The 243,761-nt window shown below is 47.6% G+C and overlaps 1 protein-coding gene across 1 annotated transcript; it reads left to right on the forward strand.

Annotated features, from left to right (window-relative positions):
• The first annotated feature begins 13,156 nt into the window (after window positions 1-13,156).
• Window positions 13,157-194,674, forward strand: LOC137524709 (matrix metalloproteinase-21-like). The gene is made up of 7 exons (XM_068244876.1): window positions 13,157-13,306; window positions 34,484-35,159; window positions 66,724-66,863; window positions 73,286-73,427; window positions 105,258-105,494; window positions 170,079-170,251; window positions 193,976-194,674. Exons 1-7 carry the CDS (start codon window positions 13,157-13,159, stop codon window positions 194,273-194,275), a joined length of 1,818 nt encoding a protein of 605 aa, XP_068100977.1. The 3' UTR covers window positions 194,276-194,674.
• Window positions 194,675-243,761: the final 49,087 nt, after the last annotated feature.

The raw sequence follows: 243,761 nt of genomic DNA on the forward strand, positions 1-243,761 counted from the left end.
GTACAACTGGCTAGAGGAGGGGGAGGATGTCAATCTCCTCTCTAAAGTCTCCACAAGGGCCTGCTGGTATTCTTCCATTTTGACCTGTCTGACTCTTTCTTCAAGCAGTTTTGGAACATTGTGTTTGTACCGTGGATCCAGAAGGGTATAAACCCAGTAATTGGTGTTGTCCAGAATGCGCACAATGCGTGGGTCGCGTTCAATGCAGTCTAGCATGAATTGAGCCATGTGTGCCAGAGTCCTACCAGAATCCTCATCATCCTCTTGTGAGCGTTGTGATAGTTGTTGTGATGCATCATAGTCGTCACCTTTCTCCTGGTCTGCTTCTGCTGACCATTCGCGCTGAATTGTGGAAGTCCAACGTGCACCGCTCTGGCCCTCGTCAGTGGTGGCATGAAATTCCTGCTCCAACTCCAGCTGTTCCTCCTCCTCTTCTTCGTCATAGCTGCTGGGGCCAGCGTTCCCTGAGGCGGATGGCCTGATGTTGGTACCATCACGCTGATCGTTTTCTCCTTCAGATTCCCCCAGTTGCATCATGACAGCTGTTTCCTTGATTTTCAACATTGACCTCTTCAGTAAACACAGCAGTGGTATGGTAATGCTGACTGAAGAGTTGTCACTGCTCACAAGCAATGTAAATTGCTCAAAATTTTGGAGGACTTGGCAGAGGTCCAACATGTTGGCCCAATCGGATCCACAGAAGCTTGGCAGCTGTCCGGATGCGCCTCGGTACTGCGCCGTCATGTACTGGACCACTGCACTCTTCTGCTCACAAAAGCGTGCTAGCATGTGCAGCGTACAATTCCAGCGCGTAGGGACATCACACAGCAAGCGATGGTGGGGGAGATTGAAGCGCTCCTGCATCTTGGCGAGTGCCCCCGAAGCAGTACTGGAATTTCTACAATGTTTGGCCACTCGACGCACCTTCAACAGAAGATCGGCCACGCCTGGGTATGTCCTCAGGAACCGCTGAACTACTAGGTTCATCACGTGCGCCAGGCAAGGGATGTGTGTCAGCTTAGCCAACCTTAAAGCGCGAATGAGATTACTCCCATTATCACACACAACCATGCCCGGTTTCAGGTCCAGCGGTGCCAGCCACAAATCCGTCTGTTCCTTTATTCCCTTCCAAATTTCCTCCCCTGTGTGCTGCTTATCCCCAAGGCAGATCAGCTTCAGCAACGCTTGCTGACGCATGCCAACAGCTGTGCTGCACTGCTTCCACGATCCTACTGCTGCTGGGTTAGCGTTTCCGGATGAGGTACAGCTTTGAGATGCGTTGGAGGAGAAGGAGTCAGAGAGGTAGGTGCTGCTGTTGTTATCCAGTGGGAGGGACGGCCGTGCAGCTGTTTGCGGCGTGGGCAACACCCGCGCCGTAGCAGGTGAGGAATCGCTGCCAGGCTCCACAAGGTTCACCCAGTGCGCGGTAAGGGAGATGTATCGACCCTGTCCGAACGCACTCGTCCAAGTGTCAGTGGTGAGGTGAACCTTGCAGGCAACGGCATTCTTCAAGCTTCGGGTTATTTTGCTGACCACTAGAGATGTCGCGAACCTCCGATTTTCGGTTCGCGAACCGGGTTCGCGAACTTCCGCGGAAGGTTCGGTTCGCGGAAAAATTCGCGAACCGCAATAGACTTCAATGGGGAGGCGAACTTTGAAAAATAGAAAAAATTATGCTGGCCACAAAAGTGATGGAAAAGATGTTTCAAGGGGTCTAACACCTGGAGGGGGGCATGGCGGAGTGGGATACATGCCAAAAGTCCCGGTGAAAAATCTGGATGTGACGCAAAGCAGCGTTTTAAGGGCAGAAATCACATTGAATGCTAAATTGCAGGCCTAACGTGCTTTCAAACATCTTGCATGTGTATACATCAAACAGGGAGTGTAATTAGAGTACTGCTTCACACTGACACACCAAACTCACTGTGTAACGCACCGCAAACAGCTGTTTGTGTAGTGACGGCCATGCTGGACTACTGCGCAACATGGCGTGATTGCTCTTCCTCACTCAGTGATGTCAGGTAATGTGTGACTTCCTTCTCAACTTTCCATGGCATTGTTAAAAAGCTTACGTTTTGTTTTTAATTTACATTTTCTACTTGCTGTGTACTTGTTCAGTACCGCTACAATGAGAATCCTGTGGAGGCGGGCAAGTCTGCCATTGTGACCCCGGGTAATGGCCGGGGAATGAGAGGTTTGAATCCGGTGTGGAGCCTGAGCAACGGCTACCACTACACATCCAAGGAGGGCAGCGGGCAGGCATGCACGCCCGCCCGCCCCGAGGTAGTGACCAAAAATAACAATACAGGAGGCGGACTTTCGAGGCCCTGCTGTGTATTTGAAATGAATGTACTTTAAATCCTTTAACGAGAACCAGTTATGGCGGGCAAAGATGACACCACATTCCTTTCACGAGAATCATATGGAGGCGGGCAAGTCTGTCATTTGTGACCCCGGGTAATGGCCGGGGAATGAGGGATGGAATCCGGTGTGGAGCCTAAGAAACGGCTACCACTACACATCCAAGGAGGGCAGCAGGTAGGCATGCACGCCCGCCCCGAGGTAGTGACCAAAAATAACAATACAGGAGGCGGACTTTCGAGGCCCTGCTGTGTATTTGAAATGAATTAACTTTAAATCCTTTAACGGGAATCCGTTATGGAGGGCAAGTCTGCCATTGTCACCGCGGGGAATGAAGGTTGGATTGCGGCCCGAAGTGGGAGCCTGCTGAGACCCATGCTGTAGCTGCCCTGACCGTGCTTTGCAGACCAGGCATCTGTGGTCAGATGGACCCTTGAGCCAGCGGAAGACAAACCAAGTCGAAAGCATTTGCCAAGAATGTTTTACGGAGGGCAAGTTTTTTTGCCCTTTTTTTAAATTTTTTGAAAATGATAGATGGTTGTATTTTTAAATTGTTTGAAAGTTTAGATGGTTGTATTTTTAAATTGTTTACAAGTTTAAATGGTTGTATTTTTAAATTGTTTGAAAGTTTAGATGGTTGTATTTTTAAATTGTTTGAAAGTTTAGATGGTTGTATTTTTAAATTGTTTACAAGTTTAGATGGTTGCATTTTTAAATTGTTTGAAAGTTTAGATGGTTGCATTTTTAAATTGTTTAAAAGTGTATCCATTCTTCCTCCCCCCAGCCACGAACAATACCATGGGAACGTGGAGCAGCAGAAGCCCCCTGCCACGGTTGTTCTCCGCTGCATGTCTTTTGAGGGGTGCTTCTTTTCCTCAGGTGTTCTTGCCATAGCTGTTTGTGCCTTCTCTCCAGGTGCCTTCGTAAAGCACTTGTCCCTACGTGACAGTTGGCCTTTCCACGGCTCAATTTTTGCTGGCAGAGACAACAGATGGCTTTGCTCCGATCTGAGACACACACGTGAAAAAATTTCCAAACCGCTGAGCCCCCTTGGGGTGATGGCGCTATGGTGGCATCAGCAGCAGCTGATGTTGAAGGGCATGTGTGCTCCCTGGCCATAGCTGGCGATACATGGCACCGGACACTGCCCCCAGCTGTTTCTGAGGACGAGCTCCCTCTGCTTCTATCATGGAGTCGTCTCCTCCTACTCCTCTCTGACTCCTCCTCTGAACTGTCCCCCTGGTCATCTCCTCTACCGGGAACATATGTGGTATCCGTATAATCGTCATCATAATCCTCCTGGCCAGCTGCGCTTTCCTCAGACACCTCCTCAAGTGCACCAACTTCAGGTGGTCCACCATCATCCCCATCCACACACGTTACGTCCATACTATCGCCACCTAACTCAGACGTATGAGGTGGTGTACCTGCGCCTTCTTGTTGTTGTTGCAGTAGTGGCTGGGAATCAGTGATTTCACCACCACCACCAAATAACTCCTGCGAAGTGTCAAATGCAGCGGATGTGGTGCTTGTTGTAGCGCTGGTGGCTGCGGGAGATGAGGTGTTCTGTGTTAAATACTCAATCACCTCCTCACGATTTTGGGAAGTGATGGCACGTGCCTTCTTCTGAGCACTGTATTTTGGGGCAGGTCCGCATGAAATCACAGCAACACCACCTCGCACAGCCACAGACCTGCCGGTGCCTGGTGGCCTTCCTCTGGGTCTGCCTCTACCTCTTCCTCTACCTGGTTTGTCCATTTTGTCCATCTCGGGGGTATGCTAGCTATATGCAGTGAGGTGGGTTCTCACTCAACACAACAGGTAGTTAGATGCAGTGAGGTGGCCAGGTGGGTTCACACTCAACACAACAGGTGGTTAGATGCAGTGAGCTGGGTTCACTCAACAGTAAAGGTACTTAAGATGCAGTGAGGTGGGTTCTCACTCAACACAACAGGTAGTTAGATGCAGTGAGGTGGCCAGGTGGGTTCACACTCAACACAACAGGTGGTTAGATGCAGTGAGCTGGGTTCACTCAACAGTAAAGGTACTTAAGATGCAGTGAGGTGGGTTCTCACTCAACACAACAGGTAGTTAGATGCAGTGAGGTGGCCAGGTGGGTTCACACTCAACACAACAGGTAGTTAGATGCAGTGAGCTGGGTTTACTCAACAGTAAAGGTACTTAAGATGCAGTGAGGTGGGTTCTCACTCAACACAACAGGTAGTTAGATGCAGTGAGGTGGCCAGGTGGGTTCACACTCAACACAACAGGTAGTTAGATGCAGTGAGATGGCCAGGTGGGCTCACACTCAACACAACAGGTAGTTAGATGCAGTGAGCTGGGTTCACTCAACACAAGGCTAGGTATATGCAGTGATGATGTGGGTTAAGTAAACACAACAGGTACTGGGTAGTTAGATGCAGTGAGCTGGGTTCACTGAACAGTATACAGTAAAGGTACTTAAGATGCAGTGAGGTGGGTTCTCACTCAACACAACAGGTAGTTAGATGCAGTGAGGTGACCAGGTGGGTTCACACTCAACACAACAGGTAGTTAGATTCAGTGAGCTGGGTTCACTCAACAGTAAAGGTACTTAAGATGCAGTGAGGTGGGTTCTCACTCAACACAACAGGTAGTTAGATGCAGTGAGGTGGCCGGGTGGGTTCACACTCAACACAACAGGTAGTTAGATGCAGTGAGGTGGCCAGGTGGGTTCACACTCAACACAACAGGTAATTAGATGCAGTGAGCTGGGTTCACTCAACACAAGGCTAGGTATATGCAGTGATGAGGTGGGTTAAGTAAACACAACAGGTACTGGGTAGTTAGATGCAGTGAGCTGGGTTCACTCAACAGTAAAGGTACTTAAGATGCAGTGAGGTGGGTTCTCACTCAACACAACAGGTAGTTAGATGCAGTGAGGTGGCCAGGTGGGTTCACACTCAACACAACAGGTAGTTAGATGCAGTGAGGTGGCCAGGTGGGCTCACACTCAACACAACAGGTAGTTAGATGCAGTGAGCTGGGTTCACTCAACACAAGGCTAGGTATATGCAGTGATGATGTGGGTTAAGTAAACACAACAGGTACTGGGTAGTTAGATGCAGTGAGCTGGGTTCACTGAACAGTATACAGTAAAGGTACTTAAGATGCAGTGAGGTGGGTTCTCACTCAACACAACAGGTAGTTAGATGCAGTGAGGTGACCAGGTGGGTTCACACTCAACACAACAGGTAGTTAGATTCAGTGAGCTGGGTTCACTCAACAGTAAAGGTACTTAAGATGCAGTGAGGTGGGTTCTCACTCAACACAACAGGTAGTTAGATGCAGTGAGGTGGCCGGGTGGGTTCACACTCAACACAACAGGTAGTTAGATGCAGTGAGGTGGCCAGGTGGGCTCACGCTCAACACAACAGGTAGTTAGATGCAGTGAGCTGGGTTCACTCAACACAAGGCTAGGTATATGCAGTGATGAGGTGGGTTAAGTAAACACAACAGGTACTGGGTAGTTAGATGCAGTGAGCTGGGTTCACTCAACAGTAAAGGTACTTAAGATGCAGTGAGGTGGGTTCTCACTCAACACAACAGGTAGTTAGATGCAGTGAGGTGGCCAGGTGGGTTCACACTCAACACAACAGGTAGTTAGATGCAGTGAGGTGGCCAGGTGGGCTCACACTCAACACAACAGGTAGTTAGATGCAGTGAGCTGGGTTCACTCAACACAAGGCTAGGTATATGCAGTGATGATGTGGGTTAAGTAAACACAACAGGTACTGGGTAGTTAGATGCAGTGAGCTGGGTTCACTGAACAGTATACAGTAAAGGTACTTAAGATGCAGTGAGGTGGGTTCTCACTCAACACAACAGGTAGTTAGATGCAGTGAGGTGACCAGGTGGGTTCACACTCAACACAACAGGTAGTTAGATTCAGTGAGCTGGGTTCACTCAACAGTAAAGGTACTTAAGATGCAGTGAGGTGGGTTCTCACTCAACACAACAGGTAGTTAGATGCAGTGAGGTGGCCGGGTGGGTTCACACTCAACACAACAGGTAGTTAGATGCAGTGAGGTGGCCAGGTGGGCTCACGCTCAACACAACAGGTAGTTAGATGCAGTGAGCTGGGTTCACTCAACAGTAAAGGTACTTAAGATGCAGTGAGGTGGGTTCTCACTCAACACAACAGGTAGTTAGATGCAGTGAGGTGACCAGGTGGGTTCACACTCAACACAACAGGTAGTTAGATTCAGTGAGCTGGGTTCACTCAACAGTAAAGGTACTTAAGATGCAGTGAGGTGGGTTCTCACTCAACACAACAGGTAGTTAGATGCAGTGAGGTGGCCGGGTGGGTTCACACTCAACACAACAGGTAGTTAGATGCAGTGAGGTGGCCAGGTGGGCTCACGCTCAACACAACAGGTAGTTAGATGCAGTGAGCTGGGTTCACTCAACACAAGGCTAGGTATATGCAGTGATGATGTGGGTTAAGTAAACACAACAGGTACTGGGTAGTTAGATGCAGTGAGCTGGGTTCACTGAACAGTATACAGTAAAGGTACTTAAGATGCAGTGAGGTGGGTTCTCACTTAACACAACAGGTAGTTAGACTTAGATGCAGTGAGCTGGGTTCACTCAACACAACGCTAGGTATATGCAGTGATGAGGTGGGTTAAGTAAACACAACAGGTACTGGGTAGTTAGATGCAGTGAGCTGGGTTCACTCAACACAAAGCTAGGTATATGCAGTGATGAGGTGGGTTAAGTAAACACAACAGGTACTGGGGTATATGCAGTACTGGGTAGTACAATGTGCAGCTCCCTGTCACACACACAGGCAGTCAGTCACTGAATGTGCTGGGCTGCTGGCAGTGGCACACACACTATCAATTAGCAAGGCTGTGCATGCAACAAAAGTGTCAGGAAAAAAAATGTACAGGTTGAGCTCTGAAAAGAGCTGTTGCTGGGTGCTTTAAAAGCAATATTAATCAGTCAGGAACAAGCAAAGCAGCCTAGAACCTAACTAATCTGTCCCTAAGAGAAAAAGTCTGCAGCAGCTGTCCCTTTCCTCTCTCTAGCAGGCACACGAGTGACTGTAATGGCCGCCGGAGGCTGCCTTATATAAGGGGGGGTGGGGCTCCAGGGCTTAGTATAGCCTGAATGGCTACAATGTGCCTGCTGACTGTGATGCAGAGGGTCAAAGTTGACCCTCATAGTGCATTATGGGGCGAATCGAACTTCCGGAAAAGTTCGCCTGGCGCAGGCGAACGCGAACCCCCAATGTTCGCCTGGAACCGTTCGCCGGCGAACCGTTCGGTACACCTCTACTGACCACGTGCTCATGCAACTCAGGCACTGCAGAGCGCGCAAAGTGGTAGCGGCTGGGAACCACGTAACGTGGGATGGCCACTGACATCATGCCCTTGAAGCTGTTTGTCTCCACCACTCGATATGGCAGCATTTCGCAGGCCAGAAGCTGGGCTATGCTGGCTGTTACTGCTACGGCCCGGGGGTCATTTGCTGGCAATTTCCTCTTGCGCTCAAACATCTCCGACACAGACAACTGAACCGTAGCGCTGCACACGGAAGGGCTGTTGGTTGTTGTGTTTGATGAACACTGGGAGACCTCAAGAGCACTAGTCCGGAAAGTGACAGTGTCAGCGTCGTCTGATGTTTGTGAATGTTGTGAACCACGCAATGGCTGGGCTACTGCTGCTGCTGAGGCGGGTCTGGTGGTGAGTCTGGTGAACCCAAGGGAGGCAGTGTTGCTGGTACCCTGTCCTGCCGCGTTTGCCCACAGAGTGGGATGTTTGGATAGCATGTGGCGGCTCATGCTGGTGGTGGAGAGGTTGTTAATACTTTTCCCCCTGCTCAGGCGGGTCTTGCACACCTTGCAAATCGCCATGGTAACATCCTCAGTGCAGTCTTCAAAGAAAGCCCAGACTTTGGAGCACCTGCCTCCTTGCTGGCGATTTCTGTTTGCTCCTCTTTTGCCTCTCACTTGAACTTCCGCGCTTGTGGTGCCTGAAATTGCGCGCCGCCTACCTTGTGGCACAAGGCCAACTCGTGCAGCAGTGGGTTCTTCAACAGACTAATCTGTGCTGCTGCTACGACGGCGATGTTCTCGTTCACAAACAAAATCTGGGTCTATGTCCACATTGTCCATACCCTCCTCTTCCATCTCCTCAAACTCGTCATATGTCATTGTGGGGGGCCGCCGCCGTGGAGTAGAGCTCCCCAGAACAACCTCTGCGCAGCTCACTCCAACGTCATCTTCCAGATCTTGTTGGCCGACCTCCTGCAATTGCAACCCCTCCTGCCCAACTTGCTCTGGGATTTGGGTTTCCGAGTCCTCCTCGGACTCGCCTTGTATTTCAGTGCGCGGTGCATTTCCCACAGTTAATGGTTGTGAATCCGGGCACAACATTTCTGGCTGTTCCTCCATTGACCTTTGAAAGGTGGAAGTTTGTTGGGCTGGGAATAGCTCCTGCGAATACCCCATTGTGTCCTGAGGTAATTCATCGGACTGGTTATTTGGCAGTTGTGTGCATGGTGTCGCTGCCGGTTGTGTCAGCTTTGTGCCCACTGGCTCCTTGTAACTGGCTGAGGACTCGGACCTCGTGCGTGATGTGCTGGTGCTGCTTAACCCACTGCTGGACGCTTGAGAGGTCATCCAAGTAATTATCTGGTCCTGTTCTTTTGGATCTGTGAGGGTTGTTGTCCTGGACAACATGGGCGGTATTGAGTGGGTTTTCTTGGGTGCTCCCCTGTGGCCTGTACGTGAACCATCAGGGGAAACACCTCTTCCCTTGCCCCTTCCTCTTTCACCGGATTTCTTCCTCATTTCACTTATCCTTACAGTACACGCTGACTGGCAGCAGTACAGTGGCAGTACAGAAATGCTATACAGTACCACTATTCCCAGCAGCGACACAGAGCACAATGCTATACAGTGGCGGGTGAGCGGTGTACCACTATTCCCAGCAGCGACACAGAGCACAATGCTATACAGTGGCAGGTGAGCGGTTTACTACTGTTCCCAGGCCCAGCAGACACAGAGTGGAAGTAAACACAATGCTATATAGTCTGGCTGAGCGGTGTACACAGAGTGGCAGTACACACAATGCTATATAGTCTGGCTGAGCGGTGTACACAGAGTGGCAGTACACACAATGCTATATAGTCTGGCTGAGCGGTGTACACAGAGTGGCAGTACACACAATGCTATATAGTCTGGCTGAGCGGTGTACACAGAGTGGCAGTACACACAATTATATATAGTCTGGCTGAGCCGTGTACACAGAGTGGCAGTACACACAATGCTATATAGTCTGGCTGAGCGGTGTACACAGAGTGTCAGTAAACAATGCTATATATAGCGTGGCTGAGCGAAGTACACAGTGGCAGTACACACAATGCTATATAGTCAGGCTGAGCCGTGTACACAGAGTGTCAGTAAACAATGGTATATAGTCTGGCTGAGCGGTGTACACAGAGTGTCAGTTAACAATGGTATATAGTCTGGCTGAGCGGTGTACACAGAGTGGCAGTAAACACAATGCTATATATAGCGTGGCTGAGCGAGGTGCACAGTGGCAGTACACACAATGCTATATAGTCAGGCTGAGCCGTGTACACAGAGTGTCAGTAAACAATGGTATATAGTCTGGCTGAGCGGTGTACACAGAGTGTCAGTAAACAATGGTATATAGTCTGGCTGAGCGGTGTACACAGAGTGGCTGTACACACAATGCTATATAGTCTGGCTGAGCGGTGTACACAGAGTGGCAGTACACACAATGCTATATAGTCTGGCTGAGCGGTGTACACAGAGTGGCAGTACACACAATGATATATAGTCTGGCTGAGCCGTGTACACAGAGTGGCAGTACACACAATGCTATATAGTCTGGCTGAGCGGTGTACACAGAGTGTCAGTAAACAATGCTATATATAGCGTGGCTGAGCGAGGTACACAGTGGCAGTACACACAATGCTATATAGTCAGGCTGAGCCGTGTACACAGAGTGTCAGTAAACAATGGTATATAGTCTGGCTGAGCGGTGTACACAGAGTGTCAGTAAACAATGGTATATAGTCCGGCTGAGCGGTGTACACAGAGTGGCAGTAAACACAATGCTATATATAGCGTGGCTGAGCGAGGTGCACAGTGGCAGTACACACAATGCTATATAGTCAGGCTAAGCCGTGTACACAGAGTGTCAGAAAACACAATGCTATATATAGCGTGGCTGAGCGAGGTGCACAGTGGCAGTACACACAATGCTATATAGTCAGGCTAAGCCGTGTACACAGAGTGTCAGAAAACACAATGCTATATATAGCGTGGCTGAGCGAGGTGCACAGTGGCAGTAAACAATGCTATATATATAGTGTGGCTGAGCGAGCGGTGTACTATTGTTCCCAGCAGCGACACACAATGACTGGGGGGGACCCTGGCTAGCGTGGCTGGAGAGCGAACTACCCTGCCTGCCTACCCAAAGCTAAACCCACAGAGAAATGGCGGAGATATGACGTGGTTCGGGTATTTATTTACCCGAACCACGTGACCGTTCGGCCAATCAGAGCGCGTTCGGGCCCGAACCACGTGACCCGTTCGGCCAATCACAGCGCTAGCCGAACGTTCGGGGAACGTTCGGCCATGCGCTCTTAGTTCGGCCATGCGGCCGAACGGTTTGGCCGAGCACCATCAGGTGTTCGGCCGAACTCGAACATCACCCGAACAGGGTGATGTTCTGCAGAACCCGAACAGTGGCGAACACTGTTCGCCCAACACTAGGCACCACCAGGGGGTGGTTAGGGTTAGGCCCCACCAGAGGGGGTGGTTAGGGTTGTGCACCACAGGGGGGTGGTTAGGGTTGTGCACCACAGGGGGGTGGTTAGGGTTAGGCCCCACCAGAGGGGGTGGTTAGGGTTAGGCACAACCAGAGGGGGTGGTTAGGGTTAGGCACAACCAGAGGGGGTGGTTAGGGTTAGGCATCACCAGGGGGGTGGTTAGGGTTAGGCACAACCAGAGGGGGTGGTTAGGGTTAGGCACTACCTGGGGGGTGGTTAGGGTTAGGCACCACTGGGGGTGGTTAGTGTTAAGCACCACCAGGGTGATTTTAGGGTTAGGCATCATCGGGAGGGGGGGGGGGGGGTTTAAGGTTAGGCATCACTAGAGGGGGTGGTTAGGGTTAGGCACTACCGGGGGGGTGGTTTTGGTTATGTACCACCAGAGGGGGTGGTAAGGGTTAGGCACCACCAAGGAGGGTAGTTAGGGTTAGCACCACCGGGGGGGTTGTTAGGGTTAGGCACCACTAGGGGGGTCTTAGGGTTAGGCACCACCAGGGGGGGTGGTTAGTGTTAGGCACCACCTGTATGGTTTTAGGGTTAGGCATCACTGGGGGGTCTTAGGGCTAGGCACCACCAGGGGAGTTTTAGGGTTAGGCAGCACCAGGGGGGTCTAGGGGTTAGGGATAGGTACAGGGAGGGTTCTGTGTGAGAGTAGGGTTAGGAATAGTTACAGTACAATATACACCACCAGGGGGGTGGTTAGGGCTAGGCACCACCAGGGGAGTTTTAGGGTTAGGCAGCACCAGGGGGGTCTAGGGGTTAGGGATAGGTGCAGGGAGGGTTCTGTGTGAGAGTACGGTTAGGAATAGTTACAGTACAATATACACCACCAGGGGGGTGGTTAGGGTTAGGCAGCACCAGGGGGGTCTAGGGGTTAGGGATAGGTACAGGGAGGGTTCTGTGTGAGGGTACGGTTAGGTATAGTTACAGTACAATATACACCACCAGGGGGGTGGTTAGGGTTAGGCACCACTAGGGGGTCTAAGGGTTAGGGATAGGTACAGGGAGGGTTCTGTGTGAGAGTAGGGTTAGGTTAGGGTTAGGCACCACTAGGGGTGGTAGGGGTTAGGGATAGGTACAGGGAGGGTTCTGTGTGAGGGTAGGGTTAGGAATAGTTACAGTACAATATACACCACCAGGGGGGTGGTTAGGGTTAGGCACCACTAGGGGTGGTTAGGGTTAGGCACCACTAGGGGTGGTAGGGGTTAGGGATAGGTACAGGGAGGGTTATGTGTGAGGGTACGGTTAGGAATAGTTACAGTACAATATACACCACCAGGGGGGTGGTTAGGGTTAGGCACCACTAGGGGTGGAAGGGGTTAGGGATAGGTACAGGGCGAGTTCTGTGTGAGAGTAGGGTTAGGTATAGTTACAGTACAATATACACCACCAGGGGGGTGGTTAGGGTTAGGCACCACCAGGGGGGTGGTTAGGGTTAGGCACCACTAGGGGGTGGTAGGGGTTAGGGATAGGTACAGGGCGGGTTCTGTGTGAGGGTACGGTTAGGTATAGTTGCAGTAAAATAGCTGTAATATCTACAATTGTATTACTATGCTTGATACAAGTGTAAATATTGTTTTTGTTATAGACAGTATTTTGTGTTTCCATTACCATTAATTCAACATATTTAGCACTTGATCTTAGATTACAATATAGAAACAAAAAATATTGTTTTACATAAAAACCAGTATTTGTATTAACACAGTTTAGTGGATTCTTCCTTATCTGCATAAATATCTGAGACCTCAATAATGAATATTCTCTGCAGAATAACCCATCATCTATTACAGCAGCTTTGCCACTTCTTGTCTTCCAGAACCTGAAGACGAAGCTCACTGATGAGCAGAACTGAGAGAGAAAATATTAGACAAATCCTCTAGAGCTGGCTAAATAAAGTCCCGCCCCCAAAGAACTGAGGTCCTGCCTCCGAGGAGCAGATTTTGACATGGAACTGCAAAAGATTTTTCTCATCTTCCTTGTTGCACAGCTAGCTCTCACCTCTTCAGAGAGACTCTTCCACTCCCGGGATCGCTCTGATATCCAGGCCAGAGCCCAGAATAAAGCAGAATCCATCCTCACGAGGGAGGGCGCTCAGGTATTGATGCTATACAAATCTTACTTAGTAAGTAATCGCCTGTCCATCAGTAGGCCTGAGTATAGACAGAGCGATCTTCAGTATGACTGATTATAGCCATGGTCTGTTTCTTCTCAGCATCACCACATTGCCACTGGACTCTTCTTAGGAAATTTACCCCAGCCAGCATACCAGGGAGGGGCAGAGGAAGCAGCAGGGTTACTCATCGGGTCATCATGGTAACCCCGTGGCACATCCCTGCTAGCGAGCTTGCGTACATGAACAGGCCCATTAGATGGGCACATGATCACATCGCCAGTTCATTCCCTCTAATGGTGTTGCCAGTGGCTGGAGGGTAACGGATAGTGGCCATTGGACTTGTTGCCCCAATCGATTGGTCCAGCTTTCTATTGCTCATAGTCTGATGTAGCCTTCAGCTGCTAGAGTGCTCTTCTGCTGGGTCTCATTTCTGACTGCTCTTGTTTGATGACCAGGGATGGTTGGACACCAGGGATGGTTGGGCACCAGGGATGGTTGGGCACCAAGGATGGTTGGACACCAGGGATGGTTGGGCACCAGGGACGGTTGGGCACCAGGGATGGTTGGGCACCAGGGATGGTTGGACACCAGGGATGGTTGGGCACCAGGGATAGTTGGGCATGAACATCATCAATTCTGCAAAAATTCCAATTTCTGCCAATCTCCATTTTTCTGATTTTCTGATTTTCCATTTTCCAATATTCGAGGAGTGTTTTATGAGGCTGTGTTCCCACTAGAGCATTGAAGGGACGTTTGCTCATTGCTCAGCGCAGACTGAACTATGTATGTTATACACAGGAGGGGTTCACACTTGTCACGCTGCAGTGGATCCGCGGGATAAGCTAAAGTAAATGGGTCACACGTCTCTGCGCCCCCCGATATTCCCAGGCCAGGCATCCCCCCATATAGCCTATAGTGGAGCGCATCTACCCGGAGCTCCAGCCGGAAAACAGTGGACCATCAGGGCGGACTCTACACCGCTCCCTCCTGCTGGCCACACGTCTCTGCTTCCCCCGATAATCCCAGGCCAGGCATCCCCCCATATAGCCTATAGTGGAGCGCATCTGCCCGGAGCTCCAGCCGAGTCACAGTGGACCATCAGAGAGGACTCTACGCCGTCGCCTCCCGCTGGCCACACGTCTCTGCCCCCCCCCCCCCAATTTCCGGGCCAGGCGTCCCCCATATAGCCTATAGTGGAGCACATTTGCCCGGAGCTCCAGTCAGATAACAGTGGACCATCAGAGCGGACTCTACGCCGTCCCCTCCCGCTGGCCACACGTCTCTGCGCCCCCCCACGATAATCCCAGGCCAGGCGTCCCCCCATATAGCCTATAGTGGAGCGCATCTGCCCGGAGCTCCAGCCGGATCACAGTGGACCATCAGAGAGGACTCTACGCCGTCCCCTCCCGCTGGCCACACGTCTCTGCGCCCCCCCACGATAATCCCAGGCCAGGCATCCCCCCATATAGCCTATAGTGGAGCGCATCTGCCTTGAGCTCCAGCCGGATCACAGTGGACCATCAGAGAGGACTCTACGCCGTCCCCTCCCGCTGGCCACACGTCTCTGCATCCCCCGATAATCCCGGGCCAGGCGTCCCCCCATATAGCCTATAGTGGAGCGCATCTGCCTGGAGCTCCAGCCGGATCACAGTGGACCATCAGAGAGGACTCTACGCCATCCCCTCCCGCTGGCCACATGTCTCTGCGTCCCCCAATATTCCAGGGCCAGGCGTCCCCCCATATAGCCTATAGTGGAGCGCATCTGCCTGGAGCTCCAGCCGGATCACAGTGGACCATCAGAGAGGACTCTACACCGTCCCCTCCCACTGGCCACACGTCTCTACGTCCCCCGATAATCCCGGGCCAGGTGTCCCACCATATAGCCTATAGTGGAGCGCATCTGCCTGGAGCTCCAGCCGGAACACAGTGGACCATCAGAGCGGACTCTATGCCATCCCCTCCCGCTGGCCACATGTCTCTGCGTCCCCCGATAATCCCGAGCCAGGCGTCCCCCATATAGCCTATAGTGGAGCGCATCTGCCCGGAGCTCCAGCCGGATCACAGAGGACCCTCAGAGAGGACTCTACGCCGTCCCCTCCCACTGGCCACACGTCTCTACGTCCCCCGATAATCCCGGGCCAGGTGTCCCACCATATAGCCTATAGTGGAGCGCATCTGCCTGGAGCTCCAGCCGGAACACAGTGGACCATCAGAGAGGACTCTACGCCATCCCCTTTCACTGGCCACACGTCTCTACGTCCCCCGATAATCCCGGGCCAGGCGTCCCCCCATATAGCCTATAGTGGAGCGCATCTGCCCGGAGCTCCAGCCGGAACACAGTGGACCATCAGAGAGGACTCTATGCCATCCCCTCCCACTGGCCACACGTCTCTACGTCCCCCGATAATCCCGGGCCAGGCGTCCCCCCATATAGCCTATAGTGGAGCGCATCTGCCCGGAGCTCCAGCCGGATAACAGTGGACCATCAGAGCGGACTCTACGCCGTCCCCTCCCGCTGGCCACACGTCTCTGTGCCCCCTGGTATTCCTGGGCCAGGCGTCTCCCCATATAGCCTATAGTGGAGCGAATCTGCCCACAGCTCCAGCTGAATCACAGTGGACCATCTGAGAGGACTCTACGCCATCACCTCCTGCTGGCCACACGTTTCTGTGCCCCCCGATATTCCCGGGCCAGTAGTACCCCCATATAGCCTATAGTGGAGCGCATCTGCCCGGAGCTCCAGCCGGATCACAGTGGACCATCAGAGAGGACTCTACGCCATCCCCTCCCACTGGCCACACGTCTCTACGTCCCCCGATAATCCCGGGCCAGGCGTCCCCCCATATAGCCTATAGTGGAGCGCATCTGCCTGGAGCTCCAGCCGGATCACAGTGGACCATCAGAGAGGACTCTACACCGTCCCCTCCCGCTGGCCACACGTCTCTGCGCCCCCCGATATTCCCGGGCCAGGCATCCCCCCATATAGCCTATAGTGGAGCGCATCTGCCTGGAGCTCCAGCTGGATAACAGTGGACCATCAGAGAGGACTCTACGCCATCACCTCCCACTGGCCACACATGGTCCAAAAGCAAGTGGGAATACAAACATGCATACAAAAAAAAATCGGGAAAACGGAAAATCAATCTTGTGATTGATCTAAAATTACTGTGGTGATCCGATTTTTGTGGAAAAATTCTGCTGATTAGTCCAAGTAGAAACCAGATAGACTAGCACTCCAATGGGGACAGACGTGTGCTAGAGTGGATAGACCCAGTAGCCCTGAGTGGGTCAAATAAAGTCCAACACGAGAAGTCCACAGCACCACGTCAGTAATCTATAGCTCTTTTATTGTTTTTAAAAAGACAAAGAGATAGCCATAACAGCGACAGACGCTGTTTCGGACAAGGTCCTTCCTCAAGCTGTATCAGGCTCTCTCTGAAATACAACACATTTACCACTCTTATATATACAAGTCTTCAACCAATCGGGACGCAGAGAGAACATGGAGGACCTGATGGGGAACTGCGAGGCAGCCTATAAAGTTACACCCACTATACCACAGGACCAATCACACTCTGTTTTAAGAATTTGAAAATATTCTTACCTCCTCCCTCTAACTGACATACTGTAGAGGACCTGATGGGGAACTGCAGCTCCTTCCCCGTGTGCCATGCCAAAAACACTTCCTGGAACGTCATGATGACCTCATGACGTACGCATAGACGCATGCGTAAAACGTCAATATACGCGTAAAAAAATACGCATTACAGCATGCGTACAAATATGTACACATGCGTAAAAACGTACGCGTAAAGCCTCATGAGGGACCACAAATATAAAATAAAGCATAGAAAACATCCATGCGGAAAAAGACGCGTAAATACCTGCTCAAATGCGTAAAAGATCCTCCATTCGCAAAAACATTGGCATGACACATGGGGATATCAGAAAAATGTCAAAGAGAGGCCCAAAAAGATTAATAGCGGTCAGATTTAAAAATACATGCCCACCCATGTCGTCCCTGCGTCCCAACAACACAAAAGAGACACATATCACATATAATGAAGCCTAGATATATACAACTACTACTAACCCCAAGAAAGGGGGAAGAGGTTGTGGATCTCAAAATATCCATTCCTCAGCATGCTATCCCCCTAACCCCACCGACAATCTAATCAATCCGAGTATTAAAATCCAACAGAATTAAATGCAGAAAGAGAGATCATAATCCCTATTCAGTCCACTATTCCCCAATGCGCCCAGGCGTTTAATCCAGAAGGCTTCCCTCTTGAGGAGTTCCTTTGCTCGATCACCCCTGAAATTACTGGGAACCCCGTCTATGACTTGAACCCTTAATTGCGGGACCGTGTGGCGGCACAAAGTAAAGTGCTGAGAAACAGCTTGTTCCATATTCCGTGTCCTAATAGCAGATTTGTGAGAGGAGATACGCTCGCGCAGCCGCTGTGTGGTTTCACCCACATATACCAACCCACAAGGGCATCTAAGCAAATAAACTACATATGTTGAATCACAGGTGTAGAGGCCCCGTATGGAGAACCTCTTACACCTGGATGGATGCGCGAACGTATCTCCCCTCACAATATGGCTGCATAAATGGCAGCCCAAACAAGGAAAAGTGCCCCTTCTAGAGGTCACCACTAGAGATGGGCCGAACGGTTCGCCGGCGAACGGTTCCAGGCGAACATTGGGGGTTCGCGTTCGCCTGCGCCAGGCAAACTTTTCCGGAAGTTCGATTCGCCCCATAATGCACTATGAGGGTCAACTTTGACCCTCTGCATCACAGTCAGCAGGCACATTGTAGCCATTCAGGCTATACTAAGCCCTGGAGCCCCACCCCCCCTTATATAAGGCAGCCTCCGGCGGCCATTACAGTCACTCGTGTGCCTGCTAGAGAGAGGAAAGGGACAGCTGCTGCAGACTTTTTCTCTTAGGGACAGATTAGTTAGGTTCTAGGCTGCTTTGCTTGCTCCTGACTGATTATTATTGCTTTTAAAGCACCCAGCAACAGCTCTTTTCAGAGCTCATCCTGTACATATTTTTTATTACTGTGTGTCAAACTGACACTTTTGTTGCATGCACAGCCTTGCTAATTGATAGTGTGTGTGCCACTGCCAGCAGCCCAGCACATTCAGTGACTGACTGCCTGTGTGTGTGACAGGGAGCTGCACATTGTACTACCCAGTACTGCATATACCCAGTACCTGTTGTGTTTACTTAACCCACCTCATCACTGCATATACCTAGCTTTGTGTTAAGTGAACCCAGCTCACTGCATCTAACTACCCAGTACCTGTTGTGTTTACTTAACCCACCTCATCACTGCATATACCTAGCGTTGTGTTGAGTGAACCCAGCTCACTGCATCTAAGTCTAACTACCTGTTGTGTTGAGTGAGAACCCACCTCACTGCATCTTAAGTACCTTTACTGTATACTGTTCAGTGAACCCAGCTCACTGCATCTAACTACCCAGTACCTGTTGTGTTTACTTAACCCACATCATCACTGCATATACCTAGCGTTGTGTTGAGTGAACCCAGCTCACTGCATCTAACTACCTGTTGTGTTGAGTGTGAACCCACCTGGCCACCTCACTGCATCTAACTACCTGTTGTGTTGAGTGTGAACCCACCTGGCCACCTCACTGCATCTAACTACCTGTTGTGTTGAGTGAGAACCCACCTCACTGCATCTTAAGTACCTTTACTGTTGAGTGAACCCAGCTCACTGCATCTAACTACCAGTTGTGTTGAGTGTGAACCCACCTGGCCACCTCACTGCATCTAACTACCTGTTGTGTTGAGTGAGAACCCACCTCACTGCATCTTAAGTACCTTTACTGTTGAGTGAACCCAGCTCACTGCATCTAACTACCCAGTACCTGTTGTGTTTACTTAACCCACCTCATCACTGCATATACCTAGCCTTGTGTTGAGTGAACCCAGCTCACTGCATCTAATTACCTGTTGTGTTGAGTGTGAACCCACCTGGCCACCTCACTGCATCTAACTACCTGTTGTGTTGAGTGAGAACCCACCTCACTGCATCTTAAGTACCTTTACTGTTGAGTGAACCCAGCTCACTGCATCTAACTACCTGTTGTGTTGAGTGTGAACCCACCTGGCCACCTCACTGCATCTAACTACCTGTTGTGTTGAGTGAGAACCCACCTCACTGCATCTTAAGTACCTTTACTGTTGAGTGAACCCAGCTCACTGCATCTAACTACCCAGTACCTGTTGTGTTTACTTAACCCACCTCATCACTGCATATACCTAGCGTTGTGTTGAGTGAACCCAGCTCACTGCATCTAACTACCTGTTGTGTTGAGTGTGAACCCACCTGGCCACCTCACTGCATCTAACTACCTGTTGTGTTGAGTGAGAACCCACCTCACTGCATCTTAAGTACCTTTACTGTTGAGTGAACCCAGCTCACTGCATCTAACTACCTGTTGTGTTGAGTGTGAACCCACCTGGCCACCTCACTGCATCTAACTACCTGTTGTGTTGAGTGAGAACCCACCTCACTGCATCTTAAGTACCTTTACTGTTGAGTGAACCCAGCTCACTGCATCTAACTACCCAGTACCTGTTGTGTTTACTTAACCCACCTCATCACTGCATATACCTAGCCTTGTGTTGAGTGAACCCAGCTCACTGCATCTAACTACCTGTTGTGTTGAGTGTGAGCCCACCTGGCCACCTCACTGCATCTAACTACCTGTTGTGTTGAGTGAGAACCCACCTCACTGCATCTTAAGTACCTTTACTGTTGAGTGAACCCAGCTCACTGCATCTAACTACCTGTTGTGTTGAGTGTGAACCCACCTGGCCACCTCACTGCATCTAACTACCTGTTGTGTTGAGTGAGAACCCACCTCACTGCATCTTAAGTACCTTTACTGTTGAGTGAACCCAGCTCACTGCATCTAACTACCCAGTACCTGTTGTGTTTACTTAACCCACCTCATCACTGCATATACCTAGCCTTGTGTTGAGTGAACCCAGCTCACTGCATCTAATTACCTGTTGTGTTGAGTGTGAACCCACCTGGCCACCTCACTGCATCTAACTACCTGTTGTGTTGAGTGAGAACCCACCTCACTGCATCTTAAGTACCTTTACTGTTGAGTGAACCCAGCTCACTGCATCTAACTACCTGTTGTGTTGAGTGTGAACCCACCTGGCCACCTCACTGCATCTAACTACCTGTTGTGTTGAGTGAGAACCCACCTCACTGCATCTTAAGTACCTTTACTGTTGAGTGAACCCAGCTCACTGCATCTAACTACCGGGTACCTGTTGTGTTTACTTAACCCACCTCATCACTGCATATACCTAGCCTTGTGTTGAGTGAACCCAGCTCACTGCATCTATTACCTGTTGTGTTGAGTGTGAACCCACCTGGCCACCTCACTGCATCTAACTACCTGTTGTGTTGAGTGAGAACCCACCTCACTGCATCTTAAGTACCTTTACTGTTGAGTGAACCCAGCTCACTGCATCTAACTACCTGTTGTGTTGAGTGTGAACCCACCTGGCCACCTCACTGCATCTAACTACCTGTTGTGTTGAGTGAGAACCCACCTCACTGCATCTTAAGTACCTTTACTGTTGAGTGAACCCAGCTCACTGCATCTAACTACCCAGTACCTGTTGTGTTTACTTAACCCACCTCATCACTGCATATACCTAGCCTTGTGTTGAGTGAACCCACCTCACTGCATCTAATTACCTGTTGTGTTGAGTGTGAACCCACCTGGCCACCTCACTGCATCTAACTACCTGTTGTGTTGAGTGAGAACCCACCTCACTGCATCTTAAGTACCTTTACTGTTGAGTGAACCCAGCTCACTGCATCTAACTACCTGTTGTGTTGAGTGTGAACCCACCTGGCCACCTCACTGCATCTAACTACCTGTTGTGTTGAGTGAGAAGAACCCACCTCACTGCATCTTAAGTACCTTTACTGTTGAGTGAACCCAGCTCACTGCATCTAACTACCTGTTGTGTTGAGTGTGAACCTACCTGGCCACCTCACTGCATCTAACTACCTGTTGGGTTGAGTGAGAACCCACCTCACTGCATCTTAAGTACCTTTACTGTTGAGTGAACCCAGCTCACTGCATCTAACTACCCAGTACCTGTTGTGTTTACTTAACCCACCTCATCACTGCATATACCTAGCCTAGTGTTGAGTGAACCCAGCTCACTGCATCTAACTACCTGTTGTGTTGAGTGTGAACCCACCTGGCCACCTCACTGCATCTAACTACCTGTTGTGTTGAGTGAGAACCCACCTCACTGCATCTTAAGTACCTTTACTGTTGAGTGAACCCAGCTCACTGCATCTAACTACCTGTTGTGTTGAGTGTGAACCCACCTGGCCACCTCACTGCATCTAACTACCTGTTGTGTTGAGTGAGAACCCACCTCACTGCATCTTAAGTACCTTTACTGTTGAGTGAACCCAGCTCACTGCATCTAACTACCTGTTGTGTTGAGTGTGAACACACCTGGCCACCTCACTGCATCTAACTACCTGTTGTGTTGAGTGAGAACCCACCTCACTGCATATAGCTAGCATACCCCCGAGATGGACAAAATGGACAAACCAGGTAGAGGAAGAGGTAGAGGCAGACCCAGAGGAAGGCCACTAGGCACCGGCAGGTCTGTGGCTGTGCGAGGTGGTGTTGCTGTGATTTCATGCGGACCTGCCCCAAAATACAGTGCTCAGAAGAAGGCACGTTCCATCACTTCCCAAAATCGTGAGGAGGTGATTGAGTTTTTAACACAGAACACCTCATCTTCCGCAGCCACCAGCGCTACAACAAGCACCACATCCGCTGCATTTGACACTTCGCAGGAGTTATTTGGTGGTGGTGGTGAAATCACTGATTCCCAGCCACTACTGCAACAACAACAAGAAGGCGCAGGTACACCACCTCATACGTCTGAGTTAGGTGGCGATAGTATGGACGTAACGTGTGTGGATGGGGATGATGGTGGACCACCTGAAGTTGGTGCACTTGAGGAGGTGTCTGAGGAAAGCGCAGCTGGCCAGGAGGATTATGATGACGATTATACGGATACCACATATGTTCCCGGTAGAGGAGATGACCAGGGGGACAGTTCAGAGGAGGAGTCAGAGAGGAGTAGGAGGAGACGACTCCATGATAGAAGCAGAGGGAGCTCGTCCTCAGAAACAGCTGGGGGCAGTGTCCGGTGCCATGTATCGCCAGCTATGGCCAGCCAGCCAACATGCCTTTCAACGTCAGCTGCTGATGCCACCGTAGCGCCATCACCCCAGGGGGGCTCAGCGGTTTGGAAATTTTTTCACGTGTGTGTCTCAGATCGGAGCAAAGCCATCTGTTGTCTCTGCCAGCAAAAATTGAGCCGTGGAAAGGCCAACTCTCACGTAGGGACAAGTGCCTTACGAAGGCACCTGGAGAGAAGGCACAAACAGCTATGGCAAGAACACCTGAGTAAAAGGTGCACCCCTCAAAAGACAAGCCACCCTCCTTCTCCTCTTCCTCCTTCAGGTGCATCGTCTTCATCCACTTTCTCCCTTGCACCTTCACAGCCACCCTCCTCCACACCGCCTCTTCCCTTGAGCGGTTCCTTCTCCTCTGCCCACAGCAGTACCCAGCTGTCCGTGAAGGAACAGCTGGGTACTGGTACACAGCGTTGGGTCAAGGGTCCACCTGACCACGGATGCCTGGTCTGCCAAGCACGGGCAGGGCCACTACATTACATACACAGCCCATTGGGTCAACCTGGTGACCGATGGCAGCAAGCAGGGAGTACGTGGCTGCGCGAGGACCGACTTGTCACACCTCCACGGCTTGCAGGTAGGCCTCCAGCCACCTCCTCTCCACCTGCTATCACCGCTTCGCTGTCGTCATCCTCCTCCTCCTCCTCCTCCTTGGCTGGTGCCGCCATCTCCTCCCCAGCTACACAGCCCCAGCACCCCAGGGCCTATGCTGCATGCCAGGTGCGACGGTGTCATGCAGTGTTAGACATGTCTTGCCTGAAAGCGGAGAGTCACACTGGAGCAGCTCTCCTGGCTGCTCTTAACAAACAGGTGGAGCAATGGCTGACCCCGCACAAGCTTGAGATCGGCAACGTGGTGTGTGACAACGGCAGCAATCTCATTGCTGCGTTGAATTTGGGAAAGCTGACACACATACCCTGCATGGCACATGTGCTTAATCTGGTCGTGCAAAGATTTGTGTCCAAGTACCCAGGCTTAGAGGACGTCCTGAAGCAGGCCAGGAAGTTGTGTAGGCATTTCAGGCGCTCTTACACGGCCATGGCACGCTTTGCAGAGATTCAGCGTAGAAACAACTTGCCGGTGAGACGCCTGATTTGCGCTAGCCCGACTCGCTGGAATTCCACCCTGCTGATGTTCTCTCGCCTGCTAGACCAGGAGAAAGCCGTCACCCACTACCTGTATCATTACAGTACAAGGACACAATCTGGGAGGATGGGGATGTTGTGGCCCAACAACTGGACACTGATGCGAAATGCATGCAGGGTCATGGAGCCCTTTGAGGAGGTGACCAAACTGGTGAGTCGCGATGAGGGCACCATCAGTGACTTGATCCCCTACGCCTACTTCCTGGAGCGTGCCGTGCGTAGAGTGGTGGATACAGCTGTGGAGGAGCGTGAACAAGAAGAGTTAGGGCAGCAGGATTCATTGGAGCCATTTACACACGAACCCGATGTTTCCACAACACCGGCGGCAGCACAGAGGGGGGAGGAGGAGGAAGAAGAGGAGTCGTGTGGGGAAGGAGAGGAGTCAGACTCTGATGATGGTGATGATGAGGAAGGTGTTTCTGTGGAGGAGGAAGAGGCGGCGGAAGGAGAACAACCGCGGCAGCCATCACAAGGGGCTTCTGCTGCTCCACGTTCCCGTGGTATTGTCCGTGGCTGGGGGGAGGAAGAGGAGTTGCGTCCCGTCACTGAGGAAGAGCAAGAGGAGATGGAGAGTACCTCTGCATCCAGCTTTGTGCAGATGTCCTCTTTCATGTTGTCCAGCCTGTTGAGGGACCCCCGTATTAAAAAACTCAAGACGAATGACCTGTACTGGGTGGCCACGCTACTAGACCCTCGGTACAGGCACAAAGTGGCGGACCTCTTACCAACTCAACAAAAGGCGGAAAGGATGCAGCACTTGCAGAACAAGCTGTCGATGATGCTTTACAATGTGTTTAAGGGTGATGTGGCTGCACAACGCAATCAAGGTACCACTGGCAGTAACCCTCCTCCTCCCAAGTCCACGCAGGCAAGAACAGGACGCTCCAGCGATCTCAGGGTGATGTCGGACATGCGGACGTTCTTTAGTCCAACTCCTCGCCATAGTCCTTCCGGATCCACCCTCCACCAACGCCTGGACCGGCAGGTAGCCGACTACCTGGCCTTGAGTGTGGATGTAGACTCTGCGAAAAGCGACGATGAACCCTTGGACTACTGGTTGCGCAGGCTTGACCTGTGGCCAGAGCTGTCCCAATTTGCCATACAACTTCTCTCTTGCCCTGCCGCAAGCGTCCTGTCAGAAAGGACCTTCAGTGCAGCTGGAGGCATAGTTACTGAGAAGAGAAGTCGCCTAAGTCACGACAGTGTTCAGTACCTGACCTTTATCAAAATGAATGAGGAATGGATCACGGAGGGCTACTGCACGACCGAAGACTAAGTCAGTCCACTCCCCACACACAGCATCTCTGCCTGCAGGCCGCTTGACTGCCTTCTCCGCCACTACCAACAGGGTCCAGGACTCTAGGCGGATTCCTGAATTTTTAAGGCCGCTGCTAGCAGCGGCCGCTACACTAATTTTTCTGGTGCGTGTACATGTGCCCATCCCCCTTCGTGATCATTACCTTGCCGCGGTGAAGGGGCTTGCGCATCACAATGAAGCAATGACCGCCGGCTATTTGAGTGTCTTGGGTGGGGGTGGCACACAAAAGATATTAAGGTCGTTGCTTCATTGTGGTCAGACCAAATTTGATCAGCTGGAAAGTCACTGTTCTGTCATTCAGCTACATCAGCCGGGCAAGCATATGGGCTGAAAAGCCACCATCACCTGCACTCTCGTCACGGTGCGCACCAGTCCAGCACGGCCGTCACTACACAAACGGCTGTTTGCAGTCACTGCATACCTTTCACTGCATCTGTGACTGCACATTATACCTGGCAGTCAGTGCATAACTTGCACTTGAATGGATACACTTTCAAACAATTTAAAAATACAACCATCTAAACTTTCAAACAATTTAAAAATACAACCATCTAAACTTTCAAACAATTTAAAAATACAACCATCTAAACTTTCAAACAATTTAAAAATACAACCATGTATCATTTTCAAAAAATTTAAAAAAAGGGCAAAAAAACTTGCCCTCCGTAAAACATTCTTGGCAAATGCTTTCGACTTGGTTTGTCTTCCGCTGGCTCAAGGGTCCATCTGACCACAGATGCCTGGTCGGCAAAGCACGGTCAGGGCAGCTACAGCATGGGTCTCAGCAGGCTCCCACTTCGGGCCGGAATCCAACCTTCATTCCCCGCGGTGACAATGGCAGACTTGCCCTCCATAACGGATTCCCGTTAAAGGATTTAAAGTTAGTTCATTTCAATTAGGGCCGCAAAAGGTCCTCCTGAGTCCTGTATTGTTATTTTTGGTCACTACCTCGGGGCGGGCGTGCATGCCTGCCTGCCTCCCTCCTTGCCTGGATGTGTGGTGGTAGACGTTGATCAGGCTCCAACTCCGGAACGCAATACAAGAGGGAGCTAGTCCTCAGAATCATCTGGGGGCAGTGTCCGGCGCCATGTATCGCCAGCTATGGCCAGACAGCCAACATGCCCTTCAACATCAGCTGCTGATGTCACCGTAGCACCATCAGCCCAGGGGGGCTCAGCGGTTTGGAAATTTTTTCACGTGTGTGTCTCAGATCGGAGCAAAGCCATCTGTTGTCTCTGCCAGCAAAAATTGAGCCGTGGAAAGGCCAACTGTCACGTAGGGACAAGTGCTTTACGAAGGCACCTGGAGAGAAGGCACAAACAGCTATGGCAAGAACACCTGAGGAAAAGAAGCACCCCTCAAAAGACATGCAGCGGAGAACAACCGTGGCAGCCGTCACAGGGGGCTTCTGCTGCTCCACGTTCCCATGGTATTGTTCGTGGCTGGGGGGAGGAAGAATGGATACACTTTTAAACAATTTAAAAATACAACCATCTAAACTTTCAAACAATTTAAAAATACAACCATCTAAACTTTCAAACAATTTAAAAATACAACCATCTAAACTTTCAAACAATTTAAAAATACAACCATCTATCATTTTCAAAAAATTTAAAAAAAGGGCAAAAAAACTTGCCCTCCGTAAAACATTCTTGGCAAATGCTTTCGACTTGGTTTGTCTTCCGCTGGCTCAAGGGTCCATCTGACCACAGATGCCTGGTCTGCAAAGCACGGTCAGGGCAGCTACAGCATGGGTCTCAGCAAGCTCCCACTTCGGGCCGGAATCCAACCTTCATTCCCCGCGGTGACAATGGCAGACTTGCCCTCCATAACAGATTCCCGTTAAAGGATTTAAAGTTAATTCATTTCAAATACACAGCAGGGCCTCGAAAGTCCGCCTCCTGTATTGTTATTTTTGGTCACTACCTCGGGGCGGGCGTGCATGCCTACCTGCTGCCCTCCTTGGATGTGTAGTGGTAGCCGTTTCTCAGGCTCCACACCGGATTCCATCCCTCATTCCCCGGCCATTACCTGGGGTCACAAATGACAGACTTGCCCGCCTCCATATGATTCTCGTGAAAGGAATGTGGTGTCATCTTTGCCCGCCATAACTGGTTCTCGTTAAAGGATTTAAAGTACATTCATTTCAAATACACAGCAGGGCCTCGAAAGTCCTCCTCCTGTATTGTTATTTTTGGTCACTACCTCGGGGCGGGCGGGCGTGCATGCCTGCCTGCTGCCCTCCTTGGATGTGTAGTGGTAGCCGTTGCTCAGGCTCCACACCGGATTCAAACCTCTCATTCCCCGGCCATTACCCGGGGTCACAATGGCAGACTTGCCCGCCTCCACAGGATTCTCATTGTAGCGGTACTGAACAAGTACACAGCAAGTAGAAAATGTAAATTAAAAAAAAAACTGTAAGCTTTTTAACAATGCCATGGAAAGTTGAGAAGGAAGTCACACATTACCTGACATCACTGAGTGAGGAAGAGCAATCACGCCATGTTGCGCAGTAGTCCAGCATGGCCGTCACTACACAAACAGCTGTTTGCGGTGCGTTACACAGTGAGTTTGGTGTGTCAGTGTGAAGCAGTACTCTAATTACACTCCTTGTTTGATGTATACACATGCAAGATGTTTGAAAGCACGTTAGGCCTGCAATTTAGCATTCAATGTGATTTCTGCCCTTAAAACGCTGCTTTGCGTCACATCCAGATTTTTCACCGGGACTTTTGGCATGTATCCCACTCCGCCATGCCCCCCTCCAGGTGTTAGACCCCTTGAAACATCTTTTCCATCACTTTTGTGGCCAGCATAATTTTTTCTATTTTTCAAAGTTCGCCTCCCCATTGAAGTCTATTGCGGTTCGCAAATTTTTCCGCGAACCGAACCTTCCGCGGAAGTTCGCGAACCCGGTTCGCGAACCGAAAATCGGAGGTTCGCGACATCTCTAGTCACCACAGGGGTAATGGTCTTAAATTTAATTTTATCTCTCACTGTAGGGGCCCGCTTGAACGAAAATAGGGATGGATAACGGAACTCCTCAATATGAGGAAAGGATTCCTTCAAGAGGCCCCAATGTCTCCTCACAATAGACCCCAGCTGATTGCTGCAGGTATTGTAACGGGAGACAAAGGGGAGTCTTGGCCCAGAAACACGTTTTCTACGTGAAGGCAGTTGTTCCAGTTGTTCCCATATCGAAATCAAGGAAACCTCGACAAACACCTAAATGGTCACCAAGATCTGGTGGGGGTGACAATTCCACTGATGTCCCAATATCGTCTAATGACAGTGTTGCTAGTGGCTCCCAACGAAAAAACGACGCGGTGGTAAGCGATTCAAGCGGAAACAACGACAGGGCACGCGTACCTCTGTCCAACAAGATGAGTCTGAGAGAACGAAGGAACAAGACCCTCCGTTAGTTGTGAATATATCCAGTTATCAACTGAATGATACGGAATTACGAGTATTGAATCATGGTCTTGGATTCTGTCCAACTAACCCGCCTGACTTTTTTCTCATCGAACAAGAGTGCTTTCGTTTTCTACGCAACATCAAGCTTAAAGTTTTTTTCGCCAATAATTCTTTTTTGTCCAGATCTCGATCTCCTGAGGAGGGACTTTTTTCGGCCAGGGAATTCGGTTTGAGGAACAAAAGTTCTTTTTCTCCGCCAAGTAATCCTGCAATTGATATGTTCGCCTCAACAATCTTGGAAGATGTTCAATCTGTGGAACGTAATTTCCGTAGTGGACATTTACAATATAGATCTAATATGAATCAATCTGAAAGATTGGCTCTTAAGAGATTGCAGGCAAATTCTAACATCACTATAAGGGCGGCTGATAAAGGGGGTGCAGTGGTGGTCCTAGACACTTGCTATTACAAGGAAGAAATTTTCTCTCAATTTAATCAACCTGAGGTTTATAAGAGACTCACTGGTGATCCTATTCACCTTATACGTAAAAGAATATTGACTGTTTTGGATCAGGCTTATTCTAGAAATATCATAGATGAAGATTTGCGCAGATTTTTGTTTTGTGACCACCCTGCTACCCCCCCAGTTTTATACATTACCTAAAATCCATAAGAACCTACTCCGGCCACCGGGGAGACCCATTGTGGCCGCACTGGCCGGAGTAGGTTCTATTTTTGTTCCTTTGGCTCAATTTTTGGATAGGTTGTTACAACCTTTTGTTGTATTATTGGATTCATATCTAAAGGATACAACCATGTTTCTTGATAAGCTGAATACGTTGGATGTCGGATCTTCTGACATTTATTTGGTCACTCTTGATGTGGAAAGCCTCTACACCTCCATCCCACACGATGGGGGTGTAAAGGCTGTGGATTGGTTTTTACTTACCCAATCGGATCTCTCTGAGGAGCAGAGGAAATTTGCCATTGCTCTACTTAGGATTATATTGGAGGAAAACTACTTTGTCTTTGAGGGCGTTTATTATCAGCAACGCAGGGGGACCGCCATGGGGTCAAATGTGGCCCCCTCCTACGCAAATCTATACATGGGCCTATACGAGGAGGCATTTGTTTATACACATGAATATTATCGTAGGCATGTTGCATGTTGGCTACGGTATATTGATGACATATTTTGCGTATGGAGGGGGTCCCAGGAGGATCTGGCGGTCTTCCTTGCTGATTTGCACGAGAGTTGTCCGTATATTCGGTTGATGGCTCATGCACATCCTGATCGTGTTGCCTTCTTAGACACTGTGGTAATCCGCACTGGAACGACATTTCAAACATATTTATTTGTTAAACCAACTGACCGAAACTCATTACTGGAATTTGCCAGTTTTCATCCCATTTCTACCCGTGAACATATTCCAGCCGGCCAGTTGGGTAGAGTAAAAAGAATTGTTTCAGATCCTGCCGTCAGAGAGACCCGTATTGTGGAGATGAGAGAGAAGTTCAGGCGTAGAGGTTATCCAGAATATACCCTGGAACAACTGCCTTCACGTAGAAAACGTGTTTCTGGGCCAAGACTCCCCTTTGTCTCCCGTTACAATACCTGCAGCAATCAGCTGGGGTCTATTGTGAGGAGACATTGGGGCCTCTTGAAGGAATCCTTTCCTCATATTGAGGAGTTCCGTTATCCACCCCTATTTTCGTTCAAGCGGGCCCCTACAGTGAGAGATAAAATTAAATCTAAGACCATTACCCCTGTGGTGACCTCTAGAAGGGGCACTTTTCCTTGTTTGGGCTGCCATTTATGCAGCCATATTGTGAGGGGAGATACGTTCGCGCATCCATCCAGGTGTGAGAGGTTCTCCATACGGGGCCTCTACACCTGTGATTCAATGTATGTAGTTTATTTGCTTAGATGCCCTTGTGGGTTGGTATATGTGGGTGAAACCACACAGCGGCTGCGCGAGCGTATCTCCTCTCACAAATCTGCTATTAGGACACGGAATATGGAACAAGCTGTTTCTCAACACTTTACTTTGTGCCGCCACACGGTCCCGCAATTAAGGGTTCAAGTCATAGACGGGATTCCCAGTAATTTCAGGGGTGATCGAGCAAAGGAACTCCTCAAGAGGGAAGCCTTCTGGATTAAACGCCTGGGCGCATTGGGGAATAGTGGACTGAATAGGGATTATGATCTCTCTTTCTGCATTTAATTTTGTTGGATTTTGATACTCGGATTGATTTGATTGTCGGTGGGGTTAGGGGGATAGCATGCTGAGGATATTTTGAGATCCACAATCTCTTCCCCCTTTTTTGGGGTTAGTAGTAGCTGGTATATATCTAGGCTTCATTATATGTGATCAGGGGCCCCAACCGTCCCGTTTTCGCCGGGACGGTCACGGGTTGGGGGAGGGGTCCCGCTGTCCCGGGATACCCCCCCCCCTTGTGTCCCGGTAGCCAGCGGAGGAAAAGAAAGCATCGAGGCACCAGCCGCGGCTTCTGTATGCGGGTCTGCGATAAGATTGTCCCTGCCTCCCTCCCTCCGAATGTGCCCCCCAGTGTCCCCCTGTATGTAGAGATAACAGCGCAGTGGAGCGGGCAGTCTTACCATCTTCCTTGCGTACCGGGCATCTCTCGTCTTCTCCGCTTCCTGTGACGTCACAGGAAGCAGGAAGCAGAGAAGACGAGAGATGCCCGGTACGCAAGGAAGATGGTAAGACTGCCCGCTCCGCTGCGCTGTTATCTCTGCATACAGGGGGACACTGGGGGGCACATTCGGAGGGAGGGAGGCAGGGACAATCTTATCGCAGACCCGCATCCCGCACACAGATGCCGCGGCTGGTGCCTCAATCCTTTTTTTCCCTCCGCTGCTATGGGCACCCTCCCCTTCTCTCCACTCCCTGACAATTGCAGATATATATATATATATATATATATATACATATATATATATATATATTAACTAGGGGTGTGTCAGGGGGTGTGGTTGGGGGTGTGTCAGGGGTGTGGCTTAAGTGTCCCGGTATCTCATCTCAAAAAGTTGGGAGGTATGTGTGATATGTGTCTCTTTTGTGTTGTTGGGACGCAGGGACGACATGGGTGGGCATGTATTTTTAAATCTGACCGCTATTAATCTTTTTGGGCCTCTCTTTGACATTTTTCTGATATCCCCATGTGTCATGCCAATGTTTTTGCGAATGGAGGATCTTTTACGCATTTGAGCAGGTACTTACGCGTCTTTTTCCGCATGGATGTTTTCTATGCTTTATTTTATATTTGTGGTCCCTCATGAGGCTTTACGCGTACGTTTTTACGCATGTGTACATATTTGTACGCATGCTGTAATGCGTATTTTTTTACGCGTATATTGACGTTTTACGCATGCGTCTATGCGTACGTCATGAGGTCATCATGACGTTCCAGGAAGTGTTTTTGGCATGGCACACGGGGAAGGAGCTGCAGTTCCCCATCAGGTCCTCTACAGTATGTCAGTTAGAGGGAGGAGGTAAGAATATTTTCAAATTCTTAAAACAGAGTGTGATTGGTCCTGTGGTATAGTGGGTGTAACTTTATAGGCTGCCTCGCAGTTCCCCATCAGGTCCTCCATGTTCTCTCTGCGTCCCGATTGGTTGAAGACTTGTATATATAAGAGTGGTAAATGTGTTGTATTTCAGAGAGAGCCTGATACAGCTTGAGGAAGGACCTTGTCCGAAACAGCGTCTGTCGCTGTTATGGCTATCTCTTTGTCTTTTTAAAAACAATAAAAGAGCTATAGATTACTGACATGGTGCTGTGGACTTCTCGTGTTGGATCTGATTAGTCCAATGCTTCCAAGTTCTGTCATATTGGGCTAAGATGACTGAGTAGTGGTACATCGGATTTCCACGGATATCTGATTTATGATTTCCGTTTTCCGATCGGGAATACGGAAATTTCAGTTCCGTGGAATCCACATGACCATCCCTAGTGATGACCGTGCTTGACCTCCTGTATTGACCTGTGACCTCCTGACCACAGTCTTGGCTCTTCTCTGGTTTATCAGCCTGGCTGCCTGATCTTATGTGTGTGACCCATGCTAGTTCCTGCCCTTTAGTTGGCCTGTCCCTTAGATTGGTAGTTATCTGACCTCCTGTGTCTGACCCTTGGCCTCAGCTCCATCTGTCTGGCTTTTATGCTGGGTACACACGGTACGATTTTCGATAGATGGATCCGATGGATCCGATAGATAATATCTGGCATGTCCGATACTCCTTGTGATCGATTTTGTGCTCGATTTCTCATAGAATTGAATGGAAAAAGATAAGAAAACGAGAGAAGATGAGAGAATCGAGCGCAGATACAAGTGCAGAATCGAGTGGAAAAAAAACGATTGGGTGGGAAAATTGAGCGGAAAAATGTATTGTGTGTACATTAGGCGTTTCATCAGATCTCATACCATTCATGATTAAGTCCTGGTGGTAACCAGAGTCATGTAGAATTTCCAGTACACACTAAATCTACATACTTTCCATTTGTGTCACCTAAGGTGCGTACACACCTAACAACTGAGGTCGCCCTCCGGGGACCAGTTCCCCCTGGGCCACTTATAACTGGACTGGCCTGTGTAGCTGTGTAGTGGACAACTGAGGTCACCCTCCGGGGACCAGTTCCCCCTGGGTCACTTATAACTGGACTGGCCTGTGTAGCTGTGTAGCGGACAACTGAGGTCACCCTCTGGGACCAGATCCCCCCGAGCCACTTATAACTGGGCTGGCCTGTGCAGCTGTGTAGCGGACAACGGAGGTCGCCCTCCGGGGACCAGATCCCCCTGGGCCACTTATAACTGGGCTGGCCTGTGCAGCTGTGTAGCGGACAACTGAGGTCACCCTCCGGGGACCAGATCCCCCGAGCCACTTATAACTGGGCTGGCCTGTGCAGCTGTGTAGCGGACAACTGAGGTCACCCTCCGGGGACCAGATCCCCCTGGGCCACTTATAACTGGGCTGGCCTGTGCAGCTGTGTAGCGGACAACGCAATCTGTTGCTATGCAGTGAGATGGACGGAGGGTGGATTGTCACGTGCGTAACGTCACACGGTGGACAGGGACTCAGGAGTGGTGTCTTAGCTGGTCAGGGGCCTCTGTACACATGCTTGACTATCAGCCGAGACACTCGTTACTGGCCACCTCGGCCCACTTTAGTCAGGTGTGTACAACGCTTTAGAATTATTATTCACCATCACTTTGGCTGACAGTTTAGGAACAATCTCTGTCCAGACAAACTGTCCTCCTCTCCGTCAAGTTGTGTTTTGTGTTATTTGAGAGGAGAGGGAGGAGGAGTGGAAGGGGGGGAAGGAGGGGAGAGGGAGGGAGGGGGAGTGGGAGGGGGGAGGGAGATGGTGGGAGGGGGAAGGGAGGGGAGAGGGATGGGAGAGGGAGGGGAGAGGGAGGGGAGGGAGTGGGAGTGGTAAGGGTTGAGGAGTGGCAGGTGGGAGGGAGGGGAGAGGGAGGGAGGGGGAATGGGAGGGGGAAGGGAGGGGGAGGGAGGAGGAGTGGGAGGGGGAAGAGAGGGAGTGGAGGGAGGGGAGTGGGAGGGGGGAGGAGGAGTGGGAAGGGGGAGGGGGTGGGAGGGGAGAGGGATGGGAGAGGGAGGGAGGGTGAAGGGTGGGAAGGAGGGGAGAGGGAGGTGAGGGAGGGGGAGTGGAAGTGGGAAGGGATGGGGAGGGATAGGAAAGTGAGAGGGAGGGGGAGGGATGGGAGAGTGGGAGGGAACTGTGTAAACAACAATATAAGAACAATAGCATATTTTGCTAGTGATTTAGAATGATGGGTTGTTAATGAAGGTGTCAATGATGTTGGGGTAACATGTTCTCATGGTTAATGGTTGGGACAACATAAATCTAAAGGCTTTGTGTAGCTGAAGTTTGTCTTAATAGCACAGACTATTGTGTTAGTTCTGGTGGTAATATGGATCTCTCTCCTGACCTCCGTCTACAGAACTATCTCCAGAAATATGGATGGATTGAGCCAGTCCACTGGGATTCCATGCCATTCCGTGGTGTTCCGGCTACATCAGAGGAGAACGTGGCCCCTCCAGATATCTCCATCCTGCTGAATGAAGGTGAGTCATCTCCCTCAACCCTTCCAGTAACTGCTCCACATCCAAAGCCAACATTAAATCCACGATTTATTGGAGCCCTAAGAAGATTTCAGGAAGCCAATGGCTTGAGAGTGACAGGAGAGTTAGACGAAGCCACCCGAGAAGCCATGAATGCTCCACGGTGTGGGGTTCCTGACCAGAAAGTTACACAACTGGAGAAGTCTAAGGATTCAGACAACCTCTCTAATGAGGAGGGTCACCCTACACATGTAGCCCAAACAGCTCCAACTGTTTCTGACGCGAAGAGCAATGGAAGGTTGGCCTTGTCACAACATGTAAGAAAAAAGAGAAGCCACCTCTTGAAGGCTGGAAAGAAAAAAGGGGCCTTTTCAAAGCCAACAATCAAGTGGAGATTGCTAGGGGAAGGTTATAGCATCTGGTTATCCATCAACCAGCAACGCTCAATTCTGTCCCGAGCTTTTCGAATGTGGAGCGAAGTGGTTCCACTCAACTTTGAAGAAGATACGGATTCTCCTGCACATCTCATTGACATCAAGCTGGGCTTTGGTACCCGTGAGTATCAATTTGCAATCAGATGGAATAATATTGTTTTTATGGTGCCCCACAAACAATTCTGAAGGGAAAGATCCTCTTTTGCTCCACCAAATGCATCATACATGAGAAAGACCCAACACACGCATCATACATGAGAAACAGAAAACAAACATCATCATACATGCTTACATACATACAACACTCAATGCAGGGATTGCACAAGAATTAAAAGCAGACAGAAGTTTCAATTACACAATAAGATGAACCATCTATGAGCTGTGGTGGAGAAATCTGATGTGATGGGTATGAGCTGTGGGGGAGAGATCTGTAGTGATGGGTATGAGCTGTGGTGGAGAGTTCTGATGTGATGGATATGAGCTGTGGTGGAGAGATCTGATGTGATGGATATGAGCTGTGGTGGAGAGATCTGATGTGAGGGATATGAGCTGTGGTGGAGAGATCTGATGTGATGGATATGAGCTGTGGTGGAGAGATCTGATGTGATGGATATGAGCTGTGGTGGAGAGTTCTGATGTGATGGATATGAGCTGTGGTGGAGAGTTCTGATGTGATGGGTATGAGCTGTGGTGGAGAGATCTGATGTGATGGATATGAGCTGTGGTGGAGAGTTCTGATGTGATGGATATGAGCTGTGGTGGAGAGATCTGATGTGACGATATGAGCTGTGGTGGGGAGATCTGATGTGAGGGATATGAGCTGTGATGGAGAGTTCTGATGTGATGGTTATGAGCTGTGGTGGAGAGATCTGATGTGATGGATATGAGCTGTGGTGGAGAGATCTGATGTGACGGATATGAGCTGTGGTGGAGAGTTCTGATGTGATGGATATGAGCTGTGGTGGAGAGATCTGATGTGATGGATATGAGCTGTGGTGGAGAGTTCTGATGTGATGGATATGAGCTGTGGTGGAGAGATCTGATGTGAGGGATATGAACTGTGGTGGAGAGATCTGATGTGATGGATATGAGCTGTGATGGAGAGTTCTGATGTGATGGCTATGAGCTGTGGTGGAGAGATCTGATGTGAGGGATATGAGCTGTGGTGGAGAGTTCTGATGTGATGGCTATGAGCTGTGGTGGAGAGATCTGATGTGACGGATATGAGCTGTGGTGGAGAGATCTGATGTGATGGATATGAGCTGTGATGGAGAGTTCTGATGTGATGGCTATGAGCTGTGGTGGAGAGATCTGATGTGACGGATATGAGCTGTGGTGGAGAGATCTGATGTGATGGATATGAGCTGTGATGGAGAGTTCTGATGTGATGGCTATGAGCTGTGGTGGAGAGATCTGATGTGATGGATATGAGCTGTGGTGGAGAGTTCTGATGTGATGGATATGAGCTGTGGTGGAGAGATCTGATGTGAGGGATATGAACTGTGGTGGAGAGATCTGATGTGATGGATATGAGCTGTGGTGGAGAGATCTGATGTGAGGGATATGAGCTGTGGTGGAGAGATCTGATGTGACGATATGAGCTGTGGTGGGGAGATCTGATGTGAGGGATATGAGCTGTGGTGGAGAGATCTGATGTGACGGATATGAGCTGTGGTGGAGAGATCTGATGTGATGGATATGAGCAGTGCTGGAGAGTTCTGATGTGAGGGATATGAGCTGTGGTGGAGAGATCTGATGTGATGGATATGAGCTGTGGTGGAGAGATCTGATGTGATGGGTATGAGCTGTGGTGGAAAGATCTGATGTGATGGATATGAGCTGTGGTGGAGAGTTCTGATGTGATGGAATGAGCTGTGGTGGAGAGTTCTGATGTGACGGATATGAGCTGTGGTGGAGAGTTCTGATGTGATGGATATGAGCTGTGGTGGAGAGATCTGATGAGAGGGATATGAGCTGTGGTGGAGAGATCTGATGTGACGGATATGAGCTGTGGTGGAGAGATCTGATGTGATGGATATGAGCTGTGATGGAGAGTTCTGATCTGATGGCTATGAGCTGTGGGGGAGAGTTCTGATGTGATGGATATGAGCTGTGGTGGAGAGATCTGATGTGAGGGATATGAGCTGTGGTGGAGAGATCTGATGTGACGGATATGAGCTGTGGTGGAGAGATCTGATGTGAAGGATATGAGCTGTGGTGAAGAGTTCTGATGTGATGGATATGACCTGTGGTGGAGAGTTCTGCTGTGACGGATATGAGCTGTGTTGGAGAGTTCTGATGTGATGGATATGAGCTGTGGTGGAGAGATCTGATGTGAGGGATATGAGCTGTGGTGGAGAGATCTGATGTGAGGGATATGAGCTGTGGTGGAGAGATCTGATGTGACGATATGAGCTGTGGTGGAGAGTTCTGATGTGACGGATATGAACTGTGGTGGAGAGATCTGATGTGATGAATATGAGCTGTGGTGGAGAGATCTGATGTGACGGATATGAGCTGTGGTGGAGAGATCTGATGGTGATGGATATGAGCTGTGGCGGAGAGTTCTGATGTGACGGATATGAGCTGTGGTGGAGAGATCTGATGTGATGGATATGAGCTGTGGTGAAGAGATCCTATGTGACGGATATGAGCTGTGGTGGAGAGTGCTGATGTGATGGGTATGAGCTGTGGTGGAGACATCTGATGTGGTGGATATGAGCTGTGATGGAGAGTTCTGATGTGATGGCTATGAGCTGTGGATGGAGAGATCTGATGTGAGGGATATGAGCTGTGGTGGAGAGATCTGATGTGATGGATATGAGCTGTGATGGAGAGTTCTGATGTGATGGCTATGAGCTGTGGTGGAGAGATCTGATGTGATGGCTATGAGCTGTGGTGGAGAGATCTGATGTGATGGATATGAGCTGTGGTGGAGAGTTCTGATGTGAGGGATATGAGCTGTGGTGGAGAGATCTGATGTGATGGATATGAGCTGTGGTGGAGAGTGCTGATGTGATGGGTATGAGCTGTGGTGGAGAGTTCTGATGTGACGGATATGAGCTGTGGTGGAGAGATCTGATGTGACGGATATGAGCTGTGGTGGAGAGTTCTGATGTGACGGATATGAGCTGTGGTGGAGAGATCTGATGTGACGGATATGAGCTGTGGTGGAGAGTTCTGATGTGACGGATATGAGCTGTGGTGGAGAGATCTGATGTGACGGATATGAGCTGTGGTGGAGAGTTCTGATGTGACGGATATGAGCTGTGGTGGAGAGATCTGATGTGAAGGATATGAGCTGTGGTGGAGAGTGCTGATGTGATGGGTATGAGCTGTGGTGGAGAGTTCTGATGTGATGGATATGAGCTGTGGTGGAGAGTTCTGATGTGATGGATATGAGCTGTGTTGGAGAGTTCTGATGTGACGGATATGAGCTGTGGTGGAGAGATCTGATGTGACGGATATGAGCTGTGGTGGAGACATCTGATGTGATGGATATGAGCAGGCACGTGCACAGGGGGGTGCTCTGGGTGCCCAGGCACCCCCCTTTTTAAAATCTTCAAAAAAGGCCCCTCTCGCCGCGCAAAATAAGCTCCTCCCCTGATCGCGATAAGCCCCGCCCACCCGCTGGAAGCCCCGCCCCCGCCTGGGACACTTTCAAGTGAAGAGGCCCAGACAGGAATCCTAGTGTGGCAAGCATACTGACCTCTCCCTCCACCTAGGACCCATAGTGACCTCTACCTCCCCCAGCACCCATAGTGACCTCTCCCTCCACCTAGTACCCAGTGACCACTCCCTCCCCTAGCACTCACAGTGACCTCTCCCTCCCCTAGCACTCACAGTGATCTCTCCCTCTACCTAGGACCCATACTGACCTCTCCCTACCCAGTACCCACAGTGACCTCTCCCTACATCTAGCACCCACTGTGACCTCTCCCTCCCCCAGAACCCTCTGTGATCTCTCCCTCCACCTAGCACCCACAGTAACCTCTCCCTCCACCTAGCACCCACAGTGACCTCTCCCTCCCCAGCTCTAGCAGTGATCCTGCCTACCCCAGCACCCACACTGACCTATCCCTCCCCCAGCACCCACAGTGATTTTTCCCTCCCCCAGTGGCTACACTCCTGTCCCCTGTAGCACCCACAGGGACCTCCCATCCCAAAAGCAGCACCTACAGTGACCTCTCCCATTGCCAGCGCCCACAGTGGCCTCTCCCAACACCCAGCATCCACTCCCTCCTCCAGTAACCACTAGAGATGTGGCGAACGGTTCCCGAACCGTTCGCCGGCGAACATCTCTAAATCCATGGGCCTTTTACTACTTCCGGGTCGCAATGACCCGGAGTAGTACGCCTGCGCTGCCCGGCGGAGCGCGTCCTAGATCGCGCTCCCGTTGCCGGGCACTCTCTGCGCATGTGCGTGACGTCATGAGTGACGTCACGCTCATGCGCAGAGAGTGCCCGGCAACAGGAGCGCGATCTAGGACGCGCTCCGCCGGGCAGCGCAGGCGTACTACTCCGGGTCATTGCGACCCGGAAGTAGTAAGAGGCCCAGAGAGGTTCGCCAGGCGAACTGTTCGGCCCAACTCTAGTAACCACACTGACTTCTCCCACTACCCACAATGGCATACCCTTCCCCCAGCACCCACACTGACCTCTGTCTCCCTTAGAAGCAACTATGCCATTCATAGCAGCACCCATAGTGACCTCCCACCCCCTGCACCCACAATGTCCTCTACCTCCCGAGACCCACAGTGATCTCCCCCAAAGGACCCACAGCGACCTCCCTTTCCTCCAGCACCCATACTGACCTCTACTTTCCACAGCACCCACAGTTACTTCTCCCCCTAGCACCCACAGTGACCTACCCTTCCCCTAGCAGCAACTATGCCATTCATAGCAGTACCCACAGTGATCTCCCACCCCCTGCACCCACAACAATCCCACCAATATTCAGCACCCACATTACACTCAACCAGTAACCCCCACTATAGCAAGCACCCAGTACTTGCACCAAGCACCCTGCACCCAATACTCACATCCGGCCTCCATATGGCACTTAGTACTTGCATCAGACAGCCACATGACACCCAGTACCTGAACCCCTTCACCCTATAGCTGGCACCCAGTACTCACACCTACATGGCACAGTACTTGCACCCAGCTCTGACATGTCACTCACTACTCACACCTGCACACAGCCTCCACATGGCACCCACTCACATAACCAGTACTAGCACCCAAAGTACCTGCACACAGAACCCACATAACACACAATGCCCACCCATAGCTAGCACCCAGTGCAGGCATGGCACCAAGTATTCACACCTATGTGATACCCATACCTGCACCCAACACCCACATGCTTCACCTGCAGTAGTTCCAGTTGCACTAAGCCTCCACTTGGTGCCCAGCACCCACACCAAGCACTCACAATATCACATCCAGTACTTGTACCCAGAACTCACAAGGGACTGAGTACTTGCAATCAACACCTACATGATGCTTGATACACACCCATACAGCCGGAATCCACATGACACCCTGTGCCAGCACCCAGAACCCACATGGCACCCAGCATCTGCCTTTAGCACCCACATGACAACTAATACCCCACTATCCAGCATCCATCACCCATATGTCACCATGTACTCACTCCCAGTACCCACTTGGCACTCAGTATTTGTATCTAAGACCAACATACCCCCATAATCAACACCCACATGGCACAGTACTCACACGTCACCAAGTTCCAAAGCCATTATATGCACCTAGTACCCGTCCATGGCCAGGACCCAAATAGCACCCAGTACCCATCCTTGGTCTGAACCCATATGGGAGAGTACTCTACCATGGCACACATCCAGACCACATATGGCACTCCATACTCACTCATGTCCAACACTCACATGTCTCCCTGTACCAATTAGCCCTCACATGGCACAGACTATTGTTTATCACCATCTGCTACTCATTCAGCACCCAATACTGCATAGCGCCCACTGCAAATAAACACCCAATACAAACTGGACCTTGGTACCCACAGCAGCTTGACACAGACTGTACTTTGGCATGTTGGCACCCACTGCAACTTAGCACAAAGTGACCCTTTGCGTCTTACCATCTACTGCATCTGGGCACCCACTGCACCTTGGCACTTACTGCAGTTTTGCATCTACTAATGTAAAAAGAGAGAACCGAGAGCCCAGTATAGTGTAGTATGTTCAGGCAATTGATAAATTAGAATTGAGTAAAGTAATACTCACAAACCCGGGTTACCTCCAGGCAACCACTATATAGGCAGGTGAGGAGTTTGTCCTGTCCTCACTCAGGATTAAGAAGTCGCTCTATGTAGACTTAGGAAAAAAGGGGGTATCCCCCTCCATCAAGGGTGGATATTAGACGTATAACAAGAAGGAACAGAGGCGCCAATAGAATAAAAACAGAACTTAAAATCTTTAAAATTGCTTAGGAGGCTCTGGTGGACTTACCTCCTATACGCAGACACAACAGCTGTGTATTTTAGACAAAAATATTTATTGGTACACTCCAAATTGCTGCAACGCGTTTCGCAGGTTCGCACCCGCTTCATCAGGCAAAATATGATAGGAGTACACAACTGGGGGTGAAAAAGGCACAGATTGGTGTATATCCTACTTAAAATGTGTATATCCATTTTGTGTATATATATATATATATATATATATATATATATATATATATATATATATATATATATATATATATATATTTCTACATACACAAAGCGAAAAATTGTAGATTGTATACATGCATGTTAGATAGAAGTAAATTATATGCTGGGTGAAAAATAGAATAGAAAGATATTTTTGCAAAAAAGAGAGGGGGGGGGGGGGGGGGGTGTTTGGTTTAATTATGAGTGAAGGGGGAGAGTATTGAGGGAGGGTAAAGAAGAAAGGACGGTGGAGTATTTATAGTATGTGCTATAATATATAATTAGCTGCGTGTAGTATAAAATAATGTTATCATGCTCAGTGATGCCTGGGTGAAAGTGCATACACAAAGCCAGATGAGTAGTTTATTGGATCATTAGTTAAGGTGAATAGTATATAGTACCCAGTTAGATGATATACGTAAAAGAAAACGAAAGTGGAACAAAGTCAAAATAACACTTACCAGCGATATGTTCAGATTGCACCTGGCGCCTTAGTGCCATAGTGCTGTTGTAACGCTGGTTATGTAGCATAGGGACACACCCCTTGGCCAATCAGAGCGTGGCACGTATGGCCGCGTTCGCGCCACAACCACGTGACTGCCCGGCTGTGTCATTGGCGTGCGTCCTGATCTAAGCTCACACGCAGGGTGCCGTAGAATGGGAGAGGGGGACCGTATGCGCAGGAGCGTATGGGCAAGGTGCGATATCGTATTTGGCTACCGGCGGAAGTGACGTTCCGGTGCCAGCGTTACTTGTGCGCATGTGTGTAGCGCGTCATGCGCCATCTTGGATATGGGCATTTGTTGGCTGGATTGCCAGGAGTTGGCGTGCCATGATTAAAAACAATATGAAACAAAATAAAACTACTTTATATAAAAAAACCTTCTGAGAAAAGGCTTTTTAAGCTACAAGGGATAGGTGGACTGATTATATACCTTTATATATGTCGGATACTAATAACAATATAGTACACACATAGTGTATCATTCACATAGGTAGTTTGCTGCCACCCAGTGGTCATATTGCATTATTCTGGTTAAGCAAATTATTTTTCTTATGTGCAAAGTTACCTGTATGAATATGAACATCAATATTGTCACTAGGATCTCTAGGATCTGTAATTGCTAATTTGTGTGTACATTTGTAATATCAGATGGACTTCTATAAGAAGCAAGGTAAAAGACAAGATAAAAGCGGTACAGTCTATGTAAATAGAAAAAATTAAAACAAATAAAATGTTATAAGGTACAAATATAGCCTGTAGTGCTCACAGAGTTGTGAGCATTGGACATAATAATCATGAAATTATAAAGAATGGAGCTCAAAAGACATGTATCAAAGTAGAAACATATATCAAAGTAAAAATATCCTGTACCATATATAATATAAAAACCGCAAGAATGATAAAAGAGGCGACTGGTTTAAAATGAATATTGTTTGATCTGTTTAGTGAATTTTTAACAGCTGTTCATTGAGGCCCTCGGGAACGAGGGTCCTCAATATTTGGATCCAATACATTTCTCTCGCTTTTAACTTCTCAAAAGCATCATGTTGTTGTTGATTGATGGATTCTACAAAGGTGATGTGAAACAGGGTGGGGTCGCTGTGGTGGTGGGTGCCAAAGTGTCTTGATACGCTGTGCAAGGGAAAGTATTTTTGGATATTTCTCTTATGTTGTCCCACTCTACTGCGTGCTGGTTGGGTGGTACGACCCACGTACTGGAGATGGCATGGACAGGTGATGATATAGATGATGTACCTGGAGGTACACGTAATATAATTCTTTATGGGATAATTTTGTTTGGTGGTGTAGGAGCAGAAAGAGGTAGCGGATTGTATAAAAGGGCAGGCCTTACATCTGGCATTATTGCATGGAAAACATCCTGGTGTATCTTGAGATTGTGATCGTATAGTGGGATTCCGTTTTTTGAATCGACTTGGTGCAAGAAGGTTGCGTAGATTGGGTGCGCGTCTGAAGGTTATGGCTGGAGTTTGGGGAATGATAGGGCGAAGATATGGATCCTGTAGTAAGATTTCCCATCTATTTTTCAAAATTGATCGGATTAGGGGGTGCTGTGCACTGAATTGCGTAATGAATCTGGGGCAGTCTGTGGTGGTGGTGGTCTCAGTGCTATTAATTGGTTGGGTATGGGTCGTTTTTGGAATATTAGCTTTGAATTTGGCATCCTTGATAAGCTTTTTTGGGTATTTTCGTGCTCGAAATTTATTCGTAAGAATGTCTGATTGTGTGTTATAATCTTTGATATCCGTGCAATTTCTATAGATCCTTCTGAATTGGCTGTAGGGTGTGTTAGTGGTCCAGGGGCGGTGATGGAAACTGTCAAAATGTATATAATTGTTGGCATCTACACCAACATCCCCCATACATACGGTATATCAGCCATTAAAACAAATCCTCAAATCCCAGCTATGGTATATAAGCATGCTTTTCAAAAAGTACAAATCCTTAATCATGCTACTTTTTCTATCGAATTGATCATAATGGAAGTATGGTTTATGCTACCGCCAGCTTTAGCATGTAGTGTGGGTCATGGTCTAGAGGTTAAGACACATACCTACTATACACTAGGTCTTTGGTTCAAATCCCAGCTATGGTATATAAGCATGCTTTTCAAAAAGTACAAATCCTTAATCATGCTACTTTTTCTATCGAATTGATCATAATGGAAGTATGGTTTATTCTACCGCCAGCTTTAGCATGTAGTGTGGGTCATGGTCTAGAGGTTAAGACACATACCTACTACACACTAGGTCCTTGGTTCAAATCCCAGCTATGGTATATAAGCATGCTTTTCAAAAAGTACAAATCCTTAATCATGCTACTTTTTCTATTGAATTGATCATAATGGAAGTATGGTTTATTCTACCGCCAGCTTTAGCATGTAGTGTGGGTCATGGTCTAGAGGTTAAGACACATACCTACTACACACTAGGTCCTTGGTTCAAATCCCAGCTATGGTATATAAGCATGCTTTTCAAAAAGTACAAATCCTTAATCATGCTACTTTTTCTATCGAATTGATCATAATGGAAGTATGGTTTATTCTACCGCCAGCTTTAGCATGTAGTGTGGGTCATGGTCTAGAGGTTAAGACACATACCTACTACACACTAGGTTCTGGGTTCAAATCCCAGCTATGGTATATAAGCTGTTTTGAAAATCTGCAATTCCCTACTGCATGATATGGAGAGGGAGAGAGAGAGATATTTTTGTGCACCACACCCTTGAGGATCCTCTGCATGGCCCTGCCCCTTCCTGCTGCACCCACACTGACCTCTACATTTCCCATCAGCCCCCCCCTTCCCCTCATAGCTGGCACCCAGATCTCACACTCACATGACACCTGGCGCCATATGCAATTCACATCTCCTCTTGAGTTTTCTCCAAGGTGATATTTTTACAACTTGTCATAAAGTGCCTTTGAAATCACCAGCAAGCAAGAAATTACTCAAAATAAATTTGATGGTACTTTTTCACCAACTTTTGGGTACTTTTTCAATGGTAAAATGCTGAAAATCCAGTTTACAGAGAAGATGAAAATTATCTCCTAGGAGATAACTCAGGTGAAAAAATTAATTGCATATGGGCCCAAGTATCTGCACCCAGGCCTAAAATTGCACCTAGAACGCACACCTGCACATAGCTTCCACATGGCACCCACTATCTGCACCAAGTATCCACTTAACCCGTACCCGCACCCAAAGTACCTGCATTCAAAACCCATGTGATGCCCAAAGCCTACCCATAGCCAGCACCCAGTAAAGGCATGGCGCCAAGTATTCGCACCCATGTCACACCCGGTGCCTGCACCCAGCACCCACATGACATCCAGTACATGCACCCAGATCTTACATGGCACTAAGTTCTTGCAATCAACACCCGCATGACACTCGATACCCAACCATAGCCAGAACCCACATGACACTCAGTACTTACACCCAGAACCCACATGGCACCCATCATCTGCATTCAGCAGCATGACAATCAATACCCCCCTAGCCAGAAACGAGGAAGGGGGGGGGGGGGCATGCGGAGGAAGGCATTGCCAGGCTCCTTTTTTAAATTTGAGCACCCCCCACTTAAAGAGGATCTGTAACATAAAAAGATCCCCTGGGGGGTACTCACCTCGGGTGGGGGAAGCCTCCGGATCCTAATGAGGCTTCCCACGCCGTCCTCCATCCGTCAGGGGTCTCGCTGCAGCCCTCCGTGGAGTCCGGGCAGCGGTGACGTCATTATTTACCTTCCTGGCTCCTGCGCAGGCGCTCTGACGGCTGTCGGCTCCGAACTACACGGAAATACCCGATCGCCGTCGGGTCTGCTCTACTGCGCAGGCGCAACTTTCCGGCGCCTGCGCAGTAGAGCGGACCCGAATGAGATCGGGTATTTCCGTGTAGTTCGGAGAGGAAAGCCGCCACAGCGCCCCCGCTGGAGCCAGCAAAGGTAAATATTGAAATGACAGTCGGCACAGTCGCCGGCTGTTCGGAGGGCTGCGGCGAGACCCCCGTGGGACAGAGGACGGCGTGGGAAGCCTCATTAGGATCCGGAGGCTTCCCCCACCCGAGGTGAGTACCCCCCAGGGGATCTTTTTAATGTTACAGAGTCTCTTTAAGGACCCTCTGCACGGCCCAGGATATGAGCTGTGGTGGAGAGATCTAATGTGATGGCTATGAGCTGTGGTGGAGAGATCTGATGTGATGGATATGAGCTGTGGTGGAGAGATCTGATGTGATGGTTATGAGCTGTGGTGGAGAGATCTGATGTGATGGATATGAGCTGTGGTGGAGAGATCTGATGTGACGGATATGAGCTGTGGTGGAGAGATCTGATGTGACGATATGAACTGTGGTGGGGAGATCTGATGTGATGGGTATGAGCTGTGGTGGAGAGATCTGATGTGATGGATATGAGCTGTGGTGGAGAGATCTGATGTGATGGTTATGAGCTGTGGTGGAGAGATCTGATGTGATGGATATGAGCTGTGGTGGAGAGATCTGATGTGAGGGATATGAGCTGTGGTGGAGAGATCTGATGTGATGGTTATGAGCTGTGGTGGAGAGATCTGATGTGATGGATATGAGCTGTGGTGGAGAGATCTGATGTGATGGTTATGAGCTGTGGTGGAGAGATCTGATGTGAGGGATATGAGCTGTGGTGGAGAGATCTGATGTGAGGGATATGAGCTGTGGTGGAGAGATCTGATGTGATGGTTATGAGCTGTGGTGGAGAGATCTGATGTGACGGATATGAGCTGTGGTGGAGAGATCTGATGTGACGGATATGAACTGTGGTGGAGAGTTCTGATGTGACGGATGTGAGCTGTGGTGGAGAGATCTGATGTGATGGATATTAGCTGTGGGGGAGAGTTCTGATGTGACAGGTATGAGCTGTGGTGGAGAGATCTGATGTGAGGGATATGAGCTGTGGTGGAGAGTTCTGATGTGACAGGTATGAGCTGTGGTGGCAGTGGCGTAGCTAATTAGGCGTGGGCCCCGATGCAAGTTTTACAATGGGGCCCCCAAGCATTCTATACATAACAATTGATACGGCGCACCAAAACCTGCCAATGGCAACTACAGTGTCAGAGGCGCAAGAAGGGGATGGGGAGCAGTTTGTTAATGATTATCATCATTTAAAGTATCTATAGAAGTGATTATTATGAGCACAGGACCAATAGAGAGCTAAAATTGTAGTTGAGGGAGGCTCTTTCGGGGCCCCTATGGCCCAAGGGCCCGATGCGGTCGCTACCTCTGCAACCCCTATTGCTACGCCCCTGTGTGGTGGAAATATCTGATGTGATGGATATGAGCTGTGGTGGAGAGTTCTGATGTGAAAGGTATGAGCTGTGGTGGAAATATCTGATGTGATGGGTATGAGCTGTGGTGGAGAGATCTGATGTGATGGGTATGAGCTGTGGTGGAGAGATCTGATGTGACGGATATGAGCTGTGGTGGAGAGTTCTGATGTGATGGATATGAGCTGTGGTGGAGAGATCTGATGTGATGAATATGAGCTGTGGTGGAGAGATCTGATGTGACGGATATGAGCTGTGGTGGAGAGATCTGATGTGACGGATATGAGCTGTGGTGGAGAGTTCTGATGTGATGGATATGAGCTGTGGTGGAGAGATCTGATGTGATGAATATGAGCTGTGGTGGAGAGATCTGATGTGACGGATATGAGCTGTGGTGGAGAGTTCTGATGTGAGGGATATGAGCTGTGGTGGAGAGTTCTGATGTGACGGATATGAGCTGTGGTGGAGAGATCTGATGTGATGGATATGAGCTGTGGTGGAGAGATCTGATGTGATGGATATGAGCTGTGGTGGAGAGATCTGATGTGATGGATATGAGCTGTGATGGAGAGTTCTGATCTGATGGCTATGAGCTGTGGGGGAGAGCTCTGATGTGATGGGTATGAGCTGTGGTGGAGAGATCTGGTGTGATGGGTATGAGCTGTGGTGGAGAGATCTGATGTGATGGGTATGAGCTGTGGTGGAGAGTTCTGATGTGATGGATATGAGCTGTGTTGGAGAGATCTGATGTGATGGGTATGAGCTGTGGTGGAGAGATCTGATGTGACGGATATGAGCTGTGGTGGAGAGATCTGATGTGACGGATATGAGCTGTGGTGGAGAGTTCTGATGTGATGGATATGAGCTGTGGTGGAGAGTTCTGATGTGACGGATATGAGCTGTGGTGGAGAGATCTGATGTGACGGATATGAGCTGTGGTGGAGAGATCTGATGTGATGGATATGAGCTGTGGTGGAGAGATCTGATGTGATGGATATGAGCTGTGGTGGAGAGATCTGATGTGATGGATATGAGCTGTGATGGAGAGTTCTGATCTGATGGCTATAAGCTGTGGGGGAGAGCTCTGATGTGATGGGTATGAGCTGTGGTGGAGAGATCTGATGTGATGGATATGAGCTGTGGTGGAGAGATCTGATGTGACGGATATGAGCTGTGGTGGAGAGATCTGATGTGACGGATATGAGCTGTGGTGGAGAGATCTGATGTGACGGATATGAGCTGTGGTGGAGAGATCTGATGTGACGGATATGAGCTGTGGTGGAGAGATCTGATGTGATGGATATGAGCTGTGGTGGAGAGATCTGATGTGACGGATATGAGCTGTGGTGGAGAGTTCTGGTGTGACGGATATGAGCTGTGGTGGAGAGATCTGATGTGATGGATATGAGCTGTGGTGGAGAGTTCTGATGTGACGGATATGAGCTGTGGTGGAGAGATCTGATGTGACGGATATGAGCTGTGGTGGAGAGATCTGATGTGATGGATATGAGCTGTGATGGAGAGTTCTGATCTGATGGCTATGAGCTGTGGGGGAGAGCTCTGATGTGATGGGTATGAGCTGTGGTGGAGTAGTGTTGGGCGAACATCTAGATGTTCGGGTTCGGGCCGAACAGGCCGAACATGGCCGCGATGTTCGGGTGTTCGACCCGAACTCCGAACATAATGGAAGTCAATGGGGACCCGAACTTTTGTGGTTTGTAAAGCCTCCTTACATGCTACATACCCCAAATTTACAGGGTATGTGCACCTTGGGAGTGGGTACAAGAGGAAAAAAAAAATTAGCAAAAAGAGCTTATAGTTTTTGAGAAAATCGATTTTAAAGTTTCAAAGGGAAAACTGTCTTTTAAATGCGGGAAATGTCTGTTTTCTTTGCACAGGTAACATGTTTTTTGTCGGCATGCAGTCATAAATGTAATACATATAAGAGGTTCCAGGAAAAGGGACCGGTAACGCTAACCCAGCAGCAGCACACGTGATGGAACAGGAGGAGGCGCAGGAGGAGAAGGCCACGCTTTGTGAGACACAACAACCCCGGCCTTGCATGAGGGCAAGAAGCGTGCGGATAGCATGCTTTGTACCGCCATGCAGTCATAAATGTAATAAAGATAAGAGGTTCCATAAACAGGGACCGGCAACGCTAACCCAGCAGCAGAAGCAGCAGCAGACGTGATGGAACAGGAGGAGGCGCAGGAGGAGAAGGCCACGCTTTGTGAGACACAACAACCCAGGCCTTGCATGAGGGCAAGAAGCGTGCGGATAGCATGCTTTGTACCGCCATGCAGTCATAAATGTAATAAAGATAAGAGGTTCCATAAACAGGGACCGGCAACGCTAACCCAGCAGCAGCAGCAGCAGCAGCAGACGTGATGGAACAGGAGGAGGCGCAGAAGGAGAAGGCCACGCTTTGTGAGACACAACAACCCAGGCCTTGCATGAGGGCAAGAAGCGTGCGGATAGCATGCTTTGTACCGCCATGCAGTCATAAATGTAATAAAGATAAGAGGTTCCATAAACAGGGACCGGCAACGCTAACCCAGCAGCAGAAGCAGCAGCAGACGTGATGGAACAGGAGGAGGCGCAGGAGGAGAAGGCCACGCTTTGTGAGACACAACAACCCAGGCCTTGCATGAGGGCAAGAAGCGTGCGGATAGCATGCTTTGTACCGCCATGCAGTCATAAATGTAATAAAGATAAGAGGTTCCATAAACAGGGACCGGCAACGCTAACCCAGCAGCAGCAGCAGCAGCAGCAGCAGACGTGATGGAACAGGAGGAGGCGCAGGAGGAGAAGGCCACGCTTTGTGAGACACAACAACCCAGGCCTTGCATGAGGGCAAGAAGCGTGCGGATAGCATGCTTTGTACCGCCATGCAGTCATAAATGTAATAAAGATAAGAGGTTCCATAAACAGGGACCGGCAACGCTAACCCAGCAGCAGCAGCAGCAGCAGCAGACGTGATGGAACAGGAGGAGGCGCAGGAGGAGAAGGCCACGCTTTGTGAGACACAACAACCCAGGCCTTGCATGAGGGCAAGAAGCGTGCGGATAGCATGCTTTGTACCGCCATGCAGTCATAAATGTAATAAAGATAAGAGGTTCCATAAACAGGGACCGGCAACGCTAACCCAGCAGCAGCAGCAGCAGCAGCAGACGTGATGGAACAGGAGGAGGCGCAGGAGGAGAAGGCCACGCTTTGTGAGACACAACAACCCAGGCCTTGCATGAGGGCAAGAAGCGTGCGGATAGCATGCTTTGTACCGCCATGCAGTCATAAATGTAATACAGATGAGAGGTTCAATAAACAGGGACCGGAAACGCTACACCATCCCAGATGTTCATTGGTCATGTTACTTGGTTGGGGTCCTGGAGTGTTGCGTAGTCGTTTCCAATCCAGGATTGATTCATTTTAATTTGAGTCAGACGGTCTGCATTTTCTGTGGAGAGGCGGATACGCCAATCTGTGACGATGCCTCAGGCAGCACTGAAACAGCGTTCCGACATAACGCTGGCTGCCGGGCAAGCCAGCACCTCTATTGCGTACATTGCCAGTTCGTGCCAGGTGTCTAGCTTCGATACCCAATAGTTGAAGGGTGCAGATGGATTGTTAGACACAGCTACGCCATCTGACATGTAGTCCTTGACCATCTTCTCCAGGCGATCGGTGTTGGAGGTGGATCTGCACGCTTGCTGTTCAGTGGGCTGCTGCTGCATGGGTGTCAGAAAATTTTCCCACTCCAAGGACACTGCCCATACCATTCCCTTTTGGGCACTAGCTGCGGCTTGTGTTGTTTGCTGCCCTCCTGGTCGGCCTGGGTTTGCGGAAGTCAATCTGTCGGCGTACAACTGGCTAGAGGAGGGGGAGGATGTCAATCTCCTCTCTAAAGTCTCCACAAGGGCCTGCTGGTATTCTTCCATTTTGACCTGTCTGACTCTTTCTTCAAGCAGTTTTGGAACATTGTGTTTGTACCGTGGATCCAGAAGGGTATATAAACCCAGTAATTGGTGTTGTCCCGAATGCGCACAATGCGTGGGTCGCGTTCAATGCAGTCTAGCATGAATTGAGCCATGTGTGCCAGAGTCCTACCAGAATCCTCATCATCCTCTTGTGAGCGTTGTGATAGTTGTTGTGATGCATCATAGTCGTCACCTTCTTCCTGGTCTGCTTCTGCTGACCATTCGCGCTGAATTGTGGAAGTCCAACGTGCACCGCTCTGGCCCTCGTCAGTGGTGGCAGGAAATTCCTGCTCCAACTCCAGCTGTTCCTCCTCCTCTTCTTCGTCATGTGTCAGCTTAGCCAACCTTAAAGCGCGAATGAGATTACTCCCATTATCACACACAACCATGGCCGGTTTCAGGTCCAGCGGTGCCAGCCACAAATCCATCTGTTCCTTTATTCCCCTCCAAATTTCCTCCCCTGTGTGCTGCTTATCCCCAAGGCAGATCAGCTTCAGCAACGCTTGCTGACGCATGCCAACAGCTGTGCTGCACTGCTTCCACGATCCTACTGCTGCTGGTGCTGGGTTCGCGTTTCCGGATGAGGTACAGCTTTGAGATGCGTTGGAGGAGAAGGAGTCAGAGAGGTAGGTGCTGCTGTTATCCAGTGGGAGGGACGGCGGTGCAGGTGTTTGCGGCGTGGGCAACACCCGCGCCGTAGCAGGTGAGGAATCGCTGCCAGGCTCCACAAGGTTCACCCAGTGCGCGGTAAGGGAGATGTATCGACCCTGGCCGAACGCACTCGTCCAGGTGTCAGTGGTGAGGTGAACCTTGCAGGCAACGGCATTCTTCAAGCTTCGGGTTATTTTGCTGACCACGTGCTCATGCAACTCAGGCACTGCAGAGCGCGCAAAGTGGGAGCGGCTGGGAACCACGTAACGTGGGATGGTCACTGACATCATGCCCTTGAAGCTGTTTGTCTCCACCACTCGATATGGCAGCATTTCGCAGGCCAGAAGCTTGGCTATGCTGGCTGTCACTGCCACGGCCCGGGGGTCATTTGCTGGCAATTTCCTCTTGCGCTCAAACATCTCCGAGACAGACAACTGAACCGTAGGGCTGCACACCGAAGGGCTGTTGGTTGTTGTGTTTGATGAACACTGGGAGACCTCAAGAGCACTACTCTGGAAAGTGACAGTGTCAGCGTCATCTGATTTTTTTGAATGTTTTGAACCACGCAATGGCTGGGCTACTGCTGCTGCTGAGGCGGGTCTGGTGGTGAGTCTGGTGAACCCAAGGGAGGCAGTGTTGCTGGTGGTACCCTGTCCTTCCGCGTTTGCCCACAGAGTGGGATGTTTGGATAGCATGTGGCGGCTCATGCTGGTGGTGGAGAGGTTGTTAATACTTTTCCCCCTGCTCAGGCGGGTCTTGCACACCTTGCAAATCGCCATGGTAACATCCTCAGTGCAGTCTTCAAAGAAAACCCAGACTTTGGAGCACCTGCCTTGCTGGCGATTTCTGTTTGCGCCTCTTTTGCCTCTCACTTGAACTTCCACGCTTGTGGTGCCTGAAATTGCGCGCCGCCTACCTTGTGGCACAAGGCGAACTCGTGCAGCAGTGGGTTCTTCAACAGACTCATCTGTGCTGCTGCTACGACGGCGATGTTCTCGTTCACAAACAAAATCTGGGTCTATGTCCACATTGTCCATACCCTCCTCTTCCATCTCCTCAAACTCGTCATATGTCATTGTGGGGGGCCGCCGCCGTGGAGTAGAGCTCCCCAGAACAACCTCTGCGCAGCTCACTCCAACGTCGTCTGGTTATCTGGCAGTTGTGTGCGTGGTGTCGCTGCCGGTTGTGTCATCTTTGTGCCCACTGGCTCCTTGTAACTGGCTGAGGACTCGGACCTCGTGCGTGATGTGCTGGTGCTGCTTAACCCACTGCTGGACGCTTGAGAGGTCATCCAAGTAATTATCTGGTCCTGTTCTTTTGGATCTGTGAGGGTTGTTGTCCTGGACAACATGGGCGGTATTGAGTGGGTTTTCTTGGGTGCTCCCCTGTGGCCTGTACGTGAACCGTCAGGGGAAACACCTCTTCCCTTGCCCCTCCCTCTTTCACCGGATTTCTTCCTCATTTCACTTATCCTTACAGTACACGCTGACTGGCAGCAGTACAGTGGCAGTACAGAAATGCTATACAGTGGTGGGTGAGCGGTGTACCACTATTGCCAGCAGCGACACAGAGCACAATGCTGTACAGTGGCGGGTGAGCGGTGTACTACTGTTCCCAGCAGACACAGAGTGGCAGTAAACACAATGCTATATAGTGTGGCTGAGCCGTGTACACAGAGTGGCAGTAAACACAATGCTATATAGTGTGGCTGAGCCGTGTACACAGAGTGGCAGTAAACACAATGCTATATAGTCTGCTATATAGTCACCCCGAACGGGGTGATGTTCTGCAGAACCCGAACAGTGGCGAACACTGTTCGCCCAACACTACTGGGAACGCAGATTTTAGTACCTAAACACACGATACAACATGTTTTCCGGGGTCGGACTCTGAGGCACATACAGATGGTCCCGATCATCATCCTCATCATACAACTCTTCTCCTGAGTCTGACCCACCCACCACCTCTGCCACCCCAACATCCCCAGACACAGACCCCTCATCGTCCTCAACATTAACTTGGGATGCTGGCCTGAGCCCGACCTCCTCCTCCACATCAGGCCCCATCATCTCCTCAATGGCAGCCCTCATTAATCGCTCTGGCGCCGGACCGATGGACACAACGTTCTCCTCCGGGGAGGGCTGCTGCTGACCACTGGCTGCTGGGGTGGATGTTATAGCTTGCGTGGGGCGTTGGCTGTTGCTGTTGTTGGGAGTGCTGCTCACAGCGGAGGTCTCTGAGGAACTCATGGTGAGCTCATATAGTGGTTGACGGTGAGTGGAGTATTACTGATCCCAGCAATATACACATTGACTGGCAGAGTACGCAATGCTATATAGTGTGGCTGAGCCGTGTACACAGAGTGGCAGTGAACAATGCTATATAGTCTGGCTGAGCGGTGTACACAGAGTGGCAGTAAACAATGCTATATAGTCTGGCTGAGCGGTGTACACACAGTGGCAGTAAACAATGCTATATAGTCTGGCTGAGCCATGTACACAGAGTGGCAGTGAACAATGCTATATAGTCTGGCTGAGCCATGTACACAGAGTGGCAGTGAACAATGCTATATAGTCTGGCTGAGCCATGTACACAGAGTGGCAGTGAACAATGCTATATAGTCTGGCTGAGCGGTGTACACACAGTGGCAGTGAACAATGCTATATAGTCTGGCTGAGCCATGTACACAGAGTGGCAGTGAACAATGCTATATAGTCTGGCTGAGCGGTGTACACACAGTGGCAGTACACACAATGCTATATAGTCTGGCTGAGCGGTGTACACACAGTGGCAGTACACACAATGCTATATAGTCTGGCTGAGCCGTGTACACAGAGTGGCAGTAAACAATGCTATATAGTCTGGCTGAGCGGTGTACACACAGTGGCAGTACACACAATGCTATATAGTCTGGCTGAGCCGTGTACACACAGTGGCAGTACACACAATGCTATATAGTCTGGCTGAGCCGTGTACACACAGTGGCAGTAAACAATGCTATATATATAGCGTGGCTGAGCGAGGTACACAGTGGCAGTAAACAGAATGCTATATAATGTGGCTGAGCGAGGTACACAGAGTGGCAGTAAACAGAATGCTATATAGTGTGGCTGAGCGAGCGGTGTACCACTATTCCCAGCAGACACAGAACAGTAAACAGAATGCTATATAGTGTGGCTGAGCGAGCGGTGTACCACTATTCCCAGCAGACACAGAACAGTGAACAGAATGCTAATGCTATATAATGTGGCTGAGCGAGGTACACAGAGTGGCAGTAAACAGAATGCTATATAGTGTGGCTGAGCGAGCGGTGTACTACTATTCCCAGCAGACACAGAACAGTAAACAGAATGCTATATAGTGTGGCTGAGCGAGCGGTGTACCACTATTCCCAGCAGACACAGAACAGTGAACAGAATGCTATATAGTGTGGCTGAGCGAGCGGTGTACCACTATTCCCAGCAGACACAGAACAGTGAACAGAATGCTATATAATGTGGCTGAGCGAGGTACACAGAGTGGCAGTAAACAGAATGCTATATAGTGTGGCTGAGCGAGCGGTGTACTACTATTCCCAGCAGACACAGAACAGTAAACAGAATGCTATATAGTGTGGCTGAGCGAGCGGTGTACCACTATTCCCAGCAGACACAGAACAGTAAACAGAATGCTATATAGTGTGGCTGAGCGAGCGGTGTACCACTATTCCCAGCAGACACAGAACAGTGAACAGAATGCTATATAGTGTGGCTGAACGAGCGGTGTACTACTGTTCCCAGCAGACACAGAACAGTACACAGAATGCTATATAGTGTGGCTGAACGAGCGGTGTACTACTGTTCCCAGCAGACACAGAACAGTACACAGAATGCTATATAGTGTGGCTGAACGAGCGGTGTACTACTGTTCCCAGCAGACACAGAACAGTACACAGAATGCTATATAGTGTGGCTGAACGAGCGGTGTACCACTATTCCCAGCAGACACAGAACAGTACACAGAATGCTATATAGTGTGGCTGAACGAGCGGTGTACCACTATTCCCAGCAGACACAGAACAGTACACAGAATGCTATATAGTGTGGCTGAACGAGCGGTGTACTACTGTTCCCAGCAGACACAGAACAGTACACAGAATGCTATATAGTGTGGCTGAACGAGCGGTGTACCACTATTCCCAGCAGACACAGAACAGTACACAGAATGCTATATAGTGTGGCTGAACGAGCGGTGTACCACTATTCCCAGCAGACACAGAACAGTACACAGAATGCTATATAGTGTGGCTGAACGAGCGGTGTACTACTGTTCCCAGCAGACACAGAACAGTACACAGAATGCTATATAGTGTGGCTGAACGAGCGGTGTACCACTATTCCCAGCAGACACAGAACAGTACACAGAATGCTATATAGTGTGGCTGAACGAGCGGTGTACCACTATTCCCAGCAGACACAGAACAGTACACAGAATGCTATATAGTGTGGCTGAACGAGCGGTGTACTACTGTTCCCAGCAGTGACACACAATGACTGGGGGGGACCCTGGCTAGCGTGGCTGGAGCGCGAACTACCCTGCCTGCCTACCCAAAGCTAAACCCACAGACAAATGGCGGAGATATGACGTGGTTCGGGTATTTATTTACCCGAACCACGTGACAGTTCGGCCAATCAGAGCGCGTTCGGGTCCGAACCACGTGACCCGTTCGGCCAATCACAGCGCTAGCCGGACGTTCGGGGAACGTTCGGCCATGCGCTCTTAGTTCGGCCATGTGGCCGAACGGTTTGGCCGAACACCATCAGGTGTTCGGCCGAACTCGAACATCACCCGAACAGGGTGATGTTCTGCAGAACCCGAACAGTGGCGAACACTGTTCGCCCAACACTATGGTGGAGAGATCTGATGTGATGGATATGAGCTGTGGTGGAGAGATCTGATGTGACGGATATGAGCTGTGGTGGAGAAATCTGATGTGACGGATATGAGCTGTGGTGGAGAGATCTGATGTGACGGATATGAGCTGTGGTGGAGAGATCTGATTTGACGGATATGAGCTGTAGTGGAGAGATCTGATGTGATGGATATGAGCTGTGGTGGAGAGATCTGATGTGATGGATATGAGCTGTGGTGGAGAGTTCTGGTGTGACGGATATGAGCTGTGGTGGAGAGATCTGATGTGATGGATATGAGCTGTGGTGGAGAGTTCTGATGTGACGGATATGAGCTGTGGTGGAGAGTTCTGATGTGATGGGTATGAGCTGTGGTGGAGAGTTCTGATGTGACGGATATGAGCTGTGGTGGAGAGATCTGATGTGATGGCTATGAGCTGTGGTGGAGAGATCTGAAGTGACGGATATGAGCTGTGGTGGAGAGTTCTGATGTGAAGTATATGAGCTGTGGTGGAGAGATCTGATGTGACGGCTATGAGCTGTGGTGGAGAGATCTGATGTGATGGATATGAGCTGTGGTGGAGACATCTGATGTGATGGATATGAGCTGTGTTGGAGAGTTCTGATGGGACGGATGTGAGCTGTGGTGGAGAGATCTGATGTGACGGATATGAGCTGTGGTGGAGAGTTCTGATGGGACGGATATGAGCTGTGGTGGAGAGATCTGATGTGAGGGATATGAGCTGTGGTGGAGAGATCTGATGTGACGGATATGAGCTGTGGTGGAGAGATCTGATGTGACGGATATGAGCTGTGGTGGAGAGATCTGATGTGACGGATATGAGCTGTGGTGGAGAGTTCTGATGTGATGGATATGAGCTGTGGTGGAGAGTTCTGATGTGACGGATATGAGCTGTGGTGGAGAGATCTGAAGTGACGGATATGAGCTGTGGTGGAGAGTTCTGGTGTGACGGATATGAGCTGTGGTGGAGACATCTGATGTGAAGTATATGAGCTGTGGTGGAGAGTTCTGATGGGACGGATATGAGCTGTGGTGGAGAGTTCTGATGTGATGGATATGAGCTGTGGTGGAGAGATCTGATGTGACGGATATGAGCTGTGGTGGAGAGATGTGATGTGACGGATATGAGCTGTGGTGGAGAGATCTGATGTGACGGATATGAGCTGTGGTGGAGAGTTCTGATGTGATGGATATGAGCTGTGGTGGAGAGTTCTGATGTGACGGATATGAGCTGTGGTGGAGAGATCTGAAGTGACGGATATGAGCTGTGGTGGAGAGTTCTGATGTGAGGGATATGAGCTGTGGTGGAGAGATCTGATGTGACGGATATGAGCTGTGGTGGAGAGATCTGATGTGATGGATATGAGCTGTGGTGGAGACATCTGATGTGATGGATATGAGCTGTGGTGGAGAGATCTGATGGGACGGATATGAGCTGTGGTGGAGAGATCTGATGTGACGGATATGAGCTGTGGTGGAGAGATCTGATGTGACGGATATGAGCTGTGGTGGAGAGATCTGATGTGACAGGTATGAGCTGTGGTGGAGAGATCTGATGTGACGGATATGAGCTGTGGTGGAGAGTTCTGATGTGAGGGATATGAGCTGTGGTGGAGACATCTGATGTGAAGTATATGAGCTGTGGTGGAGAGTTCTGATGTGATGGATATGAGCTGTGGTGGAGAGATCTGATGTGATGGATATGAGCTGTGGTGGAGAGATCTGATGTGAGGGATATGAGCTGTGATGGAGAGTTCTGATGTGACGGATATGAGCTGTGGTGGAGAGATCTGATGTGAGGGATATGAGCTGTGGTGGAGACATCTGATGTGACGGATATGAGCTGTGGTGGAGAGTTCTGATGTGATGGATATGAGCTGTGGTGGAGAGTTCTGATGTGAGGGATATGAGCTGTGGTGGAGAGTTCTGATGTGACGGATATGAGCTGTGGTGGAGAGTTCTGATGTGATGGATATGAGCTGTGGTGGAGAGTTCTGATGTGAGGGATATGAGCTGTGGTGGAGAGATCTGATGTGACGGATATGAGCTGTGGTGGAGAGATCTGGTGTGATGGATATGAGCTGTGGTGGAGACATCTGATGTGATGGATATGAGCTGTGGTGGAGAGATCTGATGGGACGGATATGAGCTGTGGTGGAGAGATCTGATGTGACGGATATGAGCTGTGGTGGAGAGATCTGATGTGACGGATATGAGCTGTGGTGGAGAGATCTGATGTGACAGGTATGAGCTGTGGTGGAGAGATCTGATGTGACGGATATGAGCTGTGGTGGAGAGTTCTGATGTGAGGGATATGAGCTGTGGTGGAGACATCTGATGTGAAGTATATGAGCTGTGGTGGAGAGTTCTGATGTGATGGATATGAGCTGTGGTGGAGAGATCTGATGTGATGGATATGAGCTGTGGTGGAGAGATCTGATGTGAGGGATATGAGCTGTGATGGAGAGTTCTGATGTGACGGATATGAGCTGTGGTGGAGAGATCTGATGTGAGGGATATGAGCTGTGGTGGAGACATCTGATGTGACGGATATGAGCTGTGGTGGAGAGTTCTGATGTGATGGATATGAGCTGTGGTGGAGAGTTCTGATGTGAGGGATATGAGCTGTGGTGGAGAGTTCTGATGTGACGGATATGAGCTGTGGTGGAGAGATCTGAAGTGACGGATATGAGCTGTGGTGGAGAGTTCTGATGTGAGGGATATGAGCTGTGGTGGAGAGATCTGATGTGACGGATATGAGCTGTGGTGGAGAAATCTAATGTGATGGATATGAGCTGTGGTGGAGAGTTCTGATGTGACGGATATGAGCTGTGGTGGAGACATCTGATGTGAAGTATATGAGCTGTGGTGGAGAGTTCTGATGGGACGGATATGAGCTGTGGTGGAGACATCTGATGTGAAGTATATGAGCTGTGGTGGAGAGTTCTGGTGTGACGGATATGAGTTGTGGTGGAGACATCTGATGTGAAGTATATGAGCTGTGGTGGAGAGTTCTGATGTGACGGATATGAGCTGTGGTGGAGAGATCTGAAGTGACGGATATTATTATTATTATTATTATTATTATTATTTTTTATTTATATAGCGCCAACATATTCCGCAGCGCTTTACAAAGCACAATAAGACGACAAGGGGAACATAGATACAACTAACAAATATACAGCAGAGTTCCAAGCAGCACAAATATTGTTACAAAAACAGTAAACATTAGGAGAATGACCCTGCCCTTGCGAGCTTACAATCTAATGGGTAGTGGGGGACACACTAGGTAAGGGGGTGGAGGATGGATGAGGCAGTGATTCTTTGCCTCTGATTACATTGTGACAAATAAGTAAATAAAGGGCTATAGAATGTTATAAGCTTGTCTGAAAAGGTGTGTTTTAAGAGTGCGTTTGAAGATGTCCAGGTTTGGAGCATGACGTACAGGCTGTGGAAGAGAGTTCCAGATAAGGGCTGATGCTCGTGTAAAGTCCTGGATGCGAGCATGAGAGGAGGTGATCAGCTTAGAGGCCAGGAGAATTTCTTGGGAGGAGCGAAGGTTGCGGGAGGGACAATATCTTGAGATTAGTGAGGAGATGTATGGAGGAGACAACTCGTGGAGGGCTTTGTATGTTAGAGTCAGGAGTTTGAACTGGATCCTCTGGGTAATGGGTAACCAGTGGAGAGAATGGCACAGTGGGGCTGCATCAGAAGAGCGTGTGGAAAGGTGAATGAGGCGGGCCGCTGCATTTAGAAGGGATTGGAGAGGAGCTAGCCTGTTTTTTGGTAGGCCACAGAGCAGGGTGTTGCAGTAGTCTAGGCGGGAGATGATTAAGGCATGAACAAGCATTTTGGTGGCCTCTTGTGTGAGGAAGGGACGGATACGGAATATATTTTTGAGCTGGAAATAGCAGGTGGTGGTTAATGAGGCAATGTGAGGTTTAAAGGAGAGCTCTGAGTCAAGTATAACCCCCAAGCAGCGGGCCTTAGTGGTTGAGGTTATTGGGGTGTTGTCTACCGTTATGGTTGCAATTGGTGGGGGTGTAGATAGCAATGGTGGAAAAATCACAATTTCCGTTTTAGTCATGTTGAGTTTGAGGAAGCGGGAGGACATGAATGCAGAAATGGCACGTAGACAGTCGGGGACTCTGGATAGTAGTGAGGACAGGTCAGGAGCTGAGAGATAGATTTGGGTGTCATCCGCATAGAGGTGATACTGGAAGCCAAAAGAGTTAATTAGTTGTCCCAGGCCACGGGTGTAGATTGAGAAAAGAAGTGGCCCAAGAACAGAGCCTTGAGGTACACCAACAGACAGTGGGTGTGGAGAGGACTTGGTGTTAGAGAAGGAGACAGTGAAAGAGCGTCCAGAGAGATAAGAGGAGATCCAGGAATGTGCTTGTCCCTTGATTCCTAAAGATGACAGTGTCTGCAGAAGCAGAGCATGATCAACCGTGTCAAAGGCAGAGGAAAGGTCAAGGAGTATTAGAATGGAGAACTGGCCTTTGGATTTAGCTACCAGTAGGTCATTAGCAACTTTCGTGAGGGCAGTTTCAGTGGAATGGTGTGTGCGGAATCCAGATTGAAAGGGGTCAAGTAAGGAATTGGTAGAGAGAAAGGCAGACAATTCTGAATGGATGTGACGTTCCAGCAGTTTAGAAGCAAAGGGGAGGAGAGAGACAGGACGGTAGTTGGATAGAGAAGTTGGATCAAGAGAGGGTTTTTTGATTAGTGGTGTGATGATAGCTTGTTTGAATAAGGAAGGAAAAGTGCCAGTGGAGATAGAAAGGTTGAATAGAGTTGTTAGAGCGGGATTAAAGTAGGAGGAAAGCTGGGGGATTAGATGAGAGGGAATGGGGTCCAGGGCACAGGTAGTGAGATGCGCTTTGGAGATTAGTGAGGAAATGAGCTGTGGTGGAGACATCTGATGTGAAGTATATGAGCTGTGGTGGAGAGTTCTGATGGGACGGATATGAGCTGTGGTGGAGAGATCTGATGTGATGGCTATGAGCTGTGGTGGAGAGTTCTGATGTGACGGATATGAGCTGTGGTGGAGAGATCTGAAGTGACGGATATGAGCTGTGGTGGAGAGTTCTGATGTGACGGATATGAGCTGTGGTGGAGAGTTCTGGTGTGACGGATATGAGCTGTGGTGGAGAGTTCTGATGTGATGGATATGAGCTGTGGTGGAGAGATCTGAAGTGACGGATATGAGCTGTGGTGGAGAGTTCTCGTGTGACGGATATGAGCTGTGGTGGAGAGTTCTGATGTGATGGATATGAGCTGTGGTGGAGAGATCTGAAGTGACGGATATGAGCTGTGGTGGAGAGTTCTGGTGTGACGGATATGAGCTGTGGTGGAGAGTTCTGATGTGACGGATATGAGCTGTGGTGGAGAGATCTGATGGGACGGATATGAGCTGTGGTGGAGAGATCTGATGTGACGGATATGAGCTGTGGTGGAGAGATCTGATGTGACGGATATGAGCTGTGGTGGAGAGTTCTGATGTGACGGATATGAGCTGTGGTGGAGAGTTCTGATGTGACGGATATGAGCTGTGGTGGAGACATCTGATGTGAAGTATATGAGCTGTGGTGGAGAGTTCTGGTGTGACGGATATGAGCTGTGGTGGAGACATCTGATGTGAAGTATATGAGCTGTGGTGGAGAGTTCTGATGTGATGGGTATGAGCTGTGGTGGAGAGTTCTGATGGGACGGATATGAGCTGTGGTGGAGAGTTCTGATGTGATGGATATGAGCTGTGGTGGAGAGATCTGATGTGAAGTATATGAGCTGTGGTGGAGAGTTCTGATGTGATGGGTATGAGCTGTGGTGGAGAGTTCTGATGGGACGGATATGAGCTGTGGTGGAGACATCTGATGTGAAGTATATGAGCTGTGGTGGAGAGTTCTGGTGTGACGGATATGAGCTGTGGTGGAGACATCTGATGTGAAGTATATGAGCTGTGGTGGAGAGTTCTGATGTGATGGGTATGAGCTGTGGTGGAGAGTTCTGATGGGACGGATATGAGCTGTGGTGGAGAGTTCTGGTGTGACGGATATGAGCTGTGGTGGAGACATCTGATGTGAAGTATATGAGCTGTGGTGGAGACATCTGATGTGAAGTATATGAGCTGTGGTGGAGAGTTCTGATGTGATGGGTATGAGCTGTGGTGGAGAGTTCTGATGGGACGGATATGAGCTGTGGTGGAGAGTTCTGATGTGATGGATATGAGCTGTGGTGGAGACATCTGATGTGAAGTATATGAGCTGTGGTGGAGAGTTCTGATGTGATGGGTATGAGCTGTGGTGGAGAGTTCTGATGGGACGGATATGAGCTGTGGTGGAGAGTTCTGATGTGATGGATATGAGCTGTGGTGGAGACATCTGATGTGAAGTATATGAGCTGTGGTGGAGAGTTCTGATGTGATGGGTATGAGCTGTGGTGGAGAGTTCTGATGGGACGGATATGAGCTGTGGTGGAGAGTTCTGATGTGACGGATATGAGCTGTGGTGGAGAGATCTGATGTGAGGGATATGAGCTGTGGTGGAGAGATCTGATGTGAGGGATATGAGCTGTGGTGGAGTGTTCTGATGGGACGGATATGAGCTGTGGTGGAGAGTTCTGATGGGACGGATATGAGCTGTGGTGGAGAGTTCTGATGTGATGGATATGAGCTGTGGTGGAGAGATCTGATGTGAAGTATATAAGCTGTGGTGGAGAGTTCTGATGTGATGAGTATGAGCTGTGGTGGAGAGTTCTGATGGGACGGATATGAGCTGTGGTGGAGACATCTGATGTGAAGTATATGAGCTGTGGTGGAGAGTTCTGGTGTGACGGATATGAGCTGTGGTGGAGACATCTGATGTGAAGTATATGAGCTGTGGTGGAGAGTTCTGATGTGATGGGTATGAGCTGTGGTGGAGAGTTCTGATGGGACGGATATGAGCTGTGGTGGAGAGTTCTGGTGTGACGGATATGAGCTGTGGTGGAGACATCTGATGTGAAGTATATGAGCTGTGGTGGAGAGTTCTGATGTGATGGGTATGAGCTGTGGTGGAGAGTTCTGATGGGACGGATATGAGCTGTGGTGGAGAGTTCTGATGTGATGGATATGAGCTGTGGTGGAGACATCTGATGTGAAGTATATGAGCTGTGGTGGAGAGTTCTGATGTGATGGGTATGAGCTGTGGTGGAGAGTTCTGATGTGATGGATATGAGCTGTGGTGGAGACATCTGATGTGAAGTATATGAGCTGTGGTGGAGAGTTCTGATGTGATGGGTATGAGCTGTGGTGGAGAGTTCTGATGGGACGGATATGAGCTGTGGTGGAGAGTTCTGATGTGATGGATATGAGCTGTGGTGGAGACATCTGATGTGAAGTATATGAGCTGTGGTGGAGAGTTCTGATGTGATGGGTATGAGCTGTGGTGGAGAGTTCTGATGTGATGGATATGAGCTGTGGTGGAGACATCTGATGTGAAGTATATGAGCTGTGGTGGAGAGTTCTGATGTGATGGGTATGAGCTGTGGTGGAGAGTTCTGATGGGACGGATATGAGCTGTGGTGGAGAGTTCTGATGTGATGGATATGAGCTGTGGTGGAGACATCTGATGTGAAGTATATGAGCTGTGGTGGAGAGTTCTGATGTGATGGGTATGAGCTGTGGTGGAGAGATCTGATGTGACGGATATAAGCTGTGTTGGAGAGTTCTGATGTGAGGGATATGAGCTGTGGTGGAGAGTTCTGATGGGACGGATATGAGCTGTGGTGGAGAGATCTGATGTGATGGATATGAGCTGTGGTGGAGACATCTGATGTGAAGTATATGAGCTGTGGTGGAGAGTTCTGATGTGATGGGTATGAGCTGTGGTGGAGAGTTCTGATGGGACGGATATGAGCTGTGGTGGAGAGTTCTGATGTGATGGATATGAGCTGTGGTGGAGACATCTGATGTGAAGTATATGAGCTGTGGTGGAGAGTTCTGATGTGATGGGTATGAGCTGTGGTGGAGAGATCTGATGTGACGGATATGAGCTGTGTTGGAGAGTTCTGATGTGAGGGATATGAGCTGTGGTGGAGAGTTCTGATGGGACGGATATGAGCTGTGGTGGAGAGATCTGATGTGAGGGATATGAGCTGTGGTGGAGAGTTCTGATGGGACGGATATGAGCTGTGGTGGAGAGTTCTGATGTGATGGATATGAGCTGTGGTGGAGAGATCTGATGTGATGGATATGAGCTGTGGTGGAGAGATCTGATGTGATGGTTATGAGCTGTGGTGGAGAGTTCTGATGGGACGGATATGAGCTGTGGTGGAGAGTTCTGATGGGACGGATATGAGCTGTGGTGGAGAGATCTGATGTGATGGATATGAGCTGTGGTGGAGAGTTCTGGTGTGATGAATATGAGCTGTGGTGGAGAGATCTGATGTGAGGGATATGAGCTGTGGTGGAGAGATCTGATGTGATGGGTATGAGCTGTGGTGGAGAGATCTGATGTGACGGATATGAGCTGTGGTGGAGAGTTCTGATGTGACAGGTATGAGCTGTGGTGGAGAGATCTGATGTGATGGATATGAGCTGTGGTGGAGAGTTCTGATGTGATGGCTATGAGCTGTGGTGGAGAGTTCTGATGTGATGGATATGAGCTGTGGTGGAGAGATCTGATGTGAAGTATATGAGCTGTGGTGGAGAGTTCTGATGTGATGGGTATGAGCTGTGGTGGAGAGATCTGATGTGAGGGATATGAGCTGTGGTGGAGAAATCTGATGTGATGGGTATGAGCTGTGGTGGAGACATCTGATGTGAGGGATATGAGCTGTGGTGGAGAGATCTGATGTGAGGGATATGAGCTGTGGTGGAGAGTTCTGGTGTGATGGATATGAGCTGTGGTGGAGAGATCTGATGTGAGGGATATGAGCTGTGGTGGAGAGTTCTGATGGGACGGATATGAGCTGTGGTGGAGACATCTGATGTGAAGTATATGAGCTGTGGTGGAGAGTTCTGATGGGACGGATATGAGCTGTGGTGGAGAGTTCTGATGGGACAGATATGAGCTGTGGTGGAGAGATCTGATGTGATGGATATGAGCTGTGGTGGAGAGTTCTGATGTGAAGTATATGAGCTGTGGTGGAGAGTTCTGATGTGATGGATATGAGCTGTGGTGGAGAGTTCTGATGTGAAGTATATGAGCTGTGGTGGAGAGTTCTGATGTGATGGATATGATGAGCTGTGGTGGAGACATCTGATGGGACGGATATGAGCTGTGGTGGAGAGATCTGATGGGACGGATATGAGCTGTGGTGGAGAGATCTGATGGGACGGATATGAGCTGTGGTGAAGAGATCTGATGTGATGGGTATGAGCTGTGGTGGAGAGATCTGAAGTGACGGATATGAGCTGTGGTGGAGAGATCTGATGTGATGGGTATGATGAGCTGTGGTGGAGACATCTGATGTCATGGATATGAGCTGTGGTGAAGAGATCTGATGTGACGGATATGAGCTGTGGTGGAGACATCTGATGTGATGGATATGAGCTGTGGTGGAGAGTTCTGATGTGATGGATATGAGCTGTGGTGGAGACATCTGATGTGAAGTATATGAGCTGTGGTGGAGAGTTCTGATGGGACTTGTCTTCCAGGTCGCCACCTGGGCTGCTCTCAGCTCTTTGATGGGATGGGCAGAGAATTCGCTCACGCATGGCAACTTGGAGACATCCACTTCGATGATGATGAACACTTTGTGCCCCCAAACAGCGACCAGGGGATCAGCCTTCTGAAGGTGAGTGGTGGGGGGAGGGAGGCTATTGCTATTGTTATTAGTACTGCCTGCTAAACACCCCACAGACAGGAAGCAAACACAGCATACAATAATATTCATTATCAGTGGGGAAAAGAATGATTTCATTCCCTGATAACCTACTTACAAAGAAACAATCAGTTTGGCACTTTTATGGCAGCTTGATTTTGAGGGAGAGACAGAATATCAACCCAAAATCCAGAAAACAACATTACATAAATGCAGGGGTGTAACTAGACATCACTGCCCCCCCCCCCCCCCCCCCCCCCTTCCCCATCTGATCTCCCTCACTTTCTGCACAGGAAAACTGAGGACCAATGGGTTTTCCCCATGCAGATAAAAACACTTAGACTTAAAGGAAACGTCAGGCAATCTATGCTACCCCCAGATCTACTTACCCGGGGCTTCCTCCAGCCCCTTGCAGCTGACAAGTCCCTCGTTGCAGCTCTGCTCCCAGTCAGGGCCGCCATCAGAATTTTCTGGGCCCCACACTTGGCAAACCTACAGGGCCCCCTCACGCCAAATAACAGTCTGATAGGTAGATTGTGCGGGGGCGGAGCCACGGTATGTGGGGTAGAGTCAACGCAACTTGCCTGTCGCCCATAACAACAAGCTCTAAATGAGGCAGGGACAGTCAGACATCAATCTTACCCACTCCACTGTGTTGTAAAAGTAATCAGATGCCATAAGGTCATTAGCCTGTGTGTGATAAGAATCTAGGAATCTCTTTGGAGCGATTGCTGAATAAGGGACAGTCTACAACTTTTTTTTAAATCTGTAACTCCTTTGTTTGTAATGTTGTACATGACGTCATCAGATCTTTGCAGCAGTGAGAGACAGATGTTTTTTATGAACCCTAGGGAGCAGGGACAGTGTACAAATTCCAAAGTGTGTACGAGTCCTCATCTGTGTGGTGGACACATGCAGTTAATATATAACAATGGTGCAAGAGCAGAATAAGTTTTTTCTCTCCATGCCTTTAGTTTGTCAGTCTCTCAAACTTTTCCCCCCACGGGCACCCTGTGGCTTCTGGACCCCCCTGCGGAGGCATCCCTTGCAGGGTCTATTGTTACGCCCCTGCATAAATGCTGTACATTGGTTTGCATTGAGTGGAATAAAGATTTGATGGCTCAGTCCAGGTGGAGGAAGCTTTGTTGGAGGTCAGGCAGTCCTTGTGGTCGGTCACCAGGTCTGCTCTCAGGTGCTCAGTGGAGGAAGCTTTGTTGGAGATCATGTGTTTCTTGTGGTCGGTCACTAGGTCTGCCCTCAGGTGCTCAGTGGAGGAAGCTTTGTTGGAGGTCAGGCAGTCCTTGTGGTCGGTCACCAGGTCTGCTATCAGGAGCTCAGTGGAGGAAGCTTTGTTGGAGGTCAGGCAGTCCTTGTGGTCGGTCACTAGGTCTGCCCTCAGGTGCTCAGTGGAGGAAGCTTTGTTGGAGGTCAGGCAGTCCTTGTGGTTGGTCACCAGGTCTGCTCTCAGGTGCTCGGTGGAGGAAGCTTCGTTGGAGGTCAGATGTTTGTTGTGGTCGGTCACCAGGTCTGCTCTCAGGTGCTCAGTGGAGGAAGCTTCATTGGAGGTCAGGCAGTCCTTGTGGTTGGTCACCAGGTAGGCTCTCAGGTGCTCGGTGGAGGAAGCTTTGTTGGCGCTCAGATGTTTCTTGTGGTCGGTCACCAGGTCTGCTCTCAGGTGCTCAGTGGAGGAAGCTTCGTTGGAGGTCAGATGTTTCTTGTGGTCGGTCACCAGGTCTGCTCTCAGGTGCTCGGTGGAGGAAGCTTCATTGGAGGTCAGGCAGTCCTTGTGGTCGGTCACCAGGTAGGCTCTCAGGTGCTCGGTGGAGGAAGCTTTGTTGGCGCTCAGATGTTTCTTGTGGTCGGTCACTAGGTCTGCTCTCAGGTGCTCAGTGGAGGAAGCTTTGTTGGAAGTCAGATGTTTCTTGTGGTCGGTCACCAGGTCTGCTCTCAGGAGCTTGGTGTAGGAAGCTTCATTGGAGGTCAGGCAGTCCTTGTGGTTGGTCACCAGGTAGGCTCTCAGGTGCTCGGTGGAGGAAGCTTTGTTGGCGCTCAGATGTTTCTTGTGGTTGGTCACCAGGTCTGCTCTCAGGTGCTCGGTGGAGGAAGCTTTGTTGGCGCTCAGATGTTTCTTGTGGTCGGTCACCAGGTCTGCTCTCAGGTGCTCGGTGGAGGAAGCTTCATTGGAGATCAGGCAGTCCTTGTGGTCGGTCACCAGGTAGGCTCTCAGGTGCTCGGTGGAGGAAGCTTCGTTGGAGGTCAGGCAGTCCTTGTGGTCGGTCACCAAGTCTGCTCTCAGGTGCTCGGTGGAGGAAGCTTTGTTGGAAGTCAGACGTTTCTTGTCCTCAGTCACCAGGTCTGCTCTCAGGTGCTCAGTGGAGGAAGCTTCGTTGGAGGTCAGGCATTTTTTGTTGTTGGTCACCAGGTCTGCTCTCAGGTACTTGGTGGAAGAAGCTTTGTCGGAGGTCAGGCAGTCCTTGTGGTTGGTCACCAGGTCTGCTCTCAGGTGCTCGGTGGAGGAAGCTTTATTGAGGGTCAGGCAGTCCTTGTGGTCGGTCACCAGGTCTGCTCTCAGGTGCTCAGTGGAGGAAGCTTTGTTGGAGATCATGTGTTTCTTGTGGTCGGTCACTAGGTCTGCCCTCAGGTGCTCAGTGGAGGAAGCTTTGTTGGAGGTCAGGCAGTCCTTGTGGTCGGTCACCAGGTCTGCTATCAGGAGCTCAGTGGAGGAAGCTTTGTTGGAGGTCAGGCAGTCCTTGTGGTCGGTCACTAGGTCTGCCCTCAGGTGCTCAGTGGAGGAAGCTTTGTTGGAGGTCAGGCAGTCCTTGTGGTTGGTCACCAGGTCTGCTCTCAGGTGCTCGGTGGAGGAAGCTTCGTTGGAGGTCAGATGTTTGTTGTGGTCGGTCACCAGGTCTGCTCTCAGGTGCTCAGTGGAGGAAGCTTCATTGGAGGTCAGGCAGTCCTTGTGGTTGGTCACCAGGTAGGCTCTCAGGTGCTCGGTGGAGGAAGCTTTGTTGGCGCTCAGATGTTTCTTGTGGTCGGTCACCAGGTCTGCTCTCAGGTGCTCAGTGGAGGAAGCTTCGTTGGAGGTCAGATGTTTCTTGTGGTCGGTCACCAGGTCTGCTCTCAGGTGCTCGGTGGAGGAAGCTTCATTGGAGGTCAGGCAGTCCTTGTGGTCGGTCACCAGGTAGGCTCTCAGGTGCTCGGTGGAGGAAGCTTTGTTGGCGCTCAGATGTTTCTTGTGGTCGGTCACTAGGTCTGCTCTCAGGTGCTCAGTGGAGGAAGCTTTGTTGGAAGTCAGATGTTTCTTGTGGTCGGTCACCAGGTCTGCTCTCAGGAGCTTGGTGTAGGAAGCTTCATTGGAGGTCAGGCAGTCCTTGTGGTTGGTCACCAGGTAGGCTCTCAGGTGCTCGGTGGAGGAAGCTTTGTTGGCGCTCAGATGTTTCTTGTGGTTGGTCACCAGGTCTGCTCTCAGGTGCTCGGTGGAGGAAGCTTTGTTGGCGCTCAGATGTTTCTTGTGGTCGGTCACCAGGTCTGCTCTCAGGTGCTCGGTGGAGGAAGCTTCATTGGAGATCAGGCAGTCCTTGTGGTCGGTCACCAGGTAGGCTCTCAGGTGCTCGGTGGAGGAAGCTTCGTTGGAGGTCAGGCAGTCCTTGTGGTCGGTCACCAAGTCTGCTCTCAGGTGCTCGGTGGAGGAAGCTTTGTTGGAAGTCAGACGTTTCTTGTCCTCAGTCACCAGGTCTGCTCTCAGGTGCTCAGTGGAGGAAGCTTCGTTGGAGGTCAGGCATTTTTTGTTGTTGGTCACCAGGTCTGCTCTCAGGTACTTGGTGGAAGAAGCTTTGTCGGAGGTCAGGCAGTCCTTGTGGTTGGTCACCAGGTCTGCTCTCAGGTGCTCGGTGGAGGAAGCTTTGTCGGAGATCAAACAATTCTTGTGGTTGGTCACCAGGTCTGCTCTCAGGTGCTCGGTGGAGGAAGCTTTATTGAGGGTCAGGCAGTCCTTGTGGTCGGTCACCAGGTCTGCTCTCAGGTGCTCGGTGGAGGAAGCTTCATTGAGAGTCAGGCAGTCCTTGTGGTCGGTCACCAGGTCTGCTCTCAGGTGCTCGGTGGAGGAAGCTTCGTTGGAGGTCAGGCAGTCCTTGTGGTCGGTCACCAGGTCTGCTCTCAGGTGCTCAGTGGAGGAAGCTTCGTTGGAGGTCAGGCAGTCCTTGTGGTTGGTCACCAGGTCTGCTCTCTCAGGTGCTTGGTGTAGGAAGCTTCGTTGGAGGTCAGGCAGTCCTTGTGGTCGGTCACCAGGTAGGCTCTCAGGTACTTGGTGGAGGAAGCTTTGTCGGAGATCAAACAATTCTTGTGGTCGGTCACCAGGTCTGCTCTCAGGTGCTCGGTGGAGGAAGCTTTGTTGGAGCTCAGATGTTTCTTGTGGTCGGTCACCAGGTCTGCTCTCCGGATCAGTGAATAATGGCGCACAGAGCCTATGCATAAAAATGGCGCCGCATTAGAAAGATACGCTTATCGCTATTTATCGTTAGTACTGCATAATAATGGCGCACAGGGAAAAAAAAAGAAAAACGGCACACACTAACGTTATTTATCAATAGTGCCGTTCATTTGCCAAACAGCAGACGTTATTGCCCACAGTAACGTTATTTATCAATAACGCCAAACTGCAGAAATTGTTTAACTGCAAAACGGTGAATGGATTTAATGTAACACTGTCAAGGTTAGGGTTAGGCACCACTGGGGGGGAGTCTTAGGGTTAGGCACCACCAGGAGGTGGTTAGGGTTAGGCACCACCAGGGGGGTCTTAGGGTTAGGCACCACCAGGGGGGTGGTTAAGGTTAGGCACCACCAGGGGGGTGGTTAGTGTTAGGCACCACCAGAGGGGTCTTAGGGTTAGGCACCACCAGGGGGGTCTTAGGGTTAGGCACCACCAGGGGGGTCTTAGGGTTAGGCACCACCAGGGGGGTGGTTAGTGTTAGGCACCACCAGGGGGGTGGTTAGGGTTAGGCTCCACCAGGGGAGGTTTAGGGGTTAGGGATAGGTACAGAGAGGGTTCTCTGTGTTAACGCTAAATAACAATAAGGCTTTAACGTTAAATAGCGATAAGCAGCAAACGGATTAGCGGTAACACCGTGCGCCATTATTCGCAGGCGCCATTTTCAGATGGATCCCTGCTCTCAGGTACTTGGTGGAGGAAGCTTTGTCCGAGATCAGACAATTCTTGTGGTCGGTCACCAGGTCTGCTCTCAGGTGCTCAGTGGAGGAAGCTTCATTGGAGGTCAGGCAGTCCTTGTGGTCGGTCACCAGGTCTGCTCTCAGGTACTTGGTGGAAGAAGCTTTGTCCGAGATCAGACAATTCTTGTGGTCGGTCACCAGGTCTGCTCTCAGGTACTTGGTGTAGGAAGCTTCATTGGAGGTCAGGCAGTCCTTGTGGTCGGTCACCAGGTGAGCTCTCATCTGCTCGATGGAGGAAGCTTTGTTGGAGGTCAGACATTTCTTGTGGTCGGTCACCAGGCCTGCTCTCAGGAGCTTGGTGGAGGAAGCTTTGTCAGAGATCAGACGTTTCTTGTAGTTGGCCACCAGGTCTGCTCTCAGGAACTCGGTGCAGTATGCTTTTTCAGAGGTCAGACATTTCTTGTCGTTGGTCAACAGGCCTGCTCTCAGGTGCTCGACGGAGGAACCTTTGTTGGAGATCAGCCGTTTTTTGTGGTCAGTCATCAGGTCGGCTCTGTGCCTTCTGTAAGCAGGGCCGGCTCAAGTAACAGTGTGGCCCCAGGGAAAAAATTAACCGGAGGCCCTCCAACAGACATCCCCTGACCAAAAAGTGGCATTATGTGCCCATTGTAGCATCCAAATTTCCCACCTGGGCCCTTTGGCAGTGTAGCATCTCACCTGCCCACCAGCACAGGTGAGACCCTACTCTTCCAGAGACTCTGCAGAGGCCACTGGGAGGAACAATTAAGGGAGGAGACACCTTGGGGGCCCCTACAAGCTCTGGGGCCCTAGGGCGATTGCTCCCTTTGCCTCTATGGTAGTGCCGGCTCTGTCTGTAAGGTTCTTCACATGGAGTTGTGTGTGGCAGCTGATTACATACTGAGGGGTGAAACCATTCTACCCTACCAGGAGGGAGAGGGAGTGGGACTTATATTACTGCAGGTGTATGATGCCTCCCCCACAATGTAATGGAACCTGCCCAAAGGCTTTTTGGAAATTGGGAGTAGCCATCAGTTGTACATACTGCTCAGGTAAAAAGAAACTCCACCCAATGGAAACACTGCTTAATACATGAGTTATTTTAGTATTGCAATGGGAGCAGTTGTCTTGTTTACATCTGGAATAACCTTCAGTGTCCAGCAGTGTCAGTATAGCCTCTGTGCCATGTATGTCCCACGTGTCTCTTCCAGGTGGCTTCCCATGAGATTGGACATGTCTTGGGCCTCAGTCACATGAATGAAGCCTCCTCCGTCATGCAGCCCAGCTACATTCCAGCCAATAGCAGGATGGAACTGGACGTGGTGGACCGCAAAGCCATACAAAGGATCTATGGTGAGGAGGTCACAAGGGGGCCCTTGTCTATGGTTTTCATATGTTTTATGGGGTCACCACCAGTGGTAGAAAGACAGGTTCTCCTCATCCACCACTGGACACGCCTGGAGCGTCATGTGATGATGATAGGTGTGGCTTGCTGCTCTTGGCACAGACACTCGATATGCTTGTCAAACTAATTTATGTGATATATCTTCTCTTCTGATATATGTGAACCATAGCCCCGGCAAAGCACCCACATGAATTATTAGTGTGGGCACTGGGCAGGCCCTTAAAACAAAAAGTTGTGTGCAGTCGCCCATCCACCTAGCTGTACTCTTCATTTGCATTGCCGCCTGCAAGTGCTTGGCACAGTGTTTGTGTTTGTGTGTCACACTGTGGTGCAAAATGCAAGCAGAGGCCAGTTATTAACTCTGGAGCAACCCACTGCCAGAGCAGGGCTGAGCGAGCTGTACACAAAGGGGGAGATTCATGCTGTGGCCCTCTGCCTTCCCTGTACGTCTCTCTGCCCACTCCCTGTGTGCCTCTCTGTCCATTCCCTGTGCGCCTCTCTGCCCACACCCTGTGCGCCTCTCTGCCCACTCCCTGTGTGCCTCTCTGTCCATTCCCTGTGCGCCTCTCTGCCCACACCCTGTGCGCCTCTCTGCCCACTCCCAGTGCGCCTCTCTGCCCACTCCCTGTGCGTCTCTCTGCCCACTCCCTGTGCGCCTCTCTGCCCACTCCCTGTGCGCCTCTCTGCCCACACCCTGTGCGTCTCTCTGCCCACTCCCTGTGCGCCTCTCTGCCCACTCCCTGTGCGCCTCTCTGCCCACTCCCTGTGTGCCTCTCTGCCCACTCCCTGTGCGTCTCTCTGCCCACTCCCTGTGCGCCTCTCTGCCCACTCCCTGTGCGCCTCTCTGCCCACTCCCTGTGCGCCTCTCTGCCCACTCCCTGTGCGTCTCTCTGCCCACTCCCTGTGCGTCTCTCTGCCCACTCCCTGTGCGCCTCTCTGCCCACTCCCTGTGCGCCTCTCTGCCTACTCCCTGTGTGCCTCTCTGCCCACTCCCTGTGCGCCTCTCAGCCCAGCCCACTCCCTGGACATCTCTCAGCCCACTCTCTGCACTTCTCTCTGACCACTCTCTGCACATCTCTCTGCCAACTCTCTGCAGATCTTTCTGCCCACTCTCTGCACATCTTTCTGTGTATCTCTCTGCACATCTCTCTGCCAACTCTCTGCACATCTTTCTGCCCACTCTCTGCACATCTCTCTGCCCACCCTCTGCACATCTCTCTGCCCACTCTCTGCGCATCTCTCTGCCCACCTTCTGCACATCACCCTGCCCACTCTCTGCGCATCTCTCTGTACATCTCTCTGCCCACTCTCTGCACATCTCTCTGCCCTCTCTCTGCACATCTCTCTGTACATCTCTCTGCGTATCTATCTGCACATCTCTCTGCCCTTTCTCTGTGCATCTCTTTGTCCGTCACTCTGCACATCTCTCTGCACATCTTTCTGCGCATCTCTCTGTGCATCTCTCTTCACATCTCTCTGCCCTCTCTCTGTGCATATCTCTGTGTATCTCTCTGCGCATCTCCCTGCCCTCTCTCTGCACATCTCTCTGCCCTCTCTCTGTACATCTCTCTGCCCACTCTCTGCACATCTCTCTGCGCATCTCCCTGCCCTCTCTCTGCACATCTCTCTGCACATCTCTCTGCACATCTCTCTGTCTCTGTGTATCTCTCTGCGCATCTCCCTGCCCTCTCTCTGCACATCTCTCTGCCCTCTCTCTGTACATCTCTCTGCCCACTCTCTGCACATCTCTCTGCGCATCTCCCTGCCCTCTCTCTGCACATCTCTCTGCACATCTCTCTGCACATCTCTCTGTCTCTGTGTATCTCTCTGCGCATCTCCCTGCCCTCTCTCTGCACATCTCTCTGCCCACTCTCTGCACATCTCTCTGCGCATCTCCCTGCCCTCTCTCTGCACATCTCTCTGCACATCTCTCTGCACATCTCTCTGTCTCTGTGTATCTCTCTGTGCATCTCTCTGCCCACTCTCTGCACATCTCTCTGCCCGTCACTCTGCACATCTCTCTGCCCACTCTCTGCGCATCTCTCTGCACATCTCTCTGCCCACTCTCTGTACATCTCTCTGCCCTCTCTCTGTGCATCTCTCTGCACATCTCTCTGTGTATCTCTCTGCACATCTTTCTGCCAACTCTCTGCACATCCCTCTGTGCATCTCTCTGCACGCTCTTTGCCCACCCTCTGCACATCTCTCTGCCCACTCTCTGCGCATCTCTCTGCGCATCTCTCTGTACATCTCTCTGCCCACTCTCTGCACATCTCTCTGCGCATCTCTCTGCCCTCTCTCTGTGCATCTCTCTGTCCGTCACTCTGCACATCTCTCTGCACATCTTTCTGCCCACTCTCTGCACATCTCTCTTCACATCTCTTTGCCCTCTCTCTGTACATCTCTCTGTGCATCTCTCTGCACATCTCCCTGCGTATCTCTCTGCACATCTCTCTGCACATCTCCCTGCCCTCTCTCTGCACATCTCTGCACATCTCTCTGTCTCTGTGTATCTCTCTGCACATCTCTCTGTGCATTAGAGTTGGGCCGAACCTCCGATTTTAGGTTCGCGAACCGGGTTCGCGAACTTCCGCGGAAGGTTCGGTTCGCGTTAAAGTTCGCGAACCGCAATAGACTTCAATGGGGATGCGAACTTTGAAAAAAAAAAAAAATTATGCTGGCCACAAAAGTGATGGAAAAGATGTTTCAAGGGGTCTAACACCTGGACGGGGGCATGGCGGAGTGGGATACACGCCAAAAGTCCCCGGGAAAAATCTGGATTTGACGCAAAGCAGCGTTTTAAGGGCAGAAATCACATTGAATGCTAAATGACAGGCCTAAAGTGCTTTAAAACATCTTGCATGTGTATACATCAATCAGGTAGTGTAATTAAGGTACTGCTTCACACTGACACACCAAACTCACCGTGTAACGCACCGCAAACAGCTGTTTGTGTAGTGACGGCAGTGGCGGGTTCACTGAACAGGAATACAGTGGCGGGTTCACAGAACAGGTATGCAGTGGCAGGTTCACTGAACAGGTATACAGTGGCGGGTTCACTGAACACAACAGGTATGCAGTGGCGGGTTCCCAGAACAGGTATGCAGTGGCAGGTTCACTGAACAGGTATGCAGTGGTGGGTTCACAGAACAGGTATGCAGTGGCAGGTTCACTGAACAGGTATGCAGTGGTGGGTTCACTGAACAGGTATGCAGTGGTGGGTTCACTGAACAGGTATGCAGTGGTGGGTTCACAGAACCAGTGGTGCTCAGCAGAGCTCGAATATTCGAGTAGCTCGAATATTCGAGCTCTTTCTCAGCTATTCGAGCTCGGTATTCGAGCTCCGAATAGCTGTAGCTATTCGAATGGGCTATTCGAGTACACTCGAATAGCCCATTCACTATTCGAGCTATTCGAGCAAAACGGCGCTATTCGAGCTCGGTACCGAGCTCGAATAGCGTCATAGCCCAGATTGATGTCCTTAGAGCCAATCAGAGGGCTCCCAGGCCCTCTGACGGAGGCCAATCACAGAGGGGGACCCTGGCCAGCCCCTACCCTATAAATAGCGGCCGCCATGTTAGGTTTCTCCGTGCTTGCCTGAGACTTGCATAGAGAGAGAGTTGCTCCTTTGTGCTTTGGCTTAGCAAGAGCTTTATTGTGGTCATTTACCTAGCGTTTTTGCTAACATACACCTGCCATATACACCTATATTGTTGTTAGTTAGATAGACATTGTATTTTAGTTAGTAGCTTGTGTGTTACATAGAGACAGGCCAGCTGCTGCAAGCTTACAGGTCTAGGCCTCAGGGCCTGCCTGTGTGGGCAGCTGTCCTCCTGTCCTCTGTTTATTTCTCTCATCTATACCAGTATTTCTGCTGTCCTTTACTACTTATTGTATTAGTATTGTAGTTATAAACTGTAACTGTACTAGGACACTCAGTCACTGTTCATAGGCTACTAGCTCCTGCGTGTGTGCACTCACTGTCTGTGTACACACTACACACACTCTATTTCCTTCTGATAACTGATTGATTATTGTAATTAGTTAGTTACTTACTGTTACTACTTACTCTTACTGTACTAGGAGTCTAGGACACTCAGTCACTGTTCATCGGCTACTAGCTCCTGCGTGTGTGCACTCACTGTCTGTGTACACACTACACACACTCTATTTCCTTCTGATAACTGATTGATTATTGTAATTAGTTAGTTACTTACTGTTACTACTTGTTACTCTTACTGTACTAGGAGTCTAGGACACTCAGTCACTGTTCATAGGCTACTAGCTCCTGCGTGTGTGCACTCACTGTCTGTGTACACACACTACACACACTCTATTTCCTTCTGATTACTGATTGATTATTGTAATTAGTTAGTTACTTACTGTTACTACTTGTTACTCTTACTGTACTAGGAGTCTAGGACACTCAGTCACTGTTCATCGGCTACTACTAGCTCCTGCGTGTGTGCACTCACTGTCTGAGTACACACTACACACACTCTATTTCCTTCTGATTACTGATTGATTATTGTAATTAGTTAGTTGTACTTACTGTTACTACTTGTTACTAGTGTTGGGCGAACATCTAGATGTTCGGGTTCGGGCCGAACAGGCCGAACATGGCCGCGATGTTCGGGTGTTCGACCCGAACTCCGAACATAATGGAAGTCAATGGGGACCCGAACTTTTGTGGTTTGTAAAGCCTCCTTACATGCTACATACCCCAAATTTACAGGGTATGTGCACCTTGGGAGTGGGTACAAGAGGAAAAAAAAAATTAGCAAAAAGAGCTTATAGTTTTTGAGAAAATCAATTTTAAAGTTTCAAAGGGAAAACTGTCTTTTAAATGCGGGAAATGTCTGTTTTCTTTGCACAGGTAACATGTTTTTTGTCGGCATGCAGTCATAAATGTAATACATATAAGAGGTTCCAGGAAAAGGGACCGGTAACGCTAACCCAGCAGCAGCAGACGTGATGGAACAGGAGCAGGCGCAGGAGGAGAAGGCCACGCTTTGTGAGACACAACAACCCAGGCCTTGCATGAGGGCAGGAAGCGTGCGGATAGCATGCTTTGTACCGCCATGCAGTCATAAATGTAATAAAGATAAGTGGTTCAATAAACAGGGACCACGCGGCAACGCTAACCCAGCAGCAGCAGACGTGATGGAACAGGAGGAGGCGCAGGAGGAGAAGGCCACGCTTTGTGAGACACAACAACCCAGGCCTTGCATGAGGGCAGGAAGCGTGCGGATAGCATGCTTTGTACCGCCATGCAGTCATAAATGTAATAAAGATAAGTGGTTCAATAAACAGGGACCACGCGGCAACGCTAACCCAGCAGCAGCAGACGTGATGGAACAGGAGGAGGCGCAGGAGGAGAAGGCCACGCTTTGTGAGACACAACAACCCAGGCCTTGCATGAGGACAAAAAGCGTGCGGATATAGCAGCAATGCTTTTTGCCGCCATGCAGTCATAAATTTAATACAGATGAGAGGTTCAATAAACAGGGACCGGAAACGCTACACCATCCCAGATGTTCATTGGTCATGTTACTTGGTTGGGGTCCTGGAGTGTTGCGTAGTCATTTCCAATCCAGGATTGATTCATTTTAATTTGAGTCAGACGGTCTGCATTTTCTGTAGAGAGGCGGATACGCCGATCTGTGACGATGCCTCCGGCAGCACTGAAACAGCGTTCCGACATAACGCTGGCTGCTGGGCAAGCCAGCACCTCTATTGCGTACATTGCCAGTTCGTGCCAGGTGTCTAGCTTCGATACCCAATAGTTGAAGGGTGCAGATGGATGGTTCGACACAGCTACGCCATCTGACATGTAGTCCTTGACCATCTTCTCCAGGCGATCGGTGTTGGAGGTGGATCTGCACGCTTGCTGTTCAGTGGGCTGCGGCTGCATGGGTGTCAGAAAATTTTCCCACTCCAAGGACACTGCCGATACCATTCCCTTTTGGGTACTAGCTGCGGCTTGCGTTGTTTGCTGCCCTCCTGGGTTTGCGGAAGTCAGTCTGTCGGCGTACAACTGGCTAGAGGAGGGGGAGGATGTCAATCTCCTCTCTAAAGTCTCCACAAGGGCCTGCTGGTATTCTTCCATTTTGACCTGTCTGACTCTTTCTTCGAGCAGTTTTGGAACATTGTGTTTGTACCGTGGATCCAGAAGGGTATAAACCCAGTAATTGGTGTTGTCCAGAATGCGCACAATGCGTGGGTCACGTTCAATGCAGTCTAGCATGAATTGAGCCATGTGTGCCAGAGTCCTACCAGAATCCTCATCATCCTCTTCTGAGCGTTGTGATAGTTGTTGTGATGCATCATAGTCGTCACCTTCCTCCTGGTCTGCTTCTGCTGACCATTCGCGTTGAATTGTGGAAGTCCAACGTGCACCGCTCTGGCCCTCGTCAGTGGTGGCATGAAATTCCTGCTCCAACTCCAGCTGTTCCTCCTCCTCTTCTTCGTCATAGCTGCTGGGGCCAGCGTTCCCTGAGGCGGATGGCCTGATGTTGGTACCATCACGCTGATCGTTTTCTCCTTCAGATTCCCCCAGTTGCATCATGACAGCTGTTTCCTTGATTTTTAACATCGACCTCTTCAGTAAACACAGCAGTGGTATGGTAATGCTGACTGAAGAGTTGTCACTGCTCACAAGCAACGTGGATTGCTCAAAATTTTGGAGGACTTGGCAGAGGTCCAACATGTTGGCCCAATCGGATCCACAGAAGCTTGGCAGCTGGCCGGATGCGCCTCGGTACTGCGCCGTCATGTACTGGACCACTGCACTCTTCTGCTCGCAAAAGCGGGCTAGCATGTGCAGCGTAGAATTCCAGCGCGTAGGGACATCACACAGCAAGCGATGGTGGGGGAGATTGAAGCGCTCCTGCATCTTGGCGAGTGCCCCCGAAGCAGTACTGGAATTTCTACAATGTTTGGCCACTCGACGCACCTTCAACAGCAGATCGGCCACGCCTGGGTATGTCCTCAGGAACCGCTGAACTACTAGGTTCATCACGTGCGCCAGGCAAGGGATGTGTGTCAGCTTAGCCAACCTTAAAGCGCGAATGAGATTACTCCCATTATCACACACAACCATGCCCGGTTTCAGGTCCAGCGGTGCCAGCCACAAATCCGTCTGTTCCTTTATTCCCCTCCAAATTTCCTCCCCTGTGTGCTGCTTATCCCCAAGGCAGATTAGCTTCAGCAACGCTTGCTGACGCATGCCAACAGCTGTGCTGCACTGCTTCCACGATCCTACTGCTGCTGGGTTAGCGTTTCCGGATGAGGTACAGCTTTGAGATGCGTTGGAGGAGAAGGAGTCAGAGAGGTAGGTGCTGCTGTTATCCAGTGGGAGGGACGGCGGTGCAGCTGTTTGTGGCGTGGGCAACACCCGTGCCGTAGCAGGTGAGGAATCGCTGCCAGGCTCCACAAGGTTCACCCAGTGCGCGGTAAGGGAGATGTATCGACCCTGGCCGAACGCACTCGTCCAGGTGTCAGTGGTGAGGTGAACCTTGCAGGCAACGGCATTCTTCAAGCTTCGGGTTATTTTGCTGACCACGTGCTCATGCAACTCAGGCACTGCAGAGCGTGCAAAGTGGTAGCGGCTGGGAACCACGTAACGTGGGATGGCCACTGACATCATGCCCTTGAAGCTGTTTGTCTCCACCAATCGATATGGCAGCATTTCGCAGGCCAGAAGCTTGGCTATGCTGGCTGTTACTGCCACGGCCCGGGGGTCATTTGCTGGCAATTTCCTCTTGCGCTCAAACATCTCCGACACAGACAACTGAACCGTAGCGCTGCACACGGAAGGGCTGTTGGTTGTTGTGTTTGAAGAACACTGGGAGACCTCAAGAGCACTCCTCCGGAAAGTGACAGTGTCAGCGTCGTCTGATGTTTGTGAATGTTGTGAACCACGCAATGGCTGGGCTACTGCTGCTGCTGAGGCGGGTCTGGTGAACCCAAGGGAGGCAGTGTTGTTTCTGGTACCCTGTCCTGACGCGTTTGCCCAAAGAGTGGGATGTTTGGATAGCATGTGACGGCTCATGCTGGTGGTGGAGAGGTTGTTAATACTTTTCCCCCTGCTCAGGCGGGTCTTGCACACCTTGCAAATCGCCATGGTAACATCCTCAGTGCAGTCTTCAAAGAAAGCCCAGACTTTGGAGCACCTGCCTCCTTGCTGGCGATTTCTGTTTGCTCCTCTTTTGCCTCTCACTTGAACTTCCACGCTTGTGGTGCCTGAAATTGCGCGCCGCCTACCTTGTGGCACAAGGCGAGCTCGTGCAGCAGTGGGTTCTTCAACAGACTCATCTGTGCTGCTGCTACGACGGCGATGTTCTCGTTCACAAACAAAATCTGGGTCTCTGTCCACATTGTCCATACCCTCCTCTTCCATCTCCTCAAACTCGTCATATGTCATTGTGGGCCGCCGCCGTGGAGTAGAGCTCCCCACAACAACCTCTGCGCAGCACACTCCAACGTCGTCTTCCAGATCTTGTCGGCCGACCTCCTGCAATTGCAACCCCTCCTGCCCAAATTGCTCTGGGATTTGGGTTTCCGAGTCCTCTTCGGACTCGCCTTGTATTTCAGTGCGCGGTGCATTTCCCACAGTTAACGGTTGTGAATCCAGGCACAACATTTCTGGCTGTTCCTCCATTGACCTTTGAAAGGTGGAAGTTTGTTGGGCTGGGAATAGCTCCTGCGAATACCCCATTGTGTCCTGAGGTAATTCATCGGACTGGTTATCTGGCAGTTGTGTGCGTGGTGTCGCTGCCGGTTGTGTCAGCTTTGTGCCCACTGGCTCCTTGTAACTGGCTGAGGACTCGGACCTCGTGCGTGATGTGCTGGTGCTGCTTAACCCACTGCTGGACGCTTGAGAGGTCATCCAAGTAATTATCTGGTCCTGTTCTTTTGGATTTGTGAGGGTTGTTGTCCTGGACAACATAGGCGGTATTGAGTGGGTTTTCTTGGGTGCTCCCCTGTGGCCTGTACGTGAACCGTCAGGGGAAACACCTCTTCCCTTGCCCCTCCCTCTTTCACCGGATTTCTTCCTCATTTCACTTATCCTTACAGTACACACTGACTGGCAGCAGTACAGTGGCAGTACAGAAATGCTATACAGTACCACTATTCCCAGCAGCGACACAGAGCACAATGCTATACAGTGACGGGTGAGCGGTGTACCACTATTCCCAGCAGCGACACAGAGCACAATGCTATACAGTGGCGGGTGAGCGGTGTACCACTATTCCCAGCAGACACAGAACAGTACACAGAATGCTATATAGTGTGGCTGAACGAGCGGTGTACCACTATTCCCAGCAGACACAGAACAGTACACAGAATGCTATATAGTGTGGCTGAACGAGCGGTGTACCACTATTCCCAGCAGACACAGAACAGTACACAGAATGCTATATAGTGTGGCTGAACGAGCGGTGTACTACTGTTCCCAGCAGACACAGAACAGTACACAGAATGCTATATAGTGTGGCTGAACGAGCGGTGTACTACTGTTCCCAGCAGACACAGAACAGTACACAGAATGCTATATAGTGTGGCTGAACGAGCGGTGTACTACTGTTCCCAGCAGACACAGAACAGTACACAGAATGCTATATAGTGTGGCTGAACGAGCGGTGTACCACTATTCCCAGCAGACACAGAACAGTACACAGAATGCTATATAGTGTGGCTGAACGAGCGGTGTACCACTATTCCCAGCAGACACAGAACAGTACACAGAATGCTATATAGTGTGGCTGAACGAGCGGTGTACTACTGTTCCCAGCAGACACAGAACAGTACACAGAATGCTATATAGTGTGGCTGAACGAGCGGTGTACCACTATTCCCAGCAGACACAGAACAGTACACAGAATGCTATATAGTGTGGCTGAACGAGCGGTGTACCACTATTCCCAGCAGACACAGAACAGTACACAGAATGCTATATAGTGTGGCTGAACGAGCGGTGTACTACTGTTCCCAGCAGACACAGAACAGTACACAGAATGCTATATAGTGTGGCTGAACGAGCGGTGTACCACTATTCCCAGCAGACACAGAACAGTACACAGAATGCTATATAGTGTGGCTGAACGAGCGGTGTACCACTATTCCCAGCAGACACAGAACAGTACACAGAATGCTATATAGTGTGGCTGAACGAGCGGTGTACTACTGTTCCCAGCAGACACAGAACAGTACACAGAATGCTATATAGTGTGGCTGAACGAGCGGTGTACCACTATTCCCAGCAGACACAGAACAGTACACAGAATGCTATATAGTGTGGCTGAACGAGCGGTGTACTACTGTTCCCAGCAGACACAGAACAGTACACAGAATGCTATATAGTGTGGCTGAACGAGCGGTGTACCACTATTCCCAGCAGACACAGAACAGTACACAGAATGCTATATAGTGTGGCTGAACGAGCGGTGTACTACTGTTCCCAGCAGACACAGAACAGTACACAGAATGCTATATAGTGTGGCTGAACGAGCGGTGTACTACTGTTCCCAGCAGACACAGAACAGTACACAGAATGCTATATAGTGTGGCTGAACGAGCGGTGTACCACTATTCCCAGCAGACACAGAACAGTACACAGAATGCTATATAGTGTGGCTGAACGAGCGGTGTACTACTGTTCCCAGCAGACACAGAACAGTACACAGAATGCTATATAGTGTGGCTGAACGAGCGGTGTACTACTGTTCCCAGCAGACACAGAACAGTACACAGAATGCTATATAGTGTGGCTGAACGAGCGGTGTACTACTGTTCCCAGCAGACACAGAACAGTACACAGAATGCTATATAGTGTGGCTGAACGAGCGGTGTACCACTATTCCCAGCAGACACAGAACAGTACACAGAATGCTATATAGTGTGGCTGAACGAGCGGTGTACCACTATTCCCAGCAGACACAGAACAGTACACAGAATGCTATATAGTGTGGCTGAACGAGCGGTGTACTACTGTTCCCAGCAGACACAGAACAGTACACAGAATGCTATATAGTGTGGCTGAACGAGCGGTGTACTACTGTTCCCAGCAGACACAGAACAGTACACAGAATGCTATATAGTGTGGCTGAACGAGCGGTGTACTACTGTTCCCAGCAGACACAGAACAGTACACAGAATGCTATATAGTGTGGCTGAACGAGCGGTGTACCACTATTCCCAGCAGACACAGAACAGTACACAGAATGCTATATAGTGTGGCTGAACGAGCGGTGTACTACTGTTCCCAGCAGACACAGAACAGTACACAGAATGCTATATAGTGTGGCTGAACGAGCGGTGTACCACTATTCCCAGCAGACACAGAACAGTACACAGAATGCTATATAGTGTGGCTGAACGAGCGGTGTACCACTATTCCCAGCAGACACAGAACAGTACACAGAATGCTATATAGTGTGGCTGAACGAGCGGTGTACCACTATTCCCAGCAGACACAGAACAGTACACAGAATGCTATATAGTGTGGCTGAACGAGCGGTGTACTACTGTTCCCAGCAGTGACACACAATGACTGGGGGGGACCCTGGCTAGCGTGGCTGGAGCGCGAACTACCCTGCCTGCCTACCCAAAGCTAAACCCACAGACAAATGGCGGAGATATGACGTGGTTCGGGTATTTATTTACCCGAACCACGTGACAGTTCGGCCAATCAGAGCGCGTTCGGGTCCGAACCACGTGACCCGTTCGGCCAATCACAGCGCTAGCCGGACGTTCGGGGAACGTTCGGCCATGCGCTCTTAGTTCGGCCATGTGGCCGAACGGTTTGGCCGAACACCATCAGGTGTTCGGCCGAACTCGAACATCACCCGAACAGGGTGATGTTCTGCAGAACCCGAACAGTGGCGAACACTGTTCGCCCAACACTACTTGTTACTCTTACTGTACTAGGAGTCTAGGACACTCAGTCACTGTTCATCGGCTACTACTAGCTCCTGCGTGTGTGCACTCACTGTCTGAGTACACACAACACACACTCTATTTCCTTCTGATTACTGATTGATTATTGTAATTAGTTAGTTACTTACTGTTACTACTTGTTACTCTTACTGTACTAGGAGTCTAGGACACTCAGTCACTGTTCATCGGCTACTACTAGCTCCTGCGTGTGTGCACTCACTGTCTGTGTACACACTACACACACTCTATTTCCTTCTGATTACTGATTGATTATTGTAATTAGTTAGTTACTTACTGTTACTACTTGTTACTCTTACTGTACTAGGAGTCTAGGACACTCAGTCACTGTTCATAGGCTACTAGCTCCTGCGTGTGTGCACTCACTGTCTGTGTACACACACTACACACACTCTATTTCCTTCTGATTACTGATTGATTATTGTAATTAGTTAGTTACTTACTGTTACTACTTGTTACTCTTACTGTACTAGGAGTCTAGGACACTCAGTCACTGTTCATAGGCTACTAGCTCCTGCGTGTGTGCACTCACTGTCTGTGTACACACTACACACACTCTATTTCCTTCTGATAACTGATTGATTATTGTAATTAGTTAGTTACTTACTGTTACTACTTACTCTTACTGTACTAGGAGTCTAGGACACTCAGTCACTGTTCATCGGCTACTAGCTCCTGCGTGTGTGCACTCACTGTCTGTGTACACACTACACACACTCTATTTCCTTCTGATAACTGATTGATTATTGTAATTAGTTAGTTACTTACTGTTACTACTTGTTACTCTTACTGTACTAGGAGTCTAGGACACTCAGTCACTGTTCATAGGCTACTAGCTCCTGCGTGTGTGCACTCACTGTCTGTGTACACACACTACACACACTCTATTTCCTTCTGATTACTGATTGATTATTGTAATTAGTTAGTTACTTACTGTTACTACTTGTTACTCTTACTGTACTAGGAGTCTAGGACACTCAGTCACTGTTCATCGGCTACTACTAGCTCCTGCGTGTGTGCACTCACTGTCTGAGTACACACTACACACACTCTATTTCCTTCTGATTACTGATTGATTATTGTAATTAGTTAGTTGTACTTACTGTTACTACTTGTTACTCTTACTGTACTAGGAGTCTAGGACACTCAGTCACTGTTCATCGGCTACTACTAGCTCCTGCGTGTGTGCACTCACTGTCTGAGTACACACAACACACACTCTATTTCCTTCTGATTACTGATTGATTATTGTAATTAGTTAGTTACTTACTGTTACTACTTGTTACTCTTACTGTACTAGGAGTCTAGGACACTCAGTCACTGTTCATCGGCTACTACTAGCTCCTGCGTGTGTGCACTCACTGTCTGTGTACACACTACACACACTCTATTTCCTTCTGATTACTGATTGATTATTGTAATTAGTTAGTTACTTACTGTTACTACTTGTTACTCTTACTGTACTAGGAGTCTAGGACACTCAGTCACTGTTCATAGGCTACTAGCTCCTGCGTGTGTGCACTCACTGTCTGTGTACACACACTACACACACTCTATTTCCTTCTGATTACTGATTGATTATTGTAATTAGTTAGTTACTTACTGTTACTACTTGTTACTCTTACTGTACTAGGAGTCTAGGACACTCAGTCACTGTTCATAGGCTACTAGCTCCTGCGTGTGTGCACTCACTGTCAGAGTACACACTACACACACTCTATTTCCTTCTGATTACTGATTGATTATTGTAATTAGTTAGTTACTTACTGTTACTACTTGTTACTCTTACTGTACTAGGAGTCTAGGACACTCAGTCACTGTTCATCGGCTACTACTAGCTCCTGCGTGTGTGCACTCACTGTCTGAGTACACACTACACACACTCTATTTCCTTCTGATTACTGATTGATTATTGTAATTAGTTAGTTACTTACTGTTACTACTTGTTACTCTTACTGTACTAGGAGTCTAGGACACTCAGTCACTGTTCATAGGCTACTAGCTTCTGCGTGTGTGCACTCACTGTCTGTGTACAAACTACACACACTCTATTTCCTTCTGATTACTGATTGATTATTGTAATTAGTTAGTTACTTACTGTTACTACTTGTTACTCTTACTGTACTAGGAGTCTAGGACACTCAGTCACTGTTCATCGGCTACTACTAGCTCCTGCGTGTGTGCACTCACTGTCTGAGTACACACTACACACACTCTATTTCCTTCTGATTACTGATTGATTATTGTAATTAGTTAGTTACTTACTGTTACTACTTGTTACTCTTACTGTACTAGGAGTCTAGGACACTCAGTCACTGTTCATCGGCTACTACTAGCTCCTGCGTGTGTGCACTCACTGTCTGAGTACACACTACACACACTCTATTTCCTTCTGATTACTGATTGATTATTGTAATTAGTTAGTTACTTACTGTTACTACTTGTTACTCTTACTGTACTAGGAGTCTAGGACACTCAGTCACTGTTCATCGGCTACTACTAGCTCCTGCGTGTGTGCACTCACTGTCTGAGTACACACACTACACACACTCTATTTCCTTCTGATTACTGATTGATTATTGTAACTGCTAGTTGTACTTCCTGACTGTTACTACTTACTTACTGTACTAGGGACACTCACTCAGTCACCTCACCCACCAACCCACTCCATTAAAGTACCCCACTTTTCACCCGCCCTTTTAAAAAACTTTTGTCTATACGCCCAAAACATCGAAGATGTCTGGAAGTGGCAGCCAGCGCGGTTTGGGCAAGGGGAAGGGCAGCAAGGGAATCAGGAGGAGAGGGAGCAGCATTATGGCAGGCCGCGGCCGCGCCACCATGCACAGTTCCGCAGCAGCAGCAGCAGCGTCAGTGGCTAACATTCCTCCCATAGCCACTGGCCGTGGACGCCTTGGGCACCGCCCAGCAGGAGCATCTGCAACTCACGCTGCAGAGACACAGCAGCAGCAGCGTGTAGCACCTGCTCCGATTCTCCTCCAGCCGGGTCGGAAACGTCCCATTGAGGAAAAGGATGCAGACACTGTGGTGCAACTCATGACGGAGGATGAGCAGCCCGCCATCAGCTCTGCATCCGAGGCCTCCACCCTCACCACCACCACCACCACCACCACCCCTGTTCGCAGCAGCCGCCCAGCAGGGCCTGGGGGGGAGGAGGAGGCCAGTTCACCGTCACAAGTTGGCGACTTGTCACTCAGCAGTATTTTTACCCCAGGCACCATCAGGGTATTGTCTGCTGTTGTTGGCGATTTTGAGGAGGAGATGCTGATGGGCACTTTGGGGGATGAGGGATTGGACAGCAAGACTGTGGCGACAGTCAAGCAGCCCATCCATGCATCAGGAGAGGAGTTTGGGGGGTCATCATCCCAGCAGGACATGTTTCAGGAGGGGGAGGATGATGGTGATGACACGGTGACAGACAGAGACTGGGTGCCACCACCTCCAGGGGATGTCGTCCTCAGCAGCTCTGAGGAGGAGGAGGAGGATGCGCTTGTGGGCCTTGCAAGGAGGCGCATCATTGCAAGCATTGGCAGCAGTAGGCAGGTCCCACAGCCTGCTGGTGTCTCAGGCTCAGCAGCAGCAGCAGCAGCATCTGCCAGTACCACCACCAGCCGCACCCAAGCCCCCCCCCCCAACCACCACAGGGAGACAGGCAGCAGCGCTTCCATGCCGTAGGGGGATGTTTTTGTCACCAATCTGGCGCTTTTTCACCATGCCCACTGTGGACAGCAAGTACGCCACTTGCAACCACTGTCAGCGGAAGTTGAGCAGAGGTGCAGACCCCTTAAAGTTCAGCACCAGCTCGCTCATCAACCACCTTGCTGCGAAACATTTCCACCAGCATGAGGAGTTCCAGAGGCTGAAGGAATCTGGTGCTGGCAGTGGCACCACACCCATCACTGCACAGCCTTCAGCAGCAGCAGCAGCAGCAGCAACAGCAGCCACCCGCCCTCCTGCTCCTCCAGCAGCACCAGCAGGAGTGCGGAAACGCACTGCTCCTCCCCCCTCTGCAACTCCTGCCACCGACACTGAGGCCTGTTCTGGCAGCCAGTCCTCAGTGGCCTCCTCCGCTGTGTCTGCTGATTCCCGTGCCAGCAAAAAGCGACGCCAGAGCCTTTTGAGCGAGTCCTTCCAGGGGGTGGTTAGGGCTCTGCCTCCCAGCAGCCGTCGCGTGCGGCAGCTGAACGGCTTGCTGGCACGGGCCATGTGCTCCCAACTCCTGCCGTACACGCTCGTGCAGGAGGGGAGCGACATTCGTGCGCTGCTTGCTTGCGCAGCCCCAGACTGGCAGCTCCCCAGCAGACACTTTTTCTCCCGCAAGGCCATTCCTGCACTGCACCGCTTTGTGATGGCCAATGTGGAGAGAGGGCTGGAGCACGCGGTTGGTGAAAGGGTCCACGTCACCATGGACTCCTGGAGCAGCCGCTTCGGGACAGGCCGCTACCTGTCCTTCACTGTCCACTGGGTCAGCTTGGTGGAAGGGGGTGAGGATGGGAGAGCAGCAGCGGGCACAGCAGCAGCAGCAACACAGTGGGTGGTGCCACCCCGCAGGGTCAGGGGAACTGCAGCAGGTTCCTCCGATCCTCTGCCATCCTCCGGCACACCTGGCCAAACCCCCCGCCTCAGCAGCAGCGTGAAGGCCCGCCACTGCCAAGCGCTGCTGCACTTGGTCAGCCTTGGGAAGACCAAGCTGACGGCAACTCATGTGTTGGCCAAACTCCAGGAGCAGGAGAGGATTTGGCTGACCCCCAGAGGCCTCAGAGTCGGAGAGGTGGTGGCCGACAATGGGGCCAATCTGGTTGCCGCAATAGACAGGGGAAACCTGACCCACATCCCCTGTCTTGCCCACGTGCTGAACCTGGTGGTGCAGAAGTTCCTGCGCACCTACCAGGGGATGGGCGAACTGCTGGAAACGGCAAGGAACGTTGTGCGTCACTTCCGGCGCTCGGCTGCAGCCTGTGCGAGCCTGGAAGACGTGCAAAAGGAGCTGGATCTGCCACGCCATCGGCTGATCATTGACGTTCCGACTCGCTGGAACTCCACCCTGGCGATGTTGGAGCGTCTGGTTGAACAGAAGCACGCTGTCAACCAGTACCTTGCCCTGGCCACTGTTTCCGCCGCTCAGAGAAGGGACAAGACCAGCAACATCCCGTCCATCGTCCCCGATGATGACTGGAGGCACATGCAGCAGGTGTGCTTAGTGCTGGCTCCCTTTCTGCAGGCCACTAACATGGTGAGCAGGGACCATGCTATGGTCTGCGAGTGGGTGCCCCTGGTTTGTCTGCTGAACAGGGCCCTCGATGCTTTGCTGGAACAGGGAGCGGCAGCCTTGGACCAGCAGGAGCGGCAAGCAGCTGCACAGTCCACCTCTGAGGGGGAGGAGGAGGAGGACTTGGTGGAGGTCCCTGACCTTGCTGCTGATGAGGGGGAGCAGCACAGTGCAGCTGAGTTGGTGCGGGGGTGGAGAGAGGATGAGGCTGACGAGGCAGAGGAGGAGGATGAGGACAGCAGCATTGCCGTCGATGTGCCAGCAGACGTGGCCCGCCTCTTCCCAATGGCAGCGCACATGCTGACGTGCCTGCGCAGGGACCCCAGGGTGATCCAGATGAAGCAGAGGGAGGACATCTGGATCAGCATGATGTTGGACCCACGCCTCAAGGGGAAGTTGAGCCAGTTCCTGCCGCCTGCAGGAGGAGACCCAGCGCAACAAATAAGGAGCTTGCAGCAGGCCCTTGTTGAGCGCTTGGAGGAAGCCTTCCCCCAGCCTTCCACCCCCACTGTCCAGCAGCCAGCACAGAGGCAGCAGCAGGTGCCTGCATCCAGCAGCAGCAAGCGCCCCACAGACCTGCTGTCTCTCAGCCACGAGCTCTACAGGACTGTAGAGGCTCCGGCAGCAGTGACTAGAGAGGAGGTGCATGCAGCAGCATCCTCCTCCGGTCACAGCCAGCGCCTGACCCACATGGTGGCTGACTACATGGGGTCCTACAGCGGGCTTGACAGCGATGCCCCTGTTGATCCCATGGAGTATTGGGTCAAGCGCCTGGAGATCTGGAGCGAGCTGGCGCAGTACGCCCTGGAAGTGCTGTCCTGCCCCCCTTCCAGCGTGCTGTCCGAGCGCTGCTTCAGTGCAGCTGGTGGCGTGGTCACCGAGAAACGCTCACGTCTGTCTCACAAGTCTGTGGACAGACTGACGTTTCTCAAGATGAACCAGGCGTGGGTGGAAGGCGAGTTCCTGGCCCCTGTTGTCGGCGAGAGGGGGACATGAACTGGCTAAGAACCATCGTTAATGTGCCTTACCACCCTTTACCACCTCCTGGCTCCTGCTCACTAAGCCAGCCTGGTTCACTTTGACTATTACGTCGCCTGCAGCCACATATTTTACACCTACAGTGGGCTGCTGTGTGCTGCTGCTGCTGTCTGTCTGTGTTTCCCACTGCCAGGGTACACAGATTTACCTTCTGCTGCCACTCTGCCACCAGCTATTACGTCAAACAATAGCTATATATCTGTGTAATTTCTTTTACAAACAAAACCAAAAAACCATTAAAAAAAAAAAAAAGGTTTAATTTTTCTGAGGTGCCCGGGTTGAAAACTGTGTTGTCCCAGTTGTGTATTGGACACAATGTGGGCTGCACGACCGCTGTCTGGGACCTCCTGTTGTGTTTATTTACGGCCTGGTATCACCGCTAGGTACCAGGGCTATTATGTCACGCTGCCTACCTGCTGCCACACTCACACTACTCCTCCATTCCTCCTGCTGCTGCTGTCTGTCTGTGTTTCCCACTGCCAGGGTACACAGAATTACCTTCTGCTGCCACACTGCCACCAGCTATTACGTCAAACAATAGCTGCTCACAATACTCCTCCATTCCTCCTGCTGCTGCTGCTGTCTGTCTGTGTTTCCCACCGCCAGGGTACACAGATTTACCTTCTGCTGCCACTCTGCCACCAGCTATTACGTCAAACAATAGCTATATATCTGTGTAATTTCTTTTACAAACAAAACCAAAAAACCATTAAAAAAAAAAAAAAGGTTTAATTTTTCTGAGGTGCCCGGGTTGAAAACTGTGTTGTCCCAGTTGTGTATTGGACACAATGTGGGCTGCACGACCGCTGTCTGGGACCTCCTGTTGTGTTTATTTACGGCCTGGTATCACCGCTAGGTACCAGGGCTATTATGTCACGCTGCCTACCTGCTGCCACACTCACACTACTCCTCCATTCCTCCTGCTGCTGCTGTCTGTCTGTGTTTCCCACTGCCAGGGTACACAGAATTACCTTCTGCTGCCACACTGCCACCAGCTATTACGTCAAACAATAGCTGCTCACAATACTCCTCCATTCCTCCTGCTGCTGCTGCTGTCTGTCTGTGTTTCCCACCACCAGGGTACACAGATTTACCTTCTGCTGCCACTCTGCCACCAGCTATTACGTCAAACAATAGCTATATATCTGTGTAATTTCTTTTACAAACAAAACCAAAAAACCATTAAAAAAAAAAAAAAAAAGGTTTAATTTTTCTGAGGTGCCCGGGTTGAAAACTGTGTTGTCCCAGTTGTGTATTGGACACAATGTGGGCTGCACGACCACTGTCTGGGACCTCCTGTTGTGTTTATTTACGGCCTGGTATCACCGCTAGGTACCAGGGCTATTATGTCACGCTGCCTACCTGCTGCCACACTCACACTACTCCTCCATTCCTCCTGCTGCTGCTGTCTGTCTGTGTTTCCCACTGCCAGGGTACACAGAATTACCTTCTGCTGCCACTCTGCCACCAGCTATTACGTCAAACAATAGCTATATATCTGTGTAATTTCTTTTACAAACAAAACCAAAAAACCATTAAAAAAAAAAAAAAGGTTTAATTTTTCTGAGGTGCCCGGGTTGAAAACTGTGTTGTCCCAGTTGTGTATTGGACACAATGTGGGCTGCACGACCGCTGTCTGGGACCTCCTGTTGTGTTTATTTACAGCCCTGGTATCACCGCTAGGTACCAGGGCTATTATGTCACGCTGCCTGCCTCATTGACTGCATGCTGCCACACACTCATCCTCCTCCTCCTGCTGCTGAATTTACCTCCTGCTGTCTGTGTGTTTCCACTGCCAGGGAGCACATACAATGGCGCTTCCAACATGCGTGCGCCACCAGCTATTTGTTGTTACGCTCAAAAATAGCTGCATTTCTTTAAAAAAAAAAAATGAAAAGAGAAATAAGTGAAGAAGAAGACGATATAGAAGAAGATGAAGAAGAAGAAGATGAAGAAGAAGACGATATAGAAGAAGATGAAGAAGAAGAAGATGAAGAAGAAGAAGATGAAGAAGAAGAAGAAGAAGAAGAAGAAGAAGAAGAAGAAGAAGAAGAAGAAGAAGAAGAAGAAGAAGAAGAAGAAGAAGAAGAAGATGAAGATGAAGAAGATGAAGAAGATGAAGATGAAGAAGATGAAGAAGATGAAGAAGAAGAAGATGAAGAAGAGGAAGAAGAAGATGAAGAAGATGAAGATGAAGAAGATGAAGAAGATGAAGAAGAAGATGATGAAGAAGAAGAAGAAGAAGAAGAAGAAGAAGAAGATGAAGAAGATGAAGAAGAAGAAGAAGATGAAGAAGATGAAGAAGATGAAGATGAAGAAGATGAAGAAGATGAAGAAGAAGATGAAGAAGATGAAGAAGATGAAGAAGAAGAAGATGAAGAAGATGAAGATGAAGAAGATGAAGAAGATGAAGATGAAAAAGATGAAGAAGATGAAGAAGAAGATGAAGAAGATGAAGATGAAGAAGATGAAGAAGATGAAGAAGAAGATGAAGAAGAAGAAGAAGAAGAAGAAGAAGAAGATATAGAAGAAGATATAGAAGAAGAAGAAGAAGATATAGAAGATAAAGAAGAAGAAGAAGAAGAAGAAGAAGTATATACAGTACTGAACAAAATTCTGGACACAACTTCTCTTTTCACCTTTTTTTTTTTAAAGGAACATCCCCACATAATCACTTGCTGTTGTTACTTGGAAAAAAATATGTTTCTTGCATCATTCACCCTCAAAACAAGTGTTGGGAAGCTATTTAAGGCCAATTCGAATAGTCAGCTCGAATAATGAGCTCGAATACCGACTCGAATAGTGAGCTCGAAGTCCGAGGTCGAATCGAATAGTAAAATTTATTCGACTCGAATATTCGACTGACCTCGAATAATTTACTATTCGAATTCGACCAAACTCGAATTTTAAAAAGGGGTATTTGAGCACCACTGCACAGAACAGGTATGCAGTGGTGGGTTCACAGAACAGGTATGCAGTGGCAGGTTCACTGAACAGGTATGCAGTGGTGGGTTCACAGAACAGGTATGCAGTGGTGGGTTCACAGAACAGGTATGCAGTGGTGGGTTCACAGAACAGGTATGCAGTGGCAGGTTCACTGAACAGGTATGCAGTGGTGGGTTCACAGAACAGGTATGCAGTGGTGGGTTCACAGTACAGGTATGCAGTGGTGGGTTCACAGAACAGGTAGGCAGTGGCAGGTTCACTGAACAGGTATGCAGTGGTGGGTTCACAGAACAGGTATGCAGTGGTGGGTTCACAGAACAGGTATGCAGTGGTGGGTTCACAGAACAGGTATGCAGTGGCAGGTTCACTGAACAGGTATGCAGTGGTGGGTTCACAGAACAGGTATGCAGTGGTGGGTTCACAGTACAGGTATGCAGTGGTGGGTTCACAGAACAGGTATGCAGTGGTGGGTTCACAGTACAGGTATGCAGTGGTGGGTTCACAGAACAGGTATGCAGTGGTGGGTTCACAGAACAGGTATGCAGTGGTGGGATCACAGAACAGAACAGGTATGCAGCCAGGAACAAGCTAAGCCTAACTAATCTTTCCCTATGAGAGACAGTCTGCAGCAGCTCGCCCTACTCTCACTAACGCAGGCACACGAGTGACCGTAATGGCCGCCGCTGCCTGCCTTTTATAAGTGGGGGAGTGGCTCCAGGGGCTAGTGTAGCCTAATTGGCTACACTGGGCCCGCTGACTGTGATGTAGAGGGTCAAAGTTGACCCTCATGGTGCATTATGGGGTGAACCGAACTTCCGCAAAAGTTCGCCTGCGGGACACGAACGCGAACCACTGAAGTTCGCATGGAACCGTTTGCAGGCGAACCGTTCGGCCCAACTCTACTGTGCATCTCTCTGCCCACTCTCTGTACATATCTCTGTACATCTCTCTGCCCACTCTCTGTACATCTCTCTGTGCATCTCTCTGCCCGTCACTCTGCACATCTCTCTGCCCACTCTCTGCGCATCTCTCTGCACATCTCTCTGCACATCTCTCTGCGCATCTCTCTGCACATCTCTCTGAATATCTCTCTGCCCACTCTCTGTACATCTCTCTGCCCTCTCTCTGCCCTCTCTCTGTGCATCTCTCTGCACATCTCTCTGTGTATCTCTCTGCGCATCTTTCTGCTAACTCTCTGCACATCTCTCTGTGCATCTCTCTGCACACTCTCTGCCCACCCTCTGCACATCTCTCTGCCCACTCTCTGCGCATCTCTCTGCCCATCTCTCTATCCTCTCTCTGCACATCTCTCTGCACATCTCTCTGCCCATCTCTCTGCCCTCTCTCTGTGCATCTCTCTGCGCATCTCTCTGTGCATCTCTCTGCCCACCCTCTGCACATCTCTCTGCCCACTCTCTGCGCATCTCTCTGCACATTTTTTCCCCCTCTCTCTGTGCATCTCTCTGCACATCTCTCTGCCAACTCTCTGCCCACCCTCTGCGTATCTCTCTGCCCGCTCTCTGCGTATCCCTCTGCCCGCTCTCTGCGTATCTCTCTGCACATCTCTTTGCCAACTCTCTGCCCACCCTCTGCGTATCTCTCTGCCCGCTCTCTGCTTATCTCTCTGCCAGCTCTCTGCGCATCTCTCTGCACATCTCTCTGTGCATCTCTCTGCCAACTCTCTGCACATCTCTCTGCCCACTCTCTGCACATCTCTCTGCCCACTCTCTGCACATCTCTCTGCCCACTCTCTGCACATCTCTCTGCCAACTCTCTGCACATCTCTCTGCCCACTCTCTGCACATCTCTCTGCCAACTCTCTGCACATCTCTCTGCCCACCCTCTGCGTATCTCTCTGCCCACTCTCTGCACATCTCTCTGCCAACTCTCTGCATATCTCTCCGCGCATCTCTCTGTGCATCTCTCTGTACATCTTTCTGCCCACTCTCTGCGCATCTCTCTGCATATCTCTCTGCGCACTCTCTGCACATCTCTCTGCGCATCTCTCTGCACATCTCTCTGTGCATCTCTCTGCACATCTCTCTGCCCACTCTCTGCACATCTCTCTGCGCATCTCTCTGCGCATCTTTCTGCACATCTCTCTGCCCACTCTCTGCACATCTCTCTGCACATCTCTCTGCACATCTCTCTGCACATCTCTCTGCGCATCTCTCTGCACATCTCTCTGCACATCTCTCTGCGTATCTCTCTGCCAACTCTCTGCACATCCCTCTGTGCATCTCTCTGCACGCTCTTTGCCCACCCTCTACACATCTCTCTGCCCACTCTCTGCGCATCTCTCTGCCCATCTCTCTGCCCTCTCTCTGTGCATCTCTCTGCGCATCTCTCTGTACATCTCTCTGTCCACTCTTTGCACATCTCTCTGCGCATCTCTCTGCACATCTCTCTGCCCTCTCTCTGTGCATCTCTCTGTCCGTCACTCTGCACATCTCTCTGCACATCTTTCTGCCCACTCTCTGCACATCTCTCTGCGCATCTCTCTGTGCATCTCTCTGCACATCTCTTTGCCCTCTCTCTGTACATCTCTCTGTTCATCCCTCTGCGCATCTCCCTGCGTATCTCTCTGCACATCTCTCTGCACATCTCCCTGCCCTCTCTCTGCACATCTCTCTGCACATCTCTCTGCACATCTCTCTGCACATCTCTCTGCCCACTCTCTGCACATCTCTCTGTCTCTATGTATCTCTCTGCACATCTCTCTGTGCATCTCTCTGCCCACTCTCTGTACATATCTCTGTACCTCTCTCTGCCCACTCTCTGTACATCTCTCTGCGCATCTCTCTGCCCGTCACTCTGCACATCTCTCTGCCCACTCTCTGCGCATCTCTCTGCACATCTCTCTGCACATCTCTCTGCGCATCTCTCAGCACATCTCTCTGCATATCTCTCTGCCCACTCTCTGTACAGCTCTCTGCCCTCTCTCTGCATCTCTCTACACATCTCTCTGTGTATCTCTCTGCACATCTTTCTGCCAACTCTCTGCACATCTCTCTGTGCATCTCTCTGCACACTCTCTGCCCACCCTCTGCACATCTCTCTGCCCACTCTCTGCGCATCTCTCTGCCCATCTCTCTATCCTCTCTTTGCACATCTCTCTGCACATCTCTCTGCCAACTCTCTGCGCATCTCTCTGCCCATCTCTCTGCCCTCTCTGTGTGCATCTCTCTGCGCATCTCTCTGCCCACCCTCTGCACATCTCTCTGCCCACTCTGCGCATCTCTCTGCACATCTCTCTGCCCTCTCTCTGTGCATCTCTCTACACATCTCTCTGCCAACTCTCTGCCCACCGACTGCGTATCTCTCTGCCCGCTCTCTGCGAATCCCTCTGCCCGCTCTCTGCGTATCTCTCTGCACATCTCTCTGCCAACTCTCTGCCCACCCTCTGCGTATCTCTCTGCCCGTTCTCTGCTTATCTCTCTGCCCGCTCTCTACATATGTCTCTGCCCGCTCTCTGCGCATCTCTCTGCACATCTCTCTGTGCATCTCTCTGCCAACTCTCTGCACATCTCTCTGCCCACCCTCTGCATATCTATCTGCCCACTCTCTGCACATCTCTCTGCCATCTCTCTGCACATCTCTCTGCACATCTCTCTGCCCACTCTCTGCACATCTCTCTGCCCACTCTCTGCTCATCTCTCTGCCCACTCTCTGCACATCTCTCTGCCAACTCTCTGCACATCTCTCTGCCCACCCTCTCAGTATCTCTCTGCCCACTCTCTGCACATCTCTCTGCCAACTCTCTGCATATCTCTCTGCGCATCTCTCTGTGCATCTCTCTGTACATCTCTCTGCCCACTCTCTGCGCATCTCTCTGCATATCTCTCTGCGCACTCTCTGCACATCTCTCTGCGCATCTCTCTGCACATCTCTCTGTGCATCTCTCTGCACATCTCTCTGCCCACTCTCTGCACATCTCTCTCCGCATCTCTCTGCGCATCTCTCTGCACATCTCTCTGCCCACTCTCTGCCCACTCTCTGCACATCTCTCTGCGCATCTCTCTGCACATCTCTCTGCGCATCTCTCTGCACATCTCTCTGCACATCTCTCTGCGTATCTCTCTGCCAACTCTCTGCACATCCCTCTGTGCATCTCTCTGCACGCTCTTTGCCCACCCTCTGCACATCTCTCTGCCCACTCTCTGCGCATCTCTCTGCCCATCTCTCTGCCCTCTCTCTGTGCATCTTTCTGCACATCTCTCTGTACATCTCTCTGCCCACTCTCTGCACATCTCTCTGCCCTCTCTCTGTGCATCTCTCTGTCCGTCACTCTGCACATCTCTCTGCACATCTTTCTGCCCACTCTCTGCACATCTCTCTGCGCATCTCTCTGTGCATCTCTCTGCACATCTCTTTGCCCTCTCTCTGTACATCTCTCTGTGCATCTCTCTGCGCATCTCCCTGCGTATCTCTCTGCACATCTCTCTGCACATCTCCCTGCCCTCTCTCTGCACATCTCTCTGCACATCTCTCTGCACATCTCTCTGCCCACTCTCTGCACATCTCTCTGTCTCTGTGTATCTCTCTGTACATCTCTCTGCGCATCTCTCTGCCCGTCACTCTGCACATCTCTCTGCCCACTCTCTGCGCATCTCTCTGCACATCTCTCTGCACATCTCTCTGCGCATCTCTCAGCACATCTCTCTGCATATCTCTCTGCCCACTCTCTGTACATCTCTCTTCCCTCTCTCTGTGCATATCTCTGCACATCTCTCTGTGTATCTCTCTGCACATCTTTCTGTTAACTCTCTGCACATCTCTCTGTGCATCTCTCTGCACACTCTCTGCCCACCCTCTGCACATCTCTCTGCCCACTCTCTGCGCATCTCTCTGCCCATCTCTCTATCCTCTCTCTGCACATCTCTCTGCCAACTCTCTGCGCATCTCTCTGCCCATCTCTCTGCCCTCTCTCTGTGCATCTCTCTGCGCATCTCTCTGTGCATCTCTCTGCCCACCCTCTGCACATCTCTCTGCCCACTCTCTGCGCATCTCTCTGCACATCTCTCTGCCAACTCTCTGCGCATCTCTCTGCCCATCTCTCTGCCCTCTCTCTGTGCATCTCTCTGCGCATCTCTCTGTGCATCTCTCTGCCCACCCTCTGCACATCTCTCTGCCCACTCTCTGTGCATCTCTCTGCACATCTCTCTGCCAACTCTCTGCCCACCGTCTGCGTATCTCTCTGCCCGCTCTCTGCGTATCCCTCTGCCCGCTCTCTGCGTATCTCTCTGCACATCTCTCTGCCAACTCTCTGCCCACCCTCTGCGTATCTCTCTGCCCGCTCTCTGCTTATCTCTCTGCCCGCTCTCTACATATGTGTCTGCCCGCTCTCTGCGCATCTCTCTGCACATCTCTCTGTGCATCTCTCTGCCAACTCTCTGCACATCTCTCTGCCCACCCTCTGCATATCTATCTGCCCACTCTCTGCACATCTCTCTGCCATCTCTCTGCACATCTCTCTGCCCACTCTCTGCACATCTCTCTGCCCACTCTCTGCACATCTCTCTGCCCACTCTCTGCACATCTCTCTGCCAACTCTCTGCACATCTCTCTGCCCACCCTCTGCGTATCTCTCTGCCCACTCTCTGCACATCTCTCTGCCAACTCTCTGCATATCTCTCCGCGCATCTCTCTGTGCATCTCTCTGTACATCTCTCTGCCAACTCTCTGCACATCTCTCTGCGTATTTCTCTGCCCACTCTCTGCAAATCTCTCTGCCAACTCTCTGCATATCTCTCTGTGCATCTCTCTGTGCATCTCTCTGTACATCTCTCTGCCCACTCTCTGTTCATCTCTCTGCATATCTCTCTGCGCACTCTCTGCACATCTCTCTGCGCATCTCTCTGCACATCTCTCTGCGCACTCTCTGCACATCTCTCTGCGCATCTCTCTGCACATCTCTCTGTGCATCTCTCTGCGCATCTCTCTGCGCATCTCTCTGCACATCTCTCTGCCCACTCTCTGCCCACTCTCTGCACATCTCTCTGCACATCTCTCTGCGCATCTCTCTGCACATCTCTCTGCGCATCTCTCTGCACATCTCTCTGCACATCTCTCTGCGTATCTCTCTGCCAACTCTCTGCACATCCCTCTGTGCATCTCTCTGCACGCTCTTTGCCCACCCTCTGCACATCTCTCTGCCCACTCTCTGCGCATCTCTCTGCCCATCTCTCTGCCCTCTCTCTGTGCATCTCTCTGCGCATCTCTCTGTACATCTCTCTGCTCACTCTCTGCGCATCTCTCTGCCCATCTCTCTGCCCTCTCTCTGTGCATCTCTCTGCACATCTCTCTGCACATCTCTCTGCCCACTCTCTGCACATCTCTCTGCACATCTCTCTGCGCATCTCTCTGCCCACTCTCTGCACATCTCTCTGCCAACTCTCTGCACATCTCTCTGCCCACCCTCTGCGTATCTCTCTGCCCACTCTCTGCACATCTCTCTGCCAACTCTCTGCATATCTCTCTGCGCATCTCTCTGTGCATCTCTCTGTACATCTCTCTGCCCACTCTCTGCGTATCTCTCTGCATATCTCTCTGCGCACTCTCTGCACATCTCTCTGCGCATCTCTCTGCACATCTCTCTGTGCATCTCTCTGCACATCACTCTGCCCACTCTCTGCACATCTCTCTGCGCATCTCTCTGCGCATCTCTCTGCACATCTCTCTGCCCACTCTCTGCCCACTCTCTGCACATCTCTCTGCACATCTCTCTGCACATCTCTCTGCGCATCTCTCTGCACATCTCTCTGCACATCTCTCTGCGTATCTCTCTGCCCACCCTCTGCGCATCTCTCTGCCCACTCTCTGCACATCTCTGTGCACATCTTTCTGTGCATCTCTCTGCCCACTCTCTGCACATCTCTCTGCCCACTCTCTGCACATCTCTCTGCACATCTCTCTGCACATCTCTCTGCGCATCTCTCTGCACATCTCTCTGCATATCTCTCTGCCCACTCTCTGTGCATCTCTCTGCCCACTCTCTGCACATCTCTCTGCAGATTTCTCTGCCCACTCTCTGCGCATCTCTCTGCGCATCTCTCTGCACATCTCTCTGCGTATCTCTCTGCCCACTCTCTGCGCATCTCTCTGCCCTCTCTCTACACATCTCTCTGCCCATCTCTGTGCACATCTCTCTGTGCATCTCTCTGCCCACTCTCTGCACACTCTCTCTGTGCATCTCTCTGTACATCTCTCTGCCCACCCTCTGCACATCTCTCTGCCCACCCTCTGTGTATCTCTCTGCCCACCCTCTGCGTATCTCTCTGCCCACTCTCTTCAAATCTTTCTGCCAACTCTCTGCACATCTCTCTGCCCACTCTCTGCACATCTCTCTGCGCATCTCTCTGCACATCTCTCCGTACATCTCTCTGCTCATCTCTCTGCAAATATGTCTGCGCATCTCTCTGCACATCTCTCTGCGCATCTCTCTGCCCACTCTCTTCACATCTCTCTGCCCACTCTCTGCACATTTTTGTGCACATCTCTCTGTGCATCTCTCTGCCCACTCTCTGCACATCTCTCTGCTCACTCTCTGCACATCTCTCTGCCCACTCTCTGCACATCTCTGTGCACATCTCTCTGTGCATCTCTCTGCCCACTCTCTGCACATCTCTCTGCGCATCTCTCTGCCCACCCTCTGCACATCTTTCTGCAGATCTCTCTGCACATCTCTCTGCACATCTCTCTGCGCATCTCTCTGCGCATCTCTCTGTCACTCTCTGCACATCTCTCTGCTCATCTCTCTGCCCACCCTCTGCGTATCTCTCTGCCCACCCTCTGCACATCTCTCTGCCCATCCTCTGCGTATCTCTCTGCCTACCCTCTGCGTATCTCTCTGCCCACTCTCTGCACATCTCTCTGCCAACTCTCTGCCCATCCTCTGCGTATCTCTCTGCCCACCCTCTGCGTATCTCTCTGCCCACTCTCTGCGCATCTCTCTGCCCACTCTCTGCGCATCTCTCTGCCCTCTCTCTGCACATCTCTCTGCCCATCTCTGTGCACATCTCTCTGTGCATCTCTCTGCCCACTCTCTGCACACTCTCTCTGTGCATCTCTCTGTACATCTCTCTGCCCACCCTCTGCACATCTCTCTGCCCACCCTCTGCGTATCTCTCTGCCCACCCTCTGCGTATCTCTCTGCCCACTCTCTTCAAATCTTTCTGCCAACTCTCTGCACATCTCTCTGCCCACTCTCTGCACATCTCTCTGCGCATCTCTCTGCACATCTCTCCGTACATCTCTCTGCACATCTCTCTGCACATATGTCTGCGCATCTCTCTGCACATCTCTCTGCGCATCTCTCTGCCCACTCTCTTCACATCTCTCTGCCCACTCTCTGCACATCTTTGTGCACATCTCTCTGTGCATCTCTCTGCCCACTCTCTGCACATCTCTCTGCCCACTCTCTGCACATATCTCTGCCCACTCTCTGCACATCTCTGTGCACATCTCTCTGTGCATCTCTCTGCCCACTCTCTGCACATCTCTCTGCGCATCTCTCTGCCCACCCTCTGCACATCTTTCTGCAGATCTCTCTGCACATCTCTCTGCACATCTCTCTGCGCATCTCTCTGCGCATCTCTCTGCGCATCTCTCTGCGCATCTCTCTGTCACTCTCTGCACATCTCTCTGCTCATCTCTCTGCCCACCCTCTGCGTATCTCTCTGCCCACCCTCTGCACATCTCTCTGCCCATCCTCTGCGTATCTCTCTGCCTACCCTCTGCGTATCTCTCTGCCCACTCTCTGCACATCTCTCTGCCAACTCTCTGCCCATCCTCTGCGTATCTCTCTGCCCACCCTCTGCGTATCTCTCTGCCCACTCTCTGTGCATCTCTCTGCCAACTCTCTGCACATCTCTCTGCCCACCCTTTGCGTATCTCTCTGCCCACTCTCTGCGCATCTCTCTGCCCACTCTCTGCACATCTCTCTGCCTACTCTCTGCACATCTCTGTGTGCATCTCTCTGTGCATCTCTCTGCCCACTCTCTGCGCATCTCTCTGCACATCTCTCTGCGTATCTCTCTGCCCACTCTCTGCGCATCTCTCTGCGTATCTCTCTGCCCACTCTCTGTGCATCTCTCTGCACATCTCTCTGCGTATCTCTCTGCCCACTCTCTGCACATCTCTCTGCCTACTCTCTGCACATCTCTGTGCGCATCTCTCTGTGCATCTCTCTGCCCACTCTCTGCACATCTCTCTGTGCATCTCTCTGTACATCTCTCTGCCAACTCTCTGCCCACCCTCTGAATATCTCTCTGCCCACCCTCTGCGTATCTCTCTGCCCACCCTCTGCACATCTCTCTGCCCACCCACTGCGTTTCTCTCTGCCCACCCTCTGCGTATCTCTCTGCCCACTCTCTGCACATCTCTCTGCCCATCCTCTGCGTATCTCTCTGCCTACCCTCTGCGTATCTCTCTGCCCACTCTCTGCACATCTCTCTGCCAACTCTCTGCCCATCCTCTGCGTATCTCTCTGCCCACCCTCTGCGTATCTCTCTGCCCACTCTCTGTGCATCTCTCTGCCAACTCTCTGCACATCTCTCTGCCCACCCTTTGCGTATCTCTCTGCCCACTCTCTGCGCATCTCTCTGCCCACTCTCTGCACATCTCTCTGCCTACTCTCTGCACATCTCTGTGTGCATCTCTCTGTGCATCTCTCTGCCCACTCTCTGCGCATCTCTCTGCACATCTCTCTGCGTATCTCTCTGCCCACTCTCTGCGCATCTCTCTGCGTATCTCTCTGCCCACTCTCTGTGCATCTCTCTGCACATCTCTCTTCGTATCTCTCTGCCCACTCTCTGCACATCTCTCTGCCTACTCTCTGCACATCTCTGTGCGCATCTCTCTGTGCATCTCTCTGCCCACTCTCTGCACATCTCTCTGTGCATCTCTCTGTACATCTCTCTGCCAACTCTCTGCCCACCCTCTGAATATCTCTCTGCCCACCCTCTGCGTATCTCTCTGCCCACCCTCTGCACATCTCTCTGCCCACCCTCTGCGTTTCTCTCTGCCCACCCTCTGCGTATCTCTCTGCCCACTCTCTGCACATCTCTCTGCCAACTCTCTGCATATCTCTCTGCACATCTCTCTGAGTATCTCTCTGCCCACTCTCTGTGCATCTCTCTGCCCACTCTCTTCACATCTCTCTGGCCACTCTTTGCGCGTCTTACTGTGCATCTCTCTGCATATCTCTCTGTACATCTCTCTGCCCACTCTCTGCACATCTCTCTGCACATCTCTCTGCCCACCCTCTGCACATCTCTCTGCCCACTCTCTGTGCATCTCTCTGCTCATCTCTCTGCCCACTCTCTGCACATCTCTCTGCACATCTCTCTGCCCACCCTCTGCACATCTCTCTGCATATCTCTCTGCGCACTCTCTGTGCGTCTCTGTGCATGTCTCTCTGTGCATCTCTCTGCATATCTCTCTGCGCATCTCTCTGCGCATCTCTCTGCGCATCTCTCTGCATGTCTCTCTGCATGTCTCTCTGTGCATACTTTGAATGCTGAGTGTTATTCATATGGTTTCCTGGCAGGACGGTGTTCGGGTCCCTTCAATACAATATTTGACTGGGTGCACCAAGAGCGTGGAAGTCTGGTTTTCCATACGTATTTCTTCCGTAAGAGCTGGTACTGGAAGTATGAGAACCGCAATAATCGGACGCGATACAGAGACCCCCGGAGGCTGGCCAACGGGTGGAAGGGAATCCCCTCCTCAGACATTGATGGCTTCCTACATATCTGGACCCAAAACCTCACTTGTTTCTTCAAAGGTAAGAAGCTGCTCAATATTGCTTGTCCATCTACAGGAGAGACTCCGGGGCACAGAGGACCCTACAGGTGAGTGTCTTATAAGGAGCCTGGAACTGGAGAAGATCATCCTCACTTGCGGACCAGATGATTAAAATATAATCAATGATTACACAAAATAGGTGTCCCCAGTATAGATAGCCAGGCATACGTAGCCAGGTATAGGTGCCCCCAGTATAGGTAGACAGGTATAGGTGCCCCCAGTATAGGTAGACAGGTATAGGTTCCCCAGTATAGGTAGACATGTATAGGTGCCCCCAGTATAGGTAGGCAGGTATAGGTGCCCCCAGTATAGGTAGCCAGGTAAAGCTGCCCCCAGTATAGGTAGCCAGGTATAGGTGCCCCCAATATAGGTAGCCAGGTAAAGCTGCCCCCAGTATAGGTAGCCAGGCATAGGTAACCAGGTATAGGTAGCCTGGTATAAGTGCCCCCAGTATAGGTAGCCAGGAATAGGTTACCCCAGTATAGGTAGCCAGGTATAGGTGCCCCTAGTATAGGTAGATAGGTATAGGTGCCCCCAGTATAGGTAGACAGGTATAGGTTCCCCAGTATAGGTAGACAGGTATAGGTGCCCCCAATATAGGTAGCCAGGTATAGGTGCCCCCAGTATAGGTAGCCAGGAATAGGTTACCCCAGTATAGGTAGCCAGGTATAGGTGCCCCCAGTATAGGTAGATAGGTATAGGTGCCCCCAGTATAGGTAGATAGGTATAGGTGCCCCCAGTATAGGTAGCCAGGCATAGGTGCCCCCAGTATAGGTAGCCTGGTATAAGTGCCCCAGTATAGGTAGCCAGGTATTGGTGCCCGCAGTATAGATAGTAAGGCATAGATATCCCCAGTATAGATAGTAAGGCATAGATATCCCCAGTATAGATAGCCAGGAATAAGTGCCCCCATTATAGGTAGACAGGCATAGGTAGTCACGTATAGTTGGAGGCATTGAGAACCAGGGACATACTATTGGAGGCATTAGGAAGTTGGGACACACTATTGGAGGCATTGGAAAAACTGGGACACACTATTGGAGGCAGTGGGAAGTTGGGACATACTATTGGAGGCACTGGGAAGCTGGGACACACTATTGGAGGCACTGGGAAGTTGGGACACACTATTGGAGGCATTGGGAAAACTGGGACACATTATTGAAGGCACTGGGAAGCTGGGACACACTATTGGAGGCACTGGGAAGTTGGGACACACTATTGGAGGCATTGGAAAAACTGGGACACACTATTGGAGGCACTGGTAAGCTGGGACACACTACTGGAGGCATTGGGAAAACTGGGACACACTGTTGGAGGCACTGGGAAGTTGGGACACACTATTGAAAGCACTGGGAAGGTGGGACACACTATTGGAGGCACTGGGAAGTTGGGACACACTATTGGAGGCACTGGGAAGTTGGGACATACTATTGAAGGGACTGGGAAGCTGGGACACACTATTGGAGGCAATGGGAAGTTGGGACACACTATTAGAGGCACTGGGAAGGTGGGACACACTATTGGAGGCACTGGGAAGTTGGGACATACAATTGGAGGCACTGGGAAGTTGGGACACACTATTGGAGGCACTGGGAAGTTGGGACACACTATTGGAGGCACTGGGAAGCTGGGACACACTATTAGAGGCACTGGGAAGTTGGGACATACTATTAGAGGCACTGGGAAGCTGGGACACACTATTAGAGGCACTGGGAAGCTGGGACACACTATTAGAGGCACTGGGGAGCTGGGACACACTATTGGAGGCACTGGGAAGCTGGGGCACACTATTAGAGGCACTGGGAAGGTGGGACACACTATTGGAGGCACTGGGAAGTTGGAACACACTATTGGAGGCACTGGGAAGTTGGGACACACTATTGGAGGCACTGGGAAGCTGGGACACACTATTAGAGGCACTGGGAAGTTGGGACACACTATTGGAGGCACTGGGAAGCTGGGGCACACTATTAGAGGCACTGGGAAGGTGGGACACACTATTGGAGGCACTGGGAAGTTGGGACACACTATTGGAGGCACTGGGAAGTTGGAACACACTATTGGAGGAACTGGTAAGCTGGGGCACACTATTGGAAGCATTGGGAAGCTGGGGCACACTATTAGAGGCACTGGGAAGGTGGGACACACTATTGGAGGCACTGGGAAGTTGGGACACACTATTGGAGGCACTGGGAAGTTGGGACACACTATTAGAGGCACTGGGATGTTGGGACACACTATTAGAGGCACTGGGAAGGTGGGACACACTATTGGAGGCACTGGGAAATTGGGACACACTATTAGAGGCACTGGGATGTTGGGACACACTATTAGAGGCACTGGGAAGGTGGGACATACTATTGGAGGCACTGGGAAGTTGGGACACACTATTGGAGGCACTGGGAAGTTGGGACACACTATTGGAGGCACTGGGAAGTTGGGACACACTATTAGAGGCACTGGGAAGGTGGGACACACTATTGGAGGCACTGGGAAGTTGGGACACACTATTGGAGGCACTGGGATGTTGGGACACACTATTGGAGGCACTGGGAAGTTGGGACATACTATTGGAGGCACTGGGAAGTTGGGACACACTATTGGAGGCACTGGGAAGTTGGGACACACTATTGGAGGCACTGGGAAGTTGGGACATACTATTGGAGGCACTGGGAAGCTGGGACACACTATTGGAGGCACTGGGAAGTTGGTACATACTATTGGAGGCACTGGGAAGCTGGGACACACTATTGGAGTCAATGGGAAGTTGGGACACACTATTGGAGTCAATGGGAAGTTGGGACACACTATTGGAGTCAATGGGAAGTTGGGACACACTATTGGAGGCACTGGGAAGTTGGGACATACTATTGGAGGCAATGGGAAGCTGGGACACACTATTGGAGGCACTGGGAAGTTGGGACATACTATTGGAGGCACTGGGAAGCTGGGACACACTATTGGAGGCAATGGGAAGTTGGGACACACTATTGGAGGCAATGGGAAGTTGGGACACACTATTGGAGGCACTGGGATCTTGGGACCAGTGGTGCTCTCACGAATGGTTGTGATCACGGGTACGTGTGATTCACGGCCATTTTTCCGCATCACGAAGGCCGTGATCTGCATGCCGTGATCCGCATGGATCACGACATCGCGTCAAATCCGGATCACGGCATACGTACAAAAATACGGGTCACGACCCGTAATCACGGCCGTGATGCGGCCGTGATGCGGATTTTTCCCAATACATGTCACTGAGCCAATCAGAGGCCCCTGACGCAGGCTAGAGCAACCAATCACAGGAGGGGAGGCTATGCCCTCCCCTCCTGTATATAACCAGCGGCCATTATCACAAACTCCGTCCTTGCAAGAGACTGTGGTATGAGAGAGTATCTCCAGGCCATTTCTGTCACAAAGCAAGGGCATTTTGGTGTAAAAACCCAGCGTTTTTGCTGATTACAGTCAACTCATATTGCTGATATTACTTGTATTTAGTTAGCTAGTGATTACACTGTCAGTTAGTGAGTGTAGTTCAGAGTGTACTGTGCTGCTAGTGTCTGCTGTTGTGCTACTGTGCAGGCCGGCACTGCACACAGGTTTCTGTGCTGCAGTATATTATATACTACTGTACTGTATTAGCTAGCCAGTGAATACTGTCAGTTAGTCAGTGTAGTTCAGAGTGTACTGTCTGTGCTGCTAGTGTCTGCTGTTGTGCTACTGTGCAGGCCGGCACTGCACACAGGTTTCTGTGCTGCAGTATATTATATACTACTGTACTGTATTAGCTAGCCAGTGAATACTGTCAGTTAGTCAGTGTAGTTCAGAGTGTACTGTCTGTGCTGCTAGTGTCTGCTGTTGTGCTACTGTGCAGGCCGGCACTGCACACAGGTTTCTGTGCTGCAGTATATTATATACTACTGTACTGTATTAGCTAGCCAGTGAATACTGTCAGTTAGTCAGTGTAGTTCAGAGTGTACTGTCTGTGCTGCTAGTGTCTGCTGTTGTGCTACTGTGCAGGCCGGCACTGCACGCAGGTTTCTGTGCTGCTGTATATATAGTACTGTACTGTATTAACTAGCCAGTAGCCAGTGATTACTGACTGACTGTCAGTTAACAAAGAATGTCTGGAAGGGCACGAGGACGACCCAAGAAGAGAGGGAGTGGCAAACCCAAATTTGGCTAACAAAGCCCGCCTCTTCCCCATGGCTGCCCATATGTTGCGATGACTTCGCAGGGGCCCCCGGGTGATCCAGATGCAGGAAAGGGAGGACATCTGGATCTCCTTGATCCTGGACCCGCGTCTAAAGGGGAAGCTGGGACAGTTTATGGCCCATCTACCACCGCAAACCGCACAAAGGTGTTGCAGGAAGCCCTCGTGCGAAGACTGCAGGAAGCTTTCCCCCAGCCTTCCACCACCCCCACTGTTGCTGTTCCGCCATCTCAGCAACAGAGGCCTCCATCCACCACCACCAGCAGCAGTATACGCCTTGGAGACCTGCTAAGCCTAACCAAGACTCTATATGCAGTGGAGCTGCCCAGAGTAGAGGTCACAGCCACAGAATCCTCCACCGACCAGGAGCAGCGACTTTCCCGCATGGTGTCTGAGTATATGGGGTCATTCACCGGCCTTGACACCGACAGCCCCGTGGACCCCATGGAATACTGGGTCAGGAAACTGTCAATCTGGAGGGAGCTTCCCCATTATCCCTCGAAGTCCTGGCCTGCCCCACTTCGAGTGTCCTCTCCGAGAGATGCTTCAGCGTGGCTGGTGGCGTGGTCACTGAGCAGCGCTCTCGGTTGAGCACGGACTCTGTGGACAAACTTACCTTCCTCAAAATGAAGGTGAGTTCCTGGCCCCTCCTTTCGGCGACAGGGGGAAATGAAGTGGCTGCCTGCCTGGGAATTTAAATTGTGCCGGACTTACAGTTACCATTACCAACTCTTAATATTGTCTTGGTTCTTTTGAATTTTTTTATACTAACAATAGGATATATGTAGCTAAAAACTGAAGAAACTTGAGGACTTTATATGCAAAAATACAAAAGATTTTTTATTGAAGACAACAGTTGCGCAAAAATATTTATGAAAAGTATCTGTCAGGCAGGGCCATTTCTTGCCCCGTTCAGCCGGTTCTGCTGAACGGGGCGCCGATGAGTGATAGATTGGGAGGCGCCAGGCCGTCCCTGTGGCCGCCGCCGCTGCTCCCCCTCCCTCCCTCCTGGCGCCTCACTCAGACCTCGATCAGGTGGCGACCAATCGTGCGGGCGCTAGGACCCAGCGCCCGCACTGATATGCGGAAGTGACATCACTTCCGCATATAGAAATATCCAGGAGCTACTCGCCATGATTAACTTCAGTAAAAAAAAATCAACTTTTAATGCAATTTCTTCCAATAAAACTTGTTCCAAAGATAAAAGACAAAAAACAGCAATACTTATCAGACAGGAGGTGGTACAATTGGTGCGGAGGCAGGTCGACGATCGTTTCGCCCCTCTATGAGGGCTTTCTCGAGACCATCTCGAGATGGTCTGATAAGTATTGCTGTTTTTTGTCTTTTATCTTTGGAACAAGTTTTATTGGAAGAAATTGCATTAAAAGTTGATTTTTTTTTACTGAAGTTAATCATGGCGAGTAGCTCCTGGATATTTCTTTTTCTCTCCTCAATGCTATAGACTTAAGCTGTTTTTTCATCCGGATGTTGCACCGCTGTTATAACTGGAAAGTTAAGTTTGAAGGCATTGGTGTGCACTCGCTCTCTTACCTACTTGCTTGTATATTGAATATACTTCCGCATATAGAGCGGGTACGTCCGGCGCCCGCTGGTACTGGTCGGGTCGCTGCTGATCCTGAGGTCTGCAAGGTGAGGGGGGAGCGGGAGCGGCGGCGGCGGCTGGGGGGCTCCCTGTCACTTACTGCTCAAATGGGCTCCCTGTCACTCACTTCCTAAAGGGACTCCCTGTCACTCACTTCCTAAAGGGGCTCCCTGTCACTCACTTCCTAAAGGGGCTCCCTGTCACTCACTGCCTAAAGAGGCTACCTGTCACTCACTGCCTAAAGGGGCTCCCTGTCACTCACTTCCTAAAGGGACTCCCTGTCACTCACTTCCTAAAGGGGCTCCCTGTCACTCACTTCCTAAAGGGGCTCCCTGTCACTCACTGCCTAAAGAGGCTACCTGTCACTCACTGCCTAAAGGGGCTCCCTGTCACTCACTGCCTAAAGGGGCTCCCTGTCACTCACTGCCTAAAGAGGCTACCTGTCACTCACTGCCTAAAGGGGCTCCCTGTCACTCACTTCCTAAAGGGACTCCCTGTCACTCACTTCCTAAAGGGGCTCCCTGTCACTCACTTCCTAAAGGGGCTCCCTGTCACTCACTGCCTAAAGAGGCTACCTGTCACTCACTGCCTAAAGGGGCTCCCTGTCACTCACTTCCTAAAGGGACTCCCTGTCACTCACTTCCTAAAGGGACTCCCTGTCACTCACTTCCTAAAGGGGCTCCCTGTCACTCACTTCCTAAAGGGACTCCCTGTCACTCACTTCCTAAAGGGACTCCCTGTCACTCACTTCCTAAAGGGGCTCCCTGTCACTCACTTCCTAAAGGGACTCCCTGTCACTCACGTCCTAAAGGGGCTCCCTGTCACTCACTTCCTAAAGGTGCTCCCTGTCACTCACTGCCTAAAGGGGCTCCCTGTCACTCACTGCCTAAAGGGGCTCCCTGTCACTCACTGCCTAAAGGGGGTTCAGGGGGGGGGGGGGATTTTTTGACTCTCAAACTGGGTGAAATTTAGCCTAGAAAGTGCCCTGCTGTCAGGAAACATTTTCCATAGCAGAGAATGCCAAAAATGCATCAGTTTAACAACAACAAGATTAGTGCAGTTGTGCAAAATGAGGCGACAACGTCAACTTGTTTCGGGATAGACCCTTCATCAGGCCTCCTCCACAAATAGAGACAAATCTGTATAGCTAACACATGTTCCTAATAAACATCTGGACAAAATGAAGCCAGGTATAACCACTCATCCAATTTTCAAACCCGGGAACCGCACAAGGCAGGAGTTGGAGAGGGTCTATCCCGAAATAAGTTGACGTTGTCGCCTCATTTTGCACAACTGCACTAATCTTGATGTTAACAACAACTGATGCATTTTTGGCATTCTCTGCTATGGAAAAGGTTTCCTGTCAGATACTTTTCATAAATATTTTTGCGCAACTGTTGTCTTCAATAAAAATCTTTTGTATTTTTGCATATAAACTCCTCAAGTTTCTTCAGTTTTTAGCTACATATATCCTATTGTTCTCAGTATAAAGTCTATGCAGGTGTTGAACTTGTGGCACACCTGAAAGGATATTATTACTTTTTTGTTTCCCTGTATACGGTATATCTTCAGATTTTTTGCCCGTGGTTCCACCTGTCAGGTCCAATGGCCTCACATATGCTGCTAATGATTGCTGAACATTTTCTATTACTCAATTTTTTTGGGCAGAATTACAACCATGCAGTGGTCCCGTCAAACGTGCCACAGTTCTCCCTTCTGCCGCATTTTCACTTACTCAATTGTGTGTTAGTGCTGGACACCGCCAGGGTCCAACCCAACACACAGATTCCTCCTCAATTTTTTGGGGCAGAATTACAACCATGCTGTGGTCCCGTCAAAGGTGCCACAGTTCTCCCTTCTGCCGCATTTTCACTTACTCAATTGTGTGTTAGTGATGGACACCGCCAGGCAGGGCCGGGCCGAGGCATAGGCTGGAGAGGCTCCAGCCTCAGGGCGCAGTGTAGGAGGGGGCGCACAATTCATTCAGCTGTCATTCCTAATTGTGTTTGAAGCAGAAATAAATAAGAAAAGGGGATACATGGCAGTGACTGCAAGCCAGATAACTAGATATTAAGGTGTTGGGGAGGTTGTGGGCCCTGTGGCCCTCTTAGTCTAATAGCAATCAGTGTGTGACAGCTGGGGTGGGAGGGATGGAGGGGCGCACTTTGGTGTCTCAGCCTTGGGTGCTGGAGGACCTTGTCCCGCCTCTGCCGCCAGGGTCCAACCCAACAGACAGATTCCTCCTCAATTTTGGTGTCAAAAGGGAAAAACATCCAGTATGTGGCAGGCAGTTTTGTGGGCGAAACTGACTTGTTGATAGTGATACTACAGGTCAGATCATGAGATTGGGCTAACTGATTCAAGCTGATAGAAGAGCAACGTTGACAGAAATAACCACTCGGAGGTATGCAGCAAAGCATTTATGAAGCTGCAGTGCCAACAACACAAATAATAAAAAGTCTGCAGTAAGCCAGAGCACATTAGAACAGGCAAAGGAACTTGTAGGATAGAAGAACTAAGGCTGAAAATGTTGTTACAGAGTCTCTTTAGGCATCCGGCCTGCCTCCAGTGCCCCTCAGCTGGGCTATTTCTTCAGCCTGCCGGGCCGAGCACTCCCTGAGCTCCAGGATCTGCTGCTGCATGATCCTGAAGTCACGCATGGGTACTCCCCGCTCCTGCCTCCTTAGTCTGGCTGTGAGCCTCTCCACTTCCCGCCTCATTTCCCTCCGGAGCTGGAGATGTGTAGAGAGCGAAACTATGGAAAGAATGGGGAAAATATGTATAATCATTGTATCAATCAGGGTTAACCTTTTAAATGTGAGAAAAAAAATAAAAAAATAAACCTGTAATGTTGTGTACAGCTTATACAATAACATTTTGGGCCCTGTTCCACTATACAAGTGATACGAAGATAGCCACCTTGCCGCATTGCATCGCTTCTGTTGTCCTTCAGCCATCAATTCCGCATCTCCCGAGTCTGGATGCATAAGTAAAAAGAGGAGATAGGATGCGGATGGGGCCTGCGAGAATCTGCAGCATGCTGCAGATTATTGGATCAGTCTACACCGCTCCGCATAACCTGAACGCAATAGAAACTATTCCATTGCCGTTCAATGGTTTCATGACACCAGAGGTGTGCCGCATCGTACCGCATGTAATGGAAATGGAACAGGACTTCAGTTAACCTAAGATATATGAGATATACATTAAACAGTGCAAGATATTTACCACACTGATGTCTTGCGGCGTGCATCCGCTCACTATAGTGTGAGGGACCCGGGGAGGATGAGCGGGAGCTGACTCTCGCGGCTCGACGCGGCTGTGGGCCCCCTGGTTGCGGAGGAGCATTGCCAGCTGTAATAAAAAAAAAAATACATAATGTAATCTGAACTAAATCGGTCATAAAATGGGTACAAAACGTTTAACTTTTTACTCAAACTACAATTATTTTGATTTGTATTTGAAAATAATGTTTCAAAAACCCCTACTTAAAGTGAACCTTAAATGTGGCAAAAAATTAAAAAATTTACCTGGGGGTTTTACCAGCCTCCTGAAAACGACCTGTGCCTGCGCAGTGCACTGGGCATTGACGGGTGCGAGGACGTGTAGTGGCTCAAAAGCAACACTCAGAAGTGGCAGGGAACTAAAGGATTGTCAAGTACTGTCCCTGTACCGTACGTCTTCCAGAAGGTTGGTAGAAGCTCCAGTTAAGTGAATATTTTGTAATGGCGTCACAGTAAAAATTCACTTTAAAGGGAAACCAGAGATTAAATAAACTAAAAGATTTACACACACATGGGGCTTCCTTCATCACTTCCATGACACGCCATCCTCAGTCTCCTGCACCTGGTCCAGTTACTTGGGCCCGTCATGGAAAGTCTGACGTAGGACAAGTGCACTCTTGGCGTATCTCTGGGGAGATACGTAGTGGGCGAATTTGACTTGCACAGACTTACTATGACTGTCCGAAGTAACGGGACCCGGTGCAGAAGATGGAGAAGACTGAGGATGGTGGCGTGAGAGCGATCCGTGCCCATGGGGCTGTAGGAAGCCACAGGTGTGTCTCAATCCACACAGCAAAGATATCAAAGGAGTGGCTTTGAGACAACTCTGTGTATGCCCTTGAGTGGCCCAGCAAGAGCATAAGCATCAATAAAACTGAATAACTGGCGAGATCTTAAAATGGCTGTGCAGTGTCATGTGCACCAGAACCAAATCATCCACAAGGCAAACCTAGGCAGTTGCATAGGGCCTGGAGAAGATCTAGGGTCCTGATGGATGATAGCACCTATCAAATCTTTCTAAAAAAGCCTGGTGATCGATCATCAATGGTTATCAAAAACTAACAATTAGCAAATACTGCACAAATATCATCACTATGCCCACACAGGAGCACAAAAGATAATTTAGGTAACCCATTTTGGGATAAGTCCATAACAATAAAAAAAGTGGGAAAAGTGATGCGCTGTGATAATGAATACCTTACTGATACTTTTACTGTATATACTACACAACTCTACTATTCACACAGCCCATGACATTTTTATAGCAGCATATTAAGCCCAAGATACACGTACATCAACTAATAGTCTGCTGACTTACATCTTATTTCCTCCGTGACACGCCTGATGAGGTTCTGGTCCCTCCTCTTCATATCTAACCACAGCATCTGGACCTGCCGGGTGGACAGGACCCTGCGGTGTTCGGTCCGCAGGATCTCCCGGACCCTGCGGACTATGTCCCGCTTGGCAGGCCCAGTGCTGAGGTCGTAATTTCCAATCCCAAAGTTCTGGAAAAGAAATAATAAAGTATTAAAGGGATTCCAAATTCAACTTAAAATAAAATATTTCACTTACCTGGGGCTTCTTACAGCCCAACGTAGGCCACGAGGTCCCCCGGCGTCCTCATGGCTTCTCTTTGGGTCCTGATGTCGACTCTGGAAACCGACGACACTCGGGACTACTGTCGTCGGGACGGTTAATTCCTGCTCTGAGGTGTGCACGGTTTTTATAACTGTAAACCGTGCAGAGTGTCAGGCCGCCAACCACTATGACATGTTGTGTACTAGTGGCCAGCGTCCTCAGAACAGGAAGTAACCATCCCAACACTAGGCCCGAGTGTCGCCGGTTACCGCAGCCGCCTGCGGGACACGAAGAAAAGCCAGGACGACGTCGGGGGACCTCCAGGCCTACGGTGGGCTGTACAAAGCCCCAGGTATGGCACACATGATACATTACACCAAGTTCAAAATTACAGTTATTATTACCAGTGAACTCCCCGCTGAAACTTGAGTGAATATGCATTGGTTGGTACTGATATCACCCGACTTTCTCTGGTCCCCCATCCTTTGGCCAAATGTCATTTCCACACACTGTCATCATCCCAGTCGCAGCGGCCAGAGTGAGAGGAGAGGCGAGCCGCGAGAGGGACCGGACTTAAAGGGGCACTATGGCGAAAAATTGTGAAATGTCAAATATGTCCAAACATATACAAATAAGAAGTACAGTTTTTCCAGAGTAAAATGAGCCATAAATTACTTTTCTCCTATGTCGCTGTCACTTACAGTAGGTCGTAGAAATCTGACAGAAGTGACAGGTTTTGGACTAGTCCATCTCTTCATGGGGGGTTCTCAGGGATTTATTTATTTTCTAAAACACTTAGTGAATGTCAGTTGCTCTGTCCAACTGCCAATAAAACTGTGTAGGGAGCAGGGAAGCTGGCCAGCATCATTGTTTAAATCCTTTTAGGGAATATCTTTATAAAGAATAAAAGCCTTGCTGAGAATCCCCTATGAAGAAGAGATGGACTAGTCCAAAACCTGTCGCTTCTGTCAGATTTCTACAACTTACCGCAAGTGACAGCGACATAGGAGAAAAGTAATTTATGGCTCATTTTACTCTGTAAAAACTGTACTTCCTATTTGTATATGTTTGCACATATTTTAAATTTCACAATTTTTTGCCCTAGTGCCCTTTAATGACGGTGGTCCGCTGGGCCTGTCCGACGCTGGTACCATTACAATATAACTGCATCATATATAATATCATCACTAACACTCTGCAATAATCACCTATTGTTACGGGCGGCCCTGCCACTCCCAAAGTTACCAGTACCATTACAATATATATATAACTGCATCATATATCACCACTAACACTGCAAATTGCAATAAGCAGCAAGCACCTATTGCTAGGCCCATGCCACTCCCAATAGTTATCAGTACCCTTACAATATAACTGCATCATATATCACTATCACTCTGCAATAAGCACCTATTGCTAGGCCCATGCCACTCCCAATAGTTACCAGTACCATTACAATATAACTGCATCATATATCACTATCACTCTGCAATAAGCACCTATTGTTACGCCCTGCCACTCCAAAGTTACCAGTACCATTACACTATAACTGCATCATATATCACTATCACTCTGCAATAATCACCTATTGTTACACCCCTGCCACTCCCAAAGTTACCAGTACCATTACAATATAACTGCATCATATATCACTAACACTCTGCAATAAGCACCTATTGTTACGCCCCTGCCACTCCCAAAGTTACCAGTACCATTACAATATAACTGCATCATATATCACTATCACTCTGCAATAATCACCTATTGCTAGGCCCCTGCCACTCCCAATAGTTACCAGTACCATTACAATATAACTGCATCATATATCACTAACACTCTGCAATAAGCACCTAATGTTACGCCCCTGCCACTCCCAAAGTTAACAGTACCATTACAATATAACTGCATCATATATCACTATCACTCTGCAATAAGCACCTATTGCTAGGCCCATGCCACTCCCAAAGTTACCAGTACCATTACAATATAACTGCATCATATATCACTTTCACTAACACTCTGCAATAAGCACCTATTGCTAGGCCCATGCCACTCCCAAAGTTACCAGTACCATTACAATATAAGTACATCATATATCACTATCACTCTGCAATAAGCACCTATTGCTACGCCCCTGCCACTCCCAAAGTTACCAGTACCATTACAATATAACTGCATCATATATCACTAACACTCTGCAATAAGCACCTATTGTTACGCCCCTGCCACTCTCAATAGTTACCAGTACCATTACAATATAACTGCATCATATATCACTCTGCAATAAGCACCTATTGTTACGCCCCTGCCACTCCCAAAGTTACCAGTACCATTACAATATAACTGCATCATATATCACTAACACTCTGCAATAAGCACCTATTGTTACGCCCATGCCACTACCAAAGTTACCAGTACCATTACAATATAAGTACACCATATATCACTATCACTCTGCAATAAGCACCTATTTTTATGCCCCTGCCACTCCCAAAGTTACCAGTACCATTACAATATAACTGCATCATATATCACTATCACTCTGCAATAATCACCTATTGCTAGGCCCATGCCACTCCCAATAGTTACCAGTACCATTACAATATAACTGTATCATATATCACTATCACTCTGCAATAAGCACCTATTGCTAGGCCCATGCCACTCCCAAAGTTACCAGTACCATTACAATATAACTGCATCATATATCACTATCACTCTGCAATAAGCACCTATTGTTACGCCCATGCCACTCCCAATAGTTACCAGTACCATTACAATATAACTGCATCATATATCACTAACACTCTGCAATAAGCACCTATTTTTATGCCCCTGCCACTCCCAAAGTTACCAGTACCATTACAATATAACTGCATCATATATCACTATCACTCTGCAATAAGCACCTATTGTTACGCCCATGCCACTCCCAATAGTTACCAGTACCATTACAATATAACTGCATCATATATCACTATCACTCTGCAATAAGCAGCTATTGCTACGCCCATGCCACTCCCAAAGTTACCAGTACCATTACAATATAACTGCATCATATATCACTAACACTCTGCAATAATCACCTATTGTTACGCTCCTGCCACTCCCAAAGTTACCAGTACCATTACAATATAACTGCATCATTTATCACTATCACTCTGCAATAAGCACCTATTGTTACGGCCCTGCCACTCCCAATAGTTACCAGTACCATTACAATATAACTGTATCATATATCACTATCACTCTGCAATAAGCACCTATTGCTACGCCCATGCCACTCCCAAAGTTACCAGTACCATTACAATATAACTGCATCATATATCACTATCACTCTGCAATAATCACCTATTGCTATGCCCATGCCACTCCCAAAGTTACCAGTACCATTACAATATAACTGCATCATATATCACTATCACTCTGCAATAATCACCTATTGCTGCGCCCCTGCCACTCCCAAAGTTACCAGTACCCTTACAATATATCGGCATCATATATCACTATCACTCTGCAATAAGCACCTATTGCTAGGCCCCTGCCACTCCCAATAGTTACCAGTACCATTACAATATAACTGCATCATATATCACTAACACTCTGCAATAAGCACCTATTGTTACGCCCCTGCCACTCCCAAAGTTACCAGTACCATTACAATATAACTGCATCGTATATCACTAACACTCTGCAATAATCACCTATTGTTATGGCCCTGCCACTCCCAAAGTTACCAGTACCATTACAATATAACTGCATCATATATCACTATCACTCTGCAATAAGCACCTATTGCTAGGCCCATGCCACTCCCAAAGTTACCAGTACCATTACAATATAACTGCATCATATATCACTATCACTCTGCAATAATCACCTATTGTTACGCCCCTGCCACTCCCAAAGTTACCAGTACCATTACAATATAACTGCATCATATATCACTATCACTCTGCAATAAGCACCTATTGTTACGCCCCTGCCACTCCCAATAGTTACCAGTACCATTACAATATAACTGCATCATATATCACTATCACTCTGCAATAAGCACCTATTGCTAAGCCCATGCCACTCCCAATAGTTACCAGTACCATTACAATATAACTGCATCATATATCACTAACACTCTGCAATAATCACCTATTGTTATGGCCCTGCCACTCCCAAAGTTACCAGTACCATTACAATAAAACTGCATCATATATCACTATCACTCTGCAATAAGCACCTATTGTTACGCCCCTGCCACTCCCAAAGTTACCAGTACCATTACAATATAACTGCATCATATATCACTATCACTCTGCAATAAGCACCTATTGTTACGGCCCTGCCACTCCCAATAGTTACCAGTACCATTACAATATAACTGCATCATATATCACTATCACTCTGCAATAAGCACCTATTGTTACGCCCCTGCCACTCCCAAAGTTACCAACAGTATCATTACAATATAACTGCATCATATATCACTATCACTCTGCAATAAGCACCTATTGTTATGGCCCTGCCACTGCCAAAGTTACCAGTACCATTACAATATAACTGCATCATATATCACTATCACTCTGCAATAATCACCTATTGCTGTGCCCCTGCCACTCCCAAAGTTACCAGTACCCTTACAATATAACTGCATCATATATCACTATCACTCTGCAATAAGCACCTATTGCTAGGCCCCTGCCACTCCCAATAGTTACCAGTACCCTTACAATATAACTGCATCATATATCACTATCACTCTGCAATAAGCACCTATTGTTACGCCCATGCCACTCCCAAAGTTACCAGTACCATTACAATATAACTGCATCATATATCACTATCACTCTGCAATAAGCACCTATTGCTAGGCCCCTGCCACTCCCAAAGTTACCAGTACCATTACAATATAACTGCATCATATATCACTATCACTCTGCAATAAGCACCTATTGTTACGCCCCTGCCACTCCCAAAGTTACCAGTACCATTACAATATAACTGCATCATATATCACTATCACTCTGCAATAAGCACCTATTGCTACGCCCATGCCACTCCCAATAGTTACCAGTACCATTACAATATAACTGCATCATATATCTCTATCACTCTGCAATAAGCACCTATTGTTACGGCCCTGCCACTCCCAATAGTTACCAGTACCCTTACAATATAACTGCATCATATATCACTATCACTCTGCAATAAGCACCTATTGTTACGCCCATGCCACTCCCAAAGTTACCAGTACCATTACAATATAACTGCATCATATATCACTATCACTCTGCAATAAGCACCTATTGCTAGGCCCCTGCCACTCCCAAAGTTACCAGTACCATTACAATATAACTGCATCATATATCACTATCTCTCTGCAATAATCACCTATTGCTATGCCCCTGCCACTCCCAAAGTTACCAGTACCATTACAATATAACTGCATCATATATCACTATCACTCTGCAATAAGCACCTATTGTTACGCCCATGCCACTACCAATAGTTACCAACAGTACCATTACAATATAACTGCATCATATATCACTATCACTCTGCAATAAGCACCTATTGCTACGCTCCTGCCACTCCCAAAGTTACCAGTACCATTACAATATAACTGCATCATATATCACTATCACTCTGCAATAATCACCTATTACTATGCCCCTGCCACTCCCAAAGTTACCAGTACCATTACAATATAACTGCATCATATATCACTATCACTCTGCAATAAGCACCAATTGTTACGCCTCTGCCACTCCCAAAGTTACCAGTACCATTACAATATAACTGCATCATATATCACTAACACTCTGCAATAAGCACCTATTGTTACGCCCCTGCCACTCCCAAAGTTACCAGTACCATTACACTATAACTGCATCATATATCACTATCACTCTGCAATAAGCACCTATTGTTACGCCCCTGCCACTCCCAAAGTTACCAGTACCATTACAATATAACTGCATCATATATCACTATCACTCTGCAATAAGCACCTATTGCTAGGCCCCTGCCACTCCCAAAGTTACCAGTACCATTACAATATAACTGCATCATATATCACTAACACTCTGCAATAAGCACCTATTGCTAGGCCCATGCCACTCCCAAAGTTACCAGTACCATTACAATAAAACTGCATCATATATCACTATCACTCTGCAATAAGCACCTATTGTTACGCCCCTGCCACTCCCAAAGTTACCAGTACCATTACAATATAACTGCATCATATATCACTATCACTCTGCAATAAGCACCTATTGTTACGGCCCTGCCACTCCCAATAGTTACCAGTACCATTACAATATAACTGCATCATATATCACTATCACTCTGCAATAAGCACCTATTGTTACGCCCCTGCCACTCCCAAAGTTACCAACAGTATCATTACAATATAACTGCATCATATATCACTATCACTCTGCAATAATCATCTATTGCTAGGCCCCTGCCACTCCCAATAGTTACCAGTACCCTTACAATATAACTGCATCATATATCACTATCACTCTGCAATAAGCACCTATTGTTACGCCCATGCCACTCCCAAAGTTACCAGTACCATTACAATATAAGTACATCATATATCACTATCACTCTGCAATAAGCACCTAATGCTAGGCCCCTGCCACTCCCAATAGTTACCAGTACCCTTACAATATAACTGCATCATATATCACTATCACTCTGCAATAAGCACCTATTGTTACGCCCATACCACTCCCAAAGTTACCAGTACCATTACAATATAACTGCATCATATATCACTATCACTCTGCAATAATCACCTATTGCTAGGCCCCTGCCACTCCCAAAGTTACCAGTACCATTACAATATAACTGCATCATATATCACTATCACTCTGCAATAAGCACCTATTGTTACGCCCCTGCCACTCCCAAAGTTACCAGTACCATTACAATATAACTGCATCATATATCACTATCACTCTGCAATAAGCACCTATTGCTAGGCCCCTGCCACTCCCAAAGTTACCAGTACCATTACAATATAACTGCATCATATATCACTACCACTCTGCAATAATCACCTATTGCTAGGCCCCTGCCACTCCCAAAGTTACCAGTACCATTACAATATAACTGCATCATATATCACTATCACTCTGCAATAATCACCTATTGCTATGCCCCTGCCACTCCCAAAGTTACCAGTACCATTACAATATAACTGCATCATATATCACTATCACTCTGCAATAAGCACCTATTGTTCCGGCCCTGCCACTCCCAATAGTTACCAGTACCATTACAATATAACTGCATCATTTATCACTATCACTCTGCAATAAGCACCTATTGTTACGCCCCTGCCACTCCCAAAGTTACCAACAGTATCATTACAATATAACTGCATCATATATCACTATCACTCTGCAATAATCATCTATTGCTAGGCCCCTGCCACTCCCAATAGTTACCAGTACCCTTACAATATAACTGCATCATATATCACTATCACTCTGCAATAATCACCTATTGCTACGCCCATGCCACTCCCAAAGTTACCAGTACCATTACAATATAACTGCATCATATATCACTATCACTCTGCAATAAGCACCTATTGTTACGCCCATGCCACTCCCAATAGTTACCAGTACCATTACAATATAACTGCATCATATATCACTATCACTCTGCAATAAGCACCTATTGTTACGCCCATGCCACTCCCAAAGTTACCAGTACCATTACAATATAAGTACATCATATATATCACTATCACTCTGCAATAAGCACCTAATGCTAGGCCCCTGCCACTCCCAATAGTTACCAGTACCCTTACAATATAACTGCATCATATATCACTATCACTCTGCAATAAGCACCTATTGTTACGCCCATGCCACTCCCAAAGTTACCAGTACCATTACAATATAACTGCATCATATATCACTATCACTCTGCAATAAGCACCTATTGCTAGGCCCCTGCCACTCCCAAAGTTACCAGTACCATTACAATATAACTGCATCATATATCACTATCTCTCTGCAATAATCACCTATTGCTATGCCCCTGCCACTCCCAAAGTTACCAGTACCATTACAATATAACTGCATCATATATCACTATCACTCTGCAATAAGCACCTATTGTTACGCCCATGCCACTACCAATAGTTACCAACAGTACCATTACAATATAACTGCATCATATATCACTATCACTCTGCAATAAGCACCTATTGCTACGCTCCTGCCACTCCCAAAGTTACCAGTACCATTACAATATAACTGCATCATATATCACTATCACTCTGCAATAATCACCTATTACTATGCCCCTGCCACTCCCAAAGTTACCAGTACCATTACAATATAACTGCATCATATATCACTATCACTCTGCAATAAGCACCAATTGTTACGCCTCTGCCACTCCCAAAGTTACCAGTACCATTACAATATAACTGCATCATATATCACTAACACTCTGCAATAAGCACCTATTGTTACGCCCCTGCCACTCCCAAAGTTACCAGTACCATTACACTATAACTGCATCATATATCACTATCACTCTGCAATAAGCACCTATTGTTACGCCCCTGCCACTCCCAAAGTTACCAGTACCATTACAATATAACTGCATCATATATCACTATCACTCTGCAATAAGCACCTATTGCTAGGCCCCTGCCACTCCCAAAGTTACCAGTACCATTACAATATAACTGCATCATATATCACTAACACTCTGCAATAATCACCTATTGTTATGGCCCTGCCACTCCCAAAGTTACCAGTACCATTACAATAAAACTGCATCATATATCACTATCACTCTGCAATAAGCACCTATTGTTACGCCCCTGCCACTCCCAAAGTTACCAGTACCATTACAATATAACTGCATCATATATCACTATCACTCTGCAATAAGCACCTATTGTTACGGCCCTGCCACTCCCAATAGTTACCAGTACCATTACAATATAACTGCATCATATATCACTATCACTCTGCAATAAGCACCTATTGTTACGCCCATGCCACTACCAATAGTTACCAACAGTACCATTACAATATAACTGCATCATATATCACTATCACTCTGCAATAAGCACCTATTGCTACGCTCCTGCCACTCCCAAAGTTACCAGTACCATTACAATATAACTGCATCATATATCACTATCACTCTGCAATAATCACCTATTACTATGCCCCTGCCACTCCCAAAGTTACCAGTACCATTACAATATAACTGCATCATATATCACTATCACTCTGCAATAATCATCTATTGCTAGGCCCCTGCCACTCCCAATAGTTACCAGTACCCTTACAATATAACTGCATCATATATCACTATCACTCTGCAATAAGCACCTATTGTTACGCCCATGCCACTCCCAAAGTTACCAGTACCATTACAATATAAGTACATCATATATCACTATCACTCTGCAATAAGCACCTAATGCTAGGCCCCTGCCACTCCCAATAGTTACCAGTACCCTTACAATATAACTGCATCATATATCACTATCACTCTGCAATAAGCACCTATTGTTACGCCCATGCCACTCCCAAAGTTACCAGTACCATTACAATATAACTGCATCATATATCACTACCACTCTGCAATAATCACCTATTGCTAGGCCCCTGCCACTCCCAAAGTTACCAGTACCATTACAATATAACTGCATCATATATCACTATCACTCTGCAATAATCACCTATTGCTATGCCCCTGCCACTCCCAAAGTTACCAGTACCATTACAATATAACTGCATCATATATCACTGTCACTCTGCAATAAGCACCTATTGTTACGGCCCTGCCACTCCCAATAGTTACCAGTACCATTACAATATAACTGCATCATATATCACTATCACTCTGCAATAAGCACCTATTGTTACGCCCCTGCCACTCCCAAAGTTACCAACAGTATCATTACAATATAACTGCATCATATATCACTATCACTCTGCAATAAGCACCTATTGCTAGGCCCCTGCCACTCCCAAAGTTACCAGTACCATTACAATATAACTGCATCATATATCACTATCACTCTGCAATAATCACCTATTGCTATGCCCCTGCCACTCCCAAAGTTACCAGTACCATTACAATATAACTGCATCATATATCACTATCACTCTGCAATAAGCACCTATTGTTACGCCCATGCCACTACCAATAGTTACCAACAGTACCATTACAATATAACTGCATCATATATCACTATCACTCTGCAATAAGCACCTATTGCTACGCTCCTGCCACTCCCAAAGTTACCAGTACCATTACAATATAACTGCATCATATATCACTATCACTCTGCAATAAGCACCTATTGCTAGGCCCCTGCCACTCCCAAAGTTACCAGTACCATTACAATATAACTGCATCATATATCACTATCACTCTGCAATAAGCACCTATTGCTAGGCCCCTGCCACTCCCAAAGTTACCAGTACCATTACAATATAACTGCATCATATATCACTAACACTCTGCAATAAGCACCTATTGTTACGCCCCTGCCACTCCCAAAGTTACCAGTACCATTACACTATAACTGCATCATATATCACTATCACTCTGCAATAAGCACCTATTGTTACGCCCCTGCCACTCCCAAAGTTACCAGTACCATTACAATATAACTGCATCATATATCACTATCACTCTGCAATAAGCACCTATTGCTAGGCCCCTGCCACTCCCAAAGTTACCAGTACCATTACAATATAACTGCATCATATATCACTATCACTCTGCAATAAGCACCTATTGTTACGCCCCTGCCACTCCCAATAGTTACCAGTACCATTACAATATAAGTACATCATATATCACTATCAATCTGCAATAAGCACCTATTGCTAGGCCCCTGCCACTCCCAAAGTTACCAGTACCATTACAATATAACTGCATCATATATCACTATCACTCTGCAATAAGCACCTATTGTTACGCCCCTGCCACTCCCAATAGTTACCAGTACCATTACAATATAAGTACATCATATATCACTATCAATCTGCAATAATCACCTATTGCTACGCCCATGCCACTCCCAAAGTTACCAGTACCATTACAATATAACTGCATCATATATCACTATCACTCTGCAATAAGCACCTATTGTTACGCCCCTGCCACTCCCAAAGTTACCAGTACCATTACAATATAACTGCATCATATATCACTATCACTCTGCAATAATCACCTATTGCTACGCCCATGACACTCCCAAAGTTACCAGTACCATTACAATATAACTGCATCATATATCACTATCACTCTGCAATAAGCACCTATTGTTACGCCCCTGCCACTCCCAAAGTTACCAGTACCATTACAATATAACTGCATCATATATCACTATCACTCTGCAATAAGCACCTATTGTTACGCCCCTGCCACTCCCAATAGTTACCAGTACCATTACAATATAACTGCATCATATATAATATCATCACTAACACTCTGCAATAAGCACCTATTGTTACGCCCCTGCCACTCCCAAAGTTACCAGTACCATTACAATATAACTGCATCATATATCACTATCACTCTGCAATAAGCACCTATTGTTACGCCCCTGCCACTCCCAAAGTTACCAGTACCATTACAATATAACTGCATCATATATCACTATCACTCTGCAATAAGCACCTATTGTTACGCTCCTGCCACTCCCAAAGTTACCAGTACCATTACAATATAAGTACATCATATATCACTAACACTCTGCAATAAGCACCTATTGCTAGGCCCATGCCACTCCCAAAGTTACCAGTACCATTACAATATAACTGCATCATATATAATATCATCACTAACACTCTGCAATAATCACCTATTGTTACGGGCGGCCCTGCCACTCCCAAAGTTACCAGTACCATTACAATATATATATAACTGCATCATATATCACCACTAACACTGCAAATTGCAATAAGCAGCAAGCACCTATTGCTAGGCCCATGCCACTCCCAATAGTTATCAGTACCCTTACAATATAACTGCATCATATATCACTATCACTCTGCAATAAGCACCTATTGCTAGGCCCATGCCACTCCCAATAGTTACCAGTACCATTACAATATAACTGCATCATATATCACTATCACTCTGCAATAAGCACCTATTGTTACGCCCCTGCCACTCCCAAAGTTACCAGTACCATTACAATATAACTGCATCATATATCATTAACACTCTGCAATAAGCACCTATTGTTACGCCCCTGCCACTCCCAAAGTTAACAGTACCCTTACAATATAACTGCATCATATATCACTATCACTCTGCAATAAGCACCTATTGCTAGGCCCATGCCACTCCCAAAGTTACCAGTACCATTACAATATAAGTACATCATTATGAGAATCTGCTCAGCTGCCTGTGCAGACAGGCAGCGTTTTGATCACTGTTCACGTCTGCATTCTGCGGGTCTCTTTAAGAGAGACATTTTGTCAGTTCTGCAGCTTGCTCCTGAGGAATTTGCATACATTCGTTATGCAAATCCCCTACCTGCCTCCTGTGATGACTGGCAATATAAAGGTTGGGATTACCCATAGTCCTTTGCTGGTCATTCCTTCAGGGTTTGTAGTTTACACTCCTTGTGAGTGTCAGCCATGCTACTTCTCGTTGAAGATTAGTTTAGAGTAATTCGTGGGACTGCGCTAGGCAGATTCCCTAGTTTAGTTAGGATTGTATTATTTGTATTGCCTGTTCTGTCTGTCTGTGGGGTGCTAACCAGAGCAGCGGTTGCTACTGGTAGGCCCTTCTGTTCTGTCTCCTGGGATCGCGCTAGCCACTTTTCGCTAGCGCTGTGGATCCTTCTGTTCTGTCTCCTGGGATCGCGCTAGCCACTTTTCGCTAGCGCTGTGGATCCTTCTGTTCTGTCTCCTGGGATCGCGCTAGCCACTTTTCGCTAGCGCTGTGGATCCTTCTGTTCTGTCTCCTGGGATCGCGCTAGCCACTTTTCGCTAGCGCTGTGGATCCTTCTGTTCTGTCTCCTGGGATCGCGCTAGCCACTTTTCGCTAGCGCTGTGGATCCTTCTGTTCTGCTACTCTGTCTTCCTGTATCGCACTAACCGCTAGCGGTAGCGGCTGTGGATCTTTCTGATCTGTGTTTCTGCTTGGATCACACTTGCTCTGACGGAAGAGCGGTGGATCCTTTCTGCCCAGTTCCTGTTTCACGTGTGTCTGTCTTGTCTGATTCGAACGCTTGCTGTAGGCTCGGTGAGGTAACCGTTAAGCAAGCGCTCGCGTTCTGTTTCGTGTTTGTCTGTCTTTGGTTAGTTAGGCGTGCTTTTCTCTGTTGTGCGTAACACGCGGAGACCGCGCACGAACGCGTGCACTGTTGCGAATGAGTGCGGTGTTCGCGTTCAGCTAGCTTTGTTATTTTCTTTATCTTTCTCATTGTATGATTTTCTGTGCCTTTGCTACCCTTGTGCTCTGTCCTGCTCAGTCTTGTGTCGCTGTTGGCAATCGCCATTCTTGCGATTGCGTTTCCTACTTTGTTTCCGCCGTTGTGTGTTCGCCGTCGCTGGGTGGCGATTAATTTGGTGGGCACACATTGGTTCTGTCCCTTTGCTCTGTTCCCTGTGGGCTATCCAGCCCTGCCTGATTGTACCTTGTCCCGGATCTGTACAATTCCCATTTGGCATCTGTGGCTGTGCAGCGGCTGTGTTTGCCTGCACTCCACAGCGCCATCTGCCGGTGGGAATTGCCCTCTGCGGGTGCATAGCACCTAGCCTGGGTGTCCTCAATAATACGCTTGTGGAGGAAATCCGCCGCGTCAGCGCACGTCTGGTGCGCTGACCACGGAGACGATTCCACAATCGTTACAGAATGACCAGCCCAACCAAAATTCCCAGGGCAGAGGGAACCTTTGATTTGCTTCAGATGTCATTGCCTGAGACAAAAGCGTATGTGGATCCTATTATAGGTAGGATCGCACACTATATAAAAGCAGTTAAAAAATCGGTGCTCGTCCCTGATCCCCACCCATATGGGGATTATCTAGATACTGGGTTGTTTGAACCGCCATTTGCCTCATGGGAGATTGGGGCCTTGTTAGAAGAGTTTGATTTCGATTGGAAAGCCTTTTGCGATTTTTATATCGCAAAGAGCGCGGATGACCTGAATGATTGTCTCGACTCTATGTACCTTTTGATCGATTCTGATGAATGTGATGAGTGTGATGTGGATCTGGTGATTTATGTGTGGCAGACTATTTTGGACGAATTGCACACACACCAACCAATTATTTCCAATAAAGAGACACCATTGTCACATGATTATTCCTGTCGTTCTGGGGTAAAGCAAGCGAGTTTGGACACTGTGCGACCTGAAATGAATGGGTGTGCCTCGTTTGTGGACACCTGTGTGAATTCTGATGAAGTTTCTTCTGTTTGTTTGGAGGTTGAATCTGTGCGATCTGATGCCTGTTTCTCAGATGTTCCTGCCGATTGTGATCGGCGTGAGTGTGTCAGTTTTGTCAATGATATGTGGGATCCCTTGTCTTGTAAAAACAGATTTTTTTCTCCCAGTACTACTTTAAGATCCTCCATCTATGATCTTGCTATGGGGAAAATTCCCAAACTATGCAGTTTCAAGAGTAAGGGTAATGTGATTAATAAAGTTTCTCATGTTGTTGTCACAACTCCTTCTTCTAATATTGTTCAGTATGTATGCTCAGACCTAGTCAGGTGTGAATGGGAGCCCCCGTTCCAGAAAAAGCAGCTCGAATCGCTGGTGTACGAATTGGAGAACAATTCAAAGTCGTTTTGTGAGTACTACATTGCCAGAAGTGAGTCTGTCTTGAGAGCATGTATAAGTTCTGCTTCTGCCTTAAGAAAAGGAAAGGGGTGTGAATTTGACTTTGTGAGTCCGCTGATTTGTATGTGGAAAATGATTCTGAATGAACAACGTGTACTTCATTCAGTTGATGTTTGTAAAAGCACATTGTCAGCATGGGCGTCCGCACATATGGCAAAACCGGGCATCTGCCCGAGCCTGGCCGCCCGCTGCCCCCCCCCCTGGCCGCGTGCCCGTGCAGCCAGCAGGAGGGGAACATGCAGAGAAGAGAGAGAGCGCTATGGGCACAGTGGGGAAGGGCGGACGTCTCCCCCCCCTTCCCTCACCTTAGGGGTCTCTCTCTCCCTCGCTGTCCCCTCCGGAATGAAGTGTGCAGCGGCTGGCAGCGGTGGGCGGAACTTACCTCCTCTCGCTCCTGCGCCGGAAGTTCTGGTGCCGCACTCTGGTCTGGATCAGGCCAGAGTAGCGGCTAATCCATCCGGCGCGTGCGACGAGAGGAGGTAAGTTCCGCCCACCGCTGCCAGCTGCTGAGGGGGGAGCGAGAGAGGGAGGGAGAGCCCCCTAAGGTGAGTGCCCATAGCTCTCCCTCTTCTCTCCGCTGCTCCCCTCCTCCTGCACACATGGCCACTTTTTCTGGGGACATATCCCCCTGGCTACATATACCGGGACATATACCCCTGCCTACATATAATGGGACATATACCCCTGCCTACATATACTGGGACATATACCCCTGCCTACATATACTGTCTGGGACATATACCCCTGCCTACATATACTGTCTGGGACATATACCCCTGCCTACATATACTGTCTGGGACATATACCCCTGCCTACATATACTGGGACATATACCCCTGCCTACATATACCCCTGCCTACATATACTGTCTGGGACATATACCCCTGCCTACATATACTGGGACATATACCCCTGCCTACATATACTGGGACATATACCACTGCCTACATATACTGGGACATATACCCCTGCCTACATATACTGTCTGGGACATATACCCCTGCCTACATATACTGTCTGGGACATATACCCCTGCCTACATATACTGGGACATATACCCCTGCCTACATATACTGGGACATATACCCCTGCCTACATATACTGGGACATATACACCTGCCTACATATACTGGGACATATACCCCTTGCCTACATATACTGGGACATATACCCCTGCCTACATATACTGGGACATATACCCCCGCCTACATATACTGGGACATATACCCCTGGCTACATATACTGGGACATATACCCCTGCCTACATATACTGGGACATATCCCCCTGGCTACATATACTGGGACATATACCCCCTGCCTACATATACTGGGACATATACCCTTGCCTACATATACTGGGAACATATACCCCTGGCTACCTGTTCTGGGGACATCTCTACCCCTGGCTACCAGTTCTGGGGACATCTATACCGCTGGCCACCTATTCTGGAGACACCTATAGACCTGGGGCTACCTATTTTTGGGGAACCACTGCTGTCAGATTGAGTGTATTTTGGGGAACTGCTGCCAGGTGAGAGGTGTCTACATATTAAGGGGGCATTCTGCCTATTTATGTGAAAAGCTGTCTATTTATGTGCCTCATGACTGCTGAATTTGTCTTGTTGCGGGCCTCATGGTTACTGACTTTGTCTTGTTGGGGGCCTCATGATTTGTTGGGGGCCTCAAGATTGCTGAATTTGTCTTGTTGGGGGCCTCATGATTGCTGAATTTGTCTTGTTGGGGGCCTCATGATTGCTGAATTTGTCTTGTTGGGGGCCTCATGATTGCTGAGTTGGTCATGTTGGGGGCCTCATGATTGCTGAATTTGTCTTGATGGGGGGGGGCCTCATGATTGCTGAATTTGTCTTGTTGGGGGTCACATGATTGCTAACTGCGAGACTATGGAAAAAGCTGAATCATCATCATATGAGACAATAGCATTAAACCTACTTTTTCTGCTTTTTAAAACAGAAAATGAAACTGGGAGGTTCTAAAAAAAATGAATAATTTTTTTCAGGAGTACGATGGATGAAATTGTTTATCTTCACAGTTTATTTTCAACTTAATTTTCCATAATGTTCATGTATGAGTTAAAACGTTTGTATTTAGTTTAAATTGCTGTTGGCACTTTGTGATAGTAAAGTGACTTTGCAGTTTGGACACTCGACCTCCAAAAGGTTCGCCACCACTGTCCTAATCTAATGTCCCACCATTGCTTAGTTCATGTAAACTTGTCTCCACCCACGACCACACCCACATTCTGGTTCATGACCACACCCATTTTTCGGCCGTAGCTCCATTTACACCAGCCCAAATTTTTAACTCCCCACTTTTTGCCCCCCCCTGGAAAATTTTCTGCGGACGCCCATGATTGTCAGCTGGCGTTTCTGAGATCCAGCAATTCAGCCTGGAGATCTCTGAATCCCGGTCTTCGAAATGTCCACTTTCGCAATCGACTGCGATCTTGGATTCGCAAATTTCGCGTTCTGACTCCTCGGATTCGACATTGTTAGCCGAGTCCAAGAGTGAGACAGCGCCTTGGGTTTGCGAACCTGATACTGAAGCACCTTTGCTCTGTCCAGAGAAGATGTCTCTGAGCCTGCCCTGCATCATGAATAAAGACATTATGTCCACTCGCATTGACATTTGCGAGTCTGATTCTGAAGAAAGTATTGACTCTCCACCCTGTACTCTGGATGAGTCAATATTGCCTTGTACAATATCTCCTGCAGTGTCCCTAGAGGCTCGTCTAGGTATTGCTGCTATTTTCACCTGTTTTTCTGCACTTTTGGAATTGCAAGCTAGTTTGACTGCTACGCAGAATTCTGGGTGCAGTGAGATTAAAGTTAGGGAGTCAGTGTGTGGTCCAGTGAATATGCCTGTACATTCCCCTCATGATTATGAAATTCAATCTCAGTTTATGGTGGAACCTTCCTTGGGACATCTGCCCTGTCCACAAGATAAAGTTCCAGTTTTGCCCTGTAACATGGATAGTTCAGAATCCTTCCTAGAAAACTTGAAAAATGATGTTCCTGAGGTTTTGTTCGATGTTCTGGAGGTCTCTGAGTTCCTCCCAAAGGGTGCAGAACTTGTAGGAGATGTCTCCTGCCCCCCAAGTCCTTCTGAGGTGTTACCCTCTTCCGTAGGCATTGTTGCCTTGCTGGCTACCTTTTCAGCTCTGATGGAGCTTCACTCATATGTAGTCAATGATGATATTATTGTCACAGAAATTTCTGAATTTGTATCCGAGTCTTCTTTTGAAAGACCAGTGCCTGTGACCTCCACTCATGATGATTCTCTGCCCGGTACTGGTTTTGGTCTTGTCGTGCCGGACTCTGAGGTTGGCAGTTCCCCAACATGTCCTGAGGTTTCTCCTGTGCTGGTGTACCCCAGTGTGCTCTGTGACCCAGAAAGCCCAAGTGTGCCTCGGTTACCAGCGTACTCAGATGCTTCCTCGGTGGAGACATGCTCTGATATGGCCTGCCTGCTTGCATGCCCAGAAGTGGTCCCTGAAAGTCTTGATCTTGGTGGGTGTCCTCGTAATTCTGAACCCGGAATTGTCATTGGTTCCATGGGGGTTCTTGGTAATTCTCCATGTGAGCCTGGTGATTGTTCTGCTCTCTTGAGATCTCTGTGGAGCTTCAAAAGGTTCTGGGAGATTCCGGGAGAAATTTTGCTTGGTACCCTGGATAAGATCAACGGTGGCTTTTGTGTTGTAAGGGACACTTCGAACAGGTATTGTGGCAAGTTTGGTATTTTAGGACGCTCCTTGGAAGGTGGTGGGTATTGTCTGGAGGGTGTCGATGGCTTCTTCTCTGGCGTTCACAGTCCTGATGGGTGTTATACCGAGACTGGTAGTACTGATGGGCATGTTTCGGTGGCTTCTGTTTCCGATGAGGTCGGTTTCGGGTGGACTGACTCTGGAATTGGACCTTGTCGGGCTACCCCGACCTTCATGAGTTTTCTGTTAGAGTGGTTTGGAGATATCAGTTTTGAGGGTCGTCTGGAATCCGACCCTAGAAGGGGGGGTACTGTGAGAATCTGCTCAGCTGCCTGTGCAGACAGGCAGCGTTTTGATCACTGTTCACGTCTGCATTCTGCGGGTCTCTTTAAGAGAGACATTTTGTCAGTTCTGCAGCTTGCTCCTGAGGAATTTGCATACATTCGTTATGCAAATCCCCTACCTGCCTCCTGTGATGACTGGCAATATAAAGGTTGGGATTACCCATAGTCCTTTGCTGGTCATTCCTTCAGGGTTTGTAGTGTACACTCCTTGTGAGTGTCAGCCATGCTACTTCTCGTTGAAGATTAGTTTAGAGTAATTCGTGGGACTGCGCTAGGCAGATTCCCTAGTTTAGTTAGGATTGTATTATTTGTATTGCCTGTTCTCTGTCTGTGGGGTGCTAACCAGAGCAGCGGTTGCTACTGGTAGGCCCTTCTGTTCTGTCTCCTGGGATCGCGCTAGCCACTTTTCGCTAGCGCTGTGGATCCTTCTGTTCTGTCTCCTGGGATCGCGCTAGCCACTTTTCGCTAGCGCTGTGGATCCTTCTGTTCTGTCTCCTGGGATCGCGCTAGCCACTTTTCGCTAGCGCTGTGGATCCTTCTGTTCTGTCTCCTGGGATCGCGCTAGCCACTTTTCGCTAGCGCTGTGGATCCTTCTGTTCTGTCTCCTGGGATCGCGCTAGCCACTTTTCGCTAGCGCTGTGGATCCTTCTGTTCTGCTACTCTGTCTTCCTGTATCGCACTAACCGCTAGCGGTAGCGGCTGTGGATCTTTCTGATCTGTGTTTCTGCTTGGATCACACTTGCTCTGACGGAAGAGCGGGGGATCCTTTCTGCCCAGTTCCTGTTTCACGTGTGTCTGTCTTGTCTGATTCGAACGCTTGCTGTAGGCTCGGTGAGGTAACCGTTAAGCAAGCGCTCGCGTTCTGTTTCGTGTTTGTCTGTCTTTGGTTAGTTAGGCGTGCTTGTCTCTGTTGTGCATAACACGCGGAGACCGCGCACGAACGCGTGCACTGTTGCGAATGAGTGCGGTGTTCGCGTTCAGCTAGCTTTGTTATTTTCTTTATCTTTCTCATTGTATGATTTGCTGTGCCTTTGCTACCCTTGTGCTCTGTCCTGCTCAGTCTTGTGTCGCTGTTGGCAATCGCCATTCTTGCGATTGTGTTTCCTACTTTGTTTCCGCCGTTGTGTGTTCGCCGTCGCTGGGTGGCGATTAATTTGGTGGGCACACATTGGTTCTGTCCCTTTTCTCTGTTCCCTGTGGGCTATCCAGCCCTGCCTGATTGTACCTTGTCCCGGATCTGTACAATTCCCATTTGGCATCTGTGGCTGTGCAGCGGCTGTGTTTGCCTGCACTCCACAGCGCCATCTGCCGGTGGGAATTGCCCTCTGCGGGTGCATAGCACCTAGCCTGGGTGTCTGCAATAATAAGCTTGTGGAGGAAATCCGCCGCGTCAGCGCACGTCTGGTGCGCTGACCACGGAGACAATTCCACAATCGTTACAATCATATATCACTTTCACTCTGCAATAAGCACCTATTGCTATGCCCCTGCCACTCCCAAAGTTACCAGTACCATTACAATATAACTGCATCATATATCACTATCACTCTGCAATAAGCACCTATTGCTAGGCCCCTGCCACTCCCAAAGTTACCAGTACCATTACAATATAACTGCATCATATATCACTATCACTCTGCAATAAGCACCTATTGTTACGCCCCTGCCACTCCCAAAGTTACCAGTACCATTACAATATAACTGCGTCATATATCACTAACACTCTGCAATAAGCACCTATTGTTACGCCCATGCCACTACCAAAGTTACCAGTACCATTACAATATAAGTACACCATATATCACTATCACTCTGCAATAAGCACCTATTTTTATGCCCCTGCCACTCCCAAAGTTACCAGTACCATTACAATATAACTGCATTATATATCACTATCACTCTGCAATAATCACCTATTGCTAGGCCCATGCCACTCCCAATAGTTACCAGTACCATTACAATATAACTGCATCATATATCACTATCACTCTGCAATAAGCACCTATTGCTAGGCCCATGCCACTCCCAAAGTTACCAGTACCATTACAATATAACTGCATCATATATCACTATCACTCTGCAATAAGCACCTATTGTTACGCCCATGCCACTCCCAATAGTTACCAGTACCATTACAATATAACTGCATCATATATCACTAACACTCTGCAATAAGCACCTATTGTTACGCCCATGCCACTCCCAATAGTTACCAGTACCATTACAATATAACTGCATCATATATCACTATCACTCTGCAATAAGCACCTATTGTTACGCCCATGCCACTCCCAATAGTTACCAGTACCATTACAATATAAGTACATCATATATCACTATCACTCTGCAATAAGCACCTATTGCTAGGCCCATGCCACTCCCAATAGTTACCAGTACCATTACAATATAACTGCATCATATATCACTATCACTCTGCAATAAGCACCTATTGCTAGGCCCATGCCACTCCCAAAGTTACCAGTACCATTACAATATAAGTACATCATATATCACTTTCACTAACACTCTGCAATATGCATTTTGTTAATCTTGATTACTTACAACAATCAGGAGTCTCTTGATCTCAGGGGGGATCTTGGGAGCCATCCTTCTGTCTGGGGGTCTCTGGAAGTCCTGGCTGGGTCACCTCCTTGCTTCCCTGCTTTCCCTGCTGAAAGTTCCAGACAGTTGTACGCATGCCCATTGGCCAGCATGCACATGAACACATACGTTTTTACGTGTACGAGCCGAAGTTACGCATGCGCAGTTAGTGACTACGGGTACTGAGCCGTAGTTACGTATTGAACAATATGACACGTACATACATGCGGATTTTATGTACGCATGGCCAACAAGTACGCATGCGCCTGCGCAATCTCGGCTGTTAACACGGACATTTCTACGCATGGCGGCATGGCGATACGCATGGAACATTTATGGGTCACAACTAGTTATGACACGACATTGCGGATTTTTACAATACTGAACACGGCAAAAGACGGGTGGCACCGGTTGCGGCAAAAAATACGGGACGCGATCACGGGTTAATACGGATGCGGCTCCAATAATCACGGCCGCATGCGGATCCGTGATTAGGGGGTATCCGAGCAACACTGCTTGGGACACACTATGGAGGCACTTGGAAGTAGAGATGTCCCGCACGGTTTGCCGGCAAACGGTTCCAGGCGAACTTCAGGTGGTTCGCCTTCGCCGGTGAAGGCGAATTTTCCCGGAAGTTCGATTCGCCCCATAATGCTCTATTAGGGTCAACTTTGACCCTCTACATCACAGTCAGCAGGCACATTGTAGCCAATCAGGCTACACTCAGCACTGGAGCCACCCCCTCTCTCCCCCCCCTTATATAAGGCAGGCTCCACGGCCATTACACTCAGTCGTGTGCCTGCTGTAGTGAGACTAGGGCGAGCTGCTGCAGATTGTTTCTCCTAGGGAAAGATTAGTTAGGCTCTTGGCTTGTTAGCTTGCTCCTGACTGAGTCTTATTGCTAAAATAGCACTCCACAACAGCTCTTTTCAGAGCTAATCCTGTTCTTGTGATCTATTTTTTTTTCTTCTGTGTGTCCCACTGACACTTGTGTTGCATAGACAGCCTTGATAATTCATACTGTGTGTGTGCCACTGCCAGCAGCCCAGCACATTCAGTGACTACCGGTGTAACAGGGGCACATTTAATACCCAGTACTGCATATACCCAGCACCTGTTGTGTTTAGTTAACCCACCTCATCACTGCATATACCTACCTTTGTGTTGAGTGAACCCACCTCACTGCATATACCTAGCTGTTGTGTTCAGTGAACCCACCTCACTGCATCTAAATACATTTTGTGTTGAGTGAACCCACCTCACTGCATATAACTACCTTTTGTGTTCAGTGAACCCACCTCACTGCATCTACCTAACTTTTGTGTTCAGTGAACCCACCTCACTGCATATAACTACCTTTTGTGTTCAGTGAACCCACCTCACTGCATCTACCTAACTTTTGTGTTCAGTGAACCCACCTCACTGCATATAACTACATTTTGGGTTCAGTGAACCCACCTCACTGCATATAACTACCTTTTGTGTTGAGTGAACCCACCTCACTGCATATAACTACCTTTTGTGTTGAGTGAACCCACCTCACTGCATATAACTACATTTTGGTTCAGTGAACCCACCTCACTGCATATAACTACCTTTTGTGTTAAGTGAACCCACCTCACTGCATATAACTACCTTTTGTGTTCAGTGAATGAACCCACCTCGCTGCATATAACTGCATTTTGTGTTCCGTGAACCCACCTCACTGCATATAACTACCTTTTGTGTTCAGTGAACCCACCTCACTGCATATACCTAGCATCCCCCCGAGATGGACAAAATTGACAAACCAGGTAGAGGAAGAGGTAGAGGCAGACCCAGAGGAAGGCCACCTGGCACCGGCAGGTCTGTGCGAGGTCGTGTTGATGTGATTTTGTTGCGGCCCTGGCCCAAAGTACAGTGCTCAAAAGAAGGCACGTGCCATCACTTCCCAAGATTGTCAGGACGTGCTTGAGTATTTAACACAGAACACTTCATCTCCCGCAGCCACCAGCGCTACTACAAGCACCACATCCGCTGCATTTGATATTTCGCAGGAGTAATTTGGTGTGCAAATCACTGATTCACAGCCAATACTGCTACAACAAGATGAAGGCGCTAAGCAAGTTACACCGCCTCATACATCTGAGTTAGGTGGCGATAGTATGGACATAACGTGTGAGGAGGGGGATGATGAAGTACCTGGTGTTGGTGCAGTTTTGGAGGTGTCTGAGGAAAGCGAAGCTGGGCAGGAGGATTATGATGATGATTATACGGATGCCACATATGTTCCCAATGGAGGAGATGACCAGGGGGACAGTTCAGAGGGGGAGTCAGAGAGAAGTAGGAGGAGACGACTCCATGATAGAAGCAGAGGGAGCTCGTCTTCAGAAACAGCTGGGGGCAGTGTCCGGCGCAATGTATCGCCAGCGATGGACAGCCAGCCAACATGCCCTTCAACGTCAGCTGCTGATGCCACCATAGTGCCATCACCCCAGGGGGGCTCTGCGATTTGGAAATTTTTTAACGTGTGTGCCTCAGATCGGAGCAAAGCCATCTGTTGTCCCTGCCTCCAAAAATTGAGCCGTGGAAAGGCCAACACTCACGTAGGGACAAGTACCTTACGAAGGCACCTGGAGAAAAGGCACAAACAGCAATGGGAAGAACACCTGAGGAAAAGCAGCACCCAAAGGACAAGCCACCCTCCGCCTCCTCTTCCTCCTTCAGGTGCATCATCTTCAGCCCTTTCTCCCTTGCACCTTCACAGCCACCCTCCTCCACACCGCCTCTGCCCTTGAGCGGTTCCTGCTCCTCTGCCCACAGCAGTACCCAGCTGTCCGTGAAGGAAGTATTTGAGCGGAAGAAGCAAATGTCTGCCAGTCACCCTCTTGCCCGGCGTCTGACAGCTGGCGTGGTGGAACTATTAGCTTGCCAGCTATTACCATACAAGCTGGTGAACTCTGAGGCTTTCCGTAAATTTGTGGCCATTGGTACACCGCAGTGGAAGATACCAGGCCACAATTATTTTTCACGAAAGGCCATACCCAAACTGTACCGTGCAGTTAAGAGGCAAGTGGTGTCATCTCTTGTGAAGAGCGTTGGGTCAAGGGTCCACCTGACCACGGATGCCTGGTCTGCCAAGCACGGGCAGGACGCTACATTACGTACACAGCCCATTGGGTCAACCTGGTGACCGATAGCAAGCAGGGAGTAAGTGACTTCGCAGCGGACCAACTTGTGACACCTCCACGTCTTGCAGGCAGGCCTCCTGCCACCTCCTCTCCTTCTCCTCCTGCTACATCCTCTTTGCTGTCATCCTCCTCCTCCTCCTTGCCTGAGAGGCAGTTGAACTCTAGTGGTGCTGCCATCTCCTCTCCAGCTACACAGCCCCATCTCCCCAGAGCCTATGCTGCATGCCAGGTACGACGGTTTCACGCCATCTTAGACATGTCTTGCCTCAAAGCGGAGAGTCACACTGGAGCAGCTCTCCTGGCTGCTCTTAACAAACAGGTGGAGCAATGGCTGACCCCGCACCAGCTGGAGATCGGCAACGTGGTGTGTGACAACGGCAGCAATCTCCTTTCTGCTTTGAATTTGGGAAAGCTGAAACATGTACCCTGCATGGCACATGTGCTGAATCTGGTCGTGCAAAGATTTGTCTCAAAGTACCCAGGCTTAGAGGACGTCCTGAAGCAGGCCAGGAAGTTGTGTGGGATTTTCAGGCGGTCTTACACGGCCATGGCATGCTTTGCGGACATTCAGCGGAGAAACAACTTGCCAGTGAGACGCTTGATATGCGATAGCCCGACTCGCTGGAATTCCACCCTGCTGATGTTCTCTCGCCTGCTAGACCAGGAGAAAGCCGTCACCCAGTACCTGTACAATTACAGTAGAAGGACACAATCTGGGAAGATGGGGAAGTTGTGGACCAACAACTGGCCACTGATGCGAAATGCATGCAGGACCATGCGGCCGTTTGAGGAGGTGACCAACCTGGTGAGTCGCGCTGAAGGCACCATCAGCGACTTGATCCCCTACGCCTACTTCCTGGAGCGTGCCGTGCGTAGAGTGGTGGATAAAGCTGTGGAGGAGCGTGAAGAAGAACAGGTACGGCAGGAGGAGTCGTGGGAGCAATTTTCATCCGAACCAGATGTTTCCTCAACACCTGCGGCAGCACAGAGGGGGGAGGAGGAGGAAGAAGAGGAGTCGTGTGGAGAAGAAGAGGAGTCAGATTCGGATGATGAGGAAGGTGTTTCTGTGGAGGTGGAAAATGCAGTGGCAGAAGAACAACCGCAGCAGCTGTCACAGGGGGCTTGTGCTGCTCCACATTCCCGTGGTATTGTTCGTGGCTGGGGGGAGGAAGAGGAATTACGTGACATCACTCAGGAAGAGCAAGAGGAGATGGATAGTACGTCTGGATTTGACTTTGTGCAGATGGCCTCTGTCATGTTGTCCAGCCTGTTGAGGGACCCCCGTATAAAAAAACTCAAGGGGAATGACCTGTACTGGGTGGCCACGCTACTAGTCCCTCGGTACAGGCACAAAGCACCTGTTACCAACTCAACAGAAGGTGGAAAGAATGCAGCACTTGCAGAACAAGCTGGCAATGATGCTTTACAATGCCTGGCCTTAACTGTGGATGTAGACATTGCGAGCAGCGACGATGAACCCTTGGACTACTGGGTGCTAGTGTTGGGCAAACACCTAGATGTTCGGGTTCGCGAACGTTCGCCGAACATCGCCGCGATGTTCGGGTGTTCGCGCCGAACTCCGAACATAATGGAAGTCAATGGGGACCCGAACTTTCGTGCTTTGTAAAGCTTCCTTACATGCTACATACCCCAAATTAGCAGGGTATGTGCACCTTGGGAGTGGGTACAAGAGGAAAAAAAAAATTTGAAAAAGAGCTTATAGTTTTTGAGAAAATTGATTGTAAAGTTTCAAAGCAAAAACTGTCTTTTAAATGTGGAAAATGTCATGTTTCTTTGCACAGGTAACATGCTTTTTGTCTCCATGCAGTCATAAATGTAATACAGAGAAGAGGTTCCAGGAAAAGGGACCGGTAACGCTAACCCAGCACCAGCAGCAGCACACGTGATGGAACAGGAGGAGGCGCAGGATGAGAAGGCCACGCTTTTTGAGACACAACAACCCAGGCCTTGCATGAGGACAAGAAGCGTGCGGATAACATGCTTTGTACCGCCATGCAGTCATAAATGTAATAAAGATGAGAGGTTCCATAAACAGGGACCGGCAACGCTAACCCAGCAGCAGCAGCAGCACACGTGATGGAACAGGAGGAGGCGCAGGAGGAGAAGGCCACGCTTTTTGAGACACAACAACCCAGGCCTTGCATGAGGACAAGAAGCGTGCGGATAGCATGCTTTGTACCGCCATGCAGTCATAAATGTAATAAAGATGAGAGGTTCCATAAACAGGGACCGGCAACGCTAACCCAGCAGCAGCAGCAGCACACGTGATGGAACAGGAGGAGGCGCAGGAGGAGAAGGCCACGCTTTTTGAGACACAACAACCCAGGCCTTGCATGAGGACAAGAAGCGTGCGGATAGCATGCTTTTTACCGCCATGCAGTCATAAATGTAATAAAGATAAGAGGTTCCATAAACAGGGACCGGCAACGCTAACCCAGCAGCAGCAGCACACGTGATGGAACAGGAGCAGGCGCAGGAGGAGAAGGCCATGCTTTTTGAGACACAACAACACAGGCCTTGCATGAGGACAAAAAGCGTGCGGATATAGCAGCAATGCTTTTTGCCGCCATGCAGTCATAAATGTAATACAGATGAGAGGTTCAATAAACAGGGACCGGAAACGCTAAACCATCCCAGATGTTCATTGGTCATATTACTTGGTTGGGGTCCTGGAGTGTTGCGTAGTCGTTTCCAATCCAGGATTGATTCATTTTAATTTGAGTCAGACGGTCTGCATTTTCTGTGGAGAGGCGGATATGCCGATCTGTTACGATGCCTCCGGCAGCACTGAAACAGCGTTCCGACATAACGCTGGCTGCCGGGCAAGCCAGCACCTCTATTGCGTACATTGCCAGTTCGTGCCAGGTGTCTAGCTTCGATACCCAATAGTTGAAGGGTGCAGATGGATTGTTCGACACAGCTACGCCATCTGACATGTAGTCCTTGACCATCTTCTCCAGGCAATCGGTGTTGGAGGTGGATCTGCACGCTTGCTGTTCAGTGGGCTGCTGCTGCATGGGTGTCAGAAAATTTTCCCACTTCAAGGACACTGCCGATACCATTCACTTTTGGGCACTAGCTGCGGCTTGTGTTGTTTGCTGCCCTCCTGGTCGTCCTGGGTTTGCGGAAGTCAGTCTGTCGGCGTACAACTGGCTAGAGGAGGGGGAGGATGTCAATCTCCTCTCTAAAGTCTCCACAAGGGCCTGCTGGTATTCTTCCATTTTGACCTGTCTGACTCTTTCTTCAAGCAGTTTTGGAACATTGTGTTTGTACCGTGGATCCAGAAGGGTATAAACCCAGTAATTGGTGTTGTCCAAAATGCGCACAATGCGTGGGTCGCGTTCAATGCAGTCTAGCATGAATTGAGCCATGTGTGCCAGAGTCCTGCCAGAATCCTCATCATCCTCTTGTGAGCGTTGTGATAGTTGTTGTGATGCATCATAGTCATCACCTTCTTCCTGGTCTGCTTCTGCTGACCATTCGCGCTGAATTGTGGAAGTCCAACGTGCACCGCTCTGGCCCTCGTCAGTGGTGGCAGGAAATTCCTGCTCCAACTCCAGCTGTTCCTCCTCCTCTTCTTCGTCATAGCTGCTGGGGCCAGCATTTCCTGAGGCGGATGGCCTGATGTTTGTACCATCACGCTGATCGTTTTCTCCTTCAGATTCCCCCAGTTGCATCATGACAGCTGTTTCCTTGATTTTCAACATTGACCTCTTCAGTAAACACAGCAGTGGTATGGTAATGCTGACTGAAGAGTTGACACTGCTCACAAGCAACGTGGATTGCTCAAAATTTTAGAGGACTTGGCAGAGGTCCAACATGTTGGCCCAATCGGATCCACAGAAGCTTGGCAGCTGGCCGGATGCGCCTCGGTACTGCGCCGTCATGTACTGGACCACTGCACTCTTCTGCTCACAAAAGCGGGCTAGCATGTGCAGCGTAGAATTCCAGCGCGTAGGGACATCACACAGCAAGCGATGGTGGGGGAGATTGAAGCGCTCCTGCATCTTGGCGAGTGCCCCCGAAGCAGTACTGGAATTTCTACAATGTTTGGCCACTCGACGCACCTTCAACAGAAGATCGGCCACGCCTGGGTATGTCCTCAGGAACCGCTGAACTACTAGGTTCATCACGTGCGCCAGGCAAGGGATGTGTGTCAGCTTAGCCAACCTTAAAGCGCGAATGAGATTACTCCCATTATCACACACAACCATGCCTGGTTTCAGGTCCAGCGGTGCCAGCCACAAATCCGTCTGTTCCTTTATTCCCCTCCAAATTTCCTCCCCTGTGTGCTGCTTATCCCCAAGGCAGATCAGCTTCAGCAACGCTTGCTGACGCATGCCAACAGCTGTGCTGCACTGCTTCCACGATCCTACTGCTGCTGGGTTAGCGTTTCCGGATGAGGTACAGCTTTGAGATGCGTTGGAGGAGAAGGAGTCAGAGAGGTAGGTGCTGCTGTTGTTATCCAGTGGGAGGGACGGCGGTGCAGCTGTTTGCGGCGTGGGCAACACCCGCGCCGTAGCAGGTGAGGAATCGCTGCCAGGCTCCACAAGGTTCACCCAGTGCACGGTAAGGGAGATGTATCGACCCTGGCCGAACACACTCGTCCAGGTGTCAGTGGTGAGGTGAACCTTGCAGGCAACGGCATTCTTCAAGCTTCAGGTTATTTTGCTGACCACGTGCTCATGCAACTCAGGCACTGCAGAGCGCGCAAAGTGGTAGCGGCTGGGAACCACGTAATGTGGGATGGCCACTGACATCATGCCCTTGAAGCTGTTTGTCTCCACCACTCGATATGGCAGCATTTCGTAGGCCAGAAGCTTGGCTATGCTGGCTGTTAGTGCCACGGCCCGGGGGTCATTTGCTGGCAATTTCCTCTTGCGCTCAAACATCTCCGAGACAGACAACTGAACCGTAGGGCTGCACACTGAAGGGCTGTTGGTTGTTGTGTTTGATGAAGACTGGGAGACCTCAAGAGCACTAGTCCGGAAAGTGACAGTGTCAGCGTCGTCTGATGTTTGTGAATGTTGTGAACCACGCAATGGCTGGGCTACTGCTGCTGCTGAGGCGGGTCTGGTGGTGAGTCTGGTGAACCCAAGGGAGGCAGTGTTGCTGGTACCCTGTCCTGCCGCGTTTGCCCACAGAGTGGGATGTTTGGATAGCATGTGGCGGCTCATGCTGGTGGTGGAGAGGTTGTTAATACTTTTCCCCCTGCTCAGGCGGGTCTTGCACACCTTGCAAATCGCCATGGTAACATCCTCAGTGCAGTCTTCAAAGAAAGCCCAGACTTTGGAGCACCTGCCTTGCTGGCGATTTCTGTTTGCGCCTCTTTTGCCTCTCACTTGAACTTCCACGCTTGTGGTGCCTGAAATTGCGCGCCGCCTACCTTGTGGCACAAGGCGAACTCGTGCAGCATGGGTTCTTCAACAGACTCATCTGTGCTGCTGCTACGATGGCGATGTTCTCGTTCACAAACAAAATCTGGGTCTATGTCCACATTGTCCATACCCTCCTCTTCCATCTCCTCAAACTCGTCATATGTCATTGTGGGGGGCCGCCGCCGTGGAGTAGAGCTCCCCAGAACAACCTCTGCGCAGCTCACTCCAACGTCGTCTTCCAGAGCTTCTCGGCCGACCTCCTGCAATTGCAACCCCTCCTGCCCAACTTGCTCTGGAATTTGGGTTTCAAAGTCCTCGGACTCGCCTTGTTGTATTTCAGTGCCCGGTGCATTTCCCACAGTTAATGGTTGTGAATCCGGGCACAACATTTCTGGCTGTTCCTCCATTGACCTTTCAAAGGTGGAAGTTTGTTGGCCTGGGAATAGCTCCTGCGAATACCCCATTGTGTCCTGAGGTAATTCATCGGACTGGTTATCTGGCAGTTGTGTGCGTGGTGTCGCTGCCGGTTGTGTCAGCTTTGTGCCCACTGGCTCCTTGTAACTGGCTAAGGACTCGGGCCTCGTGCGTGATGTGCTGGTGCTGCTTAACCCACTGCTGGACGCTTGAGAGGTCATCCAAGTAATTATCTGGTCCTGTTCTTTTGGATCTGTGAGGGTTGTTGTCCTGGACAACATGGGCGGTATTGAGTGGGTTTTCTTGGGTGCTCCCCTGTGGCCTGTACGTGAACCGTCAGGGGAAACACCTCTTCCCTTGCCCCTCCCTCTTTCACCGGATTTCTTCCTCATTTCACTTATCCTTAAAGTACACACTGACTGGCAGCAGTACAGTGGCAGTACAGAAATGCTATACAGTGGTGGGTGAGCGGTGTACCACTATTGCCAGCAGCGACACAGAGCACAATGCTATACAGTGGCGGGTGAGCGGTGTACTACTGTTCCCAGCAGACACAGAGTGGCAGTAAACATAATGCTATATAGTGTGGCTGAGCCGTGTACACAGAGTGTCAGTAAACACAATGCTATATAGTGTGGCTGAGCGAGCGGTGTACTACTGTTCCCAGCAGACACAGAGTGGCAGTAAACACAATGCTATATAGTGTGGCTGAGCGAGCGGTGTACTACTGTTCCCAGCAGACACAGAGTGGCAGTAAACACAATGCTATATAGTGTGGCTGAGCGGTGTACACAGAGTGGCAGTAAACACAATGCTATATAGTGTGGCTGAGCGAGCGGTGTACTACTGTTCCCAGCAGACACAGAGTGGCAGTAAACACAATGCTATATAGTGTGGCTGAGAGGTGTACACAGAGTGGCAGTAAACACAATGCTATATAGTGTGGCTGAGCGAGCGGTGTACTACTGTTCCCAGCAGACACAGAGTGGCAGTAAACACAATGCTATATAGTGTGGCTGAGCGAGCGGTGTACTACTGTTCCCAGCAGACACAGAGTGGCAGTAAACACAATGCTATATAGTGTGGCTGAGCGGTGTACACAGAGTGGCAGTAAACACAATGCTATATAGTGTGGCTGAGCGGTGTACACAGAGTGGCAGTAAACACAATGCTATATAGTGTGGCTGAGCGAGTGGTGTACTACTGTTCCCAGCAGTCACAGAGTGGCAGTAAACACAATGCTATATAGTGTGGCTGAGCGGTGTACACAGAGTGGCAGTAAACACAATGCTATATAGTGTGGCTGAGCGAGCGGTGTACTACTGTTCCCAGCAGACACAGAGTGGCAGTAAACACAATGCTATATAGTGTGGCTGAGCGGTGTACACAGAGTGGCAGTAAACACAATGCTATATAGTGTGGCTGAGCGAGCGGTGTACTATTGTTCCCAGCAGACACAGAGTGGCAGTAAACACAATGCTATATAGTGTGGCTGAGCGAGTGGTGTACTACTGTTCCCAGCAGACACAGAGTGGCAGTAAACACAATGCTATATAGTGTGGCTGAGCGGTGTACACAGAGTGGCAGTAAACACAATGCTATATAGTGTGGCTGAGCGGTGTACACAGAGTGGCAGTAAACACAATGCTATATAGTGTGGCTGAGCGAGCGGTGTACTACTGTTCCCAGCAGACACAGAGTGGCAGTAAACACAATGCTATATAGTGTGGCTGAGCGGTGTACACAGAGTGGCAGTAAACATAATGCTATATAGTGTGGCTGAGCGAGCGGTGTACTACTGTTCCCAGCAGACACAGAGTGGCAGTAAACACAATGCTATATAGTGTGGCTGAGCGGTGTACACAGAGTGGCAGTAAACACAATGCTATATAGTGTGGCTGAGCGAGCGGTGTACTACTGTTCCCAGCAGACACAGAGTGGCAGTAAACACAATGCTATATAGTGTGGCTGAGCGGTGTACACAGAGTGGCAGTAAACACAATGCTATATAGTGTGGCTGAGCGAGCGGTGTACTACTGTTCCCAGCAGACACAGAGTGGCAGTAAACACAATGCTATATAGTGTGGCTGAGCGGTGTACACAGAGTGGCAGTAAACACAATGCTATATAGTGTGGCTGAGCGAGCGGTGTACTACTGTTCCCAGCAGACACAGAGTGGCAGTAAACACAATGCTATATAGTGTGGCTGAGCGAGCGGTGTACTACTGTTCCCAGCAGACACAGAGTGGCAGTAAACACAATGCTATATAGTGTGGCTGAGCGGTGTACACAGAGTGGCAGTAAACACAATGCTATATAGTGTGGCTGAGCGGTGTACACAGAGTGGCAGTAAACACAATGCTATATAGTGTGGCTGAGCGAGCGGTGTACTACTGTTCCCAGCAGACACAGAGTGGCAGTAAACACAATGCTATATAGTGTGGCTGAGCGGTGTACACAGAGTGGCAGTAAACACAATGCTATATAGTGTGGCTGAGCGAGCGGTGTACTACTGTTCCCAGCAGACACAGAGTGGCAGTAAACACAATGCTATATAGTGTGGCTGAGCGAGCGGTGTACTACTGTTCCCAGCAGACACAGAGTGGCAGTAAACACAATGCTATATAGTGTGGCTGAGCGGTGTACACAGAGTAGCAGTAAACACAATGCTATATAGTGTGGCTGAGCGGTGTACACAGAGTGGCAGTAAACACAATGCTATATAGTGTGGCTGAGCCGTGTACACAGAGTGGCAGTAAACACAATGCTATATAGTCTGGCTGAGCGGTGTACACAGAGTGGCAGTAAACACAATGCTATATAGTGTGGCTGAGCGAGCGGTGTACTACTGTTCCCAGCAGTGACACACAATGACTGGGGGGACCCTGGCTAGCCTGGCTGGAGAGAGAACTACCCTGCCTGCCTACCCAAAGCTAATCCCACAGACAAATGGCGGAGATATGACGTGGTTCGGGTATTTATTTACCCGAACCACGTGACCGTTCGGCCAATCAGAGCGCGTTCGGGCCCGAACCACGTGAACCGTTCGGTCAATCAGAGCGCGTTCGGGTCCGAACCACGTGACCCGTTCGGCCAATCACAGCGCTAGCCGAACGTTCGGGGAACGTTCGGCCATGCGCTCTTAGTTCGGCCATATGGCCGAACAGTTTGGCCGAACACCATCAGATGTTCGGCCGAACTCGAACATCACCCGAACAGGGTGATGTTCTGCAGAACCCGAACAGTGGCGAACACTGTTCGCCCAACACTACTTGGGTTGCTGCTTATCCTACATCAATCTCTTTGTTGCATGATAGAACAACAGTGACTGTCCAGCTGATCAAATTTGGTCTGACCACAATGAAGCAACGACCTTATTATCTTCGGTGTACCACCCCCACCAGAGACACTCAAATAGCCGGCGGTCATTGCTTCATTGTGATACGCAAGCCCCTTCACCGCGGCATGGTAATGATCACGAAGGGGAATGGGCACATGTACCCCAAATTTACAGGGTATGTGCACCTTGGGAGTAGGTACAAGAGGAAAAATTTTTTAGCAAAAAGAGCTTATAGTTTTTGAGAAAATCGATTTTAAAGTTTCAAAGGGAAAACTGTCTTTTAAATGCGGGAAATGTCTGTTTTCTTTGCACAGGTAACATGCTTTTTGTCGGCATGCAGTCATAAATGTAATACAGATAAGAGGTTCCAGGAAAAGGGACCGGTAACGCTAACCCAGCAGCAGCACACGTGATGGAACAGGAGGAGGGCGGCGCAGGAGGAGAAGGCCACGCTTTGAGACACAACAACCCAGGCCTTGCATGAGGACAAGAAGCGTGCGGATAGCAATTTGCATTTTGTCGCCATGCAGTCATAAATGTAATACAGATGAGAGGATCAATAAACAATAAACAGTAATTGGTGTTGTCCAGAATGCGCACAATGCGTGGGTCGCGTTCAATGCAGTCCTAGGCCGAAGAGGTCATAGCCTAGGGTCACAAAAACCTGTTTATTTGGGCAATTTCAATGGTGGCGAGTCTGACGTACATAAATCGCAGCAATGGCCGTTAGCAACGTCTGAGTCTCACGAAATGTCTCATGCAGGTAGAAGACATATTGTTAGACTTGGGCTCCAAAGATGGGTTCCCTACATCTCTGCAAACCAGAGTTACAGGGCTCCAAATTTGGTAAAATCCCCCATAGGCTTTCATTGGGCCTCCTATTTACAGTTCCAAAATCTCACATCTTTTCAAAGGGCAATTGCTCAGCAGTGGCAAATTTTCTAGCATTGTAGGGACCCTTAGGGGGAACATGACTGGTGAGTTTCGGGCCCCTAGGCCGAAGAGGTCATAGCCTAGGGTCACAAAAACCTGTTTATTTGGGCAATTTCAATGGTGGCGAGTCTGACGTACATAAATCGCAGCAATGGCCGTTAGCAACGTCTGAATTTCACGAAATGTCTCATGCAGGTAGAAGACATATTGTTAGACTTGGGCTCCAAAGATGGGTTCCCTACATCTCTGCAAACCAGAGTTACAGGGCTCCAAATTTGGTAAAATCCCCCATAGGCTTTCATTGGGCCTCCTATTTACAGTTCCAAAATCTCACATCTTTTCAAAGGGCAATTGCTCAGCAGTGGCAAATTTTCTAGCATTGTAGGGACCCTTAGGGGGAACATGACTGGTAAGTTTCGGGCCCCTAGGCCAAAGAGGTCATAGCCTAGGGTCACAAAAACCTGTTTATTTGGGCAATTTCAATGGTAGTTATGCTGACGTACATAAATCTCAGCCATGGCCGTTAGCAACGTCTGAATTTCACGAAATGTCTCATGCAGGTAGAAGACATATTGTTAGACTTGGATTCCAAAGATGGGGTCCCTACATCTCTGCAAACCAGAGTTACAGGGGTGCAAAATTGGTAAAATCCCCCATAGGCTTTCATTGCCTCCCTATTTCACTTTCCAAAATCTCACATCTTTTCAAAGGGCAATTGCTCAGCAGTGGCAAATTTTCTAGCATTGTAGGGGCCCTTAGGGGGAACATGACTGGTGAGTTTCGGGCCCCTAGGCCAAAGAGGTCATAGTCTAGGGTCACAAAAACCTGTTTATTTGGGCAATTTCAATGGTAGTGATGCTGACGTACATAAATCTCAGCCATGGCCGTTAGCAACGTCTGAATTTCACGAAATGTCTCATGCAGGTAGAAGACATATTGTTAGACTTGGATTCCAAAGATGGGGTCCCTACATCTCTGCAAACCAGAGTTACAGGGATGCAAAATTGGTAAAATCCCCCATAGGCTTTCATTGCCTCCCTATTTCACTTTCCAAAATCTCACATCTTTTCAAAGGGCAATGGCTCAGCAGTGGCAAATTTTCTAGCATTGTAGGGACCCTTAGGGGGAACATGACTGGTGAGTTTTGCCACTGCTGAGCCATTGCCCTTTGAAATGGTGTGAGATTTTGGAACGGTAAATAGTAGGCCCAATGAAAGCCTATGGGGGATTTTACCAATTTTGGAGCCTTGTAACTCTGGTTTGCAGAGATGTAGAGACCCCATCTTTGGAATCCAAGTCTAACAATATGTCTTCTACCTGCATGAGACATTTCGTGAAATTCAGACGCTGCTAACGGCCATGGCTGAGATTTATGTACGTCAGCATAACTACCATTGAAATTGCCCAAATAAACAGGTTTTTGTGACCCTAGGCTATGACCTCTTCGGCCTAGGGGCCCAAAACTCACCAGTCATGTTCCCCCTAAGGGTCCCTACAATGCTAGAAAATGTGCCACTGCTGAGCAATTGCCCTTTGAAAAGATGTGAGATTTTGGAAAGTGAAATAGGGAGGCAATGAAAGCCTATGGGGGATTTTACCAATTTTGGACCCCTGTAACTCTAGTTTGCAGAGATGTAGGGACCCCATCTTTGGAATCCAAGTCTAACAATATGTCTTCTACCTGCATGAGACATTTCGTGAAATTCAGACGCTGCTAACGGCCATGGCTGAGATTTATGTACGTCAGCATAACTACCATTGAAATTGCCCAAATAAACAGGTTTTTGTGACCCTAGGCTATGACCTCTTCGGCCTAGGGGCCCAAAACTCACCAGTCATGTTCCCCCTAAGGGTCCCTACAATGCTAGAAAATGTGCCACTGCTGAGCAATTGCCCTTTGAAAAGATGTGAGATTTTGGAAAGTGAAATAGGGAGGCAATGAAAGCCTATGGGGGATTTTACCAATTTTGGACCCCTGTAACTCTGGTTTGCAGAGATGTAGGGATCCCATCTTTGGAATCCAAGTCTAACAATATGTCTTCTACCTGCATGAGACATTTCGTGAAATTCAGACGTTGCTAACGGCCATGGCTGAGATTTATGTACGTCAGCATCACTACCATTGAAATTGCCCAAATAAACAGGTTTTTGTGACCCTAGGCTATGACCTCTTTGGCCTAGGGGCCCGAAACTCACCAGTCATGTTCCCCCTAAGGGTCCCTACAATGCTAGAAAATTTGCCACTGCTGAGCAATTGCCCTTTGAAAAGATGTGAGATTTTGGAAAGTGAAATAGGGAGGCAATGAAAGCCTATGGGGGATTTTACCAATTTTGCACCCCTGTAACTCTGGTTTGCAGAGATGTAGGGACCCCATCTTTGGAATCCAAGTCTAACAATATGTCTTCTACCTGCATGAGACATTTCGTGAAATTCAGACGTTGCTAACGGCCATGGCTGAGATTTATGTACGTCAGCATAACTACCATTGAAATTGCCCAAATAAACAGGTTTTTGTGACCCTAGGCTATGACCTCTTGGCCTAGGGGCCCGAAACTCACCAGTCATGTTCCCCCTAAGGGTCCCTACAATGCTAGAAAATTTGCCACTGCTGAGCAATTGCCCTTTGAAAAGATGTGAGATTTTGGAACTGTAAATAGGAGGCCCAATGAAAGCCTATGGGGGATTTTACCAAATTTGGAGCCCTGTAACTCTGGTTTGCAGAGATGTAGGGAACCCATCTTTGGAGCCCAAGTCTAACAATATGTCTTCTACCTGCATGAGACAATTGGTGAGATTCAGACGTTGCTGCGGGCGGCTGCAACAACAAAACAAAAGGCATGTACATGTGCCCATTCCCCTTCGTGATCATTACCATGCCGCGGTGAAGGGGCTTGCGTATCACAATGAAGCAATGACCGCCGGCTATTTGAGTGTCTCTGGTGGGGGTGGTACACCGAAGATAATAAGGTCGTTGCTTCATTGTGGTCAGACCAAATTTGATCAGCTGGACAGTCACTGTTGTTCTATCATGCAACAAAGAGATTGATGTAGGATAAGCAGCAACCCAAGTAGTGTTGGGCGAACAGTGTTCGCCACTGTTCGGGTTCTGCAGAACATCACCCTGTTCGGGTGATGTTCGAGTTCGGCCGAACATCTGATGGTGTTCGGCCAAACTGTTCGGCCATATGGCCGAACTAAGAGCGCATGGCCGAACGTTCCCCGAACGTTCGGCTAGCGCTGTGATTGGCCGAACAGGTCACGTGTAGTGTTGGGCGAACATCTAGATGTTCGGGTTCGGGCCGAACATGGTCGCAATGTTCGGGTGTTCGAGCCGAACTCCGAACATAATGGAAGTCAATGGGGACCCGAACTTTTGTGCTTTGTAAAGCCTCCTTACATGCTACATACCCCAAATTTACAGGGTATGTGCACCTTGGGAGTGGGTACAAGAGGAAAAATTTTTTAGCAAAAAGAGCTTATAGTTTTTGAGAAAATCGATTTTAAAGTTTCAAAGGGAAAACTGTCTTTTAAATGCGGGAAATGTCTGTTTTCTTTGCACAGGTAACATGCTTTTTGTCGGCATGCAGTCATAAATGTAATACAGATAAGAGGTTCCAGGAAAAGGGACCGGTAACGCTAACCCAGCAGCAGCACACGTGATGGAACAGGAGGAGGGCGGCGCAGGAGGAGAAGGCCACGCTTTGAGACACAACAACCCAGGCCTTGCATGAGGACAAGAAGCGTGCGGATAGCAATTTGCATTTTGTCGCCATGCAGTCATAAATGTAATACAGATGAGAGGATCAAAAAAAAATAAACAGTAATTGGTGTTGTCCAGAATGCGCACAATGCGTGGGTCGCGTTCAATGCAGTCCTAGGCCGAAGAGGTCATAGCCTAGGGTCACAAAAACCTGTTTATTTGGGCAATTTCAATGGTGGCGAGTCTGACGTACATAAATCGCAGCAATGGCCGTTAGCAACGTCTGAGTCTCACGAAATGTCTCATGCAGGTAGAAGACATATTGTTAGACTTGGGCTCCAAAGATGGGTTCCCTACATCTCTGCAAACCAGAGTTACAGGGCTCCAAATTTGGTAAAATCCCCCATAGGCTTTCATTGGGCCTCCTATTTACAGTTCCAAAATCTCACATCTTTTCAAAGGGCAATTGCTCAGCAGTGGCAAATTTTCTAGCATTGTAGGGACCCTTAGGGGGAACATGACTGGTGAGTTTCGGGCCCCTAGGCCGAAGAGGTCATAGCCTAGGGTCACAAAAACCTGTTTATTTGGGCAATTTCAATGGTGGCGAGTCTGACGTACATAAATCGCAGCAATGGCCGTTAGCAACGTCTGAATTTCACGAAATGTCTCATGCAGGTAGAAGACATATTGTTAGACTTGGGCTCCAAAGATGGGTTCCCTACATCTCTGCAAACCAGAGTTACAGGGCTCCAAATTTGGTAAAATCCCCCATAGGCTTTCATTGGGCCTCCTATTTACAGTTCCAAAATCTCACATCTTTTCAAAGGGCAATTGCTCAGCAGTGGCAAATTTTCTAGCATTGTAGGGACCCTTAGGGGGAACATGACTGGTGAGTTTCGGGCCCCTAGGCCAAGAGGTCATAGCCTAGGGTCACAAAAACCTGTTTATTTGGGCAATTTCAATGGTAGTTATGCTGACGTACATAAATCTCAGCCATGGCCGTTAGCAACGTCTGAATTTCACGAAATGTCTCATGCAGGTAGAAGACATATTGTTAGACTTGGATTCCAAAGATGGGGTCCCTACATCTCTGCAAACCAGAGTTACAGGGGTGCAAAATTGGTAAAATCCCCCATAGGCTTTCATTGCCTCCCTATTTCACTTTCCAAAATCTCACATCTTTTCAAAGGGCAATTGCTCAGCAGTGGCAAATTTTCTAGCATTGTAGGGGCCCTTAGGGGGAACATGACTGGTGAGTTTCGGGCCCCTAGGCCAAAGAGGTCATAGTCTAGGGTCACAAAAACCTGTTTATTTGGGCAATTTCAATGGTAGTGATGCTGACGTACATAAATCTCAGCCATGGCCGTTAGCAACGTCTGAATTTCACGAAATGTCTCATGCAGGTAGAAGACATATTGTTAGACTTGGATTCCAAAGATGGGGTCCCTACATCTCTGCAAACCAGAGTTACAGGGATGCAAAATTGGTAAAATCCCCCATAGGCTTTCATTGCCTCCCTATTTCACTTTCCAAAATCTCACATCTTTTCAAAGGGCAATGGCTCAGCAGTGGCAAATTTTCTAGCATTGTAGGGACCCTTAGGGGGAACATGACTGGTGAGTTTTGCCACTGCTGAGCCATTGCCCCTTGAAATGGTGTGAGATTTTGGAACGGTAAATAGTAGGCCCAATAAAAGCCTATGGGGGATTTTACCAATTTTTGAGCCTTGTAACTTTGGTTTGCAGAGATGTAGAGACCCCATCTTTGGAATCCAAGTCTAACAATATGTCTTCTACCTGCATGAGACATTTCGTGAAATTCAGACGCTGCTAACGGCCATGGCTGAGATTTATGTACGTCAGCATAACTACCATTGAAATTGCCCAAATAAACAGGTTTTTGTGACCCTAGGCTATGACCTCTTCGGCCTAGGGGCCCAAAACTCACCAGTCATGTTCCCCCTAAGGGTCCCTACAATGCTAGAAAATGTGCCACTGCTGAGCAATTGCCCTTTGAAAAGATGTGAGATTTTGGAAAGTGAAATAGGGAGGCAATGAAAGCCTATGGGGGATTTTACCAATTTTGGACCCCTGTAACTCTAGTTTGCAGAGATGTAGGGACCCCATCTTTGGAATCCAAGTCTAACAATATGTCTTCTACCTGCATGAGACATTTCGTGAAATTCAGACGTTGCTAACGGCCATGGCTGAGATTTATGTACGTCAGCATAACTACCATTGAAATTGCCCAAATAAACAGGTTTTTGTGACCCTAGGCTATGACCTCTTTGGCCTAGGGGCCCGAAACTCACCAGTCATGTTCCCCCTAAGGGTCCCTGCAATGCTAGAAAATTTGCCACTGCTGAGCAATTGCCCTTTGAAAAGATGTGAGATTTTGGAAAGTGAAATAGGGAGGCAATGAAAGCCTATGGGGGATTTTACCAATTTTGGACCCCTGTAACTCTGGTTTGCAGAGATGTAGGGATCCCATCTTTGGAATCCAAGTCTAACAATATGTCTTCTACCTGCATGAGACATTTCGTGAAATTCAGACGTTGCTAACGGCCATGGCTGAGATTTATGTACGTCAGCATCACTACTATTGAAATTGCCCAAATAAACAGGTTTTTGTGACCCTAGGCTATGACCTCTTTGGCCTAGGGGCCCGAAGGGTCCCTACAATGCTAGAAAATTTGCCACTGCTGAGCAATTGCCCTTTGAAAAGATGTGAGATTTTGGAAAGTGAAATAGGGAGGCAGTGAAAGCCTATGGGGGATTTTACCAATTTTGCACCCCTGTAACTCTGGTTTGCAGAGATGTAGGGACCCCATCTTTGGAATCCGAGTCTAACAATATGTCTTCTACCTGCATGAGACATTTCGTGAAATTCAGACGTTGCTAACGGCCATAGCTGAGATTTATGTACGTCAGCATAACTACCATTGAAATTGCCCAAATAAACAGGTTTTTGTGACCCTAGGCTATGACCTCTTGGCCTAGGGGCCCGAAACTCACCAGTCATGTTCCCCCTAAGGGTCCCTACAATGCTAGAAAATTTGCCACTGCTGAGCAATTGCCCTTTGAAAAGATGTGAGATTTTGGAACTGTAAATAGGAGGCCCAATGAAAGCCTATGGGGGATTTTACCAAATTTGGAGCCCTGTAACTCTGGTTTGCAGAGATGTAGGGAACCCATCTTTGGAGCCCAAGTCTAACAATATGTCTTCTACCTGCATGAGACAATTGGTGAGATTCAGACGTTGCTGCGGGCGGCTGCAACAACAAAACAAAAGGCATGTACATGTGCCCATTCCCCTTCGTGATCATTACCATGCCGCGGTGAAGGGGCTTGCGTATCACAATGAAGCAATGACCGCCGGCTATTTGAGTGTCTCTGGTGGGGGTGGTACACCGAAGATAATAAGGTCGTTGCTTCATTGTGGTCAGACCAAATTTGATCAGCTGGACAGTCACTGTTGTTCTATCATGCAACAAAGAGATTGATGTAGGATAAGCAGCAACCCAAGTAGTGTTGGGCGAACAGTGTTCGCCACTGTTCGGGTTCTGCAGAACATCACCCTGTTCGGGTGATGTTCGAGTTCGGCCGAACATCTGATGGTGTTCGGCCAAACTGTTCGGCCATATGGCCGAACTAAGAGCGCATGGCCGAACGTTCCCCGAACGTTCGGCTAGCGCTGTGATTGGCCGAACAGGTCACGTGTAGTGTTGGGCGAACATCTAGATGTTCGGGTTCGGGCCGAACATGGTCGCAATGTTCGGGTGTTCGAGCCGAACTCCGAACATAATGGAAGTCAATGGGGACCCGAACTTTTGTGCTTTGTAAAGCCTCCTTACATGCTACATACCCCAAATTTACAGGGTATGTGCACCTTGGGAGTGGGTACAAGAGGAAAAATTTTTTAGCAAAAAGAGCTTATAGTTTTTGAGAAAATCGATTTTAAAGTTTCAAAGGGAAAACTGTCTTTTAAATGCGGGAAATGTCTGTTTTCTTTGCACAGGTAACATGCTTTTTGTCGGCATGCAGTCATAAATGTAATACAGATAAGAGGTTCCAGGAAAAGGGACCGGTAACGCTAACCCAGCAGCAGCACACGTGATGGAACAGGAGGAGGGCGGCGCAGGAGGAGAAGGCCACGCTTTGAGACACAACAACCCAGGCCTTGCATGAGGACAAGAAGCGTGCGGATAGCAATTTGCATTTTGTCGCCATGCAGTCATAAATGTAATACAGATGAGAGGATCAAAAAAAAATAAACAGTAATTGGTGTTGTCCAGAATGCGCACAATGCGTGGGTCGCGTTCAATGCAGTCCTAGGCCGAAGAGGTCATAGCCTAGGGTCACAAAAACCTGTTTATTTGGGCAATTTCAATGGTGGCGAGTCTGACGTACATAAATCGCAGCAATGGCCGTTAGCAACGTCTGAGTCTCACGAAATGTCTCATGCAGGTAGAAGACATATTGTTAGACTTGGGCTCCAAAGATGGGTTCCCTACATCTCTGCAAACCAGAGTTACAGGGCTCCAAATTTGGTAAAATCCCCCATAGGCTTTCATTGGGCCTCCTATTTACAGTTCCAAAATCTCACATCTTTTCAAAGGGCAATTGCTCAGCAGTGGCAAATTTTCTAGCATTGTAGGGACCCTTAGGGGGAACATGACTGGTGAGTTTCGGGCCCCTAGGCCGAAGAGGTCATAGCCTAGGGTCACAAAAACCTGTTTATTTGGGCAATTTCAATGGTGGCGAGTCTGACGTACATAAATCGCAGCAATGGCCGTTAGCAACGTCTGAATTTCACGAAATGTCTCATGCAGGTAGAAGACATATTGTTAGACTTGGGCTCCAAAGATGGGTTCCCTACATCTCTGCAAACCAGAGTTACAGGGCTCCAAATTTGGTAAAATCCCCCATAGGCTTTCATTGGGCCTCCTATTTACAGTTCCAAAATCTCACATCTTTTCAAAGGGCAATTGCTCAGCAGTGGCAAATTTTCTAGCATTGTAGGGACCCTTAGGGGGAACATGACTGGTGAGTTTCGGGCCCCTAGGCCAAGAGGTCATAGCCTAGGGTCACAAAAACCTGTTTATTTGGGCAATTTCAATGGTAGTTATGCTGACGTACATAAATCTCAGCCATGGCCGTTAGCAACGTCTGAATTTCACGAAATGTCTCATGCAGGTAGAAGACATATTGTTAGACTTGGATTCCAAAGATGGGTTCCCTACATCTCTGCAAACCAGAGTTACAGGGGTGCAAAATTGGTAAAATCCCCCATAGGCTTTCATTGCCTCCCTATTTCACTTTCCAAAATCTCACATCTTTTCAAAGGGCAATTGCTCAGCAGTGGCAAATTTTCTAGCATTGTAGGGGCCCTTAGGGGGAACATGACTGGTGAGTTTCGGGCCCCTAGGCCAAAGAGGTCATAGCCTAGGGTCGCAAAAACCTGTTTATTTGGGCAATTTCAATGGTAGTTATGCTGACGTACATAAATCTCAGCCATGGCCGTTAGCAACGTCTGAATTTCACGAAATGTCTCATGCAGGTAGAAGACATATTGTTAGACTTGGATTCCAAAGATGGGGTCCCTACATCTCTGCAAACCAGAGTTACAGGGGTGCAAAATTGGTAAAATCCCCCATAGGCTTTCATTGCCTCCCTATTTCACTTTCCAAAATCTCACATCTTTTCAAAGGGCAATTGCTCAGCAGTGGCAAATTTTCTAGCATTGTAGGGGCCCTTAGGGGGAACATGACTGGTGAGTTTCGGGCCCCTAGGCCAAAGAGGTCATAGTCTAGGGTCACAAAAACCTGTTTATTTGGGCAATTTCAATGGTAGTGATGCTGACGTACATAAATCTCAGCCATGGCCGTTAGCAACGTCTGAATTTCACGAAATGTCTCATGCAGGTAGAAGACATATTGTTAGACTTGGATTCCAAAGATGGGGTCCCTACATCTCTGCAAACCAGACTTACAGGGATGCAAAATTGGTAAAATCCCCCATAGGCTTTCATTGCCTCCCTATTTCACTTTCCAAAATCTCACATCTTTTCAAAGGGCAATGGCTCAGCAGTGGCAAATTTTCTAGCATTGTAGGGACCCTTAGGGGGAACATGACTGGTGAGTTTTGCCACTGCTGAGCCATTGCCCTTTGAAATGGTGTGAGATTTTGGAACGGTAAATAGTAGGCCCAATGAAAGCCTATGGGGGATTTTACCAATTTTTGAGCCTTGTAACTTTGGTTTGCAGAGATGTAGAGACCCCATCTTTGGAATCCAAGTCTAACAATATGTCTTCTACCTGCATGAGACATTTCGTGAAATTCAGACGCTGCTAACGGCCATGGCTGAGATTTATGTACGTCAGCATAACTATCATTGAAATTGCCCAAATAAACAGGTTTTTGTGACCCTAGGCTATGACCTCTTCGGCCTAGGGGCCCAAAACTCACCAGTCATGTTCCCCCTAAGGGTCCCTACAATGCTAGAAAATGTGCCACTGCTGAGCAATTGCCCTTTGAAAAGATGTGAGATTTTGGAAAGTGAAATAGGGAGGCAATGAAAGCCTATGGGGGATTTTACCAATTTTGGACCCCTGTAACTCTAGTTTGCAGAGATGTAGGGACCCCATCTTTGGAATCCAAGTCTAACAATATGTCTTCTACCTGCATGAGACATTTCGTGAAATTCAGACGTTGCTAACGGCCATGGCTGAGATTTATGTACGTCAGCATAACTACCATTGAAATTGCCCAAATAAACAGGTTTTTGTGACCCTAGGCTATGACCTCTTTGGCCTAGGGGCCCGAAACTCACCAGTCATGTTCCCCCTAAGGGTCCCTGCAATGCTAGAAAATTTGCCACTGCTGAGCAATTGCCCTTTGAAAAGATGTGAGATTTTGGAAAGTGAAATAGGGAGGCAATGAAAGCCTATGGGGGATTTTACCAATTTTGGACCCCTGTAACTCTGGTTTGCAGAGATGTAGGGATCCCATCTTTGGAATCCAAGTCTAACAATATGTCTTCTACCTGCATGAGACATTTCGTGAAATTCAGACGTTGCTAACGGCCATGGCTGAGATTTATGTACGTCAGCATCACTACTATTGAAATTGCCCAAATAAACAGGTTTTTGTGACCCTAGGCTATGACCTCTTTGGCCTAGGGGCCCGAAACTCACCAGTCATGTTCCCCCTAAGGGTCCCTACAATGCTAGAAAATTTGCCACTGCTGAGCAATTGCCCTTTGAAAAGATGTGAGATTTTGGAAAGTGAAATAGGGAGGCAATGAAAGCCTATGGGGGATTTTACCAATTTTGCACCCCTGTAACTCTGGTTTGCAGAGATGTAGGGATCCCATCTTTGGAATCCAAGTCTAACAATATGTCTTCTACCTGCATGAGACATTTCGTGAAATTCAGACGTTGCTAACGGCCATGGCTGAGATTTATGTACGTCAGCATAACTACCATTGAAATTGCCCAAATAAACAGGTTTTTGTGACCCTAGGCTATGACCTCTTTGGCCTAGGGGCCCGAAACTCACCAGTCATGTTCCCCCTAAGGGTCCCTGCAATGCTAGAAAATTTGCCACTGCTGAGCAATTGCCCTTTGAAAAGATGTGAGATTTTGGAAAGTGAAATAGGGAGGCAATGAAAGCCTATGGGGGATTTTACCAATTTTGGACCCCTGTAACTCTGGTTTGCAGAGATGTAGGGATCCCATCTTTGGAATCCAAGTCTAACAATATGTCTTCTACCTGCATGAGACATTTCGTGAAATTCAGACGTTGCTAACGGCCATGGCTGAGATTTATGTACGTCAGCATCACTACTATTGAAATTGCCCAAATAAACAGGTTTTTGTGACCCTAGGCTATGACCTCTTTGGCCTAGGGGCCCGAAACTCACCAGTCATGTTCCCCCTAAGGGTCCCTACAATGCTAGAAAATTTGCCACTGCTGAGCAATTGCCCTTTGAAAAGATGTGAGATTTTGGAAAGTGAAATAGGGAGGCAATGAAAGCCTATGGGGGATTTTACCAATTTTGCACCCCTGTAACTCTGGTTTGCAGAGATGTAGGGATCCCATCTTTGGAATCCAAGTCTAACAATATGTCTTCTACCTGCATGAGACATTTCGTGAAATTCAGACGTTGCTAACGGCCATGGCTGAGATTTATGTACGTCAGCATCACTACTATTGAAATTGCCCAAATAAACAGGTTTTTGTGACCCTAGGCTATGACCTCTTTGGCCTAGGGGCCCGAAACTCACCAGTCATGTTCCCCCTAAGGGTCCCTACAATGCTAGAAAATTTGCCACTGCTGAGCAATTGCCCTTTGAAAAGATGTGAGATTTTGGAAAGTGAAATAGGGAGGCAATGAAAGCCTATGGGGGATTTTACCAATTTTGCACCCCTGTAACTCTGGTTTGCAGAGATGTAGGGACCCCATCTTTGGAATCCAAGTCTAACAATATGTCTTCTACCTGCATGAGACATTTCGTGAAATTCAGACGTTGCTAACGGCCATGGCTGAGATTTATGTACGTCAGCATAACTACCATTGAAATTGCCCAAATAAACAGGTTTTTGTGACCCTAGGCTATGACCTCTTGGCCTAGGGGCCCGAAACTCACCAGTCATGTTCCCCCTAAGGGTCCCTACAATGCTAGAAAATTTGCCACTGCTGAGCAATTGCCCTTTGAAAAGATGTGAGATTTTGGAACTGTAAATAGGAGGCCCAATGAAAGCCTATGGGGGATTTTACCAAATTTGGAGCCCTGTAACTCTGGTTTGCAGAGATGTAGGGAACCCATCTTTGGAGCCCAAGTCTAACAATATGTCTTCTACCTGCATGAGACATTTTGTGAGATTCAGACGTTGCTAACGGCCATTGCTGCGATTTATGTACGTCAGACTCGCCACCATTGAAATTGCCCAAATAAACAGGTTTTTGTGACCCTAGGCTATGACCTCTTCGGCCTAGGACTGCATTGAACGCGACCCACGCATTGTGCGCATTCTGGACAACACCAATTACTGTTTATTGTTTATTGAACCTTTCATCTGTATTACATTTATGACTGCATGGCGACAAAATGCAAATTGCTATTCGCACGCTTCTTGTCCTCATGCAAGGCCTGGGTTGTTGTGTCTCAAAGCGTGGCCTTCTCCTCCTGCGCCACCCTCCTCCTGTTCCATCACGTGTGCTGCTGCTTGGTTAGCGTTGCCGGTCCCTTTTCCTGGAACCTCTTATATGTATTACATTTATGACTGCGTGCCGACAAAAAGCATGTTACCTGTGCAAAGAAAACAGACATTTCCCGCATTTAAAAGACAGTTTTCCCTTTGAAACTTTAAAATCGATTTTCTCAAAAACTATAAGCTCTTTTTGCTAAATTTTTCCTCTTGTACCCACTCCCAAAGTGCACATACCCTGTAAATTTGGGGTATGTAGCATGTAAGGAGGCTTTACAAAGCATGAAAGTTCGGGTCCCCATTGACTTCCATTATGTTCGGAGTTCGGCGCGAACACCCGAACATCGCGGCCGTGTTCGGCCCGAACCCGAACATCTAGATGTTCGCCCAACACTAAACCCAAGTAGTGACTACTTGAGACACAATGCCGGTGCCTTGCCTCAGCTGAATTGCTCATCCAGCTCGTACACCATCAAACATGACAAAAGAGACGGCACTCCACTGGCTGTGTACACCTGATGAAGGAGGATGTTCCTCCGTAACATGTAGTGTTCTTGTTCGTGAATACACAGCATCTTGATTGCAGCCAGTGGAGTGCCGTCTCTTTTGTCATGTTTGACTGTTGTTCTATCATTGAGCTACCACAGCCCGGCGACCATATGGGCTTGAAAAACGCCACGGCCTGCACTCGTGCCTTGGTGCGCACCAGTCCAGCACGGCCGTCACTACGCAAACAGCTGTTTGCGGTGCGTTACACGGTGAGTTTGGTGTGTCAGTGTGAAGCAGAACTCTAATTACACTCCCTGATTGATGTATACACATGCAAGATGTTTGAAAGCACTTTAGGCCTGCAATTTAGCATTCAATGTGATTTCTGCCCTTAAAAAGCTGCTTTGCGTCCAATCCAGATTTTTCCCCGGGACTTTTGGCGTGTATCCCACTCCGCCATGCCCCCCTCCAGGTGTTAGACCCCTTGAAACATCTTTTCCATCACTTTTCTGGCCAGCATGAGTGTTTCCAGTTTTCAAAGTTCACCTCCCCATTGAAGTCTATTGCGGTTCACGAAAGTTCACGCGAACCGAAGCTTCCGCGAAAGTTCGCGAACCGAAAATCGGAGGTTCGTGACATCTCTACTGGGAAGTTGGGACACACTATTGGAAGCATTAGGAAGTTGGAACGTACTATTTGAGGCATTGGGACGCAGTGACACACTATTGGAGGCACTGGGATATTGGAACAAACTATTGGAGGCACTGGGAAGTTGGGACATACTATTGGAGGCACTGGGAAGTTGGGACATACTATTGGAGGCACTGAGATGTTGGGACACACTATTGGAGGCACTGGGAAGTTGGGACACACTATTGGAGGCAATGGGAAGTTGGGACATACTATTGGAGGCACTGGTAAGTTGGGACACACTATTGGAGGCATTGGGAAGTTGGGACATACTATTGGAGGCACTGAGATGTTGGGACACACTATTGGAGGCACTGGGATGTTGGGACACACTATTGGAGGCACTGGGAAGTTGGGACACACTATTGGAGGCAATGGGAAGTTGGGACATACTATTGGAGGCACTGGTAAGTTGGGACACACTCTTGGAGGCATTGGGATGTTGGGACACACTATTGGAGGCATTGGGAAGTTGGGACACACTATTGGAGGCATTGGGATGTTGGGACACACTACTGGAGGCATTGGGAAGTTGGGACACACTATTGGAGGCATTGATAAGTTGGGACACACTATTGGAGGCATTGGGAAGTTGGGACACACTATTGGAGGCATTGGGATGTTGTGACACACTATTGGAGGCATTGGGAAGTTGGGACACACTATTGGAGGCATTGGGAAGTTGAGACACACTATTGGAGGCACTGGGAAGTTGGGACACACTATTGGAGGCACTGGGAAGTTGGAACGTACTATTTGAGGCATTGAGAAGTTGGGACACACTATTGGAGGCATTGGGAAGTTGGGACACACTACTGGAGGCAATGGGAAGTTGGGACACACTATTGGAGGCATTGGGAAGTTGGGACACACTACTGGAGGCACTGGGATGTTGGGACACGCTATTGGAGGCACTGGGAAGTTGGGACACGCTATTGGAGGCACTGGGAAGTTGGGACACGCTATTGGAGGCATTGGGAAGTTGGGACACACTATTGGAGGCACTGGGATGTTGGGACACACTATTGGAGGCAGTGGGTAGTTGGGACACACTATTGGAGGCAATGGGAAGTTGGGACATAGTATTGGAGGTACTGGAATGTTGGGACACACTATTGGAGGCACTGGGATGTTGGGACATACTATTGGAGGCACTGGGAAGTTGGGACACACTATTGGAGGCACTGGGAAGTTGGGACACACTATTGGAGGCATTGGGAAGTTGGGACACACTATTGGAGGCATTGGGAAGTTGGGACACACTATTGGAGGCATTGGGAAGTTGGGACACACTATTGGAGGCAGTGGGAAACAGGGACACACTATTGGAGGCAGTGGGAAGCTGGGACACACTATTGGAGGCACTGGGAAGTTGGGACACACTATTGGAGGCACTGGGATGTTGGTACACACTATTGGAGGCACTGGAAAGTTGGGACACACTATTGGAGGCACTGGGAAGTTGGGACATACTATTGGAGGCACTGGGAAGTTGGGACACACTATTGTAGGCACTGGGATGTTGGGATACACTATTGGAGGCACTGGGATGTTGGGACACACTATTGGAGGCACTGGGAAGTTGGGACACACTATTGTAGGCACTGGGATGTTGGGAAACACTATTGGAGGCACTGGGATGTTGGGACACACTATTGGAGGCACTGGGATGTTGGGACACACTATTGGAGGCAGTGGGAAGCTGGGACACACTATTGGAGGCACTGGGAAGTTGGGACACACTATTGGAGGCACTGGGATGTTGGTACACACTATTGGAGGCACTGGGAAGTTGGGACACACTATTGGAGGCACTGGGAAGTTGGGACACACTATTGGAGGCACTGGGAAGTTGGGACACACTATTGTAGGCACTGGGATGTTGGGAAACACTATTGGAGGCACTGGGATGTTGGGACACACTATTGGAGGCACTGGGATGTTGGGACACACTATTGGAGGCACTGGGAAGCTGGGACACACTATTGAAGGCACTGGGAAGTTGGGACACACTATTGGAGGCACTGGGATGTTGGAACACACTATTGGAGGCACTGGGATGTTGGGACACACTATTGGAGGCACTGGGAAGCTGGGACACACTATTGAAGGCACTGGGAAGTTGGGACACACTATTGTAGGCACTGGGATGTTGGGATACACTATTGGAGGCACTGGGAAGTTGGGACACACTATTGGAGGCAGTGGGAAACAGGGACACACTATTGGAGGCACTAGGATGTTGGGACACACTATTGGAGGCATTGGGAAGTTGGGACACACTATTGGAGGCACTGGGAAGTTGGGACATACTCGTGGAGGCACTGGGATGTTGGGACACAGTATTGGAGGTATTGGGAAGCTAGGACACACTATTGGAGGCAGGGGGAAGCTGGGAAACACTATTGGAGGCACTGGGATGTTGGGACACACTATTGGAGGTAATGGGAAGCAGGGACACACTATTGGAGGCACTGGGATGTTGGGACACACTATTGGAGGTAATGGGAAGCAGGGACACACTATTGGAGGCACTGGAAAGTTGGGACACACTACTGGAGGCACTGGGATGTTGGGACACACTATTGGAGGTAATGGGAAGCAGGGACACACTATTGGAGGCACTGGAAAGTTGGGACACACTACTGGAGGCACTGGGATGTTGGGACACGCTCAGTGGCGTAGCTAGAAACCTCTGGGCCCTGATGAGGAATCTGGATGTGGCCCCCCCCCCCCCCTCGCAACACCCGAAGCACACACATATCCAAATCCCCATAGCTGTGCATGGCATTGCTATATCAATTCCGCTTTCCAGCAGCATGGCTGCCACATTCAATTTGCAAACATACGCAGCACCCAGAGGAAATAGGGCAATTAGTAGCAAGATGCCAGTCTGAAGGAAAATAATCGTTATGTGCGCAGCATTCACCCGATAATTATTATGTGCGCAGCATTCATCAGAAAATCGTTATGTGCGCAGCATTCACCAGAAAATAATCGTTATGTGGGGGCGGTCACCAGAAAATAATCGTTATGTGGGGGCAGTCATCAGAAAATAATCGTTATGTGGGGAGCATTCACCAGAAAATATTCGCTATGTGGGGACAGTCACCAGAAAATAATCGTTATGTGGGGACAGTCACCAGAAAATAATCGTTATGTGGGGACAGTCACCAGAAAATAATCGTTATGTGGGGGCAGTCACCAGAAAATAATCGTTATGTGGGTGCAGTCACCAGAAAATAATCGCTATGTGGGGGCAGTCACCAGAAAATAATCGCTATGTGGGGACAGTCACCAGAAAATAATCGCTATGTGGGGGCAGTCACCAGAAAATAATCGCTATGTGGGGACAGTCACCAGAAAATAATCGCTATGTGGGGGCAGTCACCAGAAAATAATCGCTATGTGGGGAGCAGTCACCAGAAAATAATCGTTATGTGGGGACGGTCACCAGAAAATAATCGTTATGTGGGGACAGTCACCAGAAAATAATCGTTATGTGGGGGCAGTCACCAGAAAATAATCGTTATGTGGGGGCAGTCACCAGAAAATAATCGTTATGTGGTGGCAGTCACCAGAAAATAATCGTTATGTGGGGACAGTCACCAGAAAATAATCGTTATGTGGGGGCAGTCACCAGAAAATAATCGTTATGTGGTGACAGTCACCAGAAAATAATCGTTATGTGGTGACAGTCACCAGAAAATAATCGTTATGTGGGGACAGTCACCAGAAAATAATCATAGCAGTAGGAGAACAGAGGCGCCAGCAGGATAAAAGTGGATAAGAACTTTAAAATTTGCTTGGAGGAAGTGGTGGACTTACCTCCATAAAGCAGACACGAAAGACTGTCTTTATAATAGTAATCACATTTATTATATGGTACCCCAAAAGTGCAACGCGTTTCGCAGGCCGAGCCCGCTTCATCAGGCAATAAAGTGGGGACAAAACAGAATTCCAGCAGTAGCAGGTGTAGCGCCTCAGGGAAAATAATCGTTATGTGGGGGCAGTCACCAGAAAATAATCGTTATGTGGGGACAGTCACCAGAGTGTAGGGCTACGGGAAGATGGCGCTCGAAGCCCTGTACTGGAGACACAAATAGTCTCTAGTGCAGGGCTTCGGCAGCCATCTTGCCGTAGCCCTGCTCTGCCTCTGGGAGCCAGTCTCCGCAGTGCGCTGCGGGGATTTCAACACCTGGGGGGTCCAGGCCCCCGGGCCCCTCCCCCACCTCTTTAGGAGGCGGGCCCGGTTGCCACGGCGACCCCTGCGACCGCGGGCCCTACGCCCATGGACACGCTATTGGAGGCACTGGGAAGTTGGGACACACTATTGGAGGCACTGGGATGTTGGGACACACTATTGGAGGCACTGGGATGTTGGGACACACTATTGGAGGCAATGGGAAGTTGGGACACACTATTGGAGGCACTGGGAAGCTGGGACACACTATTGGAGGCATTGGGAAGTTGGGACACACTATTGGAGGCACTGGGATGTTGGGACACACTGTTGGAGGCACTGGGATGTTGGGACACACTATTGGAGGCACTGGGATGTTGGGACACACTATTGGAGGCATTAGGAAGTTGGGATACACTATTGAAGGCACTGGGATGTTGGGACACACTATTGGAGGCATTAGGAAGTTGGGACACACTATTGGAGGCATTGGGATGTTGGGACACACTATTGGAGGCACTGGGATGTTGGGACACACTATTGGAGGCATTAGGAAGTTGGGACACACTATTGGAGGCATTGGGAAGTTGGGACATACTATTGGAGGCATTGGGAAGTTGGGACACACTATTGGAGGCATTGGGAAGTTGGGACACACTATTGGAGGCACTGGGATGTTGGGACACACACAGTTATGGATTTGGTTGGCCCCACTCTGAGTGTTATCAGGTCCTCCATGGCATCAGCAGGGATCACAGCATTTTACCTATTAATTGGTTTAGTTTAACATTATAATTTATAGATTCAGGTTCTTTTCTTGTCTGCAGGAACCCAATACTGGCGCTATGACAATGAAAATGATCGGGCTTATATAGCGGACCCTGAGAAGATAGCTTACCCCCGACTCATCTCAGACGGTTTTCCGGGGATCAATGGGCCCATTGATACTGCATTTTATGACATCCGTGATAACAACATTTACTTCTTCCAAGGACGTAATGTAAGTGTTTACTGTGATCAGATGGTGAAGGGGGAGGGGTGTATGTGTGGAGGGGGAGAGAATGGGGGAGTGGTGTATGTGTGGAGGGGGGAGAGAATGGGGGAGTGGTGTATGTGTGGAGGGGGGAGAGAATGGGGGAGGGATGTATGTGTGGAGGGGGGAGATAATGGGAGAGGGATGTATGTGTGGAGGGGGGAGGGAAATGGGGGAGTTGTGTAATTGTGAAGTGGCAGTTGCTCGCCGGCCTTGATACTAATTAGTTCGCTGGTTCTTGGCCCTAGCTAGCTTCTTGAGCTACATCATACAGTGGTGTGAAAAACTATTTGCCCCTTCCTGATTTCTTATTCTTTTGCATGTTTGTCACACTTAAATGTTTCTGCTCATCAAAAACCGTTAACTATTAGTCAAAGATAACATAATTGAACACAAAATGCAGTTTTAAATGATGGTTTTTATTATTTAGTGAGAAAAATAACTCAAAACCTACATGGCCCTGTGTGAAAAAGAAATTGCCCCCTGAACCTAATAACTGGTTGGGCCACCCTTAGCAGCAGTAACTGCAATCAAGCGTTTGTGATAACTTGCAACGAGTCTTTTACAGCGCTCTGGAGGAATTTTGGCCAACTCGTCTTTGCAGAATTGTTGTAATTCAGCTTTATTTGAGGGTTTTCTAGCATGAACCGCCTTTTTAAGGTCATGCCACAACATCTCAATAGGATTCAGGTCAGGACTTTGACTAGGCCACTCCAAAGTCTTCATTTTGTTTTTCTTCAGCCATTCAGAGGTGGATTTGCTGGTGTGTTTTGGGTTATTGTCCTGCTGCAGCACCCAAGATCGCTTCAGCTTGAGTTAACAAACAGATGGCCGGACATTCTCCTTCAGGATTTTTTGGTAGACAGTAGAACTCATGGTTCCATCTATCACAGCAAGCCTTCCAGGTCCTGAAGCAGCAAAACAACCCCAGACCATCACACTACCACCACCATATTTTACTGTTGGTATGATGTTCTTTTGCTGAAATGCTGTGTTACTTCTACGCCAGATGTAACGGGACACGCACCTTCCAAAAAGTTCAACTTTTGTCTCTTCAGTCCACAAGGTATTTTCCCAAAAGTCTTGGCAATCATTGAAATGTTTTTAAGCAAAATTGAGACGAGTCTTTGTTATTTTTGCTTAAAAGTGGTTTGCGCCTTGGATATCTGCCATGCAGGCCGTTTTTGCCCAGTCTCTTTCTTATGGTGGAGTCGTGAACACTGACCTTAACTGAGGCAAGTGAGGCCTGCAGTTCTTTAGATGTTGTCCTGGGGTCTTTTGTGGCCTCTCGGATGAGTTTTCTCTGCGCTCTTGGGGTAATTTTGGTCGGCCGGCCACTTCTGGGAAGGTTCATCACAGTTCCATGTTTTTGCCATTTGTGGATAATGGCTCTCACTGTGGTTCGCTCTAGTCCCAAAGCTTTAGAAATGGCTTTATAACCTTTACCAGACTGATAGATCTCAATTACAGTACTTTTGTTCTCATTTGTTCCTGAATTTCTTTGGATCTTGGCATGATGTCTAGCTTTTGAGGTGCTTTTGGTCTACTTCTCTGTGTCTGATAGCTCCTATTTAAGTGATTTCTTGATTGAAACAGGTGTGGCAGTAATCAGGCCTGGGGGTGACTACAGAAATTGAACTCAGGTGTGATAAACCACAGTTAAGTTATTTTTAAACAAGGGGGGCAATCACTTTTTCACACAGGGCCATGTAGATTTGGAGTTTTTTTTCTCACTAAATAATAAAAACCATCATTTAAAACTGCATTTTGTGTTCAATTATGTTATCTTTGACTAATAGTTAACGGCTTTTGATGAGCAGAAACATTTAAGTGTGACAAACATGCAAAAGAATAAGAAATCAGGAAGGGGGCAAATAGTTTTTCACACCACTGTATATGGTGGTACTCACCATATATATGTACTCCAGTTAGTCAGTCGTTGTTAGTTGATCATTGATAGCTGTAAATTGTAATTTACTAGGAAATCACATCTATTGTATATTTATCTGTGTAACGACTTTTTGCCTGCCTTTTGACTCCGCTCTTGCCTGACGATTCTGTACCTCAGTCATCTGATTTCCGTTTGTCTCTGACTCAGTTATTGCCTGATCCTTGTAAATCGAATTGACTATGATTTGTTTAACCATTCTGTACCTCGACTAACTTGTGCGCAAGTTCTGACTTAACCAGACTATTACCTTGTACCATTGTTGTGGTATACTATATGTATCTAGTCACACCCAGCGTGACATACAAAGGGGTTATAATGGACGATTTGCAAAGGCAAATTGTTTTATTAGCCGGAGTCGTTAACCAGCTCACAGAGCAGGTGGCTACGCAACAAAACCAATTGACTCAGCTAACCAACTCCCTTGCTCAATTGAGTACCTCTGTCAATGCTAATTTAGAGCCAGCTCCTGTTGCTCCCAATATACCCACTATTGAACCTAAAATGCCGTTGCCAGAAAAGTTTTCAGGCTCGCGCTCAGACTTCAGTAACTTTTAGAATTGTTGTATGTCTTATTTTGAGGTTCTAGCTAGATCTTCTGGGACTGAATGCCAGAAGATTTCTGTGTTACAAGGTGACTCATGAGGCCTTAATGCTTGTTGATAATTTTTTCAAGGCCATGGCCACTATATACGCAGATCCTGACCCCACCGCCACTGCTAGCTGCAAACTTAGAGATCTCAGGCAGGGTCGACATACAGTGGAAGAGTATGCGGCCAAATTCAGGAAATGGTCTGTTTCAGTTAACTGGGGTGGTACAGCCATGATGGATCAATTTTTGTTTGGCTTATCTGATTCCGTGAATGACATGCTAGTAAGTCATCCAGAACCTAAGACTCTCGAGGATGCTGTATCGTTAGCCATAAAAGTTGACAGACGGTTAAGATATAGACGGCAGGGAAAGACTTACGCTACTGTCTCCACCCCCAGTAAACAGACTATGCTTCTTCTATGTCTAATGAAGAGCCAATGCAGATGGGATATTCTAAACTCTCTCCCACTGAGAAACCTAGAAGGAAAGAGAAGGGTGTTTGTATGTATGGTGGGGAGAAGGGTCATTTTGTCCAGACTTGTTCTGCCAAGAGGTTTCCGGAAAACTTCAGCACCTAAGTGAAGAAAGGGGAATTCACTTGGATGGTCAGTTTTCTCCCCTCAAAAGTAAAAAAATATTGTTGCCTGCTACTATTACTTGGAACAACCAGTCCCTACCTTGCCAGGCTTTTGTAGATTCTGGGGCTGCAGGTAATTTAATCGACTCTGACCTTGCTACTGAGTTGGGTATTCCAGTAAAACCCTTGCAGAACAAACATTTTGTCACCGCCATAGATGATACTCCTTTACAGGCTGAGAAACCCATTACTATCACTCAGGAAGTTTCTCTGCAGATAGGGGTTATACACTTTGAACAAATTCAGTTTTTTAGTATTAAGAATGCCCACCAGTTCGTTAGTTTTGGGGTTACCCTGGCTTCAACTCCATAATCCCGGAATTGATTGGGTTTCTGGTCGGCTCATCTCTTGGTCACCTCATTGTCAGGAGAGGTGTCTCAAGAGAATTACTCTCTCTAGTCTTGAAGTAAAGTGTAATGAAGTTCCATGACCGTACATGGATTTTTCTGATGTGTTTTCCTCACAATCTGCAGACAAATTACCACCACATAGGCCGTATGATTGTCCTATTGAGTTGTTACCTGGAACCATGCCTCCCCGAGGTCATCTGTATAACTTAACTGGTCCTGAGAAGTTAGCCATGAAAGACTATATTAGGGAAAATTTACATAAAGGTTTTATTCGATCCTCCACATCTCCCACTGGGGTAGGATTCTTTTTTGTGGAAAAAAAAGATGGAGGCCTCCGTCCTTGTATTGCTTATCGGGGTCTGAATAAAATTACAGTAAAAAATTGCTATCCATTGCCATTGATTGATGATCTCTTTTCCCAAGTCTCGGGGGCTAAAATCTTTTCTAAATTAGACCTAAGGGGAGCTTATAATTTAATCCGTATTCGGCAGGGAGATGAATGGAAGACAGCCTTCAATACTCAAGACGGGCATTACGAATATCTCGTTATGCCCTTCGGATTATGTAATGCCCCGGCTGTCTTCCAAGATTTCGTGAATGATGTCTTCCGTGATGTTCTAGGTAAATTTGTTGTTGTTTACTTAGATGACATCCTTGTTTATTCTGACTCTTTGCCAGAACACCGCGAGCATGTGAAATATGTATTACAAAAACTGAGAGAGAATTCTCTATTTGCCTAATTAGAGAAATGTTTTTTCGAAGTAACACAAGTACCCTTTCTCAGATACATAATTTCTGATTCTGGCCTTTCAAAAAAAAAACAAAAAAGTGAAGATGACCAGCACTTGCCAATTCTTAAAAAGCAGGGTATTTATTCACAAAAAAAGTGAACAAAAAATAGCCATGACATCTGGACTCCCAGAATGTAACTATAGCTCTTGAGAGTAGATATAGCTCTTAGCTGCAAATAGTAGCATGAGGACTTCCTCCAGAATAGGTTACGCCTCCATTGCAGCCCAATTCCAATCACAACGGACTGTCGCCGTTTCGAACGGATAAACCGCTCTTTGTCAAGTGAAAGCATGTCACTATTGCCTGCCTAAACTCTATTTATACCCCTCCCCCCTAAGCTATAGCCAATCGCTACAGAGGTGGACCTGATGGGGAACTGGAAGCAAACTCCAAAACATCCAATCACATACCTGGATAGGCAAATTTGAAAAGCCGTTAACTGGGAGTGTAAAAAACGTCATGCCTACCAATCACGATTCAAAACGTCATCTTCATGCGTAAAAACGGTCGCATTGGACGCGTCAAAAAATGTCGCATAATAACCACGTAAGCCGCATTGGCATCATGCGTACAAATTTACGCATCACCTACATATATGTACGCATGGATAAAGTCAATGCCATCCAGTGGCCACATAGAAGAATGCAACCTTCTGCTTTGCCTTATGCTCTCATTAAATACCAATAGACACATGGGTCCTAATATTGGACATCCATACATACCGCCACATTTAGGTTTCATTTGAGGGACAGCAAGGCAGAACAGAATATCCAGGTATTGTTCACCAGATGTGGAGTATTTCCATCCTATCGTCCTAAAAATTAAAAGGAATTTTTTAATGAAAACACTTTATAAAAAAGGGGGATGAAGGGGTTCATTAAAAACAAAATGACAAAATTAATGAAAAAAGTATAGAATGGGCTGCAATGTGGCGATCAACCTTTACATTAGTCAATAAAGTCAAATTACAGGTAATAGATCATATTCCCGGTTTAGACCCCGGGGGTGTAAAGTCCCCAATTGTCTGATCCACCATGCTTCAGCCTTAAGAAGTAATTTTAAACGATCCCCACCTCTCCTTGGTCTATGAATCTGCTGCAATACTTGGAAACGTAATGACGCCACCCCATGTGACCTTTCAGTAAAATGGGCAGAAACCGCCTGTTCCATTCGTTTTTTTCTAATCGCGGATTTGTGGGCAGAGATCCTGTCTTTCACCCTCTGAGTGGTTTGGCCCACATATAATAGCCCACATGGGCACTTAATACAATATACTACAAATTTAGAGTTACAGTCAAAAAAACCTTTAAGTGGGAAATTTCTTCCACTCAGAGGGTGTCGGACAGAGTCACCACCCAAAACATTTCCGCATTGGACACAATCTCTACAGGGGAAAGTTCCCCTCCTTCTCGTGCCTGTGTTATCAACTGAAGGACCCAAATCTGACCTTACTAGCCTGTCCCTAAGTGAGGGTGCCCGTCTGAAGGAGAACAAAGGAGGGTCCCTAAATTCAGGAACCCTCGGAAGTCCCTCCCTCAGAATGGACCATCTTTGCTGTATAATACCCCTAACCTGACTTGAAATCGTGCTGAACCTCGAGATGAACGGGATCCTACCACTGTTTTCTCTTTTCTTCTTCCCACCCCTCTGGCACCCCCCTCCCACTTTTTTTAGAACCCCTTCCGGATAGCCTCTCACCCTAAATCTATCTCTTAATTCCTCTACCCGTAAATCACATGTAGTTGGATCAGAAACTATTCTCTCGACTCTCAGTATTTGAGATCTAGGTATTGCACTTTTTAGAGATAATGGATGAAAGGAGTCAAAGTGTAGAGTGGAATTTCTATCTGTTAATTTTCTGAAAAGGTCGGTGACAAACCTTCCTTCTCCACACTTGACCCTAACATCCAAAAAATCAATACTGGTACTGCTGACGTGTGACGTCAACTTAATAAAAGGATACCTTCCGTGCAAGTCCAGGATAAAGGCATCAAGGCCCGAACGTGGCCCCACCCACAAAAGAAAGACATCATCAATATATCTTACCCACATCCTTGCATGTGCATGAAACAATGGATGCGTATAAACGAACGCCTCTTCATATGCTTCCATAAAGAGGTTCGCATAGCATGGGGCCACGTTTGAGCCCATCGCCGTCCCCCGGACCTGCTCGTAAAAGACATCACCAAAAAGGAAATAATTCATCGTCAGCACTACCTGTAAGAGAGACATGAGGAAATCACATTGCTGTTTGTCAAAATCAGAACGGGTGTCAAGGACATGTTGTATTACCTCCATTCCCTCCCGGTGGGGAATGGAGGTGTACAAACTCTCCACATCCATGGTGACCATAAGAAAATCACCTTCAGGGTAAGGTTGAGATTTCAATAATTCCAGAAACATGCCCGTATCTCTCACATACGAGGCCTGAATCTGTAAATACGGTTGGAGAACAGCATCGAGGAAGATGGCCAGAGGGGATAACACAGAATCCATCCCGGAGACAATAGGTCTCCCCGGGGGATTCTGTAGATTTTTGTGAATTTTAGGTAAGGTGTAAAACACCGGTGTGATAGGATGATTTTTTATCAAGAACTTTGCCAGGCCCTCATCAATAATTTCCTTTGAAGTTGCTTCCTGTACTAATCTCCCTATTATTCTTTTAATCCTTGGGAGTGGGTCACTATCAAGTCGTTGATATGTGGAAGTGTCCTCCAAGAGGCACTGCACACTCTCCAAGTAGAAGGACTTGTCCATCACAACTAAGGCTCCCCCCTTGTCCGCCGATTTGATAATTATCTCATCGGCGGACTGTAGGGATTGTAAGGCCAGTTTCTCTGTCTGTGAGAGGTTGTTCTTATAGCCATGACATCTCCCAAGTTTTACTTCGGCCTCCAATTTGTGGATATCCTCCTTCACACAATCTATAAAGTTCTCAATTGTTGGATTGGACGATGGATTAAAGTCACTTCGATTTTTTAAACCAAAAGGACCCAAGGATAGAGGGAGTGAAGACTCCGGAGCAGTAGATCCTTGATCTCGAGAAGGGAGGTTGGCAAAAAAGTTCTTGAGTCTGATATTCCGAAAAAATCTCGTTAACTCAATGTCTAACTCAAAAAAATCAGGTAAAAAAGTGGGACAGAACGATAAGCCCCTCTTGAGGACTCCTTCTTCTTCCTCAGATAGAGCACGAGAGGAAATATTAATTACCAAATTATCGGTTATTTGGTCTTGCTGCGCAGATTCATACCCTGTGGTGGAATTTTGTTGCTTTCTATGTTTTCTTCCGCCTCTCCTTCTTGGTTTCCATCTCCTGAGGCATCGCTCTGAGACGACTCTGTCGTTTGTAAAAAATCTTCAGAAGAACCTGATCCTGGAACGTCAGGTTTTTTACGAGGTTTCTTTGGAGGTCTGCGTGGTTTTGGTCGATTAGGTCTCGGATTCGGACGGTTTGGCTCACTTGGACCCTTTTTCTGCCATTTATAAACATAACCGTCCACATAATCAGATTCGTCCCGTAGGAATTTAGATCTCTTTGTTTCCTCAATCGCAGACCGATGTTTTTCCAGAGTCTCTTTTCGTTTGCTGTCAAAGGTCTCAAACAGCTCCTTAGATAACAGAGATTTCATTTCTTCCTCCAACAGCATAATCTGTTGGTCCAATTTGGGTAATTCCTGTTTTATACGTTTAATGGTATGAATCATAACGTCAAAGCTAGCCTTGTTCCAGATTTTCTCGATTGTAGAGATAAAGGCAGAGTCACCTGCAAAGAGAGTCGGTGCCACATTTGATCTTCCACCTCTCGGGATACGGCGTACTCTGTAGTACTCAGCAAGTGTCCTTGCATGGAGGTCCAAGGCAATTCGGTTTTTTTGTAATCGAATAATTGAACGTTCGATCAATTTAGGATCTTTCTTAGAAAGAAATGTAGTGTCCGTGAGGTAATCACCAACCACTGCTGCAGCATCTTCATCGGTATATGCAAACGTGTCACCATGAGGTTCCACATTAGGGTGCCCGTCCAAACGCCTATCCATGTTTTGTACTTCTTGGACAGCACACCTATCTTGCTTCAACGGCTGTGCCAGGTCTAGCCTGTATGGCTGATACAGACTTAATGCAAACAAAAAAGTGAAGATGACCAGCACTTGCCAATTCTTAAAAAGCAGGGTATTTATTCACAAAAAAAGTGAACAAAAAATAGCCATGACATCTGGACTCCCAGAATGTAACTATAGCTCTTGAGAGTAGATATAGCTCTTAGCTGCAAATAGTAGCATGAGGACTTCCTCCAGAATAGGTTACGCCTCCATTGCAGCCCAATTCCAATCACAACGGACTGTCGCCGTTTCGAACGGATAAACCGCTCTTTGTCAAGTGAAAGCATGTCACTATTGCCTGCCTAAACTCTATTTATACCCCTCCCCCCTAAGCTATAGCCAATCGCTACAGAGGTGGACCTGATGGGGAACTGGAAGCAAACTCCAAAACATCCAATCACATACCTGGATAGGCAAATTTGAAAAGCCGTTAACTGGGAGTGTAAAAAACGTCATGCCTACCAATCACGATTCAAAACGTCATCTTCATGCGTAAAAACGGTCGCATTGGACGCGTCAAAAAATGTCGCATAATAACCACGTAAGCCGCATTGGCATCATGCGTACAAATTTACGCATCACCTACATATATGTACGCATGGATAAAGTCAATGCCATCCAGTGGCCACATAGAAGAATGCAACCTTCTGCTTTGCCTTATGCTCTCATTAAATACCAATAGACACATGGGTCCTAATATTGGACATCCATACATACCGCCACATTTAGGTTTCATTTGAGGGACAGCAAGGCAGAACAGAATATCCAGGTATTGTTCACCAGATGTGGAGTATTTCCATCCTATCGTCCTAAAAATTAAAAGGAATTTTTTAATGAAAACACTTTATAAAAAAGGGGGATGAAGGGGTTCATTAAAAACAAAATGACAAAATTAATGAAAAAAGTATAGAGGTGATGCGTAAATTTGTACGCATGATGCCAATGCGGCTTACGTGGTTATTATGCGACATTTTTTGACGCGTCCAATGCGACCGTTTTTACGCATGAAGATGACGTTTTGAATCGTGATTGGTAGGCATGACGTTTTTTACACTCCCAGTTAACGGCTTTTCAAATTTGCCTATCCAGGTATGTGATTGGATGTTTTGGAGTTTGCTTCCAGTTCCCCATCAGGTCCACCTCTGTAGCGATTGGCTATAGCTTAGGGGGGAGGGGTATAAATAGAGTTTAGGCAGGCAATAGTGACATGCTTTCACTTGACAAAGAGCGGTTTATCCGTTCGAAACGGCGACAGTCCGTTGTGATTGGAATTGGGCTGCAATGGAGGCGTAACCTATTCTGGAGGAAGTCCTCATGCTACTATTTGCAGCTAAGAGCTATATCTACTCTCAAGAGCTATAGTTACATTCTGGGAGTCCAGATGTCATGGCTATTTTTTGTTCACTTTTTTTGTGAATAAATACCCTGCTTTTTAAGAATTGGCAAGTGCTGGTCATCTTCACTTTTTTGTTTGCATTAAGTCTGTATCAGCCATACAGGCTAGACCTGGCACAGCCGTTGAAGCAAGATAGGTGTGCTGTCCAAGAAGTACAAAACATGATTCTGGCCTTTCCATGGATCCTAAGAAACTCACGGCAGTACTGGAGTGGCCTCAGCCGAAAGGCTTGAAAGCCATTCAGTGATTTTGGGGTTTTGCGAACTAATATCGCAAATTCATAAAAAGTTTCTCTACTATGGTAGCTCCCATTACAGATTTAACAAAGAAAAATGCTGATTCTGTGAACTGGTCTACTAAAGCCTGTGAGGCTTTCTCGGATTTAAAAAAAGCATTCTGTTCAGCTGCCATCCTTATCCACCCCAATATAAATTTACCATTCATTGTGGAGGTGGACGCTTCAGAAGTGGGAGTTGGAGCAGTTTTGTCTCAGTTCTCTGGGCAACCTGAGCGGATGCATCCATGTGCGTTTCTTTCTAAAAAGTTTTCTTCCGCTGAAAGGAACTATGATATAGGTAACAGGGAGTTGTTTGCAGTAAAAATGGCATTTGAGGAATGGAGACACTGGCTGGAGGGAGCATTGCATCCGATTACTGTATATACTGATCATAAGAACCTAGAATACATAGAGCAAGCTAAGAGACTGAATCCTAGGCAGGCACGGTGGGCAATGTTCTTTTCACGTTTTAATTTCATAATTACGTATAAGCCAGGGTCTAAGAATACTAAAGCTGATGCATTGTCCAGATGCTTTGAGAATGATTACGTCTCACCCACTCTTCCAGAAAACATATTACCTTCCAGTCGAGTAATTGCTGCACTTCAGACAAATGAATTTCCTGATGTTCACGCTTTGTTACAACCCTGATACCAAGCAGATACTCCTACTGAGAAACCACCTGAGTTAGACTATGTTCCATTACAGTTGTGCGTTCAGGTTCTTCAGTTATTAAATGATAGCAAACTGGCAGGTCATCCAGGTGAAACAAAAACGTTGGAGTTATGCTCCTCGAGGCTATCTTACTCCTCTGCCCATTCCCTCCAGACCCTGGTCTCACTTATCGATGGATTTCATAGTTGATTTGGCTCCTTCTGGTGGCAAAAAGGTGATCTGAGTTGTCATGAATCGTTTCAGTAAGATGGCCCACTTCGTGCCTCTTGTTGCTCTGCCCTGAGCCCTGGAATTAGCTAAATTATTTGTGGTACACGTTTTTCGCTTGCATGGAATCCCTGACAATATTGTATCTGATCGAGACTTCCAATTTGTGTCTCAGTTTTGGCGAAAATTCAGCGCCATTTTAGGGATCACTTTGCCCTATTCTTCTGGTTATCATCCAGAAACTAATGGGCAAACTGAACGAACCAACCAATCCCTGGAACAGTTCCTTCGATGTTTTGTCTCTGATTGCCGGCAGACATGGCTGGATTTTCTCCCCTTCACTGAGTTTGCGTTTAATAATCTTCCTAGCTCATCCACTAAGATGTCACCATTTTGTTGTTGTCACCGGTCAGAATCCGAAGTTCACATGTTTTCCTTCTTCACCCTCTGTCTTTCCTGCATTGGAAGAATGGAGTACCCATGTGCAGCATCTTTGGCCTCTGGTACAACAAAATCTGCAAGATGCAGTTGCACGTCATAAACACTATGCTGATAATAAATGCTCATGTGAATTTGAGTTTTCCCCGGGGGATAAAGTCTGGGTCTCCGCTCGAAATATTCCATTACGTCAACCCTCAGCCAAGTTGGGACCCAAGTTTATTAGGCCTTACCCTATCCAGGAAAAAATCAATAATGTAGTTTACCGTGTGACATTGCCTCAAACCATCAAAGGGGGCAATTCTTTTCATGTATCGTTGTTAAAGCCTGCTGCCAATATATTATTATCCATAGAACCACCCCCTCCTATTGAAGTGGATGGACAACCTGAATATGAGGTGGAAAAAATCCTTGATTTTAGGAAAATTCGTAATTCCCTATAGTACTTAGTGGATTGGAGGGGTTATGGTCCTGAGGAGAGATGTTGGGTCCCTGCCCATCAGATCCATGCTGATCAATTGATTCAGGAATTTCATCAAGATCATCCTTATAGGCCTGGTAGAGAGTGTTCGGTGACCACTCCTCGGGGGGGGACTGGGGGTAATGTAATAACTTTACCTTCCAGCGGTAGGTCCCGTGGTGTCTCCGGCAGGGTCTGGGCGAGCGGCGGGACCTCACAGCAGACGTCCTCCAACGGCATCCCCGACATCTCTCCAGCGGCGAATCAGGAAGCGCGTCTGCGCAGTCTGCCCAGGCGCGCGTGGGAGCCAGATTAAGGAGGCGTGTCTAACATTAGACCGTCCTCCTGGGGGCTGGGCTCATTCTCTCTTCCAGGGTATATTTGGCCAGGCAAGGCAGTTGCTCGCCGGCCTTGATACTAATCAGTTCGCTGGTTCTTCGCCCTAGCTAGCTTCTTGAGCTACATCATATATGGTGGTACTCACCATATATATGTACTCCAGTTAGTCAGTCGTTGTTAGTTGATCATTGATAGCTGTAAATTGTAATTTACTAGGAAATCACATCTATTGTATATTTATCTGTGTAACGACTTTTTGCCTGCCTTTTGACTCCGGTCTTGCCTGACGGTTCTGGACCTCAGTCATCTGATTTCCGTTACCGACTCGGCCTGTCTCTGACTCAGTTATTGCCGGATCCTTGTAAATCGACTGACCTCTGATATACGTGTATGACCCTGCTCGAATTGACTATGATTTGTTTAACCATTCTGTACCTCGACTAACTTATGTTCTGACTGAACCAGAGTATTACCTTGTACCATTGTTGTGTTATACTATATGTATCTAGTCACACCCAGCGTGACAGAGGAGTGGTATATGTGTGGAGGGGAGAGGGAAATGGGGGAGTGGTTTATGTGTGGAAGGGAGAGGGAATGGGGGAGTGGTGTATGTGTGGAAGGGAGAGGGAAATGGGGGAGTGGTTTATGTGTGGAGGGGGAGAGGGAAATGGGGGAGTGGTGTATGTGTGGAAGGGAGAGGGAAATGGGGGAGTGGTGTATTTGTGGAGGGGGAGAGAGAAATGGGGGAGTGGTGTATTTGTGGAGGGGAGGGAAATGGGGGAGTGGTGTATTTGTGGAGGAAGAGAGAGAAATGGGGGAGTGGTGTATTTGTGGAGGGGAGGGAAAAGGAGGAGTGGTGTATTTGTGGAGGAAGAGAGAGAAATGGGGGAGTGGTGTATGTGTGGAAGGGAGAGGGAAATGGGGGAGTGGTGTATTTGTGGAGGGGGAGAGAGAAATGGGGGAGTGGTGTATTTGTGGAGGGGGGAGAGAGAAATGGGGGAGTGGTGTATTTGTGGAGGGGGAGAGAGAAATGGGGGAGTGGTGTATTTGTGGAGGGGGGAGAGAGAAATGGGGGAGTGGTGTATTTGTGGAGGGGGAGAGAGAAATGGGGGAGTGGTGTATTTGTGGAGGGGAGGGAAATGGGGGAGTGGTGTATTTGTGGAGGAAGAGAGAGAAATGGGGGAGTGGTGTATTTGTGGAGGGGGGGAGTAGCTTACGGTTGGATGACAGTTCCTACTACAGTCATAGTATGTCCATCAGTCTCGGGGGTCAAATTAGGGGTAAGCCAATAAAGTTGGGAGTTGGGAATGAATTTTCCCTTTTAAGTAGGGATGCTCGGAAAATTCCGCGGAATTATAAATTCCGTGATTCCGGCCGGAATTAGGTTAATTCCGATTCCGGTAGTCAATCGGAATTCCTATACCTCTCAAACGGAATTCCGCGGAAATTTTATAATTCCGACGGAATTTTCCGAAATAGCACCAGAAAAAAATCTCTCTCTCTCTCTCTCTCTCTCTCTCTCTCTCTCTCTCTCTCTCTCTCTCTCTCTCTCTCTCTCTCTCTCTCTCTCTCTCTCTCTCTCTCTCTCTCTCTCTCTCTCTCTCTCTCTCTCTCTCTCTCTCTCTCTCTCTCTCTCTCTCTCTCTCTCTCTCTCTCTCTCTCTCTCTCTCTCTCCTCTCTCTCTCTCTCTCTCTCTCTCTCTCTCTCTCACTGCAGATTTTCAAAACAGCTTATATACCATAGCTGGGATTTGAACCCAGAACCTACTGTGTAGTAGGTATGTGTCTTAACCTTTAGACCATGACCCACACTACATGCTAAAGCTGGCGGTAGCATAAACCATACTTCCATTATGTTCAATTCGATCGAAAAAGTAGCATGATTAAGGATTTGTACTTTTTGAAAAGCATGCTTATATACCATAGCTGGGATTTGAACCAAGGACCTAGTGTATAGTAGGTATCTGTCTTAACCTCTAGACCATGACCCACACTACATGCTAAAGCTGGCGGTAGCATAAACCATACTTCCATTATGATCAATTCGATCGAAAAAGTAGCATGATTAAGGATTTGTACTTTTTGAAAAGCATGCTTATATACCATAGCTGGGATTTGAACCAAGGACCTAGTGTATAGTAGGTATCTGTCTTAACCTCTAGACCATGACCCACACTACATGCTAAAGCTGGCGGTAGCATAAACCATACTTCCATTATGATCAATTCGATCGAAAAAGTAGCATGATTAAGGATTTGTACTTTTTGAAAAGCATGCTTATATACCATAGCTGGGATTTGAACCAAGGACCTAGTGTATAGTAGGTATGTGTCTTATCCTCTAGACCATGACCCACACTACATGCTAAAGCTGGCGGTAGCATAAACCATACTTCCATTATGATCAATTTGATCGAAAAAGTAGCATGATTAAGGATTTGTACTTTTTGAAAAGCATGCTTATATACCATAGCTGGGATTTGAACCAAGGACCTAGTGTATAGTAGGTTTCTGTCTTAACCTCTAGACCATGACCCACACTACATGCTAAAGCTGGCGGTAGCATAAACCATACTTCCATTATGTTCAATTCGATCGAAAAAGTAGCATGATTAAGGATTTGTACTTTTTGAAAAGCATGCTTATATACCATAGCTGGGATTTGAACCAAGGACCTAGTGTATAGTAGGTATCTGTCTTAACCTCTAGACCCTGACCCACACTACATGCTAAAGCTGGCGGTAGCATAAACCATACTTCCATTATGATCAATTCGATCGAAAAAGTAGCATGATTAAGGATTTGTACTTTTTGAAAAGCATGCTTATATACCATAGCTGGGATTTGAACCAAGGACCTAGTGTATAGTAGGTATCTGTCTTAACCTCTAGACCATGACCCACGCTACATGCTAAAGCTGGCGGTAGCATAAACCATACTTCCATTATGATCAATTCGATCGAAAAAGTAGCATGATTAAGGATTTGTACTTTTTGAAAAGCATGCTTATATACCATAGCTGGGATTTGAACCAAGGACCTAGTGTATAGTAGGTATCTGTCTTAACCTCTAGACCCTGACCCACACTACATGCTAAAGCTGGCGGTAGCATAAACCATACTTCCATTATGATCAATTCGATCGAAAAAGTAGCATGATTAAGGATTTGTACTTTTTGAAAAGCATGCTTATATACCATAGCTGGGATTTGAACCAAGGACCTAGTGTATAGTAGGTATCTGTCTTAACCTCTAGACCATGACCCACACTACATGCTAAAGCTGGCGGTAGCTATATACCATAGCTGGGATTTGAACCAAGGACCTAGTGTATAGTAGGTATCTGTCTTAACCTCTAGACCCTGACCCACACTACATGCTAAAGCTGGCGGTAGCATAAACCATACTTCCATTATGATCAATTCGATCGAAAAAGTAGCATGATTAAGGATTTGTACTTTTTGAAAAGCATGCTTATATACCATAGCTGGGATTTGAACCAAGGACCTAGTGTATAGTAGGTATCTGTCTTAACCTCTAGACCATGACCCACGCTACATGCTAAAGCTGGCGGTAGCATAAACCATACTTCCATTATGATCAATTCGATCGAAAAAGTAGCATGATTAAGGATTTGTACTTTTTGAAAAGCATGCTTATATACCATAGCTGGGATTTGAACCAAGGACCTAGTGTATAGTAGGTATCTGTCTTAACCTCTAGACCCTGACCCACACTACATGCTAAAGCTGGCGGTAGCATAAACCATACTTCCATTATGATCAATTCGATCGAAAAAGTAGCATGATTAAGGATTTGTACTTTTTGAAAAGCATGCTTATATACCATAGCTGGGATTTGAACCAAGGACCTAGTGTATAGTAGGTATCTGTCTTAACCTCTAGACCCTGACCCACACTACATGCTAAAGCTGGCGGTAGCATAAACCATACTTCCATTATGATCAATTCAATCGAAAAAGTAGCATGATTAAGGATTTGTACTTTTTGAAAAGCATGCTTATATACCATAGCTGGGATTTGAACCAAGGACCTAGTGTATAGTAGGTATCTGTCTTAACCTCTAGACCATGACCCACGCTACATGCTAAAGCTGGCGGTAGCATAAACCATACTTCCATTATGATCAATTCGATCGAAAAAGTAGCATGATTACGGATTTGTACTTTTTGAAAAGCATGCTTATATACCATAGCTGGGATTTGAACCAAAGACCTAGTGTATAGTAGGTATCTGTCTTAACCTCTAGACCCTGACCCACACTACATGCTAAAGCTGGCGGTAGCATAAACCATACTTCCATTATGATCAATTCGATCGAAAAAGTAGCATGATTAAGGATTTGTACTTTTTGAAAAGCATGCTTATATACCATAGCTGGGATTTGAACCAAGGACCTAGTGTATAGTAGGTATCTGTCTTAACCTCTAGACCATGACCCACACTACATGCTAAAGCTGGCGGTAGCATAAACCATACTTCCATTATGATCAATTCGATCGAAAAAGTAGCATGATTAAGGATTTGTACTTTTTGAAAAGCATGCTTATATACCATAGCTGGGATTTGAACCAAGGACCTAGTGTATAGTAGGTATCTGTCTTAACCTCTAGACCCTGACCCACACTACATGCTAAAGCTGGCGGTAGCATAAACCAAACTTCCATTATGATCAATTCGATCGAAAAAGTAGCATGATTAAGGATTTGTACTTTTTGAAAAGCATGCTTATATACCATAGCTGGGATTTGAACCAAGGACCTAGTGTATAGTAGGTATCTGTCTTAACCTCTAGACCATGACCCACGCTACATGCTAAAGCTGGCGGTAGCATAAACCATACTTCCATTATGATCAATTCGATCGAAAAAGTAGCATGATTAAGGATTTGTACTTTTTGAAAAGCATGCTTATATACCATAGCTGGGATTTGAACCAAGGACCTAATGTATAGTAGGTATCTGTCTTAACCTCTAGACCATGACCCACACTACATGCTAAAGCTGGCGGTAGCATAAACCATACTTCCATTATGATCAATTCGATCGAAAAAGTAGCATGATTAAGGATTTGTACTTTTTGAAAAGCATGCTTATATACCATAGCTGGGATTTGAACCAAGGACCTAGTGTATAGTAGGTATCTGTCTTAACCTCTAGACCATGACCCACACTACATGCTAAAGCTGGCGGTAGCATAAACCATACTTCCATTATGATCAATTCGATCGAAAAAGTAGCATGATTAAGGATTTGTACTTTTTGAAAAGCATGCTTATATACCATAGCTGGGATTTGAACCAAGGACCTAGTGTATAGTAGGTATCTGTCTTAACCTCTAGACCATGACCCACACTACATGCTAAAGCTGGCGGTAGCATAAACCATACTTCCATTATGATCAATTTGATCGAAAAAGTAGCATGATTAAGGATTTGTACTTTTTGAAAAGCATGCTTATATACCATAGCTGGGATTTGAACCAAGGACCTAGCGTATAGTAGGTATCTGTCTTAACCTCTAGACCATGACCCACACTACATGCTAAAGCTGGCGGTAGCATAAACCATACTTCCATTATGATCAATTCGATCGAAAAAGTAGCATGATTAAGGATTTGTACTTTTTGAAAAGCATGCTTATATACCATAGCTGGGATTTGAACCAAGGACCTAGTGTGTAGTAGGTATCTGTCTTAACCTCTAGACCATGACCCACACTACATGCTAAAGCTGGCGGTAGCATAAACCATACTTCCATTATGATCAATTCGATCGAAAAAGTAGCATGATTAAGGATTTGTACTTTTTGAAAAGCATGCTTATATACCATAGCTGGGATTTGAACCAAGGACCTAGTGTATAGTAGGTATCTGTCTTTACCTCTAGACCATGACCCACACTACATGCTAAAGCTGGCGGTAGCATAAACCATACTTCCATTATGATCAATTCGATCGAAAAAGTAGCATGATTAAGGATTTGTACTTTTTGAAAAGCATGCTTATATACCATAGCTGGGATTTGAACCAAGGACCTAGTGTATAGTAGGTATCTGTCTTAACCTCTAGACCATGACCCACACTACATGCTAAAGCTGGCGGTAGCATAAACCATACTTCCATTATGATCAATTCGATCGAAAAAGTAGCATGATTAAGGATTTGTACTTTTTGAAAAGCATGCTTATATACCATAGCTGGGATTTGAACCAAGGACCTAGTGTATAGTAGGTATCTGTCTTAACCTCTAGACCATGACCCACACTGCATAGTAGTAGGTACCTGTCTTACCCACTAGTAAGGGAGAGGCTGCAGCCTCAGGGCGCAGTGTAGGAGGGGGTGCACAATTCATTCAGCTGTCATTCCCAATTGTGTTTGAAGCAGAAAGAAATAAGAAAAGGTGATACATGGCAGCGACTGCAAGCCAGATAAGTAGAGATTAAGGTGTTGGGGGTGGGGGGGGGCCTGGGGCACCTCTTAGTGTAATAGCAATCAGTGTGTGACGGGAGGGATGGGGGGGCGCACTTTGCTGTCTCAGCCTTGGGTGCTGAAGGACCTTGTCCCACCTCTGACCACACTACATGCTAAAGCCTGGCCCTGAGTGTGGTTGATGGTCTAGAGCAGTGGTCCTCAAACTAAGGCCCGCAGGCCGAATGTGGCCCCCTAAGGCTTTCTTACCGGCCCCCCACACAGAAAATGTATTGCTTATAAATGCAGTCAGCTACATCTTTAAATATTGGTGGTCCACATATGGAATAGCAGTGCAGCACCCCCCATCCACATGGAAGCCAGAAAGCAGAAATTTTGCTGGTTTCCAATCAAATTCCACATCAGGTGACACTGCTGTCCAATTGGCTTGCAGATTGTCACCTGGGTATGCTTCACTGTCTGGTCCGCAAAGACTTCTACATCATTTTATGTTTACTCCGGCCCACCAGCGGTCTGAAGTATGTTGACCCGGCCCTCAACCCAAAATGTTTGGGGACCCCTAGTCTAGAGGGTAAGACAGACACCTTCTACACACTAGGTCCTGGGTTCAAATCCCAGCTATGGAATATAAGCATGCTTTTCAAAAAGTACAAATCCTTAATCATGCTACTTTTTCTATCGAATTGATCATAATGGGCCCCAGGGCCCCCACCCCCCCCCCCCACCCCCAACACCTTAATCTCTACTTATCTGGCTTGCAGTCGCTGCCATGTATCACCTTTTCTTATTTCTTTCTGCTTCAACACAATTGGGAATGACAGCTGAATGAATTGTGCACCCCCTCCTACACTGCGCCCTGAGGCTGCAGCCTCTCCAGCCTCAGCCTTACTAGTGGGTAAGACAGGTACCTACTACCATGCAGTGTGGGGCATGGTCTAGAGGTTAAGACAGATACCTACTACACACTAGGTCCTGGGTTCAAATCCCAGCTATGGTATATAGAGATGGGCCGAACCTCCGATTTTAGGTTCGCGAACCCTGTTCGCGAACTTCCGCAAAAGGTTCGGTTCGCGAAAAAGTTCGCGAACCGCAATAGACTTCAATGGGGAGGCGAACTTTCAAAGTTTTAAAAATTTCTATCAGCTGGAAAAATGATAGAAAACATGTTTCAAAAGCTCTATTACCTGGAGCCACACCTAATTGAGTGAAATACACATCACTGCTGGAGGACCCACCCCCTCCCTCCCTCCCTCCCTCCCTCCCTCCCTCCCTCCAAGCAAGGTCCTTTATACCATTTGCCTATCTACACTAATTAGTTATGGGACAGCTGCTACACACTCTGCTAGGGAGATTTTAATCTCCCTCCACCCCTTCAACCCTTCAACCCTACCTCCTACCTCCTACCTCCTACCGGAGGGAGGAGGGTCTCTTCTGGCAGGGAATTATACTACTTTAAAAGCCAGTATACATCATACCATAGCTGGGAATTGAACCCAGATCTCACTGTGTAGTGGACACGTCACCCTAAGCACTGTACCACTACAGTAGTAAGTGAAGCTAGCTGAAAATGTACCATTAATGCTCAATGCAATAGAACCATTAGGTTGCTTAAAGGAGAACTGTAGTGAGAGGTATATGGAGGCTGCCATATTGATTTCCTTTTAAGCTATACCAGTTGCCTGGCAGCCCTGCTGATCTATTTGGCTGCAGTAATAATAATCCAAACATTTGTATAGCGCTTTTCTCCTGTCGGACTCAAAGCGCTCAAGAGCTGCAGCCACAGGGACGCACTCAAGAGGCCACCCTGCAGTGTTAGGGAGTCTTGCCTTGAACTCCTTACTGAATAGGTACTTGACCTAGCCAGGATTCAAACCCTGGTCTCCCATGTCAAAGGCAGAGGCCTTAACCAGTACACTATCCAGCCACTGTAGTGTGAATCACACCAGAAACAAGCATGCAGCTAATCTTGTCAGATCTTACAAAAATGTCAAACACCAGATCTGCTGCATGCTTGTTCAGGGTCTAGGGCTAAAAGTATTGGAGGCAGAGGATCTGCAGGATAGCCAGGTAACTGGTATTGCTTAAAAGGAAATCAATATGGTAGCCTCCATATACCTTTCACTACAGTTCTCCTTTAAAGGGAACCTTAACTGAGAGTGATATGGCTGTTTCCTGTAAACAATACCAGTTGCCTGGCAGTCCAGCTGATCTTTGTGACTGCAATAGTGGCTGAATCACACCCTGAAACAAGCATGCAGCTAATCCAGTCTGACTTCAGTCAGAGCACCTGATCTGCATGCTTGTTCAGGGGCTGTGGCTAAAAGTATTAGAGACACAGGATCAGCAGGCAATTCAGGCAACTGGTATTATTTTAAAAGGAAAAATCCATATCCTTCTCCGTTTAGGTTCCCTTTAAGGATTTGTAGCATAAAAGCCAACTCACATTGGCTGGGATTTGAACCTGGGTCTCAATGTATGGTGGACAAGCACACTAACCACTATACCAACTGAAGCTGGCCTGAAATTGCTGGCCTGAAATTGCTGGCCTGAAATTGCTGGCCTGAAATTGCTGGCCTGAAATTGCTGGCCTGAACCAGCAATTTCAGGCCAGCAATTTCAGGCCAGCAATTTCAGGCCAGCAATTTCAGGCCAGCAATTTCAGGCCAGCAATTTCAGGCCAGCTTCAGTTGGTATAGTGGTTAGTGTGCTTGTCCACCATACAGTGAGACCCAGGTTCAAATCCCAGCCAATGTAAGTTGGCTTTTATGCTACAAATCCTTAAAGGGAACCTAAACGGAGAAGGATATGGATTTTTCCTTTTAAAATAATACCAGTTGCCTGAATTGCCTGCTGATCCTGTGTCTCTAATACTTTTAGCCACAGCCCCTGAACAAGCATGCAGATCAGGTGCTCTGACTGAAGTCAGACTGGATTAGCTGCATGCTTGTTTCAGGGTGTGATTCAGCCACTATTGCAGTCACAAAGATCAGCTGGACTGCCAGGCAACTGGTATTGTTTACAGGAAACAGCCATATCACTCTCAGTTAAGGTTCCCTTTAAAGGAGAACTGTAGTGAAAGGTATATGGAGGCTACCATATTGATTTCCTTTTAAGCAATACCAGTTACCTGGCTATCCTGCAGATCCTCTGCCTCCAATACTTTTAGCCCTAGACCCTGAACAAGCATGCAGCAGATCTGGTGTTTGACATTTTTGTAAGATCTGACAAGATTAGCTGCATGCTTGTTTCTGGTGTGATTCACACTACAGTGGCTGGATAGTGTACTGGTTAAGGCCTCTGCCTTTGACATGGGAGACCAGGGTTTGAATCCTGGCTAGGTCAAGTACCTATTCAGTAAGGAGTTCAAGGCAAGACTCCCTAACACTGCAGGGTGGCCTCTTGAGTGCGTCCCTGTGGCTGCAGCTCTTGAGCGCTTTGAGTCCGACAGGAGAAAAGCGCTATACAAATGTTTGGATTATTATTATTACTGCAGCCAAATAGATCAGCAGGGCTGCCAGGCAACTGGTATAGCTTAAAAGGAAATCAATATGGCAGCCTCCATATACCTCTCACTACAGTTCTCCTTTAAGCAACCTAATGGTTCTATTGCATTGAGCATTAATGGTACATTTTCAGCTAGCTTCACTTACTACTGTAGTGGTACAGTGCTTAGGGTGACGTGTCCACCACACAGTGAGATCTGGGTTCGATTCCCAGCTATGGTATGATGTATACTGGCTTTTAAAGTAGTATAATTCCCTGCCAGAAGAGACCCTCCTCCCTCCGGTAGGAGGGAGGAGGGAATAGGTTGAAGGGTTGGAGGGAGGAGGGAGGTGGGAGGAATTAAAATCTCTCTAGCAGAGTGTGTACCAGCTGTCCCATAATTAATTAGTGTAGGCAGACAACTGAGTCAAATGGTATAAAGGACCTAGCTTGGAGGGAGGGTGGGTGGCTGGGTCCTCAAGCAGTGTGTTTGACCATAACATGTCTGCTGACAGTGAAAAGGAGGGTAAAAAATTTTGCTTTAACAAGCGAACTGGGCGAAGCGAACTTCCGCAAACGTTCGCCTGCGGGAGGCGAACGCGAACCACCGAAGTTCGCCTGGAACCGTTCGCCGGCGAACCGTTCGGCCCAACTCTAATGGTATATAAGCATGCTTTTCAAAAAGTACAAATCCTTAATCATGCTACTTTTTCTATCGAATTGATCATAATGGAAGTATGGTTTATGCTACTGCCAGCTTTAGCATGTAGTGTGGGTCATGGTCTAGAGGTTAAGACACATACCTACTACACACTAGGTTCTGGGTTCAAATCCCAGCTATGGTATATAAGCTGTTTTGAAAATCTGCAATTCCCTACTGCATGATGGATAGATGGATAGATGAGAGAGAGAGAGAGAGAGAGAGAGAGAGAGAGAGAGAATGAGAATTTTTCCGGCGGAATTCCGACTTAAACGGAATTCCCCCGGTATACCGTCGGAAGGGAACGGTAACGGAATGCGGAATTGTGCCGGAAACGGAAATGGGCTATTCCGACCATGCCTGCTTTTAAGGCTGATTGGCCCCGGCCTTGTGAGTTTTTTTGCCTTCCCCTGTATTAACTAGAATACTTGGGGGTTCACAATAATGTTTTTTTTTTTCCTGGTTGAACTTGATGGACAGATGTCTTTTTTCAACCAAACTATGTAACTAATTTGTGTATTTTTTGGGGGGATGTGGGTGCAAACTGGAGTGGCCGGAGGAAACCCATTCAGACATGGGGAGAACATACTGTGCAGATAGTGCCATGGCTGGGATTTGAGCTGGGGATCCAGCGCTGCAATGCAAGTGTGCTAACCACTGCAACACGGCACTGCCCACAGATGTCCCAAAATCGAGGGGTTATTCAACTCAAATGGTGTAACAGCAGCCACAAATCCCCTAAATCCCACTCCTCTCAGCTCCCCTCAATACGATCTGATATGACCCAGCCTACCCCCAGCTGCACAGTTTGTTTAGAGAAGGTTTGACCATGTCGTCTTCTCCATCTACAGGTGACTGCATTTAGCGTGGCCCAGCACAAAGTACTTCTTGGCTACCCTAAGTCTATTTCAGAGGTTTTCCCTCCCTGGATTTCTGGAGACCATCCCCTGAGTGACTTGGATGCTGCATACTACTCCTTCACCCACGAAACAGTCTTCTTCATCAAGGAGACCAACGTGTGGAGGATGGCTGGACACAAGGGCCCTCAAGACATCCCCCCAAATTCACTGCTCCCCCGTCAACTTATCAATGAGCTCTGGCTTGACATCTGTGATGTTCACCCAACAATGCTGACTGTACCCAGGAGATGATCGGACTTCTGCTGGACTGAAGAGAAGGAGATGATCGGACTTATGGTGGAGTAATGATGAGAACATGAAATTTGCCATATCAATGTGGAGCGAAATCAAATTACTCCTCTGCCCCCTAGCACCTATAAGAAAAGTTCTTACCTGTCACCTCTGCTCCTCCCCCAGCACTTTATCTCCTTCCTGCGTGTAGGACAATGTCTCACCTGTCCCCTCTGCTCCTCCCCCAGCACTTTATCTCCTGCCTGTGTGTAGAGCAATGTCTCACCTGTCCCCTCTGCTCCTCCCCCAGCACTTTATCTCCAGCCTGTGTGTAGGGCAATGTCTCCCCTGTCCCCTCTGCACCTCCCCCAGCACTTTATCTCCTTCCTGTGTGTAGGACAATGTCTCACCTGTCCCCTCTGCTCCTCCCCCAGCACTTTATCTCCTTCCTGTGTGTAGGACAATGTCTCACCTGTCCCCTCTGCTCCTCCCCCAGCACTTTATCTCCTGCCTGTGTGTAGAGCAATGTCTCACCTGTCCCCTCTGCTCCTCCCCCAGCACTTTATCTCCAGCCTGTGTGTAGGGCAATGTCTCCCCTGTCCCCTCTGCACCTCCCCCAGCACTTTATCTCCTTCCTGTGTGTAGGACAATGTCTCACCTGTCCGCTCTGCTCCTCCCCAGCACTTTATCTCCTGCCTGTGTGTAGGGCAATGTCTCCCCTGTCCCCTCTGCTCCTCCCCCAGCACTTTATCTCCTGCCTGTGTGTAGGACAATGTCTCACCTGTCCCTTCTGCTCCTCCCCCAGCACTTTATCTCCTGCCTGTGTGTAGGACAATGTCTCACCTGTCCCCTCTGCTCCTCCCCAGCACTTTATCTCCTGCCTGTGTGTAGGATGTCTCACCTGTCTTCTCTGCTCCTCCCCCAGCACTTTAACTCTTGCCTGTGTGTAGGACAATGTCTCATCTGTCCTCTCTGCTCCTCCCCCAGCACTTTATCTCCTGCCTGTGTGTAGGACAGTGTCTCTGCTCCCCTCCCCCCCCAGCACTTTATCTCCTGCCTGTGTGTAGGACAATGTCTCCCCTGTCCCCTCTGCTCCTCCCCCCGCACTTTATCTCCTGCCTGTGTGTAGGATAATGTCTCACCTGTCCCCTCTGCTCCTCCCCCAGCACTTTATCTCCTGCCTGTGTGTAGGATAATGTCTCACCTGTCCCCTCTGCTCCTCCCCCAGCACTTAATCTCCTGCCTGTGTGTAGAGCAATGTCTCCCCTGTCCCCTCTGCTCCTCCCCCAGCACTTTATCTCCTGCCTGTGTGTAGAGCAACGTCTCCCCTGTCCCCTCTGCTCCTCCTCCAGCACCTTATCTCCTGCCTGTGTGTAGGACAATGTCTCCCCTGTCCCCTCTGCTCCTCCCCCAGCACTTTATCTCCTGCCTGTGTGCAAGACAATGTCTCACCTGTCCCCTCTGCTCCTCCCCCAGCACTTTATCTCCTGCCTGTGTGCAGGACAATGTCTCACCTGTACCCTCTGCTCCTCCCCCAGCACTTTATCTCCTGCCTGTGTGCAGGACAATGTCTCACCTGTCCCCTCTGCTCCTCCCCCAGCACTTTATCTCCTGCCTGTGTGCAGGACAATGTCTCACCTGTCCTCTCTGCTCCTCCCCCAGCACTTTATCTCCTGCCTGTGTGTAGAGCAATGTCTCACCTGTCCCCTCTGCTCCTCCCCCAGCACTTTATCTCCTGCCTGTGTGTAGGACAATGTCTCCCCTGTCCCCTCTGCTCCTCCCCCAGCACTTTATCTCCTGCCTGTGTGTAAAGCAATGTCTCACCTGTCCCCTCTGCTCCTTCCCCAGCACTTTATCTCCTGCCTGTGTGTAGGACAATGTCTCACCTGTCCCCTCTGCTCCTCCCCCAGCACTTTATCTCCTGCCTGTGTGTAGAGCAATGTCTCACCTGTCCTCTCTGCTCCTCCCCCAGCACTTTATCTCCTGCCTGTGTGTAGGACAATGTCTCCCCTGTCCCCTCTGCTCCTCCCCCAGCACTTTATCTCCTGCCTGTGTGTAGGACAATGTCTCTCCTGTCCCCTCTGCTCCTCCCCCAGCACTTTATCTCCTGCCTGTGTGTAGAGCAATGTCTCACCTGTCCTCTCTGCTCCTCCCCCAGCACTTTATCTCCTGCCTGTGTGTAGGACAATGTCTCCCCTGTCCCCTCTGCTCCTCCCCCAGCACTTTATCTCCTGCCTGTGTGTAGGACAATGTCTCTCCTGTCCCCTCTGCTCCTCCCCCAGCACTTTATCTCCTGCCTGTGTGTAGGATAATGTCTCACCTGTCCTCTCTGCTCCTCCCGCAGCACTTTATCTCCTGCCTGTGTGTAGGACAATGTCTCACCTGTCCCCTCTGCTTCTCCCCCAGCACTTTATCTCCTGCCTGTGTGTAGGACAATGTCTCACCTGTCCCCTCTGCTCCTCCCCCAGCACTTTATCTCCTGCCTGTGTGTAGGACAATGTCTCCCCTCTCCCCTCTGCTCCCCCCCCCCCAGCACTTTATCTCCTGCCTGTGTGTAGGACAATGTCTCCCCTGTCCCCTCTGCTCCTCCCCCAGCACTTTTTCTCCTGCCTGTGTGTAGGACAATGTCTCCCCTGTCCCCTCTGCTCCTCCCCCAGCACTTTATCTCCTGCCTGTGTGTAGGACAATGTCTCCCCTGTCCCCTCTGCTCCTCCCCCAGCACTTTATCTCCTGCCTGTGTGTAGAATAATGTCTCCTCTGTCCCTTCTGCTCCTCCCCCAGCACTTTATCTCCTGCCTGTGTGTAGAGCAATGTCTCACCTGTCCTCTCTGCTCCTCCACCAGCACTTTATCTCCTGTCTGTGTGTAGGACAATGTCTCCCCTGTCCCCTCTGCTCCTCCCCCAGCACTTTATCTCCTGCCTGTGTGTAGGACAATGTCTCCCCTGTCCCCTCTGCTCCTCCCCCAGCACTTTATCTCCTGCCTGTGTGTAGAATAATGTCTCCTCTGTCCCTTCTGCTCCTCCCCCAGCACTTTATCTCCTGCCTGTGTGTAGAGCAATGTCTCACCTGTCCTCTCTGCTCCTCCACCAGCACTTTATCTCCTGTCTGTGTGTCGGACAATGTCTCCCCTCTCCCCTCTGCTCCTCCCCCCCCCCCCAGCACTTTATCTCCTGCCTGTGTGTAGGACAATGTCTCCCCTCTCCCCTCTGCTCCTCCCCCCCCCAGCACTTTATCTCCTGCCTGTGTGTAGGACAATGTCTCCCCTGTCCCCTCTGCTCCTCCCCCAGCACTTTATCTGCTGCCTGTGTGTAGAACAATGTCTCACCTGTCCCCTCTGCTCCTTCCCCAGCACTTTATCTCCTGCCTGTGTGTAGAGCAATGTCTCCCCTGTCCCCTCTGCTCCTCCCCAGCACTTTATCTCCTGCCTGTGTGTAGGACAATGTCTCCCCTGTCCCCTCTGCTCCTCCCCCAGCACTTTATCTGCTGCCTGTGTGTAGAACAATGTCTCACCTGTCCCTAGGGTTGCCAGGTGTCCGGTTTTACACCGGACAGTCCGGTTTTTGGCCCCTGTGTCCGGTGTAAAAAGGCATGTTAAACCGGACAATTAAGATGTCCGGTTTTATGCCTTTTCCCGGCGGCTGTCAGTATTGACAGCCGCCTGTAGCAGGAGGAGAGCAGCGCAGTGGAGGGAAAGCGGTGGGCAGCGGCGGAGAAGGGGGCCATCTCCCCCCCTTCTCTCACCTTAGATGCTTTCCGTCCCTCGCTGTCTCCTCCGATCTGTGTGGCGCTTGGCAGCGGGCGGGACTTACCTTCCATGTCGCTCCAAGTGCCGGCCGGAAGTTCTGGTCCGCAGCCGCTGCTCTGGTCTGGATCAGACCAGAGTAGTGGCAACTCATCCCGCGCCGGCGACGAGACGGAGAAGACACGGAAGGTAAGTTCCGCCCCTCTGCCAGCCACCGCACGCACACACCGATCGGAGGAGAGACAGCGAGGGAGGGAGAGGACCCTAAGGTGAGCGAAGGGGGGGAGATGGCCCCCTTCTTCACTGCTCTCCCTCTTCTCTGCTCCCCTCCTGGGGGGGGGGGGGACACCTGGCTAACTATTCTGGGGACATATACACCCTGGCTACATATACTGGGCAAATATACACCCTGGCTACATATATTGGGGACATATACACCCTGGCTACATATACTGGGCAAATATACACCCTGGCTACATATACTGGGCCCATATACACCCTGGCTACATATACTGGGCCCATATACACCCTGGCTAAATATACTGGGCCCATATACACCCTGGCTACATATACTGGGCCCATATACACCCTGGCTACATATACTGGGCCCATATACACCCTGGCTACATATACTGGGCCCATATACACCATGGCTACATATACTGGGCCCATATACACCCTGGCTACATATACTGGGCCCATATACACCCTGGCTACATATACTGGGCCCATATACACCCTGGCTACATATACTGGGGACATATACACCCTGGCTACATATACTGGGGACATATACACCCTGGCTACATATACTGGGCCCATATACACCCTGGCTACATATACTGGGCCCATATACACCCTGGCTACATATACTGGGCCCATATACACCCTGGCTACATATACTGGGCCCATATACACCCTGGCTACATATACTGGGCCCATATACACCCTGGCTACATATACTGGGCCCATATACACCCTGGCTACATATACTGGGCCCATATACACCCTGGCTACATATACTGGGCCCATATACACCCTGGCTAAATATACTGGGCCCATATACACCCTGGCTACATATACTGGGCCCATATACACCCTGGCTACATATACTGGGCATATATACCCCCTGACTACATATACTGGGCCCATATACACCCTGGCTACATATACTGGGCCCATATACACCCTGGCTACATATACTGGGCCCATATACACCCTGGCTATATATACTGAGCCCATATACCGCTGGCTATATATACTGGGGACATATTCCCCTGCCTACATATACTGGGGACATATACCTCTGGCTACATATACTGGGCACATATATCCCTGGCTACATATACTCGGGACAACTGGCTGTTTGTCATTATGTGCAGTTACTGGTGAAAAGCTGTCTCTTATTATGTGCATTTACTGGTGAAAAGCTGTCTCTTATGTGCATTTACTGGTGAAAAGCTGTCTCTTATGTGCATTTACTGGTGAAAAGCTGTCTCTTATGTGCATTTACTGGTGAAAAGCTGTCTCTTATGTGCATTTACTGGTGAAAAGCTGTCTCTTATGTGCATTTAGTGGTGAAAAGATGTCTCTTATGTGCATTTAGTGGTGAAAAGATGTCTCTTATGTGCATTTAGTGGTGAAAAGCTGTCTCTTATTATGTGCATTTACTGGTGAAAAGCTGTCTCTTATTATGTGCATTTACTGGTAAAAAGCTGTCTCTTATTATGTGCATTTACTGGTGAAAAGCGGTCTCTTATTATGTGCATTTACTGGTGAAAAGTGGTCTCTTATGTGCATGTACTGGTGAGGACAGTTAGTGACATGGCTATGTACTCTGTAATGTGCTGCAGAAGATGTCAGTGCGATATAAATACTGTAAAAAACATTTTTTAAAAAGCCCATTGCTTAGCCCCACTCTACATAAAAGTGCGCTTCTGACTCCGCCCCTAACTCCACCCCTAACTCCACCCCCTGTCCGGTTTTCTCCATCAGCCGACCTGGCAACCCTACCTGTCCCCTCTGCTCCTTCCCCAGCACTTTATCTCCTGCCTGTGTGTAGGACAATGTCTCCCCTCTCCCCTCTGCTCCTCCCCCCCCCCCCAGCACTTTATCTCCTGCCTGTGTGTAGGACAATGTCTCCCCTGTCCCCTCTGCTCCTCCCCAGCACTTTATCTCCTGCCTGTGTGTAGAGTAATGTCTCCCCTGTCCCCTCTGCTCCTCCCCCAGCACTTTATCTCCTGCCTGTGTGTAGGACAATGTCTCCCCTGTCCTCTCTGCTCCTCCCCCAGCACTTTATCTCCTGCCTGTGTGTAGGACAATGTCTCCCCTGTCCCCTCTGCTCCTCCCCCAGCACTTTATCTCCTGCCTGTGTGTAGAATAATGTCTCCTCTGTCCCTTCTGCTCCTCCCCCAGCACTTTATCTCCTGCCTGTGTGTAGAGCAATGTCTCACCTGTCCTCTCTGCTCCTCCACCAGCACTTTATCTCCTGTCTGTGTGTAGGGCAATGTCTCACCTGTCCCCTCTGCTCCTCCCCCAGCACTTTATCTCCTGCCTGTGTGTAGAGCAATGTCTCACCTGTCCTCTCTGCTCCTCCCCCAGCACTTTATCTCCTGCCTGTGTGTAGGACAATGTCTCACCTGTCCCCTCTGCTCCTCCCCAGCACTTTATCTCCTGCCTGTGTGTAGGATGTCTCACCTGTCTTCTCTGCTCCTCCCCCAGCACTTTATCTCCTGCCTGTGTGTAGAGCAATGTCTCACCTGTCCTCTCTGCTCCTCCCCCAGCACTTTATCTCCTGCCTGTGTGTAGGACAATGTCTCCCCTGTCCCCTCTGCTCCTCCCCCAGCACTTTATCTCCTGCCTGTGTGTAGAACAATGTCTCCTCTGTCCCTTCTGCTCCTCCCCCAGCACTTTATCTCCTGCCTGTGTGTAGAGCAATGTCTCACCTGTCCTCTCTGCTCCTCCACCAGCACTTTATCTCCTGTCTGTGTGTAGGGCAATGTCTCACCTGTCCCCTCTGCTCCTCCCCCAGCACTTTATCTCCTGCCTGTGTGTAGAGCAATGTCTCACCTGTCCTCTCTGCTCCTCCCCCAGCACTTTATCTCCTGCCTGTGTGTAGGACAATGTCTCACCTGTCCCCTCTGCTCCTCCCCAGCACTTTATCTCCTGCCTGTGTGTAGGATGTCTCACCTGTCTTCTCTGCTCCTCCCCCAGCACTTTATCTCCTGCCTGTGTGTAGGACAATGTCTCACCTGTACCCTCTGCTCCTCCCCCAGCACTTTATCTCCTGCCTGTGTGTAGAGCAATGTCTCACCTGTCCCCTCTGCTCCTCCCCCAGCACTTTATCTCCTGCCTGTGTGTAGGACAATGTCTCACCTGTTCCCTCTGCTCCTCCCCCCGCACTTTATCTCCTGCCTGTGTGTAGGGCAATGTCTCCCCTGTCCCCTCTGCTCCTCCCCCAGCACTTTATCTCCTGCCTGTGTGTAGGACAATGTCTCCCCTGTCCCCTCTGCTCCTCCCCAGCACTTTATCTCCTGCCTGTGTGTAGAGCAATGTCTCACCTGTCCTCTCTGCTCCTCCACCAGCACTTTATCTCCTGCCTGTGTGTAGAGCAATGTCTCACCTGTCCTCTCTGCTCCTCCCCCAGCACTTTATCTCCTGCCTGTGTGTAGGACAATGTCTCCCCTGTCCCCTCTGCTCCTCCCCCAGCACTTTATCTCCTGCCTGTGTGTAGGACAATGTCTCCCCTGTCCCCTCTGCTCCTCCCCCAGCACTTTATCTCCTGCCTGTGTGTAGGGCAATGTCTCCCCTGTCCCCTCTGCTCCTCCCCCAGCACTTTATCTCCTGCCTGTGTGTAGGACAATGTCTCCCCTGTCCCCTCTGCTCCTCCCCCAGCACTTTATCTCCTGCCTGTGTGTAGGACAGTGTCTCTGCTCCCCCCCCCCCCCAGCACTTTATCTCCTGCCTGTGTGTAGGACAGTGTCTCTGCTCCCCCCCCCCCCCCCCCCCCCCAGCACTTTATCTCCTGCCCGTGTGTTGGGCAATGTCTCTGCTCTGCCCTCTGGCACCTTATCTCCTGCCTGTGTGTAGGACAATGTCTCCCCTGTCCCCTCTGCTCCTCCCCAGCACTTTATCTCCTGCCTGTGTGTAGGACAATGTCTCCCCTGTCCCCTCTGCTCCTCCCCCAGCACTTTATCTCCTGCCTGTGTGTAGGACAATGTCTCCCCTGTCCCCTCTGCTCCTCCCCCAGCACTTTATCTCCTGCCTGTGTGTAGGACAATGTCTCCCCTGTCCCCTCTGCTCCTCCCCCAGCACTTTATCTCCTGCCTGTGTGTAGGACAGTGTCTCTGCTCCCCCCCCCCCAGCACTTTATCTCCTGCCTGTGTGTGTGTAGGACAGTGTCTCTCTTCCCCCCCCCCCCCCCAGCACTTTATCTCCTGCCTATGTGTAGGACAGTGTCTCTGCCCCCCCCCCAGCACTTTATCTCCTGCCTGTGTGTAGGACAGTGTCTCTGCTCCCCCCCCCCCCCAGCACTTTATCTCCTGCCTATGTGTAGGACAGTGTCTCTGCCCCCCCCCCAGCACTTTATCTCCTGCCTGTGTGTAGGACAGTGTCTCTGCTCCCGCCCCCCCCCCCAGCACTTTATCTCCTGCTCGTGTGTTGGGCAATGTCTCTGCTCTGCCCTCTGGCACCTTATCTCCTGCCCAGAGAAGGATTATGAGATGAGACCGCTTACAAGATAACAAGTTTGTCTATTTCTGCTGCTGCCACCACCTGGCTGCTTTGTTAAAGTGGAGCTGAACTCTTGCACAGGACACAAGGAAAACATAACAGAAATGCACCCTGTATGTATTTAAAGAGTTCAGCCTGATTAATTCCCCCTTATTTGTGTCTAATCACAAGTTGTAATTTGATCTCTCTCCCCTGTGTCACATGACTGTCATGGCAGAGATGGCAGATAAGCTCATTTGAAAGCACAGGATGGTAACAATATATCTGCTTTCATGAATCAGGAAGTAGAATCTGTGCAGAATTATTGCAGGATTTGTATCAGCTGTAAAGCTGGCCACTAACGGTCCAATTTCTAGTGAAAAATCGTTCGAGCGATCAGAAATTCTGATCGGATTGGTTGTAAATAATCTCCATTGGTGGACACAATCGATTATGAACGAGTGAAAAAAATGTCGCCCGAATGAATTTTCGTCGAACGAAAATTTGGATTTTCTTGGTGGTCGCGATAGATAGGAAGCAATGATTGGATAGTTGATGGTGTAGTGAACGATTTTTCGCTAGAAATTGGACCGTTAGTGGCCAGCTTAACACAGACATGTTTTGTTGTGTAAAGATTATTATGCTGTATCTTTTAGAGCGGAGGGGAGGTCAGAGTTCAGGTCCGCTTTAAGGTAAGATAGATAATGAGGATTAGAAAAAATGTTACCCGGCCCCCTGTACACCAACCCGGCCCTAGGCACCTGCAGGGCCCGATCTGTACTCTTTACTGCCCAAGGCCACTGTCAAAGGCCGCCCCATCAGTATAGGTAGCCAGATGGCCCCTCCCCCTTCCCTCCAGTCCAGTATAGGTAGCCAGGTGACCCCTCCCCTTCCCTCCAGTCCAGTATAGGTGGCCAGATGACCCCTCCCCTTCCCTCCAGTTCAGTATAGGTGGCCAGATGACCCCTCCCCCTTTCCCTCCAGTATAGGTAGCCATATGGCCCCTTGCCCTTCCTTCCAATACAGGTAGCCAGATGACCCCTCCCCCTTTCCCTCCAGTATAGGTAGCCATATGACCCCTCCCCCTTTCCCTCCAGTATAGGTGGCCAGATGACCCCTCCCCCTTTCCCTCCAGTATAGGTAGCCATATGGCCTCTCCCCCTTCCTTCCAGTACAGGTAGCCAGATGACCCCTCCCCCTTTCCCTCCAGTATAGGTAGCCATATGGCCCCTCCCCCTTCCTTCCAGTACAGGTAGCCAGATGACCCCTCCCCTTCCCTCCAGTCCAGTACAGGTAGCCAGATGACCCCTCCCCTTCCCTCCAGTCCAGTACAGGTAGCCAGATGACCCCTCCCCTTCCCTCCAGTCCAGTACAGGTAGCCAGATGACCCCTCCCCTTCCCTCCAGTCCAGTATAGGTAGCCAGATGACCCCTCCCCTTCCCTCCAGTCCAGTATAAGTAGCCAGATGACCCCTCCCCTTCCCTCCAGTCCAGTATAAGTAGCCAGATGACCCCTCCCCTTCCCTCCAGTCCAGTATAAGTAGCCAGATGACCCCTCCCCTTCCCTCCAGTCCAGTACAGGTAGCCAGATGACCTCACCCCCTTTCCCTCCAGTATAGGTAGCCAGATCCCTCCTTTTCCCACCCCCCTTTCAGTATAGGTAGCCAGCTCACCTCTACACCACTGCAGCCATCAGTGTCACTCATTTCTCCGCTCGTCTCCAGTGCAGAAGCTTCCTCTTCCTTTCCATCTCCAATGCTGCCCAAGTCCATAGCCGCCGGCCACAATGCAAACGTGCACAGAGAGCAAGGTGGCTGCTGCACAGGAAGCTAGCAGCAGAGTACCGCGGTCAGACGCTCACCTGATCTCCCTGCATTGCAGCATTTGCAACCTTGCTAATGCTGCACCAGTTTAGCCTGCTGCTTTGGTGCCCTTCCTCCTGTAGTGCCCTAGGCCATGGCCTAGGCGGCCTTGGCCTAAATCCGGCCCTGGGCATCTGTCTTAAATGCCTTGTGGATGATCCAGCTCCTCCCTGTGTGTCTGGAAGTTGCACCAATCCTTGCTTAGCTCTCACTGGGTATAATATGACATGTGAATGAGATTTGACTAGACATGTAACATACGTGTATTGATGTGTCAAGATTATCTATATGTGACTTTCCTTTCTATGAAGGAGACTCTGCTGGACAAGATGGGAACTCTGTTGCAATAAATTATCATGTTTACCTTGCTCTGTGTAAATAATGTCTGTTTCACACAATGGCTATTGCTTGCTGTGCGGTATCTCAGTCACCTACTGTAACATATTCATCGAGTACACTGTACATGTCTGCCCTCTAGTGGCCAAAGCTTGTTACTGCAAGTTATAAAATACCTGTACACAAGTACAATCCTGCCCTCCAGTGTCCAGAGCATGTTACTGCAAGTTAACAACACCAGACATTAACGACAATGGGAAAATTATTTTAAAAATTTTTTTGCAAACATAATGTAACATTAGACTTTCCAGCGAAAATGCCATGAAAATCATTCTGTATTAAGTTTGTAATTCTTATAATTTTGCATTTTCTGCACTAAGTTTTTTGCAAATTTTTGCATCAGAAAAGAAAATTTGTTTCTTTTGACCATATGTCTAAAATACAATGTACAACTGCGAGCTCCTCCGAGGACAGTCAGTGACATGACTATGTACTCTGTAATGTGCTGCAGAAGATGTCAGTGCTATATAAATACATAATAATAATATGGTAGGACATTAGACTATGACTATGGTAGGATTAGTGTGTGAGCTCCTCTGAGGACAGTCAGTGACATGACTATGTACTCTGTACAGTGCTGCAGAAGATGTCAGTGCTATATAAATACATAATAATAATATGGTAGGACATTACACTATGACTATGGTAGTATTAGATTGTGAGCTTCTCTGAGGACAGTCAGTGACATGACTATGTACTCTGTAATGTGCTGCAGAAGATGTCAGTGCTATATAAATACATAATAATAATATGGTAGGACATTAGACCATGACTATGGTAGGATTAGAGTGTGAGCTCCTCAGAGGCGAAGCTAGAGTTTTCAGCGCCCGGGGACAGAGACAGTTTTTGAGCCCCCCCCCCGCCCTGCACCGAAAAATGAATGTGGCCATGAAATAGATTGTACTCTGTAAAGTGCTGCAAAAGAGGTCAATGTTACATAAATACATAATAATAATAATATGATAGGACATTAGGCTATGACTATGGTAGGATTAGATTGTGAGCTCCTCTGAGGACAGTCAGTGACATGACTATGCACTCTGTAAAGTGCTGCAGAAGATGTCAGTGCTATATAAATACATAATATGGTAGGACGTTACACTATGAGACTGGCAGAAATTAGATTGTGCTCTTAGGATAAGGAAACGGGACATCAAAGCACACCCCCCAACCATGCCTTAAAGGACCACTATCGCGAAAAAAGTAGGCAGTTAAAAAAATGTGACAGATGACAGGTTTTGGGCCAGTCCATCTTTTTAAGGGGGATTCTCAGGGCTTTCTTTGTTTTCAACAGCATTTCCTGAACAGCAGTTGCAAAATCTAACTGACATAATAGTGTGCAAGTGATTAGGGAGGCCGGCTGGTATCTTGCTATTTTGGCAGTTAAACTGCTGTTCAGGAAATGCTGTTGAAAACAAACAAAGCCCTGAGAATCCCCCTTAAAAAGATGGACTGGCCCAAAACCTGTCATCTGTTACATTTTTTAACTGCCTACTTTTTTCGCGATAGTGGTCCTTTAAATTTACATGCAGCACTTGGAGTGCACTGCAGTAAAAAGTGGCCATGAGATACAGTGGGCCCTGCCAAATGTACATGAAATCCTCCAGTGAAGCCAACCATTACCAGGAAATGTAGTGTGATGGGCCATCTGTCTGTGTACGCATGCTCCTGGCATGCAGACAGGCTGCTTTTTGTGCGCCACCCCGTACAACAGCCCCAATGAAGTATGTGCATAAAAAACTTTAGTAAAGTTACCATGCACTGAGAGCGTATGGCAATTTTACCATTATACTGACAAGGTGGAAAGCATTGTAATGCGCATTATCCTAACCTAGGCAACCTGCCATGGCCGGATTTCTGGCAAGGCCGCATAGGCCATGGCCTAGGGCACCAGATAAACAAGGGGCGGCCTGCAGACAGTGGGCATTATTTGCAGGGCATTATTTGCAAGTGTCCAAACAAATGAAAGTGGTCAGGATAACTGCACTATTAGTACCAGCTGGCACCTGCCTGTGCTGTGCTACAGGCAGCTGCAGTCCGTTAACCAAACGTTTGTGAACAGTGTGTGACTAGCAAAAAGCCAGACCTTGTCCAATGACATAGCAGCAGCTCCAGGCAGTTACAGAAGGCCGGGTCTCACACACTTGGTGTGGGGGATGAAAGGACCAGGGGCAGCACCAGCAAATAGTACAGAATACAGAAAGCAGCCTCTCACAGTACCCATTTCTTAATTATTGATTGGCTAGCGCTGTTACCCTGGAGACAGCAGTGGGTACAGGACTTACTTTTACGTGTTGCTGACCCCACCCAATGTCCAATTGTGAGCCACTTTTGACTATGTGTGTGTGGTGGACGGCTCCCACCACGCCCATCACCTGTAGATCACTTGATTGACCAGTTCCCCCGTGTGACATGATTGATTCACTTCACGTTGCTGTGGAGACCTCGGCACTAGCCCCAATAGTGGACACCATCGGCTCAAAAATGTTTGGATGGGTGTGTGAGGAGAGAGGTGGTAGGATACGGTTTCGGTTGGGGCGGCTGGTAATAGTCGGCCTTGGGCGGTAAGAAGTACAAATCCGGCCCTGCAACCTGCTAATATTGCAACATGCACTACCTTGTCAGTGCAACAGTAAAATTGCTGTTCATTCTCTGCACAGGGTTATGTTAGCAAAGATTTGCCCGTCAAATGCATATACGTCAAGTAAACAGCGGCACCTACAATGGATACTCACATGAGACACTTTATATACACACACATACACAGACACGCTGTAGATTCACAGACACACACAGGCAAGCTGAAGATGCACAGACACACACAGGCAAGCTGAAGATGCACAGACACACACAGGCAAGCTGAAGATGCACAGACACACACAGGCAAGCTGAAGATGCACAGACACACACAGGCAAGCTGAAGATGCACAGACACACACAGGCAAGCTGAAGATGCACAGACACACACAGGCAAGCTGAAGATGCACAGACACACACAGGCAAGCTGAAGATGCACAGACACACACAGGCAAGCTGAAGATTCACAGACACACACAGGCAAGCTGAAGATTCACAGACACACACAGGCAAGCTGAAGATGCACAGACACACACAGGCAAGCTGAAGATGCACAGACACACACAGGCAAGCTGAAGATGCACAGACACACACAGGCAAGCTGAAGATGCACAGACACACACAGACACGCTGTAGATTCACAGACACACACAGGCAAGCTGAAGATGCACAGACACACACAGACACTCTGTAGATGCACAGACACACACAGGCAAGCTGAAGATGCACAGACACACACAGGCAAGCTGAAGATGCACAGACACACACAGACACTCTGTAGATGCACAGACACACACAGGCAAGCTGAAGATGCACAGACACACACAGGCAAGCTGAAGATGCACAGACACACACAGACACTCTGTAGATGCACAGACACACACAGGCAAGCTGAAGATGCACAGACACACACAGGCAAGCTGAAGATGCACAGACACACACAGGCAAGCTGTAGATTCACAGACACACACAGGCAAGCTGAAGATGCACAGACACACACAGACACTCTGTAGATGCACAGACACACACAGGCAAGCTGAAGATGCACAGACACACACAGGCAAGCTGAAGATGCACAGACACACACAGGCAAGCTGAAGATGCACAGACACACACAGGCAAGCTGAAGATGCACAGACACACACAGGCAAGCTGAAGATGCACAGACACACACAGACACGCTGTAGATTCACAGACACACACAGGCAAGCTGAAGATGCACAGACACACACAGGCAAGCTGAAGATGCACAGACACACACAGACACGCTGTAGATTCACAGACACACACAGGCAAGCTGAAGATGCACAGACACACACAGGCAAGCTGAAGATGCACAGACACACACAGGCAAGCTGAAGATGCACAGACACACACAGGCAAGCTGAAGATGCACAGACACACACAGGCAAGCTGAAGATGCACAGACACACACAGGCAAGCTGAAGATGCACAGACACACACAGGCAAGCTGAAGATGCACAGACACACACAGACACGCTGTAGATTCACAGACACACACAGGCAAGCTGAAGATGCACAGACACACACAGGCAAGCTGAAGATGCACAGACACACACAGGCAAGCTGAAGATGCACAGACACACACAGGCAAGCTGAAGATGCACAGACACACACAGGCAAGCTGAAGATGCACAGACACACACAGGCAAGCTGAAGATGCACAGACACACACAGACACGCTGTAGATTCACAGACACACACAGGCAAGCTGAAGATGCACAGACACACACAGACACTCTGTAGATGCACAGACACACACAGGCAAGCTGAAGATGCACAGACACACACAGGCAAGCTGAAGATGCACAGACACACACAGGCAAGCTGAAGATGCACAGACACACACAGGCAAGCTGAAGATGCACAGACACACACAGGCAAGCTGAAGATGCACAGACACACACAGGCAAGCTGAAGATGCACAGACACACACAGGCAAGCTGAAGATGCACAGACACACACAGACACTCTGTAGATGCACAGACACACACAGGCAAGCTGAAGATGCACAGACACACACAGGCAAGCTGAAGATGCACAGACACACACAGACACTCTGTAGATGCACAGACACACACAGACACTCTGTAGATGCACAGACACACACAGACACTCTGTAGATGCACAGACACACACACACACACACACACACACGCTGTAGATACACATACATACACACACACAAGCTGTAGATACACGCACACAGATACTGTAGATGTACACACACACAAACACTGTAGATACACACACACAGATACTCTGTAGATGCACAGACATGCAGTAGATGCACACACACACAAACACTCTGTAGATGCACAGACACACACACACTGTAGATATACACACACACACAAACACTCTGTAGATGCAGACACACACATTGTAGATACACAGACACAGTCTCTCTCTCTCGACATGCAGTAGATGCACACACACACAAACACTCTGTAGATGCAGACACACACACACTGTAGATATACACACACACAAACACTCTGTAGATGCAGACACACACATTGTAGATACACAGACACAGTGTCTCTCTCTGGACATGCAGTAGATGCACACACACACAAACACTCTGTAGATGCAGACACACACACACTGTAGATATACACACACACAGACACTCTGTAGATGCAGACACACACACACTGTAGATATACACACACACAGACACTCTGTAGATGCAGACACACACACTGTAGATACACAGACACAGTCTCTCTCTCGACATGCAGTAGATGCACACACACACAAACACTCTGTAGATGCACAGACACACACACACTGTAGATATACACACACACACAGACACTCTGTAGATGCACAGACACACACACACTGTAGATATACACACACACACAGACACTCTGTAGATGCAGACACACACATTGTAGATACACAGACACAGTCTCTCTCTCGACATGCAGTAGATGTACACACACACAAACACTCTGTAGATGCAGACACACACATTGTAGATACACAGACACAGTCTCTCTCTCGACATGCAGTAGATGTACACACACACAAACACTCTGTAGATGCAGACACACACACACTGTAGATATACACACACACAGACACTCTGTAGATGCAGACACACACACACTGTAGATACACAGACACAGTCTCTCTCTCTCGACATGCAGTAGATGCACACACACACAAACACTCTGTAGATGCAGACACACACATTGTAGATACACAGACACAGTCTCTCTCTCGACATGCAGTAGATGTACACACACACAAACACTCTGTAGATGCAGACACACACACACTGTAGATATACACACACACAGACACTCTGTAGATGCAGACACACACACACTGTAGATATACACACACACAGACACTCTGTAGATGCAGACACACACACACTGTAGATATACACACACACAGACACTCTGTAGATGCAGACACACACACACTGTAGATATACACACACACAGACACTCTGTAGATGCAGACACACACACACTGTAGATACACAGACACAGTCTCTCTCTCTTGACATGCAGTAGATGCACACACACACAAACACTCTGTAGATGCAGACACACACATTGTAGATACACACACACAGTCTCTCTCTCGACATGCAGTAGATGTACACACACACAAACACTCTGTAGATGCAGACACACACACACTGTAGATATACACACACACAAACACTCTGTAGATGCAGACACACACACACTGTAGATATACACACACACAAACACTCTGTAGATGCAGACACACACACACTGTAGATATACACACACACAAACACTCTGTAGATGCAGACACACACACACTGTAGATATACACACACACAAACACTCTGTAGATGCAGACACACACACACTGTAGATATACACACACACAGACACTCTGTAGATGCAGACACACACACACTGTAGATATACACACACACAGACACTCTGTAGATGCAGACACACACACACTGTAGATATACACACACACAGACACTCTGTAGATGCAGACACACACACACTGTAGATATACACACACACAGACACTCTGTAGATGCAGACACACACACTGTAGATATACACACACACAGACACTCTGTAGATGCAGACACACACACACTGTAGATATACACACACACAGACACTCTGTAGATGCAGACACACACACACTGTAGATATACACACACACAGACACTCTGTAGATGCAGACACACACACTGTAGATATACACACACACAGACACTCTGTAGATGCAGACACACACACTGTAGATATACACACACACAGACACTCTGTAGATGCAGACACACACACACTGTAGATATACACACACACAGACACTCTGTAGATGCAGACACACACACACTGTAGATATACACACACACAGACACTCTGTAGATGCAGACACACACACTGTAGATACACAGACACAGTCTCTCTCTCTCTCTCTGCAGTAGATGCACACACACACACTGTAGATATACACACACACAAACACTCTGTAGATGCAGACACACACACACTGTAGATATACACACACACAAACACTCTGTAGATGCAGACACACACACACTGTAGATATACACACACACAGACACTCTGTAGATGCAGACACACACACACTGTAGATATACACACACACAGACACTCTGTAGATGCAGACACACACACACACACTGTAGATATACACACACACAGACACTCTGTAGATGCAGACACACACACACTGTAGATATACACACACACAGACACTCTGTAGATGCAGACACACACACACTGTAGATGCACACACACACAGACACTCTGTAGATGCAGACACACACACACTGTAGATGCACACACACACAGACACTCTGTAGATGCAGACACACACACACTGTAGATATACACACACACAGACACTCTGTAGATGCAGACACACACACTGTAGATATACACACACACAGACACTCTGTAGATGCAGACACACACACACTGTAGATATACACACACACAGACACTCTGTAGATGCAGACACACACACACTGTAGATATACACACACACAGACACTCTGTAGATGCAGACACACACACTGTAGATATACACACACACAGACACTCTGTAGATGCAGACACACACACTGTAGATATACACACACACAGACACTCTGTAGATGCAGACACACACACACTGTAGATATACACACACACAGACACTCTGTAGATGCAGACACACACACACTGTAGATATACACACACACAGACACTCTGTAGATGCAGACACACACACTGTAGATACACAGACACAGTCTCTCTCTCTCTCTCTGCAGTAGATGCACACACACACACTGTAGATATACACACACACAAACACTCTGTAGATGCAGACACACACACACTGTAGATATACACACACACAAACACTCTGTAGATGCAGACACACACACACTGTAGATATACACACACACAGACACTCTGTAGATGCAGACACACACACACTGTAGATATACACACACACAGACACTCTGTAGATGCAGACACACACACACACACTGTAGATATACACACACACAGACACTCTGTAGATGCAGACACACACACACTGTAGATATACACACACACAGACACTCTGTAGATGCAGACACACACACACTGTAGATGCACACACACACAGACACTCTGTAGATGCAGACACACACACACTGTAGATGCACACACACACAAACACTCTGTAGATGCAGACACACACACACTGTAGATATACACACACACAGACACTCTGTAGATGCAGACACACACACACTGTAGATATACACACACACAGACACTCTGTAGATGCAGACACACACACACTGTAGATATACACACACACAGACACTCTGTAGATGCAGACACACACACTGTAGATACACAGACACAGTCTCTCTCTCTCTCTCTGCAGTAGATGCACACACACACACTGTAGATATACACACACACAAACACTCTGTAGATGCAGACACACACACACTGTAGATATACACACACACAAACACTCTGTAGATGCAGACACACACACACTGTAGATATACACACACACAGACACTCTGTAGATGCAGACACACACACACTGTAGATATACACACACACAGACACTCTGTAGATGCAGACACACACACACACACTGTAGATATACACACACACAGACACTCTGTAGATGCAGACACACACACACTGTAGATATACACACACACAGACACTCTGTAGATGCAGACACACACACACTGTAGATGCACACACACACAGACACTCTGTAGATGCAGACACACACACACTGTAGATGCACACACACACAAACACTCTGTAGATGCAGACACACACACACTGTAGATATACACACACACAGACACTCTGTAGATGCAGACACACACACACTGTAGATGCACACACACAGACACTCTGTAGATGCAGACACACACACACACACTGTAGATATACACACACACAGACACTCTGTAGATGCAGACACACACACTGTAGATATACACACACACAGACACTCTGTAGATGCAGACACACACACACTGTAGATGCACACACACACACTGTAGATACACAGACACAGTCTCTCTCTGCAGTAGATACATACACACACAAACACTCTGTACATGGACAGGCACACTGGAGGTGCACCGACACACTCTCTCTCTCAATATATATACCTCCAAGCTTGTTTTTGCTGACTGTTAGAAAAATAAGAAGAGGTGTAAGTCATTTGACTTCTGCCAGCAGGGAGCCAGCACATGACCTTTCACCTTCCCTGTACACTAGCCATGCCTGTATTTTACTTTAGAGGAGGGAGGGGAGGGGGGCAATCGCTCTGCTAATCATTTAACACAGGCGATCCCTTCCCATTCATCCTCCCTCCACCCTGGGCCTGATCTCACCTCTGTCCACCCTGATTGCCAGGCACTCGTCTGTCACAGGCAGCAGCCCTGCAGAAACACGGAGGTGGGACAGCACATCACAGATCAGCAGCATGGCTGGTGGTCTCCCTCCTAATCTCATCCTCATTGGCAGCAAAGCTGAGGGTCTCCTCCTGACATCAGGGGGGTTAGCAGCATGGAGGTTGGCCAGGAAGGCAAGCACAGGGTCAGTACCAGTGTCACAGGGGCGCACTTCACTTAGCAGTAGCTGGCAGCTCCATATCAACTGAGCGGCAGTTCTTTAAACATTGCCCCCCCTCCTCTATGCCACAGCAGCACGAGCATTGGGTAGAGTGAAGCTGGTGGTGCTGCTATTGGCCACAATCTCCCCCTCATTGCTGCTCTGCGCGCAGGCTGTAATCTGTGAGATCTGCCGCAATGTAACTGGGACAGGAAGGAGACGGGCACCACGTAAACTGTGCAGGAAGCTGCAGAATGCCGGGTACTGTAATGAGTGACACACAGAAAGGTTACACATGCAGGCTGCAGCCGCTGCACACATTGCTAATGTTGGCTACTCAGCTGATGCGACGTCACTCGCTGACTGGTGACGGGGAGATCCGGATTCCGGCCCGCTGGCGGTGAGCGCTGCTAGCGCGTATCAATAAAATAAATGTATAAAAAAAAAAACCACTGCAGCTGAGCTGGGGGCGCCCTTGGGGACCTAGCGCCCGGGGGCACTTGTCCTACCCCGACCCCCCCTAGCTCCGCGCCTGGAGCTCCTCTGAGGACAGTCAGTGACATGACTATGTACTCTATAATGTGCTGCAGAAGATGTCAGTGCTATATAAATACATAATAATAATATGGTAAGACATTAGGCTATGACTATGGTAGGATTAGAGTGTAAACTCCTCTGAGGACAGTCAGTGACATGGCTATGTACTCTGTAATGTGCTGCAGAAGATGTCAGTGCTATATAAATACATAATAATAATATGGTAGGACATTAGACTATGACCATGGTAGGATTAGAGTGTGAGCTCTTCTAGGGACAGTCAGTGACATGACTATGTACTCTGTACAGTGCTGCAGAAGATGTCAGTGTTATATAAATACATAATAATATGGCAGGACATTAGGCTATGACTATGGTAGGATTAGAGTGTGAGCTCCTCTGAGGACAGTCAGTGACATGACTATGTACTCTGTAATGTGCTGCAGGAGATGTCAGTGCTATATAAATACATAATAATAATATGGTAGGACATTAGACTATGACTATGATAGGATTAGAGTGTGAACTCCTCTGAGGACAGTCAGTGACATGACCATGTACTCTGTAATGTGCTGCAGGAGATGTCAGTGCTATATAAATACATAATAATAATATGGTAGGACATTAGACTATGACTATGATAGGATTAGAGTGTGAACTCCTCTGAGGACAGTCAGTGACATGACCATGTACTCTGTAATGTGCTGCAGGAGATGTCAGTGCTATATAAATACATAATAATAATATGGTAAGACATTAGGCTATGACTATGGTAGGATTAGTGTGAGCTCCTCTGAGGACAGTCAGTGACATGACTATGTACTCTATAATGTGCTGCAGAAGATGTCAGTGCTATATAAATACATAATAATAATATGGTAGGACATTACACTATGACTATGGTAGGATTAGATTGTGAGCTCCTCTGGGGACAGTCAGTGACATGACTATGTACTCTGCAATGTGCTGCAAAAGATCTCAGTGCTATATAAATACATAATAATAATATGGTAGGACATTAGACTATGACTATGGTAGGGATTAGAGTGTGAGCTCCTCTGAGGACTGTCAGTGACATGACTATGTACTCTGTAATGTGCTGCAGGAGATGTCAGTGCTATATAAATACATAATAATAATATGGTAGGACATTAGACTATGACTATGGTAAGATTAGAGTGTGAGCTCCTCTGAGGACAGTCAGTGACATGACTATGTACTCTGTAATGTGCTGCAGAAGATGTCAGTGCTATATAAATACATAATAATAATATGGTAGGACATTAGACTATGACTATGGTAGAATTAGAGTGTGAGCTCCTCTGAGGGCAGTCAGTGACATGGCTATGTACTCTGTAATGTGCTGTAGAAGATGTCAGTGCTATATAAATACATAATAATAACATGGTAGGACATTACACTATGACTATGGTAGGATTAGTGTGAGCTCCTCTGAGGACAGTCAGTGACATGACTATGTACTCTGTAATGTGCTGCAGAAGATCTCAGTGCTATATAAATACATAATAATAATATGGTAGGACATTAGACTATGACTATGGTAGGATTAGATTGTGAGCTCCTCTGAGGACAGTCAGTAACATGAGTATGTACTCTGTAATGTGCTGCAGAAGATGTCAGTGCTGTATAAATACATAATAATAATATGGTAGGTCATTAGACTATGACTATGGTAGGATTAGAGTGTAAGCTCCTCTGAGGACTGTCAGTGACATGACTATGTACTCTGTAATGTGCTGCAGGAGATGTCAGTGCTATATAAATACATAATAATAATATGGTAGGACATTAGACTATGACTATGGTAAGATTAGAGTGTGAGCTCCTCTGAGGACAGTCAGTGACATGACTATGTACTCTGTAATGTGCTGCAGAAGATGTCAGTGCTATATAAATACATAATAATAATATGGTAGGACATTAGACTATGACTATGGTAGGATTAGAGTGTGAGCTCCTCTGAGGGCAGTCAGTGACATGGCTATGTACTCTGTAATGTGCTGCAGAAGATGTCAGTGCTATATAAATACATAATAATAACATGGTAGGACATTACACTATGACTATGGTAGGATTAGTGTGAGCTCCTCTGAGGACAGTCAGTGACATGACTATGTACTCTGTAATGTGCTGCAGAAGATCTCAGTGCTATATAAATACATAATAATAATATGGTAGGACATTAGACTATGACTATGGGAGGGATTAGAGTGTGAGCTCCTCTGAGGACTGTCAGTGACATGACTATGTACTCTGTAATGTGCTGCAGGAGATGTCAGTGCTATATAAATACATAATAATAATATGGTAGGACATTACACTATGACTATGGTAGGATTAGAGTGTGAGCTCCTCTGAGGACTGTCAGTGACATGACTATGTACTCTGTAATGTGCTGCAGAAGATGTCAGTGCTATATAAATACATAATAATAATATGGCAGGACATTAGACTATGACCATGGTAGGATTAGATTGTGAGCTCCTCTGAGGACAGTCAGTGACATGACTATGTACTCTGTAATGTGCTGCAGGAGATGTCAATGCTATATAAATACTTAATAATAATATGGTAGGAAATTAGACTATGACTATGGTAGGATTAGAGTGTGAGCTCCTCTGGGGACAGTCAGTGACATGACTATGTACTCTGTAATGTGCTGCAGGAGATGTCAGTGCTATATAAATACATAAAAATAACATGGTAGGACATTACACTATGACTATGGTAGGATTAGTGTGAGCTCCTCTGAGGACAGTCAGTGACATGACTATGTACTCTGTAATGTGCTGCAGAAGATCTCAGTGCTATATAAATACATAATAATAATATGGTAGGACATTAGACTATGACTATGGTAAGGATTAGAGTGTGAGCTCCTCTGAGGACTGTCAGTGACATGACTATGTACTCTGTAATGTGCTGCAGGAGATGTCAGTGCTATATAAATACATAATAATAATATGGTAGGACATTAGACTATGACTATGGTAAGATTAGAGTGTGAGCTCCTCTGAGGACAGTCAGTGACATGACTATGTACTCTGTAATGTGCTGCAGAAGATGTCAGTGCTATATAAATACATAATAATAATATGGTAGGACATTAGACTATGACTATGGTAGGATTAGAGTGTGAGCTCCTCTGAGGGCAGTCAGTGACATGGCTATGTACTCTGTAATGTGCTGCAGAAGATGTCAGTGCTATATAAATACATAATAATAACATGCTAGGACATTACACTATGACTATGGTAGGATTAGTGTGAGCTCCTCTGAGGACAGTCAGTGACATGACTATGTACTCTGTAATGTGCTGCAGAAGATCTCAGTGCTATATAAATACATAATAATAATATGGTAGGACATTAGACTATGACTATGGGAGGGATTAGAGTGTGAGCTCCTCTGAGGACTGTCAGTGACATGACTATGTACTCTGTAATGTGCTGCAGGAGATGTCAATGCTATATAAATACTTAATAATAATATGGCAGGACATTACACTATGACTATGGTAGGATTAGTGTGAGCTCCTCTGAGGACAGTCAGTGACATGACTATGTACTCTGTAATGTGCTGCAGAAGATCTCAGTGCTATATAAATACATAATAATAATATGGTAGGACATTAGACTATGACTATGGGAGGGATTAGAGTGTGAGCTCCTCTGAGGACTGTCAGTGACATGACTATGTACTCTGTAATGTGCTGCAGGAGATGTCAATGCTATATAAATACTTAATAATAATATGGCAGGACATTACACTATGACTATGGTAGGATTAGTGTGAGCTCCTCTGAGGACAGTCAGTGACATGACTATGTACTCTGTAATGTGCTGCAGAAGATCTCAGTGCTATATAAATACATAATAATAATATGGTAGGACATTAGACTATGACTATGGTAGGGATTAGAGTGTGAGCTCCTCTGAGGACTGTCAGTGACATGACTATGTACTCTGTAATGTGCTGCAGGAGATGTCAGTGCTATATAAATACATAATAATAATATGGTAGGACATTAGACTATGACTATGGTAGGATTAGAGTGTGAGCTCCTCTGAGGACAGTCAGTGACATGACTATGTACTCTGTAATGTGCTGCAGGAGATGTCAGTGCTATATAAATACATAATAATAATATGGTAGGACATTAGACTATGACTATGGTAGGATTAGAGTGTGAGCTCCTCTGAGGGCAGTCAGTGACATGGCTATGTACTCTGTAATGTGCTGCAGAAGATGTCAGTGCTATATAAATACATAATAATAACATGGTAGGACATTACACTATGACTATGGTAGGATTAGTGTGAGCTCCTCTGAGGACAGTCAGTGACATGACTATGTACTCTGTAATGTGCTGCAGAAGATCTCAGTGCTATATAAATACATAATAATAATATGGTAGGACATTTGACTATGGTAGGGATTAGAGTGTGAGCTCCTCTGAGGACTGTCAGTGACATGACTATGTACTCTGTAATGTGCTGCAGGAGATGTCAGTGCTATATAAATACATAATAATAATATGGTAGGACATTAGACTATGACTATGGTAGGATTAGAGTGTGAGCTCCTCTGAGGACAGTCAGTGACATGACTATGTACTCTGTAATGTGCTGCAGGAGATGTCAGTGCTATATAAATACATAATAATAATATGGTAGGACATTAGACTATGACTATGGTAGGATTAGAGTGTGAGCTCCTCTGAGGGCAGTCAGTGACATGGCTATGTACTCTGTAATGTGCTGCAGAAGATGTCAGTGCTATATAAATACATAATAATAACATGGTAGGACATTACACTATGACTATGGTAGGATTAGTGTGAGCTCCTCTGAGGACAGTCAGTGACATGACTATGTACTCTGTAATGTGCTGCAGAAGATCTCAGTGCTATATAAATACATAATAATAATATGGTAGGACATTTGACTATGGTAGGGATTAGAGTGTGAGCTCCTCTGAGGACTGTCAGTGACATGACTATGTACTCTGTAATGTGCTGCAGGAGATGTCAGTGCTATATAAATACATAATAATAATGTGGTAGGACATTAGACTATGACCATGGTAGGATTAGATTGTGAGCTCCTCTGAGGACAGTCAGTGACATGACTATGTACTCTGTAATGTGCTGCAGGAGATGTCAGTGCTATATAAATACATAATAATAATATGGTAGGACATTAGACTATGACTATGGTAGGATTAGAGTGTGAGCTCCTCTGGGGACAGTCAGTGACATGACTATGTACTCTGTAATGTGCTGCAGGAGATGTCAGTGCTATATAAATACATAATAATAATATGGTAGGACATTAGACTATGACTATGGTAGGATTAGAGTGTGAGCTCCTCTGAGGACAGTCAGTGACATGACTATGTACTCTCTAATGTGCTGCAGAAGATGTCAGTGCTATATAACTACATAATAATAATATGGTAGGACATTACGCTATGACTATGGTAGGATTAGAGTGTGAGCTCCTCTGAGGACAGTCAGTGACATGACTATGTACTCTGTAATGTGCTGCAGAAGATGTCAGTGCTATATAAATACACAATAATAATATGGTAGGACATTACGCTATGACTATGGTAGGATTAGAGTGTGAGCTCCTCTGAGGACAGTCAGTGACATGACTATGTACTCTGTAATGTGCTGCAGGAGATGTCAGTGCTATATAAATACATAATAATAATATGGTAGGACATTAGACTATGACTATGGTAGGATTAGAGTGTGAGCTCCTCTGAGGACAATCAGTGACATGACTATGTACTCTGTAATGTGCTGCAGAAGATGTCAGTGCTATATAAATACATAATAATAATATGGTAGGACATTACACTATGACTATGGTAGGATTAGAGTGTGAGCTCCCCTGAGGACAGTCAGTGACATGACTATGTACTCTGTACAGTGCTGCAGGAGATGTCAGTGCTATATAAATACATAATAATAATATGGTAGGACATTAGACTATGACTATGGTAGGATTAGATTGTGAGCTCCTCTGAGGACAGTCAGTGGCATGGCTATGTACTCTGTAATGTGCTGCAGGAGATGTCAGTGCTATATAAATACATAATAATAATATGGTATAGTATTAGACTATGACTATGGCAGGATTAGATTGTGAGCTCCTCTGAGGACAGTCAGTGACATGACTATGTACTCTGTACAGTGCTGCAGGAGATGTCAGTGCTATATAAATACATAATAATAATATGGTAGGACATTAGACTATGACTATGGTAGGATTAGAGTGTAAGCTCCTCTGAGGACAGTCAGTGACATGACTGTGTACTCTGTAATGTGCTGCAGAAGATGTCAGTGCTATATAAATACATAATAATAATATTGTAGGACAATAGACTATGACTATGGTAGGATTGGAGTGTTAGCTCCTCTGAGGACAGTCAGTGACATGACTATGTACTCTGTAAAGTGCTGCAGAAGATGTCAGTGCTATATAAATACATAATAATAATATCGTAGTACATTACACTATGACTATGGTAGGTTTAGAGTGTGAGCTCTGAGGACAGTCAGTGACATGGCTATGTACTCCGTAATGTGCTGCAGAAGATGTCAGTGCTATATAAATATATAATAATAATATGGTAAGACATTAGACTATGACTATGGTAGGATTAGAGTGTGAGCTCCTCTGAGGACAGTCAGTGACATGACTATGTACTCTGTAATGTGCTGAAGGAGATGTCAGTGCTATATAAATACATAATAATAATATGGTAGGACATTACACTATGACTATGGTAGGATTAGACTGTGAGCTCCTCTGAGGACAGTCAGTGACATGACTATGTACTCTGTAATGTGCTGCAGAAGATGTCAGTGCTATATAAATACATAATAATAATATGGTAGGACATTAGACTATGACTATGGTAGGATTAGACTGTGAGCTCCTCTGAGGACAGTCAGTGACATGACTATGTACTCTGTAATGTGCTGCAGAAGATGTCAGTGCTATATAAATACATAATAATAATATGGTAGGACATTACACTATGACTATGGTAGGATTGGAGTGTTAGCTCCTCTGAGGACAGTCAGTGACATGACTATGTACTCTGTAATGTGCTGCAGGAGATGTCAGTGCTATATAAATACATAATAATAATATGGTAGGACATTAGACTATGACTATGGTAGGATTGGAGTGTTAGCTCCTCTGAGGACAGTCAGTGACATGACTATGTACTCTGTAAAGTGCTGCAGAAGATGTCAGTAATATATAAATACATAATAATAATATCGTAGTACATTACACTATGACTATGGTAGGTTTAGAGTGTGAGCTCCTCTGGGCAGGGCCGGTTCAAGTAACAATTGGGCCCTAGGGCAAAATTAGCCTGGGGGCCCCCCAACAGGCACCCCCGACCAAAAAGCATCATTAGAGGCCCTTTGTTGCAGCCAAATTTCCCTCCTGGGCCCCTGAACTGGCTGCTGACCCTCCCCCAATCACCTCCCAACTTAACAGACTCTGCAGAGTCCCTGGGGAGCAACAATTACGATGGGGGAGGGACACCTTGGGGGCCCCTACAGGCTCTGGGGTCCTGGGGCAATTGCCTATTTTTTTCCTATGGTAGCTCCGGCCCTGCCTCTGAGGACAGTCAGTGACATGACTATGTACTCTGTAAAGTGCTGCAGAAGATGTCAGTGCTATATAAATACATAATAATAATATGGTAGAACATTAGACTATTACTATCGTAGGATTAGATTGTGAGCTCTTCTGAGGACAGCCAGTGACATGACTATGTACTCTGTAATGTGCTGCAGGAGATGTCACTGCTATATAAATACATAATAATAATATGGTAGGACATTAGACTATGACTATGGTAGGATTAGATTGTGAGCTCCTCTGAGGACAGTCAGTGACATGACTATGTACTCTGTAATGTGCTGCAGAAGATGTCAGTGCTGTATAAATACATAATAATAATATGGTAGGACATTAGGCTATGGCTATGGTAGGATTAGATTGTGAGCTCCTCTGAGGACAGTCAGTGACATGACTATGTACTCTGTAATGTGCTGCAGGAGATGTCAGTGCTATATAAATACATAATAATAATATGGTAGGACATTACACTATGACTATGGTAGGATTAGACTGTGAGCTCCTCTGAGGACAGTCAGTGACATGACTATGTACTCTGTAATGTGCTGCAGAAGATGTCAGTGCTATATAAATACATAATAATAATATGGTAGGACATTAGACTATGACTATGGTAGGATTAGACTGTGAGCTCCTCTGAGGACAGTCAGTGACATGACTATGTACTCTGTAATGTGCTGCAGAAGATGTCAGTGCTATATAAATACATAATAATAATATGGTAGGATATTACACTATGACTATGGTAGGATTGGAGTGTTAGCTCCTCTGAGGACAGTCAGTGACATGACTATGTACTCTGTAATGTGCTGCAGGAGATGTCAGTGCTATATAAATACATAATAATAATATGGTAGGACATTACGCTATGACTATGGTAGGATTAGAGTGTTAGCTCCTCTGAGGACAGTCAGTGACATGACTATGTACTCTGTAAAGTGCTGCAGAAGATGTCAGTGCTATATAAATACATAATAATAATATCGTAGTACATTACACTATGACTATGGTAGGTTTAGAGTGTGAGCTCCTCTGGGCAGGGCCGGTTCAAGTAACAATTGGGCCCTAGGGCAAAATTAGCCTGGGGGCCCCCCAACAGGCACCCCCGACCAAAAAGCATCATTAGAGGCCCTTTGTTGCAGCCAAATTTCCCTCCTGGGCCCCTGAACTGGCTGCTGACCCTCCCCCAATCACCTCCCAACTTAACAGACTCTGCAGAGTCCCTGGGGAGCAACAATTACGATGGGGGAGGGACACCTTGGGGGCCCCTACAGGCTCTGGGGTCCTGGGGCAATTGCCTATTTTTTTCCTATGGTAGCTCCGGCCCTGCCTCTGAGGACAGTCAGTGACATGACTATGTACTCTGTAAAGTGCTGCAGAAGATGTCAGTGCTATATAAATACATAATAATAATATGGTAGAACATTAGACTATTACTATCGTAGGATTAGATTGTGAGCTCTTCTGAGGACAGCCAGTGACATGACTATGTACTCTGTAATGTGCTGCAGAAGATGTCAGTGCTGTATAAATACATAATAATAATATGGTAGGACATTAGACTATGACTATGGTAGGATTAGAGTGTGAGCTCCTCTGAGGGCAGTCAGTGACATGACTATGTACTCTGTAATGTGCTGCAGAAGATGTCAGTGCTATATAAATACATAATAATAATATGGTAGGACATTAGACTATGACCATGGTAGGATTAGATTGTGAGCTCCTCTGAGGACAGTCAGTGACATGACTATGTACTCTGTAATGTGCTGCAGGAGATGTCAGTGCTATATAAATACATAATAATAATATGGTAGGACATTAGACTATGACTATGGTAGGATTAGAGTGTGAGCTCCTCTGAGGACAGTCAGTGACATGTCTATGTACTCTGTAATGTGCTGCAGGAGATGTCAGTGCTGTATAAATACATAATAATAATATGGTAGGTCATTAGACTATGACTATGGTAGGATTAGAGTGTAAGCTCCTCTGAGGACTGTCAGTGACATGACTATGTACTCTGTAATGTGCTGCAGTAGATGTCAGTGCTATATAAATACATAATAATAATATGGTAGGACATTAGACTATGACTATGGTAGGATTAGATTGTGAGCTCCTCTGAGGACAGTCAGTGACATGACTATGTACTCTGTAATGTGCTGCAGAAGATGTCAGTGCTATATAAATACATAATAATAATATGGTAGGACATTAGACTATGACTATGGTAGGATTAGAGTGTGAGCTCCTCTGAGGACAGTCAGTGACATGACTATGTACTCTGTAATGTGCTGCAGAAGATGTCAGTGCTATATAAATACACAATAATAATATGGTAGGACATTACGCTATGACTATGGTAGGATTAGAGTGTGAGCTCCTCTGAGGACAGTCAGTGACATGACTATGTACTCTGTAATGTGCTGCAGGAGATGTCAGTGCTATATAAATACATAATAATAATATGGTAGGACATTACCCTATGACTATGGTAGGATTAGAGTGTGAGCTCCTCTGAGGACAATCAGTGACATGACTATGTACTCTGTAATGTGCTGCAGAAGATGTCAGTGCTATATAAATACATAATAATAATATGGTAGGACATTACACTATGACTATGGTAGGATTAGAGTGTGAGCTCCCCTGAGGACAGTCAGTGACATGACTATGTACTCTGTACAGTGCTGCAGGAGATGTCAGTGCTATATAAATACATAATAATAATATGGTAGGACATTAGACTATGACTATGGTAGGATTAGATTGTGAGCTCCTCTGAGGACAGTCAGTAACATGAGTATGTACTCTGTAATGTGCTGCAGGAGATGTCAGTGCTATATAAATACATAATAATAATATGGTAGGACATTACACTATGGCTATGGTAGGATTAGAGTGTGAGCTCCGCTGAGGACAGTCAGTGACATGACTATGTACTCTGTAAAGTGCTGCAGAAGATGTCAGTGCTATATAAATACATAATAATAATAATATGGTAGGACATTAGACTATGACTATGGTAGGATTAGATTGTGAGCTCCTCTGAGGACAGTCAGTGACATGGCTATGTACTCTGTAATGTGCTGCAGAAGATGTCAGTGCTATATAAATACATAATAATAATATGGTAGGACATTAGACTATGACTATGGTAAGATTAGAGTGTGAGCTCCTCTGAGGACAGTCAGTGACATGACTATGTACTCTGTAATGTGCTGCAGAAGATGTCAGTGCTATATAAATACATAATAATAATATGGTAGGACATTAGACTATGACTATGGTAAGATTAGAGTGTGAGCTCCTCTGAGGACAGTCAGTGACATGACTATGTACTCTGTAATGTGCTGCAGAAGATGTCAGTGCTATATAAATACATAATAATAATATGGTAGGTCATTAGACTATGACTATGGTAGGATTAGAGTGTAAGCTCCTCTGAGGACTGTCAGTGACATGACTATGTACTCTGTAATGTGCTGCAGGAGATGTCAGTGCTATATAAATACATAATAATAATATGGTAGGACATTAGACTATGACTATGGTAAGATTAGAGTGTGAGCTCCTCTGAGGACAGTCAGTGACATGACTATGTACTCTGTAATGTGCTGCAGAAGATGTCAGTGCTATATAAATACATAATAATAATATGGTAGGACATTAGACTATGACTATGGTAGGATTAGAGTGTGAGCTCCTCTGAGGGCAGTCAGTGACATGGCTATGTACTCTGTAATGTGCTGCAGAAGATGTCAGTGCTATATAAATACATAATAATAACATGGTAGGACATTACACTATGACTATGGTAGGATTAGTGTGAGCTCCTCTGAGGACAGTCAGTGACATGACTATGTACTCTGTAATGTGCTGCAGAAGATCTCAGTGCTATATAAATACATAATAATAATATGGTAGGACATTAGACTATGATTATGGGAGGGATTAGAGTGTGAGCTCCTCTGAGGACTGTCAGTGACATGACTATGTACTCTGTAATGTGCTGCAGGAGATGTCAATGCTATATAAATACTTAATAATAATATGGCAGGACATTACACTATGACTATGGTAGGATTAGTGTGAGCTCCTCTGAGGACAGTCAGTGACATGACTATGTACTCTGTAATGTGCTGCAGAAGATCTCAGTGCTATATAAATACATAATAATAATATGGTAGGACATTAGACTATGACTATGGGAGGGATTAGAGTGTGAGCTCCTCTGAGGACTGTCAGTGACATGACTATGTACTCTGTAATGTGCTGCAGGAGATGTCAATGCTATATAAATACTTAATAATAATATGGCAGGACATTACACTATGACTATGGTAGGATTAGTGTGAGCTCCTCTGAGGACAGTCAGTGACATGACTATGTACTCTGTAATGTGCTGCAGAAGATCTCAGTGCTATATAAATACATAATAATAATATGGTAGGACATTAGACTATGACTATGGTAGGGATTAGAGTGTGAGCTCCTCTGAGGACTGTCAGTGACATGACTATGTACTCTGTAATGTGCTGCAGGAGATGTCAGTGCTATATAAATACATAATAATAATATGGTAGGACATTAGACTATGACTATGGTAGGATTAAAGTGTGAGCTCCTCTGAGGACAGTCAGTGACATGACTATGTACTCTGTAATGTGCTGCAGGAGATGTCAGTGCTATATAAATACATAATAATAATATGGTAGGACATTAGACTATGACTATGGTAGGATTAGAGTGTGAGCTCCTCTGAGGACAGTCAGTGACATGACTATGTACTCTGTAAAGTGCTGCAGAAGATGTCAGTGCTATATAAATACATAATAATAATATCGTAGTACATTACACTATGACTATGGTAGGTTTAGAGTGTGAGCTCCTCTGGGCAGGGCCGGTTCAAGTAACAATTGGGCCCTAGGGCAAAATTAGCCTGGGGGCCCCCCAACAGGCACCCCCGACCAAAAAGCATCATTAGAGGCCCTTTGTTGCAGCCAAATTTCCCTCCTGGGCCCCTGAACTGGCTGCTGACCCTCCCCCAATCACCTCCCAACTTAACAGACTCTGCAGAGTCCCTGGGGAGCAACAATTACGATGGGGGAGGGACACCTTGGGGGCCCCTACAGGCTCTGGGGTCCTGGGGCAATTGCCTATTTTTTTCCTATGGTAGCTCCGGCCCTGCCTCTGAGGACAGTCAGTGACATGACTATGTACTCTGTAAAGTGCTGCAGAAGATGTCAGTGCTATATAAATACATAATAATAATATGGTAGAACATTAGACTATTACTATCGTAGGATTAGATTGTGAGCTCTTCTGAGGACAGCCAGTGACATGACTATGTACTCTGTAATGTGCTGCAGGAGATGTCACTGCTATATAAATACATAATAATAATATGGTAGGACATTAGACTATGACTATGGTAGGATTAGATTGTGAGCTCCTCTGAGGACAGTCAGTGACATGACTATGTACTCTGTAATGTGCTGCAGAAGATGTCAGTGCTGTATAAATACATAATAATAATATGGTAGGACATTAGGCTATGGCTATGGTAGGATTAGATTGTGAGCTCCTCTGAGGACAGTCAGTGACATGACTATGTACTCTGTAATGTGCTGCAGGAGATGTCAGTGCTATATAAATACATAATAATAATATGGTAGGACATTACACTATGACTATGGTAGGATTAGACTGTGAGCTCCTCTGAGGACAGTCAGTGACATGACTATGTACTCTGTAATGTGCTGCAGAAGATGTCAGTGCTATATAAATACATAATAATAATATGGTAGGACATTAGACTATGACTATGGTAGGATTAGACTGTGAGCTCCTCTGAGGACAGTCAGTGACATGACTATGTACTCTGTAATGTGCTGCAGAAGATGTCAGTGCTATATAAATACATAATAATAATATGGTAGGATATTACACTATGACTATGGTAGGATTGGAGTGTTAGCTCCTCTGAGGACAGTCAGTGACATGACTATGTACTCTGTAATGTGCTGCAGGAGATGTCAGTGCTATATAAATACATAATAATAATATGGTAGGACATTACGCTATGACTATGGTAGGATTAGAGTGTTAGCTCCTCTGAGGACAGTCAGTGACATGACTATGTACTCTGTAAAGTGCTGCAGAAGATGTCAGTGCTATATAAATACATAATAATAATATCGTAGTACATTACACTATGACTATGGTAGGTTTAGAGTGTGAGCTCCTCTGGGCAGGGCCGGTTCAAGTAACAATTGGGCCCTAGGGCAAAATTAGCCTGGGGGCCCCCCAACAGGCACCCCCGACCAAAAAGCATCATTAGAGGCCCTTTGTTGCAGCCAAATTTCCCTCCTGGGCCCCTGAACTGGCTGCTGACCCTCCCCCAATCACCTCCCAACTTAACAGACTCTGCAGAGTCCCTGGGGAGCAACAATTACGATGGGGGAGGGACACCTTGGGGGCCCCTACAGGCTCTGGGGTCCTGGGGCAATTGCCTATTTTTTTCCTATGGTAGCTCCGGCCCTGCCTCTGAGGACAGTCAGTGACATGACTATGTACTCTGTAAAGTGCTGCAGAAGATGTCAGTGCTATATAAATACATAATAATAATATGGTAGAACATTAGACTATTACTATCGTAGGATTAGATTGTGAGCTCTTCTGAGGACAGCCAGTGACATGACTATGTACTCTGTAATGTGCTGCAGAAGATGTCAGTGCTGTATAAATACATAATAATAATATGGTAGGACATTAGACTATGACTATGGTAGGATTAGAGTGTGAGCTCCTCTGAGGGCAGTCAGTGACATGACTATGTACTCTGTAATGTGCTGCAGAAGATGTCAGTGCTATATAAATACATAATAATAATATGGTAGGACATTAGACTATGACCATGGTAGGATTAGATTGTGAGCTCCTCTGAGGACAGTCAGTGACATGACTATGTACTCTGTAATGTGCTGCAGGAGATGTCAGTGCTATATAAATACATAATAATAATATGGTAGGACATTAGACTATGACTATGGTAGGATTAGAGTGTGAGCTCCTCTGAGGACAGTCAGTGACATGTCTATGTACTCTGTAATGTGCTGCAGGAGATGTCAGTGCTGTATAAATACATAATAATAATATGGTAGGTCATTAGACTATGACTATGGTAGGATTAGAGTGTAAGCTCCTCTGAGGACTGTCAGTGACATGACTATGTACTCTGTAATGTGCTGCAGTAGATGTCAGTGCTATATAAATACATAATAATAATATGGTAGGACATTAGACTATGACTATGGTAGGATTAGATTGTGAGCTCCTCTGAGGACAGTCAGTGACATGACTATGTACTCTGTAATGTGCTGCAGAAGATGTCAGTGCTATATAAATACATAATAATAATATGGTAGGACATTAGACTATGACTATGGTAGGATTAGAGTGTGAGCTCCTCTGAGGACAGTCAGTGACATGACTATGTACTCTGTAATGTGCTGCAGAAGATGTCAGTGCTATATAAATACACAATAATAATATGGTAGGACATTACGCTATGACTATGGTAGGATTAGAGTGTGAGCTCCTCTGAGGACAGTCAGTGACATGACTATGTACTCTGTAATGTGCTGCAGGAGATGTCAGTGCTATATAAATACATAATAATAATATGGTAGGACATTACCCTATGACTATGGTAGGATTAGAGTGTGAGCTCCTCTGAGGACAATCAGTGACATGACTATGTACTCTGTAATGTGCTGCAGAAGATGTCAGTGCTATATAAATACATAATAATAATATGGTAGGACATTACACTATGACTATGGTAGGATTAGAGTGTGAGCTCCCCTGAGGACAGTCAGTGACATGACTATGTACTCTGTACAGTGCTGCAGGAGATGTCAGTGCTATATAAATACATAATAATAATATGGTAGGACATTAGACTATGACTATGGTAGGATTAGATTGTGAGCTCCTCTGAGGACAGTCAGTAACATGAGTATGTACTCTGTAATGTGCTGCAGGAGATGTCAGTGCTATATAAATACATAATAATAATATGGTAGGACATTACACTATGGCTATGGTAGGATTAGAGTGTGAGCTCCGCTGAGGACAGTCAGTGACATGACTATGTACTCTGTAAAGTGCTGCAGAAGATGTCAGTGCTATATAAATACATAATAATAATAATATGGTAGGACATTAGACTATGACTATGGTAGGATTAGATTGTGAGCTCCTCTGAGGACAGTCAGTGACATGGCTATGTACTCTGTAATGTGCTGCAGAAGATGTCAGTGCTATATAAATACATAATAATAATATGGTAGGACATTAGACTATGACTATGGTAAGATTAGAGTGTGAGCTCCTCTGAGGACAGTCAGTGACATGACTATGTACTCTGTAATGTGCTGCAGAAGATGTCAGTGCTATATAAATACATAATAATAATATGGTAGGACATTAGACTATGACTATGGTAAGATTAGAGTGTGAGCTCCTCTGAGGACAGTCAGTGACATGACTATGTACTCTGTAATGTGCTGCAGAAGATGTCAGTGCTATATAAATACATAATAATAATATGGTAGGTCATTAGACTATGACTATGGTAGGATTAGAGTGTAAGCTCCTCTGAGGACTGTCAGTGACATGACTATGTACTCTGTAATGTGCTGCAGGAGATGTCAGTGCTATATAAATACATAATAATAATATGGTAGGACATTAGACTATGACTATGGTAAGATTAGAGTGTGAGCTCCTCTGAGGACAGTCAGTGACATGACTATGTACTCTGTAATGTGCTGCAGAAGATGTCAGTGCTATATAAATACATAATAATAATATGGTAGGACATTAGACTATGACTATGGTAGGATTAGAGTGTGAGCTCCTCTGAGGGCAGTCAGTGACATGGCTATGTACTCTGTAATGTGCTGCAGAAGATGTCAGTGCTATATAAATACATAATAATAACATGGTAGGACATTACACTATGACTATGGTAGGATTAGTGTGAGCTCCTCTGAGGACAGTCAGTGACATGACTATGTACTCTGTAATGTGCTGCAGAAGATCTCAGTGCTATATAAATACATAATAATAATATGGTAGGACATTAGACTATGATTATGGGAGGGATTAGAGTGTGAGCTCCTCTGAGGACTGTCAGTGACATGACTATGTACTCTGTAATGTGCTGCAGGAGATGTCAATGCTATATAAATACTTAATAATAATATGGCAGGACATTACACTATGACTATGGTAGGATTAGTGTGAGCTCCTCTGAGGACAGTCAGTGACATGACTATGTACTCTGTAATGTGCTGCAGAAGATCTCAGTGCTATATAAATACATAATAATAATATGGTAGGACATTAGACTATGACTATGGGAGGGATTAGAGTGTGAGCTCCTCTGAGGACTGTCAGTGACATGACTATGTACTCTGTAATGTGCTGCAGGAGATGTCAATGCTATATAAATACTTAATAATAATATGGCAGGACATTACACTATGACTATGGTAGGATTAGTGTGAGCTCCTCTGAGGACAGTCAGTGACATGACTATGTACTCTGTAATGTGCTGCAGAAGATCTCAGTGCTATATAAATACATAATAATAATATGGTAGGACATTAGACTATGACTATGGTAGGGATTAGAGTGTGAGCTCCTCTGAGGACTGTCAGTGACATGACTATGTACTCTGTAATGTGCTGCAGGAGATGTCAGTGCTATATAAATACATAATAATAATATGGTAGGACATTAGACTATGACTATGGTAGGATTAAAGTGTGAGCTCCTCTGAGGACAGTCAGTGACATGACTATGTACTCTGTAATGTGCTGCAGGAGATGTCAGTGCTATATAAATACATAATAATAATATGGTAGGACATTAGACTATGACTATGGTAGGATTAGAGTGTGAGCTCCTCTGAGGACAGTCAGTGACATGACTATGTACTCTGTAAAGTGCTGCAGAAGATGTCAGTGCTATATAAATACATAATAATAATATCGTAGTACATTACACTATGACTATGGTAGGTTTAGAGTGTGAGCTCCTCTGGGCAGGGCCGGTTCAAGTAACAATTGGGCCCTAGGGCAAAATTAGCCTGGGGGCCCCCCAACAGGCACCCCCGACCAAAAAGCATCATTAGAGGCCCTTTGTTGCAGCCAAATTTCCCTCCTGGGCCCCTGAACTGGCTGCTGACCCTCCCCCAATCACCTCCCAACTTAACAGACTCTGCAGAGTCCCTGGGGAGCAACAATTACGATGGGGGAGGGACACCTTGGGGGCCCCTACAGGCTCTGGGGTCCTGGGGCAATTGCCTATTTTTTTCCTATGGTAGCTCCGGCCCTGCCTCTGAGGACAGTCAGTGACATGACTATGTACTCTGTAAAGTGCTGCAGAAGATGTCAGTGCTATATAAATACATAATAATAATATGGTAGAACATTAGACTATTACTATCGTAGGATTAGATTGTGAGCTCTTCTGAGGACAGCCAGTGACATGACTATGTACTCTGTAATGTGCTGCAGAAGATGTCAGTGCTGTATAAATACATAATAATAATATGGTAGGACATTAGACTATGACTATGGTAGGATTAGAGTGTGAGCTCCTCTGAGGGCAGTCAGTGACATGACTATGTACTCTGTAATGTGCTGCAGAAGATCTCAGTGCTATATAAATACATAATAATAATATGGTAGGACATTTGACTATGGTAGGGATTAGAGTGTGAGCTCCTCTGAGGACTGTCAGTGACATGACTATGTACTCTGTAATGTGCTGCAGGAGATGTCAGTGCTATATAAATACATAATAATAATATGGTAGGACATTAGACTATGACCATGGTAGGATTAGATTGTGAGCTCCTCTGAGGACAGTCAGTGACATGACTATGTACTCTGTAATGTGCTGCAGGAGATGTCAGTGCTATATAAATACATAATAATAATATGGTAGGACATTAGACTATGACTATGGTAGGATTAGAGTGTGAGCTCCTCTGAGGACAGTCAGTGACATGTCTATGTACTCTGTAATGTGCTGCAGGAGATGTCAGTGCTGTATAAATACATAATAATAATATGGTAGGTCATTAGACTATGACTATGGTAGGATTAGAGTGTAAGCTCCTCTGAGGACTGTCAGTGACATGACTATGTACTCTGTAATGTGCTGCAGTAGATGTCAGTGCTATATAAATACATAATAATAATATGGTAGGACATTAGACTATGACTATGGTAGGATTAGATTGTGAGCTCCTCTGAGGACAGTCAGTGACATGACTATGTACTCTGTAATGTGCTGCAGAAGATGTCAGTGCTATATAAATACATAATAATAATATGGTAGGACATTAGACTATGACTATGGTAGGATTAGAGTGTGAGCTCCTCTGAGGACAGTCAGTGACATGACTATGTACTCTCTAATGTGCTGCAGAAGATGTCAGTGCTATATAACTACATAATAATAATATGGTAGGACATTACGCTATGACTATGGTAGGATTAGAGTGTGAGCTCCTCTGAGGACAGTCAGTGACATGACTATGTACTCTGTAATGTGCTGCAGAAGATGTCAGTGCTATATAAATACACAATAATAATAATATGGTAGGACATTACGCTATGACTATAGTAGGATTAGAGTGTGAGCTCCTCTGAGGACAGTCAGTGACATGACTATGTACTCTGTAATGTGCTGCAGGAGATGTCAGTGCTATATAAATACATAATAATAATATGGTAGGACATTACCCTATGACTATGGTAGGATTAGAGTGTGAGCTCCCCTGAGGACAGTCAGTGACATGACTATGTACTCTGTACAGTGCTGCAGGAGATGTCAGTGCTATATAAATACATAATAATAATATGGTAGGACATTAGACTATGACTATGGTAGGATTAGAGTGTGAGCTCCGCTGAGGACAGTCAGTGACATGACTATGTACTCTGTAAAGTGCTGCAGAAGATGTCAGTGCTATATAAATACATAATAATAATAATATGGTAGGACATTAGACTATGACTATGGTAGGATTAGATTGTGAGCTCCTCTGAGGACAGTCAGTGACATGGCTATGTACTCTGTAATGTGCTGCAGAAGATGTCAGTGCTGTATAAATACATAATAATAATATGGTAGGTCATTAGACTATGACTATGGTAGGATTAGAGTGTAAGCTCCTCTGAGGACTGTCAGTGACATGACTATGTACTCTGTAATGTGCTGCAGTAGATGTCAGTGCTATATAAATACATAATAATAATATGGTAGGACATTAGACTATGACTATGGTAGGATTAGATTGTGAGCTCCTCTGAGGACAGTCAGTGACATGACTATGTACTCTGTAATGTGCTGCAGAAGATGTCAGTGCTATATAAATACATAATAATAATATGGTAGGACATTAGACTATGACTATGGTAGGATTAGAGTGTGAGCTCCTCTGAGGACAGTCAGTGACATGACTATGTACTCTCTAATGTGCTGCAGAAGATGTCAGTGCTATATAACTACATAATAATAATATGGTAGGACATTACGCTATGACTATGGTAGGATTAGAGTGTGAGCTCCTCTGAGGACAGTCAGTAACATGACTATGTACTCTGTAATGTGCTGCAGAAGATGTCAGTGCTATATAAATACATAATAATATGGTAGGACATTACACTATGACTATGGTAGGATTAGAGTGTGAGCTCCTCTGAGGACAGTCAGTAACATGAGTATGTACTCTGTAATGTGCTGCAGAAGATGTCAGTGCTGTATAAATACATAATAATAATATGGTAGGTCATTAGACTATGACTATGGTAGGATTAGAGTGTAAGCTCCTCTGAGGACTGTCAGTGACATGACTATGTACTCTGTAATGTGCTGCAGTAGATGTCAGCGCTATATAAATACATAATAATAATATGGTAGGACATTAGACTATGACTATGGTAGGATTAGAGTGTGAGCTCCTCTGAGGACAGTCAGTGACATGACTATGTACTCTCTAATGTGCTGCAGAAGATGTCAGTGCTATATAACTACATAATAATAATATGGTAGGACATTACGCTATGACTATGGTAGGATTAGAGTGTGAGCTCCTCTGAGGGACAGTTATGTGACATGACTATGTACTCTGTAATGTGCTGCAGGAGATGTCAGTGCTATATAACTACATAATAATAATATGGTAGGACATTAGACTATGACTATGGTAGGATTAGAGTGTGAGCTTCTCTGAGGACAATCAGTGACATGACTATGTACTCTGTAATGTGCTGCAGGAGATGTCAGTGCTATATAAATACATAATAATAATACGGGAGGACATTAGACTATGACTATGGTAGGATTAGAGTGTAAGCTCCTCTGAGGACTGTCAGTGACATGACTATGTACTCTGTAATGTGCTGCAGGAGATGTCAGTGCTATATAAATACATAATAATAATATGGTAGGACATTAGACTATGACTATGGTAGGATTAGAGTGTAAGCTCCTCTGAGGACTGTCAGTGACATGGCTTTGTACTCTGTAATGGGCTGCAGGAGATGTCAGTGCTATATAAATACATAATAATAATATGGTAGGACATTACACTATGACTATGGTAGGATTAGAGTGTGAGCTCCTCTGGGGACAGTCAGTGACATGACTATGTACTCTGTAATGTGCTGCAGAAGATGTCAATGCTATATAAATACATAATAATAATATGGTAGGACATTAGACTATTACTATGGTAGGATTAGAGTGTGAGCTCCTCTGAGGACTGTCAGTGACATGACTATGTACTCTGTAATGTGCTGCAGGAGATGCCAGTGCTATATAAATACATAATAATAATATGGTAGGACATTAGACTATGACTATGGTAGGATTAGAGTGTGAGCTCCTCTGAGGACAGTCAGTGACATGGCTATGTACTCTATAATGTGCTGCAGAAGATGTCAGTGCTATATAAATACATAATAATAATATGGTAGGACATTAGACTACGACTATGGTAGGATTAGATTGTGAGCTCCTCTGAGGACAGTCAGTGACATGACTATGTACTCTGTAATGTGCTGCAGAAGATGTCAGTGCTATAAAATACATAATAATACTATGGTGGGACATTAGACTATGTCTATAGTAGGATTGGAGTGTGAGCTCCTCTGAGGACAGTCAGTGACATGACTATGTACTCTGTAATGTGCTACAGAAGATGTCACTGCTATATAAATACATAATAATAATATGGTAGGACATTACACTATGACTATGGTAGGATTAGATTGTGAGCTCCTCTGAGGACAGTCAGTGACATGACTATGTACTCTGTAATGTGCTGCAGGAGATGTCAGTGCTATATAAATACATAATAATAATATGGTAGGACATTAGACTATGACTATGGTAGGATTAGAGTGTGAGCTCCTCTGAGGACAGTCAGTGACATGTCTATGTACTCTGTAATGTGCTGCAGAAGATGTCAGTGCTATATAAATACATAATAATAATATGGTAGGACATTAGACTATGACGATGGTAGGATTAGATTGTGAGCTCCTCTGAGGACAGTCAGTGACATGACTATGTACTCTGTAATGTGCTGCAGGAGATGTCAGTGCTATATAAATACATAATAATAATATGGTAGGACATTACACTATGACTATGATAGGATTGGAGTGTTAGCTCCTCTGAGGACAGTCAGTGACATGACTATGTACTCTGTAAAGTGCTGCAGAAGATGTCAGTGCTATATAAATACATAATAATAATATCGTAGTACATTACACTATGACTATGGTAGGTTTAGAGTGTGAGCTCCTCTGGGCAGGGCCGGTTCAAGTAACAATTGGGCCCTAGGGCAAAATTAGCCTGGGGGCCCCCCAACAGGCACCCCCGACCAAAAAGCATCATTAGAGGCCCTTTGTTGCAGCCAAATTTCCCTCCTGGGCCCCTGAACTGGCTGCTGACCCTCCCCCAATCACCTCCCAACTTAACAGACTCTGCAGAGTCCCTGGGGAGCAACAATTACGATGGGGGAGGGACACCTTGGGGGCCCCTACAGGCTCTGGGGTCCTGGGGCAATTGCCTATTTTTTTCCTATGGTAGCTCCGGCCCTGCCTCTGAGGACAGTCAGTGACATGACTATGTACTCTGTAAAGTGCTGCAGAAGATGTCAGTGCTATATAAATACATAATAATAATATGGTAGAACATTAGACTATTACTATCGTAGGATTAGATTGTGAGCTCTTCTGAGGACAGCCAGTGACATGACTATGTACTCTGTAATGTGCTGCAGAAGATGTCAGTGCTGTATAAATACATAATAATAATATGGTAGGACATTAGACTATGACTATGGTAGGATTAGAGTGTGAGCTCCTCTGAGAGCAGTCAGTGACATGACTATGTACTCTGTAATGTGCTGCAGAAGATGTCAGTGCTATATAAATACATAATAATAATATGGTAGGACATTAGACTATGACTATGGTAGGATTAGAGTGTGAGCTCCTCTGAGGACAGTCAGTGACATGACTATGTACTCTGTAATGTGCTGCAGAAGATGTCAGTGCTATATATATACATAATAATAATATGGTAGGACATTAGACTATGATTATGGTAAGGATTAGAGTGTGAGCTCCTCTGAGGGCAGTCAGTGACATGACTATGTACTCTGTAATGTGCTGCAGAAGATGTCAGTGCTATATAAATACATAATAATAATATGGTAGGACATTAGACTATGACTATGGTAAGGATTAGAGTGTGAGCTCCTCTGAGGGCAGTCAGTGACATGACTATGTACTCTGTAATGTGCTGCAGAAGATGTCACTGCTATATAAATACATAATAATAATATCGTAGGACATTAGACTGACTATGGTAGGATTAGAGTGTGAGCTCCTCTGAGGACAGTCAGTCACATGACTATGTACTCTGTAATGTGCTGCAGAAGATGTCAGTGCTATATAAATACATAATAATAATATGGTAGGACATTAGACTATGGCTATGGTAGGATTAGATTGTGAGCTCCTCTGAGGACAGTCAGTGACATGACAATGTACTCTGTAATGTGCTGCAGAAGATGTCAGTGCTATATAACTACATAATAATAATATGGAAGGACATTACACTATGACTATGGTAGGATTAGAGTGTGAGCTCCTCTGAGGACAGTCAGTGACATGACTATGTACTCTGTAATGTGCTGCAGAAGATGTCAGTGCTATATAAATACATAATAATAATATGGTAGGACATTAGACTATGACTATGGTAGGATTAGAGTGTGAGCTCCTCTGGGGACAGTCAGTGACATGACTATGTACTCTGTAATGTGCTGCAGAAGATGTCAGTGCTATATAAATACATAATAATAATATGGTAGGACATTAGGCTATGACTATGGTAGGGATTAGATTGTGAGCTCCTCTGAGGACAGTCAGTGACATGACTATGTACTCTGTAATGTGCTGCAGAAGATGTCAGTGCTATATAAATACATAATAATAATATGGTAGGGCATTAGACTATGACTATGGTAGGATTAGAGTGTGAGCTCCTCTGAGGACAGTCAGTGACATGACTATGTACTCTGTAATGTGCTGCAGAAGATGTCAGTGCTATATAAATACATAATAATAATATGGTAGGACATTAGACTATGACTATGGTAGGATTAGAGTGTGAGCTCCTCTGAGGACAGTCAGTGACATGACTATGTACTCTGTAATATGCTGCAGAAGATGTCAGTGCTATATAAATACATACAGGATCTTCTCAAAAAATTAGCATATTGTGATAAAGTTCATTATTTTCTGTAATGTACTGATAAACAGACTTTCATATATTTTAGATTCATTACACACAACTGAAGTAGTTCAAGCCTTTTATTTTTTAATATTGATGATTTTGGCATACAGCTCATGAAAACCCCAAATTCCTATCTCAAAAATTAGCATATTTCATCCGACCAATAAAAGAAAAGTGTTTTCAAAAAAAAAAGTCCCCCTTCAAATAATTATGTTCAGTTATGCACTCAATACTTGGTCGGGAATCCTTTTGCAGAAATGACTGCTTCAATGCGGCGTGGCATGGAGGCAATCAGCCTGTGGCACTGCTCAGGTGTTATGGAGGCCCAGGATGCTTCGATAGCGGCCTTAAGCTCATCCAGAGTGTTGGGTCTTACGTCTCTCAACTTTCTCTTCACAATATCCCACAGATTCTCTATGGGGTTCAGGTCAGGAGAGTTGGCTGGCCAATTGAGCACAGTAATACCATGGTCAGTAAACCATTTACCAGTGGTTTTGGCACTGTGAGCAGGTGCCAGGTCATCTCCATAAAGCTTTTCAGCAGATGGAAGCATGAAGTGCTCCAAAATCTCCTGATAGCTAGCTGCATTGACCCTGCCCTTGATAAAACACAGTGGACCAACACCAGCAGCTGACAGGCACCCCAGACCATCACTGACTGTGGGTACTTGACACTGGACTTTTGGCATTTCCCTCTCCCCAGTCTTCCTCCAGACTCTGGCACCTTGATTTCCGAATGACATGTAAAAGTTGCTTTCATCCGAAAAAAGTACTTTGGACCACTGAGCAACAGTCCAGTGCTGCTTCTCTGTAGCCCAGGTCAGGCGCTTCTGCCGCTGTCTCTGGTTCAAAAGTGGGTTCATGCTTCCATCTGCTGAAAAGCTTTATGGAGATGAAGATTTCATTTTTCAGCACGACCTGGCACCTGCTCACAGTGCCAAAACCACTGGTAGATGGTTTACTGACCATGGTATTACTGTGCTTAATTGGCCTGCCAACTCTCCTGACCTGAACCCCATAGAGAATCTGTGGGATATTGTGAAGAGAAAGTTGAGAGACGCAAGACCCAACACTCTGGATGAGCTTAAAGAGACTCCGTAACAAAAATTGCATCCTGTTTTTTATCATCCTACAAGTTCCAATAGCTATTCTAATGTGTTCTGGCTTACTGCAGCACTTTCTACTATCACAGTCTCTGTAATAAATCAATGTATCTTTCCCCTGTCAGACTTGTCGGCCTGTGTCTGGAAGGCTGCCAAGTTCTTCAGTGTTGTGGTTCTGCTATGAACTCCCCCTTCCAGGCCCCTCTCTGCACACTGCCTGTGTGTTATTTAGATTAGAGCAGCTTCTCTCTTATCTTTTACAAGCTGGATAAATCGTCCTCTGAGCTGGCTGGGCTTTCACATAGTGAGGAATTACAGACAAGGGCAAAGCTGTTTGCAGGAAGAAACGAGCAGCCTGAAACTTCAGTGCATGAGAGATGCAGGGGGAAAGAAACACACAAATGATCTCTTGAGATTCAAAAGGAAGGCTGTATACAGCCTGCTTGTGTATGGATGTATTTTCTATGTGTGGACATACTGTACATCAACCTACTTCCTGTTTTGGTGGCCATTTTGTTTGTTTATAAACAAACTTTTTAAAACTGTTTTTAACCACTTTTAATGCGGCGGGGAGCGGCGAAATTGTGACAGAGGGTAATAGGAGATGTCCCCTAACGCACTGGTATGTTTACTTTTGTGTGATTTTAACAATACAGATTCTCTTTAAGGCTGCTATCGAAGCATCCTGGGCCTCCATAACACCTGAGCAGTGCCACAGGCTGATTGCCTCCAAGCCACGCCGCATTGAAGCAGTCATTTCTGCAAAAGGATTCCCGACCAAGTATTGAGTGCATAACTGAACATAATTATTTGAAGGTTGACTTTTTTTGTTCTAAAAACACTTTTCTTTTATTGGTCGGATGAAATATGCTAATTTTTTGAGATAGAAAATTTGGGTTTTCATGAGCTGTATGCCAAAATCATCAATATTAAAACAATAAAAGGCTTGAACTACTTCAGTTGTGTGTAATGAATCTAAAATATATGAAAGTCTAATGTTTATCAGTACATTACAGAAAATAATGAGCTTTATCACAATATGCTAATTTTTTGAAAAGATCCTGTATATATAAAATCGTGTGTGTGTGTGTGTGTGTGTGTGTGTGTGTGTGTGTGTGTGTGTGTGTGTGTGTGTGTACGTGTGTGTGTACGTGTGTGTGTGTGTACGTGTGTGTGTGTGTACGTGTGTGTGTGTGTGTGTGTGTGTACGTGTGTGTGTGTGTGTGTACGTGTGTGTGTGTGTGTGTGTGTACGTGTGTGTGTGTGTGTGTACGTGTGTGTGTGTACGTGTGTGTGTGTGTACGTGTGTGTGTGTGTGTACGTGTGTACGTGTGTGTGTGTGTGTGTGTGTGTGTGCGTGCGCGTGCGTGTGTGTGTGTCACAATCACTCGAAAACGGCTTGACCGATTTGAACGAAACTTGGTACACAGATCCCTTACTACCTGGGATGATAGGTTCTGGGGGTCTCGTGGCCCCCCTGCACACATGGGCGGAGCTACAAACAGCAAATCAGATTTCACCCATTCAAGTCAATGGGAAAAATGTAAAAGGCTGCCATTCTCACAGTAATCAAGCCAGAGTCCCCACACATGGCACAGTTGGTCACTTGGTGACCGAGGTTACAAATCCAGGAAAAGTGGGTGGAGCATAAAACAGCCAATCAAATTTCAGCCGTTCATTTTAAATGGGAAAATGTAAACTGCAACCATTCTTAGACTGTTAATCGCAGGGTTCTCAAACTTGCCACAGTTGGTCACTGAGTGAATGCGATTAAGATTCAAGAAAGTGGGTGGAGCCTACAACAGCCAATCAAAATTCACCTATTGATTTTCAAGGGGAATATTTAAACTGCTGCTATTCTTACACTTTTAATGGCAGAGGCTTCAAACTTGCTACATTTGGTCATTGGGTGACTGGGGTCCAAATTCACTAAAGGGGCGGAGCCACAAACAGCCAATCAGATTTCCTTGGTGGATAAACTGCTTCCATTCACACATTTTTTATGCCAGGAACCTGACAGCTCACAAACTTGGTCATTGAGTGACTGTGTGTCAAGGTTACAAAAAGTGGGCGGAGCCAAAAACATTTTTTACTGGGAAAATGTAAACTGCAGCCATTCTTACACCGTTAATGGCAGGGTTTTCAAACTTTGCACAGTTGGTCACTGGGTGAATGAGATTACGATTTTGGAAGGTGGGTGGAGCCTACAAGAGCCAATAAAAATTCACCTTTTCATTTTCAAAGGGAATATTATACTGTTAATAGCAGATGCCTCAAACCTGGTACAGTTGGTCACTGGGTGACTGGGGTTCAAATTCAGAAAGGGGGCAGAGCCACAAACAGCCAGATTTGTTTATTTTTCAATGGGAATATACAAAGTATTGATGCCAAGGACCCCAAAGCTGATAAACTTGGTAATTGAGTGACTGTATGTCAAGGTTAGAAAAAGTGGGCGGTGCCAACAACTAATTTTTTTACATGGTAGGGTTCCCAAATTTGACACAATTGGCCACTGGGTGACTGGGATGAATATTCAGAAATGTGGGTGGAGCCTACAACAGCCAATCAAAATGTACCTATTGATTTTCAAGGGGAATATTCACATTGCTACCATTCTTCCACTGTTAATGGCAGAGGCCTCAAACCTGATACAGTCAGTCACTGGGTGACTGAGGTCCAAATTCACTAAAGGGGTGGAGCCACAAACAGCCAATCAGATTTGTTAGATTGATTTCAGCCATTCTGTTATTGGCAGGGTTCTCAAACTTGACACAGTTGGCCACTGGGTGACTGGGACTAATATTCAGGAAAGTGGGTGGAGCCTACAGAAGCCAATCAAAATTCAC

This window comes from Hyperolius riggenbachi, chromosome 1 (genome assembly GCF_040937935.1).
Source record: "Hyperolius riggenbachi isolate aHypRig1 chromosome 1, aHypRig1.pri, whole genome shotgun sequence".
In the NCBI taxonomy this organism is placed as follows: Eukaryota; Metazoa; Chordata; class Amphibia; order Anura; family Hyperoliidae; genus Hyperolius; species Hyperolius riggenbachi.

Excerpts from the sequence above, each read along its gene's own strand:
- LOC137524709 (XM_068244876.1), top strand. The coding sequence starts at position 13,157 with ATGGAACTGCAAAAGATTTTTCTCATCTTCCTTGTTGCACAGCTAGCT. Across the intron at positions 66,864-73,285 it reads AGGGGATCAGCCTTCTGAAG|GTGGCTTCCCATGAGATTGG; the intron begins GTGAGTGGTGGG and ends TGTCTCTTCCAG. Across the intron at positions 73,428-105,257 it reads AGCCATACAAAGGATCTATG|GACGGTGTTCGGGTCCCTTC; the intron begins GTGAGGAGGTCA and ends GTTTCCTGGCAG.